Source organism: Malaclemys terrapin, chromosome 22 (assembly GCF_027887155.1).
Source record: "Malaclemys terrapin pileata isolate rMalTer1 chromosome 22, rMalTer1.hap1, whole genome shotgun sequence".
NCBI classification, from domain to species: domain Eukaryota; kingdom Metazoa; phylum Chordata; order Testudines; family Emydidae; genus Malaclemys; species Malaclemys terrapin.
In genome coordinates, this window is record NC_071526.1 from 19845597 (window position 1) to 20133954 (window position 288358).

The following is a 288358-nucleotide window of genomic DNA, read 5'->3' on the forward strand; positions in this document are numbered from 1 at the left end:
ATATATGGTCAACTTTGGTTAAAAACACTGTCCTACCTCACACGGGTGCATGATGATTAATTAGTGAACGTCTGTATAGTGCTTTGAAAATATAAAGTGTTACATAAATGCAGAGAGTTGTATTTCACTCTGATCTGTTTGTGAAAAGGCCCCCAAAATACTTTCTCACTGTCTATTTCAAACTCTCTCTGAGGCAATTCATAGCATGTCTTGTCAATTCCTTAAAGGCCTTGTCAGGGCTTCAAAACTGACAGAAAACTCCCCAAGTTAGACCAAGCATTCCTAAACCTGATTAGAAGGAGGCTATTTCAGACATCTCTGCGAATGCAGTGACATACTGCAGGGCTATAGCTAGAATTTCTCTGACTAGTCAAGAAGCATCAGGGCATTTGCTTCAGAATTTATCCTGGGCACAAACTCTGTATAACTTGGGAGTAAAATAGAACATGGGATAAGCTTGTCTCTCTTGGAGTTGGTCCAAAAAAGAAAAAAGCATCACCTCACCCACTTTACGTCTCTAATATCCTGGGACCAACACAGCTACAACAATTCATACACGGTCTCAGTGAAGACATTTGTCACTGTGAGCTGCTTCTTACTAGTTGGTTGATTAACTAAGCAACAGAGAGTCCTGTGGCACCTTTAAGACTAACAGATGTACTGGAGCATAAGCTTTCGTGGGTGAATACCCACTTCATCAGACGCATGCATGCGCATGCGTGGGTATTCACCCACGAAAGCTTATGCTCCAATACATCTGTTAGTCTTAAAGGTGCCATAGGACTCTCTGTTGCTTTTTACAGATCCAGACTAACACGGCTACCCCCTGATACTTGATTAACTAAATCACTTATAACCTATCATTCATCTTCCAAAGTACTCTCATTCACATTGCTAAATGATCATTGCTAATCACGCTCATTTCCACATTATGTTTAACAAGTGCAAATACAGTACAACCTCATTTATCTGAATGTCATGGGAGACTCTGAATAAGTTTGTCCAACAGAATTGTGGAGCACTCAGGTTGCACTGTAGCTAATATTTTCTTCAACTGGTTGATTTTGTGCTGGAAGCTTGTAGCTTCCAGCGTTTCACTGAGGGGAAGTAAAAATCTCTTTAGTTTTGGAAAGTGTTCACACTTTCACAACACTTCACAATGCACTGATGTGTTTCATGACACTTACATAAGAATTATCTACCCACAGGTGAGATTACAGTACCTGCTAACCCAAAATCAGAGTTATTTTTATGCCGTGAAAGGCATGTAATCTTGTTGAGTTCTCTTACAGCATTGTGCATTAGATCACATAAGTTATTACATTAAACAAGTTGGCTCAATTCTTCCCTTAGGTGTGCTGGAACCTGCTGCCAAGGGCTAAGGGCGGTTTATTAGTACCTCAGACTTATAATTTTATATATCTCAGTGCTTTAGCAAATTTCAAACCAGAATACAACACAAAACTTCTAGGAGCGCCAAATGGCTCACAGATTTGTCAAGATTTTATCTAGTCCATCCACATGAAACTTGTCTAAATAATTGTACCAACACAGGTAATGAAGTAATAATTGTTGGTTTTTTTCCCTTCCTTGGAAGAATACAGAAGTAAATGTTTAATAACTAAGTAAACTCAGAGGCCACAAGTTAAATCATTGATTGACTCATATGCTGTCGATGGCTATTTCTAAATGTGATCTCCAGTATAATAAATAATTATTACTTAGTGAATATTTCACAATGAATAATTTATTTGACAAATTGTGCCCTTTTTCCTATTAATGCATTGGTCACAAAATCCTCAAGTATTAATTATTCATTTTTTGTGAATTTCTTCACTGAGTACTTACTTGGTCTGCAGACTATTTTAACTGAATATAATATAATAACTGAATATACAATTGATGTTTTGTTAGAGGTTAAAAGAACAGAACCACCAAAGTTGATGGTTCGCTTAACATTAGTAAAACGGTGCCACATAAAATCATGAAAGGGCCTTCTTTCTGGTTTTAGAGGCCTGACCCAACATCCACTGAAGTCAATTAGAGTGTTTCCATTCTCATCAACAGGCACTCGTTCAGGCCCTAGATTTGCACATAGTTCTGATATGTATCTATCCCCATTTCCAACAGAGGCTGCCACAGGTCAGACCATGTGTCAGAGGCCCTTTGAATTAACCAGAAGTGACTGACAAAGGAAGAAGTCCTTCAGTGCTGTACTTGTACAGTCACAATGGCAGATCAATATTCAGATACTGATCCCACCAGAGTCTCCTTCATTCAGGAACAGAAGATGGACAAATCCCCCAGTTCAGAAAGTAAGTTTAGCAAATCGTCTGGGCTATCAGAGGAGACTATTCAATGTGTTTGCAGACTGGCACTTGCAGCTGATCTAAAAATCAAACTAGAAAAAAACCAAAGAGAATCTGCTGGAAATTATTAAAAAAAAATCTGTCCTGGGGGTTTCTTCATTAAGTCAAAGGAACCCTGAACACCTTTTCCATTCAAACACTGCTGCCAGAGAGGGCCATTCACAGCTTGGTGTCATGCTACATAGTAAATGAACATGCTGCCTTCCTCAGAATTAACTGGCTTAATCATTTTTCTGAGGACACAGTTACTGAAAAACACTATGTTAATCACTCCCAGGAAGGAGACCGTGAACAGGGTAGGGTCTGCAGGCTTCCAACTGCGCAGTAACCATTTCTACGACTCAGGGAATTGTTGGTTCAACACCTTTCCACTGCGAATTTATTTACCAAACAAGAATTTCATCTCATGCTGAAGTTACTACAGATTCAATTTTCCAAAGTGAAAGCCTGGGCATGCAGCAAGCTGAGGGAAACAAAATACAGGGAGCAAAGATCTATTAGGATCCCATCAAATCCCTCCTGCATTGGTCAGTGCTGTCTCCAAGGCTTTGTCCAATATGGGGTAAATGTCTCATGCAATGGAAAGTTTCCACCATTTTCTCTCCTGGTACCTCATTCAAATCTTCTTTTGATTCCCTGAATCCTTTTCCCTTTAATCAGAAGCCCTTGGTTCACTCAGTTTTACTGATCAGTAGCAAATCTGCCAACATGCTTCCTGTTCAACATTAGCAATTTTCAACACATCCATTCCAGGAGTGATTACCTCTGGTTGAGATCTTGGTGCATGGATGACATGTAAGGTAAAGTTTGGTGTAAGGTAGTTCAGGGCAGTCCCAGAGACATTTCTGCCAACTGTATTTGCTGTGCTGCCTTCCCAGCACCCTCTTGTGAGTGTGAGCAGTTAAAACGGGGGGTAGCTGGCAGTAATTGCTGTGACATTGTTTGGAGCCTTGCCTCACTGCCGGGGACAAATCTTTCATTCATGAAGAAGAGCTTGTTAGGCCAGCTCTGGACTCCAAACCCACTTAATTAAATTCTAAAAAGTTGCTTAGCTCTGGTGGGAAATTTGCACACAAAGGCCCGGTGTCTGGCTCTTTCCTCCACCATTGTGCGTCTCAAACAGTTTTACAACAAAACAGCGTCCCCCCCACACACACTTTCCTCTTTGCTGCTGCAAAGGCAGTGGCGACCCTCATTAAAAGACCAGTTTGTTATGAAATGTTTTCCCAATGATTCACTAACAGGGCTTTTTCTCCTTAGCAATCAAGGGCATGTAAGTGCTGGGTAAGGGCTCTCCAAGGGCTGATTGCTGAAAGAATTTCAAAAGTAAAGTGTAAACAGGTACATGAAAAAAGGCTCTTTTGAGCGATTATATAAACATTCCAAATGCTATTTGAAAACTTCCACAGTGAAACTGTCAAGTCTGGCTGTTCTGTTGAATTACATTCACACAACCTCTTCTGCTTCTTCCTGCCAAACCCAGGCTCGGGTCGGACACTCTGGATAGACATAGGCATTTGGGGAAACACACTTTTGAGAGGGTATATTGCAGTAGTCTGTTATAAAGGGAACTTTTTTATATTTAGCAGCTGCAGGTGTAACCATGGTATCCATGTTACATTCCAGATGGCACATGCTATTTTGGGGAGTGGGCGTGAGGAAGGGGGTACAGATCATATGTGGTGTTGTGTGTCTGTTTGGCTTTTGGCCTATGGCATAATTTTTCATTCTCTAAAATGACTTTTAGTTTTACTGATTTGTTTCTATTTCATATCTGTTTCTATTGTAAGCTCCATGGGGCACTGGCCAGGGCTCTGTATGCTGTACAGAGCAGAGCAAACTATCCATAATCAATAATGAATAATAATAATTAAATTTCAAACAACAGCATGTGGAATACATTGTTAATACTTAATCACTACCAATGTTCATTGTTTCCTCACTGTGGGTAACATTTTAGTTTGCATGAACAACAACAAATTGCTTCAATACTGGCACATCACTGCTGAATAATTATATTATTATATGGTAAATAATGTTTTAAGACGAACTTCCTAATTCCCTAGGTCAGAGAATCCCCATTGCTACTGAGCAACTTACCCAGTGTGTAAAACACAATAAATTAACAAAAACAATATATCTATATCTTGTGTGAGGCAAAGTTTGTGATTTCATAAGCTGTGTGAATCCTACAAAGCAGTAAAATCAAAAGAAAATCTCAATAATTACCATGAAACATCTAGTAGTCAAACAACAATACATCAAATTGTCTTATAATTTAAACTAAGCTACATGTCAGGCCTGCTAATTATATTGTTTTTATCCTTTAGACTATAGATTTTTGGTCCTTTCTACAGGGAAAGGTGAGCAATCTGCAATTCTTTCTAATGCCCACTCAGTTCTCAGCATAGGATGATTTCATATCAAAGCAGTGAGAGGTAGTGGGTGTGGGTGGGTGGGTATGTGTGTGAAGAAATAGCCTGAGCACTAAAATATTTCAAAAGTCATCCATTTTCTTGACTTCTTTCATAACTCATGCCCCTATCCTGCAATGAGCTCTGCCCACGTGAACCCGTCTGCCTGCATGGTGACCCGTTGACTTCCATGTGGCATAGTACAGGTGCAGGGGCCTGTCTGCAGACCCAGACCTTCTCACAAGAAAATTCTAAGCAAGTGATTCTCAAATGATAAATTCAGGGAGAGTAGTAACTATCAAGTCCTCTTTCCCCACCACTCTTCCCTCTCCTTGGTAAGACTTGTCAGCATGAAAAAGAAAATAGGTACAATACTGGAAAAGTGGCAAGGAAGTTTACTCATTGTTCGGATTTATATAAATGAGACCTATTGATCAAACCATCTGAGATCCCCACACCTGCAGATATTTCTCTCACCATACTGAGGTTATGTTACAAAAGAACTTTAAAAAAGGAAGACAGGCACTTCTGTTGGTTTGTGCCTGGATTATGCAAATATATTTAAATGTATACAAATCTGTAATCTACTTTTTTGTAAAAGGTTGTGGCAAGTATGAAATGCATAGAACAGTATTAACTGTTTACATTTCAATTTACAGTTCTATTTTAAAATCATTGACATTGGATTGAATATTTTATCTGTGCAAACTGACACAGATAAATTGTTATGGTTTTTACAGACAATGGGCCTGATTCTCTATTCCGTTGTACCAGTGTGACGCTGGCGAGGTCCACAGAGTTTCACCAGCAAAAAAAACTAAACACACAACTCAGTGAAGAAATACGACCAATGATTCTCTGTTTCTCCATTAACCATGAAAATCTTTATAGTTATTAAAAATATCTGCCAATTACTGCTAGAACTAAAAAAGGGGGAGGGAGGAGCGATGTGTTACGGAAGAACTACATTGTTTTCATACAAATTTAGAAGAATGATGAGTCTCAGAGAAAACAAATTCCCCATGGAGCATGAAGGACTATCATGGTCTTTGGCACTTGACTCTGACTGGGCCACACCAAAAGTTAAATGGGGATTTCAGGCTGGAACAGGTACATCTATAATGAGAGAGACATATTTCTTTGTAATGCAGCATAGTATTGTTCTGTCAGTTGCTGTTTGATCTCTCTCCTGTGATATGTATTCTAAAAGGGTTTTTTTTAATTGCTTTTACAAAATGATATAATTTAGTCATTTGGGTTATTTAAACAATTCTAACATGGTGAGTGACTGTATGTAGACAGGAGGGGCCAGAAATATTGATTTCAAATGCACCATAAAACACGAATGCCCACCTACTTGAGCATTCAGATCCTCACACTTGCAGGTTCAGAAATTGGGACTGTGAGCTAAATCCAGTTTGAGGCATGCAATTGGTATCTGTGTGCACAATTATCTGTTTGGGTTTTTCCAACTGTATTTATCATTCCCCAATAAAAATGTGGTTGAAAGGGTTAAATTTTCCTGCCAAACTTCTATCTAAAAACCAAAACATCAAATGGGAGAGTGAGGGGTTATGTGGGGAAAGAAGTGGCAAAGGATGTTCCAGAAGAGTCAGAAGTAAGGGAAAGCAGTTCCTGAGAAAGAAAGCAGCTGAAACTAAGATGTTTTATAGGTGCCTTCAGCCAGAGATATCTGTATGCAACTAAGTGATCTTACCTGAGCAGTTCAGGTGAGCTCAATGGATAAAACAAGATGTTTGGTCAATGTGAAGAGACACGCCCTCTCTAAGCCCCAGTTTTGGATGAGTGTGAAGATACTTATGATGAAGGAAAAGAATAACCTTTTTGAACAACCCCTCTGTCTCTTACTTTCTAGTTGTTTATGAACATGAGCGAAGCATCTGCAACACGTTATTTAATTTTCAACTTCCTTGAAAGCTAACTCGAGGCAAAACCAGGACTTGTACCAAATCCTGAACTGACTGGCGAATGGAAAAAAAATATCTTAATTGAGAAACCATGGGTTGTTTTTTGATACAAATATTTGTCAATATTCCTGCTGAAAGGTTTATAAATCTCTACCCATTACAAATATCAATATCCCTGATGCAATCTTGGGTATGACAAACGTTGACATGGATCAGCGTTGAAAGAGATGACACACAAAATATGTGGCGATTCCCACTTATCTTCTTGGAAAGCACATTGCTGCTCAGACAATAGCCTCCCCCCCAAATAAAATAAACAGGTAGTTTCACAAAGCAGATATGCGGCTGCTTTGCATATTATATGAAACTCAAAGCCAAGAACCTTCCACATGAACATGCCTATACATATTACTTCCAAGCAGGCACTGTTTGCAATTTACGGTATGTAATACAGAGAAGAGCTAGAAATTAAAAATGTATGTGCCATGACGTGTAATGGCCATTCTGCAAGGACCCTCCCTGTCCAGTAGATTCTGGTCTGAACTTGCATCCTTGGCTGCTTAAGGAAATAACATTGCCTTCAATTTTATATGATTTGAGCCATTTCATTTACACAACAGGCACCTCTTCCTTCCATTCTGCAAAGTAATTGTTTACTTAAGGGGAAAAATGAAAAATCTTCTCTTTCAAACCATGTAAACCAAACAAAGACCCTATCGAAAATGGAGACATTGGAGAAGACAAATTTTGATCTCATTGTCTGTATTCTAGTTCCCTAAATATATTTTTGCATGAAATCTCACCACTTGTAACACTGATCGTATCTAAGCTTTGTTAGAATCAAGCATCCATAATCCTCAAGCACTACAAATACTCCTCACTGGTTAGGACTGCATAGAAACGGCCTTTGTACATGAAATTATGAAACCAGGCATGGCCACAGCAACATAGTCATCTTATTGCTACCTGGTCTTTTACAATGCTAAGAACTGGGAACATCCAAATCTCATTGAAGTCCATGGGAGTCTTTCCAATGACTTCAATGGATTTTGGATGAGGTCCTAAGACAATATCTACACACACACACACACACACTCTCAGTATCTGTTGTATTCTGATCACTGGAAGAAGCATTAGTCACTTTACTTACTGGCTGTAAGCAGAAGGCTGTAATGCAAAGAGAGCAACTCTTGAACAAAAGTTTCCTGCCCAGGGATTAACAACATTTAAAAGTGAAGGTTTCTAACAAATGTTTATATAATGCAAGCAAAGTATCTTTTAATTAGACACATGGATAAGTGAGCTTTGTAACCAGTAGCTGTTTTTTAATTTTATGAATGTAATATAGTTACTTTCAATTCTGATAATTACAAAGTTCTTTTTTTTTAAGCAAACACACATTTTAAGATATCATCCAAAGCTAAGACAGGAACTTTGTGCTCCACATATTTATCCTCTGCCTAGAGGATTCTGAACAAAAGGAGCTGACACACATTTATACTAATCATACTTATTTAGGTTTGTGGACTAGAATAACAATTTACATAAAAATTGGAAGGTAAAATGACAGAACGCTGAGAAAGCAGGACAATTGGTTTTCAAAAAGCTTTCATGAAAACTTGACCTTATGGCCTTGACAATAGTCTTTCCACCAAGCGGAAAGGTTAAGTGGTCTTCCTTACTCAAGTGGCTCCCTTCTGAATGGTGGTGTATATTGTTTGATGAAGGAAATAAATATGGCTTTTAAAAGTGGTCCATGGCAAACATGCATTCACTCGAGGCTGAAGAGAGTCTTTGTAGGTTCTAATGGGAAGGTGATGTATAGGATGCAGTCTCACAGACAGAAACATTTAACCCTTGCATGCAACACTCCGTCTAGCACTACCTGATAACTCCTTTGTGTGCTGTTAAGCCACTCGCTCTCTCCCTGGCTCAGTCTGACCAGCTGACTGAGTCTTTTCCATAGGAAGTCTAACCCTAACCCCTACCCTAATCCTACCCCTACCTCTAACCCTAACCCTTATCCTACCCCTACCATAACCTACCCCTAACCCTAACCCTTATCCTACCCCTACCCCTACCATAACCTACCCCTAACCCTAACCCTTATCCTACCCCTACCCCTACCATAACCTACCCCTAACCCTTATCCTACTCCTACCCCTACCCTAACCTACCCCTAACCTAACCCTAATCCTTTCCATAGGAAGCCTAACCCTTACCCTACTCCTACCCCTACCCTAATCCTACCCCTTTCCAAAGGAAGCCTAGCCCTAACCCTAACCCTACCCCTACCTCTAACCCTAACCCTTATCCTACTCCTACCCCTACCATAACCTACCCCTAACCTAACCCTAATCCTTTCCATAGGAAGCCTAACCCTTACCCTACTCCTACCCCTACCCTAACCTACCCCTAACCTAACCCTTTCCATAGGAAGTCTAACCCTACCCCTACCCCTACCCCAACCCTAACCCTGCATTTACAGTCCAGATGTACTGGATCTTAGAGGCAGCACTCAGGACTCTCTTCTGTGATGTTCAGGATCATCCCACCACTCTGTTCAGCTAGCTGCAAAGTAACCTACAATCCAGGTGTTCCTCTGATCAGCCACACAATTGTATAATATAGAATTTAGGACCAAATTTGAATAAGACTTAATTGGGGCACTAGTGTCAGAACTAAGCCTCTGTCTGGGAATTTGGGGCTTACATACCATAGTTAAAGTCATAAGACATTTTTTGTCATATCTTAGCGCAGTGGTGCCTGAACGTTTCTTGTTGCGTCCCCCTTTTCCAGTAATGGAATCTATCCGCACACCCCACCTTCATTACTGCACAACCTCAGCAGAAGAGCTTGGGCTAAAGGTGGAGCTGGGGGGAAGAACTGAGGATGGGGGAGGAACTGGGGCTTCGGTCAAGGTCAGAGCTGACCAGGGGATGTAGAGGGAATGAGGGTAGAGCTGGGCTGGGGTCAGAGCAGGGCTGGGTGGCGCTCCCTCCCCGCCCCCTGTGGGGGCTGGCTCGGGACCCGCCACGCATCCCCCCGAACATTCCTCCACACCTCCTCCCACCCTGAGGGGGGCATGCCCCACAGTTTGGGGACCCCTGCCTTAGTGATAATGTGTGTTTCATACTCACCAAGTCAACTCCTCTAAGAAATTAACTGGATGTGAGTTTTAACACTGGTCCCACTCATCTATCTTGCAAGGTTGCCATCACCTTTTACATTACTGCCATTCCACAGCCACTGTAATTTGTCTATTTAGCTAACCTATGTGTGTTCTGGGAGGAGTGCAGTTCACACTGATTTGATTAAACTTTCACATAAGGTGAGTTTTATGCTCCAGAGGCCCTCAAGCCTCAATACAGATGTTGTGCAATTATAGTTTCTAACTACTAGTTTCTAAATATTGTATTGACAATATACCAACTTAATTGCTTCTTAAATCATATAGTATTAATAGTGCAGCTAAAGCAGTACTGTATAATCTGAGTTTTTAATTGAAGGCAAATGTTAATGCCCTGGGAAATAATCAATCTTAATTCTATTTTATAAACTAATTTTTATGTTTGGCTGTCAGTACCTCAATTCTTAGGAAGCTAGAATTGGACATAAGAATTGCACAGCTCTGGTATATTGTATCTCTAATAAGAATCTGTCTTTAATTCCATTTGAACATATCTCGAGCAATCAAAATAGAAATCTAACTAAAAGTACAAAAAATAAAATAACCCAATATGTCTAAGTGATGAACTACTATGAAACTGTTCATGTATTTTACAGTATACATTTGCTTTTTAATCCAATCACAGGGCAGTACTGATACAGTGAGCGACTGTCACTCACCTGATCTATTAGGTAGAATGATTCACATCACATCAGTCAGCTGGTATAATAAAGAAAAGTGAATGCACAGAATGTTGTCACGGGAGAAAGGTGTCCCATTTTGGGGGGGAAATCTTTGACTTTGCGGAAGCATTAATCTAGCAGCAGGAAACCATTATCCCTATGACAATGTTCCCTTCAATTGACATTATCTCTTATTATCTGCATAAGAATGAATTTGTCAGGTATTATGAGGCGGGATTAGCAACAATAAGTCTGTAGTTCTGCAGAAGTGCAGTATTCAAATTTTGAATGCAGGAATGACTCAGTATTTAGATATATTAAATTATTACAGGGATCTTCCCAAGTCTTTTGAGGGGCACAATAACACCTGCTATAACTAACTGAACAGGGCATGCGGCCACATTACATTTATGCTGTTAACCCCTGAGATGGTGCATTAGCCTCCCAAATAACCCCATATAATATTGTTCCTTCCCCTCTCCTACTCATTTTTATTGTGTCATCTCCTCCTGTTATTCTCATCTTAATTTTTATTTTAAAATCTATAAAGCAAGATTTCCTGCACCAAAAGGTCCTATGCACTTCTGTAGCACTGTGTACATAATATACAATAGCAGTATAAAGGTGTCAAGTATCAGGGGGCAGCCGTGTTAGTCTGTATCTACAAAAACAACAAGGAGTCTGGCGGCACCTTAAAGACTAACAGATTTATTTGGGCATAAGATTTCGTGGGTAAAAACCTCACTTCTTCAGATGCATAGAGTGAAAGTTACAGATGCAGGCATTATATACTGACACATGGAGAGAAGGGAGTTACTTCGCAAGTGGAGAACCAGTACTGACAGGGCTAATTCAATCAGGGTGGATGTAGTCCACTCCCAATAATAGATGAGGAGGTGTCAATTCCAGGAGAGGAAAAGCTGCTTCTGTAATGAGCCAGCCACTCCCAGTCCCTATTCAAGCCCAGATTAATGGTGTTAAATTTGCAAATGAATTTTAGTTCTGCTGTTTCTCTTTGAAGTCTGTTTCTGAAGTTTTTTTGTTCAATGATAGTGACTTTTAAATCTGTAATAGAATGACCAGGGAGATTGAAGTGTTCACTCACTGGCTTTTGTATGTTTCATAGATTCATAGATTCATAGATTCTAGGACTGGAAGGGACCTCGAGAGGTCATCGAGTCCAGTCCCCTGCCTACATGGCAGGACCAAATACTGCCTAGACCATCCCTAATAGACATTTATCTAACCTACTCTTAAATATCTCCAGAGACGGAGATTCCACAACCTCCCTAGGCAATTTGTTCCAGTGTTTAACCACCCTGACAGTTAAGAACTTTTTCCTAATGTCCAATCTAGACCTCCCTTGCTGCAGTTTAAACCCATTGTTTCTGGTTCTATCCTTAGAGGCTAAGGTGAACAAGTTCTCTCCCTCCTCCTTATGACACCCTTTTATATACCTGAAAACTGCTATCATGTCCCCTCTCAGTCTTCTCTTTTCCAAACTAAACAAACCCAATTCTTTCAGCCTTCCTTCATAGGTCATGTTCTCAAGACCTTTAATCATTCTTGTTGCTCTTCTTTGGACCCTTTCCAGTTTCTCCACATCTTTTTTAAAATGCGGCGCCCAGAACTGGACACAATACTCCAGCTGAGGCCTAACCAGAGCAGAGTAGAGTGGAAGAATGACTTCTCGTGTCTTGCTCACAACACACCTGTTAATGCATCCCAGAATCATGTTTGCTTTTTTTGCAACAGCATCACACTGTTGACTCATATTTAGCTTGTGGTCCACTATAACCCCTAGATCCCTTTCTGCCGTACTCCTTCCTAGACAGTCTTTTCCCATTCTGTATGTGTGAAATTGATTTTTCCTTCCTAAGTGGAGCACTTTGCATTTGTCTTTGTTAAACTTCATCCTGTTTAACTCAGACCATTTCTCCAATTTGTCCAGATCATTTTGAATTATGACCCTGTCCTCCAAAGTAGTTGCAATCCCTCCCAGTTTGGTATCATCCGCAAACTTAATAAGCGTACTTTCTATGCCAATATCTAAGTCGTTGATGAAGATATTGAACAGAGCCGGTCCCAAAACAGACCCCTGCGGTACCCCACTCGTTACGCCTTTCCAGCAGGATTGGGAACCATTAACAACAACTCTCTGAGTACGATTATCCAGCCAGTTATGCACCCACCTTATAGTAGCCCCATCTAATTTGTATTTGCCTAGTTTATCGATAAGAATATCATGCGAGACCGTATCAAATGCCTTACTAAAGTCTAGGTATACCACATCCACCGCTTCACCCTTATCCACAAGGCTCGTTATCCTATCAAAGAAAGCTATCAGATTGGTTTGACATGATTTGTTCTTCACAAATCCATGCTGGCTATTCCCTATCACCTTACCACCTTCCAAGTGTTGGCAGACGATTTCCTTAATTACTTGCTCCATTATCTTCCCTGGCACAGAAGTTAAACTAACTGGTCTGTAGTTACCATTCCTGATGTCCGATTTGTGTCCATTTATTCTTTTGCGGAGGGACTGTCCGGTTTGGCCAATGTACATGGCAGAGGGGCATTGCTGGCACATGATGGCATATATAACATTAGTAGATATGCAGGTGAATGAGCCCTTGATGGTGTGGCTGATGTGGTTGGGTCCTCTGACGGTGTCGCCAAAGTCAGGGCTGGCTCTAGGATTTTTGCCGCCCAAAGCAAAAACAATTTTGGCCGCCCCCCCCTCACCCCTCCGTTCTTTAATTACCCCAGCCCCGGCCCCGCCTCAACTCCGCCCCTTCCCCAAATCCCCAGCCCTGCCTCCTCCCCCCAGGCTCTCAAGCCTAGGAGGGAGGGAGGGAGGGAGGGGGAGAAGCGGCGCCCGCGCCGCGGCCACTCAGAGTCTCCCCCCATCCCAGGTTTGAGAGCCTGGGAGGGAGGGGGAAACTCCGAGTGGCTGCAGCGTGGGCGCCATTTCTCCCCCTCCCTCCCAGGGTCTCAAGTCTGGGAGGGAGGGGGAGCAGCGGCGCGCGAAATGGCCACTCGGGATCTCCCCCTCCCCCTCCCAGGCTTGAGAGCCTGGGAGGGAGGGCGAGTAGTGGCGCGCAAATCAGCTGTTTCGCGCGCCGTGGCAGCAGTAGCGGAGGTGAGCTAGGGCGGCCGGGGCACATTTTTAGCGGCGGCATTCTGGCGCCGGCCATGCCGCCCCTAAAAATGTGCCGCCCCAAGCACCAGCTTGTTTTGCTGGTGCCTAGGGCCGGCCCTGGCCAGAGTAGATATGGGGACAGAGTAGGCAATGAGGTTTGCTACAGGGATTGGTTCCTGGGTTGGTGTTTCTGTGGTGTGGTGTGTAGTTGCTGGTATTTGCTTCAGGTTGGGGGTTGTCTGTAAGCGAGGCCTGGCCTGCCTCCCAAGGTCTGTGAGAGTGAGGGATCATTTTCCAGGATAGGTTGTAGATTGTGGATAATGCGCTGGAGAGGTTTTAGCTGGGGGCTGTATGTGATGGCCAGTGGTGTTCTGTTATTGTCCTTGTTGGGCCTGTCCTGTAGTAGGTGATTTCTGGGTACCCATCTTGCTCTGTCAATCTGTTTCCTCACTTCCCCAGGTGGGTATTGTAGTTTTAAGAATGCTTGATAAAGATCTTGTACGTGTTTGTCTCTGTCTGAGGGGTTGGAGCAGATTCGGTTGTATCTTAGGGCTTGGCTGTAGACAATGGATCATGTGATGTGTCTTGGATGGAAGCTGGAGGCATGTAGGTACGTATAGCGGTCAGTAGGTTTCCGGTATAGGGTGGTGTTTATGTGACCATCACTTATTTGTACTGTAGTGTCCAGGAAGTGGATCTCTTGTGTGGACTGGTCCAGGCTGAGGTTGATGGTGGCATGGAAATTGTTGAAATCCAGGTGGACTTTTTCAAGGGCCTCCTTTCCATGGGTCCATATGATGAAGATGTCATCAATTTAGTGCAAGTAGAGGAGGAGCGCTAGGGGACGAGAGCTGAGGAAGCATTGTTCTAAGTCAGACATAAAATTGTTGGCATACTGTGGGGCCATGCGGGTACCCATAGCAGTGCCTCTGACTTGAAGGTATAAGTTGTCCCCAAATCTGAAATGGTTGTGGGTGAGGACAAAGTCACAAAGCTCAGCCATCAGGTGTGCCATGGCCTCATCAGGGATACTGTTTCTGACAGCTTGTAGTCCATCCTTGTGTGGAATATTGGTGTAAAGAGCTTCTACATCCATGGTGGCCAGGATGGTGTTTTCAGGAAGAACACCAATGCATTGTAGTTTCCTCAGGAAGTCGGTGGGGTCTCGAAGATAGCTAGGAATGCTGGTAGCGTAGGGTCTGAGGAGAGAGTCCAAATAGCCAGATAATCCTGCTGTAAGAGTGCCAATGCCTGAGATTATGGGGCGTCCAGGGTTTCCGGGTTTATGGATCTTGGGTAGCAGATAGAATACCCCTGGTCGGGGTTCTGGTTCTCCACTTGCGAAGTAATTCCCTTCTCTCCATGTGTCAGTATATAATGCCTGCATCTGTAACTTTCACTCTATGCATCTGAAGAAGTGAGGTTTTTACCCACGAAAGCTTATGCCCAAATAAATCTGTTAGTCTTTAAGGTGCCACCAGACTCCTTGTTGTTTTAATATAAAGGTGATCACTCAGCAGCGTACATGGTAAAGTATCACTTTTTAGCGCAAAATTTTTGTTCAGCCGTTTTACCACATAGTATCCAAAACACACACAATCCACTGACGTCATTAATAACTAAAAATGATTTCCTTGTCAATGGTATATAAGCAAAAAACATCCAAAGTGATCAGATGATTCATTCTATATATTAAAGGGAATTCAGTTTCTAGATTGATTTCGAATCTCAAAGTCAGTGAAGAAGCAGCATAATTTATTATTTCTAATTAGTCGTGTCAGCTGTTATCAGTGCAAGGGCCTGGCAACAAATAATGTACACTGTTGTATCTCAATGATGTTTATGATGCATCATACTAGCTAGTTTAGGACATTTTGTAAGGATGGGTAACACGCAGCATCATGAATTGAAACCAAAGATACATCACTCACCGAAACATCGTAAACACTCACTCACTGAGGACTTAGAACTAGACTTTGGGCAACAAGAATAATTGTACCAAATTGTCAACACTCGATTAATACTATGAAACTCAGAAAAACATCAGAGGCTCTCTCGCATCTCTTCCTCGTAATTATTCCTGGGCCAAAATTTGGATCTCAAGACAAGATCTGTCCCACTGTGTTCATGGAGTCTAACAGATACCAAGTACATAGACAGCCAAGACTCTCTGCAGGCAGGGGTCCCAATCCAGCCCATGCTCTCAAAAGCCACAGTCCAACTCTCCTTTGAATAGAGTGCTACCTAGGAGCCTAGAGAAAAACCCTGGAAATTAGCCTCTCCACAGGTAATGGTGCTTGGGAATTGGCCAGTTTCCTAAGGGGTTAATATTTCTGATGATTCAGCCAACATGTCCTATCATAACAAACCCCTCTCACACCAGGAGGTCAATCCAAGAAGCCAGTTTGAAACAGACACATCATTAAGGCAAACAACTACAGCAGACAGTTCTTAGAAAAGATGCCCGCATTTCCTAAATCCTGTAACTCAAAAATAGGGGGATCATGGTTTAAATCAACGGTTCCCAAACGTTAATGGTTTACACACCAATTTCTTTAAAAACTGGTGGTTGAAGTACCATATGCAAATTTATCTCTCTCTTTTCACACATTTATTTTAGGCCGTAATAGGCTTAACCAAAGTATTTCCAAACTTGATAGTAAAATAAATGCCTAAGGAAGCCTGAAGGGTTTGATTATGACATCCTTTTTAAATATCTCAGGTTTTTAGAGAGTGAGTCAAAAAGAAACAACAATGCAGCCATCATTATTATTTACCCATTTTGTGTTGCTTAACTTGCGCGGAATAATTACATATTTTTTTGGTATGCATCTGAGCTACATTATTCACTGGCTTTTTTTTAAGTTCAAAAGTTCCTTCTAATTCTTATCTGGATGATTGTTGAACATGACCTGAAGTTCACTTTGCTTCCCTTCTTACACAATGTAAATCAAACAGAATACAAAATGTTGTAAGTAGCTCTAGGGGAAAATTTTAAAAATGCTGTTAATGAGAAGGGGGGTGTAAAGCAGCGGGGGGGTCAGGTGCTGGGGGTGTGCATGCGTAAAAGGGCAGGTGGGCTCAGGTGAGAGAGAGAGAGAGAGTGTGTGTGTGTGTGTGAGACAGACACGCCAGAGGGCTCAGATGAGGAGGCGGCAGTAAGAGGCCAGGGGGACTCAGGTTGAGATGGGGAGGTTGAGACATGAGAGCACAGAGTGGCTCGGGTGCGGAGCCTCAGGTGGGTAAGAGGTGGGGGTTCAGATAATGGTGGGGAGATAAGAAGCCAGAGAGGTTTGGGGGTATAAAAGGCCAGGGGGCCTCAGAAAGACAGGGGGTGGTGTAAGAGACTGGTGGATTCAGGAGGGCATAGGGGGGCCTCAAGTGGGAGGATCAGGGGAGGGTGTAAGATGCCAGGAGGCTCGGGGGTGGGTAAGAGACATGGGGAGCTCAGGTAGGGGTGAGGGGTTAAGAGATGGGAGGCTCATGGGGGTTCAGGTAGGTCAGAGGCCAGGAGGCTCAGGTGAGGGGGGTGAGGGAGGGGAGACAAGAAGCCTGGGTCAGTTTGGGGGAAGATGTAAGAAACCGGGGGACTCATGGGACATGGGTGGGTATAAGAGGCCAGGGGCATTGGAGGCAGAGTGGGGAGTCTTGGCTGCCAGTACAGTTGTTACGAACATAAAAACAGCCATATTGGGTCAGACCAAAGGTCCATCTAGCCCAGTATCCTGTCTTCCGACAGTGGCCAATGCCAGGTGCCCCTGAGGGAATGAACAGAATAGGGAATCTATCTAGTGATCCATCCCCTGTTGCCCATTCCCAGCTTCTGGCAAACAAAGCTCTGGAGACCATCCCTGCCCATCCTGGCTAATAGCCATTGATGGGCCTATCCTCCATGAACTTATCTGGTTCTTTTTTGAATCCTGTTGTAGTGTTGGCCTTCACAACATCCTCTGGCAAAGTTACACGGACTGATTGTGCATTGTATGAAGAAATACTTCCTTTTGTGTTTTAAACCTGCTGCCCATTAATTCCATTTGGTGACCCCTAGTTCTTGTGTTATGAGAAGGAGTAAATAACACTTCCTTATTTTCTCCACAGTGGTCATGATTTTATAGACTTCAATCATATCCCCTCTTAGTTGTCTCTTTTCCAAGCTGAAAAGTCCCAGTCTTATTAATCTCTCCTCATACAAAGCTGTTCCATTTCCCTAATCATTTTTGTTGCCCTTTTCTGAACCTTTTCCAATTCTAATATATCTTTTTTGAGATGGGGCGACCACATCTGCACGTTATCAGGGCATCAGGCAGCTTCAGCTCCCAGAGGCTTCTTGATCCCCAGCAACTCTGGCCCCTGGATGCCTGCAGTGCTGGGCACATTACATCCAACTGCTGCCAGCCATCTGCTCTGCGACTGACTATCCAGGCAGCTGTCTTTAGTCCTTAGCCAGGCTTTTATCCACTGGACCTGACCAACCATCCCCACCCCCAACTTCTCTGTGAAGACAAGAGGGAATTAATCCCATGCGGCCCCTGCCTCCAGCTTGGCAGGGATCAGACTGCAGCCTTTATTGGGAAAGGAGTGCAGAGGGAGTGCCTTGCTCTGCAGCCCTTTGATCTTGGGGCTCCCTGGGACTGCAGGTTTTGAAGCCGCTCTGAGCTCCTCTTCGGAGGAGGGGTAATAGGGAACTTCTCAAGGTCATCTCAGTAGCTTGGGCTGTGCTGTTCAGCACAAGCTGAAGGCTAGGCCTAGCAGAAAGCCGTTCAGCTGTGCACCACATGAGAGTGCAATATCCACTGCCAAGCCACAGCGTACAACAAACAGCTAAATAAAACTACTGTTCTGGCATGATTGGCAAGTGTTATTCACCAAAGCAGCCAGGAGAGTGCAGTTTACTTCTCAAGCATTTTCAGGCATGCTGCAATGCATGCAATGACTGTTCATTTGAAATGGAAAGAATGTTTTCATTTTTAAGGGTTCTTGTTAGAAGTGGTACGCCAAGCTCACGTGCCAGTTTGAGAACCACTGACTTAAACAACTGTAACACTGATTTTTAAAAATGCTAGATAGTAAAAGCCCTATTACTTGCTAGTAGTTGCTGATACATTTTCTATAGGAAGAACATACAAAACAAACACAATTTGATTCATTTCCCTGCCACAGTAGCATGCTGCACCATACTAGTTCACATTCCTGACAAACATTTTTTTCTAATAGCTGAGCCACCTTCTTTCTTATGTCTGAGAAACAATATCTCAAAATTACCATTTTCCATGATTGGTCACTACAGCCAATCTGAATATAGTGTCTACCACGAAGTAGTCTCACTGTTGATAATTTTATCCTTCAACACTCATACACATGCATACGTATGATCCGAACCATTTTATACTGCAACATGTTAGAGGAAATGGATGTAAATATGATTTATGTGATTCAGTCATTTTTCCCTTTTCCCCTGTAGAACTGAATCCATCAAAATGGAGTAATGGTCTCACCCTTCCTTGATTTTTAATGAAACTAATTATTTTGCTGAGCACTCCCTCCTCTGTCTGTTCTTTTATTCTTGCATGAGTTAGAATACATTACTATTTTGATTTGTTTTCATTATTATTAGCTTTTAGCAATGGAATAGAGTTAAAATTATTATAGTTTGTAACATGCCTTTTGTACTTATAATTCAAGTACTTTTGAGTAGGAGCTGAGAGTATTAATTTGTCAATCAGTCCTACTTTATCTCTAGTCCTACTTTAAATAGACTAAACACAAGAAATGAAGACTATATATTTCCCTGAGGTAAAATAACTTGTAAATAATCAGATATGTTAGGATTTACTGAAATTAAGTGTAATTCCAAGGCATATTGCACAAATAATAGTATATTACAAAATCAGGGAGGTTTGGACATAAAAACCTCCCTTCAGCCTAGATAACAACATGAAAATATATTTCTTGTTGTAAGACGAATTTTGAATTCACAGATCAGAGTCAAGAGGTGAAATTGACTATTGTAAAATATTTTTCAACATTAAACTAAAATCTCTGAGAATACAGTGGTCGGCTTGTATCTGTAGTTCCTTTGGAGAATGTGCTCTTTTCTCTTTCTTATACTTTATTTAGTTTATGGATGATCATCCGATGCCATGTCTGTTTTTTTCTTAATTATTCATAAAAAGAATTATTTTATTGTTTTACAGAAAGCTGCATTCCCATCTTTGATTAATGCCAGAATAAGGCCTGAGTGACGTGCTCACTCGAACCTGCTCCCAGGCTCTTTATATGGAGAAACATTGGGTTACCCTTACATGTCTCTCTGGGTTCTGAGTAGTGAAACCTCCCCCTTCCTACAGGGACCACGCAGGGGGTGCAGCTCACCACTCTAGAGAGCAGAGAAACACTGAGATCCACTAAGTAACTCTAACGCATCACAGCCACTCAGAGATATGGCAATGAGTCCCAATCTAAGGGCCTACGTAAATTGGATATACATGATGAACATGGAAGTGAAAGCTCAGGACCATTGGGTGTTCCAGCCAAGCATGAGCTGCATGGCTAAATAAAGAACCCGTCTCGCACAAAAGTAAATGCTCCATCAGCATAAACAGCACATCTGTGTGGATGAGTCCTGCCCACTTGTCTGAAAAGCACAATTTACTTTGCAGATGGGCCGAGTTTTTGCTAAACTGAAGATAACAAGCCATGTCAACATGTCACATCTATGGATGTGTCACGTCAACAATGGTTTACATGAATCAAATGCCAGGTTACGTGGGGGAGGGGCAGGGGAGGAGTTCTTCAGGGCAGGGTCCTTGTCTTTGCATTTGCCTATAACCTGCCAGGTACACCTATGACACTATAAATTATAAACAATAAACATTTAATATGTGGTAGAAAGCATGGGTAGAGACCCAGAAAACAAAGACTCATGCATTCCTGTTACAATGATTTAAAAGTCTTTAGAGTTAACTTACCTTGTTTTGCTCCCTGTGCAGTTTGAAAATCTCATATTCCTACTTATTGTAGTTCCCTATTAAAAACTGCTTCATAGCTGCTTGCGGCACAGAGGATTATTTTAAACCAAATATAATCTTTATCTTGAATTACTTTTTTAAATTGGCTGGTTAGTTATTTTAAGCAAACATTGTGGCTTTTGAAAAAACACATTGCTAAAGAATATATACAGCTTTTGAGTATGGCCCTTAACAATATGATAATTTATTTAAAACAGATACAGTCCTGAAAGTGACCCACTTAAAATTATTAAAGAGATACAGTGTTTATTTTTGCTGTCCATAAAACAGGCAATGGCTTATGAATATGCAAACTGATCTGGTGTAATTAGCATGATTGGCTCCTACTGCAATACAGTCTTATGTGTTTAGAGGAGTTAGCTGCAGCAACTAATGAGGTCATATTAATATGGTTGTGAAGAAAGCATCAGCTGTCAGGACAACTGACAAAAATGTCTATAATAATTCTCCTTTTTCCATAAAGTAAGTTTAAAAGTGGGAATAGATACAACAAAAGTTTCCTTGATTAGCTAGGAAGTCACAGGAAAGTGGAGTCAATCACAGCTGCTAAATGTGGGGAGATTAATAGAAAAGAAATAAAAACACTTGTCCATTTATGGTAACGATACATGTGCTATTTAATTACCTAAAAGTCTTCAACAAGTGTTAGAAAACTGAAACTCTGCCAGCAACCAGGTTAGCATCAAAGCACTGGCCTTGGCCATCCTGCCTGAGCTATGTAGACCCTGCAGATAACCTGCAAACATCCTGCTCTACTGACCTAAAATATGTAAAATGTAACCGCATACTCATTTCATGCTGGTACCATCACTTAGACTAAACAGTCTTGGCCTCATTATGCAAAAACTAGGAATGAGAAAGTGCTGAATATTGAAATATTTTTAAAAAATTCTTTTTAACGTTTGAAAATCCACATCCCCTCCAGCCTTTGCAAAAAAACATGCTTCCTGATAACAATGGAAGATATAAATATTGAAAACCAAACCAAAACTGAAAAATGAGGCTTTGATGGTAATCAAAGACACAGCTGAGTTCACTGTAATGTCCAGTCAAGTGAAGAATTTGTCTTGGTGTGATATCATTGAGCTCATTTAAATTTCAGACACTAATCTAAAAACAATTCTGAAATTAGTACACAATTTGGGACTGTTAATAATACTGCAACGTATTTGCTTAGTCCTCTGATTGCAAAGCACTTACCATGAATTGTGGACACTTGGAAACATGGAAACATGATATAATGAAGCTTCTGGTTCCAAGCTGTGGACTGAAGAGTTGTCTATGTAAGGTGGGAGAAGCAAAGAACCTATTGATAAAGTTCTTCAAATTACAAACTCAGATTTTAGAGGGGGCTGAGGGAGTTACAAAATGCATTACAACACTGGGTTCTGGATTGTGAATGGTTTTGCACCAACGCTTTGTTTAGGTAACGAGGAGACTGGGAAAAGAGAACCTTCAGGCCAACTTGCTGTCTGTATAACAATTTCTAGGGCACCTATCGCCATATTATTTTCTCATTTTACCAAAAAGTAATTAAGCTATAGTTGTCCTATCATTAGATAATTCTTGCTGTCCTCTCCTCATCCACACAAACCCTATTGCAAAGGGTGTTGTAGTTCTGAGTCCTTCAATTAGACAATAATTTCTTGTTCCTTAAAATCATTTTTGTTAAATTATCAGCTCTAAAGTTGGACTTTAAATTCCCAGGGTGCCTTGCTTTTTCCACCTTACGTACATCCGTCTTGAAGCAGCTTCCGGCTGATCACCATGAAACAGGACACCAGTTTCCCCCCCCCCCCATACAATGCTGGGGTCAATGTGGGCTCGATCAAAAAAAATAAAATAAAGGCAGCCTATGCAACAGTCTCTGAAATCCACACATCAGGTCCTCTGAGCCCAGGGTGCAGCGAAGAGACGGGTGGCTGTATGGCTGGCTCAACAGGAGGAAATAAGTATGCTGTGGGCTTGGGGAATCTGCTGTGCATGAGGACCAACTACTTGGCACAGCACAGCTTCGACAGGGACACAACTGAGATTACACTAACAGCAGAGAGGGCTTCTGTTAGTCTTGTTCCAGGAGAACATAATCAACTGGGAAAGGCATCAGAAAAGAGCAACACAAACGATCCAGAGCATCTGGCGATGCATTCATGAGTAACACTGTGGGGACTAAATATGTCTAGCTTGCCCAAGTCTCCGTTCAGGAGAACCTGACGAGTGCGCACAGCAGGAGGGAGAAAACTTATTTCGAGAGCTCTGAAGGGTCAAGATGAGGAGTGAGTGAAATTAAGAAACTAAAACTGTATGTAAGGAAAATAGTCATATTTGCCAGATGTGTTGACAGCAGAACAGCCTCTGGCTGTGAAATTTCATATTCAGAATTATCCCCAACTCCACCTCATGAGACACTGACAACTTCTCATGAGACTGAGGACTTCAGAGGTGATTAGACATAAAGCCTTTCATATTCTGTGGGACATATCACCAGTAACAAGCATGGGTTTTCTCTTTGTCCATTTACTGCTAATCTCACTGTAGACTCCTTTGAACAATATTCTGCTGAAATCTAAAACCAAACAAATGGGTGGTAGGTATTTCCAGATTAGCTGACCAGTTGCAACATGTAATCAATCATTATTCAGCTGGCCCAGATCCCACACGCTATTTACGCACACAAATTCCCACTGACGCTCAGAGCGAGATTCGCCCACATCAGGACTTTATGATTTGGCTCTTGGTTAGATTCCTCAAGTAGCTCAAAAGTTGGGGGAAAGTCGTCCTTAATTCACAGAATTTTATAATTTTATGAAAAGCATCCAGAAAAAATTCAATGCCCCACACTTGGTTTATTCCCATACCCCAGATGCTGGCACCATCAGGAAATACCTACGGACTGTACAAGCATTTCATGCACTGTTCCCAGAGAGATGATCTAGGCCATGGTATGCATTAACCCTGACTCCATACTACTCACACATAAAAAATGTCCACACTGATTCCAACTCTGAGGCTACGTCTACATTACCGGCCTGAATCGGCGGGTAGAAATCGATCTCTCGGGGATCGCATTATCGCGTGTTGTCGGGACGTGACAATCGATCCCCGAATCGACGCTTGTACTCCATCAGCGGAGGTGGGAGTAAGCACCGTCGACGGGGGAGCCGCGGAGGTCGATTTGCCGCCATCCTCACAGCGGGGTAAGTCGGCTCTGATACGTCGAATTCAGCTACGCTATTTGCGTCGCTGAATTTGCGTATCTTAAATCGACACACACACCCCCGTAGTGAGGACGTAGCTTGAGTGACTTAGAAACATGACCTGTTAAATGCAACTTCTGAACATCTGCCTTTAAGAGTGTCATAATTTGGTGCCAAAGAACCTCATCTCCACTCATATTCCTGCGGTGTAATAGTGACACCCAGTGACCATTCACAAGCTAACCCCCTCTGAACACCCAGAAGAAAACAATCCCTTCCGTTCTATGTAAAGGTAAGAGTCAGAATTAATTTGGCTATCAATTGCCCATTTGTTCAATATGGCTCCTTATAGCCAGAGTAGTGAAAGCTTGGAAAAGGCCCTGCCTGTTAAGCAAGCTCTGTTGTATTCTGTACATAAAACGCCTCATCTCTCAGAGCTCACAGCCTGCTCCCTCCCGCAGCGCCTCCTCTACCTTTTGTGCTGACTGAGCTGTCACGGCCTAACTGTAAATAATACACATGCAGAGCACATTTATTACACATCCCAAGAACAGTTAAATCACTTTGCATAAGTAATTTAAATCAGGCTAGATAAGTCAGACATTTTTTATAAAAACTTTCAGGAATTACAGTACAATATTCCAGGTGATTCCAGGAATGGATACAGGATTTTTAGGTAGGGAGGGGTTAGTGATTGCCTCAATTCTAGATTTGGTCCCTCTTTCACCCAACACAGAAGCATGATAGCAACACTCCTCTGCATTCCAGGGGTGCATTAGAACCAGGCTAACCAAGCATGTATCTATGAGGTGACAGGGCTTTTCTGTATCATATGGTAGCAACCTGCTGCCAGGGCCTAATCATCGCATTTAAATATCAGGGGTTGGAGAAAGGGGCCTCAACCTATTAATGGAAGGCTGAGCATCCCTTAGGTTCGCCAGGAGGCGGTCTATAGTTTCACTATTCACCATCCCATTTCCAGTTTTGAATGAGTCAGAGTAATAACAGGATGGAATAGGTGAGATGCAGAACCAATTCCATTTTTGTACAGATGGCTCCTGATTAGGCAGATGTGATTTAATAGCACAAATCAGGGCCATTACATTATTTCATGTTTGAATTCAGCTGCCCATTGCTACAGTTTTGACTGTAAATCAATGCTGTAAACAAACACAGAATGAGGACGTTTGCTCGTTTATGTAATTTTGGACCCTTTTTTGATTTGGAAGGGTAGACAGGTGTCTCATTTAAGGGGACAGTGAGAGTTGGTGAAATACGTGGAAAAATAATATATGCAAAAAGGTATATTCCTTTTTTCTTGTGTGTAAATTATGCATCATAATTGTTATCAATGCTTAATATTATTTCTGGTGTCTAGCACACACCATTTAAAATGCAAATATACGCTCAGCTGAAGGTAGCTAAAGACAGCGAAAGCCTCTCTACCACCCACACTTTTGCGAAGAGTGATGAGAAGAAGCAGGAGATAAATCAAGATGCTAGCAAGGGCTGTATCTCTTTCTTTCTAATGTAACCCTTCTGCCAGGCAAAGCCAGCAGCAACCAGGGGCGGGTTCAATATCTAGGGGTTTCTTTCCATCGATACAACACAGAACCGGCTCGAGCCCCCACCAGTAACTTGGGAAAATTACACACCACCTCTGGGCACCTCTGCGAGGTAATACTTCCCCACTCGCAAGCACAGAATCTGAGTGTTGAAAAGAAACTTTTAATAAAAGGAGGGAAGTAACTCAGCCTTCATTTGGGAAACCACCTCAAACAGGGTTCATAAACATAAACCATGAGGAAAAGACCCACCCCCAAGTTGGTTGAGCAGTGTCCTTTTCCCCTCAGGTTCTTAAGTCCAGCAACCCAAAGGTCCCTTTAGCATGCCTATCCCTTCTCTGCACCCCACTCACAGTTGCTGTCCTTGGTCAGTGCAGACCCAGAGTTTAAAGGTGCATCTGCAGAGTTCACTTCCCACTGTGGATGGAGGTAAGGAGGCATGTTCCTCACTCCGCTGCTCGGGCACTCGTCCACCGCCCCTCTCCGCCAGCCGCGCTGCTGGCCGCTCGCTGCGCCTCTCCATCTCACCAGCCACTCATTCACCAGCCGACTGTCAGTCACCTTCTGCTGCCACTTGCCTCTTTGCTGTGACCTCTGCACATCAGCCTCTTAGTGATTTTCAGCTCTTTGTAGGCTGGGCAGAAACACTGCCCCACCTCAAGTGATTCCAGCTCTGACTGAGCATTTAAAATAACAAAAGAGGCTCCTAATTAAGCCTATTTAGTCTTTTCGTTGAACAGTGGGGAGGAATAGATCAAACCAGTCTGGGGACTCCAAGGGAGAGTCCACACACCTTCTGACTAGGACATCTGTCCCCATCCCTCTTACTTTCACAGGGCTCTGGCATTCGAGCCCCTGGCTTAATGAGGTCCTTTCAGCTGAAGGTGAGCCCCTACATTTGGGACAGGTTAAGCACAGTCTTGCTTCCCTGTATTACTACATAATTACTACATTTTGGTAACATCATTTCACTACCCCTGCATTCAGTACTAAAGTGATTTGTACCCAACACCCACCAAAATTGATTACTTTGACACTACTCTATCTGCTGAATATTTAAGCAGAGCAGGAGCATACTTCATTTACAGAAACACACCCAAACTCTCTCCCCCTCCCAGCTAGCTGTCAGGGGAGCATTCATTCAGACCCTGCTTACATTAAGAAGAATGAAAAAGTGAGCTGCTAATTCCAAACCAACATAAAACAGCATTCTCCTGTCTCAATAAATGAATTAAAACTATTTTTAGGAAAGGGAGCTGGAAGCAACCTCTTTTCCTTGCTTATCAAAGCTACATAAATATATAGAGAAGAGAAGACGGGAATGGAGTTTTATAATAGTGTGTTTGTAAATCACACTAAAAATAATACGATTGGTGGGACGCCTGTCAGACTGAACTTTATGGAAGGGCATAACAAGTGGGGTCCTGCAGGGATCAGTTCTGGGCCCGGTTCTGTTCAGTATCTTTATCATTGATTTACATAATGGCATAGAGAGTACACTTATAAAGTTTGGAGAAGATACCAAACTGGGAAGGGTTGCAAGTGTTTTGAAGTACACGATTCAATGAGTATAAAATTCAAAATGATCTGCACAACCTGGAGAAATGGTCTGAAGTAAACAGGATGAAATTCAATAAGGACAAATGCAAAGTACTCCACTTAGGACGGAACCATCAGTTGCACACATACAAAATGGGAAATGACTGCCTAGGAAGGAGTACTTCAGAAAGGGATCTGGGGGTCATAGTGGATCACAAGCTAAATATGAGTCAACAGTGTAACGCTGTTGCAAAAAAAGCAAACATCATTCTCAGATGTATTAGCAGGAGTGTTGTAAGCAAGACACAAGAAGTAATTCCTCTGCTCTACTCTCCATTGATAAAGCCTCAGCCGGAGTATACTGTCCAGTTCTAAGCACCACATTTCAGGAAGGATGTGGACAAATTGGAGAAAGTCCAAAGAAGAGCAACAAAAATGATTAAAGGTCTAGAAAACATGACCTATGAGGGAAGATTGACGCAATTGGGTTTGTTTAGTCTGGAGAAGAGAAGACTGAGAGGGGACATGATAACAGTTTTCAAGTACATAGAAGGTTGTTACAAGTTGGAGGGAGAAAAATTGTTCTTCCTAAACTCTGAGGATAGGAAAAGAAGCAATGGGCTTAAATTTCAGCAAGGGCAGTTTAGGTTGGACATTAGGAAAAACTACTTAACTATCAGGGTAGTTAAGCACTGGAATAAATTGCCTAGGGAGGTTGTGGAATCTACATCATTGGAGATTTTTAAGAGCAGGTTAGGCAAATACCTGTGAGGGATGGTCTAGATAATACTTAGTCCTGCCATGAGTGCAGGGGACTGGACTGGATGACCTCCCAAGATTCCTTCAAGTCCTATGATTCTACTCCTCCTGAAACATCTTTTTCAAGTAGCCACATATTCCTTCCTTGTAGTCATGTGGGATGTCCAAGAATGAGATCCAGGGATACTGGCAAAGGAAATTGTATCAAAAACAGCCATCTTTTCTGAGCTTCCCTGAAAGCACTAATGAGTTCTCCACCACAAAAAAGGAGGAGACCAAGGAAGAAGAAAGCTATAGAGCTCCTGTTATGCTGTTTCAAGCAGCCTGACCATCCTGCTTCCAGAAATCTCTCTCAGTCAAAGTCTCTCGAGCAACAATTCCCTACACACGCTATTAAAACATCTGTTACTCTGCAGAACGTCTAGAGTGAATACATAATTTAATATTTTATAACATAATATAGACACCGTAACAAAATATACTTTGCGAACTACAGTACCTACATGTCAAAGGGAGTTCCTGTCTTGTAGGAACCTCTGCTGGCCAGCACGACTCTGCTTCCATTTCCCCCTTCTAGAGGCTCCTTAAACGCCACAAAAGCTATTTTTGGTCCAATAATATCCCTTCTTCCAGGGTCTAATTTATTGGCATAAAATGCAAAACACTGCTTAGTCCTGGGGCTTCTCTTGTCCCCACTGAGTCAGCTCGCCCTGGCCCTCAGCCTTCTTCAGCCCTCTGGCTTTCAGGCCTAAACCGTTCCCCCCAGCCAACGGTCTTGCAGGAGACATGTATAATTCCTGCTCACAAGCAGCTCTTCTAAAATTTCCAGCACCACCTCCTTTGGCTGTCTCTCCTTGAGTGTTCCCCCTCTCTCTGTAGCTGCCCGTTGCTCTTATAGAACGGTGGTTCTCAAGCAGGGTACATGTACCCAGGGGAGTACTCAGGGGGTCCATCAACTCATCCAGATATTTTCCTAGTTTTACAACAGGTTACATAAAAAGCACTAGTGAAGTCAGTACAAACTAAAATTTCTACGACTTGTTTCTGGGGCAGGTCCAGGCCTTGTGCTGTGTCAGGGTCGGGTGCAGCCTCACTGCTGAATCTGTGTCCGAGAGGAGGGTGCGGGGGAGCCCTGCAGTGTAATCTCCCACCTCCGTGCAACCGGTGGCCTGTGCTCACCACTGCCATGTTGGACCCTCTGCATTTATTTGTTGACAAATAAAACTTGCAGAATTTTACAGAATTGTACAATATTGTGCACAGAATTGTAATACTGTGTAAATTTTTTGGTGCAGGATGCCCTCAGGAGTAGCACATGTACATATGTATATGCCCGGGACAAATCCCTGATTATGGCCCCTAAGTGCTCGCTAAATACAAATAAAAAATAACCACCTTTGTTTGTCATTGAGAACCAATCCTGATTCCTGCAAATGTTTCCATTATTCATAACTACTAGCCAGAGAATCTGGATGAACAACTTTCAGTCTATGTATTGTCTGCAATCTGTTCAGTTTCACCATTCCCCATTCTCCTTCTTGTTTTTGTGGATACAGACTAACACGGTTACCCCTTGATACTTGACATTCCCCATTTGTCACTCAAGCTGTGTGATTGGTCACCTAAGTCACATGATAGCATTGCACCCTTCTGACAGGATAACAAACAGCAAAAGGATGAATGGCGAGTGAGAAAAAATGCAGGGTGAATTGTAAAGACACTTGTGAATATGGAAATGTGGGCAAAGAACAGTCATTCCCCCACATTGTTCCCTCACCTTGGAATGCCCTTCCTGAGCTGGTCTGCAAAGCCAGCACCCTCTCATTGCTTAAATCCTCCCAAGGACCCATGTTTTATGAGACATGTACAAGAACCTAGCTGACAATGACAATGATCCTGCAATGATTTCTGTGTATGGGGCCCTCGCACAGAGCCCCACTGAACTCAACTCTAAACCTTATTTGCTTCAGTACCTTATAAATGGCCTACTCATCCGGGCTAAGGAAAGCAACTTTAATGCTCAGAGGGAAGGACATGAAGGATTCTCAAACGAAGGGTAGGGTGTTGAGAGGAGGAGGAGGAATTTGGTATTGTTTTGGGTGGATTTTTTTAGTTACACCAGTATAGCTACTGAGACATGCATCAACATCCCTGATCACTTTGCATATAAGTCACATCCTTTCCCCTCATCCTTCAACTCTTTCTCATTTGCCTTTGTATTCCAGATAAGGGCAGAAATTATGTCGTCCTCTGACTGGAAACACACAGCAAATTTGGGGTATCACTGCAATTTAAATAAGTGGTCAAGAGGGAAAAATGTGTACAATCAATGCATTTTAGAGTGTATGTTATATTCTAACCAGCTGCTGCTAAGCCCTGCACTGTAAGTCAGTGACAATGCAGAGAAAGTGTTGTGAGCCACAGTGCATGCAAGAAAGTGGAAAAGTTTCCCAGTCAGTAATACAGTCAGCAGCTTCTGCACAGCTTGTTGGGCCATTCTCATGTCCCTCCCACGGACAGGAGAACCCAGACCAACAGAGGTGATGTTCTGTGCCAGGCTGGAACCCTCACTCTTCGCTCTTGCGTTAAAGTTATTCACATTGCTACTGTTTGCCCTGCTGGAGGAATCTGCCCAGGAAATGCTCTTGATCAGCACATGGCCCAGTTCTCTGGCCACACACCAAGCGGTGTGTAGTCTTTGCCGGCTGGCTCCAGTTCCCCACCCAGACAGAGACTCTCCAGCCCATGATACATATTGCTGAATGACCAACTTGTCAGCCATCAGCTTGTGGTATTTCAAATAGTTCCGTTAGTAACAATTACAACATGTCAAAAATAATCAGAATTTTGATGCTCTGGTTTGAATTTAAATTTTACAAGGCTCCATATGAATTGGCTGATTTGACAACAAGATACCCACCCATTCAGCCAGCTCCCAAATATCCTATAGCAGGACATGTGAAGCTTCTGTGAATTCCCAGTTCTGCAAGTATCTCCTCCATATTTTTAAACATTCGATAGTTAAACAGGAAGATGGTATTGGTGATGCGTCACTGCTCACTCACCTCTGACAGTTTCAGAGAAAAACCTGGAATTTTAACAATTTAGCCACTTTTCAATTATAACATTTGCAAAAACCTGCAAACCAAATCCAAGTCATGTCACTGGCTCCTTTGTGTGCCTCTAAAATAATGTCGAGGCCCACGGTCCTGCTTGGATCTGCACACAGATCTTTTCCCTCCCATGAGGAAAGGGGATCAACCACTTCCACAAGGCTGTTCTCCTCCCACTACTTCCATCAACTTAACATGGGCCGTCTGCATGGCTGGGGATTTACACAGGGGAACAGTAGGCAGGAGTGGGAGGGCCTGTACTCTGTATTAAAATGCATATTGCTTTTGCCCAATTTACCAAGCAATCCAAATCACTCTTGCCATCTCACTCATATCGTGTGTTTTCCAGAGATTTGCAGATTCCAATGCCAGAAGGGGCCATTATGAACATCTTGTCTGACCTTCTATATAGCAGAGACCAGAGAATTTCCCCAAAGTAATTCCTAGAGCAGATCTTTTAGGAATAACATCCAATCTTGATTCAAAAATTATTCGTGGCAGAGTCCACCACAACCACTGGCAAATTGTTCCAATAGTTAATTACTCTCACCATTAAAAATTTACACCTTACTTCCAGTCTGACTTTGCCTAGCTTCAACTTCCAGCCATTGGTCAAGTGTTATACTTTTTTCTGCTAGATTGAAGAGCCCAGTGTTAAACATTTGCTTCCTATGTAGATACTTATAGATATAGACTGTAATCAAGTCACTCCTGAACCTTCTCTTTGTTAAGCTAAATAGATGGAGCTCCTTGAGTCTAATACTAGAAGGCATGTTTTCTAATCCTTTAATCATTCTTGTGGCTCTTTTCTGAACCCTCTCCGGTTTATCAACCTTCTTGAATTGTGGGCACCAGAACTGGACACATGATTCCAGCAGCAATCACACCAGTGCCAAATATAGAGATAAAAAACCACTGTACTCCAACCTGACAGTCCCCTGTTTATGCATCCCAGGATCGCATTAGCTCTTATGGACATAGCATTACACTAGGAGCTCATGTTGATTATCCACTCTGACGCCCACATTTTTCCCAGAGTCCCTGCTTCCCAGGATTGAGTCCCCTATCCTATAAGTATAACCTACATTCTTTGTTCTAGATTATAAATTTACACTAAACTGTATTAAAATGCATATTGCTTTTGCCCAATTTACCAAGCAATCCAAATCACTCTGAATCATAGATCTGTTCTCTTCATTATTCACCACTGCACCAATTTTTGTTTCATCTGCAAACTTTATCAGTGATGAGTGATTTTATATTTTCTTCTTGGCCACTGATAAAAATGTTAAAAATATAGCGTCAAGAACTGATTCCTGCGAGATTCTGCCAGAAACACACTCATTTGAGGACAATTCCCCATTTACTATTACATTTTGAAATGTATCAGCCAGTTTTTAATCAATTTAAAGTGTGGTATTATTAATTTTATATCATTCTAGTTTTTTTAATCAAAATGTTGTATGGTACCAATTCAAATACCTTGTCGAAATTTAAGCAATTCCCACCTTTCTTAGGTGATCAATTTTATACAATTTTTGGGCAGTTCAAGCCAGTTTAGGCAGTTTCCACTTTCTGAATCAGTGTTATTTGCCATTGTAGACTGCAGAAGCCCTGAATTACCATTGCACATCTTTGCTGAAGATCACGCCAGAGCTGCTCTCCTGACTTCTCACCCAGGAGCCAGATATGTCCACATTTGAGTTAACTGCACGTTGGCATACATCTGGCTCCAAATATTTGTGCAGAGCAAGATGAAACCTGATGCTGCTAAGTACCTGATCATGTCAACCTGCTCTCGCACTCAAACGGCTTGGAATACTTGAACAAGAAAATATGCAAATGCAGAAGTCACACACAGGAATTCATCAGTACGATTACGCAAAATAAATAGGGCAGTCACCTTATTCAGTGTGAGATTTAGAGGAAAGATATTACATGCTCGTTAGAGACTGAGACATATACACAGAAAGGAAGGGTGACTGAAGGTTGAAAATGCACCGGCTCTGGTTTGTCTTATTTACAGATGGGAAAAGGATTACAAAAAAGCAGGCATTTAGAAGTGTGCCAAGCAATTAAATGAACTGTCCATGTGCTCAAACATGGAGGATCTCTGACTTACCCTAGCCAAATGATTATTCCAGTACTTGCATGAAAGATTTAGATGCCAATGGATACATCTGAAGTCTGCATGGCTGTATGAAAAATGTAAGTTTGTTATATTTGTGAAAAACATGTTTTCTGTAACCATTGTTGGGGGTGGGGTAATCACCATCCTCTTTGCTCTTTTCAGCATCATGGCATGGAACACTCAACATCCCATCAGATTATTCTTCTTACGCTTCCATTTTATGCAAAAGCCAGAAGTGACACAGTACAATCATGGGGAGTCTGAAAAGAGCAAAGAGGATGGGAAAGGCCTGTGAGCTGTGCAGCAAAGTGGGCATAGAGTATGTGGTAAAGCCCCTCGATTCTGCAGCAGACTGGAAATTGTGCAGTGCAGCCTAAATTGTGCATTCGAAATGTAGAGGTATTTATCTATCTATAGACACACAGAGAGAGACTTTTAAGAGAAGGGGAGCATCTTACTTTGACAAGTTTTCCAAGAAAGGTAGAAATCAAAAAACAAACTAAAGAGGCTCAAATAAGGCCCAATTGAATTCAATACAGTAACACCTTGCACTTTCAATACACAGAATGACAGTGGCCACTTATGGTGGCAAAACACTAGAAGATGGGGGTGAAACCTCTAGTTTTTCTTTCATTTTTATGGCAAAACTGAAACACTCAGGGCAACTTCCAGACTGTGTGCACTGTGTTTCCATGGCTTATTATTTACTTACTGTATTTTTTGTTTCCAAGTGCACTGTTTAAATTCATTTTCATAATGTGATATGGTTTCTCTTGAGAGAGAGAAGATGAAACAAACTCTGCCTACAGCTTCCAGAGAGGAACAGCCAAACAAAATAATCTCTGCGAATTTCGTTTTCATTACTAAAATATTTTCATTTGCTGGCTTGATAGATTCCCCCCACCAAAACACTACCACTAATAAATGACCAAACAGAACAAGTAGAACCAGGAACCTACATAGCACATGGTCACAATATGAAAATTCTTGAGGAAGGATGAAGTATAATAAAGTTTACCTTCAAATGGAGTTGTCCATTTTGGAAACACACACTCAACTGTGATTAAGCTGAAATATAAAGTGTTGTTGTCTCTGACTCACCCACATATTATAAAACAGAACCCTGGTCTCAAAAGCCATTTTTCAAGTGGGTTTTGGGTTCTCATCCTTCGCAACTAATTGAAAATTCACCTTTTCTATTTATCACTAATTTAGCGATCACAGAATGAAGTGATGTCACAGAAGTTTTTCATCTAAATTAGTTGCATTTGATAATCTTCACAATGTACGCAGACAAGTGCTTCTATGCAACATTTACACTGTGTTTCCCTGCCTTTTGCAATATGTTCAGAATAGAGCTCTGCACAACTGAGTTTTTGGTAATGAATTTGGGAATTTTCATACAATGTGATAAACAAATGGGTGACACAGGATAGATCACTTGATGATTACGTGTTCTGTTCATTCCCTCTGAAGCACCTGGTATTGGCCACTGTCGGAAGACAGGATACTAGGCTAGATGGACCATTGGTCTAACCCAGTATGGTCGTTCTTATCTTCTTAAATAGAACAGGACATCTATCATACATCTGCTGGTAATATGGTTGTATTATGAGCCAAAGAATGCCACATAGTATTTTGTGAAAGTATTAACATTCCAAAATTTTACATCATTTGTCATTCCAAAAACCCTCATAACATGAAATGAAATATTCTCTCCTCTCCATCTAGGTGTTTATCCCACATTCATCACCAAAGTCTCTGTTAACTCACTGAATTTAAAAGTAAAGCAGAGGTTACTAAAGATGATTTCTTCTTGTTGTTGGCTTTGATGTAGAATACAAAGCGGAGGGTAGGAAATGTTACACCAAGAAGTCACATTTCTGTTGCGCAGTGGGGAGTGTCGAGGTAGCACAGAGATTCCTATGCACTAACTAATGCAACAGGGTGTGGAAATACACAATGACAGGAATGAGTTTCAGCTGTCATCAGCTATAGAGACAGAATCCTTCAGAAGCTCTGGTTCAACAGTGGCACATGGTCAACTCTTGTTCCACTGAGAGATGGCCTGTGAGTGATTAATCACCCTTGCTCAGGCAAGCCAGTGGTAAGCAGAAGCCATTTCACCCAGTGGAAAATAAAAAAACTTTCTAGATCCCACAATGGGTTACACTGTGTGAGAATGGAAGTGGTTTCATGTACTAGTTCTTACTATTGTGCTGGAATCAATGGCACAGCAGCCAACACTTTTAGGCTTGTATGCACGGGTTGAAGGTATCTGCAGACTTCTGTCAGATATCCTTTGTGGAATCCTCACTGAAGCAGAACCACAAATCCGTAGACTTGATGGCAGAGTATTTTTCAAGTCTGGATGCACTTAGCTGACTTGCGTAAATTGCCCTTTGATTGGTATGTTTCATCAGTTGTCTCTAATTGGTGCAAACAGGTAGTTTGAAGATTACAAGATTTATTCTACTATAGCAATGATTACTGTTTGCTAAAGATAGTGCTGATTTTTAGGTGTTTAAAATCTTGACAGTTACAATAACCATATGATTTATCACTGTGTTTTCAAGACTGCTTCAGACCTAGAGGACTTTAACGTAATCACTCGTGATATTTGGGTGACCCAGACTACCCTGGACCTCAATTCTGAGCACTTCTGGAATAGTATTCTAATGAATACCTGGTTAGACAGGTAAAAATAATTTAGCTTAAACAGGATTTATGATTAGTAATCCAAAAAAACTCCATCTGGTTTTCTGGGAAGGAGAAAGCAACAGGCTCTTAAAATGGTTCCAGAGGAGGTGGAGATTTGCCTCTTGAGAAGCCTGGGTTCATGCAAGGAAAACCATGGAAACTCATGTGTTATTAGTGTTCTCACTTAAAAACAACAGATCCCCTTCCTTGTTAGCTGAATCTCCAAAATGACAGCACACCAGAGTTTCCCACTGAAAGTTCAAAGTAGCTCTGCATACTGATATTTTCTGAGAAAGAGTCAGTATGAGCCATATAAACATTAATAGGCAGCTACCAGCTGCAGAACTGCCTCCAAACCTGCTTCTCCATTATCTGAGTGATCAATGACAAGAGATGGCGGGGGGCTGGAACCAGGGCCGGCTCCAGGCACCAGCCCTCCAAGCATGTGCTTGGGGCGGCACCTGGAGGGGGGCGGTGCTCACCCGGGGAGAGCGGGGCTGTGGCCGGGCTCGCCACCCTCCCCTGGCACTCCGGCTGGTTGGGGAGAGCGGGGCCCCAGCCAGGCTCTCCGCCCTCCCCTGGCACTTTGGCCGGCCAGGAAGAGCGGGGCCGCACTCCCCCAGCGCTCTGGCTGGCCGGGGAGAGTGGGGCCACGGCCGGGCTTGCCGCCCTCCTCCCGGCGCTCCGGCCGGTCGGGGAGAGCGGGGCCCCGGCCGGGCTCACCGCCCTCCCCTGCCGCGCTCCCCGCGGGGGGGGGGGGGGGGGGGCAAGGGGGCAGCAGGAGGCTTTTTTGCCTGGGGTGGCAAAAAAGCCAGTGCTGGCCCTGGCTGGAACAATTTTTATAGTGTGGGTGCTGCTGATGGAAGCCATGTACACCTCTACCCCGATATAAGGCGACCCGATATAACACAAATTCGGATATAATGCCGTAAAGCAGCGCTCCGGGGGGGTGGGGGGGAGGGCTGCGCGCTCTGGCGGATCAAAGCAAGTTCGATATAACGCAGTTTCACCTATAACGCGGTAAGATTTTTTGGCACCTGAGGACAGCGTTATATCGGGGTAGAGGGGTATTTGGTGTTTGTTATTACTACTTCAAGCCAGGAGTGTGGAAGCACTCCCAGCACCTCTAGTCCCAACACTGCTGGAGATGGGCTGAGCTGGTTTAGAAGAACTGCACAGTTTGGGTATGGAGTGCCTCCTCTGCCTCCGAATTCCCCACTGCAGTTCATCGTTGGTTAAACTGTAACCCCTCAAGGACTATGGGTGTTTAGAGCATAAAATGGACAAGGGGTCTGTGAGCCAGGATCAGTCTGAGACAGGAGATAGAGATGAATCCAGAGGAAGCTTGCCTTATGCCAGCTTGTTCAGGTACATCATGAGATTCAGTAACACCCACACTCCATGATCTGCCTTTGTTACCTAGAGAGCAGCAAGTGAGCTTCAAGTCTATACTTCCAATGTATAAAGCTACCAAAAAAACCTAGGAAACAAGCTACTTTGGGTCTGCTACCCACTCTCCTATTGTCGCTTTTGAGATCAGTAGAATGTCCCACGATGTCATCTCAAGAGTTTGTCTGTAGCTCTATTGTGGGTAAGACTGATGACATTTTAATTTTATTTTAGAGGGTTTTGTTTCAGGGGGAGTTATTTGTGAGTGTTGAGGTATGTGTGTACATATGTGTACTTTGTCTTGGTTCTAGGATGTGGTTTGGGTCATGTAGCTTTATGGTATTTTTTCATTTCTGTTTCAGAGCTTAGAGACCTTCTGGCACAAGCACTGAATAAATAAGCAATTACATTATTCATCCCTGGAACAGGATCAGCTCAGACCCATCAGGAAATGGCAGCTATGTCTCTCCCCCCAAATCCCAGTCTTCGTAACACAATGTAAAATGATTTAATGGAACCTGGCAAGATATTCAATACAATTAAAACTAACAGCCAGTTTTTCCAGGAACTTTCTATATGTTTTGCATTTTTACAAGCAAACATACATGCAGTCACAGCAAAACACCTCCACCCACAAGGAGTCCGATAAAATCATCAACACCCTGACACCAACTACATTCACATACACACCCAGAGACCTGTTCAATCAGTATTAGTCATCATTTCACATTGCTTGTCACCCAGTGCCCAACACCAGATGCTTGTCTCTCAGTACAGAGATATTTTAAATGGAGTTTTTTATATAGTTATTAATAGAAATGGCAAAATAAACAATGGCACAGAAAGTGTTGTTTTGCTGCATGAAAACCAGGCAAAACCTTGACAAGGAAGGAAAATGTTGGTTTCTGCCCTCACTCTGTAGTCATTCACTGGTGGGATAAGCATACTACACTAACTGAGAATTTCCTTTCCCCAGATTTCTGCTTCCACACTATGCTCATATCAAGCTCACCTGAGGAGAGTCATAAGGAAACCTTGTTTCTGTACCATGTTTAGGAAGCTTATGCAAAAGAGGGGAACAAAGCTAAGCGAGAACACTACCTCCCTTATACACACAGAATTACACTGGCAGGAATACAGAATGGTGGGGTCAGAGGCCAGAAAATCCCCCCAAGGAAGCTCCCTCAGTGACCTGCCAACCACTTCACTGTATTGGCCAAAAGGAATGGCCTGGGGTAGAACAAGGTCTGTAGGAGAGTACAACAAAATTCTTGCTTGTGCAAGAGCTGGAGTAGGAGGAGAGCAGTAACCTGGCAAGTTGCAAACAATGTGACATTTTCTGTTGGTATTTGTTTTTTAAAAAAGAACATTCCCCCATCATACTGGTCTTTGCATACACTGCTCCAAAACCTCATCTCTACCAAGCGTACCTCACGCAAAGGGGAAGGAGAGACATAGCCCTGCTATGATCAGAGTTTCTACCCTCTCACTTTACCAAAACTGACAGAAATTTACACCACGTGCTCCAATAAAAGCGGAGATCAGATATGCTGACAGCACAAGCTAATTTCCCAGATTTCTGGTTCCAGGTCAGGGAGGGAATGGGGCTTATGGGGCTTGCCTTCACCTTCCCCCAGAGAGTCTAGATCTTTTCGTAGCCTGTATCCAAGTCTTACTGGTTCATATTTTCTTCTAAAATGCAGTGAATGAAAAATGAGCCTTAGGGGGGACAGCTCACAACACTAAAAGCATCCTTTAAATGGGAAAAAATAAAGGAAGCCTCAGAGACAATGTACTGGCTGAGCTTGAATAGGCGGGAGCCCACTACAGACCTCAAACGATCAGGGAGAAATAGTGCACTCCTTAAAAATCAAGACATGTCACTTTTTACCTTCTGTGATTAGGGCCCATTTAGCTAGATAAGGACTCACCTCATAATCAGGAACTAGAAGACAAAGCTGTCTGCAAATGTCATTTCCTGGGAAGACATGTAGAATCTAATTTCATAAATCAATACCTCAATCAAGGCCTTTTTATAATCTGTTCAGCATCCTGATCCTCAGACAAATCAGAAGGTCCCATAGTAGAATATGGGAAAGAACTGTATAAAATGGGCCTTTGCATTTTTATTCACTGGATCTAATGTTGAAAGATACAGCCGTATAGAGAGTGGTAAAAATCTGCTCTAGCATCACAAGAGTCAAGGCTGTGCTGAGGGCCGATTCATTCACATTAATCTATTGGCGATCCCAACTGAAAACCCGAATTCCTTCCAAGTGAGGCAAATATGAATCTGAGCATTTTACAATAGGATAGTCTACAGAACATTTGTGCTTTTTCACATTATTTCTTTTGAAAGAACTGTTCTTGCCTTTGCCTGTGTTACTATGCCCTGGCTAGGAAAAAGCTCAGAGATATTTCAATTCTGATGTTGACCACAAAGTTCTTGTAAAATACCAGATTTCCTAATATTAATAGGAACTTCAAAGAAGATACTAAGTCACCAAATCTGCTGCATATCAGTTTCACCAGATGCAGTGATGCGAACTCTTCCGATTTTAATGCAAGTCTCATGATATGGGGTGTGTTTCTTAGAGCTTCACATCCGGGTGGCCTGTGGGAGAATCCAAGCTTTCATTAAAAAACAAGGTATGTTTCTAGTCCTGATGGTTGCAGAGAATCCCTGAAAACATTAACCAAGTGATACCTAAAGGTTCCAATACCCAAGGCAAATGAAAAAACCAGATGTATTATTTTTTAAAATTCTCATGATTTTAAAGTGAATCTCAATAGTTTTGAGGCCTGAATCATGATTTTTTGATACTCGGGTTTGGCAATACTGCAGACAACACCCATAGTTCTGCAACCTACTTCTGAGAGACACTTCCATATTGACCAACATCCCAGTACTGACATGCAGCATTGTTGTAGCCGTGTCAATCCCAAAATATGAGAGACATAAGGTGAGTGAGGTAATATCTTTCATTGGACCAACTCCTGTTGGTGAGAGAGACAAGCTTTTGAGCTACACAGAGCTCTTCTTCAGAGTTTCTTCTTAATGAATTGAAGAAGAGCGCTGTGTAAACTCAAAAGCTTGTCTCTCTCACCGACAGGAGTTGGTCCAATAAAAGATAAGATATTACTACACCCACCTTGTCTCTCTAATCCAGCGGTGGGCAACCTGCGGCCCAGCAGTGTAATCCACTGGCAGGCCGCGAGACAGTGTTTACATTGATCATCCACAGGCATGGCCGTCTGCAGCGCCCAGTGGCCGTGGTTCCCGTTCCCGGCCAATGGGAGCTGTGGGAAGCAGCACGGGCTGCACGGACATGCTGGGTAATAACATTTTTATTGTACTAAACTGGCTCTCTATTAAAAGCAACTATTTGCAGAGCTCCTCCAACTATAACTGCATACAGACCAACTTCCTGGTGCCTCTTCCAAACTCTTCCCTCCTTCAATCCATGATGCTCCTTCCAGGTTCCATGCAGATTGCCACACTAAGCTATAGGTAAGACTCATTCTGTGGCTCCCAAATAAAGAGGTTTATGAAAGGAAAGGAAGTAAATCCAGACTGGGGGAGACATGTATGCAACATGGTGGGACACAAAACTGGCAAACCACAGGGATTTCTTATTCCAAAAACTACTGCATGTAGCCTAGTTCCCCAAAATGTGTAATACTGAAAAAGCAAAAACCTAAACCACTTCCATGTAATCAGAATGGTGAAAAACAGTTGCTTAAAAGGAGAAATTAACTTTACACTGACAACAAAATAGAAAAAAAGTTGTCGCAGGAATGGATTAATATGGTTGGGATAGAGCATATATGAGAGGTTATTACTAAAAACAATAGTTTATAGATTACATTTTTATCTAAGGTAACCTGATCTCACAACCCTCTATTGAGCTTCACCTGTGTCAAAAACTGAAAGCATAAAATCAATCAACTTGTGTTTTTGCATTCCTGAGGTTTTTGTTCCTTTTTTGTATTTTTCCTGAAAAATTAATTTAAAAGAATGTAAATGAAAAATCTCCAAAGCTACTGATCAAAAAATAAGCAACATGTATATAAGGCCTTCATGAAACAAATATGTTCTCAGTATAGAACTATTATCACATTTCTCGCAAGAACATTTTTGCCCACTGCTTTGGTACATTTCAGTGTCAAGTTTACAACATGCTTTGTTGTTGTAAGAGAGACTAATACAAGGTCAGCTCATGTGAGATTTTCAGTTACATTTTGCACAGATGATTCCTAGTAATAAATCTTGAACAAGGAAACCTCACGCATTTGTTTATTTAGAGTTGTAATAAAAAGGGATCAAGAGAAGCGATGTGTTTGCTTTCTTACTAGTACTATATTTGCTAACTAACACTATTTCCACACTGTATGATATCTGCACACTTCTTGCACCTAGACTGGATTGCAGTGCATTCAAAGAAGCACTGTTTACCCATCACAAAATGTTTCTAAAGCAGTTAGAAAAATCTCCAGACATTCAATACAAGCTGCATGTCAAGTCAATGCCACACACCACAAACTGCCCAGTCAATTTGACAGCACTGATTATTAGTCTAAACAGGTGACTGAAGAAACATTTTATGTAAGAATCAATGTCTACATGGAAGAAGCTGGTAGTGTGCAGTGTATACCTTAAACATGAGAAAGAAAAACAACGGGGGAACAAAGGAAGCCAAATCCAGGGAATTTCTTCAATCTGACACTTATCCACAGAGAAAAATCAGGAGATATTTTAATCACATACAGTAGTTTAAAACTTTTGCCAAAGGTAAAGTCAAAGTAAACAAACAACCTCAGCAAACTACAGATGCAGCTACATGCATCAAACACAAGAGAATGGATCCCTTCAGCAAATTTGGGCTGCAATGAGGGAATTCCTTTGAATAGCACAGGTGCCTCAGGATGTACAACATAGATGCATTACTAGGACACTCTTAAACCATCAAAACGTAGGCATTCCTGTCTAGCCTGTTGAACTGAGGCTAACTAAATAAAAAGGCAGCTGTTGTTCTGTTTTAACAAGAGGTAAAGTAATGGTACAGACCCTGTGAGAATATAAGCTCATGAGGATTTATGATGTAGCTCTCTCTTTTACCCTAGCCACTGACAGATCATTATGGACACTCCTGACTGATCTTTACAAAAAGGTACATTACTGAGAATTACTGTACACTTCTCAGTCAAGCAATTTCCACCAGAGATAGGCCAGACCAGTTCAGAGACTGTTGAACTTGTGGCTATTTAGAAACTTGTGAGTATTATGTTTCTTCTGCAGCACATCATTCAGCAAAGTGCCAATTAAATGCATGTTTCCTTGAGTGACTGAGATCAGATTTACTAACCTTCCAAAAGAATAACTTCCAGCAAGCAGACCTTCTGGGCAGTGCAACAGACCAAGACTGAAAAATATGGAGAAACTCAACCAATGTTGCCTTCAACAAGCATCTCGGATTGCCAACCCAAGAGCCACACACACTTTCTGAGTTAGAGGAGACAACCAACTGCTCTGTCTTCAACAAACGACCAGCTTGCCAGAGGTCCTGGTCAAGAAAAGGAAAAGCTTTCACAGACAGAGCAAGTGGAAACACACTCGCCAAGACGTGAACTGCATGAAAATGTGAGCCTGGAAATGGGAACAGTGTCACAGCTAGCTGGCTACCATTCCACAAAGCATCTCCCTTAACCACTGGCAGAGACATTTCAAAACAAGCGGCTTTTAGCATCTTTGGGGTTAACAAAGGTCTTACTGCCCCAACCACTATCAAAGCTCGATGAATAAATCAGCACGGGGCCAGCTTTACTGACAGAGTAACCAATGACAGTTCAGCATATTGCAAGATTGCGCCTCCACACACACACACACTGCTGCAATCTTGCACACAGACAGTTTGTTAAAATCTACAAGGGTAATACAACTGTTTTTGGCAGTAACTCAAAATCTGTACCTTCTTTTAGTCTCTGCTTAAAACTCATAAAATTATTTGAGACTGACAGAAAAAACACAAGCCAGAAGAAAAATGACATGATCAACAGTAGAAAAGCAAAGCACATCCTAAAGCATCAAGGAGTCCAGTGGCACCTTAAAGACAAACAGATTTATTTGGGCATAAGACGAACACGGCTACCCCCTGATACTTGACATCCTAAAGCATAATACTCTGGACTGAATGTGTTTTGCAAATCAGGCAGGAATTTCCAGATTCCTGTTGAGTTTCAGAGGCACTTTCCTGAGACCTTCATGCAGCCTGTGATATAAATTCCTGCCATTGACATAAGTCAGTCACAGATGGTGGTGGTAAGTACCAATTCAGCCAAACACAACTTGCTAACTTCAGGAGGAGCTAGAAAAGCAAGGCCACAGCCACAAACACAGGGACATGTGCACAGTGCTAAAAGAGGTGTCTAACATCTGGGCTATAGAGGCCTATGGAACATCCATGCTATGCGTTTCTTACCCCAAACTATACAACCTATTAAGCCCTGAAAACTACAGAGTAAGGAGGTTTTTTTCAGCCAGTATTAGCTCAGTAATGTCCCATTAAAAGAAAGAAAGCTCAAAAACCCAGCCAATAAGCCGTATGTATATTTGTTCTTTGAGAGTACTTTCTAGTTACTGTATACACATTGCAATTGTTACACAATGTCAAAGGAGAACCACATATATATACACACACCCCTACTGTCAAACCAAAATCAGTGAGAGGCAGGATCCATTCACTAGAAAACAGATATTTCTGAGATTTTCACAAATAAAAAAAAATGCAAAATAACACATGGTTCAGAATTTCTTCATCTCCCTGACAGTGAATGAACTTGAGCGGCTCCGATTAGTCTCAGACTTGTGCTTCTAAGTCACTTAAAAAATCTCACCCCAAGAGTCTAAAGCTGAAACTAGGTTCGACGGGGACAGGTGAGCAAAGCCCACAGGTAAGTGGGGAACATGGAGACCGGGGAAATGAGTCGGAAACAAGAGGGAGTGTGGGCTATATTGGCAGAGAGAAAGGAGAGTCAGGAAAAAACTGGGAGGAAAGATCAAACCAGTATTTTAGATGCCTATATACAAATGCGAGAAGTATGGGGAATAAGCAGGAAGAACTGGAAGTGCTAATAAATAAATACAACTATGACATTGTTGGCATCACTGAAACTTGGTGGGATAATACACATGATTGGAATGTTGGTGTGGATGGGTACAGCTTGCTCAGGAAGGATAGACAGGGGAAAAAGGGAGGAGGTGTTGCCTTATATATTAAAAATGTACACACTTGGACAGAGGTAGAGATGGACATAGGAGACGGAAGTGTTGAGAGTCTCTGGGTTAGGCTTAAAGGGGCAAAAAACAAGGGAGATGTCATGCTAGGCGTCTACTACAGGCCACCTAACCAGGTGGAAGAGGTGGATGAGGCTTTTTTCAAGCAACTAACAAAATCATCCAAAGCCCAAGACTTGGTGGTGATGGGGGACTTCAACTATCCGGATATATGTTGGGAAAATAACACAGCGGGGAACAGACTATCCAACAAATTCTTGGACTGCATTGGAGACAACTTTTTATTTCAGAAGGTTGAAAAAGCTACTAGGGGGGAAGCTGTTCTAGACTTGATTTTAACAAATAGGGAGGAACTCGTTGAGAATGTGAAAGTAGAAGGCAGCCTGGGTGAAAGTGATCATGAAATCATAGACTTTGCAATTCTAAGGAAGGGTAGAAGGGAGAACAGCAAAATAGAGACAATGGATTTCAGGAAGGCAGATTTTGGGAAGCTCAGAGAGCTGATAGGTAAGGTCCCATGGGAATCAAGACTGAGGGGAAAAACAACTGAGGAGAGTTGGCAGTTTTTCAAAGGGACACTATTAAGGGCCCAAAAGCAAGCTATTCCGCTGGTTAGGAAAGATAGAAAATGTGGCAAAAGACCACCTTGGCTTAACCACGAGATCTTGCACGATCTAAAAAATAAAAAGGAGTCATATAAAAAATGGAAACTAGGACAGATTACAAAGGATGAATATAGGCAAACAACACAGGAATGCAGGGGCAAGATTAGAAAGGCAAAGGCACAAAATGAGCTCAAACTAGCTACGGGAATAAAAGGAAACAAGAAGACTTTTTATCAATACATTAGAAGCAAGAGGAAGACCAAAGACAGGGTAGGCCCACTGCTTAGTGAAGAGGGAGAAACAGTAACAGGAAACTTGGAAATGGCAGAGATGCTTAATGACTTCTTTGTTTCGGTCTTCACCGAGAAGTCTGAAGGAATGCCTAACATAGTGAATGCTAATGGGAAGGGGGTAGGTTTAGCGGATAAAATAAAAAAAGAACAAGTTAAAAATCACTTAGAAAAGTTAGATGCCTGCAAGTCACCCGGGCCTGATGAAATGCATCCTAGAATACTCAAGGAGCTAATAGAGGAGGTATCTGAGCCTCTAGCTATTATCTTTGGAAAGTCATGGGAGACGGGAGAGATTCCAGAAGACTGGAAAAGGGCAAATATAGTGCCCATCTATAAAAAGGGAACTAAAAACAACCCAGGTAACTACAGACCAGTTAGTTTAACTTCTGTGCCAGGGAAGATAATGGAGCAAGTAATTAAGGAAATCATCTGCCAACACTTGGAAGGTGGTAAGGTGATAGGGAATAGCCAGCATGGATTTGTGAAGAACAAATCATGTCAAACCAATCTGATAGCTTTCTTTGATAGGATAACGAGCCTTGTGGATAAGGGTGAAGCGGTGGATGTGGTATACCTAGACTTTAGTAAGGCATTTGATACGGTCTCGCATGATATTCTTATCGATAAACTAGGCAAATACAAATTAGATGGGGCTACTATAAGGTGGGTGCATAACTGGCTGGATAATCGTACTCAGAGAGTTGTTATTAATGGTTCCCAATCCTGCTGGAAAGGCGTAACGAGTGGGGTACCGCAGGGGTCTGTTTTGGGACCGGCTCTGTTCAATATCTTCATCAACGACTTAGATATTGGCATAGAAAGTACGCTTATTAAGTTTGCGGATGATACCAAACTGGGAGGGATTGCAACTACTTTGGAGGACAGGGTCATAATTCAAAATGATCTGGACAAATTGGAGAAATGGTCTGAGTTAAACAGGATGAAGTTTAACAAAGACAAATGCAAAGTGCTCCACTTAGGAAGGAAAAATCAATTTCACACATACAGAATGGGAAAAGACTGTCTAGGAAGGAGTACGGCAGAAAGGGATCTAGGGGTTATAGTGGACCACAAGCTAAATATGAGTCAACAGTGTGATGCTGTTGCAAAAAAAGCAAACATGATTCTGGGATGCATTAACAGGTGTGTTGTGAGCAAGACACGAGAAGTCATTCTTCCGCTCTACTCTGCTCTGGTTAGGCCTCAGCTGGAGTATTGTGTCCAGTTCTGGGCGCCGCATTTTAAAAAAGATGTGGAGAAACTGGAAAGGGTCCAAAGAAGAGCAACAAGAATGATTAAAGGTCTTGAGAACATGACCTATGAAGGAAGGCTGAAAGAATTGGGTTTGTTTAGTTTGGAAAAGAGAAGACTGAGAGGGGACATGATAGCAGTTTTCAGGTATATAAAAGGGTGTCATAAGGAGGAGGGAGAGAACTTGTTCACCTTAGCCTCTAAGGATAGAACCAGAAACAATGGGTTTAAACTGCAGCAAGGGAGGTCTAGATTGGACATTAGGAAAAAGTTCCTAACTGTCAGGGTGGTTAAACACTGGAACAAATTGCCTAGGGAGGTTGTGGAATCTCCGTCTCTGGAGATATTTAAGGGTAGGTTAGATAAATGTCTACTAGGGATGGTCTAGGCAGTATTTGGTCCTGCCATGCGGGCAGGGGACTGGACTCGATGACCTCTCGAGGTCCCTTCCAGTCCTAGAATCTATGAATCTATGAATCTATGAATCTATGAAAGCCTCTCCTCATTCTCCCAATAAGAAATCCAGCTCTGCCTGCCACAAATCAATAGCATCCAAACAGCCTAGTAAAGGTAATAGTGTTGATGTAATATACTTAGATTTCTGTAAAGCATTTGACTTGGTACCACACTACATTTTGATTTAAAAAACAAAACAAAACAAAGAAACTGAGAACAATATAAAATCAGCATGGTGCACACATTCAGTGGATTAAAAACTGGCTAACTGATAGGCCTCAGAAAGTAATTAAACAGGGAATCCTCATCTAGCAGGTGCATTTCCAATGGGGTCCTGCAGGGATCAGTTCTTGGCCCTATGCTTTTTAATATTTTTATCAATGGCCTGGAAGAAAACATAAAATCGTCACTGATAAAGTCTGCAGACAACACAAAAATTGGGGGAGAGGTGAATAATGAACAGGACAGGTCACTAATTTAGAGCAATCTGGATCACTTGGTAAACTAGACGCAAGCAAACAACATGCATTTTAACATGGCCAAATATAAGTATATTCATCTAGAAACAAAGATTGTAGGCCATACTCACAGGATAGGGGACTCAATCCTGGGACACAGCGACTCAAAAGGATTTGGGAATCATCGTGGATGATCAGCTGAACATGAGTTCCCAGCGTGACACTGGGGTCAAAAGAGTTCATGTGATCCTGGGAGGCTTTGAAAGGGCTTCCCTTTCAGATCCTGGACACCGTGGCTGACAAGCCCTCTTTGTGAATTGAGCAGCATATTCAGTCCAGAAGGGCACCTCCACCAAGTGTCTGTATTGCTCTTTATGCTCCAGGTACATCACAATATAGCAGTAGTTATAGGGAGCCCCCCAGTCGCCCCCTAGCTCAGCCTTTTATACGGCTTCCTTTCTTCCTGAGATACGCATCTGTTGAGCTAATTACCTCATCAGGTGCAAGTGATCCTTTCACCTTTCCAGACCCAAACCACCAAAGCCCCTCCTACTTTAAACTACACACAGTGCCCTGGGTGTTCTAAGTGACCAGGGTTCTAGTTTCCAGAAGGCTAAATTTATAGCTACTAACAGCACCCTGTAACAGAGAATCTCAGGTAGGAGTAGAACGGTTATTTTGCCTCTATATTTGGCACTGGTGTGACTGCTGCTGAACTACTATGTCCAGTTCTGGTGCTCACAATTCAAGAAGGATGTTGATAAACTGGAGAGGGTTCAGAGAAGAGCTACAAGAATGATTAAAGGATTAGAAAACACGTTTTATAGTGATAGATTCAAAGAGCTCAATCTATGAAGTGTCACAAAGAGAAGATTCAAGGGTGACTTTATTACAGTCTATAAGTATCTACATGCGAAACAAATATTTAGCAATGGGCTCTTCCATCTAGCAGAGAAAGGCATAACACAATCCAATAGCTGGAAGTTGAAGATAGACCAACGCAGACTGGAAATAAAGCATACATTTTAAAACAGCGAAACAATTAACCATTGGAACAATTTACCAAGGGTCGTGGTGGATTCTCAGTCACTAATAATGTTTAAATTGAGATTGGATGTTTTTCTACAAGATCTGCTCTAGGGATTATTTTGGGAAGTTCTGTGGCCTGTGTTATACAGAAGGTTAGACTAGATGATCACAAAGATCCCTTCTGGCCTTGGAATCTATGAATCTCCATTGAAAATGCCGGTTTGCTACAAGAGACAAGCTGAGGAATATTGTGTGCCCACTCCCCCCCCCCCCAACTGCATAATTTGGCTTCTTTTTCCTTTTTACTTCTATCCGCACACAGAACACACTATTCAGTTACACATCAAAGAAACAAATACAAGAAACTCCAAACAGTACAAAGTCAGAGTTAAGGGCACTTTCAAAAATAACTAGTGATTTTGGATGTCCAACTTGGGATGCCTGAAAGGTATCTAGTTTTCAGACACTGAAGAGGACTGCCCTCTGAAAATCAGGTCCCATGAAGTGTCTCAAGTTATTCGCCTCCCCTAAAAAAAAATGGGTACCCAAATTCACTCATCACTGGGCAAAGTCTTGCCTATGCACAATAATGACGAAACAGCAATCATTCTTAATATGCAGACAATACATGTGCATGTTTATGCACTTTTTTACTCTCTATTAATGAAATACACATTGATGAAGCAGTTGCTAAGGCAACAACTATTCTTTTTGTATTTCAGAGCTATATCAAGAAACTGCTTAAAGGAACATATGCACCGCAATACATCCAGACAGAATTATAGCTTCTGAAATGTCTTGGGGCACAAGCAGGGAAAGGAATAGAATATTTTAATACTATTAATATTTGAATTTTTACCACCTATTTAAGCATTCTTACTGCACTCATCAGCATACACAGGCCTGGTCTACACTACCAGGGTAAGTCGACCTAAGTTACGCTACTCCAGCTACGTGAATATTCACGTAGCTAGAGTCAACATACCTTAGGTTGACTTACTGTGGTGTCTACACTGCACTGCATTGATGGGAGACGCTCTCCCATCGACTTACCTTACTCCTCTCGTTCCGGTGGAATACTGGAGTTGACCGGAAAGTGCTCTGTGGTCGATTTACTGGGTCTTCACTAGACAATCCATCAATATACAAGCATCAAGAACCCAGAATGGGTACAAACCCAACTACATGCACATATTTAAATTGTTTGCAAGAACTGCAGCGATGAAAAAGGTGTTCTTCCTACTTGGTATTGCTCATCTACAGCACAGTGAATAAGACCTGAGGCCCCACAGGTACATTTTACTGCCAAGGGTCTTTTTTTGTGGTTTATACTCCACGGGTACAGTCTTGCAAACACCTTACTACCATGAAGAAACATTAGCAGGATTGAGCCTTGCCTATTTGTCTGTAGGAATAAAACGGTCACTATTTTTTGTTGCCCATTAGACCAATTAGATGCCACAGGCACAGGCACAACAACATTTGAAGAAGGATTGTTATTTCAAGTCCATATTGGTGAATATTTAATTAACATGTTATCCAGAGATAACAGATAGTTGTTCAGAGAGAAACATCAGGATGAAAGGGGAGAAGCACCAAAGCAGCCCCAGGAGTAACTGGGCCAGAAGGTCCAAGAAGTTCAAAGCCAAAGATGTTTCAAATAAGCAGATATGATCTATTTTTTTTAAATCCATGTCAACTCTTCCCCACTGGCTGCTGCAAGCAAGTCTGTATGACACCGTGTGCCATCTGAGTGAGGAGAACATGGCTCTGATGCTGGTATGCAGTGGAGGGAGAGAGAGGAGCACATGAAGCCTCCTTCCCAACTCTGGGCAGCTGGCACAAAGCCCAGGCAGACCTGTAGTCCTTTAACTCAGGGAACACAGGGATTGTTCTGGCTCTACTACCCTAGAGGTGCACATAAACGGTCCAATTGAGTACAGTTACTCACATGCGTTTCCAGGATTGGGCCCTAAATCAAGATGACTACAAAGGGGATGTAAGAGTGGAAGAAACTGGGGCTGGAGGCTCCAGCAGTTTTATATAGTCTTGCTGTCAGTTGGGTAATAATGGCTCTTTCATCAACAGAATCCCTCAGGATCTAGCACCTGAATGGCTAAAAATATATCATCTCAAATGGCAAAACTGAAATAAATCTCAGAAGAGCCCAGGTGTTAGGGGGATCTGGGAAGCTCCATAAATCAAAGATGTTTCCACCTTTTTTTAAATATACATACATATACACAATTAAAAAGTCAAAACTAAAAATTAGAACTGTAAAAATTAAAAATTCTCCAGTCTTGTAAATCTTTCTGGAGTAGGAAACACTTGCCAATTGCCCTGGGCACCAAAACCAGGTGTGAATAAATCTACATCAGATATACGTTTGAGGGAGAAATTCTTTAAGGAGTCAATGATTTGGAATTTGTTTGGGTTTTTTTTCAATTTTTATAAACTGTTCCATTTCCCATATAAGGGTACTTTACCTTTCTATAGCACCTGTCCTCACAGGATACCAAAACCCTTTACAAATATTAATAGTATCTCAAAACACCACTTTGGAGAAGGTATGTTATTATCCTCAACTTACAAATGAGCAAACTGATGCAAGTAATTTGTCCTAGGTAAGACAGAGACAAGGTGGGTGAGTAATATCTTTTATTGGACCAACTTCTAATGGCAGAAGGGACAACAGAAGTTGGTCCAATAAAAAACATGATCCACCCACCTTGTCTTTCTCCTATGCTGGGACCATTACTGCAATTAACTAGGTAGGACAATAAGTCTATAGCAGACCCAGGAAAAGAAACCAGAAGTTATGGGATCCACATGAAAAGAGAGATTTTCAGCAAGTTTTGTGTAACATTAACACATCTGTGTGTGTTCCCCACAACGCTATCATTTCACAACTGTTGTGAAATGAGTTTTTTAAATCTTAGTTAGGTATTTAGCGAGATACTCAGTTCACACTCTGCTCTTCTGGTCTTCACAGATTATTAGCAGGCTATTATAGTAGCACATCCTCTCAATTATTAGGGGCGTGCTACTCAAATGAAAGTCATTAGCATATTAAAACTTTTTCATGGATGGATATGCCTGGTGCCTGAGACACCAGTGCTATGTGCCCTGTTCCTACAGCACCCTTCCACAAAGCAGCACCGACAGCAGCTTCCTAGGAGGCTACAGAGTTGGCCTTCCACATGTAAAGGAAAAATGCCATAAGTGACTATCAGCAACTAGTGGGGAAGGGAATGAGGGGAAGGAAAGCCCTAAAGCAAAGAAGCATATAATAGCTCCGATTCAGATGGGTCTGACTGGGGAGAGGATTCTGTAACAAATAAAACTCATTAGTGAAGTCAGGCTCTTGTAACATAAAGGCATGTAGGAGCTGGGACATATTCTCAAAAATGGGCCAGCAGTTTGACAAGACAGTGTCACTAAGCCAATAGCTGCAAGCGGTTTGGCACCGAATCAATGTACACATGCAGAGACTGCAGACATATTGGCAGAGAACTCAGAAATCTAATGGGAATGAAACATTAACTAAGGCCTGAAGCACTGCCCTCACAAGAAGGAGGTACAGTAATTGGCATGTAAACACCTCTAAAGCAGATGAAGGAAGCAGTCACAAGACAAATCAAGCAAAATTAGTTGGCTTGAGAAAGAATCTTTTGCATGAATAAAATAAAATAACTCTATGCTTTGGAAGTTAGAGGCCTCTATTTTATATACTTATTACAGGACAAAGGCTAGTTATAGCTACTGGGAGAGGTTTGATATTTATTTGCAATATGTATATTGATACAGTACAATTAAAATGACTGCCACTCCTTGGGCATTGGCATGTATTAGTCAAGACAATTTCTAAATCCATGCATCCCTGTAAAAGAGTTGCAGAATTAAGCCATATGGACAGGTTGCTTTCCTGTATGTCAAGGATGCTGAATGCTCAAAGGATTTCCAGTGATACAATGAGAGAGATGTTCACTTAGTGAGGGTTATGGGACACAGATTAACTCCACAAGTGTTCATCGGCTTACTAACCAAAACCACTGTTTCAAGACTATCCATCAATAATTTTGTCTTGGCATATATTGGCCTTGGGGGCCCCACCATCTGTCACAACCAGCTAGGTATGCAGAGAAAAGAAGCATGGTTCAAATTCCCAAAGTTTGGTCACTTTGTTCTAATGGAACAACTGACAAACTGGTCATGTCCACAAAACTCAAACCTTCCCTCTCTATGGCAATGTGTTTGGACAAGAGACAACTTCAATGATATCTGTGAATTCTACTTAGTATCCTCAGTATTTCATCCAAGAAGAGATATCCTCATTGAGGAACAACCCCTCAAGCAGGCTCTTTGTCACTTTCATTGGAGTTAGGCTTAAAAGGAAGAGATGAAGGTTTTAGTGAAATTTCTGATTTTGGTTCCTGACTGTGAGCACAGGCAGCCTATTAGACCAGCTTGGGTCGCTCCAAATAAATTCCTTTTTTTGAGACTAGAACCAGAGGACAGAGTGGTGCGTGTGCGCGCATACACACACACAAGACCGCAAACAGGAATGGCTGCACAAATTACAGAGACTGATACTTCTTTCTGCCCACACAGTTGAAACTCTCAACCAGATCCTCATTATATCCCTTCTTGACTAAATGAACCCTCCTCCTGCCTCCCCTCCTAAATACCCAGTCACCTCCCTCCAGCTCAACCAAAAGGCAACTGTTAAAAAACATCCTCTCTGCCCATTCTGACCACATCATTCGCTTTCAAATCCCGTAATTCACTAAGGCCATGTCTACACTACACAGGTTTTAGCGATACAGCTGTGTCACTACAGCCATGCCGCTAAAAGGCGCACAGTGTAGCCGCTGTTTGTTGGCTCCCCTGCCGACAAAAAACTTCCACCCCCAACGAGCAGCGTTAGCTTTGTAGGCAGGAAAGCACTCCTGCTGACAAAGCGTCGTATTGGCGCTTGTCAGCAAAATGTTTGTCTTTCGGGAGGGTTTTTTTTTTTTTTTAACACCTCTGAAAGACAAAAGTTTTGTCATTCAGTTACCAGTGTAGACATGGTCTAAAGCTTGGTCAACACGAGGAACTTTTGTCGGTATACCTATGTCACTCAGGGATGTGAAATCCACACCTGAAGGCGATGTAGTTATACTGACCTAGCCCCGGGTTTAAAATACATCTTGAAGCAACTAAGTGTAGCTAAAAAGCTACTGCAGTAAAGAATTTCCAGTAAGTTATTCAAACTTTTACCGTCTGGCCTGAGGTAAGCTTTTATAATCAACATTTAGACTCCACTATAGTACGCTGCTCGTTTTTTAAAAGTGGCCTTCTCCCATCAGCATAGCTACTGGCTCCTGGGGAGGTGGAGTGCCTGCGCCGATGGGAGAACCCCTCCCATTGGCGGAGGCAGTGTCTGCACTGAAGTGCTACAGTGGTGCCACTGCAGCGTAGTAAGTGTAAACAAGCCCCAACTCTCTGCTCCTTCGCACCTGTCAAGGCTGGATCCCCACTTTGAACTTTAGGGTACAAATGTAGGGGCCTGCATGAAAACTTCTAAGCTTAACTACCAGCTTAGCTCTGGTTCTGCTGCCACCATTTCAATGGATTCCATTCCTGGGAAGCCTTGAAAAAACCTTCACCAAATCCCTGGTGAATACAAATCCAAACCCCTTGGATCTTAAAACAAGGAGAAATTAACCATTCCCCCTCCTTCCTCCCACCAACTCCTGGTGAATCAAGATCCAAACCCCTTGGATCTTGAACAAGGAAAAATCAATCAGGTTCTTAAAAAGAAGGTTTTTAATTAAAGAAAAAGGTAAAAATCATCTCTGTAAAATCAGTATGGAAATTAACCTTACAGGGTAATCAAACTTAAAGAGCTCAGAGGACTCCCCTCTAGTCTCAGGTTCAAAGTACAGCAAACAAAGATAAACACTCTAGTAAAAGGTACATTTACAAGTTGAGAAAAACAAAGGAAAACTAACCCGCCTTGCCTGGCTATTTACTTACAAGTTTGAAATAGGAGAGACTTGTTTAGAAAGATGTGGAGAACCTGGATTGATGTCTGGTCCCTCTCAGTCCCGAGAACGAACACACCCCCAAACAAAGAACACAAACAACAGCCTTCCCCCCCCAAGATTTGAAAGTATCTTGTCCCCTTATTGGTCCTTTAGGTCAGATGCCAGCCAGGTTACCTGAGCTTCTTAACCCTTTACAGGGAAAAGGATTTTGGAGTCTCTGGCCAGGAGGGATTTTATAATACTGTACACAGGACAGCTATTACCCTTCCCTTTATAGTTATGACAGCACCCATTCTACAAACCCTTTGAACCACAGCGAAGAGGGTAGTCAGGGAGAACACTTCTTTTAAGTGTATATATTTTTTTTGTTTCATCCCTCACCCTCACTCTTCACATGCTGTTTGTCTTCTTAGTGTGGAAGCTCTTTGCAGCAGGGACAATGTCTCCCTCGGTGTGTGGACAGTGCCCTGTATATTGGGGGTGCTACTGTAACACCCAGGACAAATCCTAACAATCAACAGCAAATAGGCACATAGTAGTGACAGACTCAGCACAGGAACACTTCCTAAATATGCCTTTGAAGCACCATTTCACCCCAACATGGCACTCACTCTACCTTGTGCCCCCTGTGCTGTAGTTCTGAAGGTACTTATAGCACGGACAGAGTGGAAGGCCAAGGAGCAGGGGCTGCAACATCATGCAATGGAGTGCTTGGCAGGGGGGAGTGTAAAAGTAAAAACAAAGATTGATCTGAAGAACAGAATCCAGGGCAAAGACCAAAAGTAAAGAGAACATTGGCTGAGCAAATCATTGCATACTAAAAGGCTGTGCATATTTAGCAATATTTAGACTTTAAAGGCTTCATTTATTGTAATGAAGTAAATTGGGTTTTTTACGCATATCAATACCATTGAAAATATAGATACATACATTATAAAGCCAGAAGGGACCTGATCACCTATCCGACCTGCTCTGTAACACAGGCCCGACAACTTCCCTGAACTAATTCCTGTTTGAATCAGAGCATGTCTTTAGAAAAACACGATATTTTGATTTAAAGATTGCCAGTGATGAAGACTCCACCACAGGCCTTGATAAATTGTTCCAATGGTTAATTACCTTCAATGTTAAAAATAATGAGGAGTCCGGTGGCATCTTAAAGACTAATAGATTTATTTGGGCATAAGCTTTCGTGGGTAAAAATGTGTGCCTTGTTTCCAATTTGAATGTGTCTAGCTTCAACTTCCAGCCATGGGATCATGTTATGACTTGTCTACTAGAATGAAGAGCCCATTATCAAAATTTTGTTCCCCATGTAGGCACCCATAGATTGTGATCAAGTCCCGCCCTTAACCTTCTTTTTGTTAAACTAAATAGATTGAGCTCCTTGAGCCTATCACTGTAAGGGATGTTTTCCAATCCTTTAATCAATCTCATGGCTCTTCTCTAAATCCTCTCCAATTATCTATGTCCTTGAATTCTGGACACCACAGCTGGATACAGTATTCCAGTAGTGGCAGCACCAAGTACAGAGGGAATATAACCTCCCTACTCCTACTCAAGATTCCCCTGTTGATACATGCAAGGATAGCATTAGCCTTTTTGGCCACAGCATTGCACCGGGTGCTCATTTTCAGCTGATTATCCACCATGACCCACAAGCCTTTTTTAGGATACAGTTCCCTATCCTGTAAGTATGGCTTACATTCTTTGTTCCTGGATGTATAACTTTGCATTTGGCCATATTAAAATGCATATTGTTTGCTTTCACCCAGCTTACTAGCTGCTGTAACCTTGACCTCAGAATGGACCAGTGTGCTGCTAACATGCACCAGCGAAGGAGAAAATAGGACAAATGGGGTTAAAAGGTATCCAATCCAAAGACATGTCTTCCTGAGAGAAGGGGACTGAGCACTGTGCTGACAGCATTTCTGTGTTACCTCACTGACTATAAGCAGTAGCAGCTAGATTTCTCTTTAGAGACTACAAGTCTCTTTTCAGGCTTAATAAATACTCAGCATTTAGGAATTTCACATTTTTCTGACCCAACAGACTGGCAACCAAGAAAGCATCTTGGTTTAGTATTTTTAGTTACATTATTAGCATGAATAAAATTTTTAAGAGAGTCTGATGTGGAAATTACAAGAAGAAAAGCTTGTAGTCTACTTCAAAACAGCTCTTGTGCCTAAGATACAACCTTCTCCAGCTCATGGGGCTCTCCGACTCTTTTCTCCTTATGAGTATTAAAAAAACAAAATCATAAATCCCAACAGACTCACATGCTGGAGTTACAGTAAAGTTCCTTGATCTTTTGGAAAGAATTTTAATAAAAGACAAATTCTGTTTCAGCCTTGAATCATAATGGCAACTTTTCAGTGTCCAGATCACTGCATGGTTAAAATGGGAAATGTTCCTACGCTGCAAACCTGTTCAGGAGTTGCATTAAACATCAGACTGTTGCTTCAATTTCCATTGTGGTTTCCATTTATTCTGAATAGTTTTTAGCAACTTTAGAAAATTCTAATTTAAATATATAGTATTTTTTACTAGAAATTAAATCATCATTTTTAAAACAAGCAGTGTACTACAGTGGAGCCTCAATGTTTATAATAAAAGCTTACCTCAGTCCAGACTGTACAAGTTTGCATTACTGAAAATTCTTCACCGCAGTAGTTTTTTACCTACACTTAGTTTCTTCAACATGTATTTTTCTGAACCTCCTTTCTTTTCAGACAGTTATAAAATAAGCTTCTAGAATTTATTTTTCCATCAAACTGTGTTTTGTCAGTATTAGGGTTACCATATTTTGAGTGTCCAAAAAGAGGAAACTCCACGGGGCCCTGCCCCCAGCCCCACCCATGCCCCCCCCCTCCAACTCCACCCCTTCCCCAAAGTCCCCGCCCCAACTCCGCCCCCTCCCCTGCTCCCTGCGAACATTTGATTCGCGGGAAGCCTGAAGCAGGCAGCAGGTAAGCTGGGGGGGGAGGGGGGGAGGAGAGGCGCGGCCCAGTCTGGTCCCCCCAACCGAGCGGCTCCCTCCGGCAGCCGGCCCCGGCGTCTCCAGCCTGGCTCGGCTCCTGGGGTGCCGGCCCCGGGCCAGCCCCCAGCCGAGCCCCCCGCACCCCTGGGCCAGCCCCCGGCCCAGCGGCGCCGGCCCCTCCCTATTTTCCCGGACATGTTCGGCTTTTTGGGATTTCCCCCCGGACGGGGATTTGAGGCCCAAAAAGCCGGACATGTCCAGGAAAATCTGGAAGTATGGTAAGCCTAGTCAGTATTTCATTATGTTGCAGAAATAAAGTCAGTTTGCACAAAGAAAGAGGGGAAAGGCATCTCCTGCACAGTATAAACAATTTACTTGTATTCCTAAGAGCAGCAGTGTAAAAATCAGGTGTGCTATTTAATTGCAAACCCTAAAGTCAGGTTAAAGAAGGTGGTCAAGCATTTTATTTGCAAAACTGACTTCACACATATAAGATGCCATACTCATAGGACTCCCTCCTAACAGGTAAAACAATAGTTAAAATTTGATATTTATTTTAAAGTTATCTCAAGTGTCAAAGTAATTTCTCAATTGACTTTTGAAAGTTTTAAAATGTATCTACAGAATAATAAGACCATGTCTTCCTTTTTGCTTAGGGTTTTGCTGCGTAGAGCGTTGAGTGCTCTGTTAACTCCAACAAATAATAACAAAATTTAGCATGGAACAGTGATAGCTGAAATACCAGTGCAATTAAATAGTTTTGTTTCATAAAGAAAAAACGTAATCATGTTTATATTTTTAATGTGAGATCAACTTAAAGTCTGTTCTAGCTGGACAAAATAAAACCTGTTAAAAGCAATTTTCTACATTTGATACAAGCTGCCATCATTCCATTTTCTATGAGAAGAGAGGATCCTCTGATGCTGCAGAAACACTGTACATGCTCTCTTTTCCTGCCAGAGAAAAGTTATTAATATTTTCTTTTGTTATATATAATGATTTCAATCAGTGCAAAATGGAACCTTGCTTTATATTTGCTGAACACTGTAAACCCTTCACTGCAGTAATTCTATGACACCAAAATGTTATCAACAAGAACATGCATTAACAGAAGATGAAGACAGATGGATTTATTTTCAAATCTTGGAATTTAATAAAAAGAGCACTTATTAGGACATCTTCATTGAGAATGTGACATTTGAAAACATTGTTTTAAATTTCCTCATTATGCCCTTTAGCCCGTGCCTTTAATGAAATCTGCTGGGGGCAGTGACACAAGAAGCCCACTGAAAGCTGCGGTTCTCTAACAATACTGCTGATCTTGTAGCGTGTGTGCTAGCTTTCAGTTCAAGAGTATGTTCATTACTTCCGTTTCTCGTTCCCTCTAACCTGGGGGCAACTGCCCCAAGCAATAAGCCCTAGGTTTGTGTGTTGTGATCCAGTAGTGCAGTGCTTGCTTAATTTACCATCCTTAACAGAACTGGTGGTGTTAAGAATCAAACGGCAATCTCCTGAGTGCAACAGAATCACTAAACTAGGCCCTGAGCGTGTTGAGCCACTCAGCTGGTTCTTTGATGTATGAGAATTCTGAGGCTGCTTTTCCCCCTGCACATGGTAAAGAAAAACTATAGAGAAAAAAAACTAGCTCTAAGGGTAATTTTTAACCGGTATAAAACACTGTACATACATAATTAAAAGCACTGGCCCAAAAGAGTTATCATTCGTTTTGTATTTTTATTTGACAGTATCTCTAATTCTTTCAGTTTGAAGGGTGGGATGGGAACTTTTCCATATGATTAACACCTCTGTATTGCTTTAAGCAAGGTGCGCAGCAGTGACACATGATTCAACATCATACATGCCTGATTTGGGGACTAATGTTTCTTATTTAACAGCTTGCATCCATTGTAATTGAGACACAAATTCACTACTGACAAATATAATGTACACAAATATAAGGTGCCACAAGTACTCCTGTTCTTTTTGCGGATACAGACTAACACGGCTGCTACTCTGAAACCTGTCATAATGTACACTCTAATCCGGAGTCTAGTTTAGAAACACATGAGCCATGCCGCTAGTATGACAAAAGTTAAAACTCATCACAAATGTAGAATGCTGCTGCGTTTTCTAGGGTGTCTATTTTAGTTATTAAATATTCAAGGTAAAATAGCTCCCAAAGGCCCCCCATCAGGATTGAGATCCCATTGTGCTTGGTACATTGGTGCAGCAAGAAACTATTATCTGGTACCATGGACAGGAGGGACAAGACTAAAAAAATATGCATCCTATCTCCTAGAACGGACCTTGAAATGTCTTTGAGTCCAGCCCCCTACCTTTCATTAGCAGGACCAAGTACTGATTTTGCCCCAGATCCCTAAGTGGCCCCCTCAAGGACTGAACTCACAACTCATTGGTTTAGCAGGCCAATACTCAAACCACTGAGCTATCCCTCCCCCCCTACAAAGACTACAAAATTGGTGCTCTCTTAGTGGTTAGTCTTTAACTGCTAGTAAAGGGCCAGTAAAGAAAACACATTACCTATGCCAACAATTACTTCTAACACACACAAAAGCTAGTTACATTATTTTCATTTTAGAAAAGTAAAAAAAAATTAGGAGAAAATCATGAGCTCTAAAGGTTGGGTGTGAAATGCTTTATTAGATTAAGGCACTTTAGATTTCCTCCTGGCACTCAATTACTCCAACTGGTCAGTTGACCTTGGAAAAAGCCCTTCTGCATTGGCCACTATTACTTAAAAGTTAATTACATAATTACTTGGTCATTCACAATGAGCCAAAACTTTTCAGTGAGAAAGCAGCATGTACTTTAAAAATTATTCTGTTTGTCATTTCACAGCTACCCACAACAGTTCTGAGTAGCTTAATCAGAAACTTATAAAACACTTGTTCTCCCTTTTTTTCCCCCTTTGCTTAAATAGCTTAAAATATTGTGGGGACTCAACTGCCTCCTTTTTTAAAAAAGTAGCATGGGCGTACAGTTTACTGTATATGTAAATTGACAGTGTATTTTATCTCTGCAAACACACGGTTAGTAAATAATAATGATAATAAGAACACTCTGAGACCTTCCGAGGAACTCTGCCGTATAAGAAGCAAAGCTCTTCACAAACATTAATTAATGACTCACAACACCTCTTCAAGTTAGATATTATCCCCTTTTTACAGAGAGGAACCTAAAAATATTGAGAGATTTAGCTTTTCTAGGGCAAGGTCATTTAAAGTAAGAAATATTACTGTCTCATTTGACAGATGACTCAAGTGCTACTTCTCAAGCAATACAGTCAAAACAAAAATGGTCATAGAGGGTTTCTAGCTCTTCTGATTTATCTTTACAAAATATGTTGTATGTCTGGAAACAAAAACTAATAGAAAAAGAGATATAAAGCATGATAAACCAAGTAAGAATGTTTTCTTAAATTACTTGCAGGATTTCATCAAAATCAAATAATTTTAATTTGATTAATTGTTAATTTAATTAATTGTTCCCCCACCTCAATAGAACACACAGCTTATTTAATCATAAATTTAAACACACAATTTAACATGCTAGAATACTTTCTTCAAACACGTCACAAACTGAACAAGCCCTCAATGGAAGGAACACAATCACACCTCATGGCATCCCTCATTTTCATCATTCTAAGAGAGAAGTAAATATTTGTTGTTTGCTAAATGACAATCAAGGAATGGATTTATCTTTATAGTCTTACACTCTTGTATTTTAAAAGCTCATAAATACAGAAGATGCATCTACACACATATGCATATACAAAATATCAGTATCAACGGCAGGAAAACAAGAACATCTCTGTAATTATGACGGCCTTATATTTCTCTGGTTCCTTTCATCCTAAAGAAGATATGCATCCGAAGAAGTGGGCTGTAGTCCACGAAAGCTTATGCTCTAATAAATTTGTTAGTCTCTAAGGTGCCACAAGTACTCCTGTTCTTCTTTCATCCTAAAGGATCTCAGCACCACAGAAATCACTCTGTCAAACACTGAAATGCAACCAGCTTTGAGTGAAACAGTAACTTCACAGCAAGATTACACATCTGTACAAGATATTAAATGAAGAATACCCTTTTCCACTTGAAACTGAAAGGAAGATTTAGGGAGACAGAATAAAATTACTCACATTTGAATATAGCTAGGACACCAGGGATAACACCATGGTGCCAAGGACTCTTGCACAACTACAAGGGGCGAGGACCTCAGTTTTACATATCACTCAAAAAGGGCTCTTCCAGCAGCAAGCCCCACCTAGCGTTATGATGAGCAGTAATCTGGTAGTGAGTCACATGACAAAGGGCAATCTACTGTATCACAAATTTCACTCCCTGCACCTACATGATCATTAGGGGATCTGTCTCCAGGTACTAATCCAGCTTAACTCTGCTTAGCTTGTGAGTTCTGCATCTCCAAAAGTGCCTTGGACAACCTCTTTTGGCATATCCAGCTCACCCTCAGTCTTTCCTCCAATTTCTCTCTATTACAATTGATATCTCCACCATCTTTCCTGTTTCCTAGACTCACAACCTGAAGTCCTCTTTGACACGTCTGTCTTTTCCACCGTACATCTAGTCTCTCTCTCATTAAGTCCTGCCTCCCCTTCCCTTTAAATATTACCAGAAATCTACCCTTCCCTGGCTTCCCCAAGACTACAAACTATGCTCACACCTTGTCCATCTCTCCCCTTAACTTCAGTGGCCTTCTCCTGTCTTTTCACAACTTCCCCCTCTGGACTATTCAAACATGGCTGCCGTCTTCCATCACTGACCTGGGCACCTTCCTCATTAAATCCTCTCTTCAGCTACCTATTTCTCTCCACATTAAATTCAAGCCCCTGTTGTAATAATTGGGCCTACAAGTTTACCTAATTGTAAGTTCAACTATAAAAAGTGTAAGTTCATAAAATGTCACAATAACCTGTAACAAATATTGATGAGAACAGGTGCAAAAAAAAAAAAACCACCAAACCAAAAAACGTAACTGAAATGTATTAAAATCATGCTTAATAAACAAAAAATGTGTACATCCAAAAATTAATAAACCAAAATTAATGTCATAGTAAGCCTAATTAATAAATAAACAAAATTACCTATTCCACCTACCACTCACTCCCTTTTCAATTCCTTTTTATAAAAAGACTTCATAACAAAACAAAGGCCATTAAAGCTTCCCCGCCATGGATGCCACTCCACCATCTCCTAAAATCCCAAACCTTCAACATCCTAATCCTAAAAAATATCCTAATCAAACAGGGCCAAAAAACCAACAACAACAAAGTTAACATCGCCGCCTCTGACGGCGCCAGCTAAATCCCAACCATCACCTACAATAAAATAAAATCAAACTTTACCACCACCACCAACAGCAGCAGCTCCAGCCCATTTTAACTAACTTCTCTTTTCCCCAAAAAACCATTCTTACCATCTTTAACACCATCTGAAAGAAAGTCAAACAAGGGGGTTTTCCTTCTAAAATCTCTCTCCAGCTAAAGAAAACAACTCAAACATATTGTTTAAATAATGGCCTTATTTAATACTTTACATTTCAAATGTTGTAACTGTTTTACTTTGTTTTCTCTAATATTTTTTTTAAATTGTTTAGGAAAGTTTGCCATAGTTCTAAACAAGCTAAGGTCTTGATATATCAAACACCACATCTTATTTTAACACTGTTTAGTGTTAAACAATAACTATAACTATGTTTATTAACACCTTTGGTCCATATATTCAATCTAAATGTATACAATGCCCCTTAGTCTCACCTCCGGAGCACACTCTAATCTGCCAACTACCTATATTTCTATGGTGATTTATTCCTTGTTCCCCCATAAACTCCTCCCGGGCCTCTCATCTCCATTGGTTTCTCTTTTGAGCTTATAGCTTTGTAACTGATATCACACTGCCCCTAAACCTACAGCAACCTTGAATTACTTGTGTAACAAATACCTCTCTCCTTTTCTTCCAGGAAGACTTCCTGCCTCCTCCTTCTCACCAGGAGTCTTCTCCTTCTGGAACTGCTGTTACAAGACCAGCCTTGTTTCACTTGCACTGTAAGCTCTCAGGGGCAAAGATTATGTTTTTTAAACTGATAGTGCTATATAAATGAGTTAAGATTATTACTAATAATAACCTGATAGGGTCATTATTATGGCATCAGTTTAGGAAATGCTGCAAGGTCAAAACTAATCACCATCAAGTCAAATCTTTACTTCTAGAGAACACAAAAACTGTGGTGAAACTGTCTGCTAGCATTTTATATATTTTCAGGGTCATGAGTTAGGCCTACAAGCATAGCAATCTCAATCCTAAATTCCCAGTGTATGTGTAAAACTGAATACAAGTTTTGTGAGGGTGTGTGTCTAGCAACGAGCAGAAAGGAACCTGTTGACACCCCACGTCACTTTCCTTTTGGTCACTTTCAATGTACCTGGCATGACACTCAGTACTAGAGGTGCTTATGAGTGCCACCTTGGGCCAGAGTTCCATTGGCCATGCAGGCAGGTTTTTAAGAGGTCGTATGTGGTCTTACCTTTTATGTTTTGTTTCAACAAATCTGTAATGATAGATTCTGTGGAAAGTTTCTGCCACAGATTCCATGTTTTCACTAGTAAAATGTTCAACATCAAGGAAGAAGCAATTAATGCGTTTTTTTTAAAAGAGTAATTAGCTCTGACATTCTTTTGATCAGGAATTGGTTCATCCCCTAAAGGACAGAAGTACTTCCCCACAAGGAGATGGCACCTTTTCTTGCTTCATGCTTTTCTTCACTTGTGTGGGCCCCAGCTTCTATGATGTTACACATGAAAGATTAGAGAATAAACCCAAAAGAGCTTGAAATTTCTAGTGATGTGCAGGGCAACCCTAGATACTTCTGCAGCGTGAAGGAGAAGACGCCAGCAGCACTGCAGTGGTGTGCCACTCTGGGGAGAATGCATGTTTCACTAACTTTTCCTGCCTTTGCATAACAGAAGGAGACCACAAGATTAGACAGAGTCCCACCTCTTGTTATCACATGGTGGGCTCAGCTGTGTCCCTGCTACGGGTAACCCAGTATACAGCCAAGACATAGCTCTCAGAGAGACCTCTGCACTTCACATCCCAAATTGGAAAGTGCTGTAATGCTAGCACTTTTGTTAGGAGGAGGAGGAGGAGAGATGCAGGTTGCCATTTGCTGCACCCCTCTTCTAAAACCCCAAAACAGCAATGTGGTCAACATGGGGGTCTCAAGAATCTTCCCTACTTCAGGGAGTGATTCCCTCTCCCCTTCTGGTCTCAGAAAGCCTGGACTTGTGTTTTAATTAAGACATGAAGTACAAATTGTTCCATAGATTCCAAGGCCAGAAGGGCCCATCATGACCATCTAATCTGATCTGTCTAGCACAGACTATAGAACTTCCCCAAAATAATTCCTAGAGCAGATCTTGTAGAAAAACATCCAATCTTCATTTTAAAATGGTCAGTGATGGACAATCCACCACGACCGTTGGTAAATTGTTCCAATGGATAGTTACTCTCACCATTAAGAATTTGTCCTTTATTTCCAGGTTCCATCTGTTCTTTTCAGACTTGTTAATCTGAAAAGTCCATTTGCCTGGAATCTATGATGGAGGTGTCCTGCTCTAATTTAAATGCTAAAAAAAACAAAAACAAAAACAAAACCCACAGAAGAGCTCAGGCAGAGCTAAGGTGTGCTCCACGGCTAGTCACCATTTAGCTGTTGTGAATCGATCAAAGCAGTAAAACAGGATTTAAGGACTCTGGCCTACAATCTCCTTCTTCCCAAAGTCAGGTTTGCCAAAAATCCCCACCTTGCTGTCCTCCCCATCTCATTCTATCACATCTCTTCCTGTGTTAATAAAAAGAAAACATAAAAACATCACTGATAAAGTTTGCAGACACAAAAATTGGGGGAGTGATAAATAATGAAGAGGACAGGTCACTCAAAGAGAGCATGTCTGGATCGTTCAGTAAACTGGGTGCAAGCAAACAATACGCGTTTATATATTGCTAAATGTAAATGTATACATCTGTGAACGAAGAATGTAGGCCATACTTACAGGATGGGGGACTCCACATTGGGAAGCAGTGAATGAAAAACATATGGGGGTTATGGTGGGATAATCAGCTGAGTATGAGCCCCCAGTGCAACACTGTGGCCAAAATGGCTACTGCAGGCCTTAGATGTGTAAGCAGGGGAATATAGAGTAGAAATAGAGGTAATTTTACCTCTGTAATTGGCAGTGGCGTGACCACTGATGGAATACTGCGTCCAGCTCTGGGGTGTGCACAATTCAAGAAGTATGTTGATAAACTGCAGAGGGTTCAGAGAAGAGCCACAAGAATGATTAATGGGTTAGAAAACATTCATTATAGTGATTGAGCAACTTGAGTCTATTTAGTTTATTTAAAATTGACTCAATTTCCTCTACAGGTAATGCCAGCTCATTATTATGTGAGCCCTTTACCCGAACAATTATTTTTGCAGACAAATAGTGGAGTTTCTGCTCACAAATAACAAGCAGGAATATTCACCCAAAGTATTTGGGGTTGGGGGAGGGAAGAGAATCTGTTCTTGTCTGAACAGTGTAGTTGATGTATGTTTGAGATGAGGAAAATCTGCCTGTGTAAACTTGTTTCTGTTTAGCTATTTAAAACCTAGCATATGGATAGGATTTCAATTTCCAGTACTGACACTTCTTAACTTTCACAACGACTAAATAAAAAGTGAATTATAAAGAAAAAAAAAGAAAAAACAATGCAGATATATCCCACTTAAGAAGAATAACTACTTTACACTTATGAAGAGATGCCTACAAGAAATCAAATTGTTAAATAAGGAGTTAAGAACAAAGTGTTTGTAAGAAGCATAGAACAACACAAACATACTGACATTTATACATTAAGAATTTACTTCATTCATTGTCTTACAAATGAACTGCACTGCTTCTCACAGACACTTTTTAAATATACTGGGAGGCAGTGACCAGGCATTAAATACCCTTCTTATAGATACAATAAGAAAAGACAATTATAAACTAAAACAGAGTTTTAACCACATTTTTATCACTGCCATTTCTGACTGAGACCTTTGAGAGAAGGACTGTCTTTGTATTGTATGTCTGTACAGCCCCTAGCACAATGAGGCCCTGACCCTCAACTGGTGCCTCTAAAGGGTACTGCAATACAAATAATAATTCCATGGGTTTAGGGATTCTTTGAGCCTTCCATCATGTTTAAAATTAAATTTCAGCTGCAGGGGGATGAGAGAGGATTTCAGAGCAGAACCAAGAAAGAGAACTTTTGTTATTCCAAAACCCTCTCCCTCCCCTCCAAAGGGTACTTTTATGCAGAATTTGCAGAGGAATCATAAAAGATAGTCTATATGTCTGTTTAACAGAAGATATTTCCCATATTCTCTGCTCATCTATGTACCTATACAGCCCTGTCACTGTACCCTCTAAGCAATAAACAAGTATTTTTAACTTTAAAATAGCAATAATTATTCTCTATTTCTCCCTTTCTATTCTGTAAGAATCCTTTTCAAAGCCTGAAACTGTTGAAACACCAGGTCTCAGAAGACTCTCTCTTGCAGACAAACAGATTTTATATTTGAAAAAATAAAGTCAATTCCTCTAAGACTTCTCAGAAGTCCCCATGTTTGGGACAAGGGTTTACAGACAAAGTAGCATTTTCTGATTTTTATTTGAGTTTTCCCCACACCAAACCACATTCCATGTCTGGACAGAGTTCTCAGCGCTGGTGCTAATTTGACGTGCACCACACTTTCTCGTGGTGCTCCCTAATTTCTAGTCATCTCTGTGATAAAATCCTTGCTCCTAACCCAAAGATTCTTTTAGGCCATTAGAAAAAGCCAGCTACAGCTCAGTGCATAGACGTCTCGCACTAGAAAGACTTATGAGCATGTTCTCTCTACCTTTTGAGACTGACTGCATACATACAACCCTTCCCACAATGGTCTGCCAGCAGCTGCATTAGACTTTCTTGTAGTAAGATTTGATTAATGAGTCTCAGCAGCAACAAATCAGTCTTCTAGAGCAGCCTTTGCCATGCTAATACCTGCTCTCACCACATACACAGAATATAAACTACTAATATGTAGTGCCACTTCTCTCCACCAACACTCTAGCTAGACGAATATGTACTGTAAAATGTCTCCAGCCACCATCCAATCAGCCTCCAATAAAATTGGTCTGCATTCCAGCATTAGCTCATCCAGCTGAAGTATTTAACTCTCATTCATATCCAAGCTCCCCACATTTAAGTAGGAAGTTCAGGAGTCCACCCAGGCTTTGCGATTACTGCAGCTGCAAAGAGTCTGGCTGCTGTGGATAACAAGAGGTTAAAATCGTTGTAAAATGTCCTGTAGTTGGCTTGATGGAGCAAGCTTGAGAGGGTGTGACGGGAGATGGGTAGGTTGTTTTGGGACAGCATGCAGGGAGAGAGGGAGATGTTTGTTTTGCTAGTGAATTGTATAGTGTGGGATCACACATCTGGCTTAAAAGGGGGAATGATATGTAAACTGATATGTCCAGTACAGTACAGTGTATTATTTATATGGTGCCTGCAGTAAGCTAGGTTGCTTTAGGAGACAAGCCTTGAAGAGCTTACAAACTAAACCAACAATATGCCAATGGAGGATCCACATTTAGTGGAATGAGATACCATCATACATATGAATGATGCTCAATAAGCATCATGTTAATTCCTCCATTAGTGTTTAGTTTAGTCTTTTAAAAAAATTATGTTATGTAGCTAGTTTATTTCTTCCTGTAGCGAGGTTTATTGGCACCTCAAAGAAAGTACATTTTGAGGAAGCAGTGCGTGGCTCACGCTGTCAATGCTGAAGTTGTACAGTGCGTAGGGAAAAGTTTACCTAATGAATTAGGATGGATTGAGGGTGGAGATATAGTGACTGAGTTAAAGTTACACTTCCACATTTCCATACTTTCCATTTTTAAAAGTATGTTTAAGCTTTACATTTGTCTGGCTGTTCACTATTTTTTTTTTCTAAGTGAATGTTGTTCCCAGGTATCCCCCTTAAGATACTGATACAATATTCACAATCAACTCCAATTTAATGAATTTTCTAACCTGAGGGTTATTTGTCGTCATTAGGCTTCAGGAACAACATCCCACCAGGGAAACAATGGCTACAGTTTTAGTTTGCCTGCAGATTCAGCACTCTATCAGAGCATATTTAAAAGCTTCTCTTGGGAACCACAAGGACTTGAACATTAATTTTTTAAAAATAAAATGTTCAATTTTACTGGAAATAATGGGGCTATGAGAAATATGCAAGATAGCACTGATCCTTACTAGGTCATTCCAAACTGTGAAAGATGACAGGTCATAGTGATATTCATGCACACATATTCTCCCTCTTACCAGGCTGCTGCATAGCTGAGCTGCAAAAGTTATTTGCTGGACTGTTGCACTAAGCACAGCTAGTTCATCAGGGTTCCACTTTCTGAGGTCTGTGCTATTTGATTTAAATACAACAACGGTGGGAATATCCTCTGCACATTTTCCAAAGCAATTCCATTTACTGCACTATATAGTCCTCTGAAGAATGGAGCTATAAGGGGAGAGGAGAGTGTTATCTTATTTAACTCAAGAACATAAGAATGGCTATGCTGGGTCAGATCAATGGTCCATCTAGCCCAGTATCCTGTCTTCCAACAGTGGCTGGAGCCAGATGCTTCAGAGGGAAGGAACAGAACATTTATCTGGTAATCCATCCCCTGTCCTCCAGTCCCAGCATCTGGCAGTCAGAGGCTTAGGGACACCCAGAGCCATGGGACTGCATCTCTGACCATCTTGGACAATAGCCATTGATGACCCTGTCCTCCATGAACTTATTGAATTCTTTTTTGAATCCCGTTATACTTTTGGCCTTCACAACGCCTCCTGGCAACCTACTGTTGCCGGGGGTTTTCAGAATCCCCAACAGGGGCAACTTAACTATTTCACACCAGGCAGTGTTAGGAATAAATCAGTAGGAACACATCAACTCTGTCTGATAAGATTCATGCAAGTAAGCGTGTCTATCTAAAACTGTAGTTTATTAGATTTAAGCACACAGACATAAGCAATAGGTTTAGAACATCCCAGATATTTAATTAACATCTGGAATAGTATTGAGTAATTAGCAGCAGGTTCACAGTGGCCAGTTGCTCACCTACTGGGGAGAAAGGGTGTCGGGAAAAACATCTCAAGATGGCCTCAGAGGACTGCTCCAAAGTGCATTTTATTAGCTAATCTTTTATAACTAACTTCTAAAAAACACATAGGTCACTTTTCTAACTTTCAATAAATTTTTAATATCAGAGACATCGAGACTCAAGGTTTTCCAACCACCCTGGCTTTTTGTTTCAATTGTTTACTTGTTTGTCCCCTCCTCCCATTCTGATTAGCAGAAACTGCCAACTAGATATGACCTTGCTTCTAGAAGCCCATCTCCAAATTAACCCTTAAATTTGTGATGTTCTAATTCATTAATTCATGGTGGCTGAATGCACATAATATGATTGCAATTAATTTAAACACATTCTGGAGTATACACACCCTCAAATCCAGGGTCGACTGCGTTGCGTGTAGAAGTGCTTCCTTTCGTTTGTTTTAAACCTGCTGCCTATAAATTTCATTGGGTGACCTTCTGGTTATTATATTATGTGAAGGGGTAAATAACACTTCCCTATTCACTTTCTCCACACCAGTCATGAGTTTATAGATCTCCATCATATCCCTCAATCTTTCTGATCTTTCCTCATATGAAGGTTCTTTCATATCCCTAATGATTTTTGTTGCCCTTTTCTGTACCTTTTTTGAGATGGGGCAACCAGAACTGCATGCTGTACTCAAGGAGTGGGCATAGCATGGATTTATATAGTGGCATTATGATATTTTCTTTCCTTGTGGTTACTAACATTCTGTTAGCTTTTTTGATTGCTGCTGCACATTGAATGGTTGTTTTCAGAGAACCATCTACAAGGACTCCAAGAGCTCTTTCTTGAGAATGCTAACAGCAGTTAGATCCCCATCATTTTGTATGGCTAGTGGGGATTATGTTTTACAATGTGCATTACTTTCCATTTATCAACACTGAATTTCATTTGCCATTTTGTTACCCAGTCACCCAGTTTTGTGAGATCCCTTTGTAACTCTTTGCGGTCTGATTTGGGCTTAAGGATCCTGAGTAATTTATGTACCATCTGCAAACTTTGCCATGTCACTGTTTACCCCTTTTTCCAAAATCATTGATGAATATGTTGAATAGCACTGGTCCCAGTACAGATCCCTGAGGGATCCTGCTATTTAACTTTCTCCATTCTGAAAATGGAAGTTATTCCTACCCTTTGTTTCCTATCTTGTAACCAATTACTCATCCATGAGAGGACGTTCCCTCTTATCCCATGACTCCTTACTTTGCTTAACAGCCTTTGGTGAGGGACTATGTCAAAGGTTTTCTAAAAGTCCAAGCACATTATATCCACTATATCACCCTTGTCCGCATATTTGTTGACCCCTCACAAAGAATTCAACGGATTGGTGAGGCATGATTTCCCTTTACAAAAGCCATGTTGACTCTTCCTCACTAACTCGAGTTCATCTAAGTGTCTGATCATTCTGTTCTTTACTAAAGTTTCGACCAATTTACCTGGTACCGAAGTTAGACTTACTGGCCAGTAATTGTCAGGCTCACCTCTGGAGTCTTTTTAAAAAATTGGCATCACATTAGCTACCTTCTAGTCATCTGGTATACAGGCTGATTTAAGTGACAGGTTACATACCACAGATAGTAGTTCGCAATTTCATATTTGAGTTCACCGAAGAGTTCTGAAGGAATACCATCTGGTCCTGGTGACTTATTACTGTTTAATTTATCCCAAAACCTCCTATATCAACACTTCAACCTGGGACAGTTCCTCAGATTTGTCCCCTAAAAAAATGGCACAAGTACGGGAAGCTCTCTCACATCCTCTGCAGTGAAAACAGATACAAAAAATTAATTTAACTTCAACTTCTCCACAACACTGCTCCTTTAGCACCTCGATCATCCAATCGCACACTGACTGTATGGTAGGCTTCCTGCTTCTGATGTATTCTTTTTTTTTTTTTGCTATTAGTTTGTGTGTCTTTTATTAATTGCTCTTCAAATTCTCTTTTGGCCTGCCTCATTATACTTTTATACTTGACTTGCCAGTATGTATGCGATTTCTATTTTCTTCAGTAGGATTTGACTTCCAGTTTTTAAAGGACGCCTTTTTGCCTCTAACTGCCTCTTTAACTCTGTTGTTTAGCCATGGTGCCACTTTTTGGTCCTCTTACTTTTTTGAGGGAGAGGTATACTTTTTTTTTTTTTTTTTGGGGGGGGGGGGAGATATTTTTAGTTTGTGCCTCTATTATGGTGTTTTTAGAAAGTTTCCATGGAACTTGCAGGCATTTCATTCTGACATTTTTAATTTCTGTTTAGCTAGCATCTTCATTTTTGTATAGTTCCCCCCTTTGAAGTTAAATGCTACTGTGGTGGTATTCCCCCTCCCCTCCCACCCAAAAAGGATGTTAAATGTAATTAAGTTATGGTTGACATTACTGAATGGTTTAGCTATATTCACCTCTAGGACCAGGTGCTGTGTGCCATTTAGGGCTAAATCAAGAATTGACTCTTCCCTTGTGGGTTCCAGGACAAGTTGCTCCTAGAAGCAGCCATTAATGGTGTCTAGAAATTTTCTCTCTGCTTCCCGGCCTGAGGTGACATATGCCCAGTGAACATGGGATTAACCCATTATTGCTGGGTTTTCTGGTTTTGTAGCCTCTAATCTCCCTGAGTATTTCACAATCACCATTGCAATCCTGGTCCAGTGAGAAGGAATACACAGTTCGGACACAAGCATTACTTATTTAGTTTAGCTAACATTAGGAATTCTATCTTCACATCTCATTTACTGAAGACCATGACGTTAAGTGTCCATTGATATTTTTTGCATTTCATTCTGACATTACTTCCTCACCAACTGTTCACAGTGTTTCAGCTCAGTAATTTGACTTTTAATAAATCTTTGCAATTTATTTCCTTTCAGCTGATCCTTCATAAGGTGTGCCCTTCATAGAGAGCCTTTCTAGGGACATAGATATCTCTCTAACATCAGTAACACAGGGTGCAGTCTCCCTGATGGTTCACTTTGTGAATTCAGGGGAATGGTTTTTAAGCTTCTGTTTCTCCAGTTACTTTTCCATAAACAGCCTGTAACATCACAGAAACATTTGTCACTATACTTTGCCAAATGCTGCCTTTTCCTTTACTGAGGTGAGCATGTTCTTTGTATTTAGATGGTTTAATACATACACCTCTACCCCAATATAACGCAACCCGATATAACACGAATTCAGATATAACGCGGTAAAGCAGCGCTCCGGGGGAGGGGGGGGGCTGGGCTGCACGCTCCGGTGGCTCAAAGCAAGTTCGATATAACGCGGTTTCGCCTATAAGGCGATAAGATTTTTTTGCTCCCAAAGACAGTGTTATATCAGGGTAGAGGTGTATTACAGGAAACACACAATGTTCTTTTAGGATCCCATGGTCTCTTCTGACTCTTTACAACGAGGCTTCCAGTATCCCTTTTTTGTGTTGCCAGAAGGCTGTTCACCAAGTGAGCTGTCCGCTATCCTTACCAGTCACTTTTACAAGCTCAGGCTAATAAGAGCCTCTTTCTATTTTCAGCATAAATTGGGTGGGGGAGGAGGTGGGGGGAGAAGTTAGGTGTTTCCTGGGCAGATTTATAACAGATTTCACTGTTTTGTCTCATCTGTTGTAAGACCAGGTCTACTAAAAACATTATAAAAGGGGCTTCAGTATTCAGAAGTCCAAGTCATTGAATAGCTTTTTATTTTAGATGTGCTTGGAGGCTTTGCGTGTATTTGTATTCTAGTGGCAGAAATAGGGAGCTAGGGCCATCTCAGCTTTTATACTGTGTTACATTTTGCAAAGGAGGCCCTTGCATAGTGTAGCATGAATGACCTGGTGCTTGGCTCCACAGGATTGTTTTTAGTAAAAGCTAGCAGCATGAATTCTAGGTAGACTAGAAGAAGGAAGACTTAATCTGCAATGCCAGATCAGATTCTTAGCTCGTGCATGTCCTCGAATGATGATTCACTGTAGACTTGGACTCCACTAACCATCAGGAGATAGAGTCATTCTTGCTTTACAATATATGCATTATAAACATATTTAGTGTTAAATGAATACATTGTGGTCATTGCACTAGCTTTCTGTTAAGGAGGGAGGTAAATATTAATTACATCATCAATTGCTATAATCTATGCTACACACCTAGCTGTAAAATAAGTAATTCTAGAGCCTGGAGATTATGTTCCTCAAGGAATTCTCTTTCTTCAGCCCTACAAATTATGGGTTTGGATTTTGTAAGTCACCGTGCACCATGCTAAGCTTACTGTAATCTTGCTGAGCAGTATTTATGAAAATACAAATCTTTTTTGTTTTTGGTTTTCTCTCTCTCCCCCACCACACACTTGTGTATCCAGGGAATAGCCATATCCATACTGTCTGTACTTTGCCTATATTCATCACAGATCACATCATGTGGCTACAGCACACTGTAACAGCTGAAATTTCTCATGTTGCTTCTCGGTTGAAAGGTGATTATTTTATTTTAAGCAATGATAGGTCAGGGAAAGGAGACAGTTGTAGAAAATGTATGTGGCCATTCTGAGTTGTCCAAGCATGAAAAAAAAAAAAAAGTACTCCCACCCCCACATTTTGAGAAAATTGTTCATATGCCACCTAGCATGGGTGTATTCAAAACTTCACACTTGGCCTATACACAGGCATCAATGAGCAATGCTAACCTGGCTAACTTTGAGAGGGGAAAAAGCTAAGAAATAAAGCTATGGATGAGTCAAAACAATGAAAAAGTTCATCTATTATATCCCTCCCCACTTTGTGACATTATCTAGAGATGTCTGCTGAATAATACAAATGTAATTTTGTTTTATTTCAGCCATGAGTAGGACTGTACAAACATGTATTTAAATGAGCAAAATAATAACAGTTTTATCTTTCACCAAAAAATAAAACCAAGGAAATTATATACAAAAAACCCTCTATTAATGTAATAGTGTCTGGGATTTTACATATTCACGAAATTATAGCATTCAGCTATAAAACTTTTCTAAGTTTAGAACTAATAAAACTCAGCAACCGTAAGCCACAGAGGTTTCACTGAAGTGGTCATATGCAGTAATATGAAAGACACTACATGAAAGCAATGAAGATTAGTTACTGCTCCCATTCATATGCATTTACCTGAAAAACCTAAACCATGATATTACAAAAATATGCAGTAATATATTGCATACAAGCTGTTCTCACTCTTATACCTCAGAGAAAGGAACAGTAATCAGGACAGTCCTCAAGTCTTACAGCATGTATCACAGTTACTACCTACTAGCATCTTTTGACGATTAAATACATTGAAATTAAAGACAGAAAAAGTGTTGGTTTGTTTTGAGAACCATGACAAAGGAGAATACATTCATTTTTATATTATTTCCCAAGTAGTCCAGGCGTTGGTGAACTGGATAAAAGCAATACAGACTTTGCTCATCTCCTGGTTTAACAGGCCCACTTTTTACAGTTCACATCACCACAGCAAATACTCCATTCAGCCCAATTACTCTGGTTATATAATAATATGGCAATTCCATTGATGCATCAAAACTACAAGTTAGAGCAAGTTGCATTTTAATTCAGCAAGAAACCTGGAGATGATCAGTTCTTCCCATCACCTGCAATGTCCCCCTTAGAAAACATTAAGGAAAGTGAGGATTGTGCAGCTGCAAGCTAAGCAGTTTCTTTAAACAAAGGAGTAAAACTGTATAAGCTATTCAGTCTAGAATCTCAATACTGAAGAGATAACACTGAGGCAGATACCAAATTCTCTCCCCAGATCAGGGATGAGGAAGTGTGAAAATGACTGATTTTTACATGTATGCCCCTTGCACTGTAGTAAAGACACCTACAGTTGCCATCATAATAAACAGTAAAGTTTCCTTACTTTAAAGAACAAGAAGATTAAAGGGAACCCTGAAGATATAACCTGAGTCCTAGGCCTGGTCTACACTAGGAGTTTAATTCGAATTTAGCAGCGTTAAATCGAATTAACCCTGCACCTGTCCACACAACGAAGCCATTTATTTCAAAATAAAGGGCTCTTAAAATCGATTTCTGTACTCCTCCCCGACGAGCCATGAATAAAGTAAGGGGGGAGGGATAGCTCAGTGGTTTGAGCATTGGCTTGTGAGTTCAGTCCTTGAGGGGCCACTTAGAGATCTGGGGCAGTACTTGGTTTTGCTAGTGAAGGCAGGGGGCTGGACTCAATGACCTTTCAAAGTCCCTTCCAGTTCTAGGAGATAGGATATCTCCATTAATTTATTATTTATTTATTAATATTATCTGGGATACAACATTACTGGCATCATCAAGGCTTGGTATGATGTCCAGGAAAAAAAGCAAGGCCACCATCCTTAGAAATATGGATATATTTTTGGGCAACGCCTCACTAGCAATATCATGTATTCAGACCTAACCGTGGATGCAAACAGTGGCAAGTGGAATCTTAAGATCTGGGTTCCAGGGTGTGCTCCCAGCAGACATTAGAAATGTGATGATCAAAGATGTAACCGCAAAAAGAAGAACAGGAGTACTTGTGGCACCTTAGAGACTAACAAATTTATTAGAGCATAAGCTTTCGTGGACTACAGCCCACTTCTTCGGATGCATATAGAATGGAACATATATTGAGGAGATATATATACACACATACAGAGAGCATAAACAGGTGGGAGTTGTCTTACCAACTCTGAGAGGCCAATTAATTAAGAGAAAAAAAAAAAAAACTTTTGAAGTGATAATCAAGCTAGCCCAGTACAGACAGTTTGATAAGAAGTGTGAGAATACTTACAAGGGGAGATAGATTCTCAGCCATTCTATACGCATCCGAAGAAGTGGGCTGTAGCTTATGCTCTAATAAATTTGTTAGTCTCTAAGGTGCCACAAGTACTCCTGTTCTTCTTTTTGCGGCTACAGACTAACACGGCTGCTACTCTGAAAGATGTAACCGTATCAACCTATGAGAAGGAGCATCACCAATGGTGGGAGCTGCTGGATTTCATTTGTGATCCACACTCAAGGAGTGTTGTATCATGCATTCTCACCGTTACCAATGCCTCAACCATGTGGGTTTATCCTCTCTTGCCCCTGGGATTGGTTCTGAACCACACCATCCTAATGACCGTAGACATCCCAAAGTGGGTGGTAAATAAGAGCAATGAGTACCACGCAGTGGACATAGGTGAATGCCTCTGGAAAGATAATCAGGGATATACATGTCCCACTGATGTATTCATGGGTACTCACATCTGTCTGAATCCAGCACAGGGTAAATGCCACTATGAGCTCAGTCCTGGGTACACCAACCACTTCCAGATTATAGAGGTTAACAATCATTGCATATGTATTAGGAGCACTTGCAAGATTTTCACTGTTAGTATCTATGATAGTGTTTATAATGATATCCACTCTAATTTGTGTTTATGTTTTGTCTTACCTGTACTAGGGTGTGATACATATTTTGAATCTGAAAAGATGAATTACCGAAATATCAGGACAGCCTATCACCTCTATCGCCATGTTGGGCCTGTAAGTCTAGAACTCAACATTATGCTCCTTAAGCAGCTGGTGGAATATCCCGAGCTTGCTCTGCACATCACTGAGGTACTGGAGCTGGGTAGAGCCACTATGCTTACAATACACCATTCAATGGAGCAGACAGAGGTGATTTTAAAAGGGTGCTTAAGTCGGCTGGGGTCACTCACTGGTGGAGTTCACTTTTTGTTGATCCCACTGGCACAGCTGAATCATGGCACATCCTGATTCACCCTCTCAATTATATTAGTAATTCAGTTTATTGTAATTATTTTGTATGTTGGATTATGCAGATGGGTGTACGTTAAACTCAGATGTTGAACGTAGGCCCAGGTGTGTTAGTACTTCTGGATACAAGGGAATACCAGCATCTGAACCTCTGGTATAAGTTATTCATGTGTGGTGGCAGTTTTAACCTACCACCACCACCACGAAGGGGAAATGTTGTGTAGGAATGGTTCCATTTATTAAGTGTACATAGTTGCCATTTTGGATTGGTAAAAGGACAACCTGTCCTCCATCTTGGCATCCCTTCTCCTTCAACTTTTGGTGCCAAAACAAGAAAAAGGTGGGAAAGATAGTGTCTCGTAGCCATGGAATTTGCCTAGCAACAGAGAACGCATATAAGGGAGTGTCACCCTCCGAGGGGTGCTCTGTGTCTCTGGATGCTGTGGAAGCAGGTCATCCCAGTGAGGCATAGAAGCCCTCCCACAATGTACCAGTCTTGCTATTAGCTAGAGCCCTGAGGGATTAGGACTTGAAGTGAACCAGTAACATCTACCAAGGTTCCTTTAATTTACTTCACTCACATGTTCCATCATCACTTGACCCAGCGTTCGCATTCAGCATGCAGGACAACAAGATCAAGAATAGAAGACACAAGACACCATACTGAAGATCTACTTACCTGTCACTGAAGTTCCTGAGGTCTGGTTCCTGTTCCTGGCACCTGTCCCTGAGATCCTGGTTCCCATCTGCGTTCCCGTTCTCCTGTCCAGTGTCTGCAATATATGGAATAGTTCTTCTTGTTTAGTCCTTTGTACCCCATTGTGTATAGAGTTTGGGGCTCTGGGGTTCACCCCCATTTACATCATTTGTGTTAACAACCGAGCGGTTATTGTGTTATCTTAGTTTGCAGGGAGCCCTAGCCGGTTCTTAAATACATATACCTGACTGTTTGCAACCTCAATCTGCCTTTGTCTTAACTAAACAATTACCGATGATGGATGCAGAGGGGTTAAAACACCACAGATAGCCCATCTTCTGTAAAGTAAAACCTAGTTTCAACTGTCTGTGGCTAACAGTTTGAGCAATGTTTGTAATGAGTGTTTTTGAGAATTGTGAATGTTTTATTAAATGCTTTCTCTCTCTCTATATATATATATATATATGGATAGTATGGTAAGCACACTGCTGCAGATGCTAATTTAAATAATGTCTAATGTAAAGACCCAAAAAAGGAGGTGGCGGAAATATATTTAATGCGAATTAGTATTATAATGGAGTAGAAAAGGAGTAGCCTTGCTAAACTGGAGGAGAGCTGCAATTAACGTCCAAAGGGTACCGTTAGCTTCCAGGATTATGAGGCTGTACCTCACTCTGTTGTCAGTGGACTGATCGCCCATCGTACACCATTCCATCCTTGAGTGCAAGGCTAACTGAAGTATTGTGTAAGTAGTAATTGCATGAATGTTATTTTTCTTTTTAATAAAGTTTGGTTGTATCATTCAAAGTGTCACCTATTGGTCCCCTACTAAGTAAGTTGTCTAGCTGACCTACAGGCTCGAACCTGAAAAATAAGTTAGTTTTACTGCACCTTTATTTTAACTACTTAGTATTAATTGGGAATATTTTAACATAAAGGTTACAGTACCAAACCAGGAGGAGATAGCTGTATCTCAGATCCATTGACCAGTAGCTATACACACGGCGGCTCTATCCAAAAGCCGTCAGCACAGCAACTTGGATGAAGCTATGTTACCAATTTACTGTATGCTCCTCAACAGAAGCAGCTATTCAGGCTTCTCAGATATTACAGGCATTCAGATACTGTATGCGCAGAGCATAAGTAGTTAGATTATACTGATACGTTCTAATTATAGCTTGTATCACAACAAAGCCTAAACAAAAAGGCAAGTCCACCTAATATACTGGAGATAGCCCTATAGTGCCATCTCCAACAACTATTTCTCATTTCACTGCAGCACCCATGGATTTAGACTGAATGATCTCGGAGGATGGATATTCCTGGATGCCCATGTATTTAATGTGCGACTCAATGGAGGGAAGCAGTGCCATAGTGGGAAGCCAAGGTGTTAAATCCTTCCCTGGGACACCCTGGCATGCATGAGCCTGCTAAACTGTCCAGCATCCACTTGCTTATCATTGTCCTTTCTGCTTTTCCTTGAGGGCAGCTCCACATGTAATGTTACGTGACAGTGAGACGTCATCACTGATTTCCCCTGAGGACTCCCCAGGTGTGTGAGGCAAGAGCCTATTACCCACACACTAGAGACCAGAGTGACTAGGAGGCTCTAGGGGCAGATAAGGGTGCTGGAGAAGCCAGTGGGGAAGAAGGTATTGGAGGGTGTCAGAAGCCACTGGGGAGTAAGGAGGACTTTGATACAGAGAGATTCTGAAAAGGAGGCTTGTTTGGAGGGAGAGACAGGAAAAGAGCATAAGGCAGCCTGGGGCAAGGGCTATTGAGGACTGTGGGAGCCTCTGGGGCTTTTGAAACTTTAGGACAGCCTCCCCCATTCACCCCATCCACACTACCCTACCTAGTGCTACCTCCGCCTCTCCCCCGGCATTCTGGTCCTCTTTGCCCCTGCCTCTATTCTGTCCCTTACAGTCACTATTGTCTCCTCCTTCCCACAGGCTCTATGCAGGCCAGGCACCAGCAGGGACAGCAAAGAGCCTTACTGGCTGCCAGAAACCTAGCGGGTCACAGAGGGCACATGCCATTTACCCACCTTCTGTGGGTTTGTTTTAATACGTCTGTAGCAGCATGTAGAAAACACACAGCTGTGTTCAACTTCGTTCCATGTTTGCACAAGTGAGAAACTATTAGATCTTCAGACTGACCTGGGAGCACAGATTAATCCTGATAAACTTCAAATTCCCTTAAAAAGAACAGGAGTACTTGTGGCACCTTAGAGACTAACAAATTTATTAGAGCATAAGCTTTCGTGGGCTACAGCCCACATATGCATATGCATCCGAAGAAGTGGGCTGTAGCCCACGAAAGCTTATGCTCTAATAAATTTGTTAGTCTCTAAGGTGCCACAAGTACTCCTGTTCTTTTTGCAGATACAGACTAACACGGCTGCTACTCTGAAACCTTTCAAATTCCCTTGACACCTTCAGGAGAGAGAGGGTGATTAGGGATGGGGAGACAGATAAATCACCAGGAGCTGGCAGTTCACTGGGGTCCCTGGAGATCTCCCTCCCAACTGCTGTCCCTGAACAGAAGGTTGATGAGGACCCTTCTGGAAGATCTGCTCCTTCCTCTCTACTAACTCAGGAATTTCTTCTACACCGACCATATTAGAGCATTATCTAGCACTGACCCCTTCTAGCAACAGAATCAGCACTAGCATTTGCAAACCACTCTACACTAGACAACAGTATCTTAGAACCACAGCCAATTTGAAATGTCTTTGTACTGCAGTGTTAGCCCTAGTGCCCTGGCCAAATCCCAAATAGCCATTCTATTCTGCAGACCTAAAATTCCCATGGAGTTTTAGATGGATACAGCAGTCCTCACCTCCTGTCCTAAGATGATGAGTGGCAGATTTATTATGCACTATTTAAACAGTTGCCACATTCCCCCATGACAAGGGTGTTCTACTCACTGCAAATTGGCACCTCTACCTGGCTGTTCTAGGGAGTAGCTTTGCATAGTTTATGCCCCTCCCTGGGGTTGTGCTCCATGTCTCTCTTGTGCTCTACAGCCCTTCTCTAGCTCCAGAAGCTGCTGCAGCCTCTTTACAACTCAGCCCTCCGACTAGGTCACTACCTACTTTCCCCTTCCAGGGCAGACTTTCGAAGTCTCCTCTGTCCATGCAGTGTCAAGTGGTCCTCCCACCCGCTGCCCTGACCCTGTCATGCCAACAGTGACTTAGGCAGTCTTCCTGCCTTCCCCAAACAGGCCCACTCCGCAGCAGCTGACAGGGTAGTCCAGACCCACCCTCTGCTCTGGGTTCCAGTCCAGGGCCCCTGTAGTAAATGGTTAAAGTCTGTATCTTCACCAACTTACCGCTCACCCCTGAACTCCTTCCTACCAGGCTGCTTCTCCCCTTCCTGCTCCCTTACCTCAAGGAGAAGGACTAGGCTTCCTCCCTGCTTTTTAGAAGCTGTGCCTGTTCCCTCACAGGTAAGCCTTCTTCTAATTAGCTTCCTCCAACTTCAGTCTCCCTCATTTGCAGCCTAATTGGCTGATTGGGCCCACTTGGCCTAATTCAGGTCTCTCAGGGCCAGTGTGAGGAGCATGCCCCCTCACACACGCCTAGCGATATCTCCATTTCTGTGTTGTGTGCAGTGATTCCTGTATACAGATGGCTCTGCACATGGAATCCATCAGTGGCAGCTGCGCAAGCAGAGAAGCTGCAGGATCACACACACACTGCACACTTTGTGTATCACACTGGGATCTTTGGTCAAAACATGCAGTATAAATGTCACTTATCCTAATTGCTTACAACCCCACTGCTCCTGCATTAGCTTCCTAATCACCTTCACCACCCCCATCTTATCCTAATTATTTCCCAAACCTTTAGGGACAGTTACTGTGTCCCCTCCCGCCTTCAGCTTTGTTTCTGTTGTCCTCTCTCTCTGCAAACTGTGATTCTGCACCTTTCATCTATATGTTCTCCTTCTCTGTGTTCTGATGGCCTTCTCTTAGGGACATACGCTTTACAAGCCCACTACTGTGCTAGAGTTATGCCAAATCAAAATTCACTGACACTAATAGGAACTCAAACTGTCCTGAAATTAGAAAGGAAAATAATCTCTGATGGCTGCTTATATTTATTTTTCATTTTTTGTTAAATAATGGACTCTAATGAATTTTCCTGTTACACCAAGGCTGTAAGGCAGCTCTAGGTTTTCACAGATTCCTTCATGAATATTTCTCACTACATACTGGATGTCATTATTCTATTGAGAATCAATTAGCCCAAATGTTGTTATGACAGTTACAGAAAAATTATATTTTTAGCTATAATTTATACCATTCGGTCTCTACCAATGCAATCTTCAGAGAAATACTGAAAATGTTAAACCTGATCTGGTAGTGAAGAAAACCTCAGTGATGAGACAGCAAAGAAATGGGTGACTTTGAGAGGAATTTTTGAATGAACCATACTTTTCTAAAGTAACAAGCACATTTAGGATTAAAAATTCAACCAAATGATGAAAAGCAGTGAAAAACAGGAAAACAGGGCCACGGTTCTTCAAAGCTTTTCTCCAGTTCACTTCCATCCAATGTTAGAGCTGCACAAAACATTTCACATATGAGTGACCAGCAAGCATTGCCCTCTTTGGCCATTTCATGAAAGGACAAAAGCAAAACAATCACTTTTCAACTGATGGGGCACCACAGACTCACCATAAACCAAATGCTGCTTCAGTGGTAAAAAAATACATTTACTTTGCAATGGGGGGAGATGCATAGCTGTGTGGGAGATGACCCAAGGGTCAAAGGTCATATTCTACTTGCTGCAATACATGATCTCATTGAGACTTTGCTCCAGCTGTCCAGCGGGCTCATTGTTGGGTCCAGGAGTCCTTGGAAACAATGCACAAAGCTTGGTTATTTCAAAAGCACTGAAATTCGAGGAGGTCCCCCATTTGTAAATGTATTTCCCTTGCCAGTGGGAGGAGGAGGAGGAAGAAGGGGATAAGAATAGTCAAAAGGATGAAGTGGGTGCTGGGGACAGATAGGGGAAGGATAACGAAACAGAGCAAAAGTAGATCAGATGAACAGTGAGATAATGGCATCAACCAGCTAACAGGGAACATGGGCAGAAAGTGACTTACACTCCTCATGCAAAGAGAGTCCCTACAGGTCCCTCTGTGACAGGAAAGGAGAAAAAGGCAGGGGTAGAACTGGGCAGCAGCAAGAGTACATCTTCCAGTGAACATACACTAAATACAAGTTAACTGCTCCTCTGCCTCTCTATGCATTACTAATGCCACAAATTGGGCAAGCCGTGGAGTAGCAGCAACCATGCTGTGTAAGTGGGGGCAGCTGTAGCAAGGATGTGATAGCAGTTCTGTCACTGCTGCTCTTACAGTTCTGATATTCAGAACTTAGTGAAGATCCTCTCCTCGCCCCTCTATCCTTGTCTATCACTGACAGAGGCAACAGAAAGGGGAGTTCTAAAAAGTAATGATGTTCCAAGCATGTTCAGTACCGGATTTACCATGGCACCAGTGGCGCCAGGCCCACGCTCCAAAGGGGCCCCGACCCAGCCGCTCTTCTCTGCCCCCCCCCTTGCGGGGGCAGAAGCTTGGTGCTGCCGGCTCCTGGGGCTCTGTCTTGCTGCAGCAGGACAGGCTCCACCGGCAGCCAAGCTCCTCCCCAGCCTCTTCCTCCAGCGTGCTGCATTCCCACCCCTTCCCCTCTCCCTCTCTGCCACCAATCAGCTGTTTGCTGGTGCAAGGGAGGGGGAGGAGCGGAGCCGCAGCACACTCGCCGCTCGGGGAAGGAGGCAGAGAAGCCCCCCTCCAGTGCCCTGCCATGAGCACCCCCATGGCCCCAACCCTCACCCCCAGCCCTCTGCCCTGACTCAACAAGAACAACCAACAAGAATGCACTTTTATGTAGAAAACTATAATTAAATTGAGTCTTCCTGACTAGTGATCTAAATCATGATTTAAATCAAATCCACCCTGCCCGCTGTGCTCTTGCCCTTGGCCCCCTCATTCCCCAGGGGGCCCCACAAATATGTTTGGCGCCGGGCCCACAAAAAGTTAATCCGGCCCTGCATGTTTGAGTTTGTTGCTCAGTTCAGCTCTTTGTCATGTTCCACACTTAAAACACTTAGCTGTTCAGCTCCCCCAAATTTTTAAACCGAAGAAGCCAGAACATTTTAGAGGTTTAAAATAATTAAATGGAGAGATCAGAGCGTGTGGGTGGGTGGGGAGATAGCACAGAGGAAATATGTGCTTCACCTGGGATCTCCCTACATTGAAAAGACAATAACAAGAAACCAGTTCTTCATATCAAAGATGGTGTTGGATATGGGGAAGCTCTGTGTCTTGTCACCATTCTGATTTCTGCTGCTCGGGGTGAAATAACTAATGCTGTCGCTTAGAACTTTGTAAGCATTTAGCTTTAGAACTCAAAACTTGGCACAATTTCTGCTATGCAAATACATCTTCCCCATTGAGATAAGCCTGTATGATGTCAGCTGGTATTTTGGAGCTGACTCTGGTCATTTGATCCAAAGTGGCTGATGTCCAGTGACTTTGGGTCTGTGCTGGAAAAGTGTAACTGTTCTGTAGAAGTTGTCATTGTGCATGATTGTTATATTCGCTACATTTTTGTCCTAGCCAATATAAAAGAGTTATTTTTAAAATTGAGCAGCTGCAGCCCTGTCACTATTCAGTGAATAAAACTAAATAGCACCAGCTTAGTTTGTATGATGGCAATAAAATCACTATATGGTTATAATAAATGGGAGTGAAAATGTGTCCATTATTCCTGTCTAATGCACAGTGATAGCCAAACCAAAATCCATTTTCAAGGATATAAATATGAACATTGTATGGTAATCTTGTGTGTTCAAACAGATCCAATTAACTAACACTTCACCAAAACATTACCTAACAGTAGCGATGAACTGGTTCACAGGAGCACCACATAGCCATTACCTTCCACTCGACTGGCAGGCCATTTAAAAATATGGGGGGGAAACATCCAAAGTTCATGTTGAACAAAAACTGTTGATATGTCAAGTCCAAGAATTTTGCAGGGAAGTACTTCCACAGGATTTGAACTGTATTTTAATCTGATATTGTTCTGTGACCAACAATCCTGCTTTAACCTGCTGCTTCTCTACAGCAATTGGGCCATATCCACAATCACCTGGACTCCTGCTTGTTTTAAGGACATACTTCTGAAAACTATGCACACATATTATAGTTCTACCTGCTTCATTCTGAGTAGACTCCTGGATTATGAGATGAGTAAAGAAAAATCCACCTACTCCTGTGTCTTGCACAGGTAAGTAGACGGCTGAAGCAGTTTCCCCAGTTCTACAGGCATATGTTCCAGATGCTGCTGGATAATTGTTTGAAGTCTGATATACACAAACATCACCTCAAAGGATTTGCAAATGGAAGGGCTCCATCTTCAAGCAGTCATCACAGTTTATCTTCCTCTGGACAGGTTCAATGTGAACCGAATGCTGATATTATCAACATGAACCCAGGACTAGCTGAAGAAAGATACATTTTGCACATTCTGCGCTAGGCCTGAAGAGTTAAGTAGGACTCTGATTTTCCTGTCTAATTTTGACTTTACATACGGAAACTGAAACAACACTGCATTACTATGGCAATAATCACTCATTGCCTAAACTTTTATCCCCAAAGAAGCCCTTATAAAATTGCCCTTCTTATGCATTACGTCTGTAATATGCATCCTGCCCTTACAGCCAAGTAGCCACAAGAAGTAACTCTGGAATTTGGCCAAAGCTGGCATGTTTCCCCACTGTTTCTGGGGAAGACATCAGATACTTGGTGATGAATATGGGATACAAATCTGAACAGAAGATTCAGGAGTGGTGTTCAATACAGTCCATTTTCCAGGGGTTTGCCGAAGCCATTTTTTAAATGATTTAAGCAATGGAACCTCCACATTTTTTGGTTGGGAGACTATTGGATAGTCTAATAATCCTCATTCATTACTGGCATTCACATTTGTTATGGCAAATCAATATGGCTTCATGCCAGGAAGGTCGACAATAGATGCTGGTTTTGCACTGAGGAAGCTCATGGGAAAATTTAGAGAGAAAAGGAAAAATATTCACAATTCACATGAGGTTAATTGATCTTCAAGAGGCCTTTGAGTTCCAAGAGAAGTCAAAGCAGCCAAACCAAGAAAAAATGGTGGGCTGTCATAAAGACAGACATGTTATCATGTTGTGCAACAGAGGATGGCATTGAACAGAGCATTGTAGAGGGAGCAGACTTGTAGAGTGGACCCCTTTTGATGGGATTAACATAAGGAAAAAGAAGATTCACATGAAGTAGTTGTTGCCTTTATCTTGTCCCACATAATTGGCAGAAGGATTGGAATTTCTGTTTTTCACCAGGCAACGCAGGTGAAGAGGCAGTAAAGAACAGAACCAAAACCGCTGACTATTCTATATATTGTGACATTATTGTATATAGCACTTAACATGCAAACCCGAACTCCAAGATCAAAGCTCTGAGGGTCAGAGTTCTAACCTTGCCAGGCCTATTTATAAAGCCACCTTAATAGAAGAAAATGTCAGGTGTTAAATCAACATCCAATTGCACAGACCAATTCTCCTGCTGTCCCCCAAATATGTACCTGCTTCTCACCAGCCAACCGCATCATTAAAACCTGAGGATTCAAGTTTTGTCTCAGAGGACACTATGCAGGATAAAAAGCCTTTAACAAAACACTCTTTCTACAAGTAACAGAGGACAGGGCACAGGGTGGTGTTTTAACATTTATCATTAGCAATGGAACTTGTTTGCAGGTCCCTTAAAATGTCCCTGTTGTGTAGTTCTCCCTCACTTTGGCCATTTGCCTGAAACAATCTGCCATGAGGTATAAACTACTGCACCCAAACACTCATGTCTGAACCAAGAATTATCTTACCATTCCCCATGCCCCTTGGTAAACTGGCAGCACAAACATCTCCTGTATCAACTGTATTGCTATTAGGGACTGACAGCCAATTTGTCGTGTTACTTAAGAAAAGCACAGCACATTTTGGGTGCTGTTCTCCGATTAAATATCTAATACTCAAAACAGTGAAATCCAATTACTAATTGCTGTTGTGGGGGTGGAACTAGGTTCCACCTGCTGAGTCATCATTTCATTTCTCATGTGAAGGCAGGTTGAATTTGTTTGTTTTAGTTGCACAATAGCATGCATGCTGGTATGTTGGGACTACCACCTTCCTCTTCTGTGGAGTGAGAATTGAGGGACATTTAGAGGGCAGGAAGGACTATCTCATGGTTAAAACACTGGAATAGGAGACCCATGAGTTCAATTCCCACCTCTACTACAGGCTTCCAGTGTGACCTTGGGAAAGTTACTTAACTTTTCTATGCTGCAGTGCTCCACCTGTATAGTTGGGACAATAATATTTTCTATCTAGGAATTTGTATATCGATCTCATTGCTGTAACGTCTGAGTGTCTCAGAAAGCCCCTTAATGGACTGTTATCTTTACTAGACCCCATGAGATAAGGACATGCTAATCCCATTTTGATTTGCCCAGAGTCAGACAGGAAATCTATGGCTAAGCCAGGAATTTAACTGAGGTCTCCTGAGTCCCAGCCCAGCTCCCTATCAACTAGACCAGCTTTCCTACCTTTTGTTTCAGAGTGGTGGCCGTGTTAGTCTATATCAGCAAAAAGAACGAGGAATCCTTGTCTTGTCTATTTAGATTCTATGCTCTTTGAGACAGGGACTGTTTCCCACTACATACGAACAGTGTTCAAAAGGCAATAAAACTACCACAAGGTCTTAGTCCTGGAAGATTCTTCCTTATTTGCATTTCTCTTTTCTTTCCTCCTCAACAGCAGAGACAGACCTCACGTACCCAACTGTAAGCTACTATGGCACATAGTCGAGCTAGGCACAAGGAAGGCTTTACTTCTACTAGCACATCCAGATGAGTGTACCTAAATCTACTGACTTTCCAGCACCATCTCAGTTTCTCCATCCAAAACCAGATGTTTCCCTGGAGCAGAGCTCAATCGGTTATAGTGGGCACTCTCTCCCATTAGAGAACTCCTGACTGCACCACTCACCTATTCAACCAGGTAATCAGATAGGAGCCAGAACTATAGAATCATAGAATCTCAGGGTTGGAAGAGACCTCAGGAGGTCATCTGGTCCAACCCCCTGCTCAAAGCAGGACCAACCCCAACTAAATCATCTCAGCCAGGGCTTTGTCAAGCCGGGCCTTAAAAACCTCTAAGGATGGAGATTCCACCACCTCCCTAGGTAACCCATTCCAGTGCTTCACCACTTTCCTAGTGAAACAGTGTTTTCTAATATCCAACCTAGACCTCCCCCACTGCAACTTGAAACCATGGCTTCTTGTTCTGTCACTGAGAACAGCCTAGCTCCATCCTCTTTGGAACCCCCCCCTTCAGGTAGTTGAAGGGAGCTATCAAATCTCCCCCCTCACTCTCCTCTTCTGCAGACTAAATAACGCCAGTTCCCTCAGCCTCTCCTTGTAAGTCATGTGTCCCAGCCCCCTAATCATTTTCGTTGCCCTCCACTGGACTCTCTCCAATTTGTCCACATCCCTTCTGTTGTGGGGGGCCCAAAACTGGACATAATCCTCCAGGTGTGGCCTCACCAATGTCGAATAGAGGGGAATAATCACTGCCCTCGATCTGCTGGCAATGCTCCTGTTAATACAGCCCAATACGCCATTGGCCTTCTTGGCAACAAGGGCACACTGCTGACTCATATCCAGCTTCTTGTCCACTGTAACCCCCAGGTCCTTTTCTGCAGAACTGCGGCTTAGCCAGTCGGTCCCCAGCCTGTAGCGGTGCATGGGATTCTTCCTTCCTAAGTACAGGACTCTGCACTTGTCCTTCTTGAACCTCATCAGATTTCTTTTGGCCCAATCCTCCAATTTGTCTAGGTCACTCTGGACTCTATCCCTACCCTCCAGCGTATCTACCTCTCCCCCCAGCTTAGTGTGATCTGCAAACTTGCTGAGGGTGCAATTCATCCCATCATCCAGATCATTAATTAAGATGTTGAACAAAACCAGCCCCAGGAGCAACCGTGGGGCACTCCACCTGATACCAGCTGCCAACTAGGCATCGAGCCATTGATCACTACCCGTTGAGTCCAACTTGAAAAGCTATTCCTGCCTCACTTACATCCCTCCTGTCCCCTCTAAACCAACCACAAAACAGGAAACGGAAACTTATATCAACTGGTTCCAGCTGCACTGCAGTTTAGTTCACACACTTCTCTTTTGTCCTGATGGCCCTCTTTCGCATCTTATTCCTGAGGCATGAGGATACACGATGAACTTCCAGGACTATGGTGCGGCTTCTGTGCCCAACACCGATGCCTGTAACCACCACAGAGCTCTGTGATGGCAGGTCACTTTGTGGTATATTGCCAGCAGATCTGCTCCCAATTCTTCACATGTACACTAGCAGAATCAGGGCCGGCTCCAGGCACCAGCCCACCAAGCATGTGCTTGGGGCGGCACCTGGAGGGGGGTGGCGCGGCGCTCCGGCCCAAGAGCGGGGCCGCGACGAGCTGGCCGCCGGGGAGAGCGGAGCCCCGGCCGGCTCTCCGCCCTCCTCCCGGCGCTCTGGCCGCTGGGGAGAGCGGAGCCCCGGCCGGGCTCACCGCCTTCCCCCTGGCGCTCCGGCCAGTCAGGGAGAGCGGGGCCCCTACCGAGCTCTCCGGCCTCCTCCTGGCGCTCCGACCGCCAGCGGAGCCACGGCAGGCTCGCTGCCCTCCCCCCGGCGCTCCGGCCAGTCGGGGAGAGCAGGCCCGCGGCCAAGCTTGGCGCCCTCCCCTGCCGCGCTCCTCGGGCGGCAAAAAAGCCAGAGCCGGCCCTGAGAGGAATCCACCTGTCCTGCCATGGTACCCGTTTCTGAGCCAGACAGGCATGCTGCCCATCCAGGACTAAAAGTTCCCCTATGAGACTTTAACTATGCTCACTGTTGGTCTCAGTTTCTGAATCTTAATCGCACCAGTGAGCTTGGTCCCTTCCCACAGTCCTAGATCTCAGTTGATCAAAGAGGATAGCAAAACAGGTAATCTGCCCACTCAGAATCTCTCTCTTAATTTTTTTCTTCAGGTAAGGTCTTCCATGTGTCTCTGATTTCCCCCAATGAGAGATGAGAGAGTTATCCCTTATTTTCTTGCTTTAACTGGACAAAAATGAAACTCCAGATAGCAAAGGGGGCTCAGCATTTCCAAAGACTCTCCCCTTCAATGAACCAGCAAATCTCTGCCAAGGAACATCAAAATGAGCAGTCCTCCATTCATCAGAGGGCAAAGGGTTTAAAGCAGACTCTCATGGAAAAGTGGGTGGAAAGAGCAAAGCGCACACACACACACTCAGTTTTTTCCCACTGTTCCAACAATTTTTTCCCCCCGGATACAATGAGCAGCACATTTAAATTCAGGGAGGTTTAGTGAGGGGACATGGAAACTGGATCCAAATCCAAATGAGTTTGGATCCAAACTTATAGCTCAGGACCATTCCCAATAGAAAGGTCTGCAATCATAAAACCTTCCCAGAAGTGAAATCCTTGTCTGTGTAATTGTGCTGATTTCTCTGCACAGCCCTTGTTTCCCAGGAAGCATACGCTGCCTTACATTTGAATCAAATTTGGAACCTGAATCAGGCATGAGGACATATTAAGTTCATCATAACAAGCCCTAGATAACAATAAAGCCAGTGTGCCAAAGCATATCTAGAGTAGCTCTCATCTAAGCTGTTGCACACATTGTAATTGGAAGAAGGCTTTTAAAGCTTTTACGGTCCATTTTTGGTCACATTACCTTATATTTGCTGTATTTTATTTTACTATACAGTAATTATATTATAATACTGAACAGGAAAGTTGTTCATTATTACAAGAGAGATGCTTCCCCACTTCTTCACTGATTACACTAGAGTATAGACAGCAACTGGTAAGCCTGACGTTTTTCATTTGAACTGAGAAATGATGGTGTGCTGACCAGATTTCAGGAAGGGATTTCACAGTGTAAAAATTCTGCTTTGTGGATCATATCAGTGGCTTTTGTAAATCCATTTGTTGTGACTTACGGCTGCATGCATGACATGCTGAGCCCTGCCCCATACTATTACTTACTGTTGCATCACACTGCCAAAAGCAGCAGCATGAGAAAATGCAGGGCAGAATTTATGCCTGAAGACACAAGCAGTCCCTGGAACACAGGGGGTAATCAATCTCACTCTGAACTGGAGAAATGGGTTCAGCCCAAGCATGTTGCCTGCTGGAAATGGAGGTAGAGACAGCAAATAATCTGTGAAGGGAGAGACTATATGGATATGAAAATACTGATGAAAAATCTCATAGAAAGAAGGAAGCAGCACCTTTTGTAATCACCTGAATGGGAAGAGTCCAGTTCCTAACCATTTTCAGGCAACTGCTATGGGGAAAAATACATTGATTTACAGAAAAGCAAGAAAGAAAACCACTTTAACCTGGGTGCAAATCCAAATAACTTCCACACATGCAATCCACATCACCTTGCAGGAAACAGAACTTACTGATCCTCCTTTCAGTTGTGTTTCTGACATTAGTACAAAACAAAACCAGAAAGCAAATTAGCAACAAACAGAATTCAATTAATAAAAATACCCTGTACAAACATTTTAAAACCCGAGAAAGACAATTTAATTTCAGAGTAACATTATTCTCATTTATATTGTCCCCCAACATTTACAGGCAGCCTTATAGGAGAACAGCAGTTTAACATTTAACTAGGACGTTAAAATAACCTTGAAAATATGCCCCAAAGACTTTTAGGTTTTCTCATTTTATAGCTAGTTTGTCTTATGTTAAATAGTGTCATTCCTGTCAGGCAGTACATCGCCATTCAGAGAAATAATTCATGGGAAGTCAGATCATCTGGAAAGTGGAAACTAAGAATTAGGACTCCTCACTGGGGCAGGTGTCTCTCTACAGACTGCACAATATGGAAAGCTCCAGGAAAGCCACAGCTTGAGACTCTTGTGATGTTTAAACAGATAAATGGGGAAAGAAAGAGACACAAAAAAATCAGAGTGTTGTATGCAAAAATACATTTTGAAAACTCCATCGCTGTTCATTTCAATTCCTTTCCTTACTGAGAATCAGTATGTTGGAATTAAAGGATGTGTGCCCAATGAACCTAGGCAGACACCGTGGAGGAGCTGGGATGGCAGATAACGAGAAGGTAGAGTGGGAGCAGGAGGAGAAATGTGGATTCAAGTGTTAACCATACTTGGAATTTCTTTAGCACTTTTGATCCAAGGATCTCAAAGCACTTTGCACACACACACACACACTTATCCTCACAAACCCCTTGACTAAACAGATTTTTACCCAGTGCTGAAACACCATAACTGTTCAACAGCACAAAGCCTCCAAATGTCACCATTGCCTAATGCCAGTAATACATTATTGTTATTATTTGCATTGCAGTAGCACTTAAGGATCCCAAGCAGGGCTCACGGTCAATTGTACAACACACAATACAAAGCGCAAAGATGGTCCCTGCCCTAGGAGCTCTTTGCCTAGGATTTAGACAAAATACAATGGAGGACTGAATAAACTATCAACAGAAGTGGGCAGGGATGGGAGAACAAACAGGCATTACTGAATGCATTAAGCAGGACTTGGTTGACCATAGAGAGAGGTTCAGGGACACTAATATGGGATGCACCAGCAGGGTCCATGAGGCCAGGGTAGTCCAGAGATCTAGCATTTTCAAATTTGGAGAAGCTGGCACTTTATTCCCACCCAATAATATAATATCAAAGGGGTGTCTGGCCCACTGTTACTTTGGGAAATCCAGCCTATATTCTACTGCTCTGGCTCAGAAAGCCTTACCCTGGTGTGAGAATACTGGGCAGAAGGTTTAATTTCACACTGAGAAGTTGTAGGAAGATGGTCAAATGTGCATTTGGCTGACAGAAGGCAAGATGGCGCTAACTACAAAATCATTTGGATATCAGCGTGTATAATGTTATTCACATTAGTGGGGTGTGCTGTGTATTGAACAACATATGCGAGGAGAAGGGAAAATGCTTTGGCCAGGAGTGGGTCAATGCCAGTGCTGGTTTATAAGCCCAGTACAGGCAGTCAGAAAGAGCATCTCTGATAACTGAGGCTGTGTCCAGGACAGCAAGGGAAGTAAGTCTTGTGTGTCTACATTCTTAGTTTGGAGGGGAAAACGGGAGGAGGGGGAAGATGAGCACAACAACTTTAGTGTGCTGCATTAATTTAGCAATTTTGTGTTGTTAATCAGACTTTATTAAAATCTTTGCTTTGAAGTTCCTGTCTCTATTGTTTTCCAAGTACTCACATTGCATAGGACTGAACAACAAAATAATTTATTAAAAGTCTATTACACAGGCAGTTCAACTGCCACAAACTAAATGTGCAAACAAGACACTGCAAGCTTAAGCAAAGTACAAACAGAAATAAAACAAAATATGAAAACAAGAAATGCAATGTCCCATGCAATGGAATTGCATGTCGTCAATTAGTTCTTCCCCCGCTGATGCATATGGACTGCACTGACAGGCTAATCTCTTCCCCCTTTTTCCCTCCCCCCACCCCCGCCCTGAATTGTCCAGTGGCTGTAGGATATGCTAGAGTGGAGGGGAGGTCACTGGGATAAACTGGATGGGCACTGGGGCAGAGGCTTGGCTGGATCTGTTGCCTGCTGGCCATCATGTTAATCAACCATTTGAACAGGTTTTTTTGCTGCTGCTGTACTTCAAGCTGCAGCTGGCAGTCCTGCTCCCTCCTCTCCTCATCATAATCATTGTAGTCCACTATCATTTCCCAGCCCCATCTCTAGAATAAATTGTGCTGCAGTCATGCTCCTCGCAGTCATCTCTGGCCCTCTTTCTTTCCCCCCCAAAGTTTCTGGACCCTCTTATTGACAGTCCTTGCCCTGCTGGGTGAAAGCCCTGCCTCCTCAGCAGTAAGTGTCCCTGAAAAGCAATGAAGCAGCACACTATTTCCTCCTCCTGTGTCACAGCACAGCAAAAGTTGGAACTTTTATCTCCTTGGCTGCTCTTCTCCACTCTGAAGCTGCTGTGACCTTGAATTCCTCCCCATCAAGACAATGTCAAGAGCTTTATTTATTTATTTATTAAAAAATGGCTTTTGTGGCTTGAGTGGTGTGTGTGTGTGGGGGGGGGGACAGGCCAGGGGCATTTTACTAGTAGCTTCATTATTTCAGGCTGTGGTGGCATTGGAAGAGGTGAACTTGCTGGAGATCCCGGAGTGGAAAAGAGAACAGCTATTCCAGGCCTCTGGTAGAAAGCCATCCACATATACCATGGAATTCTTTTGTCAACTGGTGACAGATGGGCAGATTGATGACAAGAGGGTACTAATGTGCTACAAAGCGGGAGCAGGGGAAGTTTGCTCAGCCCTGACTGACCATTTGGGGTTCCAGCTGCATGAGAGGCTCTCCTGCATCGTTATCCACGCATAGACTAAAATGTGGGCTAACAAACAGGATACAGAGGTAGTATGTAACAGCACAAAGCCAACACAGAAGTGCCTTTGCAACCTCCACCCATGGCACCCAGACACTGGACTAAGAGACTTTGCAAGTGATCTGGACTTAATTACCTACACAGCTCATGTAATGGACATAATAGCTAGACTACTTTAAAATTATTTTATTACACAAGAAAGTGTGAGAAAAATCACACTGATATTGTGCATATATGCTTATGCTGCCTGTTTTTGTGCATTTACAGGCACCGCTTGACTTGTTCCAATAACTCCTGGTTTGCACACATTCAGCAGCACACAATAATTCCCCCCACACACCTACACACAAAATTCTTGGATCACATGTAGCTGGGGGGAGACTGAGGGGGGGAGAGCAGGGAAAATGGAGGCTCTGTCCTAGCCGAATCTTTGCATGCATAGCTTCCTCACCAGCATGTGATAGTCCCATTTACAGGAATGAGATTGGTTATAAACAGGCAAAGTCCTCATGTTGTAATATGTTACATAACAACAAAAATGGAGGATCACATTTTACTCAGCTGATGAGATGCTGATTCCTTTGCTGCGTCCTCCCTGGACTGTTCCCTTATCTCTTCCCCAAAGCGGACCTGCGATTCCAGCCTGAGGTCATCTTGTCTCTGCCCAGAAGCAGTGGCATCTCCTCCACTCCATCCAGTTCCAATGCTCCCATTGTCTGCTCTGTCCACTCTGCTGCCGGTTGAGTACTAACACCCTCCAGAGTCGAGAACCTGTCAAGCATGAAAATGGGGTCTCTGCTCAAAGCAGTACTGGGCATCCGGTACAGCTCACTGTAGAAGGGGCATGTTCTCGATGAGTTCTGGTCTTTGGTCTTCTAGTACACGTTCCTGAGGGATTTGATTTTCTAACTGCACTGAGGTCCTTTCTGGTGAATCCCTGCCTTTGTCAGCTTCTTGGAGATGGCCTGACAGAACTGCAGATTCTGGGTAGCTCTCCCAAAATTATGACTCTTATTGACCTCACAAGAGAACTTTTCTGTCAGCTGCTGTCCAGCTGACGGTGTCCAACTTTTCTGTCAGCTGCTGTCCAGTCCACGGTGCCAGCTGACCGTGTCAGGTCATTGACTTCCTAGACACCATCTCTGTTCAAGTTCTGTGGGACCACAGCAGAAACAGAAATGTTGCCAACAGAGCAGGCCACGTGCAATGTGGGGTTTAAATGCTGAACTGGTGTATATAAATTGGTAAGTGAGTTCTGACACAGAAGAAGGGAGTAGTTAAGATGGCAAGAAAATACTGCTTACAGGGAACTGAAAGCATTGAAGGACTAGCAGTGTCCAAGTAGTTTAGCCTGCGTCCACACTGCAAAATGGACTGGTTACCAGCCTAAGTATAAACAGCCCTCAGCTTTAAGCTATAGCCTCAGACAGGCCAACTAGCCAGTGATGAAAGCACCAAACTTGGATCAAAGAATTTTTTGTGTGTGGCTGGAAACCAAGTTTTAGGGAGTAAAAGCCCAGGTTAACTTTGCAGTGACGACATCCTTTCATTGTAACAGGCATATCAGTAGTCACAAGGAGTCACCAGCCTAACCAAGGCCAAGGAAAAGGACACATAGGGAGGACAAAGTCTTACAGTTCAGGGGGTGGTTGGGATTTAGCCATAGCCAATGGAGGTAATGGTATCACCTGAGTCACTCTCTCTGGGCCAGTCTGGTCAGGACACCTCTCAGGATCTCAACAACAAAGGCACACTGGTGTCACTGAGAGTCGCAGGAGATGGCGGGGGTGGCAGCCATAATGGTGAAACTTGCTCCTGCATCTTCTCTCATCTTTCAGTCAGCCAGTAATCGCCAGCCAGCATCCATCTGTATTTTCTCCACAAAGGTCATTAGTTTTTTTAAGGACGTCAAAAGGGAGTGATGGATGGTATAGCTGAGCCCCCCATTATTTTGTCCACCAATTAGGCCTAATTTCTGACACACCAATTTTGGTCCACTAACTTCCAGTCCCACACTTCTCTTGTTTACCGGGCATGATCTTAACACAGTCCTCGAATTACGTCAGTAGGCCTTTCCGTTTGGACTAATTCGGTCTCTGTCTCCCTTTTGCACCTTTCCCCATCAACATTATTGTTAGGTTATTGTGATATTTTATAAACTTTGATCCATTTTCCTACAGTTTGACTCACAAGTCGGGTAGATCTCCCAGGCCTGAATTATCACTACGGGGGGCTGAGGTGGTCAGAATCATAGGCCAGCAAGAAGAGCCTAGTGGAAAAGGTTGAATCTGAGATGTTATGGAGGAAGAAGGTGCAAGATTTAGACACAACAAGGGATATTATGGTAAGGGCCGAGTTAAACATGGCACCCAGATTATGGGCCTGAGTGACAGGGAGAATTGTGGTGTTGTCTATGGTGCTAGAGAAAGGATGAAGAAGGGAGGAAATAAAACATCCTAATGAAACAAAATGTAGTAAGAACATAAGAAGGGCCATATTGGATCACAGCAATGGTCCATCTAGGGAAGTATGTTGTTTGACAATGGCCGGTGCCAGGTGCTTCGGGGGAATGAACAGAACAGGGCAATTATCAATTGATCTATCACTTGTCGTTCAGTCCCAGCTTCTAGCAGTCAGAGGTTTAGGGATACCCAGGACATCGGGTTGCTTCTCTGACCATCTTGGCTAATAGCTATTGATGGACCTATCTTCCCATTAACTTATCTAATGCTTCTTTGAACCCAGTTAAACTTTTGGCCTTCACAACATCCCCTGGCAACAAGTTCCACAGGTTGACTGTGCATTGTGTGAAGAAATACTTCTTTTTGTTTTTTTTAAACCTGCAACCTATTAATTTCATTGGGTGATCCCAGGTTCTTGTGTTAATTAAAAGGGATAAATAACCCTTTCTTACTCACTTTCTCTACACCAGTGGTTCTCAAAATCTGTCTGCTGCTTGTTCAGGGAAAGCCCCTGGCGGGCCGGGTCGGTTTGTTTACCTGCCGCATCCGCAGGTTCGGCCGATTGTGGCTCCCAGTGGCCGCGGTTCACCGCTCCAGGTCAACGGAGGCTGCAGGAAGCGGCGCAGGCTGAGGGATGTGCTGGCCGCCCTTTCCCCAGCCCCCATTGGCCTGGAGTGGCGAACTGCAGCCAGTGGGAGCCGCGATTGGCCAAACCTGTGGATGCGGCAGGTAATCAAACTGGCCCGGCCAGTCAAGTGCTTTCCTGAACAAGCAGCGGACCGACTTTGAGAACCACTGCTCTACCATTCATGATTTTATAGACCTCTATTATATCCACCTTTAGTCATCTCTTTTTGAAGCTGAAAAGTCCAAGTCTTTTTAATCTCTCCTCATATGAAAGCTGTTCCATACCCTTAATCGATTTTGTTGCCCTGCTGTGTAGCTTTTCCAATTCTAAGGTAACTTTTTTGAGATGAGACGACCAGAACTGTATGCAGTATGCAAGGTGTGGGTGTACCATTGATTTATATAGTGGCATTATGTTATTATCTATATCTTTCCTAATGGTTCTTAAATTGTTAGGGTTTTTTTTTTTGTTTGTTTTTTTTTAAACTGCTGCTGTGCATTAACCAGATGTTTTCAGGGAACTATCCACAATGACTTCAACATCTCTTTCTTGAGTAGTAAAAGATAATTTAGACCAATCATTTTGTATGCATAGTTGGGATTATGTTTTCCAATGTGCATTAATTTGCGTTTATCAACATTGAATTTCATCTGCCATTTGTTGCCCAGTCACCCAGTTTTGTGAGATCCCTTTGTAACACTTCACAGTCAACTTTGGACTTATCTATCTTGAGTAGTTTTGTATCATCTGCAAATTTTGCCACCTCACCGTTTACCGTTTTTTCCAGATCATTGATGACTATGTTGAACAGCACTGGTCCCAGTGCATATCCCTACGGACCCTGCTATTTACTTCTCTCCACTGTGAAAACTGACCATTTATTCCTACCATTTGTGTTCTATCTTTCAACCAGTTACTGATTGAGGAGAGGACCTTCCCTCTTATCCTTATAATCTGAAATGGAGTTTGGCCAGGTCTCCAAGATTTACACCATTACTCTTGTGAAAAATTCCTTAAAATATTGAATGACCACATTTGGTGAGGACCTTGGTTTTACATCTTACCTGAGAGACAGTGCATAGAACACCATACTGGGATGTTGGTGAGGTACTGACTCTGAGGGCTAAGCACAATATACTGAATCACCAATTTTCATAGGATTTAAGGCCAGAAGGGACCATTAGATCATCAAAGCTGACCTGCAGTATAACACAGGCCATTACATTTCACCTAGATACCTCTATATTGACATTAGTTAGATTATAGCATTTCAGTCCCCCCTGCAATGGCAGGTAATTGGATAGGTGAAATATGCCCAGATAATTCCAGCAGGAAAGCAATGCCCCATGCTGCAAAGGAACATGAAAAAAGTCCGCCGTCTCTGCCAATCTCACCTGGGGGAAAATTCCTTCCTGACCCCAGATCTGGTGATCAGTTTGACCCTGAGCATCTCAGCAAGACATCTGGCCAGGCATCTAAGAAAGAGAATTCTCTGTACCACCTCAGAGCACTGTTCCATCCTGTCTGGCGTACACCTGTGGCCAATCTCTGATGCTTCAGAGGAAGGCCAAAAACCCCACAAAACCCAAAACCAGAATACATCTGGAATTATCCACTTTGGGGGTGAGGTGGGGAGAGATATTCTTTCCTGACCCCTGCAGTGACCAGCTACAGCCCTGAAGCCTGAGATCTGATTTTAGTCACTGTCTTAATGTAGTGCTGCAAGAGTTATTAACATGTCAAGCCCAATACAGGCAACCACATTCTTCCTGTGGCCCATTAAGGAAGGGGATGAACGGTGGATTTACAGATTCACACAAAGTTCACAGACTGAAGGCCAGAAGGGGCCACCACAACCAGAAGCAGAATTAAAGAATGTGTTTTGGAAAGATATCGTGAGAACTTACTTGAAACTATTTTGCATCAGATTCACTCCTCATAATGAACCCAATAAATGCCATGAACAGTGAGTTTAGCAAGCAAGTAACCGCTCTGAGCTCACCAGTGTGGGGCAAGGAACTATCCCTCTAGTATGCTGAGATCCCAAATGCCACATCAGAAATAAACTGCTTTGGGACTTCTCAGAGTGTCTTTTTAAATAATTCTTCTTCCGGTACCCTGTCTCCACAGAGGATAATAGCAGAGCAGCTGGGAAGAACAGCAACCCACATAGATCATATCCAGAGTGCATGTTCACTGTTAACACTCTGGAGCACGAGAGGCTGGAAACATTTCTTTATGCCCTACAAATTCAGCAGATATTCCAATTGGAGGGTGGCACTAGACTGTAGCTATGTTAGTCAGTGAAGCTATACTAACCACAGAAAATGATGTTAAATGCTTTGTTCATTAGTGAGTGGTCGTCTTTGTAAAAGTATTGAGAGAGTTCTTTGGAAAATGCCATTGCAAAAACAGACAGCACCAGCAGAAATGCTGAACTTCACTGTCAAGTACAAATGCAAAGAAGCCCTGAGAGCAGTCTATGCAAATATCAGGCTGCGCCTCTGCAGAGAATGATGTACAGAGATTTGAGGAGTACAAGCCAGGCGGTTCTGACCACATTTGCAGATTCACAGGCACAAACTGAGTCTTCACTAATTCACTTTAACAATCACCTTCCATTGAGAGGCCACAAAGGGGCAGGAGGAGCACTCAGAAAAAACAGACAGACTGGGCTGGTGTCAGATGCCTTTTCTAATTGATCAAAACACAGATAAGCAGAAAAGAGACAAAAGCTTCCTCATAGTCGAAAAAGAAAGGAAAAGATAAGAACTGGCCCTATTATATCTCCTTAGTAAGGACAAGAGTGCTGTGGCCTTTTAAACATTTCTCTAGTCACTGCCCCTTCTGTCCCAGAAAAACAATTAGTGCCCTGAGCACATTTAAAAAGTAACATTGTGAAACAGCCTTAGTGCTGGTGAGAGCTGGTCAAATGACAGGAGATACTAGTTATCCACAGAAAAGATATTACACGGTCAGCAGCTGTGCAAGCATCACTCACTCTGCCCCCACAAATATGCCTAAAGCCAAAATAAGTCTGTGGGACAGTGAGGAGTACAGCTAGGCTGGACTCTGTGTGTTTATTTTTTGGGGGGGGGGGAATGGAGGGGGTACTGCCATTCTCCCCAGATGGGGTAATTCTATACAGCACACATACACCAGTTGCTAGGCATAAAAACGCTAGTTACAAATGCATTATCAGGATCAGCACTGACTTTCTTTGCATCATTTTAGAAGCCAACTTTATTGAAGAGTAAATATTAATCTCATATTAGCTTTAGAAAACTACCAGGGTTGGTTATTTTATTTTAATCAAATCAGAGCATATCCCCTTGCCTTATGTGATATTAAGAAACATTTTATCATGCTACAATATATTGCATCAGAAACCAACAAAAAGGGACCAGGATTGTAATAATCATCTTTGAGATCCTTTGTTAAATACTAGGTTTCAAAGGGGCTCATAAATGAACTTCACTTTTACATGGATAGTTCATATAAAACTGGTATTATCTTGTTATGTTCCTTTAAGTCTTTGTTGTTTAAATGGAAGTTATAATCCAAAATAATTTGAATAACTAAACCATAGGAAAAATACCCTTTAACCATGAAAAATGAATATTCAACATTCCCACCTTATCTTATTTTCTTTGTAGCACTGTGTCTCCGCTGCATATTAAATGGATCCCATCACATGAAACTAGTACAGTGGTAGCTCTGCATGGCAGAAATTTGCTGCTACTGAACTGGAAGGTGCTGAATGCAGAATTGAAGTAATTTCTTAATCACAGAATTCCAGGACCAAGGATGAAATTTTACTGGGATTCTGGAGAGGACCATCATGGTGTAGTAGATAAACATAAACTTTCCATCAATCATAGCATAACTCAAATCTCTTTGATGTCTTAAATTAATTGCCTTTGGCGTCACAGCCCACATTCTTGTTTATAACAGTTGCATAAGAAATGTGTCATACAAAATGCATTGCCATGTACCAAGTTAGATGAAGTGATTCCTACTTTAAGGCCAAAGACTAAAATAAGGGGATAAAAGGAGTCCATCCTCCTGCAAGTTTCATACCAGAAAGCTATTGGAGATATCACTAACAGAAATGTTTATAGCATAAATAGCATAACAGCAATAGTCACAGTCATCTTTCCATCTTTCTCCTCATTTTATAAGACAAGGTGAAAACCACATTAAATTGTCCTTGTTATAAATGCTGGTAGCCACATATGAGCCACAAAGAACTTCAGAGCCAAATGGAGAGAGGGGCCCTTTTCACCATAAGACTTCCAACTTTTATTAATGATTTGTACATTGGCAAAGAAAACTTTCGCCACTGTAACAGATGCAAATTCATAGAGACTTTGCTACTTCTGGATCGTGGTGTGAACTCTGCAAGTTAGTTAATCCAATGAGAGAGTCTATAGTCTAGTACAAAAGTTGTTAATATGAACTTTGGAATGTTCTGGTTGATGCAAAAGTCACTGCTCAGAGGGTCAAATTTTGCACTTTGACAGCTGAGGAAGCCACCAAATTTTACAAACACCTAATAGATGGAATATCCAGAAGAAAGAAATATGGTGCTCAGGGGAAAAGGAGGGAGAAGAAAAGAAGGGCATAAAATATAGATAGGAAGATAGAGATCAAACGGGGAAGAGGAGAGACAGACACTTAGGACATGGCAGGAAGAGATATGCCATTATCCATTACAGGAGAGAGAGTGAGTGAATTAATGAATCCAGGAAGGAAAAGAAGGCCTGTAGCAACTGTAACTGGAATAAGACACATACTAGATTACATTTTTAAAATATATTCAGTAGAAAGCTGATTAACAATATTATGGGTACAACTATAACTGGTGAAAGGGGACACAACAGATTCATTCCTTGAAATTGCAGGGGGCATTCCCTTGGGAATGGAGTGGAATGGTGACTAGTAGGCTTAGTCCTCAGGCTACCAGGTGTGAATTTTAAAGCCCTGGCTAAGGGAGTCAGGAAAACAAATATTGGAGCTTAAAAGCATCAGCACAATCACAGCCATACAGACAGACTTCCTGAATTGTACAGAAAAAAATATCAAACACTGTTTTTTAAGACTGCCTGAAAATCAAGACATGAAATTGCTTGAATGTACAATGACTACCTTGTAGGGAAAGTCTCTTGAATAACGGCTGCTTATACACAAAGCTGTCTAAGGATGGCCAAGGAAAGAAATTACATCAAGAAATCGCAGAGACAAAACAAACAAAAAAATAAAACAAAATTAGTCAGCCTGCAACCAAGTGGATGCCAAAACAAAGCAAAGTCCAGGTAGGAATAAAAAGTTTCTCAGCCCAACTTTTCCATAAGATGAAATGAAAGAGGCAGCCTGAAAAAGGAATAAAGCCATATCCCAACCAGCAAGGGCAAGAGGAACATCGAAGTGAATTCAGTATTTGTGAAAAGACAAGGAGGAAACCAGATATCAGCACAACAGAAACAAACATGGACAGAGAATTGCTAAAAGTACTGAAATGAACAGAGGTTGAATCACTTGCAAAATTTCCAGCTTAAGGTCAATTTGTAGAAGAACTCTAGACAGATACAACACTAACAACATATGAATAGGTTACCTATTCTGTCCAATCAATTCTGGACTATACTTTTCAAACAATAGTTTTCTCTCTGTGAAGTATTCCAATAATGTCTAGCACGGTGTGGTTCTCTCTTACATAGTCTATTTTTAACCTGATGAATTAAAATGTGAGTTTTTACATCTCCATAAAATTTGCATAATAATCCATTCTTATCACTGACACTGGATATATCCTACTCAGACAACTAAAAAATTTTATGAACTTTCTGCACTGCAATTGTGATGGCCACTAGATCCCGAATTTGAACTGCTACTGCAGACTTCAGGAAGTGTCTGTCACAACTAATCTATTTTGATGTCCATTATGAAACCCTCCTAGGGTAAAATAATCCACAGATACAAGACAGTTTCACCTCCACTAGAAGGGTTTTAAAAATGAAATTAGACATGTTTTTGAGGCAAAATCTTTTCCAGTTAACTCCCTGGTTCTTGCACATATTCTTATAGAATTTGTGGCCAAAGGAACCACCTCTAAACCATTTCCCATCTTCTCCTCTGATCTGTCAACTTAGATTGTTTTTTTCTTGTAGCACTATTTGGCCTATATTGAGAGGATAACAAACAAACAAACAATCTCTGCCCATCCTTCTGGATATGGAACTGAAATGCAAACTCTCAAAAATCTACTGCATTTCTTCCATTCCCTTAAAAAGTTGTATTAGTTCATCAGACAGCATTCCCTGTTCCCTAAATTACTCACTACATTGCAAAGGCTATAACAATTTAACACAAGAATACTTTTCTTCACTTACCTGTTGACATAATATGCTTAGACTTCTGACTTGGTACCACACAACATTTTGATTAAAATAATTAGAAAGATTAAAATTAACATGGCACACACTAAACGGATTTAAAACTGGCTAACGGATAGGTCTCAAAATTTTATTATAAATGGAGAATTGTCATCAAGCGGGTCTGTTCCCAGGGATGTCCAGAGGGAGCAGTTTTTGGCCCTACACTATTTAACATGTTTATTAATAACCTGGAAGAAAACATAAAATCATCACAGATGCAGTTTGCAGATGATATAAAAAGTGAGGGGAGTGGTAAATAATGAAGAGGGCAGGTCATGATTCAGAGTGCAAACAACATGTGTTTTAATACAGTTAAATGTAAATGTATACATGTAGGAACAAAGAAAGTTAGCCATATTTACAAGATGGGGGACTCTATCCTGGTAAGCAGCAACTCTGAAAAAGATTTGGGAGTCGTGGTGGCTAATCAGCTGAACATGAACTCCCAATGTGATGCTATGGCCAAAAGAGCGATACAATTCTGGGATGCATAAACAGGAGTAGAGAGATTTTTTTACCTCTATATTTGGCACTGGTGCAACCCTGCTGGAATACTGCATCCAATTCTGATGTTCACAATTCAAGAAGAATTTTGATCAGTTGGAGAGTGTTCAGAGAAGAGCCACAAGAATGATTAAAGGATTAGAAAACCTGCCTTACAGTGATAGACTCAAGGAGCTCAATCTATTTAGCTTAACAAAGAGAAGGTTCAGGAGTCACTGATTACATTCTATAAAGTATCTGGAGAATAAATATTTAATAATGGGCTCTTCAACATGATTCAAGGGCTGGAAATTGAAGCTAGACCAATTCAGACTGGAAGTAAGGTGTACATTTTTAATGGTGAAGGTAATTAACCATTGGAACAAGTTACCAAGGGTCGTGGTAGATTCTCTATCACTGATCATTTTTAAACCAAGACTGAATATTTTTCTAAAAGATCTGCTCTAGGAATTATTTTGGAGACGTTCTATAGCCTCTGTTATACAAGAGATCAAAGCAGATGATCATAATGGTCCCTTCTGGCCTTGGAATCTATGAACCTCTACTTTCCCGAAGTCTTAGCATGAAAATTTTGGCTTTTTCAGTGAATCTGCCCCTGTGTCCAACATACCTAACAAAATACCTGAGTGAACCAAAAGAATTATTTTCCCACTGCACATAAGTGGGAAATTCCCCCTATAATAACATACCTGGAGGATCTTCAGGCAAGAAAGAGCAGGAGGGACAATTGTAACAAGTGTAATTGTAGTCTTCTTGTAAAACTCTGTCCTAGGAATTTTTGTTGTGATTAAAATAACATATGGGTACAAGTAGAATAACAATCTCATGTTGCTGCTGAGATATTTAAATCTCTTGAGATGCATTTATACAAATCCACCCTTCTTAAATTGTTACACTAACTCCGAATAACAGTTTGTATACAAACATACACAGTACAAAACCCTCATGCCAACGAATCAAACACCAAGATGTTAAAAGTCACAGCATGCAGAAGACCCTAATGTTGATACTGTAGCAGCCTCCAGTCCACAATTTTTTAAAAAAAACTGAGGTTTCCTAAAATTAAATTAAAACAACTTTTATAGCAACTACAGAATCCCACACAAAAGGCATTTTCCTTTTGAGCTCTGGTTTCCGTCAACTGCATTTAAATCTCTGGTCAAAATCCACCACCCACACTCCCCACCACCAAAACCCACCAATTCACCCCAACACTTCCAAACCAAAACTCATTGTCACTTGGCAACATCCCCACCACTGAAACAATTTGCACTGTCCTGCTGATATATGGCAGCTAACAAAATATTGTTTGTTTAAATTACCTATTGCTCTCCAGAAGACAAGAGTAAATGAATTTCTAAATGGAATAGTCAGGGGTCTTCTGTCCTTCTGAGCCATCATGAAGCAGAGAAGTTTATTCCAAACAAAACCCTAACAGAAGGCACCAAGAAATCGCAGTACTGGTCAAGTTAAGGTCTTTGCTACATTGCCACAACAGTCATGAAAAAAGATACAGTATGTCGATACAGCTGACCCTGAGGTTTGTTCAGATCTGCCTACCAGCTTCCCAAGTCCGCCGTGTAAAAGCCTAGCTGCAAAGGGGCTAAATGCAGAAAAATTAAACCAAAAGTAGGATTAACAGAAAGAGTCCAAGCACTGGCAGAGATGCTCCTATGGCCAGTGCCAATAGCTAATTTTCATGGTAGCTGACTTAGTTTGCATTGCACCTGCACCTCCCAAATTCCAGAGAGAGATTCACAGCAAAAGGAAATAAGTAATATTACAGAAGCTGGGTAAGGGTGCTCCAGGAGGGAGATGTCACCCAGCATGTCACCCTCATGGAACTGGAGGGGTGGGGAGTGGTTTTGCCCACTTTCCTGAGCCCAGATGGCTCCAAAGACTCTGGACAACCCAAGGGACTCCTATCCCAGCCCAAAGAATGCCCTGGACTGGTGAGCAAACTGCTGCAGGGACATGCATGTAGTGTTTATTGTTTTGTATGATCTGTACTCCCGTGTGCTTTACGTGATTAAGTAAAAGAGCATTAGTGTGTTAGACTCTGAGCAGTCTGTCTCTTTATGTCAACTGCTTCACAGCTACTGTGTGCCCCCGAGAGAGTTAAACTGAACCAGAAGTTTCACACCTTTGGGATGGAGTTCTGGGAGAGCAACATGTTTAAGTACCAGGCAGCCTGAAGGGTCACCATTGCACCTAGAGGGGCTACGGAGCTCAACAGCAGGTTCCAACTCTCAGAAGGGTATGCTGGAGAGAAGGCCTGCATTCAGAGTGTGCCTAGGGACTACCGTATTCATTTAGATGGAATAAAAATTGGCAAAGGTGTTAACAACTCAGTTACTGTTTAAAATTAAACAGTTTTAAACAATGTTCAGGATTTGGTATACAGAGACTTTAGTCTGTTTAATACCATGGGAAACCATCAACTTTTTAAAAAACCTTTTTATTCATTATACAGAAAGAAGGAAAAGCAGTTAAAGCATTTGAAATGTAAAGTATTAAATAAGGCTTTTATTTTAACAAGATCCCTTGGTTCCTTTTTTTTTTTTTAAGCTGGAGAGAGTTTATAGAAGGTAAAACTCCATTGTTAGACAGTCATTTAGATGGTATAAAAGATGGTAATAACTATCTTTTTTGGGGGGGAAAGAGAAGAGGTTAGTTGAGATGGGCTGGAGCTATCATTGTTCTTGTTGTTAAAGTTCAATCTCATTGTGACGTTGTGAAGTCTATAGGGTTTTATAAAAACATAATAATAAGTGAATATAATGTAACTGGGATAGTTTTATAAAGATTTGATAATAAGTGAATATAATGCAACTGGGCTATGCTTCGTGCAAAAGGTCTCTTGTAAGGTATCATTACAAAGCTATTGAGTGTGATCATCCTATTTGTAGAAATGTACCACTCTTGTATCTAAAACTAGAAATATAAAACATAACTCTGAGGGCCTATTGTAATTATGTAAAGTGTGGGCCATTAATGATGGTTTGGAATCTTGATGACTCCCATTAACCAGGACCATTATCTACAGATGGCTGTGTTTACCTGTTAGTCTTCCTGTATATGTGTGTGCTGGCACGTGGGCAATGAAGTCTTGCAGTGACATGTGATCATGTCACCTGAACTGGAATCCATCTTTAACCTGGGGCTTTTCCAGTGAGGGGGGGTGGAAACCCAGAGGGACAAAGATATAAACGCCTTATGCAAAAGATATATAAAGGGGTGGAAGAGAACAAAGGGGGGAGAGGCGCCATCATGAAAAATCCCCTAGCTATCACCTAAGCTGGAACAAGAGCTGTATCAGGGGAAAGAATTGTGCCCAGGCCTGGAAGGTGTCCAGTCTGAGAAAAAGCTTACTGAAGCATCTCTGAGGGTGAGATTATCTGTATTCAGTTTGATTAGACATAGATTTGCGCATTTTATTTTATTTTGCTTGGTGACTTACTGTGTTCTGTCTGTTACTACTTGGAACCACTTAAATCCTACTGTCTGTATTTAATAAAATCAGTTTCTACTTAAAGTAACAGAGGGTCCTGTGGCACCTTTAAGACTAACAGAAGTATAGGGAGCATAAGCTTTCGTGGGTAAGAACCTCACTTCTTCAGATGCACGTCTTGCATCTGAAGAAGTGAGGTTCTTACCCACGAAAGCTTATGCTCCCTATACTTCTGTTAGTCTTAAAGGTGCCACAGGACCCTCTGTTACTTTTTACAGATTCAGACTAACACGGCTACCCCTCTGATACTTTCTACTTAGTAATTTACTCAGAGTATGTATTAATACCTGGGGGAGCAAACAACTATGCATCTCTCTCTATCAGTGTTATAGAGGGCGAACAATTTATGAGTTTGCCCTGCATAAACTTTATGCAGGGTAAAACAGATTTATTTGGGTTTAGACCCCATTGGGAGTTGGGCATCTGAGTGCTAAAGACAAGCACACTTCTGTGAGCTGTTTTCAGGTAAATTTGCAGCTTTGGGGCAAGTGATTCAGACCCTGGGTCTGTGTTGGAGCAGATGGGAGTGTCTGGCTCAGCAAGACAGGGTCTGGAGTCCTGACCTGGCAGAGAAAACAGGAACAGGGGTAGTCTTGGTACATTGGGTGGCAGCTCCCAACGGGGTTTCTGTGATCCAACACGTCACACTCATTTCTTGGAGAACACAAGGGAAGAGAAAAGAATAGCAAAGATAGAAAATGCTGCTTCTGTCTTCTCTGTTGATTCTTACTTGCAACCTCACTGCTGGAGAAATATGGGCACTGCACACAGTCTTATAAGCCACTCCAAGACCTGGAAAATTTATACCAGCATCAGGCTGCTTAGGGCATTGGTTTTAGTTTGATCATTTTCCTGGTCAGAGGCTTACAGCAGTGTTGCACACTATACTGTCTTGTCCAGCTAAACCAGACTCCTATTAGACAGAAGCAAATAGAAAGGGAAAGGAAAGAGAAGAAATAAGGTGGGGGAAGGAAAAGGACACACGCAGTGTGGGGAGAGAGACCAAGTCTCACAACCCGTGTGGTGTTTGGGATTCAGCAAGAGCTGGTGGAGGTGGTAGTGTCATCTGAGTCCCTCTCTCTAGTCTAGTCTGGTCAGGACATCTCTCAAGATCAGGACAACAAAGGCCCAGGATCCCAGGAGGTAATAGGTGTAGCAGCCATGATGGTGAAGCTTGATCCAGTAGCCAATTTTCCCCCCCAAAGTCTCTTTCTTTAAGGATTCCAAAATAGAAAAATGGGCAGAGCTGCCCATCCTTTCATTACTTCGTGTAACAATTAGCCTTAGTTTTTGACAGATCAACTTTGGTTTACTGATTTTTGGTTTTACACTGTTTTGTTTACTAGGCATGATTATATTAGTAGGCTTTTTTGTTTGAACTAATTTAGGTTTTTGTTTTCCTTTTGTACCTTTTCCCATCACTATTTGTTATTGTGACTCTTCAAAACAGCTGAGCTCATAATTAGGGTAAATTTGTCAGGCTAGTTATTACAAGAGGACACTGCCATTAGGGCAGTAGCTGGACTCCACTCATGCTCCAGAACCTTCACACAGCCCAGGGGATCCGGAGCACAGAGGTGTGGATTCCCCTTACAGGAGTTCTAGTGGGTAGCCAGGAAGGTGTGCTCACTAGGATTGGTGACACCTGACTGCTGAAGAATTCCTCTCTCCGTGCCTGATTTCACTATAGGCGCACAGTGCAGACAAAAGAGGAGACTGAAGGTATTTTCTGTCTTTGGAACACAACCACCCTTGGTTAATTTTCAGGATTCCCTGTAAAAGCTACCTGTCTGAAGGCAAAGAATTCATACGTTTCTGCATCAAATGTATCCAGTCAGAAATCAAACACAGGTAAGTGACATATAAGTGAACAGTAAAGCAACAGAAGTGATGGTACAAATGAATGGACAATTGCTGTCAAATTGCATCTAAGCTCAGTCCTCTATGGCCAGAGGCATTATTACTCCGATTGTGGCGAACTACTACTGGTGCTGACTGTGGAAGAGTTAGGGGAAGAGGCCGGTGACTAACTTGTTATAACTTTCAGTTATTGTTCCTAAAGGCTTTTCATTAATTTCTCATTAGTGTTGATCCTGGCATGAGGGACCATATGGATTAAACCTAAAGTATCAGTCAGCATCGAGGGGAGCAGCCTGTGCACATGCAATGAAAGCCCGCTCCTCTGTGTTCTATGTACAATACACTTTATTTTGAATCAACAGAATGCAAAAATTAAAAAATTGTCAACAATGTATTTCTTGTTCTTAGTCTTAAACCCAGATTCTGCAAAAGAGCTGGTGCAAAACCAGACATGGACTGAAATGGAAACGCACACTTTGGCATTCCTTCTGAGTAAATGTGATGAAAACAATTCCCATTAACACTAACTCAGACAAAAACAACCAACTTGCTCTGGCCGAACGGAGTCTCTTTTCTGCTCATGTCCCAGGAACAGCCTAGCAAATATGTTCACTAGCAGGAATGGACATGGATACAGTGAATTTAAGCAAACATAAGAGAATATAAATGGAAAGAGAAATTCAAACTCCTAAATGCAAGTATTCCAACTGGAAAACTGGATTCTAAGAGTTAGGTTATCCAATTAAGGAACATAGACTATGCCATGTGACCTCCTTCCAGTCATAACTAAACCCAACAGATGAAATTTTTTCAGCTGACAGACCAAGAATTATTCAAGAAAAAAATCAAATAAATAAAAGCTAAGAAAAATCCCAGCCTCCTCATGGGTGTTTCACAAACAGAAAAAAAGATGAAATTTGTTGAATAAAATATGCACTGATTTCTATCTGGGATATTTCAATGGCTTGGTTATTCTGAGGCATCGCAGTCCTAGTACAACTACTAAAACACTCAAAGCTACAATGCATTGCTGGAATGAATCCATCTCTCGCACTTGTGCTGGAACACATCCTAATGTACTTCTTTTCATAAACTAAGTGTTATGAAAATAAATCTGTAAAAGGTAGGCAAGGATTTAAAAAGGCTAAAAATTGTAAGTAGGCAATGATTAAATTTAGAGATGGGACCCAAAAGGCAAGAACTGTAATAATAAAAACAGTGGCAGTTAAAAATCAACATCCATGAGGAGTGCCACTCAGCTAATGCATGATAAAGTGTTTGTAACACTGGTCTGCATTTCCCTTGCCATCTCCCTCTGGTTTTGTTTTTGTAGGTTTCTGCTTAGACTGCAAGCTCTTTGGGGGTGGAGGGGAACCCTGTCTTTTTTGTTCAACTGAATGACACCTAGCAGAATGTGGGTACTCAGATATAATTAATAATAATTTCCAACCACCTCCACCAGAAAGGAGAAAGAGCATTATTAAGGCTTTACAGATTTCTCTAAAAGGGAAGACTGACCCAAAACGAAAGATGAAAGGCAAAACCTCCAGACAGCATCAACAATCTATAGCTAGAAAGGGAGGGTCTACACTAGGGGGACCAGACAGCAAATGTGAAAATCGGGACGGGGGTGGAGGGTAATAGGAGCCTATATAAGAAAAAGACCCCAAAATCAGGACTGTGCCTATAAAATCAGGACATCTGGTCACCCTACTATATATATATATATATATATATACACATTTACAACAAACACTGTATATTAACATTGCTGTGAATTTATCTCTCTCCATCTCATTACATATAGTTCAGCCCAGAGAGATGGGCTGAACTATGCTTTCAGTGTTTTAAGACACAGGCATTGATTTACAGGGAGAATTTCCTGTTTTCATGAACATCTTGAGAAGGAATCTGTAGATGTTCAGGGTCACCTGGCACTGTTCAGGGAAAGGGAAATGATATGAAGAAACCACCTAGGTTGGTGGACATGTCAAGTGTAAGCAGGGATTAGAGTGCCCTCTAGATATGAGAACAGATGGATCACAGAAAAAGAAATAAGGAATAAAACCGTATAGCCACCTAACCAACTTCAACAAATTGGCATATTGGAGCATTACTGACCCACTGGAAAGGGAAGCACAACAGATATGGGGAAAGCATGTCTACTAGTAGGTGGTGAAGAAAGTAGACAGTGCCTCTAGGTTTCACATGGAATGTTTCCACGGGTGCCATATGAGGACACTGTGGCATGAGTAGACAGACTTCTAAAACTGTTGGGAGAAGAACGAGCATTCGTGGTCCAATGATAAGAGTGAACCAAAAGTCCTGCGGTAGGTTCAAAGAGTTGAGCAGTAGCTCAAATGTAAGAGCACATAAGTAGCAGCCTCAAAGACGCTCAAGGACTGTATGAGCTAGATTAGAGAAACGATAGTGAATCAGACACTGTACATTGAAAAACTACATAATACCTGAACAAGGATTTTATAGCAGGACTAAGAATAGTTATAGAATAGTAAAGCTCACTGAGGGATGGTTTAGGTGGGACATAATAGAGATCTTTATGGAATAGATGGGCAGTATACAAATAGGATGAACTCCTGTTGAATAAAAAAGGGATCCAACATATTAGGCCCTGATCCAAGTCTCATTAACTTCAATGAATGCTGGATCAGTGCTTTGGTCAAGAGAATAGACAGAGTTATGGTGAGTGTTAAAATTAGTGGTGAAGAGGAAAGAGGCAGAGTGTCAGTAACAGTACAGGAAACAGAGGGAAAGCAGAGGAGACTAAAGCTGAAGGTAAGTGGGTTTGTGGGTTGGATGCAGTCACGAGCAACAGGGACATAAATGACATAAATGATAAAGGGACATAGGGAAAGGGAGAGGTACAAGAGGAAATGATGAGATGGGGGAGGTCATGCTGAACAAATTTGATTAACTTCTGCAAAGAAGTGGCAATGAGAACTGATGGGACAGACTAGCAGACATAATGTATTTGGACTCCAACTTGGCTTATGATACTGAACTGCATAAAAATCTAGTGCATAAGTTTAGTAAATACAGTGTAGAATTGAATGTTAAAATTCTAAGTTGAATAAAAACCAAGGTCAGAGAGAAGCAGTACAAATGGATAATGATCAGATACAAGTGAGGCACTCACTAGACTAGGGTGTAAAAGGAATGGAAGTATGGCTCAACCTTATTCACTCCAGGGATTAATAATTTATGAGATTTACAATCAGCCTGTCACTCAAAACAGTGGCCATAAGAAGTCCAACCTGAAGGAAGGTTTGTATAGTAGTAGATACTGTTAGAGCCACACAGGAACCCTGTTTGAAACCCCGCCTACCTGTTCACCTTGGACAGACAGACAGACAGTCGTGTCCTGATGCCAGATCAGAAAGAAGGTGCTGTGATATAAACTCAACCTTTTTTATACCAAAACCTCTTTTTTGTCTATTGGTCTCAGGAAAACCTAGTTTGAAGCAGTATATGCAAGCTTCCACAGAGGATGCTACCTCTTTGGAGGTATTTACAACCTCAGTGTGTTGCCTGAATCACCGCCTGCCCATTATTTTTGATTCCTGGAGAAGCTACAGTAACCCTCTCTCAGAATTGCACAATCTCTGCCCAACAATGATACATAAACCATTCAGAAACTTAATACAATACGGTCCCCAAAGATATTGCATGTGGTTGCAATATCTGTCTGAGACTGTAAAAGGGCTTTTCATTCCTTTGATCTGCATATGTAAGAATGACAACAGTTAACACTTATATGGCATTTTATACCTTCAAAGCACCTATGGACTTTCAGGTGAAATTATGGTTGCTCCTGAACAATGCATTGTGGGGAGAAAGGAAGGTGAAATGGGATCCATAGCAGTGCTGCACAGAGGAAGTCATTATGTGGCTGTCTGCGCTTCCTAATGAGCCCTGTCCCCTCCTTGACCCTGGAGGCATTATACCAAACCACAGCTGCTCAGACAGTGCACCTCTTCCCCATCCTCAGAGCAGCTCCCCATGTAGCAGTTTTAATCGGGCCCTTAAGTACGTAATTAACCCTCAAAGTCTTTGCAAGGTAGGTGCAGTACTTTTACATTCCACAGATGGGGAAATTGAGGTACACAAAGATTAAAGGCTTGTTTACACCTGAAAAGCTTCAGCACACTTTTGCAGCTGCGCTGCTGTAGTGCTTCAGTGTAGACACTACCTACACCATGGGAGGGGCTCTCCTGTCAGCACAGGTAATCAACCTCCCCAAGACGCAGTAATTAGGCGGACAGAAGAATGCTTCTGTTGACCTAGCGCTGTCTACACTAGGGGCAGGGGGGCAGTAGGATGGCTTAACTACACTGCTCAGAGTTGTGGATTTTTCATACCCCTGAGTGACGTAGCTGGGTCAAACTAACTTTTTAATGAACATGGGGTCTCAGTGACTCACCTAAGGCCACAGGGTGAATCAGTGTCAACGCAAGAATTAGAACTCAGGCATTTCTGGCTCCCAGGCTCCTAGATCAGCCTCTCTCTGAACAAAGACATGGGGGAGAGCAACACATGATGTATAAAGACTGTGGAAGATTAAACTAACCTTCGATCAACTGGGGGTTGAAAGTGGAGTTATAGTGTAACAATTTAAATAATAAATCCCTTTGGTAGCTACATTTCTGTTCCAATCTTCTATTCCCCATAGTACCATCCCTGATGAAAATCAACTCCATCTTAATATAAACGAGGGGCATCTTTACCAAAGTAAAACACAGTCGAACATTTTTTTCAGCAAAAACATTTTTGTGACAAGTTAAATACACAAACATACTTTAACTGCAATGATTTCTCAGGTCCAAAAGCATTTGAAAAATGTACACAAATTGCCCTAGTAATTATTGCTACTCTTAAGCATCCAAGGCAGCATGGGCAACACTGTGTTGGTAAAAAGTCTTTGTTCTACACTGGTTTACAAAAGCTTCACCTCTTTTGAATTTGGGTATAGACCTGAATGCTCCTTTTACCAATTCACAAATATTTTTCAACCGAAGAAAAAAGTTTAAATGTTATGGAATTTTAAATATGGTATATCAGATTTCAACTTTCTTATTTTTACTCCAAAACACAGTATTTCAGATAGCAACATAAGAACGGCCATACTGGGTCAGACCAAAGGTCCATTTAGCCCAGTATCCTGTCTTCCAACAGTGGCCAATGCCAGGTGCCCTAGAGAGAATGAATAGAACATCAAGTGATCCATCCCCTGTCGCCCATTCCCAGCTTCTGGCAAACAGAGTCTAGGGACACCATTGATGGACCTATCCTCCATGAACTTATCTAGTTCTTTTTTTAACCCTGTTATAGTCTTGGCCTTCACAAGATTTTCCGGCAAAGTAACGCACGGTCAGTCTGTGGAACATGTGAAAAAATACTTCCTTTTGTTTGTTTTAAACCTGCTGCCTATTCATTTCATTTGGTGACCTCTTGTTCTTGTGTTATGAAAAGGAGTAAATAACACTTCCTTATTTACTTCTCCACTTCCTTATTTACATTCTCCAGTCATGATTTTATAGACCTCAATTATATCGCCCCTTAGTCATCTCTTTTCCACGCTGAAAAGTTCCAATTTTATTAATCTCTCCTCCTATAGAAGCCGTTCCATACCCCTAATCATTTTTGCAGTAGCGTAGCTAGGGTGGGAGCGGCCGCTCCCCCACTGAGCACAGGGGGCGCCTTGTCAATTTCCTGGCGCCTTTGTACTCACCCGGGGGAGCGATAAAAGAAAAAGGCGCCACCCGCTGTGGCGCTTTTATTTTACTCACCCGGCGGCGCTCCGGGTCTTCGGCAGCGGGATCTTCATTCACTCCAGGTCTTCGGCAGCATTATGGTGGCGAGACCTTCAGTGCCACTGAAGACACACAGAGTGAGTGAAGGTCCCACCACCAAAGACTTGGAGCGCCACCGGGTGAATAAAAGCGCCGCAGTATTTTTGTTGCCCTTTTCTGAATCTTTTCCAATTCCAATAGATTTTTTTTTAGATGGGGCAACCACGTCTGCATGCAATATTCAAGATGTGCCATACCATGGATTTATATAGAGGCAATATGATATTTTCTTTCTTATTATCTATCCCTTTCTTAATGATTCCCAACAGTCTGTTCGCTTTTTTCACTGCCGCTGCAGATTGAGTGGATGTTTTCAGAGAACTATCCACATTGACACCAAGATCTCTCTCTTGAGTGGTAACAGCCAATTTAGACCCCATCATTTTATATGTATAGTTGTGGATTATGTTTTCCAATGTGTTTGCATTTATCAACACTGAATTTCATCTGCCATGTTGCCCTGTTACCCAGTTTTGTGAGATTCCTTTGTAATGCTTTGCAGTCTGCTTTGGACTTAACTATCTTGAGTAAATTTGTATCATCTGCAAAATTTTGTCACCTCACTGTTTACCCCTTTTTCCATATGTATGTATGTTGAATAGGACTGGTTCCAGTACAGACCCTTGGGGGACACCTCTATTTCCCTCTCCCTTCTGAAAACTGACCATTTATTCCTACCCTTTGTTTCCTATCTTTTAACCAGTTGCCAGTCCGTGAGAGGACCTTCTCTCTTATCCAGTGGCTCTCAAACTTTTCTCCTGGTGACCCTTTTCACATAGCAAGTCTCTGAGTGTGACCCCCCTAATGAATTAAAAACACTTTTTTATATATTTAACAGCATTATAAATGCTGGAGGGAAAGTGGGGTTTGGGGTGGAGGTTGACCGCTCGTGACCCCCCATGTAATAACCTCGCGATCCCCTGAGGGGTCCCAACCCCCAGTTTGAGAACCCCTGCTCTTATCCCATAACAGCTTACTTTGCTTAAGAGCCTTTGGTGAGGGACCCTGTCAAAGGCTTTCTGAAAATCTAAGTACACTATATCCACTGGATCCCCCTTGTCCACATTCTTATTGACCCTCTCAAAGAATTCTAATAGATTGGTGAGGCATGATTTCCCTTTACAAAAACCATGTTGACTCTTCCCCAACAAATTATGTTCATCTATGTGTCTGACAATTCTGTTTAGTATAGTTTCAATCAATTTGCCTGGTACTGAAGTCAGGCTTACTGGCCTATAATTGCCGGGATCACCTCTGGAGCCCTTTTTAAAAATTGTCGTCACATTAGCTATCCTCCAGTCATTGGGTACAGAAGCTGATTTAAATGATAGGTTACAAATCACAGTTAGTAGTTCTGCAATTTCACATTTGAATTCTTTCAGAACTCTTAGGTGAATACCATCTGGTCCTGGTGACTTATTGCTGTTTAATTTACCAATTTGTTCCAAAACCTCCTCTAATGACACCTCAATCTGGGACAGTTCCTCAGATTTGTCACCTAAAAACAATGGCTCAGGTTTGGGAATTTCCCTCACATCCTCAGCCGTGAAGACTGAAGCAAAGAATTTATTTAGTTCCTCCACAATGGCCTTATCGTCCTTGAGTGCTCCTTTAGCATCTCGATCGTCTAGTAGCCCCACTGGCTGTTTAGCAGGCTTCCTGCTTCTGATGTACTTACTTTTTTTTTTTGTTTTTTTGCTAATACTTTTTGAGTCTTTGGCTAGCTGATCTTCAAATTCTTTTTTGGTCTTCCTAGTTATATTTTTACACTTCACTTGCAAGAGTTTATGCTCCTTTCTATTTTCCTCACTAGGATTTAACTTCCACATTAAGGATGCCTTTTTGCCTCTCATTGCTTCTTTTACTTTGTTGTTTAGCCACGGTGGCACTTTCTTGGTTCTCTTACTATGTTTTTTAATTTGGGGTATACATTTAAGTTGAGCTTCTATTATGGTATTTTTAAAAAGTTTCCACGCAGCTTGCAGGGATTTCACTTTTGGCACTGTACCTTTTAATTTCTGTTTAACTAACTTCCTCATGTTTGTGGAGTTCCCCTTTCTGAAATTAAATGCTGCCATGTTGGGCTGCTGTGGTGTTTTCCCCGCCAAAGGAATGTTACATTTAATTATATTATGGTCACTATTACCAAGCGGTCCAGCTATATTCACCTCTTGGACCAGATCCTGTAACCAAGCACAGTAATAACCTGGTCATCATCATGCAGAAAGCAACCAAAGCCTGAGCTTTTGAATGCTTTTACTGCTACAGGATACCTCTAATCAGATGTACCATAGCAGGATGACTGACTTCTTTCAAAAATCTGGCTTTAGAACTTTCAGTTACAAAATGAAATTTGTGTAAAATACATTTTTAAGGGGGCAAGAGTCCCTGAACAATCACTCACACTAAGGTAAATATTACAATTGGTTTCTTTTTATCCAGATAGGTTTGGGGCATACACATGCAGTATATAATTCCTCCAGTCTAAACAGGCATGGGGTGGGAAAGTAAATAAATACGGAAGGGGTAGTAGAGCTAAATGAAAGTAATAACACTAAACCTCTACATTAGTAATCCAGGAAGAAGGTTTCTGAAACTAAGAGAGAACAACATGAAGATTCACAGAACACTGTATAACCTTGTGAAGAAACTACTGCTGCATTTGGAAGAGGTCTGAGCCGTATACTCCCCCTTAATCTTTCTTAAAAAGAGTTCTAGGGCTTTTGGGAGGGTGGGGGGTGCTGAGGGCACGAGGGGAAATGATCCTGAAGTGGCTCTGCCAGAAGTAATGTAAAGGTAATGACTGATGAATAAACCTTTTTTTAAAGGCTGAAAACAAGCCAAAAATAAAAGTCACGCTATTCACCTTGATCACCTTATGGCTGTATGGTTAACATCCAGTGAAAAACCATCCCTATTGAGAGCAAAGGAACAGGGAGAAAGCTCTGCAGTGTCTCAGACTCTTACACAAGTCTCAGGGGAAGAAACTTTGACTGTCAGTTAAACATCAACACTAATAAAAATGACTTCACTCCCTGAACTGGTGCGCCTCAGAATCCTAACATTAGAGACAGCTCTCTTCCCCCCTGCATATCTGCAGGCTAGGCTGCAGGAGTGTGAATTTGCTGTTTCCACCACCTAAGAACATTCAAGTACATCAAGCCTGTTGCTTGCAGCATGATGGGGAGTTAGAAACATTCTCACATAATCATTGTGTTTCATGACCCCTTGTCAGACTGAATAAAAAAAAAAAAAACACCACAATGTGGCCAGCATTAATCCAGTCATGCAGAAATCCAATGGCCTATCATCATGTGTGTGTTCTGAAATTCATCTTCACTGTTAATAGCCCAAAACAAACAGAGCAACTGGTGGAACAAGCGCGACATGTGGGACAACGCACATGTGAGCCTGGCCACACACAGAGCCATCACGACTGCAGCCATCCTCTTACCCCCAACCCCGCTGACTCTGCACCTTCTTCACTCCGACCTTAGCACCTCTAACCTGCAAGCATATACTGTCTAGAACTTGCCCCCAAACTGCCTAATGTTCATCAGAGGCAGTCTCCACCTTTTCCAGCGAGGTTAGAGATTATTTCAATCATTCTAAGGTTCTAAATTCAACAGACTTCTTTGTCTAAGGTTCAGAGGTACTCAGTGCATTTGTAATATATTTCACCCTCCTTAATGGATTCTCCCACACAGCATTTAATTCAAGGCAGGGGTCCAAGGCAGAGATACAGCATCCAGACAAGCAAGATTCCTTGAGTTATAGTCTTCTGAAAGAAGTGATCACCAATCATTTATTTATGTAAAGCCAAATTACTTACTGCCAGGGCTTCCATACTGCAGAAACAAACTGATGGATAGGCTCACCTTCACTTCGGCCTGATTAGCAAAACCTAAACCTTTGCATTAGATCAGTCTCCTGCTTTGGTAAAAAGTGATCTGTAAACTTTCCAGGGCCTTCCGCAGAGAATCAGGCATTGTCAGCCTTCTACAGCTAAGTAGTGCACAAGTTTCAAAATACCTTTAAGCCCACAGACCAGGATAAAAGTCATAAAAGAATTCAGCCATCTGACCCAGAGAATAGGAAGGTCACCACAGGTAGGAATGAGAATAGAGGTGCAAGTAGCATAATAAATTCAGCTGTCTTTGTAGCCAATATTACATCTGACAGAGCCAACAAAGAAACTTGCTTTATAGCTGAAAGGCAGACTCAGATCAAGAGCCAGCAGAGCAACTGCACACACAGTGACCCATATTATCACCATTCCCTTCCTCTTTTTGCCACCGAGTGTAATGGATGAGCTACTGCTTGTTTCTCTTTAAAAAGAAAAACCGTGAATAGTTTTAGCTAAACTGAAAAGACACGTGTCACAACTGGACATACAAAGCAGGGGAGGAGGAAATGCAGGCAAAAGATTCCTTGTCATATTGTTATTGCCTATGTGTGCACATGCACTTGTTCTAAGAATATATGATAAATATTCAGTATTGATATTATTATAGTAGCAACCAGAAGCCCCATTGTGCTGGGTGCTGCGCAAACACACATGAAGACACAGTCCCTATACCAAAGCGACAAAGAGTCCTGTGGCACCTTATAGACTAACAGACGTATTGGAGCATAAGCTTTCGCGGGTGAATACCCACTTCGTCAGACGCATGTAGTGGAAATTTCCAGAGGCAGGTATAAATATGCAGGCAAGAATCAGTCTAGAGATAACGAGGTAGTTCAATCAGGGAGGATGAGGCCCTCTTCTAGCAGTTGAGGTGTGAACACCAAGGGAGGAGAAACTGCTTTTGTAGTTGGCTAGCCATTCACAGTCTTTGTTTAATCCTGAGCTGATGGTGTCAAATTTGCAAATGAACAGAAGCTCAGCAGTTTCTCTTTGAAGTCTGGTCCTGAAGTTTTTTTGCTGCAGGATGGCTATCTTCAAATCTGCTATTGTGTGTCCAGGGAGGTTGAAGTGTTCTCCTACAGGTTTTTGTATATTGCCATTCCTAATATCTGAGTTGTGTCCATTTATCCTTTTACGTAGGGCTTGTCCAGTTTGGCCGATGTACAGAGCAGAGGGGCATTGCTGGCACATGATGGCATATATAGCATTGGTGGACGTGCAGGTGAACGAACCGGTGATGTTGTAGCTGATCTGGTTAGGTCCTGTGATGGTGTTGCTGGTGTAGATATGTGGGCAGAGTTGGCATCAAGGTTTGTTGCATGGATTGGTTCCTGAGTTAGAGTTACTATGGTGCGGTGTGTGGTTGCTGGTGAGAATATGCGTAAGGTTGGCGGGTTGTCTGTGGGCGAGGACTGGCCTTCCTCCCAAGGCCTGTGAAAGCGAGGGATCATTGTCCAGGATGGGTTGTAGATCACTGATGATGCGTTGGAGAGGTTTTAGCTGAGGACTGTAGGTGATGGCCAGTGGAGTTCTGTTGATTTCTTTCTTGGGCTTGTCTTGCAGCAGGAGGCTTCTGGGTAATATGTCTGGCTCTGTTGATTTGTTTCCTTATTTTCTCATGCGGGTATCGTAGTTATCGTTATCTCTAGACTGATTCTTGCCTGCATATTTATACCTGTCTCTGGAAATTTCCACTACATGCATCTGCCGAAGTGGGTATTCACCCACGAAAGCTTATGCTCCAATATGTCTTTTAGTCTATAAGGTACCACAGGACTCTGTCACTTTTTACAGATCCAGACTAACACGGCTACCCCTCTGATACCCTATACCAAAGGGCTCACAAAGTCATAAATGAAGTTATTTTTAGGGAAAATGGAAGACAGAGGTACTCCCTTTGAAAATTTTGTTAATTTGGTTGCTAAGCCATTAATGCAGCTCACCTTTAATATGTTGGAAAGTTTAACCTGCTTATAGCTCTTCTCTCCACATTCATGAAAAAAAATGGTCCCATACTACAATGATGCAAAATTCACAGATACTTACATTGGGTTCCTTAAAGGCAGAGGAAGTTTGCTATAGTACCATGCACCAGTATCTAATGTTAATCAGCAGATTAAAATTTAAGGCCTTCTGGATATGATATGTCTTGCTCTTAACATTTACAAAGAACATTTCTATCAAATCGGTATTACATTATACAGTTGGCTGTTAAACAGTTCAGGACTAGTGTGTTAATATCTCTATAAATGAACTCTTAGTCTTTTTCATAAAGATTCCACCTTCAAGCTTTGAGGAGAAAAGCAAAGTGCTAGAGATGTAGAAAATTCTCTCCAGTCCGCTGTGGATATCTTAGGACTTGGCTACACTTGCGAGTTACAGCGCATTAAAGGAGCCCCGGGGGCACTAGCTCACTACCCGTCCACACTGGCAAGGCACGTAGAGCACTCTGACTCCACGGCTACAGCACTGCTGATACTCCACCTCAGCGAATGGAATAACGTTTGATGCGCCCCCGCTAGAGCACCCCAGCGTCAGTGTGAATGAGGTGTTGCATTACTGTGCTCTGATCAGCCTCCGGAAACGTCCCATAATCCCCTTAAGTCAAGTGGCCACTCTTGCCATTGTTTTGAACTCGCTGTAGGAATGCGGATATGCCATTTGAAAGCTCCGTTTCTGACAGCCGGCTGCTTATCTGCTCCGAGACAAAACAACTATTAGTGTGGAATGCTGTGTAGAGAGAGAGAGGCGGGGGAGGTCTGCTGCTGTCTGAACTTACAAGACCACATGCTGACATGCTCTCAGCCCCCCAAAAACCCACTCTCTCCCCCCACATACACACAACATCCCCCCCCCGCATTTGAAAAGCACATTGCAGTCACTTGCATGCTGGGATAGCTGCCCATAATGCACCGCTCCCAATGCCGCTGTAAGTGCTGCAAATGTGGCCACGCCAGTGCGCAAGCAGCTGTCAGTGTGGACAGACTGCAGCACTTTCCCTACTGCGCTCTCCGAAGGCGGGTTTAACTCAGATCACTCTACATCTGCAAGTGTAGCCATGCCCTAAGAACTCATAGAATTCATGGCCCACGTTGAATTCACTCTTACAGTATCACGTTAAATCATGTTGTAATCTGGCATGCTGGATGCAATAAAAATGGAGCAAATAAACATCATAAATACAAAATTCTAAAGAAAATCTAATGCTGAACTGATACATTTTTTTTCCTATCTGCAAAATGTTTGACTGAGATGTATGCAATTCGAGACTTTCTAGATAGGTCAAAATGCTCTCTGTATTACTGTCACATCAAAAAGATATGGATAAATTCTTTCACACCATGTTAATATTATATTACTTCAATTAATATCAAGATTAAAACCTGCTAATTATCTTTAATGTATATTATAGGTATTTAATTGCTCTTTTTTCACCCAAGGCACGGAAGTGAAGCTCTAGTCTGGTCAGCTGTGTAAATTCCAGAATTTGGGATTTAAAAAAAAAGGAAAGTTGCCAAGCACTGCAAGTGTTATATGCTAGCTCCCTTGAAGATACAGCCTTCTGAAGTGGTTAAAAAAATGAGAAGGAGTTGAAACAAATAGCTGTGCTGGGAGTAAGCAGCGGCCTTCACTTAAGCAGAGCTATAAATCACTGGCCTGACACTGTATGCGAATGATTGCTGGCAGGGCTAGCACTGCTCCAGGCAAACTCCACAAGGACACACAGTGTATCTGTAATGTAATAGCACCCACATGGCTGTTAACCCTGTATTCTCTTCCCAAGGAAACCTCCACAAGTAGAGCAGAGCAGAGCCGAACACTAATAAAAATACCTTACCCCTTCTCCAGTGGGTTTCACATTTAATAAAAGTTAACCCAAAACTAATGGTAGACCCATGAGCATAAGGGGAACCTGAGTCAGCAGAACCTTTATTTTAATAAGAGCTGGTCAAAAAATGCAATATATTTTCTGCAAGCTATTTCAAATGAATTTCATTCACATTTTTGGCAGAATTTTTGGTGATTTTTAATTAAACACTGAACTGATTTGTTTAGGTTGTTATTTCCCTCTCTCTTTCTTTCTCTCTCTCCCCCCACAATTGTGTTTCACTGGGAAGGGGGGGAGGGAGGAAAAAAGGGAAAGAAAATGGGGAGGGAAAGCCAAAAAAAGGAAAACCAATTTTTGTTGTCAAACTAAAATTTTCCATGAAAAAATTCATTTCAGCTGAAAGTCACTTTTCAGTGAAAAAAGGTATTGGTGAAAAAATTTCAAACAGCTCTAATTTTAACATGGCTCACTCTCTGTCCCACACAGATGAAGTTGTGATGCTTGCAGATGAGGTGCCAGCTTATGCCAAGACCCCTAGATCTCAAGTGAACATTGACAAATACATAGCTGGAACCTGTCTGGCTCACCTGTGTGTTAGTATTGTTAAAATAGGTGTTAGAGTTATAAAAGTGTGCTTAATGTTTAGATTAAAACAACAAGGAGTCCAGTGGCACCTTAAAGACCAACAGATTTATTTGGGCATAAGCTTTCGTGGGTACAAAACCCACTTCTTCAGATGCATGGAGTGAAAGTTACAGATGCAGGCATTATATAATGACACACGAAGAGAAGAGAGTACCTCACAAGTGGAGAATCAGTGTTGACAGGGCCAATTCGATCAGGGTGGATGTAGTCCACTCCCAATAATAGATGAGGAGGTGTCAATTCCAGGAGAGGCAAAGCGGCTTTTGTAATGAGCCAGCCACTCCCAGTCCCTATTCAAGCACAAATTAATGGTGTTAAATTTGCAAATGAATTTTAGTTCTGCTGTTTCTCTTTGAAGTCTGTTTCTGAAGTTTTTTTGTTCAAGAATAGTTACTTTTAAATCTGTTATAGAATGTCCAGGGAGGTTGAAGTGTTCACCTACTGGCTTCTGTATGTTACCATTCCTGATGTCCGATTTGTGTCCATTTATTCTTTTACGTAAGGACTGTCCGGTTTGGCCAATGTACATGGCAGAGGGGCATTGCTGGCAATTGATGGCATATATAACATTAGTAGACGTGCAGATGAATGAGCCCTTGATCGTGTGGCTGATGTGGTTGGGTCCTCTGATGGTGTCGCTAGAGTAGATATGGGGACAGAGTAGGCAACGAGATTTGCTACAGGGATTGGTTCCTGGGTTGGTGTTTCTGTGGTGTGGTGTGTAGTTGCTGGTGAGTATTTGCTTCAAGTTGGGGATTGTCTGTAAGCGAGGACTGGCCTGCCTCCCAAGGTCTGTGAGAGTGAAGGATCGTTTTCCAGGATAGGTTGTAGATCGTTGATAATGCACTGGAGAGGTTTTAGCTGGGGGCTGTACATGATGGCCAGTGGTATTCTGTTATTTTCCTTGTTGGGCCTATCTTCTAGTAAGTGATTTCTGGGTACCCGTCTCGGTCTGTCAATCTGTTTCCTCACTTCCCCAGATGGATATTGTAGTTTTAAGAATAAAGATCTTGTAGGTGTTTGTCTCTGTCTGTTTAGCTTATATTGAATGCTTGTCAATTGCTGAATGCATTAATCTCTTATAACATCTGTATCCCATACTGTAAGGTAATATTTGAGTGTTTGCACAGTAAACCTCTGTAGCTGTGGAAATCACCTGACAGGGAGAGACATTAATTAGCGTAAAATGCTGGCCTACAACAAAAGGTATTATGTCCTGCCCAGCAGAGAAGGTCCATTGACATCAGAGGAACTATTGTGGAACATCAGAGGACAAAAGACTTTGTTGATTGCTCTTCCCCTCCCCCCACCCCACAGGACTCCCTTCAGAGAGGAAATATGGAAGTGAATTCCTCCCAACAGCTGAATTTGCAACTGGAAGCAGGAGGAGGGAAGGAAGAAAAAGCCTGAACAAGGAGGAACTGTATCTTTATGCTGCTTGGACTCCAAGGGGAAGGATTACGAAGCATAAGAAAAAGATCCCCAGGGCTTGGCCTGAGTTAGCCCTAAAGGACACATAAAACCTGCTTATCACAGAAACTTCTATTCCTTTTTGAAACCTAAGCCTGGAACTCATTAGTGTTTGTATGGTTACCTGCTTTAACCTTGTAAATAATTCTCATTTCCTTTTCCTAGTTAATAAATCTTTATCAGTGGTTTTCAACCAGTAGTCAGTGGACCTCTGGGGTCCAGAGACTATGTCTAAAGGGTCAATGAAAGGTGACTATGAAAATATAGTTTCAGATCCCAGAAAAGGCTTTCCATTTTTCTGATCAATCAAAAGTATGTGAATTCCCCACATACAGGTCAAAACCCGAAAGTGTTATCGTTACCATAGAAGCCCATGGTGCAGCGCCCTTTCTCACACTGCGTCAAATGCAGTGCCAAACACATGCAACATTTATAGTTGAATTCTGTTCAGTCAGTTTTCAGTGAAGACTTCTATGGTAGGGGTCTGCAGGTCACAGATTGAATTTCCAAAGGGGTCTGCACCTCCAAAGAGAGGAAGCCTCAGATTAGAGGCTGATCTCTAAGGGCATGGCTACACTTGCGAGTTAGAGTGCATTAAAGCAGTCCCGTGCACTCTAACTCACAACGCGTCCACATTGGCAAGGCACGTAGAGCGCTCTGACTCCATGGCTAGAGCGCTCCTGGTAATCCACCTCGGCAAGTGGAATAAGGTTTGATGTGCCCCCGCTGGAGTGCTGCAGCACCAGTGTGGACGCCCTGGTCTGTTAATGTGCTCTGATCGGCCTCCAGAAGTGTCCCACAAGGCTTGTTCTGGCAACTCTGGTCGTCACTTTTGAACTCTACTGCCCTACCCTCAGGTGACCAACCGTCAGACCCGCCCTTTAAATTCGCTGGGAATTTTGAAAATCCCCTTCCTGTTTGCTCAGCCAGGCGCGGAGTGCTCTCAGCGAATCTTTCTAGGTGATCACGCCTCCACACACCAGGCAATCCCCAGTATGGAGCAATGGCAAGTTGCTAGACCTCATCAGAGTTTGGGGGGAGGAAGCTGTCCAGTCCCAGATGCGCTTCAGCCATAGGAATTACGATACCTTCGGGCAGATATCAAGGGGCATGATGGAAAGGGTTGAAGTGAAGGAGCTGTGGAATGCCTACCACAAAACCCGCGAGGCAAACCGCCGCTGCCCCCGCCGCTGCCCCCGCGACCTGCCCTTTCTAAAAAGAGCTGGATGCGATACTTGGGTGCGACCCCACCTCCACCCCGAGGACCACCATGGACACTTCAGAGCCTAGTCCAACAAGGCAGGCGGTGGTGTAGGAGGAAAGCAGGAGCGAGGGTGCTGAGGAGGAGGAAGACACCCCAGCATCCCTAGATGCATGCAGTCAGGAGCTGTTCTCAAGCCAGGAGGAAGGTAGCCAGTCATGGCAGCCAGTGCTTGGGGAAGGACAAACACCAGAGGTGGTGCCTGGTAAGCGGCTTTTATTTTGGGAAGGAAGTTATTCGGTGAGGGCTCTTGGGGCAAGGAGGGTTAGGGCTGCATGCATGCCTCGATGCGGAATAGGGCATTGATGTGCTCTCTTACATCACGGTAATCGGCCTCAGTGATCTCTTCAAAGGTCTTATCCAGAACTTAGGCAATGCACTTGCGGAGGTTTCTTGGGAGAGCCACTGTGGTCCTTGTCCCAGTCGGGCTAACATGTCCGCGCCACTGAGCCGCGAGGGACGGGGGGACCATTGCTGCACACAGGCAAGCTGCATATGAGCCAGGGCGGAAGCTGCATTGTAGCTGAAGACCCTCCCTTGCTTCCCATATCGTCCAGGACGAACTCCTGTGGAAAACGTGGGGACAGTGTTCAGTATAGGGGCCCCCTGCAGCTGTTGGCTCTCCCCAAGGCATAGAAACCCGGAGGACAGTAAAGTTCCTTAGCCCAGGAAAGCAACAGGCACTGCAAGTCAGCGTAGCAAACACAGATTCCTACTAGCATTGGAACCACTGCACTTCACTCCCATGCAGGGCACCAGACATTACTGGTGGCTTTCAGCCTCAAATTGCTCCCTCAAGGCATCCCTAATCCTTGCAGCCCCGCGCTGGGCCCCTCTAATAGCCCTGCTCTCTGGCTGTTTGAATTCAGCCTCCAGGTGTTGAATCTCCAAGTTCCATGACTGAGTGAATCTTTCACCCTTCCCTTCACAAATGTTATGGAGGGTACAGCGCAAGGATGCTGTCATCGGCCAGGTCCAGCTTCCCATACAGAGAGCGCCAGCAGCCCTTTAAACAGCCAAAAGCACACTCTACAGTCATTCTGCACCAGCTCAGCCTGTTGTTGAACTGCTCCTTGCTGCTGTCCAGGCTCACTGTGTAGGGTTTCAGGAGCCACGGCATTAAAGGGTAAGCGGGGTCTCCAAGGATCACAATGGGCATTTTGACTTCTCCTACGGTGATCTTCTCGTCTGGGAAAAAAGGTCCCGGCTTATAGCTTCCTGAACAGCCCTGTGTTCCAAAAGATGCATGTGTCATGCACCTTTCCGGGCCAGCCTGTGTTAATGTCAATGAAATGCCCACAGTGATCCACAAGCACCTGGAGAACCATAGAGAAATACCCCTTCCGATTAACATACTCGGAGGCTAGTGGGCTGGTGCCAGAATTGTAATATGCGTCCCATCTATCACCCCTCCGGAATTAGGGAAATCCATTTGTATAAAGCCAGCCACAATGTCATGCACATTACCCACGGTTCTTCTGATCAGGATGAATTAATGGCCCTGCAAACTTGCATCAACATAATTCCAATAGTCGACCTTCCCACTCCAAACTGGTTAGCGACTGATCAGTAGCTGTCTGGAGTTGCTAGCTTCCAGATTGCAATAGCCACCCGCTTCTCCACGGTCAGGGCAGCTCTCAATCTCGTGTCCTTGCGCCGCAAAATGGGGGGCGAGCTCATCACAAAGTCCCATGAAAGTGGCATTTCTCATCCGAAAGTTCCACAGCCACTGCTCGTCATCCCAGACTTGCATGATGATGTGATCCCACCACTCAGTGCTTGTTTCCCGAGCCCAAAAGCAGCGTTCCACGGAGGTGAGCATGTCCATGAATGCCACAAGCAATCTCGTGTCATATGCGTTACTCAAGTCAATATCATCGGAGTCCTCACTGTCAGTTTGGATCTTAAGGAGTAACTCAACTGCTAAACGTGACGTGCTGGTGAGACTCGTCAGCATATTCCTCAGCAGTTCAGGCTCCATTCCCGCAGACCGAAAGGGAAGATAGAGCATGCGGTACAAAAAACGTTGAAAGATGGCGCCAAAGGTGGACAGAAGCACAGGGATTGCTGGGATGTGAACCGATGCATCACGGGGCGTTGGGACAGGACCCAGAATGCCCCGCCTCCCCACCCCCTTCACACAAGCCACAGCACCAGAATGGGAAGAGGTGCTCTGTGGGATAGCTGCCCATAGTGCACCGCTCCCAATGCCGCTCCAAGTGCTGCAAATGTGGCCACACCAGTGCGCTTGCAGCTGTCAGTGTGGACAGACTGCAGCACTTTCCCTACTGCGCTCTCCGAAGGCAGGTTTAACTTAAAGCGCTTTACATCTGCAAGTGTAGCCATGCCCTAATTCTGAACTGACTGATAGAGCCCAGGCATCATGAGTGCCAGGGTTTATCAAACAAACCAGGAACTACTGAGTTAAGATTTGCTATGCATGTTCCCAGCTCCCTGTTGTGTATGAAAATATGGGGTTCAAAAATCAGTAAAACACTCAATCATCAGGTAATTAGTTCAGTCTGTGAACACAAGCACTTTTAGATAAACATGGGTAAAGTAATTTCAGCTCCAGTCCATCTTTCCCCAAGACTCTAGTGACTCTGCATTTCTTTAGCCTAATCATAGAATCATAGGACTGGAAGGCTTCCTCCTTGCCCCGGGGGCGCTAAACCCCCACTCCACCCCTTCCCCCAAGCTCCCACCCCACCTCTTCCCATCCCCAGTTCCACCCCCTGAGCACATCCTGTCCCCGCTCCTCCTCCCCCCACTCCACAGCACCTCCTGCACACTGCGGAACAGCTGATTGTGGCGGGTGGGAGACGCTGGGAGGGGAGGGAGCTGGCTGCAGGTGGGAGCTAATCACCCACAATTTTTTTTCCATGGGTGCTCCAGCCCCGAAGCACCCATGGAGTCAGCACCTTTGCTAGAAGGGACCTTAGAGATCAGCTACTCCAGTCCCCTGCACTCTTGGCAGAGGCATTGAGCCTACTGTATTTGCACAGATGGAGTAAACAGTGATTGTTTTTGTTCTCAATGAAAAATATCTTTTAACAAATTGAGAACAGGTTCTCCATTTCATCTTCTTTAAAAACAACATAGAATCATAGAACTGGAAGGGACCTCAAGAGGTGATCTAGTCCACTCCCCTGCACTCAAGGCAGGACTAAATATTATCTAGACCATTCCTGACAGGTATTTGCCTAACCTGCTCTTAAAAATCTCCAATGACGCAGATTCCACAACCTCCCTAGGCAATTTATTCCAGTGCTTAACTACCCTGACAGGAAGTTTTTCCTAATGTCCAACCTAAACCTCCCTTGCTGAAATTTAAGCCCATTGTTTCTTGTCCTATCCTCAGAGGTTAAGAACAACAATTTTTCTCCCTCCTCCTTGTAACAATCTTTTATGTACTTGAAAACTGTTATCATGTCCTCTCTCAGTTTTCTTTTCTCCAGACTAAACAAACCCAATTTTTTTCAATCTTCCCTCAAAGGTCATGTTTTCTAGACCTTTAATCATTTTTGTTGCTCTTCTCTGGACTTTCTCCAATTTGTCCACATCTTTCCAGAAATGTGGCGCCTAGAACTGGACACGATACTCCGGCTGAGGCCCTATCAATGGAGAGTAGAGCAGAAGAATTACGTCTTGTGTCTTGTTTACAAAACTCCTGCTAATACATCCCAGAATGATGTTTGCTTTTTTTGCAACAGCATTACACTGTTGACTCATATTTAGCTTGTGATACACTATGACCCCCAGATGCCTTTCTGCAGTACTCCTTCCTTGGCAGTCATTTCCCATTTTGTATGTGTGCAACTAAGGGTACGTCTATACTTACCTCCGGATCCGGCGGTAAGCAATCGATCTTCTGGGATCGATTTATCGCATCTTGTCTAGACGTGATAAATCGATCCCGGAAGTGCTCACCGTCGACGCCAGTACTCCTGCTCGGTGAGAGGAGTATGCTGAGTCGACGGGGGAGCCTGCCTGCCGCGTGTGGACCCGCGGTAAGTTCGAACTAAGATAGTTCGACTTCAGCTACGTGAATAACGTAGCTGAAGTTGCGTATCTTAGTTCGAAGTGGGGGGTTAGTGTGGACCAGCCCTAATTATTCCTTCCTAAATGAAGTACTTTGGTTTTTATTGAATTTCATTCTCTTTACTTCAGACCATTTCTCCAGTTTGTCCAGATCATTTTGAATTTTAATCCTATCCTCCAAAGCATTTGCAACCCCTCCCAGCTTAGTATCATCCACAAACTTTATAAGTGTACTCTCTATGCCATTATCTAAATCACTGATGAAGATATTGAACAGAATCAGACCCAGAACTGATCCCTCTGGGACCCAACTCAGTACGCCCTTCCAGCTTGACTGTGAACCACTGATTACTACTCTCTGGGAACAGTTTCCGACCAGTTATAGTAGCTTCATCTAGGTTGTATTTTTCTAGTAAGATATAAGAAAACCAAAGATGCCTGAATTTGTAATACTATTTTTTTTCTTACCCATGTGAGTTTGTTTTGCCCTTGTTTCCTTTCCTGTTGGCTGCAGAGATGGGCAAGCAGTGCCTCCAGAATTAAAACAGCTTCTGCGGTACCAGGCCTCTGAGAGCTGCGATGTCATCTGGCTCCACTCTCCCTGAAAGCTGATTCTGTCACTTCTGCAATAAGTCTCCACCAGCCCAAAGGACCAAAAATGCCAATTACATTCCTGAGCTGTAGTGAAGTAGCTCAGAGCACTGTGGGGAAAAGAATGGCCATACTTTATAACAGGGAAAACATTAGCCTTTCACCTAAGGGATCACAATTAACTTTAATCTGAGGTAGACTTGTTGAATTCCCTCAATATGTTTACTTTATAATTATCTTATTCCACAGAATTATTTTTTTTAAATGACCCCGAGTCACCTTAATCTCTGGTGTGTTGCTGCACATCCCATCTATAAGCTCTTTGGGGCAGGGACTGTTCGTATTTGTGAACATTAGCAGGATTTAACAAACACTGATTGCATCAACTTACGCTCAGGACTTAGCCAATATCAGGCGCTTTAATTTCAGAGCAGTACTGAAAGACATTTTCAATCTGACCACAAACTACTATGCCCTTTTAAAATATCAACCCTGCTTCTGTGCAAGATGCAATGTACACACATAGCAACCAGCTACACATTGACCAATTTGCTACTCTTTCCCTTCTTAAATCTTTTTCTAGTCCTAGTGTATTTCAATGGGTTTTAATGCACACCGTGAATTACTTTCAACCATCAACAGACTTGTGTTGGATTGTGTTATTTATGCTGTACCCCAACAATATACCAGTAACATGGGATGAAAGACTAAGGTCTGGTCTATACTACCCGCCTGAATCGGCGGGTAGAAATCGACCTCTCGGGGATCGATTTATCGCGTCCCGTCGGGACGCGACAATCGATCCCCGAATCGGCGCTCTAACTCCACCAGCGGAGGTGGTAGTAAGCGCCGCCGACAAAAAGCGGCAGAAGTCGATTTTGCCGCCGTCCTCACAACGGGGTAAGTCGGCTGCAATACGTCGAATTCAGCTATGCTATTCACGTAGCTGAATTTGCGTATCTTAAATCGACTCCCCGCTGTAGTGTAGATGTACCCTATGTGAAGCTACCTAATTGGCATTAAGAACAGGAGTACTTGTGGCACCTTAGAGACTAAGAAATTTATTAGAGCATAAGCTTTCATGGATTACAGCCCACTTCTTCGGATGCATACAGAGTGGAATTGTACTAAGAGACTGTGATGGTTTTTAACGTGATAAAAGCGCCGCAGCATTCAGCACAGATAGTGTAAGCAAAGAGCAGATGACTGAACAGTCCGATGAGTGCCAGGCTTTACCTACGCAGATGCATGGAGAATATGTAAGCAAATGGCAAGCCTGGGGAGAGGGTAGGTTTCAGAGCCTGAGCCACAACATCTACTCTGCTGACTTTAACTCTGTAGCGCAAGTCTGAGTACATAGACTCAGCCTCACTCCCGCGGGTTTTAAAATGCAGTGTAGACATACCCTGGAGTCCTTTCCCACTAGTGGCAAAATATTTTCATTTCTGTAATCTGTCCTAAGTACTGGTTCTCTCTAGTCTTCATTGACAGTAATTTAATTTATAACGTCTGTCACTATACCTTTTAATCAGATTTCCAACAACAGGAGACTTCAGATCCCACCCACACAACATGTTTTAGGATTCAAAACTTGGTAATATACTGGTGAGTAAAACAGCTGAGATATGCTTTGAAGGTTGATGTAATAAATACAGATTTTGTTCTAATAAACTATTAATCAAGTCAGGGCCTGATCTCCAGACTTCAACTTCCACTAGCATGTCCACAAAGCTTTTATGCAAAAACACTGTGACACTGAGATCCCATTGGCAAAGGGTCCCTTGTTCTTTGTAAACAACTCTCACCTCAGACCTGACAAATTCATTACACCGAACACGTATCTTGCAGGTATTTATCCATAATGGATATCATGTGAAGTATCTACAAAAAGCTTGTAACTTCTTAAGACTCATAATCGTGCTGAGCGGTATGTATGGTTAATATTTAAGCAATAAAGTGCGCTTTACGGACTTGGATAAATACCTGCAAGATATGCGCCGCTGATTGGAAGCTGCCAGAGGTAAACTTACGCCCCAACCCCCTGCCCCACCACAGAGCCCGCACCCCCAGCCGGAGCCCTCACCCCCTCTCACACCCCAACTACCTGCCCCAGCACAGTGAAAGTGAGTGAGGATGGGGGACAGCGAGCCACCGAGGGGGAATGTAGTGAGTGGGGGGGAGGCAGGGCCTCGGGGAAGGGGTAAGGCTAGGGTGTTTGGTTTTGTGCAATTAGAAAGTTGGCAATCTTACCAGACACACCCAGCTCCTACACACTGAACTGCTTTTGCTCCAAGCATGCTTCCTCAAATGCCTATCCTTGTATGGAGCTTACCCTCTAAGGCAGTGGTCACCAACCAGACAATTGCAATTGACTGGTCGATCCAAGAGGATCTCCCAATCGATTGTGATCTCCAGCAGCACAGTGGGGCTGCCCAGGCCCTACACCGCTCCCGGAAGTGGCCTGCACGCCCCGTGTCCCCTGGGTGCAGGGGTCTCCCTCCGCACACTGCTCCTGCCTGCAAGCACAACCCCTGTAGCTCCCATTGGCCGAGAACAGGGAGCTGTGGCCAATATGAGCTTTAGGGATGGTGATTGTCGAGAGGGGCATTGCATGGAGCCATGTGCCGCCCCCTCCCAGGGGCCACAGGGGAGCATTGGCCCCTTCCAGGACCAGCGTGGGGCCGGGAGCCTGACTTAGCCTCGCTGCACCACCAGAGGTAAGTGCTGCCCGGCAGGAGGTCGCACCCGCAACCCCCACCCTTGAGCTCCCTCCAGGAGCCTGAACCACCTCCTGAACCCTGAACCCCAGCCCTCACCCCCCTCCCAGAGCCAGCACCCCCACCCTTCCTGCACCCCAACCCCCGGCCCCAGCCCCAGCACACTGTACCCTCTCCTGCACTCCAACACCCTTCCCCAGGCTCAGCCCAGAGCCCCCTCCCACACTGTGAACCCCTCGGCCCCAGCCCAGGGCCTGGACCCCCTCCCAAACCCCTACCCCAGCCCGGTGAGTGAGGGTGTGGGAGAGTGAGTGACAGAGAAGGGGGGATGGAGTGAGTGGGGCGTGGCTTTGGGGAAGGGGCAGGGTAGATCCTGGGTTGCCTTTAAATTTAAAAAGAAATCTTGGGCATAAAAAGGTTGGAGAACACTGCTCTAAGGCATAACTAAATGAATACTACTACCACCCTGTGAAATGGATTTAATACTACTATCACTGATTACTGGCCATCAGTGCACTGCTAACCCTCCCCTACACACCTGTAAGAACATTTCAGTTATTGCAATATACTCTTGACTCTGGACAGCAATTTATAAATACTCTAGAAGCACCACAGTGTGAAATAAGATTAAGGCTGTAGGAAGAAATATCCTCTACCTGTATTTGTCTAGTGCTGCCCTAAGCAGTAACTCAGTGTATTTAATCTGGTGCAACAGATTAAATCACTAAAATCTGTGGGATCAAATATATTCCAATTTCAGTTATTTTAGGACCTGATACTGTATTTCAACTGAGTTTTGCTCAAGAACATGGCGTAACCCCTATTGTCTCTTGAAGCCTAAGTGTGTCAATAGTGTTTTGAAATAATCACCTTTCAAAATCAAAAAAGTGTTACTTTGGTTTTAACTGCTCCCTCCCCAATCTTTATACTAAAGTTTTCACCCTAACTGCTGTAGCACAAAGCACTACAGAAGAATTTACTTCAAGGAGCTGACGGACTAGAGTCACTTCAGTCCTGCACAGGATCCGGCACTGGAGAAGGCTAGCCTAGTGCAATGCAGTTACAATCCCCTCTGCAACAGAGCCCGGGGTGAACAGTCCTGTTCAAAAAGTGGGTGGAACTACCTAGGAAAGGGCCATGCACTAAATCACTGGCAGAGCTAGAACTAAGCCTATAGTCATGCTATTCCATATACATTTCTTTTTTGTATGTCCTATAAAATATTGTTTTACTATATGGGTTATATTTAATGTGTCCCTGCTTCTTTAAAGCTGTGTGTCTATATGTAAAGTGTACGTGTGCAGACATCATAGTGTCACCATCTCAGTGCCCATAGCATTTGTTCTGTGCAACGATTAAGGCTGGATTTGATCAGAGATCATTTTGGCCAGAAGCTATTCATTTTGGAGTCAAAGATTAGAGTTGTCAAGTCCCACTGAAAATTATGAAGAAAGGCAGTTTGAAAGTTAAAAATAACTACTCTATTTGTTTTTTAAAATGTTGGAATATTTATCCTAGCTGCTTATTTTTCCTGTTTTGAAAGCTACTTACATGAACTTTGAAAAATGATTTGCAAATAAATCTGTGTTGTCGGACTATTTGATTTGACTGTAAAGGGCAGTTTAAGTTCACTTATGTTTGATCTACAAAATACAAGCTACCACAGGGCAGCTGTACAATTTATACTTATGAACACAAACTTTAGATTATATGAAAGCCAAATAGCAAGTCCTGAACATACCCAAACAGTCTGAGCCTCATCAGAGCATGTGGGGAAAGTTCTTCTCATAAGCTAAGTCTCAAACAAACTAAAACAGATGGACTTCTGACTTTCTTGTTGAATTTACAAGTTTGCATTCCTCTGTAGAAATAGAAAATCATGTCTGTTGCCGCAGTGACTCAAGGGATGATTTTTCTTCCATTTTAATGGCATTCTATTTTATGTGTTTTTAAAGGAGGGAAGAGGTAGACTGAAATGGATTTCAGCAGGAAGCAAATTCCACATCCTGGGGCTGACGGCAAAAATGTGATCACCTTCCAGGGTATAGACACCCATACAACCTGTGTCAGATCCAGGCTAAAGCTTTCTCAGAGGATCTGGTTGTGGTTCCAGACATTAAATTAGTCAAGGGTGTGACTACCTTTAGAAAATGCTGCAAAACCTTCCTGTCTAATATAGCTTCTTCACCACAACCAGAATGACATTAAGCACCAGCCATCATCTCTTTCCCTTAAAAAAGAAAGGAAAAGAAAATCAAGCCAAAAACATTATACCAAGCAGAGGTTTTTATAACCCAAAAGCAAAACAAGTCAAATGTTCCATGAAGTCCACTAAGCACCATGCTGCTGCCAATCTAGTTTATGTGGAAATCACATAGATACTATAGAGATAAATATATGGTGATATACCTATCCCATAGAACTGGAAGGGACCCTGAAAGGTCATGGAGTCCAGCCCTCTGCCTTCACTAGCAGGACTAGTACTGATTTGTGCCCCAGATCTCTAAGTGGCCCCCTCAAGGATTGAACTCACAACCCTGGGTTTAGCAGGCCAATGCTCAAACCACTGAGCTATCCCTCCCCCCAATAGGTGGAAGCACAAACTCTACGGCTATGTCTACACTACGCACCTTTTAGCAACACAGCTGTGCCACAAAAAGGCGCACAGTGTAGCCGCTGTTTGTCGGCAGGACAGAGCTCTCCCGCCGACAAAAAACTTCACCCCCAACAAGCAGTGGTAGCTCCTGCCAACAAAGTGCAGTGCACACCAGCGCTTTTTGTCAGTAAAACTTTTGTCGTTCGGGGAGAGGAAGTGTTTTTTCACACCCCTGAACGACAAAAGTTTTGCCGACGAAAGTCCAGTGTAGACAAAGCCTAAGACAGGAAGATGGAAGTGATGATGAGTTTGAGAGGTGGGGGGCTAAGCACAAGACAATGATCAAGGAGGTACACCCCCAGCCTGTATTGCAAAGTGTTCTTTACTTACAGCTCAAGATAGTAGTGAGATTGTATTACATGCTTTTGCTCACAACTCTAGCCCGTAATGCAGGCTGACATACGACAGGTTTCTAAGTTCCCAAATATGCGACCGTCTCATGAGCAAACTGCACTATTTGCTGCAAATATTTTGTCAAGATTTCACCACCCTTTTTAAATCACTATTGATCAGATATAAGGCAGAAAAGGGTGGTGTCATAACATCACCGAAGTTTGCAGTGCTTCCCATGTACCAAAGGGCAAAATTCTCAAAGATAACTTGATGGTAAGAGGTAAAAGAGCAGGCCCAGTGAGAGCAGGAAAATACTCTTATCAGATTTGCAAAACTTTCTACTTTTCAGCCAACTCCACACTCAGGTGGATCATCGTGCATTTTGCCAGTGCAATTTCACTTGTTTTTAACTGAACTGAAAAGCCGGAACTGCCTTATGCGAAGCAAGTAAAACCTTGGGGGCAAAACATCTCTCAGCAGCAAAGATCATTCTATCACCTCGGTCCAATTTATTATTGCCCTGCACCTCCTGCAGCCACAAATACCAGTGCAACATAAGTGCAAACTGCTGCCCTTCTGATCTGGTAGTGTTTTGCACTCATTCTGCACTGGTGCATAAGGTGCCAGGCAAGTATTAATTCAGCTCTTTGTTTTCAAAAAGATCCACAACATAGAAAGTAAAGTAAACACATAAATAAAGCACAGGAGCAAAAGAGTAGCAACAGATCTAAAAGACTGCAGAAGCAGCTCAATCAATTACTTAGCTCAAGGGTAGTCAATTATTTTTTGTCAAGGTCCAAATTTCTTGGTCAAGGTATAGTCAAGGTCCAGATTCCAGAGAAACATTTCCCACACCACAGTAATAATATAATAAAATAATAATAATAATAATAAGTAAATAAACAAAATTCGAGGTTCGTTCAAAATCATCTGAGGGTCTGGATCCTCACCCACCCACTCTTGCAACAGGCCCATAACCTCTGGTTGAGTTACTGAAGTCCTCAAACCATGCTATAAAGACATCAAGTTACAGAGAATCTACCACTTACACCAGCAAGTGACCCATGCCTCATGCAGCACAAGAAGGCAAAAAAAACCCAGGGTCTCTGCCAATCTAACCTGGGGAATAATTCCTTCCCAAGCCTAAATATGGTGATCAATGAGATCATGAGCATCTGGACAAGACCCACCCACCAGATACCTGGAAAAGAATATCTGTAGTTGCTCAGAGCTCTCCCCATCTAGTGTCCCATCTCTGGGCACTGAAGGTATTTGCTAGCAGCATTCTCCACTTGTGACCTACACAAGGCCAGGTGGAATGCTACTCTACACAATAAAAACAGTAACTTCACTGCACTGATCAGAGTGGCCATTGTCTTTGGGTTTGGTCTTGTTAATTAAAAAGCTGCAATTGTTATCTTGAGGAATAAAATGCATAAAAATTCTTTGCACCCTATGGCACCTTTCAGTCAAGGGCTTCAGAGCTTTATACAGACTTTAGATAAGTGGAGCCTTTTGTGCAGTAGTTAAATGTTATTTCCATTTTATAAACAGATAAACGAATGGAGAGCGGGAGTAAGGACTTGTCCAACAGCACAGGAAGTCATCAAGAGAGCTTGGAACACCAATGAGTGTTGCGTTACAGCCCCGTGTTCAATCCACTAAACAACACTGCCTTGCTGGTTACCATGATCATACAAGTAAAACAATAGCGCTAAATCGCACCAATCAGTTCCAGTGGGGTTCATTTTACCAAGCCCATTTGACAAGTTTTAAGATACGCCTCTGCGTGTTGATAGGAAAGTAGCTTATGAAATTTCCATCCTAGTACCCCAGTGCTCTCATTATATAACATGAAAAGGTGGACATGAAAGGCATTCAATCTGTCTGAGCGTTTCTAGCACAAGAGGGCAAGCAATCAAATTTACCTGTGGCACTTTCTTCCAAATGAATCCTGCTTTCCTTCTTAAGTACTCTGCAAAGAGCCCTTTTTGACACACTTTAGAATAATTCAAATAGGAAACAGAGTTGCCAGTTTAGTGTAATGAATGGATGTTGTATCAATGAAGAAGAGTAACTTTTATAAGCTGCTGAGGGCACAAGCAGTTGTGGTTGCTTTGGTAACTAACTCCACATATCCAGTTTATAGCCAGTCACATGAGGTTTCTCCTAAAACCTGGGGCCCAATTTTAACTCACGATGCCAAAAAGCTGTCAGCCTTTCCAAATGGACACACATTAGTATTACTAGAAGGAGCATTAAAAAAAAGGTTTTTATTGTTAAAGTATACATTGCTAAGGTGTCAATTGTCACAGTCCACAAACAGATTCTTGCATCCTGTTCAGATTTACACATGCAGTTAAGAGACCCCTATTTGAAAATTGGTCTTGTATATCAATATTAAATTGCTGTGAACAGCCACCTGCTGGGTAAAAATTAACCAGCACTTTGTTTTAGAAAATATTTTCCACTTAATAATATTTTGGTCTAAGTTTTTGGTTTTTTTCCATACAAAACAGAAATATTTTCTGAGCAAGAGAAATGCTGCCAAACCATTTGTTTTGTGCCATTTACTTCTGCAATACATTATAAATGGGGTTGTAATTTCCAGTTCCTAAAATATATCCCTAAATTCATATTGAATAGGCATTTACCGTTGGACAAAGTTTTCATAAACTAAAGCTTTAAAACAAATTGTACTGTAGAAATTATGAAGTAATATCTTGAAACATATCACTGTCTTTACTTCCTTTAGTGCAAAATTAATAACTTTACTTTGTAAGCATTTAAATCAGTCTAAATTAACTCTCATTAATAATTTTTGCCCAACATAAAACATGTTAGACTAAGAAGCTGATTATTAAATCCCTTTGCCAACATAAGAAATGTTATTGTGCTCTATCAGAAAAAAACACCTTTAAAAAAAAAAATAAACCTCTGAACTGAACTGATTTTTCCCATCTCTTTTACATTCTTTATGGCAATGGAAAAATAATCACTGCATCTCAGTGCAGGGTGATGGGAGTGTGCTATATTAACAGTAAATCAGGCAGAAATTGGTGGAAGGGGAAGGTTTTGATGAGGTGCAGAGACATTATATCATTTTAAAGCACTTTCCTAGTCTCTCGTAATCCCCATGTAAATGTAAAGGGAGACAAACGTGCCTCATTCTTGGGAAGGTGACCGTTGCATACTAGAGGATTGCACTGAGTTTCGGGCTGGACTTCAGCTCAGCCAGCCTTATCTGTAACACGTCTGCTGAGCTTGGCAGTTAGTCAGTATTCCATTGTGCTGCCTTGGAGAGACCATGCTGTGCCCAAAGCCCGCAAAGTTCAAGTACATTAATGATGAGATCCACTTGGTATGCAGGTATAAAATCAGGGCCGACGAGAGGAGTGGGGGTGGGGAAGCTGGTACAAATTACCAGGGCCCGGCAGTCCGAAAGTGAGCCTGGGGCCCAGCTTCCCCCTCTCTCGTCGGCCCTGTTTAGCCGGTCTGCCCTTGCTGGGGGGCCTGAAAATTTTGTTTCACCGGGGCCTGAACCCGCTCTCGGCGGCCCTGTCTAAAATGCCCTCTGCATCATGTAGAGGATAGGGTGTATGGGACAGGTACATGTGGGACTGAAATTGGTCCCACCAGGCATCATGCAACTCACAGTATCACATTACCCAATCATACTGCTAATAATGCACATCCTCAGGATGCAAACAGTGTCTGTCAGAATTAAGCACCTCCAAAATGTCTGCTGATACAAGAGGAGGTCAAAATATTCAAGGCAAAACAATGACAGGGTCAGAAGGTTCTCCCATGACTGCATAAGAATGCTGCAGCAAAACTGGCCCTGCATGGTGGACTCTCCCATCTGCTGCACCATTGTCAGCAATACTCCATTCCACTACACGTGTACAAGAGGGTCACTAAAACCAAGAGAGCTGAAAGAGCAAGCGAAAAAGATTATGCAGTGCAGGATAGCAGTGGCTTAATCTAGAAGAGGCACATGCAGCATGGCTCATTGGCATTGCAGAAGTCTTGCCATTTAAGAAAGGCACTCTATGAGGGAGGATTTTTTCAAGGCAGCATAGCACGATGGGAAGAAGCAGCCTGCCCCAGAACTCAATAGTGCAGGCCAGTAAACATATCTTTAGATTAAAGAAAAGTAGGGCAGAAAGGGTTAATCTGTTCTGACGAAGAAGATCTCTGACACAATGCAGGGAACAAGCAGTGGTTGTTCAATCACAGGTTTTCACTCCCTTTCTACAGTGGAAGATGTATATCCAGGTGCTTTCCTGCCTAGCAGAAAATAGAAGACAATGAATTAAAGGGATTGTCCTAAACAATGGTTTATAATCAAGCCCATAAAAATGAAGAAAGAAGGAAGACCAAAGCCAGTGCCACAGGAGTTCATTTGCACTTTGAAGGTCCATTGGAGGGGTCCTGCCAGCTTCTCAGTTCTGTTAGCCTGCTGTGTTCTGCAGTCCTTGGTCACACCATTAACTAAAAGTGTCCCTACTCTTTACATACATCTTTGAGCAAATGGAGCCAAAAAAAACCAAACAAAAAAAATACATAACTTTTACCCTGAAGAAGTCCAACAAAAATTTCCAACAGCCACTACAATGGGCCATACACCTCAGACCTGCTATGGCCTTTGTCCACACTGCCACTTACAGCAGCCCTGAAACTTTCTTCACTCAGGGAGGTGAAAAAACACCCGCCCTGGGTGATGCAAGTTTCAGCACTGTAAAGTGGCAGAGCCGCACTCCCAGAGCTGGTAACTGTTCCCCTTGCGGAGGTGGTTTTACTACAGTGCTGGGAGTGCCGCGACTACACAGTCACGTTAAAGTGCTGCTGTCAGCTGTGTAGACATACCCTAAGAGATCCAAGGCACAGAAAGGTAAGGACAGAGACAGAAATCAGGAAGTAAGAGTCAGAGTCTCAGAGAGTGTGTGCTGCTTAAGAGACCCCACATCTGCAGAAACATCCAGCCACTGAGAGAGTCTAAAGATGTCCCTAGAAGAAGTCATGCAGTGAGGAAGAGACGCACCAGACAACAGAGTTTGTCCTCTGCAGAGTTCTTTGCAGTTTAGACCTACAGGGCACTAATGCTTTCTCCTCTGGGAAGAGGTGAGGAATTTACTGGCTAAGTGCTTTAGCTAGCAGGTGCTAGACAGAATATTATAGACACCATTCAACTAGGTTTGGCTTAACTAAAAATAGTTACACATTATATTGCTCAAAGGGATTGTCACAAATCTATACGGGTTCTCATGAACTTTAGCTGCTGCTTAACTGACTAGTGATCATAGTATTTCATTATATATATTGTACCGAGCCTCAACAAAATCCCTGGATAACTATAAGTCGCATATGCTACATCTGTTACTCTGGAAAGGCAAGCTCTTATACTGTACTCTGGGTCAATGCTGCACTTGTTTGGGACGGCGAGTATCACATTTATTATCTACACAGAGTAAAGGAGGGCTGTTCTGCTTATTATCATCAATTTCTTCACAGTAGTTAAGGAAACCCTTGAAAGGCAAAGAGGGTCTCTTAGACTCTGTTATTCAAGCTTCAGGGCTGATCAACCAAAATGAATGTACAATGGACTGACCCCTACTGTTTCCCCCTCAGACCCACTGGTTTGACAAGCCATTTGAGGATTACCCCAGTGATGCGGCATAGCTGGTTCTGTATCACCCCTCTCCCCCCACCTAATACCCCCACACCAGAGGCATGGCTAGAGAGGGGCGTGTGCCTGGAGTGCTGCTGCACTCCAGGGATCTCTAGGTGACAGGATGGAGGGAGCTGTTACCCACTAGTGCATGTTGGAGCAGTCCATAGGCCTTGCCAGCCCAGGTGCAGGGATGGAAGACATCAAGGAGTTATACAGTCGCCTCTGCCCCTGCCCCATGGTCCTGTGATGAGCAACAGCTGGGCCAGACCCAACAACAGGGAGCTATGTTTTCACCCAGAAGCCTGGGATATTATACATAGTAGTTATAAAGCAACTGAATCAAAATTCAAAACATATGTGTAGATTCTGGTATTTGCATAAATTTCAGTGAAAGACTTTCACGTTAGGGCGAAAAGCATTTGACCTTTTCATTCATCAGCCCAGATAACTTTGCGGTATGTTTATATACAGTTGGTATACCATGCTGCATATATGAAGATCTATTTGTTGGAAGAAACTGCACACAATATATGACACCTATTCCTTGCAGTGTTTTTATGCTTAGTTATTCACTTCTAAGCTGCACCTCCAGAGTGATTTATGTCAGTACATAGACAGTCAAGTCTCTGCAGTACTGTACATTTGCAATTCTTGCACTTCTTTATATATTAAGTTATTCACAGAATGATTCCCATAACTTCTTTAAACTGTATCAATATATATGAACACACACACAAAATCAACAAAGATTAGAAAAGTAGTTAGATTTCACAATAATTGCACAGAAAATAAAGTACAATCATATAAAAACAAAAGTGAGAAAAGCTCAACAGATGTGACAGCTCAAGATTTAAAAAACCCTTCGCTGCAGTATATTGTACTTACAGTACATATTTCAAATTAATATTTATTGCAGGATATAATTCATATGCACATTCTGGAAGAAAGTGTAATTCAGTAATTTTATAAATTGTTAAGGCATGCACACATCTCGATTTATTGCAGAAAAGACAGATGCACATATAGGAGAGACCCGAGAACAAAAACAATATGGTATTCTGAACTAAAAACTCGGGTTGTCGATTAAGCGCAGTTAACTCACGCGATTAACTAAAAAAAATTAATCGTGATTAAAAAAATGAATCGTGATTAATCACAGCTTTAATCACACTGTTAAACAATAGAATACCAATTGAAATTTATTAAATATTTTGGATGTTTTTCTACATTTTCATATATATTGTATTCTGTGTTGTAATTGAAATCAAAGTGTATATTATTTTTTATTATAAATATTTGCACAGTAAAAATGATAAACAAAAGAAATAGTATTTTTAATTCACCTCATACAAGTACTATAGTGCAATCTCTTTGTTGTGAAAGTGCAATTTACAAATGTAGGATTTTTTTGTTACATAATTGCACTCAAAAATAAAACAATGTAAAACTTCATAGCCTACAAGTCCACTCACTCCTACTTCTGGTTCAGCCAATCGCTAAGACAAACAAGTTTGTTTACATTTACAGGAAATAATGCTGCCCTCTTCTTATTTACAATGTCACCAGAAAGTGAGAACAGGCATTTGCATGGCACTTTTGTAACCGGCACTGCAAGGTATTTACGTGCCAGATATGCTAAACATTCATATGCCCCTTCATGCTTCAGCCACCATTCCGGAGGACATGCTTCCATGCTGATGACGCTCGTTACAAAAATAATGCGTTAATTAAATTTGTGACTGAACTCCTTGGGGGAGAATTGTATGTCCCCTGTTCTATTTTACCCACATTCTGCCAAATATTTCATGTTATAGCAGTCTCGGATGATGACCCAGCACATATTGTTCATTTTAAGAACACTTTCACTGCAGATTTGACAAAATGCAAAGATACCAATGTGAGATTTCTAAAGACAGCTATATTACTCAACCCAAGGTTTAAGACTCTGAACTGTCTTCCAAAATCTAAGAGGGATGAGGTGTGGAACATGCTTTCAGAAGTCTTAAAAGAGCAACACTCTGATGCGGAAACTACAGAACCCGAACCAGCAAAAAAGAAAATCAACCTTCTGCTGGTAGCATCTGACTCAGATAATGAAAATGAACATGCGTTGGTCCGCACTGCTTTGAATTGTTATCGAGCAGAACCCATCATCAGCATGGACACCTGCTCTGGAATGGTGGTTGAAGCATGAAGGGACATATGAATCTTTAGCACATCTGGCACGTAAATATCTTGCGACGCTGGCTACAACAGTGCATGCGAATGCTTGTTCTCACTTTCAGGTGACAATGTAAACAAGAAGTAGGCAGTGCTGTCTCCTGCAAATGTAAAGAAACTTGTTTGTCTGAGCAACTGGCTGAACAAGAAATAGGGTTGAGTGGACTTGCAGTCTCTAAAATTTTACATTGTTTAATTTTTAATGCAGTTTTTTTGTAATAATTCTACATTTGTAGGTTCAACTTTCATGATAAAGAGATTGCATGACACTACTTGTATTAGGTGAATTGAAAAATAAAATTTATTTTGTTTTTTGACAGTGCAAATATTTGTAATAAAAAATAAATATAAACTGAGTACTGTACATTTTGTATTCTATGCTGTAATTGAAATCAATATATTTGAAAATTTAGAAAACATCCAAAAATATTTAAATAAATGGTATTCTATTATTATTTAACAATGCGATTAATTGCAAATTTTTTTTTATTCACACAGTTAAGCATGATTAATTTTTCTAATCGCTTGACAGCCCTACAAAAAACAAATCCACACTGATAATTGAAATTATAGTAGAATGACTCACAAGCTACATGGTGGCTCAAAAAAATGCCCTGGAAACGTAACACAGAAATGTTTTAATTGATTTTGATGGGAACACTCTTTCCACACACGTACAGATCTTTATGTGTATAGAGCTGTATACATACATATACACACACATACATATAAGGGCACATCTACATTATAATCAGAGGTGTGACTGCAGCATGTGTAGTCATCCCAAACTAGCTTTGATCTAACTAGCTTGAAGAACAAGTATATAATAAAATTATTGTTCTTCAAGTTAATTAGATCAAAGCTAGCTCAGGTATATCTATATGTGCTGCAATCACACCTCTGATTGTGTAGCTCGAAAGCTTGTCTCTCTCAAGCTTCCAGCATTTGGTCCAATAAAAGCTAATACCTTACCCTCCTTGTCTCTAATATCCTGGGACCAACATGACTACAACAACACTGCATACAGACACTACTTATATCACTAAATGCAGTTCTAGAAGGTGCTCAGATACCCTGGCGACATGGCTTTTCCTTTATGTGATATTAAGAAGTTTGTTCCTACCTCAATAATACAATAGACTGAATGGCTCAGCTTTTAGTGACTTGATTATGGTTTTGTTTTGTTTTTTAATATAAACAAAGGAGACATTGTTCAAGAAGTCCACCAGAGAAGTGTGATTTTGTGCTGAAGCCCTAAAACTGGATCTGTTTGGGTAAAACATGAGCATACCCCTGGGAATGGCTAGAAGCTGTTGAATTTAATTAGGCTCCAGTGGGTGCCACAAGTGTGTGGGCATTTCTCCTCCTTTCCAGCTGTTTTCTGCTTTCATAGAGAGGGAGGCTGGAGGGTGGTTACTCACTTGTTCCCTTTCTCACACACACTTTCTACTCTCAGATTTTTTATATTTAAAGAGTTCTAAAGAAATGGAAATGCAGAGAGGCTGGCTGGGAAATCATAAGGGGTTGGGTGTTGTTTAACATGTTTTAAAGAAGGAGGAACTATTTAAGAGAATGTTTGTGGTGTGTATTGCATGCTGTTTGTGCAGAAAGGGAGTTAGGGTCTGTATTGAATTTTTAGCTGGCTTTAGATCAAATTTCTCCAGATTATTCCTCCCCTTCCAGCTTTTTTTTTTTTTGAGCAATAAATGATTGAAAGTCACATTGGCCACAGGTGTAATGGGGAGAGAATTTATATATTTATAAATTTTAATGACTATCTACGAATTTCTATACATTTTTTATTTTAACAGCTGGTTCTAGTAAGACTGAAATTCTGTATTTAAAATATATGTATATATGTATGTTTATTTCTACAGAGGTAAAACTATAATTTGATCATTATGTTGACTTCCAAAAATACAAACTTCTGGTAATTATCAATAAAACTATTCAGTTACATTTGACATTAGCTACCACTAAGGATGCTGTCTGTACTACACTGCCCAGGAGTAAGGCCAACACATTGCCATGGAGATGTCCATCCTCTGCTGCAGTACAACAACTCATTGAAGCAGTCCTGGTTGCACATCATGCTGTGGAGATACCATTTGTTCTGTATGATTCAGAAACAGAAATCCCAGTTCATTCCAAGATCCTGATGGCATTCTTTTATACTGGTTCCCTCTGTGCAAAGTGATCACTTCCATAGGGCAGGATCTGGGGATACTGGCTTATTGGGGATGCCCTAGGAGCTTCAAAGAGCAATGGAGTTTGGGGGCTGAAACCACTGCCAGTCCTTGAGGAGGAAGATGTAGGCAAATCCCACCCTGATGGAAGGCTACAGAGGAAATTGAGTGGAAAGTGGCTGAGTTTCTGAGCCCACAGGCAGGAAAGCCTATTCAGAGGTATGATCTGGCTCATAATGCTGTTCTGTACTGATGATCTTGACTCTGGATGGCTGATGTCTTATAGTGATCCTGGCCCTTCTATAATATCTCAAAGTTCTTTACAAACATTAGTGATTTAAACCACTGAAGTCCACAAGAAATAGGCAAGCAGCATCTTCATTTTACAGATTAGGAAACAGACACAGAGAGGTGACATGACATACAAATTAATCATTTCAAGCAGGAATTAAGAGCCTAATCTTGAAGGCCTGATAAAGTTTGCAACTGAAACAGAATTGTGTCTATATAGAGGAGCTGAGCGACATCTAAACAGATGAGTCACAACCCTGATGGTTCAGAAATACACATTGCTGGAGAAATGGACAGTTTACATTATATTTTGGGGGTCAAGAGTCGAGCAGACCTTTCAGGGATCCACTCTATACAGAACTTTTATGAAAAATATGCATTCTAATAAGTTTAGAGTGCTTAAAGATTGCTAGATTCACTACATATGTTATTGTTTCCATAAGGGAAGACAGCAGAGAAGAAGGCATAAGCAGCTAAAATAAGTAGATGTGTGGGCAGGGAGGAAACGACAGCTGCAAGAGTGATAACATACAAGCAAGAAGGGAAAATGTTAATAAAACACAAATAGGGAAATATAGAAAGAAATGATCTGGTAATGGAAGGAATGTCCAATATGCCAAGCAGAGAGGGCACAAGATAGCAAACAGGTAGCCATAGGAGCAGGACACAAAGGAAAGTATGGAAGCATAAACTTACCTGAAATAGTTAGTTGATAACTCAGTTTTGCAGAATTGAGGGGCATAGGTGGTTGAGACGAAAACAAAGGAGGAAGGAGAGGGATCTTTGGAACTGAGTCAGGTAACCTTGAAACACAGATAGAGAGGAGTGGGGTATGCAGAATCTTCCTCCTGTGTTTCAAATAGAGTTGACTTTTCCATGCCTTTTGTTTTGTTTGTTCATTTTGTGTAAGCACCATAATTGATCTCTTTGGCAGAAGCATACGCTGTCCAAAAATGTGGGAAATGGAGATATGAGATGTCATTCCCTAAAAAAGAAATCAGGGGATAACTATTGGAAGTAGGTCCAAAAGCTTCTTGGAAGTGCTCTTATGCCAACTCTCTGCTTTATGCTGCCTTCAGTTTCAGCTCACCACCTCCAAAAGGTATGAGATATGACCCTTAGCATCATTATTATTAATTCTTGTATTGCAGTAACACATAGGGGCTCCATAGGACTGAGGGCCTATTGTGCTCTGCAGACATATAGTAAAGGGATCTGCCTGCACAATTTACAGTCTAATTCCACCATTTGTGGAGAATCCGTGCAGTTCTGTGGCTTCTTTTGGACAGTATCCTTGCTGTTCAATATTGTGCCTTTGTCTTATTTTTTTTAGGTACTCAGTGTCTCTTCAATGTAAACAGTATCTGTTGAACTCTGCCAGGGAGCTGACTCCAGCTGATTCCAGAGTCTGCTTTCCAATGGGAGCAAGAAACAGCAACAGTCGGAATGCATAATGAGAGAGACCTTCCCTGCATCACACAATGCAGAAAATAAAATTAAAAGTTACTGTTCAAATCCTGACTCACATCCCTGCCCTCCCACTTTCATTTACAGAGGACCCTGCCTTCAAGGCTGGTGCAAAAATGATAAATTGTCCAGACGACCTGCATAGAAGTGCTGCACTCATTGAAGGCCATGAAGTCCAGCACAAAGCTAATTACAACAACTGGAGTTTGAGAATACTATTGACAACTTGGAAGGGTCTTCTCTATGATACCTGTGTACAAGAGTCCCTGTGACGCATTGTAAAGCCAGTTCCCATCCTGTTTCCGCTCGGACTTGACAAGTGAGGGGGGAGAGAAGTAAACTATTTAAACAAAAGGTGAAACGTGTATGCAGTGAAATAGAATGGAAATAGTTATGAAATCTCTGAACCCAACTCAGAAATGCCAGTTTAACATTGTTTTGAAATAGATTCCTGGAGCTACACAAGATATAAAGCACTTTCTCCCCATGGGAGTCCTCTGAATTCTGCACCAAGTACACATAGCATTGCCTTTTGTGGGGGCCTTCCGACAGCAGCAAGACCATGGTGGTAAGTCATAGAAAACTGCAGTGAACAAAGTTTGCTGTGTGTTGCACTCATTGCAGGAGGTTCAGCTTCCTTTTAGTAATTTATTAACTGTTTCCCAATGCACCTATTGGCTCTACAGTTGCATACCTATAGCTGATGCAGTTTATGGTCAGCTCTGCACCTCAGCAATGCTATTAGTAGTTCAGCCGGAGTATGCTGATAGATTAGCATCCCTGAATGATGTATTTGTTAAATGGCACCACCTCCAGGAGCTTTTTATAACAACAGGGAAGGGGAAATGTTCTGGTTAGACACACTTTATATCAAGACTCTACTGCTAAACTATGTATTTAATTATAAAACACATGATACTGGATAATACACTTTTTAATTACTTAAAATCTTCACTAAATGTTCACAGTCATTGTCTTAACAATACCTATACAGAATGCTCTTGCCTTACAATGGCATATATTGCACAATTTACAAACAGGTTAGTAATAAAATATTCTATAATACAATAGGCATTTATTATAAGGCATCAAAGAATGTAGCTTCATCTAATATTCATTTGAATTTTTAAAGCACGTGTGTACAAGTCCGAGGACCTATGCACGCATGCAAGTCAGGGAGGTATGCACACAGAAGCAGGTGTGTGCAAATCCTAGCGCACCAGACACTGTATAAATGCAGCATGTGTGCATACGCACACACACACACATTACACAGGACTAATGTAATATTTTCAATGCTTGAAGGGTTACGCAGTTTTATATTTATGAACACAAAGATGCAATTAAATCTTGTTAGTATGTTGTGGTCCATAATACAGAATCTACTCTAACACCTTAAAATCTGTAATAAACATATCTTTAAAAACAAAAACAAATGTACTTCCCTATTTCACTGCTGAGAGACAAGGAGCAGAAACAAGGAGCACTTATAAGAAATGTGCTGTCAACAACTTGAAAGGAACAAGACTTCTGAAAGTTAACTGCTGCTGCCACCAAGTTAGGCCGGGCGAGTTCTAAATCCTTTGGTCTCAGATTTAGCATCTGAATTTCCAGCTATGGGTTGCTCCCTCCCCACCCCCACCCCCACCCTTTTTTTTTTTTGCACTCAGTGTATCAGAATTTCACCTAGTTTTGTGGTATGTCTGTATACTGACAGATTACAACTTCACTTAGAACAGTGGTGCTCACTCTTTACCTGTCACATCCTCCCCCTTGCCAGTAACGGAACCTGTCCTGTCGTCCCGTCCCCCCCACACACACACACACATCCATATTACTGCACAGTGAAGGCTTCCTCAGCAGTGGAGCTTGGGCTGAAGGCAGAGCTGGAGATGGAGGAGAAGTTGGGGCTAGAGGCGGAGCTGGTCTGGGGGCAGAATGGGAATGATGGCAGATTCAGGAAGGGGCCAGAACAGGGCGTGGAGTGGAGCTGCAGCTGGAGTTGGGGGGTCTCATATTTTGAGAACCACTGACTTAGAACAAATGGATGAAGAAGCTTCCTAACAAAATCCTGAGATGACACTTCTGAGCAGAATCTTGGAAACTCAGAGCTAAAACTGAGGTTGAATCTGAATGGCAGATATTCTATAAAGTGTGAATAAAGTTAGATTTTATAATTGTCAAGCCCTGAACAAATATCAACTGACTGGGGACAATTCTGCTTGCACTGAAGTCATTGGGAATTTTGCCAGGAGTTTTAATAGAGGCAAAGCAGACCCTTAGCAAAGATTCCAAGAAATGCAGTGAATATATAGCTCTGTTGTCTTTAGCTACAGCCAAAACAGAGTAAGGACCCAATCGCGGAAGTCCCATTCCATCAGTAAGTTTTGTTATTAATAAAGAGTAGTAATATTTTTGGTGTGTTACAATATATGCCACAATGTGGCCAATCTTTCTGGTATGGCCTCTCCTCTCCTTTCTTCTGATAGTGGGATGTATGAACCAGCAAAGTTTGCAAGGGAAATATTTTCTTAAAATAATTTTCAAAAGCAATAGACCAAACTCTGTCTGATGATTTATCATAAAAAGTTGTACTGTTGAACAAAATTCTGGTAACTGCTGTGATCTGACAGATTCTCCAGTCTCTACCTAACTGACATTTTTAGAATAGTCTCCACTGAAAATTCAGCAGCACCTTTTTAGTGCATCAGTTACATAATATGTATTTTAAAACCTGAGTTAAAATATATTGCTATAGAAGATATCACTGGAGTGAATGTGTGTAGTCTTCTTTAAATTTCTTGTCTGCCAGCTCAACAGTGATGATGCAGCTGAATGAAAACTTTCCACCGCTTTCTATCTTGTACCAGCTTCATAGCTTCATTCACTTTTTAACCTTTTTGTTCTCTGTCATTGTTCACTGTGTCTATCCAACATGTCTGTTGTCTTCCTCTATTTCTAGTTCCTTGCATTGTGGTATGTATTGCCATGTAGGTATAACTTGCCATAACCCTTTCTGCCAAATGCTATCAAAAGCCTGTTTGAAGTCTATAAAGTTGTTCTAACAGGTTTGGTTCTATTCTATGTACTCTCTGATATCTATTTTATCACAAATAGCAGTTCTATTGTACTTTGTCCTGGTCTAAATCTGAGCTGTTCCTCTGCAAGCACCTCTTCCACATACCTCTTCTTTCTCTGCTGCAATGTCTTTGTGAATGCCTTCCCCAGGACATTCAGAGTACACATATGCAGAGTACATGATGCATTTTGTGTAAGGTTCAAAAAAACCTGTCCTCTCATTGATGGGCAGTTTTCACCATAGTGAGAGTCATGTAAATGGAAGAAGAGACTTTAATTGGGTATAAATATTATAGAACCAGCAGTTCCTAAACTGTGGTCCAGGGACCAGTTGTAGTTTGTGGAGCACTTGCTGATGGTCCACAGAGAGCTGGGTGGTGACATGACGCTGCCTCTGTTCCTTGTTCCCAGCTGCTCAATTGCATTTAAACCAGCTAAAAGTAGATTAAATATTTTCCTGATGTTGTTTTTCCATGGAAGTAGTTGCTGTAGTTGCCACAGGGATATTATGTGATTTTAAAAAGTATGATCCACAGGATGCATCCACACTATGAAAAGCTTGAGAATACCTGCAACTGGCTATCTGAGTTGTATCAAGACAGTAACAATACAGTGACTCGAAGCTAAATAAGGAATAAATTAGGCTCAACGTTAAGAAAAATACTTATCAGCACAACTGGATAGTGAAACAGATTTGTCATGGAAATTGATCAAGCCACCAGCACTACAGAGATTCATGAACAAGTTAGGCAAGAGAACAAAGGGAATGGCAGTGAGCAGTCCTACAAAATGAGAAGGGCCCGACTGGATGCTCTGGGGGGCTTTTCTGTGTCTAGGTACTTACACAGCACCCATGACTGCCTCATAAATTGGCTCTATTCCATTTGGAGTGGAGACTATTTCTGCCCCCCACTATTGTGTCTCTGAGTCTATGATACATTTATGTATTTATAGCTGCTACAGCCTCTTGTTGCACCAATGTTCAGGTCAAAGTGCCCACTACATTTGTGAGTTAATGTTATTAGAATAATGTATTTTTATTTATTTGCTGAGCACCTACATGGTGCATGGTGCTGTACAAACCTAAGGTAAAACATCATTCCTAACCTGAAGTAGCTTACAAACTGAATGAGACAGACCTCATGGCAAGCAGAAATGAAACATAGGTTAGTGGTTAGGCTTTCCAACAGGTTCTGCTTTCCATCTCTCAGGTTAGTTTGAATTTGTATAAATAATCAGTAATTTTGTGGATCATCATTGCTAGGCCTTGGATAAAAAGAGTTTTAAGAAGGGCCTCAAAACAGGAGAGGGCATTACTTAGTAAAGGAAGAGAAGGAGGGAGTGTCTAATGCAGAGGGTAATATGGAATGAAGGCAAGAAAGCCAGAGTGGGAAATAGTATGTTAAACATTAAACACAACAAACTAAAACACTAATAATATCATCAAAGTGCAATTAAGGATACATTTACAGTCCCCCAAACCAGGAAATGTTCTCACCCAAGGGAGTGTGCACAGAGGTTCTTCAGGAGTCTGCTCAAGTGGGTGGTTTTACCATTTATGCTGGCATACACAGGCACAAAGGAAAGACTTAGAAATGGTATTGCAGCCTTTTAAATAGTCTCTCTCCTGGCTTTTGTTTATTGAACCCAAACCCCACACTAGTATCTGAATATACAAATATACGGTTATTAGACGATGTCCTGTGCAAAGAATAAAGCTTCTGTTTTGGTTTAAAAAGGCTAAAAAGCTATCCTAGCTAATTGCACTTTCTGTTCTCCCCTCCCTTTAGAAAACAGATTTCCAAGAGAGTTTCAAAATAGATTCTCGTCAGAAACAAAAATATGTTGGATCTTTTAAGCTGACACATTATTTTCATTCTGTGAGCTACACTTTGACTACATTATCTACTAGATGAAAAGTGCCCTATTCATCTGTTATTGCTCATAGAAGACTCTACATTATTGATATAATGCCTAGAAATGAGATATTCTGCACCTTTAAAATGTAAAGGGCAAGAATAATAAGTCCTTGTCCCTCTTGAATACTGCTCTATTGGCCTCATTAATATGCCCATTAACAGATTCTGATTGGCTGCTTATTTTTTGGGCAAGCTACTGCAGAAGCAGATGTGGATTTAATTACAGTGTTGTTGGGGCACTGGCCTGGGGGGCCCTGCATTATGCAAGCATGTTTCTGTTAGCTCTTCCAATTATTTTGCCAAGACACCACAACCACACTGAACCCTTTGGGAATAGCTTAGAATTTCTAGGCCCCAAAATCTTAGCGCAACCACTGAAATGTTGCCTCTAAACTTAGTGAATTTCTGAAAACTATATTCTTTCCCCAGAAAATGAGACTCTGTGAATCATACTTCGTTGGATTTTATTTACTAAAAATAAGCTGAAGCCCTATTTTTTAAAATCAACTTTGCAGTTCTCTTGTGCTTTATTTTCTCTTCCTTTGGCTTTCAGTAACTGTGCCACTGCCACATGAAGAATTCTGCCAGGAGAGCCGCAAACACACACACTGATGCTACTTGAGGCTTTTAAAGATTAATTAGTCATTTTCCTCTTTTCCCTTTTTGTTTATTGACTGTTCAGTAAAAATCTTTATTAACTAGCAGAAGCAAAAAGAAAAACTGGTGGCTGCAGAATAACTTCACAATGCACAGCAGAGCTATAACAGCAGCAACACAAGCTATTATCAGGAATTGGGAAATGGTCTCTCCATTATACTAAACTGAGCAGAACAGAACTGTCCCTTCCATGCGTGGCCAGGGACTGAAAGTGAATCTCTCTTTTACCTACTGACTCCTGGGGGATATAGAAGTAACATGACTGGGTTCAATACCGGCATAAGCATTGTTCCCCACTCCACCTACCCCAGGGACAATCAGAACAAATTCTATAAGACAGAAACAAAGGGCTTTAATGCAAATATACATATCATATGGGTTGTGCTAAGGCAGCTTTGAATATAATCAGCACCTCATGCTCACTGGGTCCCTGTTAATCTTTCCATTGTTATGGTCCTGCAGTGGAAGGTGCCTGTCTCTTTCAATATCTCCCAAACTTCATGCAGTGCATCTGTAACAGTGTGTCAGATATAGACGTGTCCACTGGGATACCCGCATTAGGAACTCCGAAGCATCATCACGAGACTTGGCAGAATTCCATTTTTTTTAAATAATTTTGACAGATAATATCAATGCTTATTTTTAAGCATTTTTAAAATTTTAATTTATTTAAATTTTTACAGTTGTGGGAAATTATGGGGCGGGTTTGATAATTATTTAATGACAGACATTGAGATTCAAAAAGTTAAAGCTTTATAATTGTTAAAATGCAAATTCTCAATATCACATGAAAATATATAATGCAAATAGCCTTAAATCAAACTCTAATAAGGTCTCAAGCAGCATTTTTCTTACTTTGCCTATCTGAAAATTTTGATAAGTATCTATGGAACTGTTTTTAGTCGGTTTGTGTGTGTATGGTGAAAGTGATATTTACTGACATTTACTGATAAAAATCGAATCCTTCCAAGCCTAGTTATTGCATTCCTCTCAAGAACTCAGTCACATGTTCCTATGCAGTATGCTTGTGACTAATGGTAAATCATTGTGTAGATTGTAGGAGACTGCCAGATTTTACCATGAGAATACAGGTATTTGACCTTAGCCTGCCAGCCGACATCATCAATAAATGAATACTTAGAAAGAAATATCTAAATTGTGTGTTTTATTTACAAACACACAAAGTATTGAAGTCCTTTATAACATTTACCATGCCCTTTTTATAAATGCAGAAACAAACCCTGACAACAAGGAAATATAATCAGTATTGGAAAATCTCCAACAGGTCTTCAGTCACACATGATGCCTCTCTACTCGCCAGACACTAATCAACAACATTGAGATTGGAGCAGGAGAGCAAGAACCATTAAGATGCAACTCTCCCCAATGAATTACAATTCCAGAATCACCTGTTATCATGCTTTGCAACTGGGGAAGTCTGCAATGCACTTAAGAATTTTTCATGCCCTACCTGGGAGTGGTAGGAGGATAGGGGCTGCACATTGGCCTTCTCCATACAGCATAGATACTTTTTGCAATGGCAGCATAATATATTAAAAGTGAACATAGTATGTTTTTCATACTCTGTTGATATTTGCGTGTGATGACTCCTTCACCCAATCACAGGTTATAAAACTATTCCTTGGGCACTCAGATTGAGAAAACTGTTCTGAAAACCCCAGGACTCCTCAGAGAATAAATTCTCAAGGCTTAGCTCTTCCCTAAAAGTCTAACCACATGGTAACTCATTATACCCTTTCAGTATTTACAGTCTGATGTTTAAAAACCTTTCCTTCCCTTTGACCTGCACATGTGAAGCCCTCTGAGTAGAATGGAAGAATGTACGGGCCATTAACATCTTCATGATTTATAAACATTTGCAAACATCGAATGAGTTAGGCCAGTGGCTCTCACCCTTTCCAGACTACTGCACCCACCTTCAGGAGTCTGATTTGTCTTCCATACCCCCAAGTTTCACCTCACTTAACAACTACTTGCTTACAAAATCAGACATAAAAATGCAAAAGTGTCACAGCACACTATAACTGAAAAATTGCTTACTGTCTCATGTTTATCAAATAATTATAAAATAAATCATTTTGAATATAAATATTATACTTATATTTCAGTGCACACTACACTAGAGAAGTATAAACAAATCATTGTCTGTATGAAATATTAGTTTCTTCTGACTTTGCTAGTGCCCCTGGTTGAGAAACACTGAGTTAGAGTCATAGGCCATGGAGCCATGTAACATGCTAGGAAAAACTCAGATAAATGCAGTAAAATCCTGCCCTCAATCTGGGAGTTTTCCCTGAACTAGATGATCATAATGGTCCCTTCTGGCCTTAGAATCTATGAACCTAAACTCACTGGTGTCAATCACATGAACAGATCTATCTATCTAGATATCAACATGCCCTCATTGTGGTAACTCAGTGCTAGATTCTTCAAACAATGTCCATCCCTCACTGATAAAATGTGTTCACTTCCTGCACCCATAGCATATTTCTTGTTAGCTTCCATCCCATCCCTACTCTTCTTTATTTTGTGCTCAAGCAGTCTGGCAGGGCAGATTTAAAGGTGGGAATGGTGAGAAAATGGCAGCTGGGCCCTCTTTGTGCTGGGCTTTTTCACGTCTCTCACAGGGTAAGAAGCCTTGAGGGGTTCTTAATCCAGGTGCCTTCATTTTGTGGCCTGCCAATTAAAACGTTACCCTCTGGAAGTAGGCTCTCAGCACCTCTCCCCCATGGCAGGAGGAATATTGTGGATATTAATTTGGGGGACTTCCCTGATCTCATCATCAAATTCACCCACGTGTTAAAGGTCCCTGAACTTTTCCAGATCTTTAACTCCTCATCACCAGTGGGTGACACAGAAGAGTGAACTGGAATGATTCTGGAGTGTAACCTGACTCTCTGCTTGTTCTTAAAGATGTAGGCTGGGTGTTTGAACTTTAAATTAAATACCCCGAAGAAAAAGAAAGAGAGAAAATTAAACTGAAGAAACAGCTCTATAGACAAATGTTTCAGCTAAATGGAATTCCAAAGGGACTGCAGAACAAAAGGGACCCCTCCAGCCCTACTCTCAGATGAAGTTACAGACTCCTGCCTTAAAACAGAGAGTGAAACAACACAAATACATACATAACAAGATCCAACACTCAGACACATTCTGTGAGAATCCCAGAAGAACAAAGGAGGAGCATGTCTGAAGAACATGCTGAGATTATTGTCCTCGGTCTCACAGAATCCAGATAGGAGAGAGAAAGTAGGGAAGGAGGTCTTGCTGCACATCACGGATGACAACACATATCCAGGGTGTGACGGGCCTCTTGCAGCACACATGCACACAGGTAGGGCCACACCCCGCTGCAGTCATAGACTGAAGTCAGCTCTGTGTGAGAGGACTCCCCCAGCACTCACCTGCACACCCCCTTTGGGAGATAAACCCAAAATACATAAACTGGGTTTTATTATAAACAAGAAATAGGTTTATTAACTACGAAAGGTGAATTTTAAGTGGTTCAAGGGATAGCAAACAGAACAAAGCCGATTACCTTAGTAAATAAACAAAAGCCGCAGACTGAGCTTAACACACTAGATAGGTAGGATACAAATTAACAAATTCTCACCCTGAGTGATAAACAGGCTGACAGATTCTTAAGGCACAAGTTGCCTTGGCTTTCCCAGGTTTTCTTACACAGGCTAAAGATCTTAGCCAGGGACCATCACTTCTCACAGTTCAGCCTTTGTTTTCAGGTGTGTTGTTGTAGGGAGAGCGAGGACCCTTCATGTTGTCATTGTCCCTCTTTTATATCTTCCCTCCACTTACTGGAAAGTTTTTTTGCTGTGACCTGGGACAAACAGTTCCCATCGTATAGAGCTATCCGACCTGGGTCAAACTGTTCCCATTGAGTACAGCTATCTCTGAGAGGTTTCTACTGCACACAGTTCCTGGGGTAATCCTTATGCTTGTGTGCATTTCTTCAATAAGCCACTAACATTGTTTGGCCTCATCCAGTGTAGCACATTTGAAATACAGAGACATGGTCAATATTCCCAGCTTCAGATACAAAAATGATACATGCATACAAATTGGATAAACACATTCAGTAAATCATAACCTTTCCAATGATACCTTACATGAGCCATCTTACATAAAGTATATCTTAGTCATAATATATTCATATCATAACCATATTTCCATGAAGAATATGGGGTGTAATGTCACACAGGGAATCATTGCTGAAACCCTTTAAAGCAAGAAGAAAATTCTCCTGCTGGAGGTTTCTCTGCTGTAATCACCTCACTTTATTCATTGCAGTTCTCTCTTGTACCATATTAATTATTTCATCTCACCTGATTTTTCTCCACATGTCCTTCCTTTTTGTTTGCACTGGAACTACCCAGAAAACTTGCAAAACTGACTGTGCTTCCCAACCATGTGTTCTGGGAATGAAATGGGCTTGAGCGTGCTCTCACACCTGTCTAAATCTGGAGTAATTTCAATGAAGACAGAATGACATGCATGTAAAATCTGAGTGAGAACTGATTCAGGCCCAGTAGGTTTAATTATTACATAACCAAGAAACTAATAATCAATCCCCCTCCTCCAGTATTAATACAGAGATATTCTGCTACGTTTGAATGACCAGCTGCAGGTCAACGAGCTTGCCCTTATCGCACTGGATTTTCTAGCCAGGGAGAGAAGAATTCAAGAATGCTGCAGCCAACCCAAATCTTCTGAGGTAGACTGTAAAAAAGAACTATTAATTCTGTGCAAAGCTACATAAAATACTGATAGTGAAGGTCATCCACACGGCACAGATGGATCACAGAAGTTGAAGACTGAAGGCAGCATACACCAGGTCCATTGTATTGTGAGAAATTGAAGGCCAAGCACTTTCAAGCACTCGGAAGGTGGACAGAGATATTGGGAAACTGCAAAAAATAGCAGCATGGAAAACATTTTATTAGTAGCATTTTCTAAACAGTAACTAACACAAGACCATTTAAAACTGTGCTTCCTGCCACACAAACCTCTGGTCCCCAGGTAGTCTCCAGCACCACAGCCCAGCAGAATGCTGGTCCCCATTCCCTGCTCACAGAAGATCCCTACCCTTCCCTGCCTGGCAGACCGCTGCTCCTCACGTAATTCCCAGAGCCTCCTCCCCAGCCTAGCAACCTGCTGCTCCCCATCCTTTCCCTGGCACACATCCACATCCCCCCGAGCCTCCGCATCCCTTCCCCAGCACACCTTGCCTGCTTATCCCTGTCACTACTCAGCTGTTTCTCTCAGTTGTTATATCTTTTTGAAGCGGTTGTAAAAAGTGCTAACAGGACCACAGCACTGTTTTACTCAGCAATAATCCGGTTGCCTTATCAGGATTAACTACACAGTCTTTGGCGTCGTTGATTCCACACTCAGGAACTGGATTATTGCCTCATAAAACAGCACAACAGTGTTATTATCACTTAATTCAATAACACACAAGCACTGCCATAAAAGTAAATGAAGCAAGTCAAGCAGCACAAGACTGACAAATACAAAATCAAGACACTAAAAGATCTCTTGTCATACACCGAGAGATGATGCTATCATTCTTTGCAAAGCATCTTCAGTATGAGCTCTAGACCAAATCAACATGGTAGTTGCTGCCTCGATTTTGACTCTAGCTCACCATATGCTATCTTTACACCATTTTTTCAAATGTGTCTGGTACAAGGGCACATTTTACATACACACACACCTTGCCTTTCTGTCTCCTTGTTCGACACCAGAAACTCGTTGATACTTCCAAATAATTTCAGGATGATTTTCATCAACAAAGTTGACAACAATCAGTGTCATTTATGGGCAATTTGCATTTTCTGTTATAAATGTTTCAGAAGAGAGGCTTTGTGGTGCTTAGATACTACACGTAATGGGTGCTCTACAAATAGCTGTGTCAGTCATTGATTTTCTGAGATGACAGACACACAGACACTGGTGATCGCTCTCCACTGAAAAAAATCTTAATGTGGATTCTCAACAGCAATTCCAAAGCCATCTAACATTCACAGAAAGCTATTCAGATCTGGGGAAAGTACAGAAGGAAAGTAGGTTGTAGGATCTCAGGACAACACTCTGATATGTTCAACAGTTCAGCTAAGGAGCAAGAGCCCCCTTTATTAACCCAAACAATTTTGAGGAGTGAGCCATTACCTGGAGAAGGAGAACTTGGACAAAGGAGCCTAAAGGAACTAGTCACCAATTCTCAGACCCACTTACATCCTAGCCCCAGTGCCCAAGGCCCACCCTTTTGCTTATTACACAAGTGACAGGCTGGAGGCTTGCTGCAAAGCATAGCCCTCTTCCTGGGGTAAGCAATCAGAGGATCCTTATTTCTGTACTAATCATGCCAAGTGCAAAAACCTCTTTTGAAGGACCTGAAGAGTTGGCCCTCCAAATCCAGGAAAAGGATAGAGAAGGTGCTGCAGCGGTGAGGAATATCACTGCCACTCTGCCTGCGGCATCAAAACCAGACTGAATCCTGGATTATGGCTATTACTGTATATTGGGGATTTTGTTGGGGAATTTTCTCTTTTACCAGGTAACAAACCAAACACACACACACTCTTAAAATTTCTCCAATAATACAGAGGAAATGGTTTTCCCACTTGATAACAGACTCACTATTTCACCCTGAGCATAATTTCAGATGCCGATGGATGTGTGAGCTCCAGGGAGAAGTGTCATAGTATCTTAAATTTACCTTCAACCTCACTTCTCCATCCCACGCACTGCCTTGCTAGTCCCCACCCCCACTAGCGTGAAATATAAGGATCTTCAGAAAGCAAAATTCAGCCTCATCGGTGAAAGCAACTGCAGAAATGATTTTACTTTCCCTGATTCCAACACTTGAATCTTTTCCAGTAACTAGAAATTCCCCAAACCACCATCAGCGAACTCAAATTTTGAGCCACATTTTCATCAATGGGTAAGAACATAAGAATATAAAAATGGCCATACTGGGTCAGACCAATAGTTCATCTAGCCCAGTATCCTGTCTTCTGATAGGGCCAGTGCCAGATGCTTTAGATGGAAGGAACAGAACAGGGCATTTTGAGTGATCCAACCCCTGTTGTCCAGGCCCAGTTTCTGGCTGTTGGAGATTTAGGGACACTCAGAGAATGGGATTTCATCCCTGACCATCTTGTCTAACAGCCATTGATGGGCCTATCCTCCAGACTCTCAGACTATATGGTTAGAAGGGACCATCATGATCATCAGATTTATCTAACTCTTTTTTGAACTCAGTTATACTTTTGGCCTCCACAGCATCCCCTGGCAACAAATTCCACAGGTTGATTGTGCATTGTGGGAAGAAGTGCTTCCTTTTGTTTGTTTTAAACCTGCTACCTATTAATTTAAATCAGGTGACTCCTCATTCTTCTGTTATGTGAAGGGATAAATAACATATCCCTATTCATTTTCTCCACACCCTCCATGATTTTATAGACCTCTAGCTTATCCCCCTTTAGCTATCTCATTCCCAAGCTGAACAGTCTCAGTCTTTTTACTCTCTCCTCATATGGCAGCCGCTCCATAACCCTAATAATTTTTTTAGCCCTTCTCTCTACCTTTACTAATTCTAATATATCTTTTTGAGATGGGGTAATCAGAACTGTATGCAGTATTCAAGGCATGGGCATACTATGGATTTATATAATGGCGTAACTACTCAATTTTGTTTGTGTAAAACACAAACATCTCTTAGCAGTTACTGTAAAGGAGACATTCAGGTCCCTTTCCTGTCTATTCTAATTAGTTTGATAAATATTTATACAGCCCGTGCCATGGCGTTGTGACAGAGCAAATAACCGAATACACACAAACAACAATTAAACCATCAAATACACCATATTAAAAGCCAAGTGAAATGTAGCATGACACCATTAAAGAGGGGGAGCAGGCCCACTCCTAGCCAAGCAGCGATTAAAACAGAAAGTATTTGGGAAAGATGAACAGTTTCATAGATGGACCAGGAGGAGCAAGTGTCAGCCTCAAAACTCCTGGCCAGCAATGCCAAGGTCCAATCACTTGCTGACCTAAAGAGTGATGGCAGAGGCTGCAGAAGACTATTGGTACTAGTGCATAATCATCTGGATGGAACCCGGCTAAGTAAGCCGGCCATGAATAAAAACAGATGTTTCCTACTAAGGATATTTAAAAATCATCCAGGCAAGTCTAAAATCAATCCAGTAACTGATGATAGTCTACATTTGGGTCAGGTCTGAGTCATCATACACATTCAACAAAGCTCTACTCCCAGCAGACTGGATATCTGAAAATGTGCACTGAGTGGTGGCATTCAGGACACTGCAGCACATGTAAGGGTTAGGCTGTGAAAGCGATTAGGCTCCTTTCTCAAACTGCCTTCACAAGGCCTGTGCTCTTGATCAGAAAGGAAGGTTCCAAATCAAATGTCAGGGGAACATGGATGGGCTTGAAGGTGAATCATCAGCACATTCATGGACTCTTCCTTCATCACTGTTCCCTAGGCCCAGCTGTTCAGACAGGGTAGGGATAGCTCAGTGGTTTGAGCATTGGCCTGCTAAACCCAGGGTTGTGAGTTCAATCCTTGAGGGGACCACTTAGGGATCTGGGGCAAAATCAGTACTTGGTCCTGCTAGTGAAGGCAGGGGGCTGGACTCAATGACCTTTCAAGGTCCCTTCCAGTTCTAGGAGCTAGGATATCTCCATTTATTTATAGGGGCATTGCCAGCAGATCGAGGAACGTGATCGTTCCCCTTTATTCGACATTGGTGAGGCCTCATCTGGAATACTGTGTCCAGTTTTGGGCCCCACACTACAAGAAGGATGTGGAAAAATTGGAAAGAGTCCAGCGGAGGGCAACAAAAATGATTAGGGGTCTGGAGCACATGACTTATGAGGAGAGGCTGAGAGAATTGGGATTGTTTAGTCTCCAGAAGAGAAGAATGAGGGGGGATTTGATAGCAGCCTTCAACTACCTGAAGGGGGGTTCCAAAGAGGATGGAGCTCGGCTGTTCTCAGTGGTGGCAGATGACAGAACAAGGAGCAATGGTCTCAAGTTGCGGTGGGGGAGGTCCAGGTTGGATATCAGGAAAAACTATTTCACTAGGAGGGTGGTGAAACACTGGAATGCGTTACCTAGGGAGGTGGTGGAGTCTCCTTCCTTGGAGGTTTTTAAGGCCCGGCTTGACAAAGCCCTGGCTGGGATGATTTAGCTGGGAATTGGTCCTGCTTTGAGCAGGGGGTTGGACTAGATGACCTCTTGAGGTCCCTTCCAACTCTGATATTCTATGATTCTATGATTCTATGGTATTTAGCCTCAATAAAAAAGAATGTCAGATTTAGCACTTAAGTTCACTGAAACGGCATGTTCTGAATGACTAGAGTTGTTCCACATGCATTTCCTTAATAAAACTCTCCTGTTCCTTTTCAAACCATCTGTCTATTTGCAAACAATTTGATGCTGGCCTCATAGGAAAGCAACAGTGCTCAGGTTTCCCAAAGCTACAAAGGACAATATATCCTTTCTGAGGTCTAATATTTTTTGTCTACTGGAATTTTAACTGGACAGTTTCATTGCATCATAAGGGTTGTGTTTCACTGTGCAATATGAGGGCCACATTCTGGCCTCAATCACATCTCAAGAAGGCAGAGTTTGCCAAGAACAGTTGATTGTATGACCCTGTTGATCTTTTGGGTTTACTGCAAAGCCCACATGTCTGAACAGGCATTGGCAGGGACTGAGGTAATTGAGGGTGGGATTTTCATCTAGTACGAAAGTTGGGTGGAGTGGAGATAAGATGCACCGGTGACATGACAAGTGATCAAATGATAGGTGGGAGAAAGATGAGTGGATGCTTTAGTCAATTTTTTACTTTTTATCTCCTGTTCTTGTGTTTTTAAGTGTCTGCAAGGGCCAAGCTATTACGGGCTTTGGAGGACATGGATGGGTCAGGGGCAGTCTTTGGGTGAGAAGCAGTGTGGCCTACTAGATAACTCAACTAGAACTCAGGAGACCTGGATTCTTGTCCCAGCTCTGCCACCAGCCTGCTAGGTGACCTAGGGCAAATCACTTCACCTCCGTGCCTCAGTTTCCCCAACTGTAAAATGGGGATGATACTGACCTTCTTGGTAAAGCATTTGAGGTCTCCTGATGAAAGGTATTATCTAACAGCTAGGTGTTATTATTAAGAGCAAAATCTAAATATATGTATTGGATTCTTGGACAAGGATTAGTGTGTGCGTTTAGACTAAACCATTTGCCTCAGCCCTAAGAACATTTTGGTGAGCTTTTCAGTCTACTAGGGGAAAAGTAAAGAAGCCAAGCTCAGGACTCGTGTTTTACTATCACTTAGTCACAAAACTAAAGTTTAGTATTTCATTTAAAGAACCCAGGAGACTAGGCAAGAAACACTTTTTTAGATTCACAGTATTCTAGCTTTTTCTCTAAAACTAGGTCGTTGCGTTACATGAAATTATAATGTTCAGAAATGTAATGTCATGTCACAAGTAATAAGAAACTGCAGCTGACATGATGTTCTGCTTTAGTGTGAAAGCCTTTATGTGGTGGGATGAGTTGCCCCAGAGGTACACCTAGGTAAGCTCATTATTTCTCATGTACCAGTTCTGTCTCAACTCTTATAACCCTCAAAGCCCTACATGGATGCCTCTGAATTCAGGCTCAGATGACCAGAAAAGAATTTAAAGAACCTCACAAATTTCCAACCCTTTCAATGCCTAATTCTTTCGCATTTACACTTTGTACAGTTGAACTGTAGAGAAGATAACTGTTCCTCACTGGCACAGCTACTCTGCTCATGTGCTCACACACAGGGCTAGATTCCAGTGTCTGGTGGTTTCCTCCAAACCAACTAGATGTGTTGTATTCTAGATCTGGCCAGAGAACAAAAGAACATAAGAATGGCTATACTGGGTCAGACCAATGGTTCATTTGGCCCACTATCCTGTCTTCAGGCAGTGGCCAGTGCCAGATGCTACAGAGGAAATGAACAGAACAGTGCAATTATCAAGTGATCCATCCCCTGTCATCCAATCCCAGTTTCTGGCAATTGGGCATCATCCCATCTCATGAAAGAGACTGAGAGGGACACAAGGTGAAAGGGATCATTGTGCCTAAATTCATTATTGTTGTAATTACCACATGTGGAGACACATCTCTGTCTGCACTAATTGGGGACACCTACAGACACTAACTGTTGTGGCTAATGAGCAAATATGAGATGACAAACTATACACATAAGAAAATAAGGCCATACTGGGTCAGACCAAAGGTCTATCCAGCCCAGTACCCTGTCTACTGACAGTGGCCAATGCCAGGTGCCCCAGAGGGAGTGAACCTAACAGGTAATGATCAAGTGATTTCTCTTCTGCCATCCATCTCCACCCTCTGACAAACAGAGGCTAGGGACACCATTCCTTACCTATCCTGGCTAATAGCCATTAATGGACTTAACCTCCATGAATTTATTTAGTTCTCTTTAAACTCTGTTATAGTCCTAGCCTTCACAACCTCCTCAGGCAAGGAGTTCCACAGGTTGACTGTGTGCTTGTGAAGAAGAACTTCCTTTTATTTGGTGTCATAAGCTTTCGTGGGTAAGAACCTCACTTCTTCAGATGGCATCTGAAGAAGTGAGGTTCTTACCCATGAAAGCTTATGCTCCCAGTACTTCTGTTAGTCTAAAAGGTGCCACAGGACCCTCTGTTGCTTTTTACAGATTCAGACTAACACGGCTACCCCTCTGATACTTGGTTCCTTTTATTTGTTTTAAACCTGCTGCCCATTAATTTCATTTGGTGGCCCCTAGTTCTTATATTATGGGAACAAGTAAATAACTTTTCCTTATTCACTTTCTCCACACCACTCATAATTTTATATACCTCTATCATATCCCCCCTTAGTCTCCTCTTTTCCAAGCTGAAAAGTCTTAGCCTCTTTAATCTCTCCTCATATGGGACCCGTTCCAAACCCCTAATCATTAGTAGTTTACACCACAAAAACCCCTCCTCTCCAATTGTTTGCCACACTCACATGTGTCTGTTTTCATATTAGAGTACAAGACCTTTGGGGCACAGTCTTGTCTTGCTGTGTGCTTGTAGCACCAGCACAATGGGGCACCAATCCTGATTAGGGCTTTGGGTCACTAAAGAAATGCAAATCATAAATAATTCTCATCCTCTGACTAGGCAGGTGGCACCTTTCTGAAGGCACCTTCAGGGTTCTCCAGAGAGCAGAGTAGTCCAGACTCTCATCCCCTTTCCTTAGAATACACTGCAAAGGCTGTTTGGGGCAGGTTGCACTACACTCACCTTCCTGTTAATTACAATTCTTAGACACTCTTAGTCCTTCACTCTTCAGAGGTATTTAATATATCACTTTATCTAGAAAATTTCACTATGTATTACTTGGCTTTAATGAGTTCAACATTTAGTAAGCAAGGCAGTGGATTATGTGGGAAATGCATTAACCTCTAACATGGCTGTAAAAATAGCCTTAATAAAATAGAGCTAAATCCTACTTAATAGTAATAAAATAGGAACCACCATGTTCTGGGGGGTAATACTGACCTTTGAGTCATTCCTTTCGATTTTAGAAGGTTGAGCATTTGGAGCTCCTTAAGAAACTTTCAAGCCTGGATGGCTACAGAAAATTGCACATTTTAAAGGAGCTTCAAATCTACTGATAACTTCTGTGTAAGTCAAAGAAAATTAGTTTAAAAATTATTAAAGCCACCCTGAACCTTCAGAGCGTAGAGGTCGGTGCGCTGATAGCTAGACTTTAGGATAGTGCCATCCCCAAATATAACAAGAAATAAAACCCGGGAATGGTTAATGTTTCTCAGAGACAAGAATTCTAGGAAGAGACACATAACCATAACCAAGAGAATATGTTACTATTGCCATAGCTAGTAAATTGGGACTGCAGGTGGAAAAGCCTACAAAGTTACTAATACAACCTTCAGTCCTCCTCCCAGTGAGCAATGGGGAATTCTACATATTTATCTGAGGAGAATTTGGTCCCTAGTTTTTTATTCTGAGAAATCAGAACAGGTTTCCAGTTACAATATAAAAAATTCAACTTGGCTATTAATATTTTATATATATATTGTTTGGCCATCAGTCACTTTAACTCCTGAAGTGCCTGTAGGTTTATTGGGGTTTTATTTAGACACACTCAAACATGGTTTAGGGGTCTTGTTGGATTCCCATCTGTGCCTGAATGTCCAAGTAGCAGTGGTTGCCAAATGTGCTTTGAATCCCCTGGATCTGTCAAGAAGGCTGGGTCCTTTCCTCATAGGTATGTGGACTTCACCACAGTGATCCAGGCCTTTGTTACCTTAGATTACCTTAACTTGGATTGCTACAATATGCTCTAAATGGGGCTGCACCATCTGGAAACTGTAGCTAGCCTCCCAGTGAACCAAACTGTTGCTCCTCTGTGACCTCTAAGGATGAGCATCAATTTTGTTCCTTACTTGAGTGATATGTAAGAACTGGGTCCATATTCAGAGTGGGCCCAACTCGTCTGCAGTTTCATACAAGCAGCTCCCACTAAACTCACTGAAATGACCGCACGCATACAATGTGGCTGCAGCATTGAGCCTACTGTATTTGCACAGACGGAGTAAACAGCAGTTATTTTTGTTCTCAATTAAAAATATCTTTTAACAAATTGAGAACAGGGTCTCCATTTCATCTTCCTTTAAAAACAACATAGAATCATAGAACTGGAAGGGACCTCAAGAGGTGATCTAGTCCACTCCCCTGCACTCAAGGCATGACTAAGTATTATCTAGACCTTCCCTGACAGGTGTTTGCCCAACCTGCTCTTAAAAATCCCCAATGATGGAGATTCCACAACATCCCTAGGCAATTTATTCCAGCGCTTAACCACTCTGACAGTTATGAAGTTTTTTCTAAAGTCCAACCTAAACCACACTTGCTGTAATTTAAGCCCATTGCTTCTTGTCCTATCCTCAGAGGTTAAGAAAAACAATTTTTCTCCCTCCTCCTTGTAACAATCATTTATGTACTTGAAAACTGTTATCATGTCCCCTCTCAGTCTTCTCTTCTCCAGACTAAACAAACCCAATTTTTTCAATTTTCCCTCACAAATCATATTTTCTAGACCTTTCATCATTTTTGTTGCTCTTCTCTGGACTTTCTCCAATTTGTCCACATCTTTCCTGAACTGTGGCACCCAGAACTGGACACAATACTCAAGTTGAGGCCTAATCAGCATGGAGTAGAGTGGAAGAATTACTTCTCATGTCTTGCTTACAACACTCCTGCTAATACATCCCAGAATGATATTTGCTTTTTTTGCAACAGCGTTACACTGCTGACTCATATTTAGCTTGTGATTCACTATGACCCCCAGATCCCTTTCTGCTGTACTCCTTCCTAGGCAGTCATTTCCCATTTCGTATGTGTGCAACTGATTGTTCCTTCCTAATTGGAGTACTTTGCATTTGTCCTTATTGAATTTCATCCTATTTACTTCAGACCATTTCTCCAGTTTGTCCAGATCATTTTGAATTTTAATCCTATCCTCCAAAGCACTTGCAACCCCTCCCAGGTTGGAATCGTCCACAAACTTTATAAGTGTACTCTCTATTCCACTATCTAAAACATTGATGAAGATATTGAACAGAACCGGACCCAAAACTGACCCTTGTGGGACCCCACTCATTATGCCCTTCCAGCATGACTGTGAACCACTGATAACTATTCTCTGGGAACGATTTTCCAACTAGTTATGCACCCACCTTACAGTAGCTCTATCTAAGTTGTATTTCCCTAGTTTGTTTATGAGAAGGTCATGCAAGACAGTATCAAAAACATGTTAATGAACCAACTAACATTCTGCTACTCTCAATGCAATTAATGGGAATTAATTGTCAATAAGTATATAGACTTTGTTCTGGGTGTAGGCTATCAACCAGACTTTAAATTAGCCCATTCAATTAGCAACTAGTAGAAAGCAGAAATTACTCTAGGAACTCCTGGACTGGGTCTCCTGGTGACCCTGCTCTCCTAGCTCTCATTTTCCCCTCTCTGCTCCTCTTCACTTTTTCCCTTCTCTAGATTATTTTTCAGTCCTCCTACTCTCTCTGTCAGGCCACCATTTCTCCCACAGCAAGTCTTCTGCCTACTCCCATCTGGCTATTAGCTCTTGCCATGCTGAATCAGCACTTCTGAATGCAAAGCCCTCTCTCAGCAACTGACAGATGGCTCTTGCGTCTGCTGATGTCGCTTCAGCACCACAATAACCAGCACCACGCAAAAGCAGCGTGGGAGTGCTAGCCTAACCTCAGCAGGAGCACCTGGAAGAGAGCAGCCGACATACTGGGTCCCTTGGGCCCATATTTATGGATTATGCAGTATGGTAAAAACAGAAGCACCTTACTGTCATAACAGCCTTACAAATCCAAAGGCTTCTGTCCTTTATGTTCTCTTCAAAACAAACTGGCTATTTTTAGACATGCCAAGCTGTATCTGCCCAGCATGTCAGCTCCAGGGAACAGGCCTCTGCTCATTTATTCCGGTGAGTCTAACCATGTTCCTTAGACTTGCAAGAACAAACCCAAGGGGAATGGGAGAATTTGCACCTCTAAGATGGTGAGAAAATTGACGTGCGAGTCTAAGATCCTATGAAGCTAGCAAAATGAAACCTCACATTCAGAACAAGGTCACGGGATTATAATCAACTTCTCAGTGGGGAAACCAGTGGAAAGAGCACCCAGATTAGAGCCAGACACTAGAGGTAGCTGGGAGGGGGAAGTGACACAATAAACACTCCCTTCAAGAGCTGTCCATCTACCTAATCGTGGGTGGATAGTGGATAAGCGTGTACCTTATCCACTATCAACAGTAGAAAGATGGAAGCTGCAGGTATTCCAGGTGTTTAAAAAAAGTATGCCACTCATTCAGAGACCTAAATACATATTTATCCAGTTTTTTTAAATCTTGGCTCTGATTATTTTTTTTTTATTATTTTTTTTTTGGTAACTTGGTAAATCAAGAACGTGCAATTGTTGACATCTTGTTTACACTGTATGAAAGTTCAGCAAACTGATACATGATGATGAGGAACAGTCCTTAAAATCAGTATGGATCTGCTATTATTACATGAGTGTAATGTGATTGTTGATATGCCCTATTTTCAAATGTAGTATTAGAAAATAGGAGCAAGGTCATCTGATATAGCAGAATTGACTAACCTCATCAGCATATTTTTTAGCTTTAACTTTACTGAGAGTTCTTTGCCTATTTCTAAACCAAGGAAAAAGAACATGAAAACATTTTTATAGACTGGCTGACTAACTTAAAATAAGTGTATGAAATGCTGATTAGCCAACCATACACCTAAATCACTAGCCCAGTGGCAGGAGTGCATGTCTCTCAGTCTGTGAGGGAGGCTTTCACCAACACCTTACAGAAACACAAACATTCTGGACAGAGCTGCTCATGTTCTACGCCTGAATAGGGCATTTAGGGGGCAGATTATCTCCTACATCCCAGCTTCACTCAGCACAGGAGTGTGAGGGAAGCCTTAAGGAGAGGATTATGGCTCCCTGATTCTCAGGCCAGGATTACACCAACAGTGTAAATTACCACATGCTACCTGAAGATCAGCAGGGCAAAATAAAACTCTGCCCCACTGCCTCCCCCAACACATTGGCGGGGGGTGGGAGGGCAGAGGGCAGTTGGAGCAGGAGCTAGCTCTTCTGATTTTGTGCTACCTGACATCACCCCGGCTGAGGAGAGGGGATTTACATCTGAATGGAGTAAAGGGGTCGCATTGTCATTGAGAATGTTGCCCCTAAATTCTGCGGTGCACTATGAAGAACTTCAGGAAAGTAATTGGAATAGTCTGTTACTCTATCAAAGCATCACAATATGACTTTTTTAATGGAGGTTGAAAATGAGTGCCTAGTTGCTATATCTCCAAACTACCACAGAATGGCAGTGTTTCCGATCACTGCTGTTGTCTGGACAAGCAGTGCCCTTTAGGCTATTTGCCCATTGCTAACATACTCTGTTAATAAGGATTCAAGACGCGCCATTGTGGCAAACAAACCAAGCACCTGACAATCCAACCAAGGCAATATTCCAAACTGAACATTTTTTAAAAATTATGAGTTCTATCACAACAATTGCTATGAATGGTATTTGTCAAGGAAACCTCACACTCAGGAAACTCCCATTGATTGCAGTGCTGCAGCTTCAGCTGAAGGATGCACATAGCCATCCATCAACACTGCAATACAAGACTAATTTGAGGTGCATGAAATTTCCATGCCCACTAATCCAAGAGAAGAGTGCCAAAGGAAGGCCAAGAAGTGGCAGGAGTCGACAGAGACTATTAGGTAATTTTAAAACAGCTACCAACTTTCTATTCCTTCTTCTGTAAAAAATCTGTCTAGCTAGGAAATGTACAATGTGTGTGCTGGATATTACATCTGAACAATATATGCCTGCCACAGCTGATCCACCAGTAGAACAACCGTACAAATGGTGTTTTCCTTTGAGTGCTTTAGGAGGGTACCTCCTAGAAAATGATATCTCACAACATAGTTTTGGAGCAGGAGATTTTCCTATCTTTATGTTCAAATTTCCCTGGTGTCTTTTCTCCCTGTTCTGGGAAAGGAGAAAGTGATAGTTGGACTGGCAAGCATTTTCTCAAGAGCCAAACTACCAACCCTAGCCAGCTGAGTTACTCCCAGGTAGTCTGACAGTACTGACACCAGTACCAGGGATTTCCCCTCCAGCTAATCTTTACATGCAATGAGGTTGTGGGAAAATGGCTATGCAAGGAAAAGGAAACTAGACAAGTATGTAGCTAGATAGATTACGCACACTGACACAGAAGAGGCAGAGAGCTACAGATGGGAGTAAGCTTTAGCCAAAATCCCACATGTTTAGGATATTTAGGCTATGTCTATGCTACAGACCTGTGCCGCTATAAGGTCTCCTGTGTAGCCACTCTTTGCTGACAGGAGAGAGTTCTCCTGCTGGCATAATTAAACCACCCCCAATGAGCGGTGTTAGCAGTGTCGGCAGGGTAGCCTCTCCTGCCAACATAGTGCTGTCCACACCAGTACTTTTGCCAGTGAAACTTATGTTGGTCGGGGGGGGGGAGGGGAGTTTCACACCCCTTACCAACAAAAGTTTTACTGATAAAAGTGGTAGCGTAGTCAAAGACTTAGTGACACTAGTGCTATACTCTCAAGTTACAAATCCCTGCAATCTTGTTGTAAAAAATACAGGTTCTTGATAGACCAAGAACCATATTTTTCAAGGGCGATTAAAATGCAAAACTTTTTTCTCATGCATCATAAAAGGTAAGTTCCTAGTCCAACAAAAAATACATATATTGTTTCCCCTTCTGGCCCAAGCAAAAAAATTGTGATCTAATATATTGTTCCAGTTAGGGGGCAAAATGTCTATAGCTGCACCTTCAGTCTGGGTGTGTGTATCTCAAGTTTTTTCCATCTTTTTTGTCTGTTCTGCCTCCCCCTACATACACCCCCTGCCCAAAACAATACTCAGCAAAAGCTTCTGAGAGGTTCACATATGCCTTTTGTCTTAGGTGGAGGCTTATGCTTATAATTATGTTAGCTCAAGGGTGCATTCAAAGCTATCAATGGGGTTGTAACTCAACCCATAACAAGGTTTCATCTTGCTCATAATAATATTTTCAAAATTATGCCTGATTGGGTGAGAAGTACTGAAAATACCACATACACAAGGCTACTGTCATCATCCCTTTTCAGATCATATTTAATTACTGGTCTACTTTCTATGCTTCACTGAAAATTGTTCATGTTAAAAGTACTTAATCATGTAGGGATACATTTTCAAAGTAGTGTGTGGGAGTGAGGCACACAAATCTAGTTAACAAAATGATGTTAAGAATATCTAGCTGGCCAGGGTACACCAACCAATCCTGTTAACATTACTGAAAACAATAGTATTGATGTTTAAGTTCAGAGTAATTAAGAAAACATGAAATGTAAAATAACACAGGAGAGCATGAGTCTTTCTCTATGAATTCTAATCATTAGTGCTTGCTACATGTGATCTTTCAGTGTTCACCTTTCTGTTACATAACAGACTATTGGGCTGGTGACTACCAAACATTGTGTATGCCTATTACAGGTTTATTTGGTGTCTTTTCCATTGATAATAAGTTACTGAAAACACAAAGAACCCCTAAGGATTGGAGGAAGTTGGATGTAATGCCATTCTTCAATATGAGGTGAACAAGAAGTCCCACGTCACAGAGCTCAGCTTCTAACACAGGTAAAACTCTGGAAAGTTTTATGCAGGGATGTTTAGCCACCAATGGAGTTCCACCACTGGCAGCAACATTAGGAGTGCTGATACATAGAATTCATAATTGCTCTAAATACAGCAGCATCTAATCCTAGTTAGAGCAGATACAGATGACACAGCAGTAAAAATTCCAGAAGTCACTGGGACCTGCCTGCTATTTCTCCCTCTGGCAAAGTGGCAACTAGGTTGGAGCACACAGAATTTTATGTGCTCTTAGAAAATGTAGGACAAAATAACAGATGCATAGGAACAAACATTTAAGTGACATTCTGGGTTTCATTTAGCTGGAAGCAACCATGTATAGACAATATTAGTCCTGTGTTAAACTTATTATACTCAGTGGTAGATTATAACATGTATATAATTATGCATACAATTTTAACAGACTTTACATTAGTCAGTGAGTAGTCTACATCCTGTGAAGAAGCTTACTTAAACTTCTGAGGTCCCATCAAAATCTAGGTTTATCATTCAGTTTTGAAACTTTTATATTTCTGAGAAATATTTTTAAAATTTACAAGTGCTAACCTTAGAAATAACTTGCCCTTTTCTAAAGTGTCTAAAAAGATTCAGATTAACAACAGCACTTAAGCTTAAAATGTGTTATAGCTCTTCTTCATGAAATAGATTGCAGTTAAAATATCACAAAGGTTTTGCAGACAATCATAAAATATACCAGTAATCCCATTTTATATTGCATGTAATGGGGTCTCTTGCATAATAGTCCAAAAGCTTCAATCATATGTTAACAAATGATTCTGCAATACAGAAGAAGATAGAAGGGCAGGAGAATGCAGTCGACACTAGGAAAGGGAAGGAAGCACTGACAGATGTGAGGGCAAAAGCTGTGAAAGAAAATTAAATATAAGCTAAAACACCTTAAAATGAAGTATGAATCAACTTTCTTACCGTCACACATATGAAGAGATTTAGAGTTTGTTTTTAAAAAGAGCATTGCTTAGTGCTATAGACAAGTGGCTCCCAACCTTTCTAAACTACTGTACCTCTTTCAGTAGTCTGATTTGTCATGCATACTCCCAAGTTTCATCTCAGTTAAAAACTACTTGCTTACAAAATCACACATAAAAGTACAAAATTTGTCACAGCACACTATTACTGAAAAATTGCTTATTTTCTCCTTTTTACCATATAATTAAGAAATTAATCAATTGGAATATAAATATTATACTTACATTTCAGTGTATACTTATATAGAGCAATATAAACAAGTCATTGTCTATATTAAATTTTATTTTATACTGACTTCACAAGTGCTTTTTATGTAGTCTGTTGCAAACCTAGGCAACTATCCAGATGGGTTGATGTACCCCCTGGAAGATCTCTGCCTACCCCCAGGTTATGCGTACCCCTGGTTGAGAACCACTGCTGTAGACCTTTCTCCTCCACCCCATTGTAGGGCTGCACAACTGTCTATTCTCTACTTAATCATAGATACCACCAAATGGGTTTAAATCCAAACATAAATCTTGACCGAATACGGCATTCCCAAGTCATCTCATGAACGAAGAGGGAGTGGGAAGGACACTCAAATGAATTAACAGAGATTTAAAAACAAGTAAATATCTGACAAACATATATATCCAATTATGATTAAATCATGGGGTGGGAACTATACTTTATGAGTAAACAGCATAATGTAAGAGTATTTCTACAAATGTTTTTCTGAGCTGTGACACTCGTCAGAGCTGGTACACCTCACAGCTAATTCTCACTCTGCTCAGGCTTTCATTTGAGAAGAAGCCTAGGCCATGCGTATATCTCACCTTCCTTCTATCTGGGTTATGCTGCTTTCATTAATCAGTGTCTCTCATTGGCATATCCTTAATCCTGACCTCTGCCTGGCTATCTGAACTGTGCTTCTCTGCCCATTTCCTTTCCCTAAGCAGCTGACTGGCCAGTGATTCATTGCCTCCTGGATGTTCAAAGGTAAAATTAATCAGGCTGATTTGCATTGTTTGTGAGTCCTCTCTCTGTGTATTCTGCTCCTGGCTTGCATCAGCTGCCTGATTGCTAGAAGCAGCCCTGATGCCACCTCACATTCCCTCCTTATTTACACCTGTTTCCATCTTTGAAATCTGTGGCTCTCTCAAGATTATTCATTTGGACTGTTTCACTGCTGGTGCCTTGCTTCGGATGCAGCTTTTTCTCTGCTTCCCTGAGTTGAATCTGGGGCTCTCAGTTGCTACTCAGCAGCATGCTTCTGGAAAGCAACAATTTGCTACTCTGATCAGCTTTTATACTGTGCTAGGAGTTTACCATTGAAATTCATAGTCAGTCATCTCTGTTTTGCAGAAATAACATTGCTTTTATTCATCATTCCTTTATTGCGGGGCTAGATTGTTCCTTGCCATGGTAAAAAATCTGTGGAAGAGCTAAAGTTATTTCGAATTGGACAACTGAATTTCCAAGGAATCATGCCTTTGGAGATTACCATCTCCCTAGAGCAAGCAGAGAGCATGGCCTGAAAAAGGGAATTTGGATATAAAGTTGGGCAGCGGTGCAAATGTATCTAACATGGGTTGATGGCAAAGCAGTTTTATGGATCCTGGCATTGCAGATCATAAAAAGCCAGCAGTCATTCCACACTAAATAACAGGAGCTGCCATAGAGCCAAGAAATGGGTGTGCAGGGCACTCTGTGTAGCCAAAACCAACTTGGTGGCATTTAGATTTGGTAGCATTTTATACTCGCTTTGTGTAAGGGTACATCTACACTACAGGGGGGAGTCGATTTAAGATACGCAAATTCAGCTATGTGAATAGCGTAGCTGAATTCGACGTATCGCAGCCGACTTACCCCGCTGTGAGGACGGCAGCAAAATCGACTTCTGCAGCTTTCTGTCGACGGCGCTTACTCCCACCTCCGCTGGTGGAGTAAGAGCGTCGATTCGGGGATCGATTGTCGCGTCCCGTTGGGACGCGATAAATCGATCCCCGAGAGGTCGATTTCTACCCGCCGATTCAGGCGGGTAGTGTAGACCTAGCCTAAGATGCAAGGCAGTAGGTACTCAGTCTCCACTGTGAATTTGGTCCACTGAGCCTAAATGAGTCTAAGTGCCAGACTGCAAAGTGATGTGTAAATTAGACTTCCTAACACTCAGACTCCTTTGTACACCCACTTACGGAAGAATAAGAGAGTAGGACTTGGAGAGTAGGACCTGACTCCTAGGAGCCAGGAGACATGAGCATAGCAAGAAAAGCAACTAAGGGGAGGGCATGAATGTAAACAAGTTGGATGTTTCTCCACTGCAGCTGGAGTGGGACTTGAGCTAGTGCCCTAAAAACAGTAGGGTGGATGTTGCGGCTCAGGGATCACTCAGGCTCTCAAGCCCTCCTGACCTTCTGGGTCTGAGCTCTGGTGGCTAGCCCAAGTCTCTGCCAGATCCACAGTGTCCACACTGATATTTTTAAGATGCTAGTGGAAGTCTATCTACCCAGGCTGGGAGGCTCACTCCCAGCTGCAGTGTAGACATATCCAATGAGTCTGAGAGTCTAAATTAGCGTAAAAGGGGCAGATTTTGCTTTTAGTTTCACAGTTCTATTGAAGTCATTGGGAGTTGTACCCATGTAACTGGGGACAGGATGTGGCCCAGATAATGTAACTCATGCCACTTTATATACCACCTCTGAAAATGGCCTAATATGATGACAATCCTTTTGAAATAGTCACTGAATAGTAAAATAGCCCCCTTTCTTATTTTTTTTTTGCCAGTACTAAAAAGGTAGCCGTAACTGTCCATGTGTAATCCTGGTGCATTCTGATCATCATACTGCAGATGTTTCAAGAGCAAAACCTTGGACTTGAAATCTCCAAGGATATCCCCTGTGCTATACACTTGTGCTACATAGGAAGTTGGAAGGAAATTAGTGGAATGGCCATTCTTTTGAAGGCTTTGAAGTTTGCTTTACTATTCTCTGACTCACTGGTGATTCTTCTGTGAGCTGGAGTAGATCATGTTCAGCATGTTCTTTTCCTAAGCAAGTGTTTTTCACTAGTCTGAAAAACTGACCCCTTCATTTCCTCATCAAACTTCAAAAATGCTTGTATTTTTTATTCTGTTTTGTAGTTTAGCATTAATTGTCGCACTCAGAGACTTAACCATGCAAAGAAGATGCTTCTCAAATGTGCAACAGGATATATATGGTAAAATCATCTTTCATGCATGTGTGTTATGAGATGTCCTGCTTCAGGTGATTCTTGGTCAGAAGGTCTCCCTATAAAGTCAACATAATTAGCATTCATGGTTTGTGGCAGAAAACAGTGACATTATCTAAAAAGCAGTGTTGATAACTTGTAACTACAAGGACATCTTCATCAAATTGCTAATTTAACTCTCTGTGCTTTAAAGGAAAGCTTGTTGTGAAGTTGTTTCATTGCTGCACATATTCTTAAAATGGGAGATACACAAACTTTGTTCATTCTCATTGTCTCATTGTTTCTAAAGGAGTGTAAAGCAAGGAAATTTCCTACTGGCTAAACTTTTTGGAAGATCACATAATGAGTTATTCATCTCCAATCCCTGTACAAAGCTCAAGCATACTGTACCCATTACAAAAGAAATGCAAAGCAGAAAATCAGCCATTTGTGTCCATGACAACAAGGGGACGGAGAAGTATTTTGATAAATCTGAGTTCATTTGTATTTGAATAAATATTTCAGTCTGTGACTTTGGTGGTTTGTGTACCGAACGATCTTTTAGAGCCTTATTGAAGACTGTTGTTTTTACACTAAAACTTGAGAACTATTTAAACTGAAGTAAAACAGAGCTCTCTTTTGTTATACACTGCCATGGTGCTTGCAAGTGGGGAAGTATTGCCTCTTAGAGTGGCAGTGTTAAGTTTTCCCAGATGACTGGGTGGGGGCTTAAGCCAGTTCTGGACTGTTTTGTATTGTTAAGAGGAACCCCTAGATATTTAACCCTGCTCTTGTTGCTGCCAACTCCACCTGGCAGAAGGGTTACACTGGAAACACCTCCTCTGACATGGAAATAGCTGACTGTAGCAGCTTCTAATGCCACCTGTCTGGGCAGGCCTCTTTAGGTATGTCTACACAGCAACTAGACACCTGCGGCTGGCCTGTGCCAGCTGACTTGGGCTTGTGGAGCTCGGGCAGTCCAAGCCCAGACGGTTACTCAGCAATGGAACAATCCCACAGTCCGAGACCCACAGTCCAAGTCAGGTTGGCGTGGGCCAGCCGCCATTTTTCTTTGCTGTGTAGACATACCTTTAGGCAGCTATGCTGCACAGGCAACCAGAGGAATATCATGTAGGTTTGCACAGCACTCCAAAGGGCCCAGAGATGAGGTGGGGCCATAGCCCCACTTACCCTGTGGAGAGTGACTGAGGCACAGCAGGAGCAAGCTTCACATCTCACCCCTCCTATGTGCCCATGGAGTGGTGCAGCTCTGTACCACCCCCAATAGAGGACTGTGCCCAATAGCAACAGCCTAGGCCTTGGCAATTTTCAGACAAAGTATTCACAGCTCATAGACAAATGATCATTTTCTCTGTATATAGGAATATGTAAACGAGACTTTTCTCCCTATATACAAATGTCCATGGGGTTCACAAGGTATATTTGCTTCCATGGACTAGTGCATCAAAATATCCAATATCAGAATATGCTACAGTTTCTCCACATTGATTCCAGTTTTAAATCAAATGCACAATAGAATTGGAAGATTATGTCTAACAAATGTTTCACAGCTGAAAAGAGCGCAAACACCAAGCTGTTCCTAGTTATAGCAATTACCTTGCACCCTACTCAGCAAAAACATTAGATGGATGGTCCCAAGTGTTGAGAGGCTTTCCATGGCCTGCCTAGGCCTCCCAATGAGCAGCTATGCAATCTGATATTCATCCTGCTTTACCGCTACAAACATCAACATACTCATTGGAGTACAGGGAACATTTTACCCAAGGTGTCACTAACGGAAACAGCCACTTTCCTAAAACTGAAGGTGAAAAACAACTAACAACCTGTGGCAGTTTGCAGACTCTGTGTTTTCTTAGTCCAGTTAAAACCGTTATGAGAATAGCTTCTACCCAAAAGAGATAGAATCTGATAGGAATGATAAATCACAGGCCTGACTCTGATCTCCCTTAAATCAGCATCACACCAGAATAATTCCACTGGGTGACTAGATTTGGGGAGTGACTCCTAATTCATACTGGTGTGTGACAAACAAACCCAGGAGATAAGCAGTAAAAATCAGAAAAAAATGGTGAGAGTAGGAGCTGGGGGTGTTTTTAATAACTGCAAACACCCCAAATGGTAAATTTCCCTATCCTACAGGAGATGAAAATTGCTGTGCAGGCATAGAGAGCCCAGTTTGCATGCACTGAGGTGGGATAATTTGTTTGGATGTTCTGGGGTATACAGAGTTTTCTCAGCAGCCTAAGTGTAAGCTAATTGACATCAGGTCAGCCATAGTTTCTCCTTTCTATTGAGAGAGGAAAACAGAATATACCAAATATCATTGAATTGGATATATAGAACTGAGCAGTTTCATCAAATATACAGTCAAAAGAACACATCAAAATGTTTATTTGGACTCTTCTCTCAAACTGATGCATTCAGCCACAGATTTTAAATATATGAGCAGAATCACCAAGGGTGGGAGTCCAATGGACTGCCTCTCTTCCAGGGGCGGCAGGTTAGTATAATTTTTAGTGGTGCTCAGAACGGGTCCAAGTCATGTCCCCTCCACACACACACATAAACGCACCTGCCTAAGGCTCTGGGAGGAAGTTTGGGTGCGGGAGGGGTGTGGGCTCCAGGATGGAGTTTGGGTGCTGGGTGTAGGGTCTGGGCTGGAGCAGGGAGTTTGGGTGCAAGAGGGGATTTGGGGTGTGGGCTCTAGAAGAGAGTTTGGGTGCGGGACAGGTGCAGGCTCTGGGACGGAGTTTGGGTGCTGGCTGCGGGCTCTGGGCTGGGAAAGGAGGTTGGGGTCCGGGAGGAGGTGCGGGGTGCATGGCGTCGGGCTGGGCCAGGGATGAGGAGTTTGGGGTGCAGCAGGCAGGCTGCCCCGGTGCTGGGGAAGGGGGCCAGAGAGGAGGACTCCCCCCAGCCCTCTCCCCGCCAGCAGCAGCAAGCTCCAGGGGAGAGGGAGGGGGGCCCTCTCCACCCCACCCCCCAGCATGACACTCGCCCAAGCTCCTCCAGGTTGCTGCTCAGGAGGTCCAGCCAGGATGAGTCCCGCCCCCCTTGGAGTCAACTCTGAGTCACTTCCCCGGGGGGGTGGGAGAGAGGCTGCCATGCGTCTCCTCCCTCTGCAGGTGCAGCAGCTGCCTCAGCCTGCCCCCATCGCCGCTCTCTTGTAGCCAGCTGCAGCAGGGTCCAGCGAGGGAGTGCAGCGCGGAGCTGCAGGAAGCAGCGCCCACTGCCCAGGGCAAGCAAGGAAACTCGGGGGAGGTGCGCGGGGCGGCAGACGGGGCCAGGGGGATGCTCTGGGGGAGGCGTGGGGGCAGCGGGCAGGGCCGGGGGAGAGACCCAGCCCTGACCATTGGTGGAGCCAGGCCCCCTGGGCCCTGAATTTGCTGGAGCCCAAGGACCACGGGCCCATATAACTCACCGCCCCTGCTCTCTCTTCATGGCCCTGATGAAGTGTAGGCTTGTGTTTGCTACAAAAATCCTCCGGAGCTTTTCTGGTGACTGAACATTAGTGGCCCTTACCCCATGTTTAACTGACTTTACACTCAGAAATATTTGCTTGGTCACTTGATATTTCACTTTACAATTTCAGATGACAAATCCTTGCTTTAATCCTCACCTGTCTTTACCTTCTGCCCCACATCTTTTTCTGAACAGGATCTTGATTTCTTCCAAGAGAAAATTGACAAAATACTATGTGCTCTCCCCTCTCCTCAGCTTGCCTTCCCTTTCCCTCCTCAACTCACTTCTCCTTCTCCTGTCACATATGTAGAAACTTCACCTCCTTTTTCCTCCTCTAACCTCTCCACTTGCTCCAGTGAACCCATCCCAATCCATCTCCTGATGTCCTTCATGTCTATTCTCATCCCCTCCCTTATCCTTCTTCTTCACCTCTCCTCACAATATAAGCATGCTTTAGTCTTTTATATCTTTTAAAAAAACACCTTTGACCCCATTTGTCTCTTTAACTACCACCCCATCTCCCTTTCATCTCTAATCTCATTGAACACGCTGTCTATAATCACTGTCCAAAGTTCCTCTCCTCCAATTCCTTCCTAGATTAGCTCCAACTCGGTTTCCACCACTTGCACTGCACTGAAACCATTCTCACCAAAGTCTCTAATCACTTCTTCCTAGTTAAAGCTCAGAGCCAGTACTTCATCCTCATCCTCCTTGATCTGTCAGCCACCTTCAATGCAGTTGGCCATGCTCCTCTTCTTGAACCTTTGTGGTCTCTTTGCTTCTGTGACTCTATCCTCTCCTGGTTTTCCTTCTACCTCTTTAATTGCTCCTTCAGTATGTCTTCCAGAGGAACCTCCTTATCCCCACTCTAACTTTCTGTGGAGGTTCCACAGTGCTCCATCTTTGGTCCCATCGAGTGATCCATTCCCAGTCATCCAAGCCCAGGTTCTGCCAATCAGAGGCTAGGGAATCTCAGAGTATGGGGTTGCATCCCTGACCACCTTGGCTAATAGCCATTGATGGACCTATCCTCCATTAACTTATTCTTTTTTGAATCCAGTTATACTTTTGCCCGTCACAACATCCCCTGGCAACGAGTTCCACAAGTAGACTGTGCATTGTGTGAAGTACTTACTTTTGTTTGTTTTAAACCTGATGCCTATTAATTTCATTGGGTGACTTCCGGTTCTTGTGTTATGTAAAGGGGTAAATAACACTTCCTTATTAATTTTCTCCACACCAGTCACAATTTTATAGACCTCCATCATATCCCCTCTTAATCATTTCTTTTCCAAGCTGAAAAGTCCTAGTCTTTTTAATCTCTCCTCATACAGAAGCTATTCCATACCTTTAATAATTTTTGTTGCCATGTCGACTCCCACCTCCAATCAGCCCATGATACCAGCCTCTGTTACTCACCTATTAAATTTTCCAAACAACTTCATGCTTTCTCCCTTCGAATTCCTCTTTAAAACTGGCCTCTGCTGTGATGCCTACAAAAATAATTGACAGCAGTTAGCAGTTAGGCCACTGGTGTGTTGAGGCCACTGCCTATGATGCTGATCAATACTGTCTAATTGTTTCCTTGGACTCTCCTATCTGTCTGTATCCATCTGTCATCTCTTGTCATATACTTAAGCTCTTCGGACTAGGAACTGTCTTTTTGTTCTGCTTTGTAGAATACCTAGCACAGTGAGTCCAGGTCTTTGACTAGGGGTGCATGGGTAATACAAGTAATAAATATTCATAATAATACACTACTAATCCCTTTTCCCACCATCTAAGTGATTATATCACTCACTGAAAGTGTAGTTAATGCTGCTCTGACTTCTGACTGTATTCTCCAGACTAACATCTGTCTTAAACCTAACCATAGGCAAGTACACATCTTCTACAGCCTCCGTTGATCTGAGAACTGCACATTTCAACCAAGTGCTGAAGTGGGTTTTCTTTTAGTCATAGTATAGCCTGGTATGCTGGTCCAGGACTTTTCCTCAGCTGTTGCTTCTATTCCTCCTCCTGAACCTGCTGCCTTTTGAATTTAAAAAAAAAAAAAAGCACTTGCTCCTTCATGCCTGTGAGGCAGTTAGAGCCATTTTTATGTGTAAGTGTTTATCTTTCAAATAGCGTAAATTTTAGGTACAGCTTTAAATAATTTTGCAGGACCTTTAATTTAGCACCCAGGCTTTTAGTCTACAATATGCATGTTTACTATGGTAATTTAGTTTAGTTTCTCTGTGTGCCTTCTCCCCAGAATGCAATAGGAAAAGTTTATGTGAGATATTAAAAATGTGATAGGAATGTCACACAGGATTTGTTTGCCTTTTTATATGACCCTGTGCACAAGATTTATACTTCCCATGATTTATACCTATGACAAAATAAAGGAAACCACTATGGATGTTGAGATTCAGCACCAATAATCTTTGAAGACCTTGTGTTTGCTGTGTTGTAGATAACTTACTCAGTATATCTTATAAATATATGTCTTCAAGAGTGACTCAGAAATAGCAAATATCTAATGCTAAAGTAACTGTACAGAATTGAAAAGAGAAGTAAACAAAAACAAACCAATCTGCCAATTGAAAATACACTAGACAACTGGAGTTCTACTGATACAAACCTGATTTCATCTCACTTCCCGCAGTGGAATTCCTTTTGGCCTCATCCTCCTCTTACATGGGTTAAGATAAGAGGTAACTGCATTGAACTTAATGAAGTTACACCAATTAATTTTGTTATAAGAGGAGAATCTAGTCCATTGACTTCAGCCAAATAACTCTGGATTTACATTGTTGGAGCTTGTCTATATGACTTAGCTATACTAGTGCATGGCAAGCCATGGTGTAAACTTACTGTGCACTAGCTTGCTGCACACTAACTGGCAGTGTGGACCCTGCTGCCCCACATTAAAAGTTCTGTTGTGTGCAGCAGGTAGTTGTGCTCTAGATTCACACCCCCAACTTGATATGCACTAAATCGCCTTACAGATAAGCCCTTAGAGGGGAATCAGAATCCATATCTGCAATAACCATCACAGCCGTATCCATCAGCTTCTTGTACCACCAATTATTTGCTCAGAAATATACAAAATACTATAAGAAAAACCCTAAGCCTTATTGCACAAACATTTATATAAAGCTACACACATATATAGTATAAAATACGCATACAAATCTATAACCAGCAAGACGCATGCCTGCCTACATAATCAGATTTACATAGATTTATGTCACAACTCTCCAAATCTGTATTGTTTAATTTAAATTGCAAGCTCTTTTGGGCAGAGGCTACACTATTTTCTTGTAGGCCTGTAAAGCTCCAAGCCCCACCAATAAGACTGAAGACATAATAACATAAAGTAGCTTTGTAAGGGATGCTTCTATAGTATATGTGTAACTGCGCCATCTATCTCCAAAGTCATTTTAGTGAAGCAAGTTTTCACCTATAGTTGGCAAATACACTGACCTACTGACTAAAGACAACATATCATTTTCATATTCAGAGAGCTTTCTTATAATAGCAGGAGAAAGAAGGTGGTCTCTGTGACACTGGCAGACCAGGCGCCAGCTCATTCCAAAGTCCCTAGTCCTCAACTAAACACTGAGGAACACATAGCTGGAGTCTTAAGATTGTAACTCATTTGTCTGTGTATGTTTACCAGCTTTAACCTTGTAAATAACTATTTCTTTTTCCTAGTTAACAAATCTTTAAGCAGTTTATCATAGGATTGGCTATAAGCATAGTCATTGGTGTGACATCTAAAGTGCAATTGACATGGGGTAAGTGACTGGTCCTTTGGGACTGGGAGTAACCTGAATTTTATTGTGATTTTTGGTATAAGGGACCATCTACAGCAAAGGCAAGTTTGCCTAGGTGACAGGACAGATCAGAATACCCAAGAGGACTGTCTGTGAGTCTATGTTCAGGCTGTTATAGTGGTTGAGGAGATCACACTGGATAATTGGTTAATGAAATCTAAGTATAGAACCCACAACCAATTTGGGGTTTGTGCCCTGCTTCTTATCTGGCTACCCTCATGCTCTTGAGCCGATCCAGACAGTTTGACAGTCCCGTATACAACCCCAGAAAACCACTATTTATTTAGTGGGCAACATATCCTCTGCTTTTCTTGAGAAGTTGTTGTTTTACAGAGCTAGTATTCTTTTGTGAGCATAAGACAGAAAAGGCAGAAAACGTTCCAATCCAGACTAGAAAGAAAATTGTGTGGTGTACCTGGTTTTCCCTCTCCCAAATTAGAAAAATCTTTGTGACTTTCTATCCAATATACTATTGTTGGGTTTAAAGAAACTTTATTTCCCGCAGTTCTTTTATTTTTAGTTAACATTCAAAGCCTTATACCTACTACATCACACTGAGGTAGTGACCTGTTGAACACAATTAAAAGTAATGACACTGAATAGTCAGTAAATAATTTTTTTACTATTCTGTTCCCACCTGATGTACTTCCTTAGACTGCAGAGACTATAAAAGAGCATGGAACGTTCACTGTTTATGAAGCAGATGCATTTTCTCAATTTTGAGGGCCTAATTAGCTCTGGGATTTGATGATGGAATACTAAACCTTTTACCCAATCCAAAATCCAACTTTCAGTCACACGGTCTGCTGACTTGGCTGATCTGTCTGAAATAAGTTGGGCGTCCCAATACAATTTTTATTGGACAGGTGTCAACATCAAAGAAAACACCATCACAACTGAGACTATCAACCTTGTGGCAGTCTCAGCAAAGAGGATAAGGAGTGTGAATTAACCTTTTCATTCACAGAGGTGTCCCCTGCAGTCAAGGTTGAAGCCTGACTGTGAGACTTTTCTCCTGTAGCCTATGCAGTACCTATTTTATGGATAAATGGTGCATTTAATCTTCTCTCAATCCATCACCTTCTATAAGCATTAGATTAATTTTAAAAATAAAATATTTTTTAAATTCACATAAGTGTTCTCTGGCTGTGTGTCTGCAACTGCTTATGCTTGAGAAGACAGACAGAGCTAGTAAGGATGGACTTGGATGCTTCCCCTCAATTGCCATTCCTTGGAAAGCTGACAAGCATCTGTAGCAAGAGTGGCCTCAATATGTTTACACACCTCTACTCTTGAAGATCCTAGCATCTGAAGCTAAGTAGGAATTGAAAGAGGAATAGAAGGACGGAAGGAATAGAATGAGCAGAAATAGAAAGAGGCTAAAGGAATATATTCATTTTTATCTTATTCAGTCTCTGTTCCTCTTATTTGACACAAGAGCTGGAACCACTAATGACTGTTGTACAGCTTTTGCCATCCATGCTGCAGTTTTTACCCACAATCAGTAGTTGATCTGTAATCGCTCTGCAATTCTAAATGGCCCATCATTGTGGAATCCAGACATCAAAGCCTGGGACAGCATGAGGTATACAAATTCTTCTTGATTCCCAGAGCCCAGACTAACATCTGGGATGTGTTATATATTGCATTGATCACTGTCATGACAGCTCAGCTCATCTGACCCTTGAGGGAACAAACTCATGCTTAGGGTTCTAAAAGTGAGGAGGTTGGAATATAAAGTATGTTGAAGTAGTTGGGTTTTTTTTGTTTAAATAAAATCTGAATGTGAAAATGAGTGGGATAGCTCTACCAGGGAAACAGAAGCCTTTAAATTTAAAACAACTAAATACAAATAAAAAGTGGGAGAATAAAAGCATTTTGTATCTTAAAAGCTGTTGTGATATTTATTATTTATAAATCCCTCACAGTAGTCAGTGGTATAATGTACTTTCCCCTATTTATGAAAAACTGAAGTGCCTAGTACCTGCTTTTAAAGCTTTGCAAATATACTGTAGATGCCCTGAATAAATATGTTTCAACTGATGTCAGAGATTCTTCTTGCCCATGGTGGTTTGAATGGTTGTGTACTCTACAGACAAGAAGCTTATTAATCTGTATTTTATCAATTTTCTATTGTCATCTTTCTTATAAGACTGTTAACAAGGTCTTTCTAGCCATCTTTAGATCATAATTCTCTGATGAATGTGCCTATAACGTGTTGGTGCAAGACAAAATAGACAGGCTATAACAACCCTGGGGCTGCCCAATTCTTCCTTCTCTTGGACTTGCATATCCTTCTAAAGCAGGGGTTCTTAAACTGGGGGTCAGGACCCCTCAGGGGGTCGTGAGGTCATTACGTGGAGGGTCATGCGCTGTCAACCTCCACCCCAAACCCCACTTGCCTCCAGCATTTATAATGGTGTTAAATATATTAAAAAGTGTGTTTAATTTATTAGGGGGTCACACTCAGAGGCTTGCCATGTGAAAGGGGTCGCCAGTAAAAAAATTTGAGACACACTGTTCTAAAGTAACAAGATGAATCAATTTCAGAAAAAACATATTTTTTACAAAAATAGACAAGTTTAATAGGGAATGTTTTCTTGAAGAAAAGAGAACACTGCAGAAAAGTCCTGGAGAAGTTATAAGAACAGGACCCACATTTCACAAACTTTGTGAAGTAAGTTGGGAGAAGTATGTTTACTGTTGTTAATAAAAGTGTCACTAACCTGTCAATCTTTCAGTAGCTAGATAAAGAAATGGAGGTACCTGTTAGAATGATGGAAATGCCATAAGATATGGAACCCTACAAAAGACTAGAGATGAGTCCTTATGGGTTTAACTGCCATATAACGAATATTAACAATTACACAAGTCACAGAATACTGAAAGAAAACAATGGTGATGCTATTTTATCATTAAATTAAAAGGTCTATTTGGGGGCCGGTAAAAAAGTCAAACAAAGCCTAAACGAGCTAAAGACCTTTGCGGTACTATATCCTTAGTCTGAAAGGTTTTAGGGCAATAGTTGAAATATACATCACTAAGAAGTGCTGTTCGACATAAGACATTTATTTTGGATTTCAGGAAACAGTTCTGCCAGACATATACTGCAAAATCTCCCTCTCTAGATTATCTTCAAACATATCTGAGTGAAAGGGCAAACAGAAATTTGAAAGAGATGATTGCTTCCTTTGTGGGGGATATGGATACCCACTGAGACAGGAACATATATGAATTCTGATTTGCAATCATTTCCACTATTTATGAGGTCACTGGACTTACTCCTGCTGAGCTCAATTTAGGAAGAGCTTTGGTTGGATCAGTCAAGAGAATATTACAATCAAATTGACTTGGTGATGTCCAAAGTACCAGAGATATCTAACTCAAACAATGTATCAATAGGCTGAAAGCTATACACATACTAGCAAATGCCCTAATGCACAAAGTTTGAATGCAGCTGTCAATTTTTTTTTTTACAAGGCCTAGAGGTATACAATATAAAATAAGATATGGGTAATGGGTTACAAACATTATTAATTAAAGACAAGAGGTCAAACTGGCTGACTCACCAGAATGTTGGACTGAGATTCAACACAGCAGATGGGCCTAACGAATATTTATTAAGGCAAAACACTCAGTAAGTCGTGATCGATTACTCACAAGTGGGAAGCTCATCAGGATGGTCACCACACACAGGGCCGGCTCCAGGATTTTGGCCGCCCCAAGCAGCCAAACAAACAAACAAAAAAAGCCGCGATGGCAATCTGCGGTGGCAATTCGGCGGGAGGTCCTTCGCTCCAAGCAGGAGTGAGGGACCGTCCGCCGAATTGCCACACGTGCCGCCCTTCTCTGCTTGGTAAGCTGGTGCCTGGAGCCGGCCCTGACCACACAGTCACCTCCAGCACTGGACAATACACAGCTTCAGCTTCCCTCCGTTTAAGCTTGACTATTTATAACTTTTGTTATATTTTCTCATGCATATTAATTGCTCATTTTCATATCAATTACCCATTCCTGTCAATACAACTTTTCTGGTAACTCAAACCGGTCTTTTCTAGCTCTCTGGGTATTTTATCTTTTTGTTTTCCCACACAAACATGATTACTGCGCATTTCATATACATGCCCCATTTCCCCCCAGCCCCTGATAGCAGCAGATCTCTGTTCACAGTGTGTCCCTTCCACTGCACCCCCATGCCAGGGGTTTTGTGGATAAGTCATTTATGTTATCAACATTCGTAAATTGTGGAGTATCATCTGGGCTGAGATGGGGAGTACTGTACTGTTATGCTAGGAGGTGTTAATGCAGGGGTGGGCAAACTTTTTGACCCAAGGGCCATATCTGGATATATAGAAATTGTATGGCAGGCCATGAATGCTCACAAAATTGGGATTGGGCTGCGAGAGGGGGTGAGGGCTCTGGTTGGGGGTGCGGGCTCCAGGGTGCGGGAGGGGGCTCTGGGCTGGGGAGTAATTTTCAGGGGTTGGGTGAGAGCTTTGGCTAGGGATGCAAGCTCCGGGGTGGGGCTGGGGATGAGTGGTTTGGGGTGCAGGAGGGTGCTCCAGGCTGGGATTGAGGGGATCGGAGGGCGGGAGAAGGATCAGGGCTGGGGCAGAGGGTTGGGGTGCAGGGAGAGGCTCAGGGGTGCAGGCTCCAGGCAGCACTTACCTTAAACAGCTCCCAGAAGCAGTGGCCATGTCCTTTCTCCTGCTCCTATGCGGAGCCGCAGCCAGGCAGCTCTGCACGCTGCCCCATCTGCAGGCGCCACCCCTGCAACTCCCATTGGCCGCAGTTTCCGGGAGCTGTGGGGGCGGCGTTTGGGGCAGGGGCAGCGTGCAGAGTCGAGCCCCCTGGCTGCTCCTATGTGTAGGAGCTGGAGCGGGGCCATGCCACTGCTTCCGGGAGCTGCATGGAGCGGCCCCAGACCCTGCTCCCTGGCCGGAGTGCCGGAGCAGGACAAGCCCCAGACCCCGCCCCCCAGAGGGAGCTTGAGGGCCGGCAGGCCAGATCTGGCCCGCAGGCCATAGTTTGTCCAGTCCTGTGTTAATGGCTGCCTTCTATTGGTTTGCTGATCTACAAACAATTACAGATCTAGTCGATGCTGCTGGGCTAACCAGATGTCAGGGGCACTATGTGTCCCTCATTTACCCTTTTGTTTTTTCTGATTTTTGCCAAAAATCTATGAAGTTCTGCCCATTGATGCCTAGAACATTACCTGAAATTTTGGAATTGACTGGATACGACATTCAAAAGTTAGAGTTACAGATACACTCGCAGAGAAATGCTGTCAAATTTAGTGTTGTTATAATTGTGTTGGTCCCAGTATATTAGAGAGACAAGGGTGAGATAATATCTTTTATTGGACTGATTTCTGTTGGTAAGACAGACATGCTTTTAAGCTTACACAGAGCTCTTCAGATCTGGGAAACAGATGCAGAGTTTCACAGCTTAGCATCAACTTCCTGGATACAACAATCAGCTTCAACAGTGGAACCCTAAGACAACTATATAAAAGAAACCCACACATCACCACACCTACCTTCACAGATCCAGTAACTACCCCAAACACACCAAGAAACCTGTTATCCACAGCTGACTCATATACCACAGAACATGATCTGAGGAGAAAGTCTGGGATATACACCTTAACACTCTCAAAACCGCCTTCTCCAAACAGAGACGCTCTACAACAAGAATTATTAAAGGATTAGAAACCTGCCTTATAGTGATAGACTCAAGGAGCTCAATCTATTTAACTTAACAAGGAGAATGACTTGATCACAGATCATCTACATGGCAAACAAATATTTGCTAATAGGCTCTTCAATCTAGAAGACAAAGGTATAACAAGATTCAGTGGGTGGAAGTTGAAGCTAGATAAATTCAGCCTAGATATAAGGTGTACATTTTTTTAATGTGTTGGTAATTAATCATTGGAACAGTTTACCAGTGGTCATGGTGGGTTCTTGATACTGATAATTGTAAAATCAAGATGGGATTTAAAAAAAAAATGCTTTAGTTCAAAGGGAATTATTTTGGGGGGAGTTCTATGGTCTGTTATATACAAGGTCCCTACTTGTCTCAGAATCTATAAAAATGTTAAGCAAGTGAGCTGTCTCTTTGTCTTCAGTGGAACTACTCAATCAATAGGTGGGTCTAGAAGTGGCTGTGTGAAGTGAGGTCTTACACTCAATTTGATAGACAAGATGGGTGAAGTAATATCTTTTATTGAACTAACTTCAATTGGTGAGAGAGACACTAACTTTCAAGCTACACAGAGCTCTTCTTCAGGTCTGGGAAACATAAGAGTGTCACAACTAAATATAAGGTGGAGCAGATTGTTTAGCATAACACACATTTTAAGGGATCATTCAAGGTGAAAAGCAACAGAGGGTCCTGTGGCACCTTTAAGACTAACAGAAGTATTGGGAGCATAAGCTTTCGTGGGTAAGAACCTCACTTCTTCAGATGCAGGGAACAGCAGGCAGGATGGGGGCTGGGGCTGGGGGCAAGGGGACGTCAGGCAGTTTGGGAAAGCAATGGCTTCCCGGGCCTACATTACTCGCCGCCAATGGGTACATCAACTCATCTAGATATTTGCCTAGTTTTACAACAGGCTAAAAAGCACCACCAAAGTCAGTACCAAACTAAAATTTCATACAGACATGACTCGTTTATACTGCTCTATATACTATACAGTGAAATATAAGCACAATATTTATATTCCAATTTATTTAGTTTATAATTATATGGTAAAAATAAGAATGTAAACAAATTTTTCAGTAGTAGTGTGCTGTGACACTTGTATTTTTATGTCAGATTTTTGTAAGCAAGTAGGTTTCAAGTGAGGTGTAACTTGGGGGGTATGCAAGACAACTGTACCCTGGAAGGGGCACAATTGTCTGGAAAGGTTGAGAGCCACTGTTCTAACATGAACACACAGTGATTTCCTATTTAACATACCATCTATTTTTCAAGTTTAAAAAGTGACAGTATAACTTCTGTTAGAGTACAATTCCAAAATGAAATTGTTTGCATCTGAAGTGCATGGCAAAGCTTTTCAAAAAAGCTAACTACATTCCATAAATCAATAATTCTAAAAGATTTAAAAGGCTAAAAACTGAAGAAAGGGGAGTTGGCATGAAATATTTGGATTACAAAATCCCAAGCATTGTCAATTCCATCTATTGGAGATAGAAAAAGGGAAAGAACAGTACAATCATGAAATTGCATGTTAAAAATGTTTAAAACGAGATTTCTGCAGCTTTCATAAGAACATAAGAATGGCAAAGCCTTAGCCACTTTATTAACAAAATCAATAAAGACAAGAAAGCTCTAAACCGCATGAACAAATAGCAGTAATATAGTATTGCGAATATCTTTACTATCATTCCTTGCATATAATCATATATTTATACACTCACACCCTTCCTTAGGGATCTGGTAATAAGACAAAGGACCAGCCCTATCCCTGGCATGCCCAAATGGGTCTGATCGTCCAAACCCCAATGCCTGAAGGTCGGTGGTAGATGATGACAATGAAGAGCTGAAGGGTCAATGATGGAAAGCTCTCCGCCCCTGCTTACATGGTGGCTTGGCCTATTACAGGCCCTGGGGACTGTCATGAAAATTCATTCAGATGTCTAGTCTCCCATGTCCATATCATCCTCATAACATTGGGGTGCTTTTATTCTATAGGTTAACATATTAATACCCATTAGGTCATTATCAGATACGTCAACTATTGCCAAAGGAAATTTGTGGTCAAACATCTGCCAGTGCTTATGTCCTAAAAATATCCAAGCCTAGTATCAGTTCAATATTCCTGCAGTTGCCGAGTCTCATTATGTACCAATTTCCTTCTTAAGCAAACTACTCCCAGTTCCACAAAATCTAGGCTTCCTGGCCTGTAATTACCAAGAGCGCCTCTGGAGCGTGTTTTAAAAATCGGCATCACATTAGCTATCCACCAGTCATCACAAACGGAGCTGACTTTAGCCACAGATTACATTCCACAATTAGTAGTACTGCAATTTAATATTTGAGGTCATTTAAAACTCTTAGATGAATATCATCTGGCCCTGATGCCTTAGTACTGTTTAATTTGACAGTTTGTCCTGAAACCTCCTCTGTTGACACCTCAATCTGGGACAGATCCTCAGACTTGTCACCTTTCTTCTGCATCTGTTAAATCTGCTGTAGAAACTATATTTTCACACATATTCTGAAAGTTAAACCAGACAATGACCTAGCTTGGTGGTCAAGGGATACATGCAGAAGTGAAGAATTAGATATTTTAACAGGCATCATGTAAATACACATGATAACTTAGAGGCATAAATTACACATTCCTTCTAGGTACAATCATTCTACAAGAAGTTATAATTAGTCAATATTAAAAAATTTTAAATATTCATTATAAAAATTCAAGATGAATATCTGAAGTATCTGTAATTTATGTTCCCCCTCTTTTCATGTGACAGAAAATCTCTCAGCTCATGTGTACGTTTGACTTTATGTTCCAGGGTTTAGTGGAAATCTGTTCATCAAAATAGCAGTAAGAGTGGAAATTGAATCAAAAGGCTCTATCTAGTGATGTTTGCTCACTCTTTTCTTACTGGGATCTTTGGTTTCATTATATTTAGGTATTTCTTTTATTTGTGTTTGCACTGAAAAAGAGAAAGGTGCATTTTAAACCAAGCATGAAAAGTACTAAGGACAAAGTAGAGAATAATGTGTTTTTTCCTCCTGGAAAACCAGCCCATAGGAGAAAAAATCCATTCCAATAATTTAGTTAGGACCAAAGTATAAAATAACTGAAGTCAAGGTGCCTATGCTGTTATTATTTTTTCTGATGTTTTTGACACCAACGTGCTGAGTTTTATGGCATTCACAGCTTCAAAAGCAGTGAGCTCCCACTTGGTATAGTCGTAATACTCCTTAATATTTTCATTTTGATGTAATTTGCGGCCCCAGCTTTTTAAATATCCGCTCTGTAATAATGTTTAATTTCAGGGGTCACTCCGCCAAGGAGTATATTAAAGCTTATAAAACTCATTTCCAAAGCTCAAATATCAAGCTGTGATCAGGTTAGGAGGGCAGCATCTGTGAATATTTCATCTTTTATCATGCTGATAATAAGGAGATGACAGAGGCACATTATTACAATGAGAGAATTGCTCATTTCAGCCCTGGCTGCTGGAAGCTAGGGTCTGCAGTGTGTGTTACTCAATAAAAGCAATTCTGATATGAAAAGCAAGTTTACTGAGCCACCACTGTGTCTTATTTGATTGTAATGAATAATATATGGAGCCAGAGCTTCTGTGGCTGCAGGGGCACAGTGAGTGGGGGTGGGCTGGGGGGGGAAGGCTTAAGTTTAGAGGGGCACTTGGGGATAGACAGTGAAATAATTCATCAAAGACTGTTTCATTGTTTGGAAATAAAGTTAAGGTAACCATTGTTTATTAGTATCATTATTTTAGTAGAAAATCTAAAGATCTATGGGCATGAAGAAAGTAGGAATTAGTCTGAATTGACTGACCAAGTTCCACCTTGTCATTATCTATCTATTTATGTACACATAATAATGCTTGCCTGGTGGAAGCCACTAAAGTTTCAGGGAGCAGTACAGTTTCCATTGCAACCTTTTCTATTCATACGCTCATCACTTTCTGAAATATTCACTTATTGCACTGCAATTTTCCACACTGGTCTCTGCCAAATGGTGAATATTTTTAATGATTATTTATCAAAAATTTGAGCAAAAATCCTTCAGCCATCTCTGTTTTTTGCAAGGGTAAAAAATTTTTTTTTCTTGTTTTAAAAATTCTTGCCACAAGACAGATGCAAAGCAAAAATGGCTGAGGTTTGAAACCTGAAATCAGGGTGGATTTGATTTAAATCATTATTTAAATCACTAGTCAGGAAGTGATTTAATCATGGATTTCTACATAAAAGAAGTGCATTATTGTTGATTGTTATAACCTTAATACATATTCTTCACAACTCAGAGATCGATGTAGGTTTCATTTTTAGAAGGTACACACTATACATTTTTAAAGTGATTTATTTTGAAAACTTTTCAGATTAATTTTACATCAGAAAATGAATGATTGTTTGGTTATTTCATTTACCAAAAGTAATTGAAACCGATATTTATGACCTCATGGGGAGGTGAACTATCTCCAATTCAACAGGTTAATCATTAATATTTGGAGGATTTTCTTGCCATGCTGTATTAGGAGGAGAACATCACCAGACAGACATTTAAATTATTTCATTTAACTAAAACAACAAAGTTATGTAACTAGATTTTTTTCTTCAACAGAAAACATAATATTTTAATAAAACAAGCATATGAATTTTTGAATTTAGTTACACATTCAAGATTTTTAAAATCAGGTTTGTTTTTGTTAAAATTGTTTTTAACCAAAATATTTAAATGAAATATTTAAAAAAACAAAAACAAAAATTAAATCGACTATGTCAGCCAAGTCGACATGAGAAACTTAAAATATTGGCTTCTGCGGCTAACTCAGTCGCCTTCACCTTCATTTTCCTGTTTGTTCATAATCTGGAAATGAAAAACAAGCTTTCCTGCTTTTTCAGGTCCCAAAACGATTTCTCAATTTGGAATGAATTAGTCCAAAGGAAGAAAATATAGGGATGGTGTCCCTAGCCACTGTTTATCAGAAGCTGGGAATGAGTTACAGGGAATGGATCACTTGATGATTACCTGTTCTGTTCATTCCCCCTGGGGCACCTGGCACTGGCCACTGTCAGAAGACAAGATACTGGGCTAGATGGACCTTTGGTCTGACCCAGTAGGGCCATTCTTATGTTCTTTCTACACTTGCAGAAGAAGCTAATGCTGTTAAAAGTGAGATTATCACTTCAACAGTCTCTGAATCCAAGTGCTTAAGTGACTTCTACCAGTTCATCATCAGCAAACATATATTTCTTGAATGGTTCACCCTTAGCTCTGAAGTTTAATATAGTTGGCATTATGGAGGAATGATTGCTGGATATCCATGTCATAGCCAACTCCTCTTCTTCAGCAGTTAAGGTTTGACCCTGGTACCAAGTATTGAGAATATTTGCAAGAAAATGAGCTGGAGATAGTGTTTGTCCCATTTGTTGTTTTTTTTTTATGCTTGTAATTTAACTCTGTCATTGCATATTTCTCTTTTTAAGATCTCACTCAGTTCCTTCCAAATTTCAACAGCATCCGCAATAAAACAGCTATTTCCCTGCATTTTGTTCGAGGCTACGGAAATAGGCTTCAGGGTACTCAGTATGTGTTCAACGTTTCTTTTAAACCCAATGTTGAGAACTTTGGCTGTGACAGTGCCATCTATTTTTTCATGATTTTGTTCACAAACTGTCATCAGATTAGGCCAGTTCTTAATATAGTGCTCAAAACAGTCCACTACTGAGTTCCATCGCATGTCTTGTGGCAGAGTTAGCTTGGTTCCTCCCACGTTTTTTTGCAATTTCAACAACATTAGCCTTTATTTCTGGAACACTGAAGTCTTTGGCTAGGGGGTGCATCAAATGTGCACTGCAACCTTATGATATTAGCTTGGGACTCTCTTCACTCTCTTCTAAATAATTTCTTCTCATCTTGGATACATTTGCAGCATTGTCTGTGACCAAGCTGCGTACTAGACATCTAAATTTTTTTTCCACAGTTTGTTATAGTTTTTGCTGCTACTTCTTGTAAGTATTCTGCTGTGTGTGCATTTCCTGATGTATCAATTGTTTCTGTAAGGAAGACATTCCCTTCTTCTGTTGTCACACAATCACATACAACAGGATCATGGTGGACATTGCTCCACCCATCAAGACTCAGGTTAATAATTTCACCCTCTAGAACTTTTGCACACTGCTCAATTTCTCTTTCGTACACTTTATCCAGAAATTTGCCTGTGACATCTGCTCTGTTGGGTGGACTTAATGACTGAACCATGTTAATGAAGTGTGGGTTCTCAATCATACGGAAAGGAGAGTTTGTTGCATAAACAAACCAGGCAATTTTTTCATCAATTACCTCTTTTTGTAATCTGCTGGTTCTTATCACAAACTTATCTTTGGTTGTTTCTGGATGATGGGAGATATTTTTTTCTTTGTGCTACAGGTGCTATATTGTGGTTATATGACATACATGATGTGACTATCATTGGCAGATAACTCTGAAACTATAGAAAATTATGGTGATCTTGAAGGTGGATAGTCTTCAGAGTCCTGTATGTTGAGGATGGATTCTCCTAAACAAAATAAGTCAATGCAGTTAATTATTATTACCATTCTGCTCATTTAGTATTCCTCATTGCATTCACTAACATTCAGTACTACTTTAAAGATGAAATTGTAAAAGGAAGATCTGCCTATTTCAGCTATTTTTTATCACAACTGAATCTAAAATGATAGTACCATAGAGTAACAACTATATTTTTTAATCAAACATGAGAATTCAAGAATAGTCCAGAAGGAAGACAGGCAGTCCTTAAGAAAGAAGTATGAAATAAAAAGTTTACCAACCTGAAGATCCTGCATGTTCAGACATGTTCCTTTCATCATCTTCAATGCAGCTTCCTCCTGAGAAGGAACACTTCTCATGATGTTGTTTCATTTGGGCAACCAGGCCTTGCATTTCTTTGTTGCACTGTTTGCATTTTGCACACATGCCTGTCTTACCCACAGGTAGAGGAACTCCATTAAAATATTCCCAAACCAGGTATCTTTTACAGCCTACTGCCATTATAGGTTTTCCCTTCTAGTGAGAGAATGGTATGGTAGATTTCAAATCAATGAAGACTACACTCAAAAAGATCTCAAGACTTCTGGAAGACACTGCTCAAACAGTTTCACTTTTATTTCTACTGCCTGTCCCTCCCTTCTCACATTTATTTCTAGTCTTCTTCTCCTTGTCCAGATCTATTCCACCCCCAATAATCTTCTATTCATTGAACTTTTCGAAACTTTGCACTTTTAGAGAGAGGTAAGGGATTGACTGTGTGTAACCAACAACACATTATGGAGTGTCTTCAGCTGATGAGAGTGTTAAGAATCCTGCGATACGTCAGTCCACACGCACAGAATCTGAAGTTTTGACTCAGTTGTGCATAGTGCAGTGTGGACGCATGGTTACGAGGCCCAAATTTCCATTGCCATGTGGCCACGCAAGCCCAGGCTTGGAAACACGAGTCAGCTAGTCCAGGCCTCACAAACCCAGGCTATGTATGCAGTGCAGATATGCCCATTGAGACCTCAAACTAAACCACAGAATCATCATAAAAATTAATTAAATTAATTAAAATTGTTGTTTTTCTCTTTTTTTTTTTTGGCCGACCGCGTAAAGTTGAAATCGCGCATTTTAAATGCCCGTAAGATGCGACAGACCTGTATCTTGAAATATTGAAGAGGAGCAGATCAAATGGCATCTAGGACTCGCTAGACAGAGTCCCCATCACCAAGTAGACAACTGTTCTCACCCACTCATCTTTGTTTGTGATTTGGCATCCCTACCCACTGCCTAACAAGTGAGGTTCAGTTTAGGGTGACCCCCTCAATCAGGGCCCAGTTCTGCTGCCCTTTACTCATACAGTAAGGATAACAACATTTCATTAGCCCCTGTATTTCAATTCTAGAGTGATTTGTAACCCCAAACCAGCCAAAATTGATAATTTTGGCAAAGCAGCTCCATGATGTCGCGCACCTAGGCAGAACAGGCGTGTCTATGCAAACACAGACTGTTCCTGTAGTCTTTTCCCCCAGCTCATCACTAGATGTCAGGGGAGAGCTCATTCAGACTCTGCTTACACTTCTAAATCTAAATGTTCTTTTTGTTTTTCTCTTAATCTTGCCATTTTAAATACTGCAAAGAGCTTGCTGATTCTGATTCTCTGAAATTCTCTTTCCAGAGGTCAATACATCTATCTCGAGAAGAGCAGGCTAGTGGTCATAGCACAAGAGAGAGAGACAGGAGATCGGGGTTGGATTCCCAGCTCTACTACTCAATCGTTCTGTGACCTTTGGCAGGCTTTTGAACATCTTGGTGCCTGTCTCTCTCTCTCTCTTTCACCAGAAAATGGAGCGAAATACTTTCCTACCTGTTCACAAGGGCAACTAATTAACATTTATTAAGCACTTTTTCTTCAAGCAAATTCCACTGAGCATCTGAAAGTATTATTATTGTGAGCTATAGCTTTAGACACAGTGCTCCATGGCCTGATGAGTCTCAAAACCCATTTATCATTAAGGTTCCATGTTTGTCGCAGTAGTCACGGATTCTGTGACCTCCGTGACTTCTGCAGCAGCCCATGTGGCTGGCCCAGGAGCCACCTGAGCAGCTCAGGCAGTCCCTGGGCCAGTCGCACCGGCTGCTTCTGGGGCAGTCTTGGGCCCCCCTGCCCTCCAGAAGCAGGAGTTAGGATGTGCGGGGGCTCAGGACTGGGGATTGGGGTGCAGCACGGTGCTTACCTGGGGTGGGACTCCCCAGAAGGGTGACAGGAATTCCCCTCCCTCAGCTCCTAGCTCCACATGCTGCCTCTGCCCACAGGCACCGCCCCCACAGCTCGCATTGGCTGTGGTTCCCAGCCAATGGGAGTTGCAGAACCGGGGCTTGGGGCGGAGTGGAAGGAGCACGTGGAGCTAGGAGCTGGAGGTCGCCACTTCCCAGGAGCCCGGTAGGGAACCTGCCCCAGTCCTGCCAACCTCCCCCCCAGCACCCGTGGCACCCCCTGGGATGCCTCTCCCCCCCCCCAACACCCACAGCGCACCCCCAGCAGCCATGACACTCCCCTTGGGCTGCCCCCCCTCCAAGTACCTATGCCCCACCCACCCACGGCACCGCCGGGCCGTCCCCCTGAGCTCCCTCACCCTTCCCCCCCCGCAAAGTTTTAGTCAGGGGTATATTGTACAAGTCATGGACAGTTCACATGCCATGAATTTTGTTTACTACCCGTGACCTGTCCATGACTTTTACTAAAAATACCATGACTAAAACATAGCCATAGTTTATAATCATCATTACTACTATGTGGCTTAGTAAGGCCTCTGGTTCTCTGACGCTTTTGAGACTGAAATATTCCTGATGAGGAGGATGATCTGGCTTTAAGTTGTCATTACTGGCTTGTGCCTTCAACCTTCGTATTCTAGTGCTTGTACTCCCTGGAGCACTATCTACCTCAATCCCTTCCTGTAAAGGGCATCTAGCTCAATTTACCTTCACCTGTCCAGCTTCCCTCAAAGCCTTCATCCTGTCCAGTTCAGTGCTCTATCAAGCTTTCAAAATCCCTTTTCCAGCCTTGTCTCAACTCTGCAGCAGGGGCCATGGCTGTAGGATTCAAGCTGCTGCTTGCTGAAGTCAGGTACCATCTCTCCAGTTAGGCAGTATTAAGGCTAGATTATTTATGTTCATAGTTGTTAGCCCTTTAAAGTGTTTATCTAGTTGTTTACCAAAAACAGATTCAGCATATGCAGACTTGCAATATTCCTGGTGTAATCTGGTTACATTGTAGAGCCCTCCTCCATGTTTCTGAAAGTTTGTCTACATTTCTTCATCACACAGCTGATTGTTATAACTGAAGAGTTACTATACTATGTAGGGTTACCATCTTTAAAAAATAAAAAAAGAGGACACTCCACGGGGCCCTGGCCCTGCCCCTTTCCCACCCCCGGCCCAACTCCGCCCAGTCCCCGCCCCTTCCCCAAAGTCCCCGTCCTAACTTTGCCCCCTCCCCTGAACGCCCCACATTCCCCCTCCTCCCTCCCAGCCCCGCGAAAAGGGCTGCCCGAGCACTACCAGCTTCACGGTTTGCCGGGCAGCCCCCAGACCCTGCGCCCCCGGCCGGCGCTTCCCCAGCGCAGCTGGAGCCCGGGAGGGGAAGTGCCCGGCCGGAGGCGCAGGGTCCAGAGGCATGGGGGCTGCCTGAAGCCGGTAGCGCTCGGGCAGCGCGGCTCTTACAGAGCCCCGGAGTCAGAGAGCACTGCAGCCCGGCGCCCGCTCTAAGGTAAGCCAGGGAGTATTTTTCCTGGACATGTTTGGCTTTATGGAAATTCCCCCCGGACGGGGGTTTGATTACCAAAAAGCCGGACATATCCGGGAAAAACCGGACGTATGGTAACCCTAATACTATGGATTTATTGCATTGCAGGCTGCAATTTCCATTCCAATGACTATACTGAACCTCCTCCTCCCACTTTCCACAAAGTCCCAGCTTTTTGCAAAAGGGTGAAATGCACCCTGGTACAAAGGGCCCACTCAAGGTGTATACACCACTGAAGTTCCACTTCGGCCTTATTTTGTGGATTTAAGTCTTGCATAGTCATTGTGTTGGCCCTCTGCACAGGAATGTGTTTACACAAAATGCCTTTAATAGAGAATTCTGTAGTAAAATGCAGGACCCAGACTGCATATTGATACTGTGAATTTAGGCTAGAATAAATATTTTAAGGTTTCTCTTTTGCAATTCAAATATAAGAAAATACAAATTCTAAAATATGACCCACAGAGCTGAAATTTTGGGATTTTAATGAACTGTCCATATGAAATTCTTTCCAGTAAACAAATATAATTTAAAAAAATATACTCTTTATTGTTTAGAAAATAAATCAAAGAAAGAGAAAGGGAAAGAAAATTCTAGTTACTTACTAGCATGCAATAAGGGCCTCATGGAATGATTTGGGGGGACGAGGGGGAAGGTTGTTATAGAAATCAATGTGCATCAGTTGCTGGGGAAAATATGCCTGACAAACAGAAAGAAGCTAGAAAGAAGGAGGAAACATTAAAAAATACTTGTGCCTTAAAGTGAGAATTCTGAGTTTGGATAGGAAATTTTTCTCAGGGGATGTAGCTGGAGAATTATGTGGCTAATACAACAGAGAGGTTAAAATTTAAGTCGTGCTGTAAGTAAATGATATAACATCCTCAAGAGACTAATACGAGTAGTAAAGTACTCTGAGTTGTACATTTAGTGTCCCTTTAGCTGAAGATGTCACTCTGTAAAGATAACACCTTGCTGCTTTACTCCTCTATGGTTTCTATGTCATGCTTGCTAGTCAAAACAATCTTTTTGGCTGTTTTGAGCACTGCAAAGTCATGCAGTGTTCAGTCAGTCTCACACATCACCAGCAACACCACTTAGAATTATTAACAATAATCTGAACTTGTTTTCCATTATCTTGCTGCCAATGGTGTTAATGTGCAAAGCAGAAAGATTAGAATCTGAAGGAAGCAGTAGAGCCTCATTTGCTTCTAAAACTCAAAGCAAAAACAAAAAATAGAGTACTCAAAACAAAGTATCACAAGCTTTCTCCATCAAAGAAGAGATTATTAAGATCTAATGCAGAAAGACATTCCTTTGCTCAGAGTGATTTGTATTGAATCGACTTGCCTATTTAAAATTACTAGAAAACTTGAACTTAAATCCCAAACTGTACTTGTCCTTGTACTTCAGCTTTAGCTTTATTAGTATGTGCAATTTTTATTGTAAACGTTTTTGTGCTTGTGACATACCAGGTTATAATCCAGACTAATGAGTAACTGTGTCATCCCTGCCCTCTAACCTGGGGTGCCTTTCCAATGCTTTGCTGCTGCAGCTTCCAGTCTGGACTGCTCAATGTGACGAAGTGGGGATTTTCCCTTGTTATGTTGTATGTGAGTCTTACTGTTGAGTCTATGTGAGTTTTACTGTTTTGCATGGATACTGTGTGTGCCTCAGTTTCCCTGTGTGCTGCACCAATACCTCGGTGGCGGGAATAGGGGTGTGTGACTTTGGCTGAGTCCTCTGGGGCAGGTGAGTCTGCTCCAGCTGCCTGCACATATGCTAAGACCGGTGCCCTTTGTAACCTAAGACCCAAGAGGGGGATGCAACCAGGTGACGAACAGGTGATTCTTTGTCCGTTAAGGGAGACAAAGACAAGGAGGAGGTGCAACAGGGGTGTCTGAGGTTGGGTCACTGGAAGCTGGCAGTCTGCTTGGGGGCACTGGAAGAGGGTGAGTCCAGGGCGTCTGGCCCAGGACTCCCCAAGTTGGACTTGGCTGAAGGTCACTGATTTCTGTGATAGCAAGTTTTGTTCTACGCTGTGTTCCTGTCAACTAATAAACCCTTCTGTTCTACATGCTGGCTGAGATTCACTGCTGATTACAGGAGTTAGGGTGCAGGGCCCTGTGGCTTCCCGCCCAGGTGGACTCGCAGCGGGCAGCACACAGGGAGGAAGGGATGCTGAATGCTCCGAGGTCAGACACAGGAAGGTCGAAGCTGTGTAAGCTTCTTGCCCTGGTGACAGACAATATGCTCAGAGAGAGGAGGCATGCTCTACCAGAGTCCTGACTAGCTTCGTATGGAGTAGTTCCAGAGCATTGGCCCGGTGACTCCGTGACACTCATAAACAGCATCCAGCATGTAAGTCACTCCCAGCTATGTCTGTGTGTGCACTGGAGCCTTAATTATACTGCAGGGTGACCCCAAACATACTCCCAGTCTTAGATTTCCCCCCAGAAATGTTTGTCTTGTATTGCCTAGCCCTCTCCTGGACAATACTAATTCAGATTTCTTTAACAGAAATAATATGCACACACCTTGTTACCCTAAATAGAGTTTCACAAACACTTGAATTTAAACACATTGGACTAGATAAGACAATAAAACAAGATTATTAACTACAAAGAGACAGATTTTAAATAAGTACAAGTAATGAGGGATAAAAGTCAGCAATGGTTACAAGTAAAATAAAGATAAAAAGCAAATGGTGCTTAATTTAACAAACTTACAGTTAAAGCAAAGTTTTCTCATCAAATGCTCTCAGCAGTCTTACTGACCAAACTTCTTAGGTCAGGAGTCCCTTTTCTGGTTCAAAGGCTGCTTCCTTTGTCCCTTCTGGTGCAGTGAATCAAGGGGGGGGTGGGAGGAGAAAGAGAGAGAGAGAGATGGTGAAGAGGGGTTTCTTGGGGGTGTTTATCCCTCCCTTTTATAGTGTCAGTCCCCCTCTTGGAAAACATTTCCAGCTGAGATTGAGGAAACAGAGTTTATAGAGAAGGATGTTCCCTGTTGCTTTTTCCTCACCTCTTGGAGGTTCTTTTGTTTCCCTTCCTGCTTGATTGCTCTGTTTACTGTTTAAATGCAAGTTAAGCAGAGCACACATTTCTTTGTTTGGAGACAGACCCATTTGCCAACCTCAATTTGGAACATGTGTTAAGAACACCAGACAGTAGAATCCTATAACTTCACATACAATGGTGCCCCACACATTTTATCAGGATAATAATGACCAGCAAATTATGAGTTTTCAAATGACACTTCACAAAGCATACTTGGTACAAAGATTATTACAATAGTATGTAGGGTGTGGACCCAGGGGCACATTCTGCTACAGGGCTTTTACTTTGATTCACAGCCTAATATCCCAATTTGGGTTTGATTGTGCATTCTTGTCAGTAATGTGAATAACCAAAAAAATGGACTAATTTATACCTGTGAAGTGCAAAAAAAAATCTTCTAACAATGAAAACCTCCCACGTCACCAAGCGGACCCTCATTTTATAAGCATAGGAAAGAAGTTCTTGCTAGCCATTAGGCTGAATGCCTCATCCATTTTCTAACATTGACAAAGAATGTTTTAGCTTATCTAGAAAGTGGTGAAACCCCCAATGTTTAAATGTCATCAAAAGATCATCATCTCTGAGGAAGATATCAAAATAATTCCTCATTTTGCTCCTATTATACCATAATATACTGTTGTGTTTTAGTGGGTATTTTAATCTTAATGGCACCATTTACCATAGAAACTAAGAAGTTGGTAACATGTCATTGATTCAGCTTCAACAACTCGGCTTGCTAGACAACTTATATGACAGTTTGAAATTGCTTAATAAGCCATTTTAAATTATTCACCTTCTTTTACGCTTTGTGATGGCACAAAATGCCCTGTACAAAATCATATTCTCTATTAATGGACAAAACAGCACTTATTAGTGAGTATATAACCTTAGATAGTTGCTAAAAAGTGCTGTTTTGTCCATTAATAGAAAGTATTATTCTAGTCAGTAGCTTTTAAAGGGTCTGTTAATAGCTTAGTGACTCTACACACTATCAAAATTAAGGTATTACTAATAAATTAAAGATTTATTAATATAAATCAGCAGATATGCTTATTCAGCTGTTACACCTCACTTAGGAGTGGTTTTTGCTCCTTAAAATAAAGTATGTTTCTCCTCAATGGTTGTAATGGTCTTGTTAATGGAATATTAACTACCTGAATCTTATTAGTGCACTTTTGATGGCAAGGTGTCCATTACTCTTCATACTTCTCAGAGCAGCAAAAGTTTAACTTGTGCAAAAAGTTTATCCAACTTCCTGACCATTATCATGTATTACACTCTTCAGATTGCACCTCACTAAACATAATGAACATTTCTGATGATTACTGGGATGCCATATGGGGCCTGAAAAAAAGCTGATACTACTTCACATGCTCATCACATCCAGCCAGGCTATACCACAAACATCGTTAGCATTTTCTTTCATGACATCCTTTTTCAAGGCTTTATTTTAAAGCAAGTCCCACTTTAACAGATACCAGTTTTTGAATGGCTACTTCCCTCAGTGCTTAGCTCCCCATGAGCACAGCTCATTTTATATGCAGATTGTAAGGAAACAGAATCCTTTTTATACCCCTTTCTCCCATATAATTCTCATCCCCATTAAAAGAAGATTAACAATTTGCAGCTCTTCTAAGACATAAACTACTTATATGTATGTGGCGCTATTTACTGCTACAATTGTTTTGTGAAACTATCCCTTGTGATTAGAACTTTAATTCTATCTGGTGCTTGTCACTTTTTTTTTTTTTAATTGCAAGTATGTATTTGTGTAACCCTCTCTGCCTTCCTAAATGATCTCATTGCTCAGTTTTCCTCCATGCTGTGAAAGATCTCAGAACTAGCTATCATGATTCCCTTTCTCTCACCATTTACTTGTTAATATACATGATGTATTCAGATACTACAGTGGGAAGTGCCACTGAAATACCTATAAGCACATTTAAAATAAAATCCTGCTTCAACTCTCTTGGTGTGAGTACGCTGCTTGGCTGCACTGCTGAACCCTAACCATCAGACAACTTGTAAAGTGGCAAAAACCCTGCTAATGTAGACACAGAATGTGCTGGGGGTGTACCAGGCCCTTTGAGGCCCCCTGCTGGAGGCTTTGCAGTCCTACCCGCCCCAGAAAAGGAGCAATGAAAGCGGGTCCTCCAGGCCTCCCTAGAAAGGCTGCAGGAAATAAGCCAATCAGAGCACAACAGGCTCAGATAAAAGGAGCTGAAGGGGCAGACCAGGTCAGTGGCTGGCTGGAATCAGAAGGGAGAGGAAGGACTAGAAGGTGGATCCCAGCCACCTATGTTTATCTATGCCAAAGTTCGTAGGCCTCATGCTAACTGCTGAAGCCAGTGTCTTACAGGATACAAGCCTGTAGGTTCCTTGCATTACTGCTGAATATAATAAAGCATAATATAATGCAAAGCAGTGAATATAATACTGGGCTACAAAATACTATTGCACAAGCTCATTGTCTTATCTTTGTCCATATTGTGTTCTCCTGCTCACCCTCTTGCTTTAGCGTTATTTAATGTCCCATATATGAGCAGGGAGTATATGAGCCTGTTGCCTGCCCTAAAGGGCTCGAGGGGACAACAATGGTCCGTCGCCCGGTGTGCTTGGCACCAATAAAGACACCGAGGGGAGAAAGCAAGCCAAGTTTATTTCAGAGCTCTGAAATGGCACTAGGAGACCAGCATGTCTCAAATCCAGTGCAACAAATACAAACAACTTTTACCTTTTATACTCCAAACTGTTTACATACATCTCTTTGTCTGGCTGTTCCCCCTTACCCCTCCCTTCCAGACAACTGTTACAATAAGCTCTACATAAGCTTGTGAGAAAACTTTCTCAGTCTTTGCGACCTTGAGTTAGACGCCTGCAAACTAATTACCCCGCTTCTTATCTCTATTATTTCTGCTAGTGTGAGTGAAACTGCAGCCATCTGCTAGAAACGCTGACATTACATTTCTGCTTCAGCCTACTTCAGAGCATGTAAACAGTTAGCATAGAAGTAGGTGAGAGTTCCCAAGATGGAGTTTGGGGGTTCAGATAGGCCCAGAGCAAAAGAGCTTCATCGGCACTTGTGGCCTTCCACTCTCCCGAGTTACCTGGTAGCTATGCCTAGTGGACCCCAACAGAAAGAGTTAGTGAATGGAGGGGAAAAAATCACATGAAACAATGATTAAATCATACCTCAGAGTAACTTCCTAAAGGAATCTCTGGTTTTCTTAAGGAGTATTGCTATTTTCTATCATAATCCTCACATACCTACACTAAAGCTGTGCAATTACACACTAAAAATGATATTTATGTGAAGTACCAGTATTAGACTAACTGGTTATTAGTAAGGTGCACGAATAAGTATTACAACTATGTAAATCTTGCAAGAAAAAACACCTAATAGTAAGGGAAGGCAATCCTCCAAGGAATTTTGCTTTGTGAAGAATTTATTGGCTGGACACTCAAAATGTTTGCAAGTAGATGAATAGTGAAAATAAAGTAATGGGCATTTGGATTAGAAACCATTCCTCTTTCACACATGACCCCATCTCAGTTAAAACGGTCACTGTGCTTGCAGAGTCAGTGTCAGCAATGCAATGTCAGCAGATTAAAAGTGAAGAATGTCCTTGGAATCAGACAAGGGTAAAATACTGAATGTTAAAAAACAGCCAAAATTATTTGTAAAAATGACAAAACACAGGAAATTTGGCCACATTGTTATCACCGTTTGTATTAATCTGAACATTTTTCCGCTCTCAGGCTGTGTAGAGCAGTGGTCTCCAAAGTGGGCTGCGTGCACCTCAGGGGGTGCGCAAAAGGATCCTTCGGGGTGCGCAGCAGGAGGAGCACTGCCAGAGCAGCGCCGCTTCGGCAGTTCGGGTGGCTTATTTATGTATTTATTTTTGCTTCAGCAGTTTGGGCGGGAGTCCAAGCATTTGTTTTTTTTGCTCGGGGCAGCTCAAAAATTTTTTACCGATGGGGTATGCGATCAAAAAAGGTTGGAGATCACTGGTGTGGAGTTTTAGCTATGTTTCCATTTAATACACATTTATGGGAAGAAAATAAATACTTGACTGTGTCTAACTTTACATTATCCTCCAAAAATCTTAGCAACATCTCTTCTACAGCATCATAACATGCAGCCTTTAATTGCTTATACAACCAGCTGAGGGTGGGTCAAAGTCAAGCATTTGCCTTAGCCATAGACAGAATAAAAGTAAATAGCAATTATTGTAATTTGTTAAAATAGAATTACAAGAACCCATACAGTAAGTAATTATATACCAAGGCTTTGATGAAAAATACTACAAAGGAGAAATTCTAACACAATTTGACTTCCAGATTTACAGCCCTTTGGGCCGGATCAGGGTGCTCTGAAGTACTTAGAAACTCTGCAAATAAAACTTTCCTCCAAAGATAGGGTTTGAGTTAGAGGTTATGTTTGAGTTTAGGGTTGTGGATATGGTGGTTTTAATCTTAAATAGGGTATATTGACTTAGATTAACACTTAAATGCCAAATATGCAACTGAATTTAGTGCTTTTGAAAAAGAGAGGCTTAATAGAAATGGTTTGAGTCAGGTACAACATGGGCAGATTCTCTGCAAACTTCTTCCACATTTCTTTTGCAGCGCACTCCCACGCCTGACATGCAGCCCTCTCTATTATTTTATTCCTTGGCCCCATACATCTCTGCTGAGACACATCAGTCATAATCAGCTACTACTCCAGACTGAAGCCTGTCTTAAGGAGACTGCTATTTGTGCAAAACTGCATGCTGATTTGCACAAGTAAAGACTAGGAGAACAGCACTCATTTGTACTTGTGACCAGAATATAAATGCAAGTCTTAAAAGGTGAAAAACTGATGCATTAATCCATTTTGCTGTTTACTGTAACTCTCTTAATGTGCTAAAATTTATTGAATTTGAGGGGTGCAAAGGAAGGATAGAAACTTTTTAGGGTAGTGCAAAAAATTATAACTAAAATGGACAGAATGCCAATTAGCAAAGGAAAAATTAGGTTGAATATCTGGAAGAAGTACTATCAGTTGAGCTCATGAAAACTGGATTGGCTGAAGCACTAGACAATATAGTATAGGGAAGAATCCTGCACTGTTCAGGAGAGCATGGATTAAATGTAATCTTACTAGTCTTTCCAGGTGCAATTTCTATAGTTCTAGGAATGCGAACTGCCTTATTCTTAATAACATATCAGATCCATATAGGAAATATATCTGCCCAATGTAGCCCTGGAAAACCTCAGGAAAGTGCTGACAGGATACTTACACCAGGCCTATTTCAGGAGCAATAGTGACCTTAATTAGGCTGTGGTCAGTTGGTTACAGAAGAGTTTTTCTGAAATTCTGCACAGCTTCTTCCCATGTATTTCTACAGATACATTCATTTTAAATAAAGTGACAAGTCTAAAGCCCATAGGACCTTCTTGAAGATAATTCATCCAAGTGAAATAGATGGTGAGCTGGGTATTTAAGAGCCAGCAAACTCTACTTATTCCACTGGCCAGTTGATAAATGTCAGCTTAAAATCCACAATCGCCTCTAGCAAAAAACAAGTATACACACACCTTCATAAGCATTAAATGCCCACTGACTACATTCCTGGCAAAAGTTAACTGGAGATTAAAATGATACACACTGATTGTTACAGTAAAATCTGGGTGAAACCATTAGTTGCTCATAGTTAGACCTAAGCAATTCAGATAGCAGTAGACTTATGTTGTAATAATTGGGCTTTACGAATTTACCCTAACTGTGAGCTGTGCTGTGAAATCTGAGTGAAAGTTCGTAAAATGTTACTGTGATGGGTTCCCCCGGATTGCCACCTGGAACTGGGGTACCACTGAGCCCTCTGACCCACCAGCCAGGGCTCCCTCTCACACTGTGCTGCTGTGACAAGTTGCAAAGCTCTCCTTGCTTGCACTTTCACCAGAATTCACACAGGTAGTGACACACACAGTTGCAGTTACTTGCAGGCTCTCTAACCACCAGCCTCCCAGCTTAGGACTCCAGAGCAGTACCGTCCTGCCCTGGTCAAATTTGGCCAGTATATGGGTTCAATACCCAATCCGCCTCTCCCTCAATGTGAAGAGGACCATCCACACTTGTAGTAACTGTGATTAGATGTTTGGTTGCGTGTGTGTGTTCTCCCTGTGTGCTGCCCCAGCTCTGCGCAGACAGCCGTCACAGCAGACTTTGAGCAAACTGCCCAATGACCACAAGATCTGTTAAGATACGAAGGCACCAGGCCAGGTTTATTGTCGACAAAGCATGGTAATAATCCCTGGCAGACGCTACAAGGATACTAAGATATATGCCTGTGACAACGGATGCAGCTCAGTGAATAGCGGGACTTTCGATTCCCCCCTTGGCTGGACCAAGATACTGCCTCTGAGATACATTTTTATACCCTGATACAAACAAGTTAGTACTGCCTCTGACATAGTTAGTTACTGCCCCCTGACATGGCTAGTTATTACCCATTACCTTGTACATGTTGGTTCGATTAAAACATCTCTATTACGTACTGACATCCTGACCTTAACTTTTAGGAGGGGTCAGTGTGTTTATTATTTTTGAGGAATGGTTTTGTACCATCCTTGATATCGGAATGTTCTGGTACCACGTGGTATTGGGATGCGTTTGCGTGAGTATTTTGTGCTTAGCACGTCTTAGGAATGTGTATTTCTGCAATATTAGCCCTGTTCTTGCCAGATTCTGTGAGCAGGTCCTGCCTCATACCAGGCCTCTGATACAAGGGCTTATGTCCTAAGTTCCCTGTAAGCCGCGTGGCTGTGCAGCAACCTATTTAGCACCGTGCAGGTGCTCAGGGAACCCGCCTAGGGACCAGCCGCGGCTGGGGGCAGGGCCGGCTCCAGGGTTTTGGCCCCCCAAGCAGCCAAACAAAAACAAAAAACAAAACAAAAAAAGCTGCGATCGCAATCGTGATCTGCGGCGGCAATTCGGCGGAAGGTCCTTCGCTCCGTGCAGGAGTGAGGGACCGTCCGCCAAATTGCCGCCAAACAGCTGGACATGCCGCCCCTCTCTAGAGTGGCCGCCCCAAGCACTTGCTTGGTAAGCTGGTGCCTGGAGCCGGCCCTGGCTGGGGGAGGGGCACCCCTCCTCTGTCCCCAACCTAGCCCGGCCCCCAACCTCCCACGACTGGGGCGGCCCCCCGGCCCCAACTAGGCTGCAGCCCGGACCTGACGCAGCTTTTAGAATGATACCTCAAAAGGCATACTGTGTGCAAAACATATCCTAATTATATGATAGTGATGAATAAGGGGGTGCCAGCATGTCGCAGTTACAATAACCTACAATAACAAATGCTGATGGAAAAAAGATCAGTAAGAAGCCAATGTGGCTCTTTCCTTTGCATCTGGATAATTTACAGTTATGCTTTTAATATTGTCTCCTTGAGAAACTGCCAGCACTCCTGCACTCATGAACTGTTAAAGATATTAACAAAATCCTGTAACTATTTAACATGAAACAGTCTTCAATAAGGTTTGGGTTTTGGTATACAACGACCTTAGCCTGCTTAGTACCATGGCAAACATGCCATTAAACATTTTAAAACTCTTTTTAATAAAGTTACTGAAAGAGAAGGAAAAACAGTTAAAGCATTTGAAATGTGAAGTATTAAGTTGACATATTTTCACAACATTCCTCATTTTTGGTAGAAAGTTTTTAGAAGGTATGAAAGAGATTAATAACTATCCTTTTGGGGATAAGAAAAGAAATTAGTTTAAATGGGCTGGAGCTGTCATTGTTGACATTGTTAAAGTTCCATTCCATTTTCTAGATGACAAAAAAAGACAATATGAATCAACAATGTGATGCACTTGCAAAAAAGGCTACTATTCTGGGGTGCATTATCAGAAGTGCTGTATGTAAGACTCGGGAGCTCGTTGTCCCCCTATACTCAGACTTGGTGAGGCCTCAGCAGGTATATTGTATCCAATTCTGGGCTACACACTTCAGGAAAGATGTGGACAAATTGGAGAGGGTCCAGAGGAGAGCAACAAAAATGGTTTAGAAAACCTGACATATGAGGAAAGGCAACAAAAAAAAAAAAAAAAAACTGGGCATGTTTAGTCTTGAGAAAAGATTACTGAGGGGGGATCTGATAACAGTCTTCAGATATGTTATGTGCTGTTATAAAGAGGACTGTGGTCAGTTGTTCTGCATGTCCACTGAAGGGAGGACAAGAAGTAATGGCTTAATCTGCATCAAAGGAAGATTTAGGTTGTATATTAGAAAAAATTTTCTAACTATAATGGTAGTTAAGCTCTGTAATAGGCTTTCAAAAGAGGCTGTGTAATTCCCATCATTTTTGGTTTTTAAGAACAGGTTGGACAAACACCTGTCAGGGATGGTCTAGATCCTGCCTCAGCGCAGGGAGCTGTACTTTTTGATTTTGAGGTCCCTTCCAGCCCTACATTCCTATGATTCTCTATTTCATCTAAATTACTAGAAGTTTCCACAAGTGTAACAAATAATGCATAGACTAGAACCTCCCTTTTCAAGACATTCTCAATGGGAACTTTTGAAAACATACTGTGCTTCTATTAAAGACATTAAATATAAGACAAGACAGAGGAAATTTATTGAGAAAAAAATTCTTACCACATAATTGCTTCTCAACCTTCAAATTTTTCAGAACTATTTATTTCAGGAACTCACTTAAAGTATAGTAGTCAACTCATTTTAAAATATGCTTTATTAAGGGCAGAAACTTAATATGGAACTTTCTGGCTCTGTCCTTTTCTCATTCTCCCCGTACCTCTCTAATCACTCCTTCAGAGAATCCTCCTCATCCCCACCCCCAACTTTCTATGGGGATTCAACAGGACTCAGCCTTGGTCCCCTTCTCTTCTCTCTCTACAATCTCACGTACAAACACAAATTCAACTGCCATCAACCAAGCTGACAACTCACAGTTCTACCTCTTTACTCCAAACCTGCCTCCTTCTGTCCAAACTGAAGCCTTGGCCTGTGTCTCTGACATCTCCTCATGGATGTCTGGGTGTCAACGCAAACTCAACATGACTAAAACAGAGCTCTTAATGTTTCCTCCCCAGCCTCTCCCACCTGTTTCTTTATCAATCACTGTGGATACCACCATCATTGTGCCTGACACTCAGGCCTGTAACCTGGGCATCATCTTCAACTGACCTCTCTCTCTCCCCATCCATCCACACAGCTAAACCTCTTTTCCAAGCACTTATAATATTGCATCTCTCTGATGAACTGGCAAAAGGTCTGTATTGCTTATTTTTAATATTATGTGTGGCTCAATTTCCCTCTTCAATTTTTTATTGTTATCTGACTGACTGCATATAGTTAAATTAAAGAAAGCTCTAAACAGTGACACAAATAAGGCAGCCTCTCAGGCACCTAGCTTCAAAGGAGTTAAGATCCCAATGGTTGGGCCGCTAATTGGTGGGAGAATGTACCTCACTGGCTCCATTCAGGCTAGGATGTTTTACTCTTCCCAAGGCTAAGCCTAGGACCACAAGGAAACCTAACTCTTCAAAGACTCTAGAAAAAGGAGGGGGGTTGGAGATGATCTGAGAGAGGCTTGCCCTGGCCAGGATGTGTCAGTCAAAAGGTTTAAAGAAACCAACTTTGTGCTTTCTGCTATATTGCCTGATATGCTTGGAAAGAGCTCCCCATAAACATCCACAAAGCTACCTCATTATCCTCTTTCAAAATCCTCCTTAAAATCCTCCTCTGCCATGATGCCTACAAAAAAACCACAACCACCCTGACAACACTTAGGTCATTGGTGGTCTTAGACCACTGCCTATCGATCAATATTGTTCTATTGTTTCCGTGGACTACCTTTTCTATGTATCTGTATCCGCCGTCATCTCTTGTCTTATACTTAGATTGTAAGGTCTTTGGGGCTGGGACCATCTTTTTGTTCTGTTTTTGTGCAGTGCCTTGACTAAGGCTTCTAGGTGCTATGGTAATACAAATAAATAATAATTAAACTGTGTATGGTATAAGTAATTTCCCTTACATTGACAATCTGTCCACTGAATTAGCAATAAGAAAAGTCTGATAATTTGGGCCAAGGAATCCCTACACTCTGCATAGATGCTACTTACAAAGAAAATACAGTACAATGTCTCAAAACATGAGCATCTTACAGCTAATGGAGAATCCTTAGGCCACATTCTGCTGTCACATACAAGCCATTCTGACTACAGTGGGGCTGCAAAGAGTGCAAGCAAGGGCAAAATTCAGCTAGGGTCACCAGATGTCACGCTTTTATAGGGACAGTCCATATTTTGGGGTCTTTTTCTTATATAGGCTCCTACTACCCCCACCCCGTCCCGATTTTTCACACTTGCTGTCTGTTGTCACCCTACATTCAGCAAGTGTATATTATTCAGGTGCAGATGTGATCAGGATGATATCATAGCCTCTGCTGTGCTTTAGAATTAAGATAGAGAGCAAACAATGTTATTTTCCCCTTCACACCAACGGAAGTAAAAGGCACAGCTAGACGGAACAGCTAAGCAGCAGAACTGTAGTGGTACAGTATTTAAGGCCCATGGAGGCACCACTCAGAAACAGTGCTTTTAGATAACATAATATATTTAGCCCCTTTGAAACTAGCTGGTTACTGCCAAATGAATCCCAGCTCCAATTATGTTAATGAAGCTGAAAAGGGACTGCAAATCCAGAAGTCCCCTAAGAATGCTGGTGCTTCCCAGTCAACTCTACATAGCAGCTCTTTGGAATCACACAGTAGCACACATGGAAGTACTTCCCTCTCTAAATGGAAAGAAGTCCCATTGCTAGGTTCACAGCAACATCATCAGTGTAAGAGGCCGTTTTCCCCCTCCAAACATTAAGAATGATTAAATTTGACAGAAAATGCCATACTAGATGCTACTGCTCCTATGGTTTAAAAAACAAATTAAAACCACCCTGACCACCAAATTACGGATTTTATCCAGAGCTTTTGAGAGTTTCTCCTCTACCCTTGCTGTGTTGCTGAAATGTGAATGAATGCAGTTCAGAAGATGTCAGAGGGAAAGGCCCATTTAAATAGGGCCCTCATTCCTGCTAGGGAAGTCAGCTCCCACCTTTGCTTTGCTATTATTTTTACAGTCAAACTGTAAATTTGTAAATTAAAGTAGGTGACTAATATTTGTATGAGGGACTTTACAATAAATTCAATTTAACAGAAGCTCATGCATAGGACATGTGTGACTAGTGGGAGGTAGAAGAAGCATGGTTTTCTCCAGTGCACTTCCTAGGTTATAATTCTGAATGGTGTGGGGGTAGGGAGGTAACAATGATAATTGCTAGTGAGCACTGGATATCAGATGCCAGCATTAAGGGGAAAAGCAAATGTAAAATCTGATTCAGGGTTCTAGGGAGCTAGTTGTTTTAATTTTGCATTCTTATATATTTGCTAAGGTTGAGGCCAAAGCCCATGATCCCTGGAGAATCAGTTTTCTCTTGACTTCATTTTCCTTTTTAGTGAACACTATTATGCAAGCCAATACATACAGTACATTCACTGTGCAGAAAATAGACAACATAGACTGGATTACTAGATTAATAATCTTTATATCTCAACACAAACCTTCCTGGAAGCCAATAGAATTCGATATGCACACAGCAGCCATAGTTTCTGAAATCAAAAAAACATCTTTCTGCTGGGTAGCACTATTCAGATCTTTCTCCTCTAATATATGCAAGCTTCTGCTGACTAGCTAGGTGTTATTATTCATAACGATTTTCTATTACACTGTGATAAATGACGCCCCCAGAGCTTGAGCTGCCCCCACGAATTCTTATTACTGTTCACTTAAGTAGGAGTTGATTTAGCTTAAATAGATGTTTCATATAGCAAAGACACAGGGCTGCCACTGCTATTGTTTCCAACTTCAGTATAACTAGTGTTTAATTGAATTATAACTACTCTATATACCTATTAGGGTATATACAGTGTAAGTATCTTGTAATAAATGACAGTGCTGACTAATTCCACATAAGTGACAAACCTACTAATCCTTTTATTCTATTTTGATAGGCTCTTTTACAAGAGATACCAATTAAAAATAATCATCACTCTTTAGCAACAAAATTGAGGAAGATATACTGCAAACCATGTTCCGACCAGCAATGTATCCTAAACCCTACATGGTAAAAGGTATCTTCTAGTATAGTGTAACTGCTGCATAGGACATTAGAGGTATCAATCCAAAATACACAGCTAAAAGGTCTTGCTGCATAGGAAAGTTATTTTAAAAGACTTAAATCCTCTTAGGGTGTAGCGGGATTTACACCCACTCCTGCCCTGAGGGGTTGGAAAAGCCCTGCAGAGGGGTTGGGTTGGGCAAGGTAAAACCCTGGCTGATTGGGGGAAGTGGCTGCAGCTGGGCCACACCCTAATCAGAGCCCAGATGGTCTGTATAAAGAGGCTGGGAGCCAGGAGCCTAACAGTCTCTCTCTGCCTTCAGAGAGAGAAGGGTCTGGCTGCAGGGAGCTAGACACAGGGTACCTGTAGTGGAGCAGGGCTGGGGAGCTCCAGCCTGGAAAACCCCAGGCTGTGGTCTAGGAGAAGGCCAAGGGGTACTGGGGGTTGTAGAGGACAGCCCAGAGCTAGGCCAAGGCAGCAGGTCCAAACCCAACCTTGCTGATGATGTGTGGCCTATACTGCAGTCTGCCCCAGAGAGTGGAGGCTAGTTGGGGACTGGCAGTGGCCTTATCCTGAGGTGAGGTGGGGTTAGTGGGTGGGGGTTCCCCTGGGAGGGGAGACCTAGCGTATGTGGGTACTGCCAGGGGGCAGCACCCAGAGCAAAGGGCACCGGAGTCCTAGGAGGGACACGGGAGCCGAGAAGAAGAGAACAAGGCGGATCACCGGCCTGCAGAGGGCGCTTTAGGGGCTGGTGAGCTAATTCCCTGGACGACCAGCAGGAGGTGCCGCAGGGGTGTGTCTGGACCTCTCTACATAGGCCTTCTGGCCTAGTTACTGAAGACAGTCTTTTCTACCCTGTTAAAAGTATTTAAAGTAGTTTAAGGATAAATATAGTGACCTGCAGAGTAGTTTCTACGCTCAGTATTTTATGTGAAATGGTCCCTATAGATTATGGCAATATGAAGCTGACCTGAAGAATAGTGTGGGACAGAAAGTAACTGTAAAGGGCCAAACTCAATCAGTTGGACCTGTCTACACCAATTCTGGTTTTGACCCATACAACTCAGCTACAACTGAAATTGTGTATCTTACCTGTGGATAGTGAATTTATTATCTGCAACATTCCCAGAGTTTGCATTAGAAATTACTTCACGATAGTTTCAGTTCAAAGTGGACAGCGTTCACACAGCCTGCTGCATTTGCAGCGCTTGGACTCTAAGAGAAAGCTAACCTCTTATTTGTGTTTTTTAAACATATCACAAACGATTTATCAATGGGATCCTGAACTGCAGCTAGATTAAAAGGAAAAGTAAATTGCTAAAATACAAAACAAAACAAAAAAAAGGGATAGTTAAATCTATTCAGAAAGAACATTTTGATGTCCCTGAAACCTCACCTGAGAGAAGCTCAACCCCGCAGCATCTTTGAGTTACTCGGAATGTTCCACCCAACTCAGACATAAAGAAAGACTGAACAGCTGCAACTTGCACAAAATCTCAAGAGTCAGCTTACAGAATGAATAACGTAGGGGGGATGCCCAAACTGTGTGGCAGTTACAGCTGTGTTGGCAACTTGCCAGGAGTCAAAAGGCTGCAGTTATCATTGAAAAAATAAGGATGTTTATATGTACCAAAAATATACAGATGAAGAAATTGCTTATTGCTTGAGCGCACCAGCAATGCTAACTCTAGTTGATCCTCACCATGCAGCCATGTGCCAGATTTTACAACTCCAGGAGCTGCATTGAACCCCTAGGTTGTATTCTGGGCACCTCTGAGATAACAGGAAATGCAGCTACTATCAAGAACAAACAGGACTGATTAGTTATTATTCAATATCTTCATTAACGATGTGGAGGATGGCGTGGACTGCACCCTCAGCAAGTTTGCAGATGACACTAAACTGGGAGGAGTGGTAGATACACTGGAGGGTAGGGATAGGATACAGAGGGACCTAGACAAATTAGAGGATTGGGCCAAAAGAAATCTGATGAAGTTCATTCAACAAGGACAAGTGCAGAGTCCTGCACTTAGGACAGAAGAATCTCATGCACTGCTATAGACTAGGGACCGAATGGCTAGGCAGCAGTTCTGCAGAAAAGGACCTAGAGGTTACAGTGGACAAGAAGCTGGATAGAAGTCAACACTGTGCCCTTGTTGCCAAGAAGGCTAACAACATTTTGGGCTGTATAAGTAGGAGTATTGCCAGCAGATCGAGGGACATGAACATTCCCCTCTATTTTGCATTGGTGAGGCCTCATCTGGAGTACTGTGTCCAGTTTTGGGCCCCACACTACACGAAGGATTGGAAAGAGTCCAGCGGAGGGCAACAAAAATGATTAGGGGTCTGGAGGACATGATTTATGAGGAGAGGCTGAGGGAACTGGGATTATTTAGTCTGCAGAAGAGAAGAATGAGGGGGGATTTGATAGCTGCTTTCAAGTATCTGAAAGGGGGTTCCAAAGGGGATAGATCTAGACTGTTCTCAGTGGTACGAGATGACAGAAGAAGGAATAATGGTCTCAAGTTGCAATGGAGGAGGTTTAGGTTGGATATTAGGAAAAACTTTTTCACTAGGAGGGTGGTGAAGCACTGGAATGGGTTACCTAGGGAGGTGGTGGAATCTCCTTCCTTGGAGGTTTTTAAGGTCAGGCTTGACAAAGCTCTGGATGTGATGATTTAGTTGGGGATTGGTCCTGCTTTGAGGAGGGAGTTGGACTAGATGACCTCTTGAGGTCCCTTCCAACCCTGATATTTTATGATTCTATGAAAACAAGGTAAAAATAAGCATCTGGAATTTTTGCCTAAAATTATGGCAGAATCTAACAGATGTATATCAAACAGAATTAATAAAGAACCAGACTGCAGAGGAGAGAAATGATTTGATCAGCTTTTGGGAGAAGCAGATCCCTGGTATTTGGGGGACTGACATGATTGATGAATCTACTGGAGTTTGTTTTTTTTTCTCCAGATCCCAGGAAATTGTATACAAGATGATTTTTGGTAACATAATTTCTTTTAAAATTGAATCCATATGATGAGTGCTCATGGAAGGAAGAAGAGCAAAAGATTGAACATATAAGAAGAGAAAAATATTACTTCTTTCTACGGCTGTCAATTAATCACAGTTAACTCACGCGATTAACTCAAAAAATTAATCGTAGTTTTAATCACACTGTTAAACAATAGAATACCAATTTAAATGTGTAAAGTATTTTGGATGGTTTTCTACATTTTCATATATATTGTATTCTGTGTTGTAATTGAAATCAAAGTGCATATTATTTTGATTACAAATATTTGCACTGTAAAAATGATAAAAGAAATAGTATTTCAATTCACCTCATACAAGTACTCATACAATCTCTATCATGAAAGTGCAACTTATAAATGTAGATTTTTTTTTTGTTATATAACTGCACTCAAAAACAAAACAATGTAAAGCTTTAGAACCTACTAGTCCACACAGTCCTACTTCTTGTTCAGCCAATCGCTAAGACAAACAAGTTTGTTTACATTTACAGGAGATAATGCTGCCCTCTTTTTATTTATAATGTCACTAGAAAGTGAGAACAGGAATTTGCATGGGATTTTTGTAGCTGGCATTGCAAGGTATTTAGCATGCTAGATATGCTAAACATCGTATGGCCCTTCACACTTCGACCACCATTCCAGACGACATGCTTCCATGCTGATGATGCTCATTAAAAAAATAATGCATTAATTAAATTTGCCGCTGAAATTCTTGAAGGAGAATTGTATGTCATGTCCCCTGCTCTGTTTTACCTGCATATTCTGCCATATATTTCATGTTCTAGCAATCTCAGATGATGACCCAGCACATGTTGTTCCTTTTAAGAACACTTTCACTGCAGATTTGACAAAATGCAAGAAGGTACCAATGTGAAATTTCTAAAGACAGCTACAGCACTTGACCCAAGTTTTAAGAATCTGACCTGCATTCCAAAAATCTGAGAGGGATGAGGTGCGGCGCATGCTTTCAGAAGTCTTAAAAGAGCAACACTCCAATGCAGAAACTACTAGGGTTACCATACGTCCGGATTTTCCCGGACATGTCCGGCTTTTGGGGGCTCAAATCCCCGTCCGGGGGGAAATCCCCCAAAGCCGGGCATGTCCGGGAAAATCGGGAGGCTCGGCCGGGGCCTCTTTGTGCGGGGCCGGGGGCATGGTGCCCGGCCGGGAGCCGGGCCGGAGGCCGGGCCAGGGTCGCAGTGCTGGGCCGGTCCGGGCCCACGGGGCCGGGCCCGCGTGGCTGGGAGCCGAGCCGGGCCCGCGGGGCTGGGAGCCGGGCCGGGGTCGGGGAGCCGGGAGCCGGGAGCCGGGCCGCGGGGCTGGGAGCCGGGAGCCGGGCCGCGGGGCTGGGAGCCGGGCCGGGGTCGGGGAGCCGGGAGCCGGGCCGCGGGGCGGGGAGCCGGGAGCCGGGCCGGGGTCGGGGAGCCGGGAGCCGGGCCGCGGGGCTGGGAGCCGGGCCGGGGTCGGGGAGCCGGGAGCCGGGGCTGGGAGCCGGGCCGGGGTCGGGGAGCCGGGCCGCGGGGCCGGGGAGCCGGGCCGCGGGGCCGGGAGCCGGGAGCCGGGCCGCGGGGCGGGGAGCCGGGAGCCGGGCCGCGGGGCGGGGAGCCGGGCCGGGGCTGGGAGCCGGGCCGCGGGGCTGGGAGCCGGGGGGTGCGCCGGGGGTGGTCAGCCAGGGCCCGAGCCGACCCAGGCTGGAGCCGCCGGGGGCCAGCCTGGGCCGCGCCGCGCCTCCTTCTCCCTCCCCCCCCCTTCCCTTCCCTTCCCTGCTTCAGGCTTCAAGCAGGGGAGGGGGCGGAGACTTTGGGAGGGGGCGGAGTTGGGGCGGGGGCGTGGGCGGGGCTGGGGGCGGGGCCGGGCCCCCCGGGAGTGTCCTCCATTAGGAGGCACAAAATATGGTAACCCTAGAAACTACAGAACCCGAACCACCAAAAAAGAAAATCCATCATCAGCATGGACATATGTCCCTTGGAATGCTGGTTAAAGCATGAAGGGACATATGAAACTTTGGCGCATCTAGAACGTAAATATCTTGTGACACTGGCTACAATGGTGCCATGAGAACGCCTGTTCTCACTTTCGGGTGACACTGAAAACAAGAAGCGGGAAGCATTATCTCCTGCAAACGTAAACAAACTTTTTTGTCTGAGTGATTGGCTGAACAAGAAGTAGGACTGAGTGGGCTTGCAGGCTCTAAAATTTTACATTGTTTTATTTTTGAATGCAGTTTTTTTTGGTAACAATACTACATTTGTAAGTTCAACTTTCATAATAAAGAGATTGCACAATAGTACTCATATTAGGTGAATTGAAAAATACTATTTCTTTTGTTTTTTTTACAGTGCAAATATTTGTAAACATAAAAATATAAAGTGAGCACTGTACACTTTGTAAGAAATAAATACTAACATATTATGACTTGGAAAGTTCAGGATAAGACATTGGAAAAATATAGGTTTCCTGTGAGTCAGACATATTTGGTCCATAAAATTAAAATGCAAATCTCAGAAAGATCAAACATGCTGTTATATATCAGAATCAGAGGCAGTTATCTAATTTCTGGAGAAGTTCCTGCTGAAGAAAAAATATATTGTTTGATAAAGGCTAAGTTTCAATCTGACTATAGTCAGACTTGGACTCAGTCTTTTCTTCATTGACAGTAAGGTCCTATAGTTCAGGTATTGCTGCCAAATATAGTCAAGTCCTATATGATTGAGACTCTTATTTTGAGACTCCCCATCTATATTGTTCCTTTCCCTTTTTGTGTCCATTTGCTTTGCTTTCTGTGACAGAAAATATGTTCTCTATATATTTTTTCTAATTATTACCAGCTTTATTCTTGGAATATTGAATACAGATTTTTTTTTTTACTGCTGAAGAAAGGAAATATGACCAAATTTCATTCTGCGTCCAGCAGCAATCACTTTAATGATAATCACAGACTTCAAGAGGACTTGACCGCACTTTGCAATTGTCCTTGATTCCAGTGACATCAATAATGTTATGCCATTTTCTTCTGCCCTTCTTTACCTAACCTCATTAAAGCTACAGTTTAATCGTGGGAATGAATTCAAACACTAAAATAGCAGTTGAACATTCCTTCTCTTAAATAAAGGAATAAATGTATAGCTTTCCTTCATGGTCCAGATTTCATTGACCTGGAGTCCTACTTTTGATGTCTCCGACTCAAGAAATATTTCCAACACACCTCTGAACAGCACACTAACCCACAGAAACCTTCCTAACAACACTACAAAAAGAAGGATTCTGCGTGGACTCCTCCTGAAGGTCAAAACAACAGACTGGACTTATACATAGAGTGCTTCCGCCGACATGCACGGGCTGAAATTGTGGAAAAGCAGCATCACTTGCCCCATAACCTCAGTCCTGCAGAACACAATGCCATCCACAGCCTCAGGAACAATTCTGACATCATAATCAAAAAGGCTGACAAAGAAGGTGCTATTGTCATCATGAATAGGTCGGAATATGAACGAGAGGCTGCTAGGCAGCTTTCTAACACCACATTCTACAGGCCACTATCCTCCGATCCCACTGACGGTTACCAAAAGAAACTACACCATTTGCTCAAGAAACTCCCTGAAAAAGCACAGGAACAAATCTGCACAGACACACCCCTAGAAGCCCGTCCAGGGGTATTCTATCAGCTACCCAAGATCCATAAACCTGGAAATCCTGGACACCCCATCATCTCAGGCATTGGCACCCTGACAGCAGGATTGTCTGGCTATGTAGACTCTCTCCATAGGACCTACGCTACCAGCACTCCCAGCTATCTTCGAGACACCACTGACTTCCTGAGGAAACTACAATCCATTGGTGATCTTCCAGAAAACACCATCATGGCCACTATGGACGTAGAAGCCCTCTACACCAACACTCCACACAAAGATGGACTACAAGCTATCAGGAACAGTATCCCCGATAATGTCAGAGCAAACCTGGTGGCTGAACTTTGTGACTTTGTCCTCACCCACAACTATTTCACATTTGGGACAATGTATACCTTCAAGTCAGCGGCACTGCTATAGGTACCTGCATGGGCCCACAGTATGCCAACATTTTTATGGCTGACTTAGAACAATGCTTTCTTAGCTCTCGTCCCTAATGCCTCTACTCTACTGGTGCTACATTGATGACATCTTCATCATCTGGACCCATGGAATTCCCTTGAGGAATTCCACCATGATTTCAACAATTTCCATCCCACCATCAACCTCAGCCTGGACCAGTCCACACAAGAGATCCACTTCCTAGACACTACAGTGCTAATAAGCGATGGTCATATAAACACCACCCTATACCAGAAACCTACTGACCGCTATACTTACCTATATGCCTCCAGCTTTCATACAGACCACATCATATGATCCATTGTCTACAGCCAAGCTCTAAGATACAACCGCATTTGCTCCAATCAGACAGAGACAAACACCTACAAGAGCTCTATCAAGCATTCTTAAAACTACAATACCCACCTGCTGAAGTGAAGAAACAGATTGACAAAGCCAGAAGAATACGCAGAAGTCACCTACTCCAGGACAGGCCCAACAAAGAAAGTAACAGAACGCCACTAGCTGTCACCTTCATCCCCCAACTAAAACCTCTCCAGCGCATCATCAAGGATCTATCCTGTCCTGAAGGACAATCCCTCACTCTCACAGATCTTGGGAAACAGGCCAGTCCTTGCTTACACACAGCCCCCCAACCTGAAGCAAATACTCACCAGCAACCACACAACAAAAACACTAACCCAGGAACCTATCCTTGCAACAAAGCCCGTTGCCAACTCTGTCCATATATCTATTCAAGGGACACCATCATAGGACCTAATCACATCAGCCACACCATCAGAGGCTCGTTCACCTGCACATCTACCAATGTGATATATGCCATCATGTGCCAGCAATGCCCCTCTGCCATGTACATTGGCCAAACCGGACAGTCTCTACGCAAAAGAATAAAAGGACACAAATCAAGATGTTCAAGAATTATAACATTCAAAAACCAGTTGGAGAACACTTCAACCTCCCTGGTCACTCAATTACAGACCTAAAAGTCGCAATTCTCCAACAAAAGAACTTCAAAAACAGACTCCAACGAGAAACTGCAGAATTGGAATTAATTTGCAAACTGGACACCATTAAATTAGGCTTGAATAAAGACTGGGAGTGGATGGGTCATTACACAAAATAAAAACTATTTCCCCATGCTAATTTTTCCCCTACTGTTACTCAGACCTTCTTGTCAACTGTTGGAAATGGACCATCCTGATTATCACTACAAAAGTTTTTTTTTCCTCCTGCTGATAATAGCCCACCTTAATAGATTAGTCTCATTATAGTTGGTATGGCAACACCCATTTTTTCATGTTCTCTGTGTGTGTATATATATCTTCCTACTGTATTTTCCACTTCATGCATCCAAGCTTTCATTTTGGCCCACGAAAGCTTATGCTCAAATAAATTTGTTAGTCTCTAAGGTGCCACAAGTTCTCCTCGTTCTTTTAACAAAACGTCAGAGTCCTTAGATATAGACAGTTCTGAAATTCAGAGTTTAGAAAGAAAGTATCTTGGGTTTTGGATGATCTGAAAAACACCACCACTGGTGTCAATATCATCCTGTAGATATTGTTATGCCACAAAATTTCCCTTTGGCAACATGATGGCTTGGTACAGGTTGTTTCACTGTCATCTGGGCTATACAGATTTAGGTGGGATGTAAGGCTGCTCACTCAGTAATTGGTGCTATTTGAGTAGGTTAGTAATTACACATATTTAGGCTCTGAGGAGCATCAGCTGCATTTGCTCTTTTCCCGTGCCCTCTTCCAGTCAGACCCATAGACCTGTATTACTGAATCCAATATGCTTTGCAATACCATATGATGGCAACTGTAGTTATTCTGTTAAGCAGGGATGGGTTAAGAGGGGGACTGTCTATAGAGAGGGCCAGTGTCATGGCGTCTCTCTTCAGCACTGTACCCACCTATCAGCATTAACTTATGTACTATTCCTCTATAATGAGGGACACGCCCTTCAGGGAAGAGGATGGACCAGCAAGGAACCCATGGGAGCATATTTGGCAAATAGGAAGCAAGTTAGAAGTACCAGGGATCTGCAGAGCCCTAAGATATGTAAAGTTATTGGGCGAGCCATGCATTAAGGGATTGAACTTCCTGTCAAACATTTCCTCTACAGATGGGGATAGTCTGCTACTATTTAGGAAGCTCATACAGTGTTATATTTGCATTGGTCTCATCAGTCAGAAGAAACCAAGACAAGGATGGAATCATGAAACAGCCTACAAGGGTACGTAGCTGATCTGCGACTGCTAATAGCAAATATTCCCAATGGCCAGTGTTGGGACACTAGATGGGGAAGGGTTCTGAGTTACTACAGAGAATTCTTTCCCAGCTGTATGACTAATGGGTCTTGCCCACCTGCTCAGGGCCCAACCACCTCCATATTTGGGGTTGGGAAGGACTTTTTCCCCAAGTCAGATTGGCAAAGATCCTGGGTTTGTTTGTTTTTTGCCTTCCTCTGCAACATGGAAAAACTATTTCACTAGGAGGGTGGTGAAACACTGGAATGCGTTACCTAGGGAGGTGGTGGAGTCTCCTTCCTTGGAGGTTTTTAAGGCCCGGCTTGACAAAGCCCTGGCTGGGATGATTTAGCTGGGAATTGGTCCTGCTTTGAGCAGGGGGTTGGACTAGATGACCTCTTGAGGTCCCTTCCAACTCTGATATTCTATGATTCTATGATTCTATGGGTCACTTGCAGGTTTAAACTGTGTAACTGGTGCATTCTCTGTAACTTGATGTCTTTAAATCATGATTTGAGGACTTCAGTAACTCAGCCAGAGGTTAGGGGGTCTATTAGAGGAGTGGGAGGGTGAGGTCTGTGGCCTGCAATGTTCAGGAATCAGACTCGATGATCACAATGGTCCCGTCTGGCCTTAAAGTCTATGAGTAAGGGCATTCTACAGTGGCTAATATAGATTATCCTTGTGTAAACACAGTAGAAAACCAGAGTAGAGAAACGGAATACTAGGGGAGAAATGAAAGGCCCAGCTTACATTCTAACTTTCGACAGGACTATGCAGGATTCTCCATCAGGAAGCATAGGGACAAGCTTAGGAGCTGGATGGGAGCAGGGAGGGGGAGGAGATCACCTTAAAACTTTAAACCATCTGTCACAAAAATCAAAGGGCTTGTGCCAGATTTCATTAGATGTGGCCAGGACACTAGCCTAGGTTCAAAATTTGGAATTCAGAATCCACTTTCATCAGTTTCTCTTACCTGCTAACTAAAATAACCTAATGGAGCATCACACAGTTGAGAAGACCACATTTGATATCAGGTTCTAGGCTGAGTTGTTATAGCCAGAGGGAGCCGTTTATCAGCTTTGACATGCAAGTAGGCAAACAGCTTTATTGCTTAGGGAGATTAAGCCAGACTGTAGTAATTTGTAACAAAGATAAGAAAATTGCAATGGTCTCTCAGAAATAAATCTGAATGCCAGAGTGGACAAAGGGGACTTAAGAAACCAGCTATTTCAGAAGCAATCAAATTTATAATATACACTGAGCACTTTGAAAAGCTGACTTCTGTTTCCCATCAGAAGTGTTACTGAAGAACCTGTAGATAATATATCAATTAGCCAGAGCTCCTTACAGGCTTCAAATTACATTTTACTAGAGATTTTAAGTGACAAGGTTGTTATAATTGAAAATCATATTGAGACCTGTAGTCTGCAAAATGCACTATTACCTCCCTAATAACTACAGGGCACATCTCACTAATAAAATGAAGAAGACTACATTCGTGCTAAATCAGAGGCCTCTGTTTCACCTTAGTAAAATCTCCTTTATTTAACCCACACTTCCAGCTGCCATGCACAGAGGTGGGCAGTCAGATTGGGAACACACACAAGGGTAATTTTGTTAAAATCCATTTCAGCACAACAGAAACTATAATCTATCAATATTCTCTGGGTAATTTATTTAAGAGAGATTTATGTAGCTCACTTTCGAAAACATACCAGCCTGACTCACAGGTGTTTTATGGAACAAATGGAAACACAAAACATCAATGAAAAGTGGAAAAAATGTAGAAAAACAAAAGGAAAGGGAGAGAAAAGAAGTATAGAAGAAAGCTAGGCCAGTTGCTAGAAGGGAAACTAGCAGTGTCATTTTTGAGTTGTGAATTACGGAATTTGCTACATTATAATCTCTTAGCTCTTTAAAAAAAAAAAGTTCAGGTTGTGACATTCTCACAAAAACCAGAATATTAGAATTAGGGCTAGCATTCTCTAGCAGTGCTAATGGACAAGGATTGAAACAAAAGAGAATGACTTTTTATTAAATCCCACCAATCTTCTCTTTGGAGTTAATATTAAAACTTAATATTAAACACAGTTTTAAATTGCATTTTTTAAATAAGAAAATATATAGTATATATATAGTAACCATACAGTTATGGTTACAAAAGAAGTTTTCATTGATACAGTCACCACAAGATCAGGAAAATCAGACCCTTCACAGCTGAGTTTGGGTCCAAATGAGTGGTCACAATTTATATTCAAACCTGTTATAGGAACTTTTATTAACCCGTAATACAGGATTAGTTTGTGGTCTTACTTTCCTTTTTTTCCCTGTGTTAAATATAAACTTTCACATATTAAGGACAATATAGTTAATTCATGTCACAATAAGATATCCGTAACATACAACAGAGGCTGAGTTAACATTGTCTGAAGAATTTTAACTTTTGGAATTTCCTAATATTCATAAACATAATCCCTTGTGTTTAAGAGATACACTTCAAAGTGAATCTAGCACTGGTGAAAGGTGACAGGACAGGTACAACACAGGCAAAGGCTGTGCAAACTTCCTCTATAAACTTTCCATTGCCCCATCCAAATATTTGGATTTATGAAACCCAGGAGGCAGGTTACATGGCCATTAATAAATTAACTCATCCATTTCTTATTTGTATAGTTATGCTTATTATTAATCATGTAGTGTATAAGAATTGGGAAGTATCCCTTTAAATTAGTTAGTAAGCCCTGTAGTGCTGAAGTTCTGCTTCATCACTACATCACAGGTACCGAATGAGCTTTGCAAAAGTTAGAAATTGCTCCCTCTTCAAGCATAATTTTTGCGTTCCTGTGTTTTAAGGTTCTGATGCCATCCTGAAAGACATCGACTGCCTTATACAAAAGTTCAGCTAATTTTTGTTTGGGTTGGAGGGTTGGTTTTTTGTTTGTTTGTCTGTTTGTTTTTAATCTACAGGCATTTCTTGTTTTGTCAGTCCAGTTGAATCACTCTCAGCCATTCCCTAATAAATAATGCATTACCACTCACTTTGCAACATAAAGCTTTAGCATATGATGTTTACAGTTATGATACCTTCACTGTAAAAACACCCAGGAGAGAAAAGATTTCCCTTGTGTAAGTTTTTAGTACTACTAAAGTTTACTGAAACTTCATGTCTTTAAATAGTCTCTGCTAATCCTGCTGTGAAATTACAGGAACAGCAGACTCTGTGTATCAAACTCCACTTTAAGTCTCACTCAAATGTTGTCTTTTGCTCTTACACAACAAATGTAATAGCAAGGAACCACACACACACAGTGGTGGCCAAACTGTGTTTACTAACTATATACAACATGCAAGCCCTACCTACATATAGACACTGCTGTTCTGGCAATGGTCCGGTTGCTTCTGAAACAGACAGGAGGGCCACAAGATGGCTCACAAACTACTTAAAGGAATACTACTCAGTTCCCATACATTACCAATAGGGTGACCAGATCACCCAAGTCAAATATCGGGACGCGGGGGGAGGAGGGGATGGTGACGCATGGCGAGGGGGGCATGGCAAAAAAAAAAAAAAAAAAAACCACCCTTCTCCACAAGCACTGGAGGGAGGCCAAGGAGACGCAGGGGAAGCGCGGGGCCGGGGTGAGTAAGAGTCCAGCCTGGCCCCGAGCAGGCAGGACTCAGTTGGGTGGTAGGGAGAGGAGGGGGACGGCCCACAGGGCCAGGCGACGGCTGTTCTCCCCCCCCGGGCAGCGGGACTCGGAAGCAGCCGCTGCTGCAGCTCCCACTGCCGCGGGGGGAGGAAGCGGCCGATGGCCAAGCTTGGCGGCTGCGGCTCTGGCGCCCGGGCCCGAACCCGGGCCTGCTGCGGGGACCCAGCAGTGCGCTCGCTGCGCGCGCCCAGCCCCTGGCCAGTCATGTCTGGGCTGCTGCCCAGCTGGTGCTATCGCGCGGCGGCCCCAGGGCGGAGGCATCGGCAGCCCAGCCCCGTTCGGTCCCCTGCGGGACCCGAGCGGAACGGGGGGGCTGGGGCCTGCTGCCCCCACTCCGGGGCCGCCGCGGGATAGTACCAGCTGGGCAGCAGCCCAGACATGACTGGCCAGGGGCTGGGCGCGCGCAGCGTGCGCACTGCTGGGTCCCCGCAGCAGGCCAGGGCTCGGGGGGTTCGGGGGCGCCAGAGCCGCAGCCGCCAAGCTTGGCCATCGGCCGCTTCCTTCCCCCGCGGCAGTGGGAAATGCAGCAGCGGCTGCTCCCGAGTCCCGCTGCCCGGGGGGGAGAACAGCCGCCGCCTGGCCCTGCGAGCCGCCCCCCTCCTCTCCCTACCACCCAACTGAGTGCTGCCTGCTCGGGGCCAGGCCGGACTCTTACTCACCCCGGCCCCGCGCTTCCCCTGCGTCTCCTTGGCCTCCCTCCAGCGCTTGCGGAGAGAGGAAGAATGGTGAGCCTGGGGAAGAGGCGGGGATTCGGGGAGGGAGTCAGCCAATCGGGGGAAGAGGGGTGGAGTCGGGGCGGGGGGGGAGGGGGGGAGCATTTCCGGGCTCTGGAGCATTTCCTTGTTTGTCCAGTGTCGCGGGACAAACAAGGAAATATCGGGACAGTCCCGATAAAATCGGGACGTCTGGTCACCCTAATTACCAAGTACATAATGTGGTATGTGTACATGGTACTGTACATTAGGCGAAGTGTGCCAAACAATTTATAAACAGGTCTCTATCCTGCTCTGAAATCACAGCAGGAACAGAACAGTACAAACACATAGAATGACAGGGAGATATAAAAAACGGTTACCTACCTTCTGTAACTGTTGTTCTTCGAGATGTGTTGTTCACGTCCATTACACATTAGATGTGCGCGTGCTGCGTGCACGGACGTCGGAAACTTTTTCCCTCAGCGGCTCCCGTTGGGCCGGCGGGATCCCGCTTCCCGCCAGAGCGGCGCCCCGCTCCAGCGTATATATTCCCCTGCGGGCCCGACCCTCCCTCGGTTCCTTCTTGCCGGTGAGTCCGACAGAGGGGAAGGAGGGTGAGAAGTGTAATGGACATGAACAACACATCTCGAAGAACAACAGTTACAGAAGGTAGGTAACCTTTTTTTCTTCTTCAAGTGATTGTTCACTCCATTACACATTAGGTGACTCACATTGGAGGAGGGTAGGAGTCAAGGAACAACTGATTGAAGCACAGCCCTGCCGACCACCGCGTCCTCTCTGGTCTGATGATGGATCGCATAGTGGGCTGTGAATGTATGCACCGACGACCCGGTGCCCGCTTTATAGATGTCCTGGAGTGGAACCTGCGCCAAGAAAGCCACCGAGGATGCTTGGGCCCTAGTCGAGTGAGCCCTGATCTCCGGGGCTGGTACGTTGGCAAGCTCATAGCATGTGCGTATGCAAAGCACAATCCATGCTGACAAGCGTTGTGCCGAAATAGACTGGCCTTTCATTCTCTCCGCAATGGCAATAAACAATTGCGTCGACTTGCAGAATGGCCTGGTCCATTCTAGATAAAATGCCAAGGCTCTATGGACATCAAGGGTATGTAGGCTGCGGTGGCTTGGGTCCGTATGGGGCTTAGGGAAGAACACCGGTAAACAAATGTCCTGTCCCATATGAAATTGCGTGACCACCTTAGGAAGGAATTTGGGGTGCAGCCTCAGTTGCACCTTATCCTTATAAAAAACTGTATAAGGAGGTTCTGAAGTGAGGGCTCTCAATTCCGATACCCTCCTAGCCGACGTGATGGTCACAAGAAATGCTACCTTCCATCAGAGGTGCATGAGGGACCAAGAGGCTAGGGATTCAAAGGCCCCATGAGTTTAGTTAGAACCAGGTTAAGATTCCATGCAGGGACCGGCGGGTGCGAGTCGGGAAACACCCTCTCCAGCCCCTTGAGGAATCGGACTACTGTGGGGTTGGAGAACACCGAGACTCCCAACTCCCCAGGGTGGAACGCCGATATGGCAGCTAGATGCACTTTAATTGAGGTGGGGGCAAGCCCCTGATGCTTGAAGTGCAGCAAGTAGTCCAGAATCGATGGGATGGAGGCCTACAGAGGCTGTATGTGATGAGGCTCACACCAGTGGGAGAACCTCTTCCATTTGGCAAGGTAGGTCGCTCTTGTGGAGGGCTTCCTACTACCAAGAAGAATTTGCTGGACCTGGTGGGAGCACCTGTGCTCTGTATCGTTTAGCCAGAGAGATACCACGCCGTGAGATGTAGCGACGGTAGGTTCGGGTGGAGTAGGTGACCCCGGTCCTGTGTGATGAGGTCGTGATGGAGGGGGAGGGCGATCGGGGCGGTCACAGACAGTTCCAAAAGGGTCGTAAACCAGTGCTGGCGTGGCCATGCCAGTGCGGTGAGGATGACTGTTGCCTTGTTCCTGCGGGTCTTGAGCAGGACCCTGCGGATGAGCGGGAATGGAGGGAAGGCATACCTCAGGCTCCCGCCCCACGGAATCGCGAAGGCATCTGCCAACGAGCCCGGGCTGAGATTCTGGAATGAACAGAACTGAAGGTATTGGCTGTTGTCCTTGGTGGCAAAGAGATCCACTTGGGGAAACCCCCACCTCTGGAAGATTGAATGCAGGACGTCCTCTCTCAGCGTCCATTCATGCATGTGGTAGGACCGGCTGAGGCGGTCTGCTAACCCGTTTTGGACCCCTGGGAGATATGCTGCGAGTAGGTGGACTGAATGGGCTGTACAGAAGTCCCATAGGAGGAGCGCCTCATGACAGAGGGGAGAGGATCGGGACCCGCCCTGCTTGTTTATGTAGAACATGGCGGTAGTGTTGTCTGTCAGAACTCACACACTGGCCTTTTATGGTAGCGTGAAAGGTCTGGCAGGCAAGGCGAACTGCCCTTAACTCCTTCAAATTGATATGAAACAACTTTTCCTCCCTGGTCCATAAGCCCTGGGTTCGTAGGTCCCCAAGGTGCACCCCCCAGCCCAGATCCGACGCATCTGTTACTAACGTCAGAGTGGGTTGCGGGGTGGCGAAAGGGACCCCTTCGCAAACCTGCTGCTGATTGAGCCACCAGCGGAGGGAGTTCGCCACCCAAGCTGGGATTGTCACTACTAGGTCTAAGGGGTCTCTGTTGGGGCGATACGTTTGGGCCAGCCACAACTGTAACGGCCTGAGCCTTAGGGGGACATGTCTGATTACATGTATACAAGCCGCCATGTGCCCCAAGAGTTGCATACAGCATCTGGCCGTGGTCATGGGGAATTGTTGGATGGAGCTTACGACCCTTTGAATGGCCAAGAACCGTGACACCGGAAGACTTGCCCGTGCCTCCACCGAGTCCAGGACTGCCCCTATGAAATCCAGTCTCTGCATGGGGATCAGTAAGGACTTGGGTACATTGACGAGTAGACCGAGCTTGCGGAACACCTGTAGTGCCAGTGTCAGGTGGGAGTGGACCTTGTCCTGCGACCTGCCCACGAGGAGCCAATTGTCCAAGTACGGGTATACGCGCATCTTTCTTTTCCGAAGAAAGGCTACCACCACGGACATGCATTTTGTGAACACTCGCGGGGCCGTTGCTAGGCCGAAGGGCAAGAGCATAAATTGAAAACGGTGTTGGTCGATGGTGAAGCGCAGAAACCGCCAGTGGGGTGGGCGGATGGCGATGTGAAAGTACGCATCTTTCATATTGAGGGCAGCGTACCAATCCCCCGGATCCAGGGATGGGATAATAGCGCCAAGAGAGACCATACGAAAACGTGCCTTGACCAAAAATTTGTTTAGTTTGCATAGGTCCAAAATGGGACGGAGGCTCCCTTTTGCTTTGGGAATGAGGAAATATCTGGAGTAGAACCCTTTCCCCCTTAGGTCCGGAGGAACCTCTTCCACTGCTCCTACTTTGAGGAGGGCCCGTACCTCCTGCATGAGGAGTTGCTCGTGAGAGGGGTCCCTGAAGGGGGATGGGGGGTGGGAGGGAGGGGGCGAGGAGAACTGAAGGGTGTAGCCTGCCTCCACCGTGCGCAGGACCCAGTGGTCCGATGTTATATGAGACCAAGCACGGTAAAAATGGGACAGGTGGTCCCTGAAACAGAGGAGGATCCGGTATAGAGTTTGGTACGCTGTCCTCGATTGCAGCTTCAAAACCCTTGCTTATTTCCTGGCTGCGGCTTGCCTTGGCCGTGGTTTTGGCCTTGGTTAGGCGTGTTGTTACGTCTACGCCTGTTATCCCTGCCCCTTCTGCAGTATGGTTCCTGTCTAGGATGAGGACGGTATTGCCTCTGCGGTGATTGGGACTTAAAGGGTTTCCTCTGTGTCACTGGGGTGTGCATTCCCAGCAACTTGAGGGTGGCTCGAGAGTCTTTGAGGCTATGCAGTCTGGCATCCGTCTGGTCCGAAAACAAGCCTGACCCCTCGAACGGAAGGTCTTGCAAGGTGTTTTGCACCTCTGGGGGAAGGCCGGAAGCCTGTAGCCATGCCGAGCGCCTCATCACTACTCCTGACGCGATTGTCCTAGCAGCTGCATCCACGGAGTCAAGGGAGGCCTGCAGAGAGGTTTTGGCTACTGCCTTCCCTTCGTCCACTATAGTTGCAAACTCGGGTTGTGAACCCTGGGGCAGGGATTCCTTAAATTTGGAGACTGATGCCCAAGAATTGAAGTTGTGTCTGTTCAGAATCGCTTGTTGGCTAGCGATCCTCAACTGGAGGCCTCCGGATGAGTAGACCTTCCTCCCAGATAAGCCCAGTCGTTTTGCCTCCTTGGCCTTGGGGGCCGAGGCTTGCTGGTCATGTCGCTCTCATTCATTGACCGCAGAGACGACCAGCGAACAGGGTGTTGGGTGAGAGAAGAGGAAGTCGAACCCTTTAGAGGGGGCGAAGTATTTCCTCTCCACGCCTTTCGCAGTTGGTGCACTGGAGGCCGGTGTTTGCCATACTGTTTTATAGTTGGACTGAACCATTTTTATGAGCGGGAGCACAATCCTGGAGGGACCCTCCGGGCTTAGGATGTCAACCAGGGGGTCCTCCTGCTCTACAGTCTCCTCCGCCTGCAACCCCAGATTGAGAGCTATTCAGCGTAGCAGTTCCTGGTGCGCCCGATGGTCAATTGGGGGAGGGCCGGACACTGTCGTGCCCGCCACGGCTTCGTCTGGAGAGGAAGAAGAGGTTAGGGCCTTTTGTGCGTCTTCCTCTTCCTGCAACTCCTCACCAACTGGGTGCTCCTCTGGAGTCTGCCCTATGATGTGGGTCTGAGACGGTGCCTGGCTCGGTGCCGAGTCCGCCCTTTCTTGCTCCGGTGGTCTGGAGACCGTGGCCTCCTTGCGAGAGGGTGGGCGCCACTGCTGAGAGCAGGACCGGTGTCCCAAAGGGCCAGATCTCTAGGTCCTGGATGGGGGGCCTTGCTGGTGGTAGGCCCAAGGGGTCCAGAATGGCCATCATCCTGGCTGGCCCTATTGTGGGTGCCAAGCGGCTTCGTGTTCCCTACTGGCCTGTGCCCTGTGGGCATATCTGCTGGACCGGCCCAAGTCTGCCTCAGAAACCACGGACGGTGACCTGGAAGGCCACGGCGGTGCTGTGGGACGGTGCAGGTCTGGGATCGGAGAGTAGTGCCTCCGTGACCAGGACCAGGAGTAGCATCTGCTGACCTGGACCTGGATCAGTACCGGTGACCTCGGGACCGGGAATGACTGTGGGTGGTCGGTCTCGGGGATCGCGTGACTGACACGTCCCAGTGCCTACTCGAGTAGGGCTGCTGGGTCGGTGCCGGGCCCTTATTAGGGCCCGATGACTGTGCGGAGGGAAGCTGGGAGTCCACCGAGGCGGAGTTTGACCGGAACCAGTGCCGTGAATGGTGCCAAGATGGTGACCGTGATGGGCGCACCATTGCCAGTTTGCCTCTGGATGGCAGTCTCGGTGGATTGTCTTTAGCTTGGAAGGGGCCCTCAGCGGACAATTCAATGAGGTCCTTTGCTGCCTCAAATGTGTCCGGGGTGGAGGGCTGTTCCAAAAGCTCCTCCAGCCCTTCCTCCTCACTCGATGCACCTATCCTGGGGCCAGGGCCGGCTTTAGGCCGATTCAGCCGATTCGGCTGAATTGGGCCCCGCGCTAAGAGGGCCCTGCGCCACAGCTCTCCACCCCGCCCCCAGCTCACTTCCCCCTTCTCCCCTCCCCTGCACGCTCCGCCCCCTGCTCCTCCCCCGCTCCTGCTTCCCGCAAATCAGAGGTTCGCGGGAAGTCTGAAAAGAAGCAGGGGCGGGCAGGCAGCACCTGGTAAGCTGAGTCAGCGGTGTGGGAGGGGGACGTGAGAAGTGCTCCGGGGAGGCGCGGACCAGTCCGGCCCCGGCCGAGCACCTCCGGCCCCAGGAGCTCCGGCCCTGGTTCTGGCCGAGCGCGTCGGCCCAGCCCGCTTGGCTCGGCTCGGGTCCGGCCCAGGCCCCGCAGCTCGGCTCAGCTCGGGCCCGGCTCGGGTCCGGCCCAGCTTGGGTTCGGCTCGGGCCCGGCCCCCCGGCTCAGCTCCAGCCCGGCCCCGGCTTGCGGCAAGCCACATCCCCCAGGAATCAGGCCCCGCTCTTGCTAAAGCCGGCCCTGCCCAGGGCTCGACGGGCCTTTCGGCGCCGGAGCCGCTGTCACCAGGATCTATGCTGGGGCCGCACTGCCCTTAGGCACACTCGAGGTCTTCGCAGGCACTACCCTCTTATGCGGGGAGCGTCCTCGGGCCTTGGGTTGGCCCTTCGATTTTGCCAGCGAAGACGATCAGTGCCGGGGGTGTTCCGGCTGTTTCGGTGCCATAGGCTTAGGGTGCCCCACCGGTGCTGGATCACGGACCGATGCCAGGGCACTCCGCACCGAGGTTGACGGTGCCGCCGAAGTGGAGGCCTTACAGATCTTGCAGCGCTCTTTTTGGTGTCCTTCCCCCAGGCAACGGATACAGGAGTCGTGTGGATCACTTAACGGCATAGGCTTGCGGCACCTGGCACAAGCCTCAAAGCCTTGGGCGTGCCGCATGCCCCCCCGCCCAAGGCCGGTGTCGGGATTGTCCAAACACCTAACACAAAGGAGCTTAAGTACTTCTGAAGATCTGATAACTGCTAAGATTAACACTAGTTACTAAAGAACTGATAACTGCTAAGATAACACTAACTACTACTAGGCTAAGGGACACGCTCAGACGAGAGACAGAGTTGTTTCAACGCTGCCACGGACGGTAAGAAGGAACTGAGGGAGGGTCAGGCCCGCAGGGGAATATATACGCTGGAGCGGGGCGCCGCTCTGGCGGGAGGGGGGACCCTGCCGACCCGACAGGAGCCGCTGAGGTAAAAAGTTTCCGATGTCCGTGCACGCGGCGCACACACATCTAATGTGTAATGGACGTGAACAATCACTTGAAGAAGAACTGAAATTCTTCAAAAAATATTGAGGTAAGAGAAGGAGGAAAAGGCATAAAATAAGTGGTAGACTGTTCAAGGTGTGTGGTGTGCTATGAAAGAAGTAACAAATGGATCCACAAGACAAAAGAAGTGGTCAGGAGATAATTATGAAGAGAGTAAATGGAATGTGAGAGGTTGGAGGAGGTTGGGGCAGGTGAAGTGTTAGGGTATGTCTACACTTACAGAGTTTTTGCGCTGTAAGTTTCACCGGTGATAGGGAACCGGTGAAAGTAAAGCACTGGTTTGTGTACTCACTCAATTCCTCAGGCGTCACAGAGTGTTTACACTACCAGCACTTCCATCGCCAACGAGAGCAGCACTGTAGGGCAGCTATCCCACAGTGCAGCTCTCTCGATAGGTCTTGTGGGAAGCAGGGGGTGAGCGGAAGGCATTCTGGGTCCCTGCTCAGTGCCCCGTGCTGTCCTGCTTCATGTCTCACAAGCCCCATTAATTCCTACTTTCTGCCGTGGCATTTTTTTTAAAACCTCCTGCTGTCTGGCTGCTTTCCCCGCCACATCTACAAACAAAGGGAAAGGGAGCTTCAAACTTCCCAGGGCTTACAGGGGGAGCACAGCAACAGAGATGCTGGCCCGAGTGATCGCTTTTGGAACCGTGGGATATCCTCCGGAGGCCAAAAGGTGTTTACAGTTTTTAAACTAAGGGCTGGGGGAAAGCCAACAGGTGTGGAAGAGTATCTATAAATGGAGATTCCCTATGTCCTAATAAGGAGGAGAGGATGGAAAAGGATAAAATACAGGATCTGATGAGAAACAGTCAAATGAAAAAAAGTCCCATTCAATTACGTCATGCAATAGGGGACAGCCAAAAAATGACAAGTTTTTAAAATGCTTATATACCAATGCTAGAAGTCTAAATAATAAGATGGGTGAACTAGAGTGTGTAATATTAAATGAGGATATTGATATAATAGACATCACAGAAACCTGGTGGAATGAGGATAATCAATGGGACACAGTAATACCAGGGTATAAAATATATCGGAAGGACAGAACAGGTCGTAATGGTGGGGGAGTAGCACTGTATGTGAAAGAAAGCATAGAATCAAATGAAGTAAAAATCTTAAATGAATTATCTATGGATAAAGAACAGGAGTACTTGTGGCACCTTAGAGACTAACAGATTTATTAGAGCATAAGCTTTCGTGGACTACAGCCCACTTCTTCGGATGCATATAGAATGGAACATATATTGAGGAGATATATATATATACATGTGTGCATATATATCTCCTCAATATATGTTCCATTCTATATGCATCCGAAGAAGTGGGCTGTAGTCCACGAAAGCTTATGCTCTAATAAATCTGTTAGTCTCTAAGGTGCCACAAGTACTCCTGTTCTTTTTGCGGATACAGACTAACACGGCTGCTACTCTGATATCTATGGATAGTAATTCCATGCTTGAAAAATAAGAATATGCAGTAGGGCTATATTACAGACCACCTGACCAGGATGGTGTTAGTGATTCTGAAATGTTCAGGGAGATTAGAGAGGCTTTTAAAATAAAAAACTCAATAATAATAATGGGGGATTTCAACTATCCCCATATTGGCTGGGTACATATAACCTCAGGAAGGGATGCAGAGGTAAAGTTTCTTGACACCTTAAATGATTGCTTCTTGGAGCAGCTAGTCCTGGTACCTACAAGAGAAGAGGCAATTCTTGATTTAGTCCTAAGTGGAGCACAGGATCAGATCCAAGAGGTGAATATAGCTGGACCGCTTAATAATAGTAACCATAATATAATTAAATTTAACATCCCTGTGGCGGGGAAAACTCCACAGCGGCCCAACACTGTACCATTTAATTTCAGAAAGGGGAATACAAAAATGAGGAGGTTAGTGAAACAGAAATTAGAAGGTACAGTACCAAAAGTAAAATCCCTGCAAGCTCCGTGGAAACTTTTTAAAGACACCATAATAGAGGCTCAACTTAAATGTATACCCCAATTTAAAAAACAGAGAACGAAAAAAGAGCCACCGTGATTAAACAACAAAAGCAGCAGTGAGAGGCAAAAAGGCATCCTTTAAAAAATGGAAGATAAATCCTAATGAGGAAAATCGAAATGAGCATAAACTCTGGCAAATGAAATGTAAAAATATAATTAGAAAGACCAAAAAAGCATTTGAAGAACAGCTAGCCAAAGACTCCAAAAGTAGTGGCAATTTTTTTTAAATACATCAGAAGCAGAAAGCCTGCTAAACAACCAGTGGGGCCACTGAACGATCGAGATGTTAAAGGAGCACTCAAAGACGATAAGACTATTGCGGAGAAACTAAATGAATTCTTTGCATTGGTCTTCATTGTTGAGGATGTGAGGGAGATTCCCAAACCTGAGCCATTCTTGTTGGGTGACAGATCTGAGGAACTGTCCCAAATTGAGATGTCATTAGAGAAGGTTTTGGAACAAATTAATAAACTCGGTAACAAGTCTCCAGGACCTGATGGTATTCACCCGAGAATTCTGAAGGAACTAAAATGTGAAATTGCAGGACTACTAACTGTCATCTGTAACCTATCATTTAAATCAGCTTCTGTACCAAATGACTGGAGGATAGCTAATGTGACACCAATTTTTTTAAAAGGACTCCAGAGGTGACCCTGGCAACTACAGGCCAGTAAGCCTCACTTCAGTACCGAGCAAATTGGTTGAAAATATCGTAAAGAACAAAATTGTCAGACACATAGATTAACATAATTTGTTGGGAAATAGTCAGCATGGTTTTTGTAAAGGGAAATCATCCCTCACCAATCAACTAGAATTCCTTGAGTGGGTCAACACACATGCGGACAAAGGAGATCCAGTGGATATAATGTAATTAGATTTTCAGAAAGCCTTGACAAGGTCCCTCACCAAAGGCTCTTAAGCAAAATAAGCAGTAATGGTATAAAAGGGAAGGTTCTCTCATGGATTGGTAACTGGTTAAAAGATAGGAAACAAAGGGTAGGAATAAATGGTTAGTTTTCAGAATGGAGAGAGGTAAATAGTGGTGTCCCCCAGGGATCTGTACTGGGTCCAGTCCTATTTAACATATTCATAAACGATCTGGAAAAAGGGGTAAACAGTGAGGTGGCAAAATTTGCAGATGATACAAAACTACTCAAGATAGTCAAGTCCCAGGTAGACTGTGAAGAGCTACAAAAGGATCTCACAAAACTGGGCGACTGGGCAACAAAATGGCAGATGAAATTTGATGTTGATAAATGCAAAGTAATGCACATTGGAAAACATAATCCTAACTATACATATACAATGATGGGGTCTAAATTAGCTGTTACCACTCAAGAAAGAGATCTTGGACTCATTGTGAATAGTTCTCTGAAATCATCCAGTCAATGTGCAGCGGCAGTCAAAAAAGCAAACAGAATGTTGGGAATCATCAGGAAAGGGATAGATAACACTGGTCTACAATTTTTGAGAAGTCGTCTGCTTCAGAGATAAAATGTGCTATTTATTATGTATTTTGATGTGCTGAATTCAAATATGACAATTAAAACAACTGATTGGCTACTGTTTCTAAGATATTTAAGCTTTTACATTTTATGTCTATGTATATTGTGTAGCTAGTAGAGTTTTAATCATAAATTGTAAACCTAGGTCTTTTCATGTGTTTATGGTTGCTTTACATGATAATATTTCACCTGTGCTGTTTATGTAGCACTTTAAAAATCAGCAAAAGGGTTACATAAATAAAATTTATTATGAAACAAAAGGCAAAAAACTATTATTTAGTTATAATATATATAATTTATATAGAATAGTTTAGTCCTATTCAAGTATCAGAGGGGGAGCCGTGTTAGTCTGAATCTGTAAAAAGCAACAGAGGGTCCTGTGGCACCTTTGAGACTAACAGAAGTATTGGGAGCATAAGCTTTCGTGGGTAAGAACCTCACTTCTTCAGATGCAAGACATCTTGCATCTGAAGAAGTGAGGTTCTTACCCACGAAAGCTTATGCTCCCAATACTTCTGTTAGTCTCAAAGGTGCCACAGGACCCTCTGTTGCTTAGTCCTATTCAGTGTCTACTCGGTGCTTCTTGGCTTGTCTCTTGTATTCATTAAATGGAGCATCTCTTGTCACTGTCCAGCAATAGTCTGCAAGCATTGATAAGCTCCATTTGCCCTGATAGCGTTTCTCCATTGTTGCAATGTCCTGGTGAAATCGTTCGCCGTGCTCGTCGCTCACTGCTCCGCAGTTCGGTGGAAAAAAATCTAGATGAGTGTGCAAAAAATGTATCTTTAGTGACATGTTGCAACCAAGGCTTTTGTATGCCTTGAGGAGGTTTTCCACCAACAACTTGTAGTTGTCTGCCTTGTTGTTTCAGAGAAAATTTATTGCCACTAACTGGAAGGCTTTCCATGCCATCTTTTCTTTGCCACGCAGTGCATGGTCAAATGCATCATCTCGAAGAAGTTCACGAATCTGAGGACCAACAAAGACACTTCCTTTACCTTAGCTTCACTTAACCTTCGAAATTTTCCACGGAGGTACTTGAAAGCTGCTTGTGTTTTGTCAATGGCCTTGACAAAGTTCTTCATCAGACCCAGCTTGATGTGTAAGGGTGGTAACAAAATCTTCCTTGATTCAACAAGTGGTGGATGCTGAACACTTTTCCTCCCAGGCTCCAATGACTGTCGGAGTGGCCAATCTTTCTTGATGAAATGGGAATCTCTTGCACGACTATCCCATTCGCAGAGAAAACAGCAGTACTTTGTGTATTCAGTCTGCAGACCAAGCAAAGAGAGCAACAACCTTCAAATCGCCACAAAGCTGCCACTGATGTTGGTCATAGTTTATGCACCTCAAAAGTTGTTTCATGTTCTCATAGGTTTCCTTCATATGGACTGCATGACCAACTGGAATTGATGGCAAAACATTGCCATTATGCAGTAAAACAGCTTTAAGACTCGTCTTCGATGAATCAATGAACAGTCTCCACTCATCTGGATCGTGAACGATGTTGAGGGCTGCCATCACACCATCGATGTTGTTGCAGGCTACAAGATCACCTTCCATGAAGAAGAATGGGACAAGATCCTTTTGACGGTCACGGAACATGGAAACCCTAACATCACCTGCCAGGAGATTCCACTGCTGTAGTCTGGAGCCCAACAGCTCTGCCTTACTCTTGGGTAGTTCCAAATCCCTGACAAGGTCATTCAGTTCACCTTGTGTTATGAGGTGTGGTTCAGAGGAGGAGGATGGGAGAAAATGTGGGTCCTGTGACATTGATGGTTCAGGACCAGAAGTTTCATCCTCTTCCTCGTCTGACTCAAGTGAGAATGATTCTGCTGCATCAGGAACCGGCAGTCCTTCTCCGTGGGGTACTGGGCGTATAGCTGATGGAATGTTTGGATAATGCACAGTCCACTTTTTCTTCTTTGACACACCTTTCCCAACTGGAGGCACCATGCAGAAGTAACAATTACTGATATGATCTGTTGGCTCTCTCCAAATCACTGGCACTGCAAAAGGCATAGATTTCCTTTTCCTGTTCAACCACTGGCGAAGATTTGTTGCACAAGTGTTGCAGCATATGTGTGGGGCCCACCTCTTGTCCTGATCACCAATTTTGCAGCCAAAACAAAGGTGATACGCTTTCTTAACGATAGTGGTTATACTGCACTTTTGTGATGCAAAAGTCACTTCACCACAAACATAGCAGAAGTTATCTGCACTGTTCACACAAGTACGAGGCATCTCTGCTCACTTTGGCTAAACAGAAATGTGTCCCTTTGCAAAATCAAACACTGACAAATAAGAGAGCATGACACTGTATGATTTCTAGAGCGGATATAGGGCAATTTGTTCAGCAGAGTGATGTAAGCTTCATTATGATTGCATCATCCATGATTTCTAGGAATAACATGATGCAATTCATATCATGTATGACGCAATACCAACTTCAGATTGCATCATTCATTGTTTTGCCTAAAAAGCAAGTACTGTCCAAACCCAGTCATAGATTTATTCATAGAGCCAGTCAAAGATGTATTTTAGTCATTTCTGGTTTAAATTGAGATCCCTTCCCTTTATAACTCACTTATCCTCTGCCATTCCCAAGTCAAGGATCGTATATACTGACCCAATAGTATATCTTGAAAACTAGAGCCAATCAACAATTTTAAGCATCATTTTCGTTCTCAGTGACCCAGAATTAGTAAAGTTTGACTACATTTATTTCAGAAGATTTTGGCTGTAGAGCAGTGTAATAATAAGAAAATATATTGCCACTATATAAATCCATGGTAAGCCCACACCTTGAATACTGCGTGCAGATGTGGTTGCCCCATCTCAAAAAAGATATATTGGAATTGGAAAAGGTTCAGAAAAGGGCAACCAAAATGATTAGGGGAATAGAATGGCTTCCGTATGAGGAGAGATTAATAAGACTGGGACTTTTCAGCTTGGAAAAGAGGCGACTAAGGGGGGATATGATAGAGGTCTATAAAATCATGAGTGGTATAGAGAAAGTAAATAAGGAAGTGTTATTTACTCCTTTTTATAATACAAGAACCGGGCCACCAAATGAAATTAATAGGTAGCAGGTTTAAAACAAACACAAGAAAATATTTTTTCATGCAACGCACTGTCAACCTCTAGAACTCATTGCCAGAGGGTGTTGTGAAAGCCAATACTATAACAGGGTTCAAAAGGGAGCTAGATAGATTCATGGAAGACAGGTCCATCAATAGCTATTAGCCAGGATGGGCAAGAATGGTGTCCCTAGACTCTGTTTGCCAGAAGTTGAGATTGGGTGACAGGGCATGGATCACTTGATGATAACCTGCCTGTTCATTCCCTTTGGGGCAGTTGCCACTGGCCACTGTCAGAGGACAGGATACTGAGCTTGATGGACCTTTGGTCTGACCCAGTATGGCCGTTCTTATGTACACTGTTAGAACGTGTCTTCACTTTCACAGCAGCACAAAAAGAACAGCGGTAAGAGCTGTATGCCTCTCATGAAGGTGGTTTTCTTTTTGCGGTGAAACGTCTGAATTTTCACCGCAAAAAGTCATTAACAAGTGTAGACGCTCCCGCGGTTTTAGTGCAAAAAAGGGACTTTTTGCACTTTAAATATTAAGTGTAGACATAACCTGTGTAAAAGCATGCAATGTGACAAGCAATAGGTTGAACTGCATGCAAAAGGAAAACTACCACATCTGCCCAAACTGTTCTTTTTCTAACTTGCCCCTTTGTTTCTCCATGTAAAGTGTTTTGCATTAGATAATCAAAATAGAGTCACAATACTGCTGTTTACAGAGCCCTTTTGTCACTTTAACAGGACTGTGAGTGCCCAAATACTTTTTATCATTTTAAACTTGTTTTTTTTTTTAAAAAAGGAATAGAATGGTCACATGCTACACAACAAGGTTTATTCATATTTTATTCACAGTAAAATATCTCTTTAAAAGGGCAAAAGCCACTTGTTGGTAGTATCATGTTCATTAATGATCTTGATTTCTTCTTGTAAAAGTTAGCCAACTTCCTAGCTAATTGAGTTGGGTATGCTCTTTTGATATTCTAGAGTTACCCATCAGAGACTATAACCAGACTTATTAGTTTGTGGACCATATAGAACTATGTCATACTTTTTCTGAAAATTGGGTTCATACCCCATACCACATACACTGAGGCAGGAAGATGAGACTATGGAGAGCTTGATAAATGGGCTAATGCTATTGTTCTGCCCTGCCATGCAAGAGACCTAGGTTTGTCTTCTGGTCAGTGGCCTCCAATTCCAGGACTGTGGAGCCAGCATATTCAGGTCACCGGGGTAATGGAAGTGACTCATGTCAAGTGAAACCCTTCAGCTAATTAAACTTACTCCACGCTGGACAGAACAATACAAATCATGATACAGGGACTTTTTATTTGAAGCTTTGAAAAAAAATGCTAAAGGCCAGCAGTGGAAAAAATGTGACAAAACAAAAGGTGACATTTGCATTGGGCCCTTTTGTGACATAGCTCATTAGCTACAAAAGCTACATCCTTCAGAAGTCATCCCATTCATTCTGATGGCTGGGAAGTAGTGATTTGTACTGCTTTTGCACCTACTCTCATGAGTGGGTCTATGGCTACGCATACTAAGACAGCAGAAATGTTAATAACTAGCTAGTGGCTTCAGAAAGCAAACAACATTTCTCAGTATTTACTGGAATTAGACATCAAAGCCCTTAGAAATGGTGACTCTTGGAATGCATTCATCCAACTTTTACAGTACCGATACTACCTTAGGACAGTCTTAAGAACCAGGCACAGTAACGGGGGCTTCCCCACCCAGTTCTATTGAGAGTCCACCAAGAAGTCTTTTCTTACTTTGCCTACCTGAATGACTGGCACAGCAGCCAGCAATGTGTTTCCTACCACAGTTAAGCCACCACATCGTTTTCCTGAGACGTAAAGCAATGCTACCCTCTGGTACAAGATCTTCACTACAGCCAGGGACTCAAATACGAAATATGCACAAGATTATAACCTTTTCTGGTGTTACAAAGGAGCCACTGGAAAAGTCTATCATGCTTTAAATCCTAAACTAACTCTCATAGTTCCAGATGATGATCGCTTACTAATAAACTTGCATCTCATGCATACCAGTTATTTTCTTTTTGTGATGGTGATTACAGTGTTCTGCTATGCAGTCATTAAAGGTAGACCAAGCAAACTGAGGCAAAGCAATACAGAATTCTGCCCTGAAAAAGGAAACTTCCTACCAAGAGCTGAATATCTTTGAATATTTGATAAATACTAATAAAACATATTTAAAATGGAATACCATGATCAAACACCAGCGCCCCCCACCACCACCAACTAAATGTTGAACCAATAGCAGACAGAACACTCTGACAAGAATATGCAAAGCAATTAAACTTTAGCTACTTTTAAAACAAATTCTTTTAAATGCTAATGGCCATTGTTTTCTCACTTGATAAGTAAAATTGTGTCATGGGAGGTTAGATGATTGCAAAGATTTAATTGAACAGCTCAAAGAAAGGAAATGTTTAAAAAAAAAATTAAGATGGACCTCTTACCACATTCCTACAGCAAAATGTCCTGTAACAATAGAGCCGTGATTTGCTGAAATTAAAATGCTATTATGGTGAAATTAGGGCTTCAATATTTTTAGCAGCTTTAATAGGCCTTGCATTTTAAGGGACATCTGATAATAGATAATTACATTTCATCTAAAAGAAACTGAGTTGTTTTCTTAAGGAAAATACTTTTCTTTCTTCCACAGAGGTTAAAGCATAGCCATCATTAGAAGCAGCAATAGCTTTAGGTGCCTACTTCAGCTTGGGGAATATGTATTAGCATATAAATAGCCTTTGGTGGCTGCTTGATTCTAGCTATTTTACGTTTCAATGTGGCATCAGACTGCACTTAGCAAGAAATGTTCTAGGAGGGGAAAAGAGGTTTGTAATATGTCGCTTTTATAGAGAGAGCAACTTTTAGCATAAAAGATCGTCCACACCTATATTATTTTATTTTTTATTGTATCCTTTCAATGGTCTAATTACATGTTCTAAATAACAAATTGATACCATGCCATGGAAAAGGGCTTTAGTTTACACAGAAGCTCCTCCTCTGAAGTCACTGGAGTAAATCAAAGTAGTGCATTTTAAATAAGATAAATACTGGTGTTTAATTTTTGATTTATTTATGAGCTCTTGTCTGGAACAACTTTTTAAAAAAATGTATTGAGGGAAAAGTGGAAGGTAGGGAGTTGTTATGACCCTTCCAACACTACTCTCAAGCAGTAAATTTCCTCATGGGAGGCAGGCAGGCAAGCAAAGAAAGCCATGAGCATCCTCTGTTCTCTCCTTCAGAATGACCTTCAAGATTTACTGCTTTAAAATGTTAATTATCATGAGTGACATTTCTCATGTCACTAACTGGATCATAACAGCAGAGACACAGGGAGAAACATTCTTTCTAAAAAGGCTTTCGCCACAGCCAAAATGGGGTGACTGAAGATAGAGGAGAGGTGCAGAGATAGATCCTCTAGGAGAGTCACAAGAACAGATATACTTCAGTCGGTGCATTCTTATGAAGAAGGGGTGAAGGTCTGAGGTGAAACAGACCTGCCCAGCTGCATGTGAAGACTCATTCTTTGAATCAGACTGTCAGCACTGAGTTTAACTATTCCAGGCTATGAACAGGTTAGTGGAGTCTTCTTCCCTGTAATTTCATCAGTCAGTATATGAGAACATAGAACAAGTTAACAGAACTAGTACTTACTCAGAAATATGGTTGCACCCAACTTAAACCGACATATCCTACTCCTTAGCAATCAACTCAAGTTGGGATGCTGTTTATTTTTATTAGGAGGTGCACCATATTTAACAGTACTTACTGTAAAAAATTTTAAAAAATTATTAAAGTTTCATTTTCTTTAATTTTCCTTAGCTCTGTCAAGAGTCATTAAAATAAAGTGCAAAAACCAACCAGGTAGCATCTCCAAAAATGTACAAATTTCCTCAGACTAGATTATTAGTGTATCAACTCATTTCACAGAGAAATGGATTCTCTTCAGCTCTCAGTTCTTGCATATTTCCATGGCACAGAGGAATATATGTGAAAACAGTAACCGGTGCATTGACATTGCCAGAAATAGAACCAGTGGCTGTGAAATATATCAGGAGTTCCTTCATTATTTCTGCAAAGTTATATGGTTAGCCTTGTCCCTTTTCATCACCCAGAACAAACAGGAATATCTAGGGAAACTCAATCTGCCTCATTTAAAAGGGTATTTCCATGCCGAGAGGTATCAAGGAAATTCCTTGGGAATATCAACTATGGCCAATTCTGGCTACTAATGATTGCTCTCTATCAGACTAGCCTATATTTGGAGTGCATCTTCAGTGTCACTTATAACATTGTTACTAAGAAAAAGAACCTGTTTGCCACAGTGACTGTGGATTCAACTGTTCCTATGAGTGGCTATGTTACATCTAAAAGGATGAGGTGTACTAGTTAGGCAGTGCAGTTTTGTGTTGAGATGGTCACAGAAGAAAAAAATCCTTCTCTTTAACTAATCAATATGGTCCATCTTTGCCATTACAGGTAATCTAACTGCAAATACAACTGGGTGGAGGTGTGATCATTATTATTTACAGATGTGCCCAAATGGAAACCTGAGATCCAGAACCCAGATCAAAGTTTGGATCAACTGTCTCTCTAGTGAACCAAATTCAAACAATGAATCTGAACATCCTGAGACTTAGGAAGGTTCCAAGTTGAATCCAGATTTAAAACCCTTGGATTCAGGAATGTTTTCATCTGAGATTTGGATATGGTTCTTTACAGAGCGATAAAACTGAGCTCCATATCCAGAGCTCTGGGTTTGGGTCCATCTTTCCTCTAGAGTCGCTCTACCTTTCTATCCTTTCCTTGAATTCTTTCTTGTGGTTCAGCTATCTTGTACTCCGACCATGGTACTGAATGCTAAAAAAGACATAATCCACTGTTAGCCCAGGCAGAAGCCAATTGCTTGGCAATTTCTTCAGGCAATTAATGTTTCTATTACTAGGCAGGTCAGGTTACTTATGGGTATATAGTGGTGTCTGATTTCCTGAATTACTTGGATGTTTTCAAGCCTGATCTATCTCTAGTGTCACAACTGTGCTTATAGATGCACAGGGTGGAAATACGTACGTCAATTACAAAGCTAGCTGTATCTTGGACTCTTTCTCTGGTCTTTCTGAGGCCTTGTCTATACTTACCGCGCTGGTTCGGCGGCAGGCAATCGAACTTCTGGGTTCGATTTATCGCGTCTTGTCTGGACGCGATAAATCGAACTCAGAAGTGCTCCCCGTCGACTCCGGTAATCCTGCTCGCCGCGAGGAGTACGCGGAGTCGACGGGGGAGCCTGCCTGCCGGGTCTGGACGGCGGTAAGTTCGAACTAAGGTACGTCGACTTCAGCTACGTTATTCACGTAGCTGAAATTGCGTACCTTAGTTCGATTTGGGGGTTTAGTGTAGACCAAGCCTGAGTGCACCCCCTCATGCCTTCACTTCTCTCGAGGCAGAATCCCATGCTTCTCCCACTCTTGAGATCAGGTCCTGGGCTACAGTACCCCAGGTACCAACCATATTTACCCATCAGTTCCCACTGGGTTCAGGCACTGGGTTGAGTGACTAGCAGATTCCAGTGACCCAAAACAGCTTTCTTAAAACAATGTGTTGTTTAATTTTAAGAATAGGAACAAAGCATAACATAAAATAAAAGGATTTTTAGAAATAAGAGAAAGTTTACATGCATATCTATCTTACCTAGAGTCCTAGGCAGGCCTTTCTTCCCCAGGCCCCTAACCTTCGGGTGTCTGAGTCTCAGTCTGTTTCTCTTAAGTCTTTAAAGAGACTGCCTTTAAATACAACCAACGTTCTTTGTTCTCTCAGCTCACATAGTTGGACCCGTTGCCCAAAACTAGTTTGCTGAGCTCTGCAGACAGGTCAAGCCAGAGCATTAAAGAAAATTTCATTGTCTTTCAAATGTTTGTTGCAAATTGCATATCAGGAAACTTCAATCTTTCTGAGTGCATTTCCTGACAATCCTCGTATTGAATTAACAATATATTTACATAGGAAATTTGACAATAATCCGGTCGAGATCCACTATTCATAAATGCACAGGCAACTCCAAATCCATCCAAAGTTACTTGATAAAATTCAGAAAAAAAACAATGGAAGTCAGAGGTCAAACTAAATTGTGTGTCAAAATTATCTATGAATGAATGAGAACAGTAAGACAGGAAAGCACTTGTATTTCTAGTATATGACTAGAACTACTGACTTAATTCTGATACTATAAAGAACATTTATTTTTTGTTTCTATGCAATAGTTATTGCTGCTTTTATCACAAGATGCTAAATGGTTAATGATTCTGCTGAAGGGACAGAATTCAAACTTCTTTCCATGAAGCTGGTTCTACCATACGAGTCATTTCTGGGCATAGCAGAATACTTTGCACTGGCATACTAAGGTGGTGCTTTAAGCATTATTTGGATTCTCAGTCTCAGTGCTGCTAAATATTAGGGTGTTTGAGGTGACAATTAAAACACAGCATTGATGTGCAGTGGCTGAGTGGTTACAGTGCTTGACTACAATTCTGAAGGTCGTAGGCTTGAGTCTCATTCAATCTCATGCTGAAAGGCCACCTCAAGTTCCCTCAGATCCAAAATGGATACCTGATCAATTGGGTTAGGGCAGTCAATGGCAGTCAGATGTGATGCTGACCGTATCATCCCTTTGTGTAGCACTGGCTATGAAAATGACATGCCTTAACCATGTCAGTCCAGTGAACCATTGGCTCAGAGGAAACTTTGATTGTGCACTGAGATCACTGCTACAGACATTGTATATCAAGAATTGTGATCCCCTGAAAGCCCCATTCACTTTAAGAGCATGTGGTTCAAACTGGTTTGTAGAGAATTTTTTTTTAAATCTTTCATAGCCACAGCCAGTTCTAGATTATTCAAGCCAATTCATGTCATTATTTGCTTTGGAAAATTAAATTAATAAAGAGCTGGAAATAAGCCCAGGGTATTCCTGCCCCCCACTACATTTTTAACTTTTACGTTATTTGCAGTAAAGCATTTTTCATGTTCTGATAGATTTGTCATAATTTGAAAACCACTGATAACACAGATAATGCTTTGAAGAGCACCAAGTTAAACTTTCTGCCAATAGAGCAGTAATGCACAGTCCTGATAACTGAGAACTCCATGGGGAAGAATGAAGATTATATTCTTGTTTTCTACAATATCGGTGCTATACTGAATCTTCATAATCCAGAAGCCAATTAAAGAAATGTGGAAATTGTCTTGTGTCATATGAGTTCTGACATTTGAAATGAAAATCAAGAAAGTTATGATAGAGATTTTAGATTGTGCTGATTAAACCAACCATTTTCAAATGTTATTGTTTAATTATAAACACAAAACTATTCAAAAAAATAAAATAGTGGGGATCCTATCAATTTCAAAATTAACATTTCATTTCAACTGATCAGTCAGCTGAAGTTGAGGTCAAAGACCTTCATCTTCTAACAAATACAGTTCTTGTTTCATCATATTAGTTGAAAATTTCAGATTGTAAAATATGTGAATTAACCTTAGCATCTGCATTATCGGAGCCATTACCGTTTTTAAACATGCTATTTAATCTTTGTGACCTTTGTATTACAGTTTATATTGACTGAAGCAGGACTGGGGCTCTGCAAATTAAGTTGGAAACATAATTAGGCACTTTAAGTGTCCCTTCCTTATTAAAAAGGCCAGTGAAAAGATTTTTTTAAATAAAAATCTATTTTATGGCACTTAATTTGCCACAACTGACCTAAAATAAATCCCAGATTAGGGAGAAGCATAAAAGTATAGTAATATGGTTTAAATTTTGATCAAGAGCATCTAATAAAGTCAAATTTAAAATATTTGGATTATTTTCCCAATTAGGGAACCACAGCTTCTAATAACATGTCAAAAATAAATGCCAACAAATGAGAGTTGTACAATAATCAATCAACTACCCTGCCATTTAGATAGAGACCTCCCAGAGTTCTAACCTAAGCACAACCACCTTCTCCTGAGTGCAAAACTTTTCAGGCTTTCTAACAATCTGTTCTCACAACAAACAGCTCTTATTGCACGGAGGGAGGAGGTCAGAAGAAGAATCATTTTAAAAGACTCAAAACTTCTTAGGACATTTGGCCTAGTTACTAGCAAACCATCCTTGCTACCCTTATGACACTGAAAACCATCCTTGCTACCCTATTGACCTCTCCCTTCCAGTCCTAGAATCTATGAATCTATGAAAAGATTTAAAATAGTTTAAGGAACAATACAGTAACTTTCTGAGCATATCTAGGCTAGACCTTCACTGTGTGTAAATAAGCATAGCTCTCTACATTAGCCAAGGAGCTGCATCTCTATGTTTATTACTGTATGCAATTAGGTGTGAGTAAAATATAGCAATAAGATGACAGCTAGTGGAAGGCAGAAATATATAGAGTTAGGAAAGGACTGAAATATAAGCTCTGCTTTGTTACCTGCAGCTATTCTTCAAATAGTCAGGAAAACCTGTTAAATCAAACACAAAACATCAAGGATATTAACCTTGTAATTGCTAATTTGGTACTTAGAATAGTACATGAGATTGCCATGAGATCAAAAAATTTTATTAGACTGATCAATGGCTATGTTTTCAATGTCTGTCTTTCACATCATTACATAAATGGTATCGTGATGTTGAAATACCAATGAAGCAAAGTCAAACTTGAACAAAGTGCAAAAAACAGCATATTTAACATTTTATAAACTCAAAACTTGACGCAAAGCAGTTTAACCGAGTTAAATAACGAATAACTCAGGTTATGTCTACACTACCACGGCACTGACGCTCCGGGGATCGATGCACCGAGGATTGATTTAGAGGGTCTAGTGAAGCCCCGCTAAATCAACAGCAGAGCACTCTTTGGTCAACCCTGATACACCACAGGGAATGAGATCTCCCATCGACCTAGCACAGTGTAGACATCACAGTAAGTAGACCTAAACTATGTCGACTTCAGCTACATTATTCACATGGCTGGAGTTGCGTAACTAAGCTCAACTTACGACGGTAGTGTAGACATAGCCTCAGAAGACTGTAGTTTCACTGAATACAATCCTATGTCACTTCAGAATCAGAGAAAGAGTGAATCTCAATGCTCACTGCTCAGCTGAAGCTGCGGATTTCAGTCAGCTTTCATTCTCTCAACTTCCAGATATCTGAGAAAAGGAGGTATTTCCCATAGACAGGGAAGTGTTAGTACCATCATAGAAGGCACTGGTGAGATTTCGTCTGGAATACTGTGTGCAGTTCTGGTCTCTCATCTTTAAGAAAGATTAATTCAAACTGGAACAGGTGCCGAGATGAGCTAATAGGATGATCTGAGGAATGGATAAAAACGGTTACCTACCTTTCGTAACTTCGAGATGTGTTGCTCATGTCCATTCCATTCTAGGTGTGTGCGCACCCATGTGCACAGTTGTCGGAGACTTTTGCCTTAGCGGTATCCATAGGGTCGTCTGTGGCACTCTCTGGAGTGCTGCGCTCACGCGTCAGTATATTAGGCGCCACCAACCCTACGCCCTCTCAGTTCCTTCTTGCCTACTACTCTGACAGAGGGGCAAGAGGGCGGGTAATGGAATGGACATAAGCAACGTATTTCAAAGAAGAACAGTTATAAAAGGTAGTTACTAGCTATGTTTTTTCTTCTTCAAGTCATTTGCTCATGTCGATTCCATTCTAGGTGACTCACAAGCAGTAGGCCTGTGTCATCTCGGATGTGTGAATAGATAACCAGGTGGTGGCCCTGCAGATATCTGGAATTGGCACATGGGCTAGGAAAGCCGCCGCCAAAGCTTGCGCTCTAGTTGATTGGGCGGTTACAATCGCTGGTGGAGGCACCTTCAGCTGATCTTAGCAAAATCGGATGCAGGCAGTGATCCAAGATGAGATTTTCTGTGTGACTGCCAACATAATGTACAGGACAAAGTGAATAAGGATTCAACAGGCTCTGATAACATCATAAGCCATCATACTCATTGCAAGAACTGTATAAACAGCACTGAACAATTTAGACAGAAATTTCTTGTAGAACCTATATTTAAATCAGTCAGCTATCAGAGTTTATAAAAATTTGCGACCAAATTGCAAAATGGCCTTTTAATTTTATCCATTCAATATTTATCCATTTAAATTTTTACAGTTGACCAAAATTATGGGTTTTAATATTTTATTTTTTCCAGTTTTTACATATTTAAATGTTCAAGGTTACTGAAAATGATGGGGGAGTGAGACAATAAAGGGGTCAGACTATAGAATCATAGAATATCAGGGTTGGAAGGGACCTCAGGAGGTCAAGTCCAACCCTCTGCTCAAAGCAGGACCAATCCCCAACTAAATCATCCCAACCAGAGCTTTGTCAAAGTCTGACCTTAAAAACCTCTACGGAAGGAGATTCCACCACCTCCTAACATTCCAGTGCTTCAACACCCTCCTAGTGAAAAAGTTTTTCCTAATATCCAACCAAAATCTCCCCGACTGCTACTTGAGGCCATTACTCCTTGTTCAGTCATCTGCTACCACTGAGAACAGTCTAGATCAGGGGTAAGCAACCTATGGCACGCGTGCCAAAGACAGCACACGAGCTGATTTTCAGTGGCACTCACACTGCCCGGGTCCTGGCCACCGGTCCGGGGGGGCTCTGCCTTTTAATTTAATTTTAAGTGAAGCTTCTTAAACATTTTAAAAAGCTTATTTACTTTAAATATAAAAATGGTTTAGTTATATATTATAGACTTATAGAAAGAGACTTTCTAAAAACGTTAAAATGTATTACTGGCACACAAAACCTTAAATCAGAGTGAATAAATGAAGACTTAGCACACCACTTCTGAAAGGTTGCCGACCCCTGGTCTAGATCCATCCTCTTTGGAACCCCCTTTCAGATAGTTGAAAGCAGCTATCAAATTCCCCCCTCATTCTTCTCTTCTGCAGACTAAACAATCCCAGTTCCCTCACCCATTCCTCATAAGTCATGTGCTCCAGCCCCCTAATCATTTTTGTTGCCCTCAGCTGGACTCTTTCCAATTTTTTCACATCCTTCTTGTAGTGTGGGGCCCAAAACTGGACACAGTACTCCAGATGAGGCCTCACCAATGCAGAATAGAGGGGAACGATCACGTCCCTTGATCTGCTGGCAATGCTCCTACTTATACAGCCCAAAATGCCGTTAGCCTTCTTGGCAGCAAGGGCACACTTTTGACTCATAGTCAGCTTCTCGTCCACTGTAACCCCTAGGTCCTTTTTTGCAGAACTGCTGCCTAGCCATTCGGTCCCTAGTATGTAGTAGTCCATGAGATTCTTCCGTCATAAGTGCAGGACTCTGCCCTTGTCCTTGTTGAACTTCATCAGATTTCTTTTGGCGCAATCCTCTAATTTGTCTAGGTCCCTCTGAATCCTATCCCTACCCTCCAGTGTATCTACCACTCTTCCCAGTTTAGTGTCATCTGCAAACTTGTTGAGGGTGCAGTCCATGCCATTCTCCAGATCATTAATGAAGATATTGAACAAAACCGGACCCAGGACCGACCCTTGGGGCACTCCGCTTGATACCGGCTGCCAACTAGACATGGAGCCATTAATCACTACCCGTTGAGCCCTACGATCTAGCCAGCTTTCTATCCACCTTATAGTCCATTCTTCCAGCCCATACTTCTTTAACTTGCTGGCAAGAATACTGGGAGAGACCGTATCAAAAGCTTTGCTAAAGTCAAGGAATAACACGTCCATTGCTTTCCCCTCATCCACAGAGCCAGTTATCTCGTCATAGAAGGCAATTAGATTAGTCAGCATGACTTCCCCTTGATGAATCCATGCTGACTGTTCCTGATCACTTTCCTCTCCTCTAAGTGCTTCAGAATTGATTCCTGGAGGACCTGCTCCATGATTTTTTCAGGGACTGAGGTGATGCTGACTGGCCTGTAGTTCCCTGGATCCTCCTTCTTCCCTTTTTTAAAGATGGGCACTACATTAGCCTTTTTCCAGTCATCTGGGACATTCCCTGATCGCCGTGAGTTTTCAAAGATAATGGGCAATGGCTCTGCAATCACATCCGCCAACTCCTTTAGCACCCTCGGATGCAGCGCATCCGGCCCCATGGACTTGTGCTTGTCCAGTTTTTCTAAATAGTCCTGAACCACTTCTTTCTCCACAGAGGGCTGGTCACCTCCTCCCCATGCCGTGCTGCCCAGTGCAGTAGTCTGGGAGCAGACCTTGTTTGTGAAGACAGAGGCAAAAAAAGCAATGAGTACATTAGCTTTTTCCACATCCTCTGTCACTAGGTTGCCTCCCTCATTCAGTAAGGGGCCCACACATTCCTTGACTTTCTTCTTGTTGCTAACATACCTGAAGAAACCCTTCTTGTTACTCTTAACATCTCTTGCTAGCTGCAACTCCAAGTGTGATTTGGCCTTCCTGATTTCACTCCTGCATGCCTGAGCAATATTTTTATACTCCTCTCTGGTCACTTAACCAAACTTCCACTTCCTGTAAGCTTCTTTTTTGTGTTTAAGATCAGCAAGGATTTCACTGTTAAGCCAAGCTATAATTATTTAATGACCGTAGATGTTGAGAATAAAGAAGTTAAAGCTTTATAACTATTACAACACAAATTGTCATCAAATATACAAAGTAAATATCCTTTAATTAAACTCTATTAGGTAAAGTAAGTTCTCAAGCAGCATTTTTCTTATCTGTACATTTCGATTATTATCGATAGATATATTTTTCCATTGGCTTGGGAATGTACAGTGAAATTGACGTTTACCAACATTTACAGATAAAAATCTAATCCTTCCAAGCCTATGTATAACTATTGTTAGGAGAACAATTGTTTTAAGAAGCTTATTATACCCTGATGTCTAGATTTAAGTGTCAAGAATTTTGTCAAATTTAAAAAGCCACTTAACATTATCAGTGGCCTCCTCTTAGCAAAAGGAAAACTCTTTCCACTACAATACTGATTCAAAGTTAAATGGAACTGGCAACTGATAATCAAAGTAAGTCATTTAATGTAAAATCTGAAGGGCTGAAAATACCAGCCCTATTACTTAATGACAAAACCAGTTACAGCTTCTATAAAATGTGTGAATGAAAAAAAAATCAGAATAGTATTAGAGAGAGACTCACTTAAGAGATCACCCTCCTTTAGGTTTTTCTTTGCATCCTATGTCTAACATAGGTTTTGCTTAACAGAGAAGACCCCTGTGAGCAATAAATCTAGTTAACCTAAGATAGAGCATATCTGAAAGATTGAGGGGTTGACAATAAGATGCCGCCAACAGCCTTGTGGGTCCCTGTAGGCATCATGGCTGTGATAATGTGCATGACACTCCAGTTGCCAGATGGAGATAGATACTACTTGTTCTATAGTCAGAACAACAGTAGGATAGGTTGAATCCATACAAATGGCATAAAAGCTGTGGATAAAGCTAATCCAACTATTAGCAGGGGACAGAAAGAGAAGTCTCATTTGCCAAAATGACACAGGGATGGACTAGACATGGATGACATACAGGTTACAAAAAATTAGGCCTCAAATATAGATCAGAAGGAAGTTGAGCTGCAACTACTCAAAGACTTGTCTGACCATTACGATCCCAAAGGAGATCTAAAGACATTACAGTTGAAACAGGTGTACCTTAACTTTACACTTATGAGTTTGTTAACATCAGGTCAATCAGCATAACAACTGGCATTTTACACTAATTGATGCCTTCATTATCACCAAGATAAAGCAGCAGTAAACACAATATTAGAAATGAGTTCTGTGTATCCCAGACATCCATTCACCCTAAACATATCCAAATCAATGCTCTCAAACAACAAAATAAAAGGTAAAACAGAAATATTAAGAAATGATGGATCTGATTCAGGCTATGTGGGAACTAATCCATTTGGACTCAGATCATGTTTAATCTCTGTTTGATTTGATTTAATCTCTGCATCAATCTACCTATCAAGGTATTAATGTGGCACTTACACATCACCACAGTAGCTGAGCATCTCCTTCAGATCTTAAACACTTTTTTGTGATGAAGAAAACAAGAAAAACCTCTGGTTACCTACTTCCAAATTTCTAGCCTGCACTGACATACTAATGAAGAATGATAGATCTGTACACTTCCCTTTGGCAGCTGCACCCTGGAGAGTTTGAGGGGCAAAACAAAAATTACATAAAAATAATTTAAGTCTGTATTTCCCAGACCAGAAGTATTTTTCATGCTCTAATGTCCTGCCTTTTCTGAAATGACTTAAGGAAATGTAGTAACATTGTTCTTTAATAGTTATGTCACATTTATTTTGATAAAGTCTCTGTAAAAAATATTTCCAGCAATTAGACAAACATTGCCCAAATGGCCAACAATATCAAGGTCTCACAAGTACAAGGACTTAAATACTGAAGTAAGACAGCATTTGTAGCACTCTACTGCTTAATCAATGTAATTATGCAGCTAACTTTGCAGACAGTTCTATGTTGTTTTATGCCTGAACTACTAGATATTGCTCAATCGGTAACAACCTAATTAGTGAAGAAAAGAGTGTGAAAACTGAACAGGGGCAATCACAGCCATCCTTTTCAAGAGAATGCACCTTCAAAGGAGCCATCACATGCAAGTTGAAGTGCTCTCTTGCGGCAGCAGACCTCAAGGTGATATAAATATGGCAGCCATTGCATGCTGTAAATCAGGCCCTGCTAATGTAAACAATGTACTTCTCCTGCTTTTAATGAGCCAATTTTCCCCTGTCTAGGAGAGGCTAACAATGGGAGAAGTGTCTTTGATGTGATACATTTGAAGCTTTATTTTCTATTGGAGTTGCTTTGTTGCAGGCCGCAGCCCTTTCATCTCACTGAAAGAAAGAAAACTAATATCTCCCTCTTACCTAGAAGACAGTTTTTAAACAGGTATTCTTGAATCAGCTGTCTAGAAAAACAGATGGTTTTGCTTTTACTCATCCTGATCAAATAGAAACATTAGCCTGAAAGCTATCTTGCTTTATCTTTTCTTAAAAAAAAAAAAAAAAAAAAAAAAAGAGTTGAGAGTCTATAGATTTCATAGTTGAATAAATTATGCAAATATGATAAAATGTTAATGTTTATACAAAGTAAGAAAACATCTTACTAGATTAGGAAAAATGTTTATGATCAATGTGTAGTTATATGAAATTCCACAAATTATTTAAAATCAATTATGCACATTTGTAGGCAATAAAAGTTGCATTTAGTTCCTTAAAAGGTTATTTAGCCACCTTTCGTGCCCTTTTCTATAAACAAGCTAAGCAGACAATAAGGTATTAACTGATAAAAGACATTAAAAATGATGGCGTAAAACACCAAGACCACTTCAAAATATTTTTTCTGTATCTTTCCTACCTCCAAACATCCTTCTGTCCTGTTGAACTGCAGCTAGTAGTCTATACATCACTGTACATAAAAAGACAGTTACCTTTTCCGTAATTGGTGTTCTTTGAGATGTGTTGCTCATGTCCATTCCATATTAGTATAAGGGACACTGCCAACTCCCCCCACCTCAGTTCCTTCTTGCTAGAAACTCCAACAGTGGGGAAGGAGGGTGGATTGTGGAAGAGACATGAGCAACACATCTCGAAGAACACCAGTTACGGAAAAGGTAACTGTCTTTTCTTCTTCAAGTACTTGCTCATGTCCATTCCATATTAGGTGAATCAAAGCAGTACTCCTGGGTAGGAGTTCACGGACGTGTAGATGGCAACACAGCTCTGCCGAACCCAGCGTGGTCCCTGGCCTCCTGAGCCGTGAACATGTGGACAGAGGACTACATTGCAGCTCTACAGAAGTCCTGGATAGAGATGTGCGCCGGGAAGGCCGCCGAAGACACCTGAGTTCTAGTTGAGTGGGCTCTGACAATCAGCAGTGGCGGAACCCCTACCAGGTCATAACAGGTCTTTATGCACGAGGTAATCCAATTGGAAATCCTCTGCGAGGACCCCAGAAGGCCCTTCATCCTCTCTGCTGTAGTGATGAAGAGCTCAGTTGATTTACAGAAAGGCTTGGTACGTTCTAAGTAAAAAGCCAAGGCCCTTCGGACATCCAGCGTGTGAAGACGCCTGTCTTCACTGGTCTTCTGCGGTTTGGGGCAGAACACCAGAAGATGTCCTGGTTCATATGGAAGGTGGACACCACTTTCGGCAGGAAGGCCGGGTGATGCCGCAGCTGACCCTTGTCCTTGTAGAAGACCATGTACGGTGGTTCTGAGGTCAAGGCTTTAATTTCGGAGACTCGTCTCGCTGACATCACCGCCACTAGGAACGCAACCTTCCATGACAGGTGGGAAAGGGAGCAGGAATCCACCGGCTCAAAGGGCAGGCCTGTGAGCCTAGAGAGGACCAAGTTAAGATACCACTATGGGATAGGAGTCCGTACCTGCAGGAAGAGTCTCTTGAGACTTCTCAAGAATCTGACCGTCATGTCATGGGAAAACACCATCTGTCCTTGGATCAGTGGGTGAAAAGCAGAGATGGCCACGAGATGTACTTTAACGGAAGAGTGTCCCAGACCCTGGTTCCTCAAATGAAGCAGGTAGTCTAGCCTGTATGGACGAATGTGAGGAAGAGATGCCACGCTCGGACACCCAGCGGGAAATCCTCATCCACTTGGTCAGGTAAGTCAGTCTAGTTGAGGGCTTCTTGCTTCCCTGGAGGACCTGTTGGACCTCCTCCAAACAGGAGCACTCCTCCAGGTTCAGCCACGCAGCATCCATACCGAGAGGTGGAGGGATGCGAGGTTGGGGTGTAAGAGCCGACTGTGGTCCTGTGACAGCAGCTCCGGTCAATTGGGCAGGGGCCACTGACAGGTTCATGAGCATGCCAAACCAATGTTGGTGAGGCCACGGTGGGACTATAATGATAACCCACGCTCTGTCTTGATCTTCACCAGGACCTTGGCGATGAGTGGGATTGAAGGGAACATGTAAATCAGGCCCCCTGACCACAAGAGGAGAAAGGCATCAGAGAGGGAGTCCTTGCCCAGACCTTGCCGAGACAAAACCGATGACATTTTCTGTTTTCCCTGGTGGCGAACAGGTCCACTTGGGGAGTTCCCCATCTCTGGAAGACTATGTAAGCTAAGTCCCGGTGGAGCGACCGCTTGTGGTGAGAGGAGAAGGCCCTGCTGAGGTGATCCGCTAGCGTGTTCTTGACGCCAGGGAGGTGACAAGCCTTCAGGTGGATCTCATGGTCGGTGCAGAAGTTCCAGAGACGGAGTGTCTCTTGGCAGAGAGCCGACGAGTGGGCTCTCCATTGCCTGTTGATGTAGAACATCGAGGCTGTGTTGTCCGTCAGAACTCTCACCACATTGCTTGACAGGTGAGGTAGGAAGACGCCGCACGCCAATCGGACCGCTCTGAGTTCTTTGACATTTATGTGAAGCATCAAATCCTCCGGGGACCATATACCCTGAGTCTGGAGATCTACGAGGTCTGCACCCCAGCCAAGGTCTGAGGCGTCCGACACCAACTCGATGGAGTGAGGGAGGGTTGTCTAGGACCTTCTCGCGATCAGTCCACCATTGCAGCAAGGTGAGTACTGCTGGGGTGATGGTCACTATCTTTTCCAGGTGATCCCTGGACTGTGAATAATCTGTTGTCCGCCATTGCTGCAGAGACTGCGTCCGGAGTCTGGCATGATGGACAACATATGTGCAAGCTGTCCTGTGACCCAGCAGGTGCAGGAAGACCCTGGCTGTAGTCAGGCGGAATGCGGACATCTCCGCAATAAGGTCTGTCAAGGCCCGAAACCTTTCTAGCGGCAGGAACGCTCTCGCGCAGGTCGAGTTGAGCACCGCCCCAATGAATTCTATCCATTGCACTGGAACTAACGTGGATTTTTTGTCATTCACCAGTAGGCCCAGGGAGCAGCAAGCGGCTTGCAGCACCGCAACATCCCTTTGGACCTGAAACCTGGAGCTGCCCTTGACCAGTCAGTCATCAAGGTACAGGTAGATCTGGATACCCCAGCACCTGAGGTAAGCAGCCACTACCGATGTGCACGTGGGTAAACACCCTCAGTGCTGTCGCCAGGCCAAATGGGAGGACCATAAATTGGTAGTGGCCAGGTCCCACTGTGAAACAGAGAAAACATCTTTGTCCGTGGAAGATCGCTATGTGAAAGTATGCGTCCTTTAGGTCAAGGGCGGCATACCAGTCTCCCGGATCCCAGGAGGGGATGATAGACACCAGGGAGACTATGTGGAACTTCAGTTTTTTAGGTACTTGTTGAGGTCTCGCAGGTCCAGAATGGGATGTAGATTGCCCTTGGCCTTTGGGATTAAAAAGTATCAGGAATAAAAACCCCTGTTCCTGTACTCTAGAGGGACTTCCTCCACCGCTCCTAGCTGCAGCAACCCTTGGACCTCCTGCACAAGGAGAGTCTGGTGAGAAGGGTCCCTGAAGAGGGATGCAGAAGAGGGGTGAGAGGAGGGGTAGAAAGAAACTGAAGGGTATAGTCCTGCGCCACTGTGTTCAGGACCCAGTGGTCGGAGGTTATCACGGTCCATGCAGAGAGGAAATGGGAAAGGCAGTTGGAAAAAAACAGGGAAGATGGATTCAGTGAATAGTCTGGTAGGTTGCCCTCGGGAGCACCCTCAAAACAGTCGCTTGGCCCCTGGCTTGTTCCAGGTGGAGCCTGACTGAGCAGGGAGGGGGAGGAGGGTGGCTTGGGCGGTGTTTGTAGCCCTTGGCCTTCTTGTGAGGCGGGTCCTGCCAAGGCTGGCTCCCTTGTCCTTGAGGCTGTTGCGGTTTGAACTGCTTACGTTCCGGGTCTGGGACATACAGCCCCAGCGTTTTCAAGGTGGTGCGGGAGTCCTTTAAACCATGCAGCTTGGTATCAGTCTGTTCTGCAAATAGGGCCTGGCCATCAAAGGGAAGGTCCTGCATCAACTGCTGAGCCTCGGTGGACAAGCCCACGAGGAGCATCCAGGAAGCTCGCTTCATGGAGATGGCTAAGGCCATGGTGCGGATTGCAGAGTCTGCCGTATCTGAAACCACCTGGAGGGCTGCTCTGGCCGCCATTGTGCCCTACTTGAGAATCGCCTGTAATTCTTTCCTGGACCCCTTAGGGAGCGAAGCCTTGAATTTGCCCATGGCCTGCCACACGTTGTAATCATAGCGGCCAAGGAGGATCTGGTGATTGGCCACTCTCAATTGCAGGCTGGAAGACAAATAAATCTTATGCCCCAAAAGATCCAGCCTCCTTGAGTCCTTATTTTTGGGGGTAGCCCTGGGTTGGCTTGCCTCTCTCTGTGGTTAACCACCTCAACCACAAGGGGATTGGGGGCCGGGTGGGAGTATAGGTACTCATGTCCTTTTGCTGGCACAAAGTCCGGCAGTGGTAATCTTTGATACCCTCTCATGAAGGGATAGAGCCACCCTGGCAGGGGCCGAGGACATCAAACAAGGAGTCCAAAGATTCTTCCAACTCCTCGGCCTGGAGCCCCAGGTTACGACCCTCTTCGATAGTTCCTGGTGCGCCTTAGCACCATCTTGAGGAACTGGGTGAGGGGACTCCATGATAGCTCCAAGGCTCCCGAAACTGAGCGTGCAGCCCGGGAAGGCTGGGTGAACCCCCAGGGCTTCCATGGGTACCATGGTGCCAGCCGCTGTGCCTGGGGCCATGGACAGGTTTCAGTGCTGATGATGTAGGCAGCACTGCAGGCACCAGTGGCTATCCCACAGTTAGGGAGCCCTGCTTGGTGCTGGAGCAGTTGCTACCCAGCGACCAGGATCGAGCAGAGCAGTGGCTCTTATCTGACCAGTGCCAGTAGCTGTGCATGGAGGAAGACATGTCCGAGCGGAATGAACATCTTGGTCAGTGCCTTGGGGGAACAATGGCGTTGGGCAGATCGGCATCAGAAACCCGGCAATCTACACCTTATGCTACCCAACTGGTACCGGGACATCAAGCGGGACAAGAAGCTATCACACGCCGGTGGCTGGAAGTAAGTACCCGAATGCAGTGATCCCCATCTTGGAGATCGACGATGGCAGCCCAGTGACCGGTGGCTTCGATACTTTAATCGGTCACAAGATCTGTACTAAGTTCTCAGCAATGCGAGGGGTCGGTCTCATTGCTCCTGCTGGCGGGTGCACGCCTCAGTGGGTCTGTGCCAGACTACTGGCGAAGTATGCCTTGAACCCTGCTGTCTGTGCCCAAGGTCCGGAGACTGAAGGGGGCTCTGCTGAGCCTGCCTATCTGAGGCGTGACAGCTTCGGGCGGGCGAGCAGTGGCGGAATGTTCCATGCAATGGGGAATGGTGGCACTGAGGCGGGGACACACGCAGAGGCCCCAAGGCAGGTTTACACCGAGACCTGGGTACCGCTGGAGCCGTATGGGCGGCACCAGAAGCGTCAGGATCTCCTGAACTGCCTGCAGAGCCTCGGCCATCAACGACACTTGGAGCTGGCGGAGGCCTGAACTGCTATCCAGGGTTGCAAGCAAAGCATGGAATGGGCTGCACCGCTCGGCTTGAGCTGGGGCCCAACTTCCCGAAAGGGGCATTGAGCTGCCTGGCATGGCTCTTGGCTCACTCCCAGACCTCTATTTTTCCTTGCAGGAAGTAGGGGGATCTTCCCCTCCCTGCCTTCTTTGGCTTCTTGGCCAGAGCCACAGAGCGGGACCGGTGCCGGCTCGTGGACGGCACCGCCAGAGCGCTGTGCACCAACGCCGCGGTGCTGAGTCGGACCATTGCTCCAGTGCCAGAGTGAGTGTCGACTCCATTTGGAGCACCTTTAAGCGATTGTCCTGCTCCTTTTTCGTCCTAGGTTTGAAGGAATTACAAAGACAGCACTTCTCACTTTTGTGCCCCTCGCCCAAGCATCGTAAGCAGATACTATGAGGATCGCCGATGGGCATAAGCCATTTGCAACGATCACAGGGGTTAAAACCTGGGGACCAGGGAATGCCTCATCCCACGGCAGAGTCCCGTTCGGGACTAATGAACAGTTTGAGAACAACTAGAAAGGGTAACTAATAAACTACTAACTATATACAACTATATTAAAGGTTTTCAAATTTCATAAGAATGGAGAATGAAACAATGCTAGCCAAAGCTGCAGATGTTCCAGCTCCATCACTGGTGGCAAGAAGGAACTGAGTGTGGGGGGAGTTGGCGGTGACCCTGCAGATGCCACTCCAGAGGGCACCAGAGCCGGTCCCCTACGGATACTGCTGAGGAAAAAACTTCTGGCACTGGTGCATGTGGCACGCACACGCACCTAATATGGAATGGACATGAGCAAGGACTCGAAGAAGAACCAGCTGTTTCTTCTTGTTGTATTTTAGATGGATTTTCACAGTCAAAATAATTATAATGTTGGCCAACCTCTAAAGAACTAACCAAGTACCTACAAAGGTGAAGGTAAAGATTTTGTGTAAGCCAGGTGCCACCCACCTGTTTAACTCAGGTCATTTTACAAGTACATTTAAATAAAACTCTCATCAAAATATACAAACATAAAAGAGTCAGACTTGCATGTCTTTGTACAGATTCCCAATTCACTTACAGGACCTTATACCTTCCCTTATAGCCATTTTGTGTTTATATAGCCATATAACCCACTAATTGAGTGGGTTAAAAAGCTAATTCTTGCATCTTTTGCCCCAGCCTATAATTTTGTACCTGCAATTAACAGCAGGAACAAAAGTGTGGGCACAATCATTTGCAAAGTGTAAATAATGGAATTTAGACACCTACCTAATCAGTTGGAAAGATTTTTTTCGCAGAAGTGTTCAGCAGTGGTCTCACTCTCCTCCCATTGAAGTCGAAGATAAAATTCCTATTGACGTCAATGGGGGAAGAGTTAAGCACGTGATGAGTGTTTCTGATAATCCCACTCCTATTGCTCTCACTTGAATCTGCAATTTGTTGACTGAAGATGTAATTGATTGATAGTTGCAAAACTGCGAGTGCCAAATAAAGGAGCATTTTTAAATTTTGGCACAATAAAAATACAGACCCACCATCAATTGGTCACAACGACCCTTTCTGCCTCTGTATTCTAAATTCCTCTTTGACCGATTGGCAATGCATTTACTGTCTGAGAGTCACAAAGATTTAGAACTTCTCCTGTTTCTTTGCTTCCTTGAATATGTTTATTGTGCTTTTCACCCATTCTTTGTATCAAATTCTTCCCTAGGTTACTCACGCACATAAACCCCAATGAAATCATTCGGATTCGGATACTAGTATCTGTATGATGAATGCTTTTTAGGCTTCTGTTCACTTTAAATTAGCTGTTTCTTTAATATCTTCTTTGCTTTCTTTATACTATATTATATACAATATACATATACTATAAAGATTCTGGAGGACAGGTCCAATAATGGCTATTAGCCAAGATGGTCAAGGATGCAACTCCATGCTCCGGGTGTCCTAACACTCCAACTGCCCGAAGCTGGGACTGGGCGACAGGGGATGGCTCATTCAAAATTGCCCTGTTCTGTTCATTCCCTATGAAGCATCTGGCACTGGTCACTGTCAGAGACAGGATACTGGGCTAGATGGATCATTTGTCTGACCTAGTGTGGATGTTCTTATGTACAAAATAGAATGTCTCGTCTGCCTCTGGCCAGCACTGGATAGGAAACATAACATCTCAGTGGAAATTTCCTAATGATATACATAAATAAAAATTTCATCTGAGGAGAGAATAAAAAGATTGAGATGGTTTAGTTTAGAGAAATGAGGCAAATAATGGTTATGAAAGAGGTATACAAAGTAATTAATGGTGCTCCTATTTTCTCTTTTTCTTAATACTAGGATAAGGAGATATTTTAAATTTATAAACAGAAATATATTTTTAAACAATCCATAATTAATCTATAGTGCTCACTGCAATAGTAATTTAGCAGGGTTAGATATCTATATAGATAGTGACATCATCAAATGTTCTGTTAGGTGGGATAATACATAAAGAGTATCATAATAGCCAGGTATACCTCTCCCAGCCTCATGCCTGCCTCAGTGTTTCCCCTCTGGTCTCTTGATTTCCCCCAATGGACAATGACACGGATTTTGGGTAGCCCTCCAGCCTACCTTCCTAACAGAGCCTGTCTCCTCCTTGCACCCACTGGGTAGCAATGCAACGTACAGAAGGAAACTGAGGCATGCCTAGAATTTCTAAGCATATTCCAGAAAATTCCTACTTCATCACAGGATCAACAATCCAGTCTTCCCATCCCATGTGCTTTAAAACTTAAGAAATGAGAGTCTAATTTTGAAATGGTTAAGACACCTGCAATTATATACTTGAATTTTTGAATTCACCCCCACTGTCCTCATTTTCTAAAGTTGTGTCTGAAATAGGATTCTGAAATAATACTCCTATTACAAAACAAATCTACTTTTTTTTATTACTGAAATCAGACATAATTGAAGAAAATGCTGTAAAGCAAAGGTGCTTCACTAAGTGTTTTCTGCACATGACCTTAATGACCAGAATTTAGCTTTCTGTAGTTGCGCAGAAAACTACCACAACTCAGCAGGCTTTAGAATAATAAAACAGAAATGCATTATTTATAGTTTTCAAAATAACTATGCAAAACAAGCAAAATGTTCCATTCCAAAAGAAACATTAATGCATATTTGATTATCTAAAGTTTTGTGATCATTTATTTGGGCTGCACGTGTGGTGATACTTCTGGTTTCACCAGAGTTCTTCTCAGGTAATTCATTTCTTTTAAATAAGAGATCAAAGTTGCCTATTTTAAGCTAACAAAAACTTCATGCAGTAAACTAAAAACATGAAAATGGAATGGACAATGATCAGCTACCGAGCTCCCAAGTTAGGTACAAAAGTGAGGACAGTTTAGTTTGTTCTAAATGCTCTGTATAGTCCCAAGAGTAATATGCTGGTGGTATCATACCTCAGATTCTGGGCTATGGTGGCATAGGTTAGAAAACAAGGAAAACAAGATGTATTTTAAAAGAATACCACATGAAATTCTCCTTTGGCTGAAATGTATGCTGAAAGGAAATCCTAGTGATCCCTAGTGTTAAAGTTTCTGATTGTTATCAGAAATATTTTTTAAACCTTTAAACAGCCTCAAAATATTAGACAGTTATGCAACTTTTGTGTAGCTTTTGTCTTTCCAAGGAACAACACAGTGAATCATAGCATGTAGGGCTGGATGGGACCCTCACCACACTGAGGAAAGACCAAGTACACCTAGACCATCCCTGACATGTCTCTCTCTAACCTGTTCTTACAAATCCACATTATCCCATGGTAAACCATTCCAGTACTTAGCTAACCTTACAGTTAGAAAATGTTTCCTAATAGCTAACCTGAACCTTTCTTGCTACAAATTTAGTCAATTACTTCTTGTCCTACCTTCAGTGGACATGGAGAACAATTAATCACCATCCTCTTTATACAGCCCTTAACATATCTGAAGACTTACCAGGTCTCCCCTCAATCTTCTTTTCTTAAGACTAAACACTTTCAGAAGGAAGGAAGGAATTTCCGCTGGGCTATGCCTTCTAAGCTGCAACTCCTGTGAGGTGCATCAATGACTCTGCCCCTCAGCATCCAGGATTCATTAAGCTGAAATGAACCTTGTATTGTGAGGTTTTGATTTATTTCAGTCATTCAGAATCACATCCCTGTGTGATCAAAGAGACAAGGTGGTAAGAAGTCCTTCTGTGCTGTTGACCATTAAGCCAACAGGACTTATTACTAAATAAAGGCACATGGCTAAATGAACCAAATTCCTAACAAGCTGTAGGAATAATCTGCAGTAATGATATAAAGTTGTTTAACCTTTATTAAGAGTGGAAAATTTAGTTTAGTAAAAGTTGAAAGTTTAGTTGCTTAATGTTTATGTAGTAGGTTTGGGCCGAGGTTCGGCCCTCAGTGGGGCTGTGGGGTGTCCCACCGCCTCGCTCTGGTCCAGCAGTAGTCCGGGACAACAGGCACACAGTTAGGGGCTCAGGCCCTTAAGCAGGGGCTGAGTCAAGAGGTCCGAAACCCAGGCCCTTAAGCAAGGGCTGAGGCAAAGTCTACAGAAGCCCAGGCCCTAAGTCAGGGCGGGCAGCAAGCAAACAGTTAGTCAGGTACCCAGGCCTTTAAGCAGGGTCTGGGTCAGTTTGTGGCAGCCCCCAGCCTCTCTAGGCCAGGGAAAGGGTGGGAGTGGGTGGCAGGGGGGACGCAGGCCCTCCCACTCCACTGTGTCCCAGCCCGGGCCCTAGCAGCGGCAGAAACTCGCTGCTGTCAGTGGGGATCCTGGCCGCAACACACTGACATCGGCTCTGGCAGTGCAGCAGCCAGACTGGGGTCGGCTGCCCTCGGGCTACTTCCACACTCCCCCTTGTATGGTACCTGGGCTGTCTTGGTGTCGTCGGTGCTCTCCACCAGCATTGGCTCCTCTGGGTAGGTAGTGAAGGGCAGGCTTGGCTCCTCCTCGGTTTAGCTGGCACAGGGCAGGCTTGGCCAGTCCTCCTCGGGGTACCGGGCGAGAGGTAGGCTCGACCGGCCCGGTGACTCAGCAGGCCGGTTGCGGCCTGCGGCTGTTTCCCAAGCGGGAGCTCTCTCCGCCGGCCTGGACTCCACTGAGCTCTGCAGGCGAGCTTTTATACTTCCGGGTCGGGGCCGTGACCTCGGAGGGGCGGGCGCCAGACCCGGTGGCTCCGCCCACGTTGGGATTAGGGGAGGTTTGGCCCTCAGCGGGGCTGTGGGGTGTCCCACCGCCTTGCTACAGTTTGGTATAATATTCTGTTTATCAGAACAAGTGTTTTTATCTGCAAATGTACTAACTGCATTAGTATCAAAAGTCTGCAAATTTCCAAGCATATATTGCAATACGCAATGCGTACCAGGCAAAAAGGGGGTAATGTGTAATTGTCATGTGTGTAAAAGAAAATTACATTACAAGCTGTCAACCATTTATTTATAAATAGATAAGTTTGAATGATTGGTTGAACCAGATAGGACTGAGATCACACTGTCATCAGCTGCATGCTTTGGTTCCATAAGGATTAGGTATGGAAGCAGAGAGGTTTTGTCTTGAATATTCCCAACACTTGACAAATTATGGCCACTGAAGCTATCTTTATGAAATAAGAGAGAAGATAAAATCCAGCTGTGAAATTGGTCACAGCATAAAGCGAGATATGAGGGGATTTTCCCTCCATCTAACAGTCAATAGTATATATCAACATCTAAATTATTTTAAGGAAATATAATAAGACTAACCAGCAGGCCGTTAATGATGAAACAGATTATCTCAGGGAAAAATTCAATACATAGTTCTAGCAGGTTTAGTTAATATAAACTGCATTTCCTCCTCCCTCATCATCTCCTAACTCCACATTGATTATACAGACTCAAAGAAGATACTGTCATATAAAGTTCAGTACTTTATGCAAGAAGATCCTATTCAAGACATCTCTTGAGAATCAAGGTCAAGAGTGTACAGAACTGAGATAAATGGAGGTGTTCCTTGAATCATAAGACTTCTCAATGGCTGCGTTTACAGGAAGCATTCCCAGCATTTATGTTTGGCATTGTTCCAACCATTCAGTGTTGTCAAGCATCAGGTTAATTATAATTCAGTGCAAAAAAACTTCACTGATGTAATGTTACAGTTGAGACTATAAACACACAGAAGTCAGGAAATTCAAGATATGATCGTATTTGCATTCTGCATTTTAGTATTTTGAATGTATACGTAGGTTGTTAAAATTTGTGCCTCAATACATATTGCACACACACACACACACACACGTTAAAGGAAAATTAAGGTTGAAAAGTCAAGCACTCAAAAGTTAGGAAATGCCAGAATTAAGGTTGCCTGTGCAACCTGCATTAAGCCACTGGTGCATATGTATTATGATACAGGCTTTACTTGTAAGCTCAGATACACTATTTTTGAGTGCCTTATGCACAGGATGGATCTGCTCTGGGGATCAATCAGGGTTATATAGTAAAGGGGATTCTTGTCTGTAGGACCCCTGGTTCATTTGTTGTAAAAGCTGGAAAGTGTTACATGTGAATGAAGCAGGGGCTTGCAAGAAGAGAAAGGATAGTTTCACGTTTAAAGCAGTTGAATGCTGCCCCAGTTATCTTTCTCTACAACAGAGTTCCTATGTGATGCTAGTCAAGTCCCTTAAAACTTTTCATGGATGGTAACTAATTATTTGTGCCTCATTTAATTGGTGCCTGACTTGCGACTGTGATGTTTGATTTGCAGAAGTGCTGGCATTCATAGCTGCAACTGAAGTCAATGGGAGCTGCGCTTTGAACATATAAAGTTCTATAAAATGCCAAGTACTCTGAAAAATAATCAGGCGCTAGGCATTTCAAATTGGCCACACAAAGTTAGTAGATACTTTTTACCTGCATTTCTCTGTGCCTCATCTGTAAAATTAGGATAATAATACCCTCTCGTCTTATAGGAGTGTTGTGAAAATTAATTCACTAATATTTGTAAAGCAATCAGATACTGTACTATAGTGATCCTGCCACAGAAAAGCCTATGGGGAAATTAAAATGCTGTTTCCAGAACAGGGTTTCAATGACTTAAGTTGTCTTATGCCTCTTTATACCACGTGGAACATAGGTCCTTCACCACTGCCTTCCATCTTTGGTGGTCTTTTGCTGCAGTCTTAGCTTCTTCCAATGTCATTTTCATAGAATCATAGGACTGCAAGAGACCTCGAGAGGTCCTCTATTCCAGCGGTTCTCAACCAGGGGTATGTGTACCCCTGGGGGTAGGCAGAGGTCTTCCAGGGGGTACTCAGCTCATCTAGATCAGTGTTTCTCATCTTGGGGATTACAGCCCGCAGGGGGCTCACGGGACAGGTTTAGGAGGATCGTAAGTGCAGAGCCAGCAATAGGGGGTGGCAAGCAGGGCAATGCCTGGGATCCCATGCCACAAGGGTCACTTCAACACTAAGTTACATGCTTCAGCCCCACCACCTGGGGCTCTGGCTTCAGACAAGGCTCACAAGTGAAAAACAGGCTCAAGTATCACACTGACATGTAAGTATAATATTTATATTCTAATCGATTTATTTTATAATTATATGGTAAAAATAAGAAAGTATGCAATTGTTCAGTAATAGTGTGCTGTCACACTTTGGTATTTTTAGGTCTGATTTTGTTAGCAAGTAGTTTTTAAGTCAGGTGAAACTTGGAGAATGCAAGAAAATCAGACACCTGAAAGGGATACAGTGGTCTGGAAAGACTGAGAGCCACTGATCTAGTCCAGTGCCCTGCACACATGGCAGGAATAGATATTATGTAGACCAGGGTGTCCAACCTGTGGCTCCTTCAGAGATCCATCCCAAACACATCACCAAACTCATCCATTTCATCCTCACCCATATCAATTTTACATTCAACAACAAACACTTTGTCCAAAACACAGGAACAGCCATGGGTACTAGGATGACTCCCCAGTAAGCCAACCTCTTCATGGTTCCACCTTGAAGAATTTCTGGAGAAATGCACCAGGAAACCAATGATATACCTGTGTGAAAGTTACTAGTGACCCCCCCTTAACAGAGCAGCCTTTATGTCAACCAGCGGCCATTAGGGGGAAGCAGACACTTCAAGTACACAGTAGCCTGAACTTTTCAACTGTTTTCCCTTCAAGGCCTTAAGGTAGTTGGAGCTGGTCCCAAGCCAGTTTTCACTGACCAGATAACAAAAGCAGGGGTCTGACCACCACCAATCAAGTGTTAACACTGCAAGGACCTTTGTCTGAATGTGTATAAAGGATCTGTAAAATGTGTGTAAGACAGAGTTTTTGTACTAAGGTGCAAAGCTCTCCTTTCTTCTGCAGAATAAAGCAACTCTTCCTTATCCCTGTCTGGCTGTTATTGGCTCTCAGCTAGGGGGACCCGATATTTCGGTAACACCTGAGATACATCAATGATATTTTCATCCTCTAGACAGATGACATAGATTTCCACCGCAACTTCAGCAACCACCACCCGTCCATTAAACTCTCTCTGGAACATTCCCACACCAGCATCAACTTCCTGAACATCACGATCAAGTTCAACAATAGAACCTTACAGAAAACTATATACAAGAAACCTTCAGATCACAACACCTACCTTCATAGATCCAGTAACCACCCCAAACACACCAACAAATCTCCTATCTACAGCCAGGCACTCAGATACCGGAGAAAGTCCAGGATATATACCTTAACACACTCAAAACCACCTTTACCAAACAAGGACACTCCACCACAGAAGTAGATCGCATCATGGAACAGGCCACCCAAATATCCTGAGAGAAAATAAAACTCCCTCCAACCACAGACCCCTAGTTGTCACTGACCACCCCACACTGGAACCCATATGGGGTATCGCCAAACAACTAAAACCCATACTCGATGGCACCCCATTCTGAAAGAAATCTTTCCCAAACCCCCTCTTCTGACCTTCAAGCAACCCCCAAGTGAGCTCCCTACAGACCATGACACACAAACTCAAAGAAGCACCAGACTCTGCCAGAACAACGGATGCAAAACCTGCAGACATATGTCCATTACTACAACAATTAATACCCCTACACATGCCTATCACAACATGTGGTGTACCTCATTCTGTATATTTAATACCCCAATAACAACTATGTGGGTGAAACTAGACAATCCATATGCTCTTGAATGAACTCACACAAGAAAATTATAAAAGACAAAACCACATATCACCTGTGACCACTCTATATCTGATTTCAGTCCTCATCCTCAAAAGAAACCTGAGCAACACTTTCAAAAAATGAGCCTGGAAGCTTCAATTCATAACTTTGCTAGACACAAAAACTCATGGTTTTAATGTAGACACTGGATTTATGGCTTATTACAACCATCTGTAACCCACTAAACACCCCCCCACACTTTTTTTTTTTGTCCTATGACTTCAGAGGTGTTAACAGGCCACTTCACCTGGAATGGTCCCTTAGATATGTGCTCACTACTTATGCTATACTTTCTGTTCCATCTTGTATTTAGCTGTGACACTCTAAATGCCTTTCCCAGACCTGAGGAAGAGCTCTGTGTAGCTTGAAAGCTTGTCTCTCTCACCATCAGAAGTTGGACAATAAAAGATATTACCTCACCCACCCTGTCTCTCTAATATTCAAATAAAGGTATAAATGCATTAGTTTACACATTCAAAACAGATTTTGTTTGCTATGTATCTGCACACTACAGAGAGAGAGAGAAATGTGCACCCTATGCTCTCTATGCAACATTTGTGACTGGTGGGTTCTGGGTGGCCCAGGAGAAAGGTTGAAAAATCTTCTGGGCACTTCTGATGTACTCTCAAAAGGTTAGATGGAATCTGTGCAAGAGTTAACATAATTATCAGACTCTTCAAAGATTAAAATTGTGATACTAACTAACAGAAGCCCAAAAATCTTACATTAAGGGCGACACACCCCAGCCATAACTGATGCAGCTGGATTAAAAATTCCTCATATGGAGAGTGAAGATGGCATGTCATCCTTAACTTTGAATTTCCTGTTTCCTGAGATTTGTCTCTCTCTAAAAATGTAACTTTATTTTAATGTATTTTGGGAGGCAGATTTGATAAAAAGTTGGTGATTTCCACCAAACTTCTAAGATATTTGCATGCTACCATCTCAAACAGGCAGTGCCTAAACCCGTTTAATATATTACTGCTGCCTGTAGATGGAATGATTATGTGCAAAATGTCACTATGTTGCCAACAGTGCACTATCTATACATGCTACTGCAGCACTTCTAGTTAAACTGGAGAGCAAGATGCAATCATATGGATTTCTAAAATTCTCTGGGAAGATTTGAGGTCTCAAGAACAATGAATAAATTACGTTCCTCTGTAGATTTAGGACAAAATTTTCAAAGGCATAAAGTGCAGGTGACTAACTCCCATTTGTGTCTCTGAATATCTATCCCTTAGTCTTTTAATCTGTGAGAAATATAGAAGGATTTTTTATTTAAAAAATATTCTTTGGTTTAATCTAACAAATATTTATCCTCCTCCTATTATACCAGCAAAAATGATAAGCTACTTCCAGTAAAGACACACTAGAAAGTGCAAGTCTGTTCTGGACCGGACAGCCAGAATGAGGTACATGTTAGATAGAGACATATGGGGGCAGAATTATAAGTTATATATTGACTCTACTTTCTGTAAAGGTGCTTATGTTGACCTCCCCCACCATCCATACCTGTTCCAGCACCCATAGTTGTGAAAATACCACTCCCCTGATCAGAGATTCAACAATTTTCTTCAAAAGCAGAATTTCATCCTTAGCTTAAAGTTTATTAACTGGACGAGTTGTGGTTTCTCGTGCTAACCAAGACCTACACTCTTATAATCCTGGCAAACAAAATACCATGCATATTTTGCATTTGTTTCTTTCCCCAAATGCCCTACCCTATGTCACAGATCAATGGCCTGGAAAATTTCAGTTTAAAAAAACCAAAAACATAGCTCCATCATTAATGGTGTCAGAATAATCCGAGGTCAACAGTTGCTATTTTCTCCCTCCTTCATGTCCCCTAACTGCAAAGTTTATTGCAAAGTTTTTAAATATTTAGGAATCAATTTTGTATGCAAACCTTTACTCATATTAGCAGTCTGATTGATTTCAAAGGATCTACTCATGTAAGTAAGGAAGACTCACAAGTAAGGCTTTGTTGGGTGAGGCCCTGTATATAGAGATATTTTTAAGCTTTCCCAATTATAAGATGGATGCATTTTACATATACTGAAAAAAATCATACTTTTTCAAGGGTACTTTTGCAGTTCCAGTGGTCTAGAGAAATATAACAAATAACCATCTTATATTTCCTATTAACCTGAAACACATATTTATCCCAAGTTCTCTCACAGAATGTAATAATCATAGTATTCTAAACAGAATGTTTTATTATCAAAACTCTGTTAAGAGAACATTGTTATCTTCTAGCATGCTCTCAAGTACAAGCCACACCAAAAACAAGGTGAGGTGTGTGATGGGCTTGTCCCTGTCCCCCACTCACAAGCCAGCAGCAGTAGCCATCCCTGGAGAGGAAGAGCAGCTGCACTCTGCTAAAAGGTGCTGCAGTACGTATCCCCCATGTGGATCTGAGAGACTGAGTACACTTGATAAATTTCTTTCCGAAGCAGGCATGCTTCATTCAGTGAGCAAACTTTTAGTAGATTTTAAAGGTTTCTTAAGTAGCATGCACCCAAGTTAGCTACACATGCAGGCAGAGTGCCATCTACCTGCCTTTGGATTGTTGGTAGATTGTTATTAAAAATAGGACTGAGTTGTTTTTTAAAATCTATTGCACATACACAATGTACAATTCCCAAAGGCTCATCATTTGGCCAAATCATCGATGATTTTCACCAGGTCATTCCGACACATCTCACCAAGGGCTCTTCTTCTCCTTAATTTTCTATTTTCTAATCACATCTCTCTATTAGAGCTGTTGAAAAGGTCAGACAATTTTTATAATGGGAAAGGTACTTTTTGCTCTCTCTCAAAAATAACAAAATTGTTTTTGCTGAAGCTTTTCAAAAATATCCATCCTAAGACAAAGTCATGGCTGAAACATTTCAACCCAACAGGTAAACATTATAAGTGTCTGAAAACAGGAGGTTTAATGGCAACTTTAGCTAAAGCTGATGCTAGCACTCCTGCTATATTTAGTGTATGTCTTCACTAGCAATGTTAAAGCGCTGTGGCTGTGTAGACACAGCAGCAGCGCTGGGAGATGGTGGTAAAAAACCCACCCCCACGAAGGGAGTGGCTCCCAGTGCTGGTGCACTGTCTACACTGTCACGTTACAGTGCTGAAACTTGCAGCACTCAGGGGGATGTTTTTTCACACCCATGAGCGAGAAAGTTGCAGCGCTGTAAAGTGGCAGTGTAGACAAGGCCTAAATACCTTTTTTTCCACAGGCACCTCACCATACTGCTACAAGTAACAGCAATATAGAAAATGATGGCCTAAAGAACACAAGGTTTGATCCTACATCATTACAGTACAGTAGACATTGACTTTAATGGGAGCTAGATCAGGCAACAGAGTTGAAACCCAAAATATGAAAGATAGATGAAATGTAAATGTCTCCCACAAGATCCGTTTTCCTGTTTGCAGAAGTGTCTTCTTCAGGAACAAAATATGGATGTGATACATTTCTGGACCTCAATTTAGCTAAGGTTGAAATCTTGCCAGCCCAGTTAAACAGCCGTAAAATTGGATTTGACAGTACAGATACTAATCACAAAAGAGTATGACTGTTATGATACTTATGAACATGCTGGATTCTAACTAGATGAAAGTGCCAGAAGGCGTTACTCAGCACCTTGATGAAAAAGGATGAGAGACCTGGTTAACCTAACTAGGCCTTTAAAAAAACAAGTATTGTTGAAGCCCTGCAGAATTCCAGCTGTCACTCATTGCAAACTCAGGAGTCATTTAATGTCACCACTGCTGTAGGGGGCAGGAGCTGAACTCCAGCAATTTCACCACTTTACTTTTTCTGAAATAAAAGCCCCTTCCTGTTTCACTTGAATGTGAAAATAAATGGCGCTCCGATTAAAGGAAGAGGGTGTGTGTGTGTGAGTGTGTGTGTGAGAGAGAGAGAGAGTTGTTGCATCGTGACAGATACTCCCCCATGCTTCTGTGTGATGCTGGTCTCCTAGAAGCTGGTTACCTTATACTGGGATTTTATTAAAATATTTTCATTTTGGGATAAATTCAGGTGAGGGTCAGCAAATCAGACACTAATCTGATTGTAGTCAGAACACCTGACCGCTCAACTTGAGTTTGTATTATGCAGTGTTGTTATAGCTGAATGGGTCCCAGGATATTAGAAACACAAGGTGGGTGAGATAACATTTATTGGATCAACTTCCGTTATTACCTCACCCATCTTGTCTTTTTTCAGCAGGGAGGCAGCCAGATATTGCATAGGGAAAGCAGTCTAGAAATATATTGGATGATGATGATTGATGATGAGTGGTATGGGACATGCACTGTTTCACGTGGACAGGTCTTTCTTCTATGTACAAAATGACTGGAGTCACAATTAAGCTTAAAAAGTGCTGGCAGCATCTGTTTCCTCACATCCCAGTGTGATATATGTGTAGTACTCAAGTGATCTCAATACACTGGTCAAAAGGGTTAATTGTCCTAGAATGTGAAGTAGAAAGTGTGATAGTATGAGGGGAAAGTGCATCACTGAGGCAACATACATTACTGAATCAATGGCCAGCAATTGAAGAACGGACTCACACAGCAGGCAGCTAATGATGAGACAAAGATTACAGCTAGCCATGTCTTGCTGGTATGGGCATCAACTTACACATAACAGTGCTGATGTACAAAACACAGAGCAGAGGGGCCACAGTGGTAAGACTAGTAATAGAGAGGGAAGGAGAAAGACTGGGAAAATAAATTGTGTAAGCTCAGATAATATTAATTCACCAGACTAATTCCTTTAAATTCTAGGCTGGGATTTGAGGGATTTATTTTAGCTGTACTTGTGACTTTAATGCTTTTTTGTCTTAGATGAGCTCTCTGTTGCATAGCAGTCCATAAAATTTAAGGGTTTTGTGTGTTTTTTTAAGTTTACAGTGTCTACCCTTACTTATTGTCATGTTCATGGGGCCAGTAACACACATTCAGCTATGACTGTTGAACCTATAAAAAATGTGTCATGTTGAATTGTGCAGATGAAGTATAACACAGTGAGATATGTTCAGCCTCCTAATGCCTTAAGAATATTATGTTCACTGTATAGTTATCACACACTCATTTCTGCGAGGCATGCTGTTTCTTGTACATGTCAGCTGAAACGACAGGAGCTCTATTCAAAGACAGATGATGCACCTCCTGCTGTGCTAGCAAACAGACACTCAACGAGACTTGACTTTCACTGCTAACAGGCATGGACATGGAACTTTGTGTATGAAGCCTCAAACTGAAAGAATGTGTTGAGAAGCCCAAATCTTCAGACTCCAAGCAGGAGTCTCTGCTTCTTAGTCAGCCAGCTCAAAATGTCTCAGTTGGCCTTGTTCTTTCCAAATCTTTAATGCAAACTGTTTGTGAATCCAGGAAAGACTTGAAATATGCAGAGATATAACCTGACTACAGATAAGAGACTTTGTAACCTCTTGGAGATCAAATAGCCTTTGTTTAATAAACTAAGTGATTTAAATCCCTACTAAAGACAGATGGGGTGGGGGGGCAGAAGAAATTCACTTTGGTGTTCCAACATTGTGCTTTTAAATGCCAACGTAACTGCTTTTTCCTTACAGACTGTGGAATAAGTAAAATACTGTGTGTGCTGAACTATAAGTATTCCTTTATAGTAGGGCTGTTGATTAATCACAGTTAACTCACGTGATTAATTTAAAAAAAAAAATCACAGTAAAAAAAATTAATCGCGATTAATCGCAGTTTTAATCGCAATGTTAAACAATAGAATACCAATTGAAAATTATTAAATATTTTGGATGTTTTTCTACATTTTCAAATATATTGATTTCAATTACAACACAGAATACAAAGTGTCCAGTGCTCACTTTATATTATTTTTATTAAATATTTGCATTGTAAGAATGATAAACAAAAGAAATAGTATTTCAATTCACCTCATACAAGTACTGTAGTGAAATCTCTATCATGAAAATGCAACTTACAAATGTAGATTTTTTTTGTTACATAACTGCACTCAAAAACAAAACAATGTAAAACTTTAGAGCCTACAGGTCCACTCAGTCCTACTTCTTGTTCAGCCAATCGCTAAGACAAACAAAGTTGTTTACATTTACGGGAGATAATGCTGTCTGCTTCTTATTTACAATGTCCCTGAAAATGAGAACAGGCATTCGCATGGCACTTTTGTAGCCGGCATTGCAAGGTATTTACATGCCAGATATGCTAAACATTTGTATGCCCCTTCATTCCAGAGGACATGTTCCATGCTGATGATGCTCGTTAAAAAAAGAATGCATTAATTAAATTTGCGACTGAATTCCTTGGGGGGAGAATTGTATGTCTCCTGCTCTGTGTTTACCCGCACTCTGCCATATATTTCATGTTATAGCAGTCTCGGATGATGACCCAGCATGTTGTTCATTTTAAGAACACTTTCACTGCAGATTTGACAAAATGCAAGGAAGGTACTAATGTGAGATTTCTAAAGATAGCTACAGCACTCGACCCAAGGTTTAAGAATCTGAAGTGCCTTCCAAAATCTAAGTGGGACGAGGTGTGGAGCATGCTTTCAGAAGTCTTAAAGGAGCAAAACTCTAATGTAGAAACTACAGAATCTGAACCACAAAATAAAGAAAATCAACCTTCTGCTGGTGGCATCTAACTCAGATAATGAAAGTGAACGTGCATCGGTCTGCACTGCTTTGGATCGTTATTGAGCAGAACCCATCATCAGCATGGACGCATGTCCTCTGGAATGGTGGGCGAAGCATGACAGGACATTGTGACGTTGTGCAGTCTATATGGTTTTATAAAAACATGATAATAAGTGAATATAATGTAACTGGGATAGTTTTAGAAAAATATGGTAAAAAGTTAATATAACGTAACTGGGATATGCTTCAAGCAAAAGGTCTCTTGTAAGGTATGATTACAAAGCTTATAATCTACTGATCATCCAATTTGTATAAATGTATCACTCTTGTATCTAAAACTAGAAATATAAAATATAACACTGAGGGTCTATTGTAATTATGTAAAGTGTGGGCCATTAAGGATGGTTTGGAATCTTGATGACTCCCATTGTCTGCAGATGGCTGTGTTTACTTGTGAGTCTTCCTGTATATGTGTGTGTGCTGGCAAGTGAGTAATGAAGTCTAGCAGTGACATGTGATCATGTCACCTGAACTGGAATCCATCTTTAACCTGGTGCTTTTCCAGTGAGGGGGGTGGAAACCCAGAGGGACAAAGGGTTCCCGCCTTATGCAAAAGATATATAAAGGGGTAGAAAAGAACAAAGGGGAGAGAGGAGCCATCATGAAGAATCCCCTAGCTATCACCTGAGCTGCAACAAGAGCTGTACCAGGGGAAAGAATTGTGCCCAGGCCTGGAAGGTGTCCAGTCTGAGAAAAAGCTTACTGAAGCATCTCTGAGGGTGAGATTATCGGTATTCAGTTTGATTAGGCATAGATTTGCGCATTTTATTTTATTTTGCTTGGTGACTTACTTTGTTCTCTCTGTTACTACTTGGAACCACTTAAATCCTACTGTCTGTATTTAATAAAATCACTTTTTATTTAGTAATTTACTCAGAGTATGTATTAATACCTGGGGAAGCAAACAACTGTGCATATCTCTTTATCAGTGTTATAGAGGGCAAACTATTTATGAGTTTGCCCTGCATAAGCTTTATGCAGGGTAAAACGGATTTATCTCGGTTTAGACCCCATTGGGAGTTGGGCATCTGAGTGCTAAAGACAAGCACACTTCTGTGAGCTGTTTTCAGGTAAACTTGCAGCTTTGGGGCAAGTGATTCAGACCCTGGGTCCGTGTTGGAGCAGATGGGAGAGTCTGGCTCAGCAAGACAGGGTAGGGTGCTGGAGTCCTGAGCTGGCAGGGAAAACAGAAGCAGGGGTAGTCTTTGCACATCGGGTGGCAGCTCCCAAGGGGGTTTCTGTGATCCAACCCATCACAGACATATGAATCTTTAGCATATCTGGCACGTAAATATCTTACAACGCCGGCTACAACAGTTCATGCAAACACCTGTTCTCACTTTCAGCAGCATTGAAACGGGCAGCATTGTCTTCTGCACATGTAAACAAACTTGTTTGTCTGAGCGATTGGCTGAACAAGAAGGTAGGACTGAGTGGACTTGTAGGCTCTAAAGTTTTACATTGTTTTATTTTTGAATGCAGTTATTTTTTGGGCATAATTCTATATTTGTACGTTCAACTTTCATGATAAAGAGATTACACTACAGTACTTGTATTAAGTTAACTGAAAAATACTATTTCTTTTATTTTTACAGTGCAAATATTTATAATAAAAATAAAGTGAGTACTGTACACTTTGTATTCTGTGTTGAAATTGAAATCAATATATTTGAAAATGTGGAAAACATCCAAAAATATTTAAATAAATAGTATTCTATTATTGTTTAATCGCAATTATTTTTTAATCACTTGACACCCCTACTGTATAGTTAGCATAATGGCTCTGGGGAGTGGAACCAGCTGATCAGCTTAAGTCATTAATTGGAAGTCTGGTCTGTTCCAATCAAGAAGACTGAATGGAAATGGGGGGTGGGGAATTGTGGCTTATTGTTTCTGAAGTTAAACATCTCTCCTTTTCTGGCTATCTATTACTTTACTTCAGATATTATATATGGGGTCCGCAAACAGCAGTGCTGAAACAATTTTTATAGCGAGGGTACTGAGAGCCATTGAACCAAACTGCAAACCCTGGATATAATAGAAACCACTTCAAACCAAGAGGTGCAGCAGGACCCCCAGCACCTATGCCTGAAAACCTTATAATCAGTCATTACGGAGGCAAAACTGTCATTTAAATCAAAAGAGTTTTGCTTCAGAAAAGACCGCAGGTTTTAGTCCTCTTCATGTATGCATTACCTTCAAATTTATAGTAATCAAACTAAAAATACTCATAAAAGCAAAGATATTCCAGAGCACACCAGTTATATCAGAATCAACTTACTTGCTACATTTCTAGTGGCATTTTCTAAAGGATTTGTTCTCAAAGAGGCAACAGGGAGAAAGAAGCCTAGCATTTTGGCTCCTTCTGGACCTCTACAAGAGGATCTATATAGTATTCTCAATAGTTTATTTAATTTGAATAAATTACTGAGTCAACTGAGTCATTACCTAATTAGCTCATTCCACTGCATCTTTTCAGTCACTAATACCTATACAATTATGTACATTAATAATCAACTCTATTACAGAATAAGCATCTACTCTATAGATATGTTTTATGCTAGAAAATATAGCTATGGGGCCTGATTCTATTACCATTTATAGTGGTGTGAATCAGGAGTAACTCTATTGAAGTGAATGGAGTTACATTGGTTTAAATTGGGTGTAAATTTGAGGAGCACAAACCAGAATAAGAAGAGTATTTTACAGAGCGATATATAGCAAGTGTATTCCATGTAATTGGTATGAATTGGAATCTATTTCTTTATTAGGAATATATTTTAACATATTTACTTCAGGGTATGTCCTTTCTTGTAGCTCCCAGCTTCTGTTTTTAAATTAATTTTAATTTTCTTTTTAATTTTTTTTTATTTATTTGCATTTAGAGAGAGTCACATACTTTAAAATTAAACTAAACATTCAAGAAAATCTCACAGCACTCATTGCATATCCTTAGGCTCTTGGACAGGAAAAGGGAATGTTTCAATACCTTCTACAAATCTGAGCTTGAACTTGATATAATTTAAGTACAGCTTTAAAAAAAAATCAGCAGTTGAAAGCACTGAAGAATGAGATAAGCAATACTTGATGTTATCTGTGACAGGAAGAGTCTATCTACATTTTCATACAAAAATGTCTCATTTATTTTTAAGACATTCAGAGACAGATAGGTTTTCTTTCATTTTTCTGTTTCCCTGCAAATTGACTGGCCTGCTTTTTCTAGGCATGTCATCGGGAAAGGTAATGTATTTACAGACTGAGGTATTGGGGAAAATGATGCAAATGAGGAGAACTGAAGTAAAGCTGAGCTTTTTCTTCCATTTGCTATTCAAGACATTTGACTTGAAAAAAAAAACTGCCACTACTCTTGCAATCCACTGAAATCCTTGCTTACAGGTCAGTACTGGTGTTCAATAGTCCACATCTGGCATTACTAAGAACACAATCTTTGCGGGGCAAGAAATCCAGGTCTGAAATACTTTTGAAAAAGTATGGAAGGGGGCTCTGGCATTCTCACTTGAAAATGTAACATGATGATGTAAACAAAGGGATGGATTTTGCCTCACCCTTACTAAAGCGCATGCAACCTTCCTCCTCTTCACATCTCTGCACAGAAGCAAGCCACAACTGCAACCTGTATGTACACCTGAAGGGAGATTGGACAACACTGCATCCTTCAAAGGAACGGAGCAGTAGATATGCTCCCCAAGAGTTCAGGAGACATCATTCCTCCTTGAGGTTCTGAAATGCTCCAATAGCTGTACACCTCTGCAATTCCTTCAGTGTAAATCTAGACCTTAACAAAAAATCTGGCCTCAAATATGCAAAATATCATGAAGATTCTGTAGTGCTATGCTCATGCTAATAAGCAAAATCCTAGATAATATTAAGAGGAAAGTTTCATACAAGACAAAGCATCAGAGATGGGAGAGACGCATATCAATTTATCCAATATTCTGCCAGTGGAAGATATTACTCCATACGACATACATATTCTCAAGTTCTTTATGCAGTCTAGTTTTAAACATCTCAAGTGACAAGACATCCATCCCTTACCTTAAGATACTATTTTAGAATAAGAGACCTTATTGTTAAGAAGTTTTTTTTATGCTCAAGCTCGCCATAAACCTTGCTGACCAAAGGGGTATAATAAGCTGGGCTGGCATACGGGAGTAGCGAGCAGGGCAATTGCCTGGGTGGGGCTCCATACCACAGGGGGCCCCGCCCGGCTTGGGCTTTGGCTTCTGCGCCGCATGGCCAGTGCTCAAGCTTTGGCTTCAGAAACATTGCAGAAACCCAATGTGTGAGCAGGTAAGATGGGGGGGGGGGTACTCCTTAGTTTCTGCTCTGGGCCCCAGTGAGTATAAAGCCAGCCCTGATAACAAGAAACTTCTGGTTATACCCCTTTGGTCATCAGTAAAATCTCCCCGCTTTCTCCTTGGTGTTTATGTGGGTTACATTTATGTCTTCAAATAGCTGCAGAGAAGATGTCTGTATAGCCCTCTTTAGTCATCATTTAGCCAAGTTACATATTTTGATTTTTATAATATTTTCTCCTAAATCAATCTCTCCATCTCCTATTCTGAATTCCCTCCAAGAGCTGTCAACAGTTTTTATCTCCTATCAATTCATTTGAGATAAATAGGGTTTATATATTTGATCATTCCCTATATGTTCTTGGAAGTTGGTGAGGGACACGTCTTCCTAAATTAACACAAAACTGCATCAATATCACCTTTGTAATTGGCATTTAAAGATCTATCAAATCTGTCAGTGCATCCATCCATCGAGCTATCATTTTTAGAGCCCATTCCAATAGAATTTTTTTAGTTTCTCTTTGAGTTTGTGTTTTTGTTGTAGATGAATGGCTCTTTATTGAGGTCACAGGGTATTAAGAGGGTTTTTTGTATCAACTCAGCAGTTTGTTTAGTTGTTGGGCAATGTTGCCTTTTTGATCATTTTAATTATGTTTGTTTACAGACCACTGTATTTTAATACTAGGTTGTGATTGGAGACAAATGGAGAAATGCTCAATCACTGATGTGAGCAGGTATCTTTCCCCAACTGCTATAACAAAGTCCATACACTGTGTAGAGCAGTGGTTCTCAATCCACGGCCCACAGGCCGCTTACAGCCAAATCAGCACACAGCTGTGGCCCATGTGACATCCTCAAGGCCATACAGATAGTATATATATTGTGTGGATGCGGTCCACGATGGTAAATAGGTTGAGAACCACTGGTGTAGAGTCAGAAGCTAACTCCATTTCTGGGATCCAACATCATTAACAAAAATTCATAATTTACATCAAGCTGTCTCCCTTGGACTGCCTGCTCCTACATTTCCTATCTTGAGGCTGCTCAGGCCACAAGAAGGGTTTTTGTATGATTTGGAGAGTTTGAGCTTGATATTGTGCCATTCTAGGTTATGTAAAGCAGTGGTTCTCAACCAGAGGTACACGTACCCCTAGTGGTATGCAGAAGTCTTCCAGGAAGTACATCAACTTATCTAGATATTTGCCTATTTTTACAACAGGCTACCTAAAAAGCACTAGCAAAGTCAGTACAAACTAAAATTTCATACAGATAATAACTTTATATTGCTCTATATACTATATGCTGAAATGTAAGTACAATATATATATTCCAATTGATTTATTGTATAATTATATGGTAAAAATGAAAAAGCAAGCAATTTTTCAGTAACAGTGTGCTGTGACACTTTTGTATTTTTATGTCAGATTTTGTAAGCAAGTAGGTTTTAAGTAAGGTGTAACTTGGGGGGATGCAAGACAAATCAGACTCCTGAAAGGGATAGAGTTGTCTGGAAAGGTTGAGAGCCACTGTTTTATTTTTGTACATGCACTTCCTCTTGCAAACTGCTGGTGGGGGGAGAGATAGCTCAGTGGTTTGAGCATTGGCCTGCTAAACCCAAGGTTATAAATTCAATCCTTGAGGGGGCCATTTAGGGATGGGGAGGGGGGAAGTGTCAGGGTCAGTACTTGGTCCTGCTAGTGAAGGCAGGGGGACTGTACCTGATATCCTTTCAAGGTCCTTTCCAATTCTATGAGATAGGTATATCTCTATATTTTATTATATTATAATCCTTATTTAAGCCACTTTAATATGGCAATGTGGATTTCAAATCAAAATGATAGCTGGAAGAATTCTATTCATAATGTAATGTTTGGTTCTAGCCAAAAATTAAATAGAATATATCATCTTAAAAGAACACTTTAACCTAGGCATTTTGTTTAAAGCAGCAACAAAAATGCAAGAGGATTATCAAAGAAAATCAGCATGAAGATTGTTTACTTGTTGAATATATGCCTGTTGTACACCCTGCAGGCTTCATATTAGAGCAGTTCCCTAAAATGTAAGCATGTGCCTATATTAGCACAAATCAAACAGGTTCAGATTTACCTTGAAGGGAAATAATAGCAAATCAACTCAAAAAACCCTTTGGACTACAGAAATAATGCAGCAGTAAACACCCATCTGTCATCTAATTCTACCTATTCTACCTAATTCTGCATTAAGATGGGCATGTTAGCCATTTGAATCCCAAATGACACCTGATCTGGAATAAATAATTATTGTTTTTCTGTTTCCACACGTCTGAAAATTGGGAGTCCAATTCTCAGAGGTGCTGATAACCCATACTCTGATCTAAGTCAATTGGAGCTGCAGGTGCTCAGCACTTCTGAAAATCAATTTTAATAAAAAGGGACAGAAACAAAACAGTCAGAAGGTGGAATCCTTTTAGAACAGCTAGGTAAATTGTAATCTGATGGTACTATTAAATAAAAGCAATTCTTTATTTACATGTTTGATTTGCTTGTATTTTAAATTATGAAAAAACAACTTGCATTTGAATGATACTTTTGAAATTATTATACAAAACACAAATGGGCTTAATGTGTGACATTTCCTAACAGATTATCACCCTCCATCTATATAAAGAAATGCTAAGAATTGCTGTTCCATCAAACACTTGAATTTACACAAACAGCTCTCTGAATACTTAAGAAATCATTTTCAGTTGGCACTTTTAGAAAAAATACTTCAAAACCAAGTTAAGTTATGCTGTAACTTGAGTGACTGCAACATCTGACCCCCAAAAAGCCCAATCATATTTTTCAAGTGTCAATCTACGTGCCAAATATGAATTTCCTAACCTTCAGCTTTAAAGAACCATAGCAAAAAGGTCAGAGTCAAGACTATAGTGCATTTTGTGAAGAGATATCATAGATTCAGAGAAATCAGAGAGGGAAAAGACTTGTTTAAGAGACATTGTTCAAATAAAATCAGGTTTAGATAAAGTTTCCTCTCCTGCTGCTAACATTATTTTAAATCATTGAAACTGAGAGAAAAATTTAAACTAGTTTACTTCAACATTATTGATGCTTTTGTATTTTGTTAAAAATGAGCCTGGACTGGGCGCTGAACTTCCTAGCTAATCCTTCTCTAT